Here is a 270590-nt window from a genome sequence, read left to right on the forward strand (position 1 = left end):
ATTTGACTCCTGGTTTCCAGGTTCTTCTTTTTATAAAGCTTTCAGTAATGTGGAGTAAGATTTATACTGCCCCCTCTCTCTCTACACTGGCAAGTGAACTCAATGTTCTCCCCCTTCATGGGATGTGATTTCCAGAGGGGTAGCTCTCTCTGGCAATGTGGGACAGAACTCCTGGGGATGAGCTGGGACCCAGCATGCTGGGAACGAGAAACCCTTCTTGACCAAAAGCAGGGAGAGAGAAATGAGACAAAATAACATTTCAGCGGCTGAGAAATTTTAAACAGTCATAAGGTTATCCTGGAGGTTATTTTTATGCATTATATAGCTCTCCCTTTTTAGTTTATGGTGTATTGGAGTGGCTGGAGGGAAGTACCTGGAATTGTTGAACTGTATTCCAGCAGCCACGTTTCTTGAAAATGATTGTATAACTATGTAGCTTTTACAATGTGACCGTGTGTATGTGAAAACCTTGTGGCTGACGCTCCCTTTATCCAGGGTATGGACAAATGAGTGAAAAAATAAGGATAAAATAAATAAATAATAAAGGGGCATAAGGAGTAAAAAAAAAATGGGTAGATTGCAATACTAGTGGTCAATGAGAAGGAGGGGTATACGATGTATGGGAGTTTTATTTCTTTTTCTGGATGATACAAATGTCCTAAAAATGATCATGGTGATGAATATATAATTATGTGATAATACTGTAAGTCATTGATTGTATACTTTGGATAAACTGTATGGTGTATGAAGTGTCTCAGTAAAAATATATTTTTTAAATAACTCACCCTGATTCAGTTGGCTACACCTTAACTAAAAATAATATCTTCAAAAAGTCCAATTTACATATGAGCTATACCCATAGGCGCATAGACTAAGATTAAGAATATGCCTTTGCTGTGGTACATAATTTAATCTACCAGGATCAGTTTTCTAGATTTCAGCCATTCTAGTAGTTGTGCAATGGTATCTCACTGGTTTTGTTGGGTTTTTAAATTTTATTATTTTTTTATTAAAGCAGTTGTAGGTTTGCAGGTCTCTGAGGCTTTTACTTTTTTCCGTTTATTTTCTCTTTGTTGTTTAAATTGAATAATTTCTTTGTTCTGTCTTCCAGTTCATTGATTTATTTCTCTGCCCTCTATATCCTTCATTCTGCTGTTGAACTCATCTAGTGAGTATTTTTATTTGTTATTGGGTTTTTTTTTTCAGTTTTAAAGTTTCCGTTTGATACTTCTTTATATCTTCATTTCTTTGCTGAGGCTTTCTATTATTTCATTTGCTTCAAGTGTATTCGTAATTACTCCTTAAAGCATTATTATGATGACTGCTTTAAAATCTTTGTTAGATGATTCTAGCATCTCGGTTATCTCTGTGTTGGCCTCTGTGGTCGTTTGAAGCTGTTACAGACCCCAGAAAAGGCCTTGTTCACTTAATCCATTTCTGTGGGTACAGACCTGTTATAGGTGGGACATTTTGATTAGGCTATTTCAATTGAGATGGGACCCACCTCATTCAAGTTCCTTTGTAAGAGGATAAAACACATGCAGAAGAAGAAAGATGAAACTAAGAGAAGCTCATATAGAAAAATCCTCAGAAAGAAGCTGAGAGACAAGGACACACCCAGAGAAGCTGAGAAAGGAAGCCACTGAACTCAGAAGCTGAAAGCAATGAAACCTGGGAGGAAAGGACCAGCAGATGCTGGCCACATGCCTTCAAATGTGACAGAGTGTCCTGGATGCCGGTAGCCTATCTTCAGAATCCAAGTCTGTCCTATTGATAACTTGAGTTGGACAATTCCATGGCCTAAGAATTATAACTTGTAAACTAATAAATCCGCATTGTTAAAAAGCCAGTCCATCTCTAGTACATTGCATTTCGTCAGCGATAGCAAACCAAATCAGCCTCTGTGGGTTGTCCTTTTTCATTCAATTTATGAACTTCCTGGGTTTTGGGTATGACAAGTGATTTTCTACTTAACCCTGGAAATTTGGGGGGTTATGTTATGAGACTTCAGATCTTATTTAAACATTCTGTTTTAGCTGGCTTTCTGTAACGCTGCTCTAGGAGGAGAAAGGAACATACCACCTCATTACTGACAGGTGTCAAGTTCCCCCCCAACCTCCACTGACACATAAGGAGCAGCGTTTCCTTGTTAGGGTCAAATGGGAGTTGAAGCCCAGGCTCCCCATGTGCTCCCCACTGATACTCGGGTTGGGGGTGGGGAGGGGGTCAGTCCTGGTTCCCTTCTTGGCCTTCTCTGACATGACCCTGGCAGGGAGGGTTGGGTGACTCAGTACGGGCAAGCATGGAAATCTATACTTCCCACTCAGCCTTTGCTGTCATGGGAAAAGGTAAGACCAGTTTTTTTTTCTGTGATATTTATTTTTTTCTTGTTAGTCTGTCCCTTTCCTGATCTTTGGGCTAGGGAGAATAGGCTTTTTTGGAGCTTTTGTTCTCTGCTCCTGTTGGTGTTTCCAAATCTGAGCTATAGGACGCAAAAAGCCAATCCAGGGAACTCACACCTCTGAAACCTGCCTTCTCTTCTATAATAGTGGGTTAATAGCATCACCTCGCCCCAACATCAGTACCTGACACACAGTACGCTGCTCAATAATGAAATGAAGTTGTTGAGTATTTTTGGAAGAACCAAAGGTGAAAATTCTCAAGTTTTTAAACTTTTCTGGACCTATGTTTTCTTATCTATACAATGAGGGAATAAATTGTCTATCTATGATTTAGGATTGCTGTGAGAATTAAAGGAGATAATCCACCGCAGTGCACAGCAGTTCTGGAAAATTCTGGCATGGAGTAAATGCTCAACAAAGGTTAGCTCTGGTTGTTACCATTATGGGTAAAACTGCTGCTGCAGCGCCCCCCCGCACACAGTGGGAACTTAGCAAATAGATGCCGGCTAGTGTTACTGAAGGCCTGAGCAGAGTCACGTCCTTCTACTCTTAGAGCAAAACAGGGTTAGTGTTTCTCAGGCACCACCCTGTGGCCGCCATCGGCTACTGCAGCCTCAGCCTCAGCCTCAGCTACTGCTGATCCTTCTTAGCTCCATCCACACCTTAAGAACTCCACTGTTCGTGTCCTTAGGAGATCAAACAGAGCAGAGAGGAAAGATTTAAGAAAAACTCAGAAAGATGGGTTTTAAAGGACTCTGTGACCAATTAGATGTCCAGTGGGGAAGGGAGAGATAGATTTGCCTGGGACAGTGGTTCTCAATCAGGGGTGCTGTCTCCCCCGGCCCCATCTCCACACCCAGGGAGACATTTGGCAATGTCTGGTTGTCACAGCTGGAGGATGCTACTAGCATCTGGTGGGTAGAGACCATTCATGCTGCCAAATATCCTATTGTACAAGACAACCCTCAACGATGAAGAATCATCTGACCCAAAATGTCAAATGGTGCCAAGGTCAGGAAGTCCTGGCCGAGTATGAGTCTTAGAGTCTTACCCGGGCATACAGGAGAGCAAGAAAAGCCAGAAAGCCAGCCACGTGAGCTATCACTATAGTGCAAAGCTCAAAGACCAGGTAAGTCTGAGGGAGACCCTGGGAACTAACATAGTCTGTAGAATTCTCTAAAGTCACAGAAGGAAAACCATTATATTAGACCATTTATTTTTTCAGCTTAGACTATTTATGATTACAACAAATATCTTTAAATGCTAGACAGTTATTAATGACACTGAAGGACATAAGCATAAAATGTCATGTTAGCTAGAAATTCTCTAAATAAATCACATATTATTATAGTTTAAGTAGGAGATCTTTTGGATTTCTGTGCAGAAAAAAGCACTAAGTGTGAACCAAAGGAAACACTTCTCATGCTCCTCAATATTTGCCATAATAAACTTGGGAAGCAGTCAGACTCTTGCCTTTCCCTTTTGGATCTGATCTCCACTGAAGAGGATGTAACATCAGGAACCAGGTAAAAGCAACTACTTAACAGGAAGCAGCAGGACCAGGAGACCAGGTAGGAAAACCAGGGACGCAGGGACTTCTCTGGTGCCTGGGGAAAGGAAGGAAGGAATATTTCAGAACATGCACTTTTTAGACCTTTCCGGAGCCACTTTTCAATCAGTCAGCTGGGGAGAGGGGCTTTCTGGTCCCCTTCTCCAGACTCCCAGCTGGAATCCCCTTCTTATTTACCAGGAATTCCTGCATCACCCAGAGAGAGGAGGTTGCTAGGACCCATTCCTTTAGTTCCTTTCCTCTCTACTGAAGTCTCATTCCAACCTGAGAAAGCCTCAGACTATGGCAGCTGCCAAGCCAGATGGGCAACCTCGTGCCTCCTACTTCCAGGTCTTTGTGCTTCAGACTTGATCCTCAGTTCAGAGCTTTCATGGCACCCTGGGTGCTGCCCCCTGTGTGAGAGAAGCCTCTGTGGGGCCTGGAGCTCCTCTGACCATCACGGGAGACCCTCTCTGCTTGCCTTTCTCCACCCCAATGGTACCCCTGGCTCTGGACCACATTGAGTTCTATTTTTTTGCAACAAGTCCTTTCATTGCCCAGTATGACCTTTTGAAGTATTTGTACTACCTACATGTTAACTGGTATTCTGACTCATGATGAAATATGACTTTTTTTTACCAGTACCTGGTAGTAAGCATTTGGTCCAAGATGTTGGGGTGCATTTTTCCTCTGCTGGCCTATTTACCTGATCATCTTGCTTCTGTTAAGGGCTGATGTGGAACTAAAAATGTCTCCTTGCAAAAGCTTAAAGTTGGGCGGTGCGACAGTGGCTCACCAGAATTCTCACCTGCCATGCCGGTGATCTGAGTTCGATTCCTGGTGCCTGCCCATGCAAAAAAAAAGAGCTTAAAGTTTCCCTGCAATCATTCTCTGTTCTGTGTCTAGAATACTTCTATTTTCCAAAGAAATTTCAGAGCACAGTTCCATGGAAATATCATAGACTCTAACCAGAACTTAAAATTATTCCACCTTTGAAATCTCCAGGCCCACTATCTTGTTTTCTGACCACACCCCTCAATCCATCCAGCTCTCACTCTCTTCATCTAGGACACCTCATAGAGAACATTGGTCCCCAGACCTCTCTTCATCACCATGGCTACCTCCTCAGTTCAGGCACCACTATCTCTTGCCAAGATTACTGCAGTAACCATGCAATTCTGCCTGGAACCAGATCTACCAATGCCTCAACCCTTTCTATTGTCACACATACGGGTATTGTCCATGACTCATTTTACCTTGTGCTCAGGAGGTCTTTCTGATCTCTCTGCACAGTTGGAGTGTGGGGAGTTTGGATGGATTGAAAACTGCCGTGTGTCTCTGAGCCTGGGCTCTGATCTCTCATCCAGGGCAGCAACCATATTGTTAAGGAATCTAATATTCTTCAGTAGTTGATTGGAAGTCCCACTGGGCTCTGCCCTGAGAGCACCCTGTTCTAGTTTGCTAGCTGCCAGAATGTAACAGAATGCCAGAGACAGATTGGCTTTTAATAAAAGGGGATTTATTTTGTTTGTTCTTTAGAGGAAAGGCAGCTAACTTTCATCTGAGGTTCTTTCTTACGTGGGAAAGCACAGGGTGGTCTCTGCGGGCCTTCTCTCCAGGCCTCTGGGTTCCAACAGCTTTCCCCAGGGTGATTCCTTGCTGCAGCTCCAAAACCTGGGCTGAGCTGCGAGTGCTGAGATGAGGTATGCTGAGCTGCTTGGGCTGTGCTACATCGTGCTGTCTCATTTAAGCACCAGCCAGTTAAATCAAACGTCATTCATGGCAGCAGGCACAACTCCTAGCCGACTGCAGATGTAATTAGCAACAGATGAGGTTCACATACCATTGGCTCATGTCTGCAGCAATAGAACTAGGTGCCTTCACCTGGCCAAGTTGACAACTGAATCTAACTACCACACACCCCTTCTTCTATTTCATGACCCACATACTCCTGCCTCAAGACCCAAACTGATCTAAGCTACTGGAGAAGCTGCTGAAAGTATTGTCATGTTTTGGGGGGAATTTTCAAGGTTCATATTGTTCTATTTCCCTTTCTCTCTCTCTTTTTTTAATAGTGTCATTCTAAAACACCTCATAGTCTGGAATCAATACTTCATCTTCACGTAGATAAAAAGCATATCCATTAATAGAAACTCCTAAGCAAGTTCTGATGATGAAAAACGAGCCTTTTCCATTAAAATATGGAGTAACAGTGTGAGTAACTGCTGAGAAAAACTTGTGAGGCAAATTGCCCAAAATGTACATCTCAGCTGCCACTGAATAACATTCGGTGTGAGAGCCTCTACAAACCGTGTAACACTTCCTTGAATTGAGAAGCTGAAGAGCTCTTCTCAAATGATAATAGAAGACTTTGAATTGAAAGCTGTATGAATTCTGACAAAATTTCTGACAGCTTTGTATAATTCTGTCGCAACGTGCCCACTACAGGCCACTAGAGCTCTTGCGTGGAAATCATTAAACCTCTTATTCTTTTCCATCTCTCCCTTCCTCCCACCTCTCTTCCCCCTTTCTCTATTCTTGTTTTTCTTTTTTGTTTGTTTGTTTTTCTTTTTGCTTCCATTTATCCTTTGCCTCTTTCCATTCACTTTAAAATTTTTCATCTGCTTTCAGTTCCATGTTTAATAACTGGGTGCCTTTTTCTCCATCTCTTCAGTACAGCCCATATTGATCATCAAACGCATTATTGACCATGTTTAGGCCTACCTGGCCAGTCACCTGTAAAGAGGAGTAGGGACATTTGATCTGATCGTAGAGGAATCAGCGTGTTACATGGAGCCCCCAGTAGGTGCTTCTTGCTCAGTGAGAAATTTCCCATGTTTCTGCACAGGGCTCATGTATGAAGCATGTATAATGGATGATACACATCTATAACTGCCCTATGAAGAACTGAATTTTATGGCTTCTATTTAGCTTTATGATTTTTTTTTTAAATGTCTTCTTATTTAGGAGCCACAATCTCTAATACACTTGTGCTGGTTTAAAAGGGTGTATGCCCCTAGAAAAGCCATATTTTAATCAAAATCCCATTTCATAAAAGTAGAATAATCTCTGTTCAATATTGTATGTTTGAAACTGTGATTGGATCATCTCCCTAATCTCCCTGTATGGTGTGATTTAATCAAGAGTGGTTGTTAAACTGGGTTAGTTGATGACACCCACCATTTGGGTGGTCTTGATTGGTTTACTGGAGTCCTATAAAAGAGGAAACATTTTGGAGAAAGAGATTCAGTGAGAGCAGAGAATGCTGCAGCACCACGAAGCAGAGAGAACACTAGCCAGTGATCTTTGGAGATGAAGAAGGAAAACGCCTCCTGGGGAGCTTCATGAAACCGGAAGCCAGGAGAGAAAGCTAGCAGATGACTCTGTGTTCGCCATGTGCCCTTCCAGCTGAGAGAGAATGCTGATTGTGTTCGCCATGTGCCTTCTCACTTGAGAGAGAAACCCTGAACTTCATCGGCCTTCTTGAACCAAGGTATCTTTCCCTGAATGCCTTAGATTGGACATTTCTATAGACTTGTTTTAATTGGGACATTTTCTCAGTCTTAGAACTGTAAACTAGCAACTTATTAATTCCCCCTTTTAAAAGCCACTCCATTTCTGGCATATTGCATCCCAGCAGCTAGCAAACCAGAACAACACTTTAGTTATATTTCCACCTAAGGGGTCTTCCTGTCCCATAAGGTATGAATGGAATGTAGCTGTCAATAAGACACACACCCAAGAGTGGGAAACCTTAACTGTATGTTAGCCACCACTTTGGGATCAAAAGGTGAACTGTGTGTCTAAAACTGATACCTCCAAGTTGAACAGGGACTGCAAAGAAGCATAAGAAATAAAAATGAGGCATGAGCATTAGCTTCATCCTGAATGTATCACAATGTCATTTCTGAACTCATGATTTGCAACCTCCATTCTAGGATCCAGAACTCCAGACATGTATTTCCACCTGTATCCTGCATACCTTCGATCTTAAGTACAATAGAATGTACTCAGTTTTCAGATACTCGAGGATCTCTAGTTGTTCTATTCATAAACTCACAGTTAAGAGCCCATGCCTTTCTGAACTGTTTCAATACATTAAAAATAGCTATGGAAAGACCATATCCATCAGAAGGGGATATGTTGATTAGGCATGAGTGTAGAATAAAGAAAGAGTCACAGTGACATAGACTAGCAATGTCCATTTAACTACCATCCCTGGGAGAGAGGACTCAGAATCAAGGAATCCATCAAATGTGTCTGTCCTGGGTATAAAGATGTGCCGGATATGGGCAAATCACCGTAACTTAGCATAAAGCCATTAAACATTCAAATAATCAGTCTCCCTCTGTTTCAGTTTTATGCATACCAAACAAACTTTTGATTATAATTTTGTACAACAGTACACGGCAGCACTACCTATTCTGATTACTCCTTTCCTCCACAGCATCCCAGAACTTATATGGAGGGTATGCCCTTGGCAGCAGCTTCTCAAGCAGCTTTGTGACTAAAGGAAAGGAGAAAGTAGATAGTCTGGAACCATTTAGGGGAAGAGACAGAGGAAAACCAGAAAATTGAAAATTATATATTGCCTGTGCTTCAACTGTCTCCCTGGGGCCTGTAAACTATCTTGCACCTAACTTCCAGTAAGATGGAACAGCATCCCTGTCTAAACTTGACATGTAAAATACCTTCAGATGATGTAGGAAAAAGATAAAAATTCAGAGGAAATGCTCTACCCACTGTTCAGACCATGTAGTCAAACCTAAAAATGAGTAGCAATCATAAACGTGGTTCTCAAGCTCACATCTGTTCAATGATTATGTACAATGTGAAAAGTTCAGTGGATGATTTTTGTCTCTTATAAGCATTTACAATTAGATCATTTATAACATTATCAAAAAATTAAAATTCCGCCTAACATTCCTTCAATATATCACAGAAACTATTTTAGTTTCCTGTGTTTCTTTTTAGTGTGTATTCTTATTCATTAATATGCACATAGTTCTTACATAGTTATCATTTTAGTAGCAACGTACTGTTCCAGGCCCTGACTGTTTTTTCTAATCTGCTGCTTGTTTTTCACTCTCATAAGCAATTTTCTAACAACATCTTGTTTATAGATATTTTTCTACAACAAATTGGGGAGTTAACAATCACTGGCCGTTCTCCATACTCCAAACCTAGAAAGTCAGATAGGTCTTCTTGGTTTCTAGCTTTGGCAGCCTCTTCCCCACAGCCCAGTTCATCTCACTTGAATTTTCAGCCCTGCTCCAGGCTCTAGGATGAGTCTTGCCTTAGGCAGGTGACAGTTAGACACTTCTAGCCTGGTCTTCATTGGCACTGCAGTTACTGCTTTGGTACCTTCTATGTACTAGACGCTAGCCTAAGCCCAGGGAATTACAAAGAGGAATGCGATAGATTCTTTCTCCTGATTCTTACCTCATCTGGAATTCTGAGTGCTCTGGTTCAGACCCATCATGTTGAACCCAATAAAACAATCATTAAAACTGCAACGGAATGTTCCTTCAGAGCTTAAATGGACATCAGGAAGTATTAGAACAATGACCTTCCTCTATAAACTACTCTCTACCTATGCATCTATTTTAATAAGTTGACTACACAGGAGTATTTTTCCAATAAAAGTCTCACTAATGGTCAAGGGGAGTGGTTGACACAGGGATGCCTGAATGGGAATTGAAAGAAAGGCGGGAAAATAGAATATTTCTGCTCATCATCTGCCCTGAAGAACTAGGTCCCACTGTTCTGATAAGAGACCATGCGAGATTCAGGCAACTGGCAGGACAATTACTTGATATGGTTACATTTCGGAATTCCTAAAGGTATGTTACTTTCCCACCTTGAATAATTCCTGCCAAATATGTAATTTGGTTCTTCATTCCCACACCACCTCACAATTACTACCACCCCCCACCCCCCCATCGATGCTCAACTCTTCTGTCGACTTCCCTAAATCTTCACTTTGCAGAAGAGGACTTTGTTTCCCTTAGATCCTAATTTCTTATTCATAGAACCCACAAATTCCCCAGAAAACAATTTAGTTCTGGGGACCCTGATCCCTTGGGGGCTCCAACTCCTTTTATCTTGAGGAAAAATACATTTTCACTATCAAAATGAATTTGATGATTATTTTCTTGTACATTTGATTACCGTTTCTTACTTGTTGCTGTCTATCCTTAACCTCCAAAATCCTCTCAATGTGAATTAGTTTGGCTAAGAATTCTTCTACAGGAAATTTGATTTCTATTCCCTTCATAGACATTCTTGACATGCAAGTATCTGTACCTTCCTCTCTGGCATGTGTTTGTTTTATCAAGGGATATGTGCCACTTGAGGAGTTTCATTAAGTCTCAAGATAGATATTTACTCCAGATTCCATAGAGCTAGCCTCGCTGTATGCCATCCAATTTCTGACCCATGGAAATGTGAAATATAATAATACATTGTTGTTTCAAGTCAATAAGCGGTATGGTTATTTGTTACACAGGAATTTATAATCAGAACAATATCTGACCCACCATTTCTCTAATATCTCTTTGGACTGAAATTAGGACTTTTTCTTTAGCAATAATGGCTCACTCTTATTAAAGAAAGGGCAGGATAAATTTATCATCCTAGAAATTTATAATGATAAATTCCCTAGATTTTGCATGTGAATATGCTATATGCCAGTAATTTAAAACAATGTTAAAGATGCCATAGGTGATATATCACTATTCTTCTCTAATTTAATTTACTTAACATAGGCTTTTTCTATTTAAATAAAAATTCTTTTCATGTATTACTCTGGAGAATATTGGAATAGAACAACAGAACATTGTACAATGAGAGCTTGCATATATCCCTCTGATATACTAGGGATCCACTATAAGGTAAACTCCCATTGAAATATGCATCAAGACACATTTCTACTAGTTATACCATAACATCTGGGGCCATATGCCAAAGCCAGTCTTGTAGGAACAACGCCAAGGTCAAATAACACCACATTAAGGGGGGAGCAAGCCTTCTCCATCAATGATACAATTTCACATTGGCCAATGCCCTCCATTTATCTGTCAATCATATATTTCTCCTCAGCTTCTCAAATAAGATTGTAATTCCTGTGAGAAGAGAGATCCTGCCTTTTTCCTTACTGTACCCACACAGCATGGCCTTGAATACAAAGAGCTCCCAATAAATACCACCTGGTGTTAATTATTTATTAATAAATCCCTATCTGTTCAATCCAGCAACTTCAGTGGTTCCAAATCAAGATTGGCTTCTAGGCCTTCTCTCTCCAGTTTAAATATTTAACTCTCATATCCCAGTTGTACAGTCTGATTCTCTACCCTGCCCTAAATAAGGATTTTCATTGCTTTTCTCTAAAACCCATCCCTGAATTAATAAGAGTAGGCAAGTTGCTGTGACCAAAAAAAAAAAAGCCCAAATAAAAAAAAGAAACAAACAAAAACCCAAATGTCAGTGACATAGCACAGTAAAAGATAATTTTCTTGCTTATATCACAATCTAATATAGGTCAGTGGGGCTTTCTGATCCAAAAGGCAATCAGGACTTCAGGAACATTTCATCAAAATTCTGTGTATAATCACTCTCTGGGGCTATTTCTCTATGTTGCCCTTGGTAAGATTTTCTGGGGCAGACGTTAAGGTGACATATATCACTTCTGCCCACATTTCACTGGCTGGAACTGAATCATAAGACCACACCCATTTTCAAGGGAGGCTGCGAAATGTACTTCAGATATGTGCCCAGGAGAGAGGAAAGAAGTTCGGTGAGAATCTGGCCACCTCTGCCACTAAGTTCTTCTGCTTCTACAAAATGACTTAAACACACTTTAAACTCCTCATATGATAAACCCAGCCAGCTCTCCCCTCTTTCTCTGCATCTTTTCTCCATTTTCTAGATAGCAGAGTGTCCCAGCAATATCTAAGTAAGCACAGCCTGGACACGTGAGGCTTAAAACTCTCTTGCACTCATCTATGTAGATGAACTGGTTCTTTTTTGTTGTTAGAAAAAGGGGAAAAGGTCAGTACTCAGGAAAGAAAGAAAAGGAAAATAGAGAAATGAAGAACCCCATAGAGTCTGTTCCCCAACTAGATCAAGGAATCTCTCTTCTCAGGCTGGTAAAGAATTAGACTTCCAGGCTCAGAAATTGAAAATAAGGTTTCCTGTCTAAACTTGAGGTACCAAATGTCTATTTTTCTTTCAGCCTCAAAATGAGAAGAGGAGATGAGGAGTTCAGAAGAAATGTCTTTCTACTCCCAGTTCTGACTTCAGAGAAGTCAGATGCCTGCTTATGGGTCCCCATCTGTGGTTTTGGAATTCAGGCCTGTAGCCTGTTTATCTGTGAGTCAGAAACTGTAATAAAAAATGTGATGAGAGAGGTAAAGGTGAAGAGTTCAGAATTTATAATTGAACCAACTTTAGAATGTGACAAAAATAAAATAATGTAAATATATAAATTTCTACCCTAATTTTAGCATCCTAGTACAAACTTTTTATTTCCTTGTGCTTATTCATTTATATATTTCTATATAGAAATACACTTACATAGCTTTTATGTAAAAAGTTATGTAAAAAAAAAAGTTATGTAAAAAAAAAGTCTTTTAATCAGTTAAAAGACTACATTATAATTTGTCACAGTCAAGAGGGGTCTAAAGAGACATGACAACTAAATATAATATGATATCCCGGATGGGGTTTTGAAAAAGAAAGAGGATACAAAGATACTCTGAATAAAGTAAACGTGTCAGTAAATTAAAAAGCTATCAATATTTGTTCATTAATGATAACAAATATGCCATATTGATGTAAGATGTCAATAATAGAGGAACTGTGTGCAGCGTATACGAGAATCTATACTATCTTCTCAACTTTTCTGTAAATCTAAAACTGTTTTAAAAAATAAGCCTATATTTTTAAAAAGACTACATTATTGTTCCAGCCACTAACTGTTTTTCTAATGCTAGACAGTCATGCTGTTTCTGGTTTTCCACTGTTAAAAATAATGCTCTATAAACAGCTTGTACAGTGACCTTTTAAATGAATTCAGAACCAGAATCAGCTTCAGATAGATCTAAGAAGTAAAGACATTCTAACAATTGCTCTTCCTCCTCTTCCAAACACTTAGCAACTGGTTTCCCCTATTTTTCAGTTTTTTGGATCCCATCTCCCTGTAGCTCTGGTACTTAATGCTACCTGTATAATGAATACCATTCTATTCATTGAAATGAATCCAGAATTAAGCAAAAGGTATTTAAACAATTCCAGCCGGATAGTCATTGATCCAGCAAACTTCATCGAGTACCTACAATGTGACAGGCATGTTGCTAAACAACAGCTCCCTGTGGCAAATATCCACTTCACTTAGGGTAAGAATAAAGTTTTGCCTGTGGTTGTCTAAACTTGAGAATTGGCATTTAAAAGGGGGAGTCCAGTTATGTTCCATGTATGGGAATCTTTCCTTCAGGTAGTTTTCCTTCTCATTAGTATAAAAGTAATGCTCAAAATCTAAAGAGTGAATATGTTTTGGCTCTGATGTATCAAGAATGCAAAGTCATTTTGTGCCAGTCAACATGATAGAAGAATATTTCAATTTATTAAATTTGTGACGCTAAACAAAATTAAATCACTATATCAAATGAATATTAGACTGTGACTAAATCTTAAGAGAAATAAGCCATTGAACGACATAAGCTCCCCTCTTCTGATGGAAAAGAGAGAACAGTGAGAAATAGATCTGCTTAAATGTTTAGGAGTAGTGGGGTAGAATGGAAGAGTTGAGTGGAGAGGATTCTGTAAAATATTCCAGCCCTGGGATATTGGTTAAGTTGATATCTGCTAGGTTTCTCCACTGTAAAGTTCTTTCCAGTTGTAGTTGATAAGCATCTTGCCGAAGATACTTTGAAACTATGAGAAAAATGTTTTCCTCAAATTTCTACTCTAATTTTAGCATCATCTATGGATCTTGTGTGAAATATTTATTATTGTGATGTTTGCTTAGTGATGAGTCTCTATGTCCCTCTTTCCTTCTACATTTATTATTTGAACTTCTACTATAAGAAAGAGCTATCTCCCACCCCCCTTTTTATTGTTTGTTTGTTTGATTGATTATATCAATATGGCATCATGGATATTTTTTTTCCTGTGGGTAAAACTCCAATACTATTATTATTATTATTTGCTTAAATTGTTTCAGTTTGGGTCATTAAGAGTTCCTTCAGATTGACTCCTGTGTTCTTTGGAAAAGGCTGTATCCTGTTTTGAGCCTTTCCTTACTTTCCAGGTATATCTTGTATTTTCCCTGCCCCTGTGCTAAAATCAACTACTTCTCTGGGGGGGATGGTTCTTTTTATCGGAGAATGGTGATTATATCAGGATACTAGGTGTGCTCAGTTACTGAGGTGTCAATGCTTCTAGATCTTCTCAGAGATCAGAAGTAGGTAATAGATGTATTATACTTACAAACATATTCACAATTTATTATTTTGTATAGATCTATCTGTATATATATTTTTAACTTTTTTATTGTATAGTATAACATATATACTAAGCAAAGAAATAAAAAAGCAATAGCTTTCAAAGCACTCTTCAACAAGTAGTTACAGGACAGATCCCAGAGTTTGTCATGAACTACCATATGATCCTCTCACATTTTTCCTTCCATCTGCTCCAGAATTAGGAAGCTAGAAGACTTAAAATTTTTTTATCATCACAGTCGATTTTTTTTCTTTTTTTGTAAAAAAATGACATATATACAAAAAAGCTATAAATTTCAAAGCACAACAGCACAATTAGTTGTAGAACATATTTCAGAGTTTGACGTGGGTTACAATTCCCCACTTTAGGTTTTTACTTCTAGTTGCTCTATGATACTGGAGACTAAAAGAGACACTAATTTAATGATTCAGCATTCATATTCATTTGTTAATCCTATCTTTTCTGTATAACTCCACCATCACCTTTGATCTTTCCATCCCTCTCTTTAGGGCTATTTGGGCTGTGGCCATTCTAACTTTTTCATGTTGGGAGGGTCTGTCACTAATATGGGGTAGGGAGATGGAATTATCTGATGATCGGGAAAGACTGGGCCCTCAAGGTTTCAGGATTTATCTGGTCCAGGGACCCATCTGGAAGTTGTAGTTTCTGGAAAGTTGCTCTAGTACATGGTACTCTTGTGAAATCTTATATATATTGCCCTAAGTGTTCTTTAGGATTGGCTGGAATGGTTCTGGTTGGGGTTTGGCAAGTTATGATGGGTAGCAATGTCTAACTGAAGCTTGCGTGAGAGCAATCTCCAGAGTAACCTCTTGATTCTATTTGAACTCTCTCTTCCATTGATACTTTATTAATTACACTTCTTTCCCCACTTTTGGTCATTATGGAATTGTTGATCCCACAGTGCCAGGGCCATATTCATCCCTGGGAGTCATCTCTCACGTCACGAGGGAGACTTTCACCCCTGGATGTCATGTCCCACATAGCAGGGGAGGGCAGTGATTTCACTTGCAGAGTTGGGCTTAGAGAGAGTGAAGCCACAGCTGAGCAACAAAAGTAAAAGTACCTCTTAGGCACACTTAAGAGAAGTCTAAGCTTCTCCACTACCTACATCTGTATATATATAAGTATATATATATATATATATATATATATATATATATATATATTTTAGGGGTGGAGGAGCATGGGCAGGCACCGGGATTCAAACCCAGGTCTCTGGCATGGCAGGCAAGAACTCTGCCTGCTAAGCTACGGTGGCCCGCCCTGTATATATTTTTTAAAGCCATGAACTTATGCTGATACTTCTTTCTTGTTCAATACCACAGGGTTCATATTAGCCTGGCTTTCATTACCTATAATCAATTTACTTATTTGTATATATATATATATATATATATATATATATATATATATATATATTTCAGAAAGCACTTTCCTTGGAAATCTATAGTGCAGACGCACGAGATGGCCTCCAACCCCATTTCCAGAGATAGGTGACCACAACAATTGGCTTTTTCTTTACTTTCTGCCTTGTCCTCAATTCCACTTCACTATCCGTCACCCACCTCATCACAAACTAAAAAGAGCTGGAACTCTCTGTCCCCAGTCCAAGAGCCAGGAACTTCAGAACTGAATTAGAGTAACTAGAACCTGATATAATACCTGCTTTCTGAGACAATCAAAAGGAAGCCATTCTGGGTTGAAATTCCTTTAAAAGGTTAGACTGTGACTGAAGGGAATTCACTCAGTCTGGGCTTACCCTAATGGGTGTCTCCACTCTCCTCCACAACTTCTCACTCAGACAGCCATTGATCATCTAACCTTCTCAATATCTCCCCACCAAATGCTGATAGTAATTCAACTCTGCCTTGCACCCCTCACAATGTTATTTGTGAAAATCAAATGAGAGAATATATGAGGAAATGCTTTGAAAATTATACAATGCTTGGTGAACTAAAAAGGCCCTGGGATATGTCTGTAGAAAAGAGGTAGTTTCCTTGAGCCCTCCATACTCTCAGATGCACTCTGCCTTGTGACCTACCCAGTAATGGTAGCTCAGAGATCACTCTTCCTGCTATGATTGTCCTAAGTTGAGGATATGTGGGAAAAGCAGAAATATCCCAAGAATGTAGGAAGGGTAAGGCTGCTATAGTGAATGGGGTTGCTAACAAGAGAGGATATCCTGAGAATCTCTATGTTGACCCAGAAAGGTCAAAATGCTAGGACAGTTAATCAAGGCCAGGAGGACCATGTCTCCACCGACATCCTGCCTGAGGGCTACCCACCTGGCAGCAACCAACCCATCTGGAGCCAAATAACCCACACCCGAGTGAGGCACCTACAGAGAAAGGTGGAGCCAAACAATCTACCACCAGTCACTGCCCTGGAGAGAAGGGAGGGTAGGAGAAAGCCCCAACCAGGAAGAGGAAGGGGGAGTAAGTAAAGCTAATCTATAAAAGCAAAAGGCCTCACATTGCCTCTTGCCTCTTGCCATCTTTCCTTTCTTCCAAGAGGGCCTGCATGTCTTCTCACATACGTATTCAATAAACTTTTCATCTGCTTACTCTATGTTGTGCTGTGCCCTTGAGTTCTTTCTAGTGGCATGGCCAAGAACCTGGAAGCCAAAATCAAGCAACATTTTTAATATGTTCATTTATTCTTTCAGCAACTATTTGGTAAATGCCTTATTAAGTATTTTAGAGGCTTTCAGAGACTGCTTAAGCAAATACTATGAAATGGGTAGGCTTTAACAATGGGAATTACTAGCTAATTGGAAACAGGAAAATGTCAAATCAAGGCATTATCAATGTGATGCTTTCTCCCCAAGTCTGTGGTGTTTTGGGGCTGGCTGCTGGTGGCCCTTGGTCCTTAGCTTGTCACATGGCAAGGCAAGGCACATGGCAGATCTCCTGGTTTCTTCCTTCTCTTCTGGGTTCTCTTCTTCTTGTTTCCTGTGGCTTTCTCTCTGTGTGTCTGAATTTCATTCTCTTATAAAGTACTCCAGTAACAGGATTAAGACCCATCCTGATTTAGGTGGGTCATACCTTAACTGAAGTAGCCTCATTCAAAAGGTCCTACTTACAATGAGTTTACACCCACAGAAATGAATTGAATTTAAGAACATGTTTTTTTGTTGTACAAATAGCTTCAAACCATCACACTTAGGGATGCAGAAATGAGAAGATCCAATTCTGTCAAGTGGTGATAAATGCTGTGAAGAAAAATTAAGCAGGATAAGGAGGGGGAGGGGATTTTCTATTGAAACTAAGATAAAGAAGGCTTCTGATACTGTAAAGGTTGAGTGGAAACCTGAAAGAAGTTCAGGAAGAAGTGACAGGACTAACGTGAAGAGGAATTTCCTTCTTTACTTGCCTGAGGGGACAGGTAAGGGTGGTAGCAGAAGTGGTGATGGAAAGTAGTATCTTGGAGTCAAAAGAACTGATCTTTAGTCCAGGTAATCTATTGGTAAGTCATTCCACCTTTGGGGCCCAAATTCCCTTCTCTGTAGATGGAAATAATAGTCCTTGCCATCTTCCAACATGCAGTTGTCAATGAGGATCAAATAAGATAGACACATGAAAGACCTTTGAAAAGAATGCAAGTGGGAAGTAAGACCAATAGTCAGTTCTTCAACCAAAAGGAGATCTGTGCAAAGAAAAAAAAAAATCCGGAAAGATGGTGAAATAGGATAGGCTGAGTTCACCCCTGCTCTATAGAACAATGCGAAAAGGGACAGAAAAATGACCTGGGTGTGGTCATTTCCAGGGTGTGGGTGACCAGAGCAGTTCTTCTACATTATATAGGAGGTCCTGGAAGAAAAAGTAGATTAATTGAGATGGAGAAATGGGGTAAGTGAGCTCAGGCATGACCCAACCAGGCCAAATGGCAGCATGTGAGGAAGTATGTGTCTGAAGGCGAGAACCGTCTCTCCACTCCAGCCCACACCGCAGCTGGCCTGGGAGATCCTCCCATGTAGCTCTGCAGCCAGGAACTCCCATGGGGAACCGAGAAGTACGCTCAGCTGCCCACTTGACCAGCCACCCTGCCAGGCACTGAGTAGGGCCACTCCGCCCTGCACCAGGACTGGTGGCCCTACCACATGCCAGGACCAGCTGCCAGGCATTTCTGGAATGGCTGTGCGCTGGGGTAGCTGAAATACCCAGCCGCACACCTCAAGATCATCCCAAGGCCACCAGACTCCTTAAGCCCATAGTGGAGTCTCTGTTGAGGTGGACACTGCTCACACCCCCATCCCCCCCACTCCCCACCTCCCCTCCCCCATCCCTCCCCCCACCCGGCTCAAGGTTGGCAGCTCTCAGTGTGCACCAAGATCAGTGGCCCTGGCTAGAATTCAGCTGGTTATTTCCTCAGATGGCTATCGCTGTCAGGGAGAGGCAGGCCTGAGAGGAAAAGCTAGCTCAAGGGCACCATCTGTTGGGAAGCCTCAAATAGAATTATATTCCCTCCATGAGATCTAGGCCTTGTTTTGGCAGGGAATTACTGACAAGCCAAGTGCAAAAGGGGACTGTCAATGTAAACCTAAGCAAATGCAAAACCTTAGACTACTGAAGGAAATCAACTTGCTAAACAACCTTATCAAGATATTCAAATGCCCTGAGTACAACAGAAAATCACAAAGCACACAAAGATTCAGGCAGATACAGCCCAGCCAAAGGACCAAATTAAAACACTGGAGGGGACCTAGAATGTGGAAAACCTAATCGAGGATGTTCATAAGGACACAAAGGATATGAAGAAGACACTGGAAGGGCATAAAGAATATTTTGAAATAATAAATAGGAAAACAGCAGATCTCACAGAGATGAAAGACTCTGTAGAACAAATTAAAAATGTACCAGAGGCACACAACATCATATTTGAAGAGGTGAAAGAAAGAATAAGTGAGTGTGCCAGTTTGAAGCTATTATGTACCCCAGAAAAGCCATGTCCTTTAAATCCTCATTCAGTATTGCTGGGTGGGATCTTTCTGATTGTTTCCATGGATATATGGCCCACCTAATTGTGGGTGGTAACTTTTGATTAAATGGTTTCCATGGAGATGTGTCTCCACCCATTCAAGGTGGAGTAGCTTACTGGAGTCCTTTAAGTATGAACCTTTTCAGAAAAAGCTTTAGAGCCAACAGAGCCCACACATACATCCAGAGACTGTTGGAGATGAAGAAAGAAAATGCCCCCAGGGAAGCCTGGAGAGAAAGCTAGCAAACATTACCATGTGCGTTTTCAGCTGAGAGTGAAGCCCCAAACATCATTAGCCTTCTTGAACCAAGGAATCTTCTTGGATGCCTTAATTTTGGACATTTTTATAGCAATGCCTAATTTGGACATTTTCACAGCCTTTGAACTGTAAGCTTGCTACTTAATAAATTCCCCTTTTTGAAAGCCATTCCATTCCTGGTATATTGCATTCTGGCAGCTTACAAACTAGAACAGTGATTAGTATGTGTCTTAGCGTAGGCCTATTTGGATAGGCACAGGGCAATTGAACTCAAGTGCATAAAAGAACAAATGGCAAGAAAGACGGAAAAAAATGGAATGGATTTGAAAAGGGAAATGATTGACAATATGAGGTCAATCAATTATTGACCTCAATATGAGGTCAATAATAGGAGGTTAGTTGAAGAGATAATGGGGGGAAACGTTCCAACTATTATAAAAGACACAAATGTGCAAATCAAAGAATGCCAATGAATCCCAAGAGAATAAATCCAAATAGGCCTATGTTAAGACATATTAATCAGATTGTCAAATGTTGAACAGAAGCAGAAAGTCCTGAAAACACCAAAACAAAAGTGATTCACTGCATACAAGGGACTGAGTTTGGACTACTCAATAGGCACCATGGAGGTGAGAAGGCAGTGGTAAGATATAGCTAAGATCTTGAATGAGAAAGACTTCCAGCCAAGATTCTTTTTTTTCCCCATTTGTTTTTGTTTTGTTTGTTTGTTTGTTTTCAGCCAAGATTCTTTATTCAGCTAAATTGTCCTTCATAATCGAGGGAGAGATTAAAATCTTCTCAGACAAATGAAGGCTAAGAGAATTTGTCCAAAATAACCTGGTTCTACAAGAAATACTAAAGGAGTTCTGTTGGCTGAAAAAAAGAGACAGGAGCTGGAGGTCTGAAGGAGTGCACAGAATTGAAGAGTATCCATATGGGAAACTTAAAGGGTAGAAAGAGAGAGAGTGAAAAGAATATACAGGTCAGACAAATAAAAACTAAAGGATAAGATGGTAGATTCAACTGCTCTTACAGAAATGACTTTGAATGTTGACAAATTAAATCACCAATTAAAAGATACAGATTTGGCAGAATGGATTAAAAAACATGTTCGATCTATATACTGCTTACAAGAGATTCATCTTAGAACCAAGGATACAAATAGATTGAAAGTGAAAGGATGGAGAAAGATCTTCTATGCAAGATGTAACCAAAAGGAAGCGGGATTAGCTATAGTAATGTCAGATAAAATAGACTTCAAGTGTAAAGATGTCATAAGAGACAAGGAAGGACACTACATATTAATAAAAGGGACAGTTCACTAAGAAGAAATAATAATCATAAATGTGTATGCTCCCAATCAAGGAGCTCCAAAGAACAAAAGACAAACATTGGCAAAGCAAAGAGAAGAAAAATAACAACGATTAAATCAGAAATAAATGAACTGGAGAACAAAAAACAATGAAAGAACCAACAAAACTGAAGGGAGCAACAGACGTTTCAACAATAATATTGGGAGACTTCAACACACCACTCTCCTCTATAGTTGAACAACCAGACAGAGGATCAACAAGGAAATAGAGAACTTAAACATTGTGATAAGGATTTAGACCTAATAGGCATATATAGATTGTTACACCCCAAAAGACCAGGATATACATTCTTTTCTAGTGCTCATGGAATGTTCTCCAGCATAGATCATATGCTGGGACACAAAACAAGTCTTTATAAATTTAATAAGACTAAAATTATTCAAAGCACTTTCGCTGATCACAATGGTCACCTGGAGAAACTAGAGAAAGAACAGCAAACGAACACCCCAAAGCAAAGAGAATAAAAATAACAACGATTAAATCAGAAATAAATGAACTGGAGAACAAAAAACAATGAAAGAACCAACAAAACCAAAAGTTGGTTCCTTAAGAAAATTAATGAAATCAATGGACCACTTGCTATGCTGGCAAAAAAAAAGAGTACACAAATCAACAAAATCAGAAACGAAAAATGTGTCATTACCACGGATCTTGAAGAAATTTTAAAAATCATAAGATACTATGATCAACTATATGCCAACAAACTAGACAACCTAGATGAAATGGACAAATTCCTAGAAACACACAAAAAGTCTACACTGACTTGAGAAGAAATAGAAGATCTCAACAAACCAATTACAAGTAAAGAGATTCAATCAGTAATCACGAATCTTCCTACAAAGAAAAGCCCAGGGCCATATGGCTTCACAGCGGAATTCATTAAACATTTCAAAAAGAGCTATCACCAATCCTGCTCAAACTCTTCCAAAAAACTGAGGAAAAAGAAACGCTATATAACTCATTTTATGGCGCTAACATCATTCTAATAGCAAAACTGAATAGAGATTCTACAAGAAAGGAAACTATAGGCCAATCTTCCTAATGAATATAAATGCAAACATTCTCAACAAAATACTAGCAAATCAAATCCAATGACATATTAAAAGAATTATATACCACGACCCAGTGGGATTTATACCAGGAATGTAAGGCTAGTTCAACACAAGAAAATAAAAAATGTAATACAGCACATTAACAAAGCAAAAGGGAAAGTACATGATCATATCGATTGATGCTGAAAAAGCATTCAACAAAAGTCAGCATCCTTTCCTGATAAAAACACTTCAAAAGATGGGAATTGAGGGCATATATGTAAAACCCATAACCAGCATCATACTCAACAGTGAGAGATTGAAAGCATTCCCCCTAAAATTAGGAACAAGACAAGGATGCCCTCTGTCACTACTATTATTCAACATTGTACTAGACGTTCTTGCCAGAGCAATCAGGCAGGACAAAGAAATAAAAGGCACTCACGTTGGAAAGGAAGAAATAAAACTTTCATTATTTGCAGATGACACAATCCTATATGTGGAAAATCCTGAGAAATCTATGACAAGACTACCTGAGCTAATAAACAATCTCAGCAAAGTCAGGGGAAACAAGATTGTTCTAGTTTGCTAGCTGCCAGAATGCAATATACCAGAAACAGAACAGCTTTTAACAAGGGGAATTTAATGAGTTGCTGGTTTACAGTTCTAAGGCCAAGAAAATATCCTAATTAAAACAAGTAGAGGGACTTCCGGAGAAGATGGCGGCTTAGTAAGACGCGCGGGTCTTAGTTCCTCCTCTACAACAGCTACTAGAGAAGTACAAACGATACAGAACAGCTCCCGGAGCCATGACAGAGACCAAGAAGACAGCGTACCCCATTCTGGAATGGCTGACTGGTTGGGAGAACCCGCTCCGGTGAGATCGCCGAGGGGCACGGGCTTCCCTGGGCCGGGGTGGCAGGCGGCCGGAGTCCCTCCCTCCTTCCTTCCCGGGCCGGCTGGGAGAATTGGACAGGCGGTCCCCTCAAGCCATGGCGGCTGGCGCCCCCCCACATGCGACCCCCTGGACCAGCTGGGAGAATTGGATTAGAGATCTGCAAGCCACGGAGAACGGCGACCGGGGTCCCTTCCAAACACGTGGCTTCCCGGTCCGGCTGGGAACGGTGGATAGGCATTCCCCCAAGCCGCGGCAGCTGGCGCCCCACCACCACGCTTGGCACCCCGGGCCGGCTGGGAAATTTGGACAAGGGCTCCCCCAAGCCGCGGAGGCCGGCAACCCTCCCTGCGCGCGGATCCCCGGGCCGGCTGGGAGATTCAGATTGGCACTCCCCCAAGCCGCTTCGGCTGGCGAACCTCCCCTACAGCGAGAGTTTTCCAAAGTTAAAGGAGCCACAGCATCTTTTACTGGTGGGACCCACAGAAAGAAGAGCACCATGAGCGCCACCTACTGGGCAGGATAAGAAAAACAGAACCCAGAGATTTCACAGAAAAATCTTTCAACCTGCGGGGTCTTACACCCAGGGAAATCTGATTAAATGCCCAGACGCCAGCAGAAGATAACGGATCACGCTCAGAAAATTGAAAATATGGCCCAGTCAAAGGAACAAACCAATAGTTCAAATGAGATACAGGAGCTGAGACAACTAATGCTGAATATACGAACAGAAATGGAAAACCTCTTCAAAAACCAAATTGATAAATTGAGGGAGGACATGAAGAAGACATGGGCTGAACAAAAAGAAGAAATAGAAAAACTGAAAAAACAAATCACAGAACTTATGGGAGTGAAGGACAAAGTAGAAAAGCCGGAAAAAACAATGGATACCTACAATAGTAGATTTAAAGAGACAGAAGCTAGAATTAGTGAATTGGAGGATGGAACATCTGAATTCCAAAAAGAAACAGAAACTATAGGGAAAAGAATGGAAAAATTTGAACAGGGGATCAGGGAACTGAATGACAAGATGAAGCGCACAAATATACGTGTTGTGGGTGTCCCAGAAGGAGAAGAGAAGGGAAAAGGAGGAGAAAAACTAATGGAAGAAATTATCACTGAAAATTTCCCAACTCTTATGAAAGACCTAAAATTACCGATCCAAGAAGTGCAGCGCACCCCAAAGAGAATAGACCCAAATAGGCGTTCTCCAAGACACTTGCTAGTTAGAATGTCAGAGGTCAAAGAGAAAGAGAGGATCTTGAAAGCAGCAAGAGAAAAACAATCCATCACATACAAGGGAAACCCAATAAGACTATGTGTAGATTTCTCAGCAGAAACCATGGAAGCTAGAAGACAGTGGGATGATATATTTAAATTACTAAAAGAGAAAAACTGCCAACCAAGACTCCTATATTCAGCAAAATTGTCCGTCAAAAATGAGGGAGAAATTAAAACATTCTCAGACAAAAAGTCACTGAGAGAATTTGTGACCAATAGACCAGCTCTGCAAGAAATACTAAAGGGAGCACTAGAGTCAGATACGAAAAGACAGAAGAGAGAGGTATGGAGAAGAGTGTAGAAAGAAGGAAAATCAGATATGATATATATAATACAAAAGGCAAAATGGTAGAGGGAACTATTATCCAAACAGTAATAACACTAAAAGTTAATGGACTGAATTCCCCAATCAAAAGACATAGACTGGCAGAATGGATTAAAAAACAGGATCCTTCTATATGCTGTCTACAGGAAATACATCTTAGACCCAAAGATAAACATAGGTTGAAAGTGAAAGTGAAAGGTTGGGAAAAGATATTTCATGCAAATAACAACCAGAAAAGAGGAGGAGTGGCTATACTAATATCCAACAAATTAGACTTCAAATGTAAAACAGTTAAAAGAGACAAAGAAGGACACTATCTACTAATAAAAGGAACAATTAAACAAGAAGACATAACAATCATAAATATTTATGCACCGAACCGGAATGCCCCAAAATCCGTGAGGAATACACTGCAAACACTGAAAAGGGAAATAGACACATATACCATAATAGTTGGAGACTTCAATTCACCACTCTCATCAATGGACAGAACATCTAGACACAAGATCAATAAAGAAATAGAGAATCTGAATATTACTATAAATGAGCTAGACTTAACAGACATTTATAGGACATTACATCCCGCAACAGCAGGATACACCTTTTCTCAAGTGCACATTGATCATTCTCAAAGATAGACCATATGCTGGGTCACAAAGCAAGTCTTAACAAATTTAAAAAGACTGAAATCATACACAACACTTTCTCGGATCATAAAGGAATGAAGTTGGAAATCAATAATAGATGGAGTGCCAGAAAATTCACAAATATGTGGAGGCTCAACAACACACTCTTAAACAACGAGTGGGTCAAAGAAGAAATTGCAAGAGAAATTAGTAAATACCTCGAGGCGAAGGAAAACGAAAACACAACATATCAAAACCTATGGGACGCAGCAAAGGCAGTGCTAAGAGGGAAATTTATTGCCCTAAATGCCTATATCAGAAAAGAAGAAAAGGCAAAAATGCAGGAATTAACTGTCCACTTGGAAGAACTGGAGAAAGAACAGCAAACTAACCCCAAAGCAAGCAAAAGGAAAGAAATAACAAAGATTAGAGCAGAAATAAATGAAATTGAAAACATGAAAACAATAGAGAAAATCAATAAGACCAGAAGTTGGTTCTATGAGAAAATCAATAAGATTGATGGGCCCTTAGCAAGATTGACAAAAAGAAGAAGAGAGAGGATGCAAATAAATAAGATCAGAAATGGAAGAGGAGACATAACTACTGACCTCACAGAAATAAAGGAGGTAATAACAGGATACTATGAACAACTTTACGCTAATAAATACAACAATTTAGATGAAATGGATGGGTTCCTGAAAAGACATGAACAACCAACTTTGAATCAAGAAGAAATAGATGACCTCAACAAACCAATCACAAGTAAAGAAATTGAATCAGTCATTGAAAAGATTCCTAAAAAGAAAAGTCCAGGACCAGACGGCTTCACATGTGAATTTTATCAAACATTCCAGAAAGAATTAGTACCAACTCTCCTCAAACTCTTCGAAAAAATTGAAGTGGAGGGAAAGTTACCTAATTCATTCTATGAAGCCAACATCACCCTCATACCAAAACCAGGCAAAGATATTACAAAAAAAGAAAACTACAGACCAATCTCTCTAATGAATATAGATGCAAAAATCCTCAACAAAATTCTAGCAAATCGAATCCAACAACACATTAAGAGAATTATACATCATGACCAAGTAGGATTCATCCCAGGTATGCAAGGATGGTTCAACATAAGAAAATCAATTAATGTAATACACCATATCAACAAATCAAAGCAGAAAAATCACATGATCATCTCAATTGATGCCGAGAAGGCATTTGACAAGATTCAACATCCTTTCCTGTTGAAAACACTTCAAAAGATAGGAATACAAGGGAACTTCCTTAAAATGATAAAGGGAATATATGAAAAACCCACAGCTAATATCATCCTCAATGGGGAAAAATTGAAAACTTTCCCCCTAAGATCAGGAACAAGACAAGGATGTCCATTATCACCACTATTATTCAACATCGTGTTGGAGGTTCTAGCCAGAGCAATTAGACAAGAAAAAGAAATACAAGGCATCAAAATTGGAAAGGAAGAAGTAAAACTATCACTGTTTGCAGACGATATGATACCATACATCGAAAACCCGGAAAAATCCACAACAAAACTATTAGAGCTAGTAAATGAGTACAGCAAAGTAGCAGGTTACAAGATCAACATTCAAAAATCTGTAGCATTTCTATACACTAGTAATGAACAAGCTGAGGGGGAAATCAAGAAACGAATCCCATTTACAATTGCAACTAAAAGAATAAAATACCTAGGAATAAATTTAACTAAAGAGACAGAAAACCTATACAAAGAAAACTACAAAAAACTGTTAAAAGAAATCACAGAAGACCTACATAGATGGAAGGGCATACCGTGTTCATGGATTGGAAGACTAAATATAGTTAAGATGTCAATACTACCTAAATTGATTTACAGATTCAATGCAATACCAATCAAAATCCCAACAACTTATTTTTCAGAAATAGAAAAACCAATAAGCAAATTTATCTGGAAGGGCAGGGTGCCCCGAATTGCTAAAAGTATCTTGAGGAAAAAAAACGAAGCTGGAGGTCTCGCGCTGCCTGACTTTAAGGCATATTATGAAGCCACAGTGGTCAAAACAGCATGGTATTGGCATAAAGATAGATGTATCGACCAATGGAATCGAATAGAGTGCTCAGATATAGACCCATTCATCTATGGACATTTGATCTTTGATAAGGCAGTCAAGCCAACTCACCTGGGACAGAACAGTCTCTTCAATAAATGGTGCCTAGAGAACTGGATATCCATATGCAAAAAAATGAAAGAAGACCCGTATCTCACACCCTATACAAAAGTTAACTCAAAATGGATCAAAGATCTAAACATTAGGTCTAAGACCATAAAACAGTTAGAGGAAAATGTAGGGAGATATCTCATGAAACTTACAATTGGAGGCGGTTTTATGGACCTTAAACCTAAAGCAAGAGCAGTGAGGAAATAAATAAATAAATGGGAGCTCCTCAAAATTAAACACTTTTGTGTATCAAAGAACTTCATCAAGAAAGTAGAAAGACAGCCTACACAATGGGAGACAATATTTGGAAATGACGTATCAGATAAAGGTCTAGTAACCAGAATTTATAAAGAGATTGTCCAACTCAACAACAAAAAGACAGCCAACCCAATTACAAAATGGGAAAAAGATTTGAACAGACACCTCTCAGAAGAGGAAACACAAATAGCCAAAAGGCACATGAAGAGATGCTCAATGTCCCTGGCCATTAGAGAAATGCAAATCAAAACCACAATGAGATATCATCTCACACCCACCAGAATGGCCATTATCAACAAAACAGAAAATGGCAAGTGCTGGAGAGGATGCGGAGAAAGAGGCACACTTATCCACTGTTAGTGGGAATGTCAAATGGTGCAACCACTGTGGAAGGCAGTTTGGCGGTTCCTCAAAAAGCTGAATATAGAATTGCCATACGACCCAGCAATACCATTGCTAGGTATCTACTCAAAGGACTTAAGGGCAAAGACACAAACGGACATTTGCACACCAATGTTTATAGCAGCATTATTTACAATTGCAAAGAGATGGAAACAGCCAAAATGTCCATCAACAGACGAGTGGCTAAACAAACTGTGGTATATACATACGATGGAATATTATGCAGCTTTAAGACAAGATAAACTTATGAAGCATGTAATAACATGGATGGACCTAGAGAACATTATGCTGAGTGAGTCTAGCCAAAAACTAAAGGACAAATACTGTATGGTCCCACTGATGTGAACCGACATTCGAGAATAAACCTGGAATATGTCATTGGTAACAGAGACCAGCAGGAGTTAGAAACAGGGTAAGATAATGGGTAATTGGATCTGAAGGGATACAGACTGTGCAACAGGACTAGATACAAAAACTCAAAAATGGACAGCACAATAATACCTAATTGTAAAGTAATCATGTTAAAACACTGAATGAAGCTGCATCTGAGCTATAGGTTTTTTTTTTGTTTGTCTGTTTGTTTGTTTATTTGTGTCTTTTTTTTACTATTATTATTATTTTTATTTTTTCTCTATATTAACATTCTATATCTTTTTCTGTTGTTTTGCTAGTTCTTTTCCTAAATCGATGCAAATGTACTAAGAAATGATGATCATGCATCTATGTGATGATGTTAAGAATTACTGATTGCATATGTAGAATGGAATGATTTCTAAATGTTGTGTTAATGTCTTTTTTCTTTAATTAATAAAAATAAATAAATTAAAAAATAAAAAATAAAAATAAATAAATAAATAAAACAAGTATATAGACATGTCCAATTTAAGGCATCCGGGGAAAGATATCTTGGTTGAAGAAGACCAACAGCGTTCAACATTTCTGTCTCAGGTGGAAGGGCACATGTCGAACATGGTGGCATCTGCTGGCTTTCACGTGGCTCTACCAAAAAGGGAGACTCTCTCCCAAATATTTCCTCTTTTAAAAGATTCCAGCAAGCAACTCCACCTTCAGTGGGCAGAGGCACACCTCCATGGAAATCATCTAATCAAAAGTTACCACTCACAATTGGGTGGGTCACATCTTCATGGAAACAATCAAAATGCTCCCATCCAGCAATACTGAATGAGGATTAAATGGCATGGTTTTTCTGGGGTTCATAACAAATTCAAACTGGCACATTACACCCTTTGGACTCCAAAAAGACATGCTCTTTCCAAATGCAAAATACATTCATTCCATAACAATGTCAGAAAACCTTAAACCTTTCAGTAGCAATACATATGAAGTACAAAATTAGAGGCAGTATAAAATCTCATCAAGTCAGTTACAGGCATGGTCTGTCCTAAGGCAAAATTTTCTCCATTTACTCTGGACCTTCGAAAACTCATAACACATTATTTGCTGCCAACATACAAAGGAGGAACATTCATAGGATACATGTACATATTTCCATAGGGAGGAAGGAACACAGGGGTCACCAGACCCATACAGTTTCGAAAACCTGCAGGGCAAACTCCATTAGAATTTAAAGTCTGAGAGTCATTTATCCTCAGGGCTTTAGAATGCAGCAGTCCCACCCTTTCCAAGGACTTACACAGAGGCCTGCCTCTCTCTGAATACAACCTTGGGGGACATTGAGGAGACCACCTTTTTCTAGGCTCCACCCTCTCCAAGCATTGGGGCTGCACCCCGGCTCTCTGCCATCTCCGGTGTACAAGCTCAACCCCTCCATGTGGTGGCAGCCAGGCTCTCCCCAAATCCCAAGGAATGTGCTTCACTCTCTCCAAGGCCTGAGGCAGCATGACTGTTCCACTGCAACAAGGTGGAAGGCCCATCCTCTGCCTTCGGGGCAAACTCACCCTCTTCACGGGCTTGGGTGGGTCCACTCTCCTGGCCTGAGGCTTCTTGACTCCAGACCCTGGCTTCCATGGTTTTGCCTCTGAAGTTATTTTTCCTCCAATGTGTCCCTTCTCTGAATCCCCCAGTCCAGACTGGCAGCGGCTCTGTTTATACAGGTCCCACAGCACTCTCGTTGGCTTTCTATGCAGTAGCCTTGGATCATGCCCGTCAGACGTAAGGAGTTTCCACAAATCCTTCCTGGATAACTTCATGTCCAATCCTGGCTTTCTCTGAGATGGCTGACTGGTTCCACATCTGGTCAAATCCTCATGTGGAGCACTGTTCTCTGGGGTCTCCATTTCTGGAGGTCCAGGATTTTCTAGGACATCAATTTCTGGTTTCTTTGTACCCAAGAGTTCACTTCGCAGCTTATCTCTCTCCTGTCTCATTTCACTATGAGCTGTGAGGAGAAACCAGGTTGCACTTTCTACATTTTAATTTGGAGATCTCTTCTGCTAAGTATCTAAGTTCATGGCTTTTTAAATCTGCTTTCCAGCTAAAGACACTAGTCAATTTTGCCAGATTATCTGCCATTTTAAAACAAGGCTCATCTTCCCTCCAGTCTATAACAACACATGCCTCATTTCTGTCTGGAGCTTCATCACAGGTATCTTTAGAGTCCACATTTCTACCAAGATTCTCTTCAAAACATTCTAGGCCTTCTCTACCAAGCTGCTCACAACTCCTCCAGATTCTTCCCCTTATCCATTTAAAAAGCTGTTCCAACATGTTTGGTATTTGCAAACTGCAGCAGCAGCACCCTACTCTCTGGTACCAAAATCAATTTGTACAATTAATGTACAAATATCAGTAATGTTTCTATACACAAGTAATGATGTAACCGAGGAGACAATTAAGGGGAATATTCCATTGAAAATAGCAACTAAAAGAATCGAGTATCTAAAAATAAGCTTAACCAAGGATGTTAAGGACTTGTACACAGAAAACTACAAAACATTGCTAAAAGAAATCAAGGAAGATCTAAATAGGTGGTAAGACATTCTGTGCTCATGGATAGGAAAGTTGAATGTAATTAAGATTGATCTACATATTCAAAGCAATGCCAATTAAAATTCCAACAACCTATTTTGAAGAACTGGAAAAGCTTGTTTTCAAATTTATTTGGAAGGAAAAGAGACCATGAATAGCTGAAAATATCCTAAAACAAAACAAACAAACAAACAAAAACAGCAAAGTGGGAGGACTAACACTTCCTGATTTTAAAACTTATTATAAAGTCACAGTGATCAAAACAGCATGGTACTGTCACATAGATAGAAATATTGATCAATGGAATTGAATTGCAAGTGCAGAAAATGACCACCAAATCTATGGTGAATTGATCTTCAACAAAGTTCCCAAATCCACTGAACTGGGACAGAATAGACTTTTCAATAAATGGGCATAGGAGAGCTGGATATCAATAGCCAAAAGAATGACCTTACACCCATTAGACAAAGTAAGTCAAAATGGATCAAAGACCTAAATATAGGAGACAGCATCATAAAACTCCTAGGAGAAAATATAGGGAAACATCTTCAAGACATAGTAATAGGAGGTCGCTTTTTAAACTTCACACCTAATGCACAAGCAAAGAAAGAAAGCATAGGTAAATGGGAAATCCTTAAAATCAAAAGCTTCTGTGCCTCAAAGGACTTTGTCAAAAAGGTGAAGAGGCAGCCAACTCTATGGGAGGAAATATTTGGAAACCACATATCAGACAACAGTTTGATATCCTGTGTATGTAAAGATCTTACACAACTCAACAACAAAAGAACAAACAACCTAATTATAAAATGGGCAAAGGCTTTGAATAGACATTTTCCTGAAGAGCAAATAAAAATAGCCAAAAGCACATGAAGAGATGCTCATCTTCATTAGCTATAAGGGAAATGTAAGACTACAATGAGGTATCACCTCATACCTATAAGAATGGCTACTATTAAACAAACAGAAAGATACTAATGTTGGAGACGATGTGGAGAAATTGTTCCCTGCTGGTGAGAACAGCTGCTGTGGAAGACAGTTTGGCAGTTCCTCAGAAAGCTAAATATCTAGTTGCCCTATGACCTGGAAATACCAATACTTGGTGTGTAGCCAGAAGAGCTAAAAGCATAACATGAACAGACATTTGCAAAAAAAATGTTCATAGTGGCATTTTTACAAGTGCCAAAAGATGGAAACAATCTAAGTGCCCATCAATGAATGCATAAACAATATGTGGTGTATACATACGATGGAATATTATGCAGCAGTTAGATGAAATGAGGTCAGGAATCATATGACAACATGGATGAACCTAGAGGGCATAATTCTGAGTGGAAAAGGCAGACGCAAAGGGATAGATAGCATATGATTTATCTATTATGACTCTTGTAAAGGTAAACTCAGAGGCTTACAATGTGAAATATAGGGGACCTAGAGGTACACAGAAGCTAGAGATGGGTGAATGGTTACCCAATGAAGCTGAACTTAAATGTAAGGGAATGGGTAGAAGTGAAGGGAGTTTATTAGTGGGGTTAAAAGTAACGTTGCCATATTGAAGGTGAACAGGATTGAAAGAGGTTATATACAGTCATGTATTCCACCGATTAGCTCTACAATTATAAATAAGTTCTTACATGAACTAGTTCAAAGGTTTGATCTTGTACAAATAATCAACAACAGAGGGGTATGGGGGGAAATTAATATTGCATGCTATTGCCTGTAATGAACAGAACAGCATCAACAGTACCACAGTAATACCAGGAGTAAATTTGGAGGTAGGGACAAGTGATAAGGGGAGGTATAGATTTGACATTTGGTGAAGCGGGATTTATCAGTTGTCTCTTTGGACCAATGAAAGTTGTCTAAAATTGAGAGTGCCGATAACTGTAAAACTAAGTGAGGACACCGTGTTTGTTTATTTGGGGCATTTCCCATGATGCCCAATAGATGGAGGTGGCCGAAAAGTACAAAGACTGAGAAGCAGAATGGCAAACTGTGATGAATACACATGACGGAATACTGTGTGACTGACAAAAGGAACAAAGTCGTGAAACACACAACGAAGCGAATGAACCTTGTGGACATTGTGTTCTGCAAAATAAGCCAGAAAGAAAAGAATAAATATGGTATGGTCTCTTTTTAGAAAATACTTATAAGAAAATTGAAGCCTACATTGTAAGCTCTTATAGCAGTCACACTTAGTTCAGAGTTGTATTTCTAGATTCTGAGATGCTGTGCTATATGTGTATAGGCTGGTATTTCCCTGGAACTTTGGGTACCTCTGTGACATCTAAGACTCAGAGCTGGGGTTTTGCAGCTCTCAAAGTCAGAATTGCTACATACAACTGTTAAAGTAACCACAAAAGAAATCTGTCTTCAATTAGATATAAAAATGAAGCTGATTCAGATGTTGCCTCACTCTCTCTAAGCCCAACTCTGAAAGTGAAATCATTGCTCGCCTCCCTCTATGGGACATGATATTGAGGGATTAAAGTCTCCCTGGCAGCATATGAGATGACATGCTGGAATGAGTCCAGCCCTGGCACTGTGGGATCAACAATTCCATTCTGACCTAAAGGTGGAAAAGAAGTGTAACAAATAAATTATCAGTGGCTGAGAGAGTTCAAATAGAGTCGAGACACTACTCTGGAGGTTGCTTTCATGTAAGCTTCAGTTAGATGTTGCTACCTATTATAACCTGCCAATCCCCAAGGACCATTATAGGCAATCTGAAAAAACACCTAAGGCAATCTATAAGATTCCACAAGGGTTCCATGCACTAGAGTAACTTTTCAGAAATCTGCAACCTTCAGATGGATCCCTGGACTAGATTAGGCCTGAAAACTAGAAGGCCCAGCCTCTCCAGAACATCAGATAGTTCCATTTCCCTATCCCACATTACTAACAGACCAGTCCAACATGAAAATTAGAATGGTCATACCCCAAACACCCCTAAAAAAGCAGGATAGAAGGATCAATTGTGATGGTGGAGTTATACAGAGAAGGTAGGATTTAACAAATGAATATGATTGCTGAATCATTAAATTGATATCTCTTTTAGTCTCCAGTATCTTAGAGCAGCAAGAAGTAAAAAGCTAAAATTATGGAATTGCAACCCATGCCAAACTCTGAATTGTGGTGCTGTGGTTTGAAATGTATTGCTTTTTTGTATATATGTTGTTTTTTACAAAATAGAAAAAAAAATGTTGATTGTGATGATAAAAAATATTTATTCCTTCCAGCCTACTATATTCGGGATTAGTTAGAAAGAAAAATCTGAGAGGATAGCATGGTAGCCCATGACAAACTCTGGTAACTACTTGTTGAAGAGTGCTTTGAAAATTATTGCTTTTTTCTTTCTTTGGCTTGTGTATATATTATAGAATAAAAATTTTACAAAAAAATAGCTGATCTACTAATTGTAGACTTCCAGGTCAAGATGGTGGCTTAACAACGTGCGCATTTTAGTTCGTCCTCCAGAACAACTACTAAATAACCAGAAACAGTATAGAACAGCTCCCGGAGCCACGATAGTGACCAAACACACAGCGTACCCCAGTCTGGACCAGCTGAACTGGCTGCGAGTCCCCACAGAACCGTGAGTTCCCAAAGCTGCAGCAGCCAGCGCCCCTCCCCCACAGGCCGCTTCCCAGAGGGGAAAGGAAAGGACTTTACCAGCAGCAGGGACTGGGCACAATCAAACGCCAATTGTGGAACTAATTAACAAATTCTGACACCTAAAAGTAGGCCCCCAGCTTAGGTAAACCTGATCAAAGCGGAGGTTGCTCATTTTTGCCCCGGTGCCAAGGGGGCAGGACTGACAGAAAAAGGGGGGGGGGGGAGGAAAGAAGGAAACAGAGGTTTTTGTGATTGTGTATCTACAAAGGCTTGACTGCCTCTGGATACAGCGGCAGGACTTTTCAGGCTGCAACTGCCCCAGGCATAGGCAGAAGTGAACTCTTTTGGGGGCTTATCTGGAACTTGTGCCTTCCCCAGGGGAGGGGTGAAGCCCCACCCAGGTGGAATCCCCCCATCAAGGAATTCAGACACCAGGACTTGGTAATTTGAAGCCATTAAAACCAGCCTACAACCTCTCCTCTGTCTCTACCATGCCCCCAGCAGGGAGAGTCTGCCAAAGTTAAAGGTACCGCATCATCTTATGCTGGTGGGACCTGCAGTCAGACAAGTGCCACACACAGGGCAGGATAAGAAAAACAGAGTCCAGAGACTTCACAGGAAAGTCTTTCAACCTGCTGGGTCTCACCCTCAGGGAAAACCGACGCAGGTGACTCTTTCCTCCTGACAGGAGGCCAGTTTGGTCTGGGAAAATCTGGCTGGGGTCTATAATATCTAAGTAGACCCTCCTAAGTGTGTGTGGGGGAAAGGCACTACACAAGCAGGGCAAGAAACAAGAAAACAAGAACTGAAAAATTCTCCTCTGTTAAACATAACTTAAGTAAAGGTCCAGATAAAGCTGAACAGAATGTCAAAGAACAGATAGACAACAAATTCATCCAGCAAGAAAACCCTAGATAAAAGAAGTGAAAGCAATCTCCAGAATAAACTAATTAAGGTAACTAAATGCCTAGATGCCAGCAAAAAATAACAAATCACACTAGGAAAATTGAAGATATGGCCCAGTCAAAGGAACAAACCAACAATTTAATGACATACAGGAGCTGAAACAATTAACCCAGAATGTACGATCAGACATGGAAAACCTCATCAAAAATCAAATCAATGAATTGAGGGAGGATATAAAGAAGGCAAGGAAAGAACAAAAAGAAGAAACTGAAAGTCTGAAAAAACAAAATCACAGAACTTATGGGAATGAAAGACACAGTAGAAGAGATGAAAAAAACAATGGAAACCTACAATGGTAGATTTCGAGAGACAGAACATAGGATTTCTGAACTGGAGGATGGAACATCTGAAATCCAACAAGAAACAGAAACTATAGGGGAAAAAATGGAAAAATATGAGTAGGGACTCAGGGAATTGAAAGACAATATGAAGTGCATGAATATACGTGTTGTGGGTGTCCCAGAAGGAGAAGAGAAGGGAAAAGGAGGAGAAAAACTAATGGAGGAAATTATCACTGAAAATTTCCCAACTCTTATGAAAGACTTAAAATTACAGATCCAGGAAGTGCAGCGTACCCCAAAGAGAATAGATCCAAATAGACATACTCCAAGACATTTAACAATCAGAATGTCAGAGGTCAAAGAGAAAGAGAGGATCTTGAAAGCAGCAAGAGAAAAACAATCCATCACATACAAGGGAAGCCCAATAAGACTATGTGCAGATCTCTCAGCAGAAACCATGGAGGCGAGAAGACAGTGGGATAATATATTTAAATTATTAAAAGAGAAAAACTGCCAACCAAGAATTCTATATCCAGCAAAATTGTCCTTCAAAAATGAGGGAAAAATTAAAACATTTTCAGACAAAAAATCACTGAGAGAATTTGTGACAAAGAGACCAGCTCTGCAAGAAATACTAAAGGGAACACTAGAGACAGATACGAAGACAGAAGAGAGAGGTGTGGAGAAGAGTGTAGAAAGGAAGACTATGAGTAAAGGTAAAAAGAAGGAAAATTAGATATGACATATAAAATTCAGAAGGCAAAATAGTAGAAGAAAGTACCACCCATGCAGTAATAACACTGAATGTTAATGGATTAAACTCTCCAATCAAAAGACATAGTCTGGCAGAATGGATTAAAAAACAGGACCCATCTATATGCTGTCTCTACTCAAAGGACACAAGGCCAAGGACACAAATGGACATTTACACACCAATGTTTATAGTAGCATTATTAACAATTACCAAGAGATGGAAACAGCCAAAATGTCCATCAACAGACGAGTGGCTAAACAAACTGTGACATTTACATAAGATGGAATATTATGCAGCTGTAAGACAGAATTAAGTTATGAAGTATGTAACAACATGAATGGACCTTAAGGACATTATGCTGAGTGTGATTAGCCAGAAACAAAAAGACAAATACTGTATGGTCTCATTGATATGAACTGACATTAGTGAATAAACTTGGAATATTTCCTTGGTAAAAAAAAAAAAAAAAAGCTGATCTAGTTGGGGCTAAGATATATCAGAATATAGGACAAAGGATGATACTGTATGTAGTCTGGAGCTTTACCTACTGTATGAGACCAAAAGCAGAGAAGTTTATTGTGTCTAGAGCCTAAATCTTCTGTAACACACAATCTAAATCAACCTGTTTGGACAGTTCAGTTAAACAACACAAACACATGGAGCCCAGAATGGAAATGAAGTCTGGTAATTCTGTATAACTTAATATAATACCCGGATACATCCCAGACTGCGGTGGGATGATAATTTGAAAGTATTTGGTAGTGTCTCTTGAGAGACTGGAAAAAATATATGGAATTACTAACCTTTCCCATCTGAGAAACCCCTGGTTCTTTCTCAAACATTTAAGGACTCCTAAGAAAATAGGCCAAGCCCTTGATTTTGAGACCTGCCCTTAAACGAAACTTATTTTAGTAGTGGAGAAGCTAAAACTACCTATAATTATGTCTAAGAGTTGCTTTTCGGGAAATCTCTTTTGTTGATTCAAGTTGGCTTCTCTCTCTCTAAGCCCAACTCTACAAGGAAAGCCATTACTCCCTCCCCCATGTGGGATGTGACAGTCAGGGATGAAAGTTTCCCTGACAACGTGTGACATTACTCCAAGGGATGAGCCTGGCCCTGGCACTGTGGGATTAGTAATACCTTCCAGACCAATAGGGGGAAAAGAAATGTTACAAAATAAACTATCAGTGGCTAAGAGAGTTCAAATGGAGTCAGGAGGCTTCTCTTAGGCAAGCTTCAGCTAGATATTGGTAATTGCAACTGTTTGCCAAACCTGACCAGCATCATTCCTGTTAACACTAAAGAACACCCAGGGATCTTTCTGAGATTCTACAAATTTTCATGCATTAAGTTTACTTTTCAGAAACCTAAAACCTTCAGAGGGTTCCTAGGCCATGTAAGTACTGAATTCCAGAGGGACCAGTCTCTCCCAGAACATCAACCAGTTTCATTCCCCCTATCCCATATTGTGCACACCCCTTTTCAACATGAAAAAGTTGAAATGGGCATAGCCCAAATATCCTTAAAGACTGGGAGAAGGTTCAAAGGAGAAAGAAGGGTTATAACAGAGAAGTTAGGATGTAACGAATGAGTATGACTGCTGAATCATTGTATTGATATTTCTTTTTAGTCTTCAGTATCTTGGAGCAGCTAGAAGTAAAAACCTGGAATTACGGGATTGTAACCTATACCAAACTTTGAAATCTGTTCTTTAACTATTTGTTAAAATGTACTTGAAAATTTATTGCTTTTTTTTTTGTGTATATATATATATATATATATATATATATATATATATATATATCTCACAATAAATAATGTTTAAAAGAAAAGAAAGGAAGGGAAGAGAGGGGTGGGAAGGAGGGAGGAGGGAAGGAAGGTATTTCTACTTCAGCTACACCAGTTACCCTATATACATCCTTTTTGTAAAGCTGTACCAGACTAAGAAGTGATACAGGCTAAACGAAATAGGTCTAGGTTTCATAAACACACACGCGCGCGCGCGCACGCTCGCTCCCGCCCGAACTCCATTTCCCAATATGCCCCGGGATCCTATAGGTCGACAGTCATTGTGACACAGTTCTACAGTCTTCTGGGAAGTGTGGATTATTTGTTCTCCAGCTGCGGGAAGCTCTAGGGCTGTGGACTACTATTCCCGTGAGGTAGTGCGCGATTCACCCCATTCGCGGCGTCTTCGAACGCGCCGCGGCAGCCATGTTGGACGTGGTCGGCACAGGGGCCGGCACCAGGGGGTTATAGAAGCAGCTGTCACGATGCTGGGGTCCTTGGTGTTGAAGAGAACAACGCCGGCGCCGCGGCTCCTCCTCCGGCTGCTTAGGTTACCAATGCCTCCGAACCACGGAGGTGCCGCGAACCTGAGGGTAACTACCGGAGGCAACGGGGAGCCGCAGTGGCTGAGGGCGGCCGCCGGGGGGCGCCCTGGAACATCGCCAGCCTTGCTCACCGGACGAGGGGCAACCACCCCGGGGCGCCGAGGAGGATGCGCAAAGGCCCCGTGCCTTGTGTCCGCCACGTGGGGACACCTTCCCAACCCCGAAGAAACCCTACCGGGACAGGACAGCTGGAATGGGGTCCCCGGCGGTGCGGGACTAGGCATATGGGCCCTCGCTACGGCGCTGGTGGTTCATTGCTACAGCAAGAACCCGTCCAACAAAGGTGATTATCGGGACAGTCCGCGTTCGAGAAAGAGAGAGGCGGGAGGAGTGTCCTCATTCCCCGTTTTTGGAGGGTGGGACATGCTTACAGATTTAGAGCCTCAGAGCTTTATTTCTGGAGAAACCCAGACATGTGGTCACTGGGTCAATGCATTTGTAGTGGGAAGCTCACTGTCTTTGAGCTGGGTAATCTCCCAGTGTTCAGCTCCCATTTTTTGCACCTCACTTTGATCTATACAATGAGGGCATCGGACTAAGCATCTAATATTCTGTATGGTCCAGTTCTTTTAAGAGATCTCCAGGAATCTGGAGGGGGGGTGTTTATAGAAGTTGCCCCACTAAGGTGGCCTAAGGAAAGAAGAGACTTGGTTTCAGTGCCAGCTTTGTCACCACTCATTATGTGACCGCTTGTTCCTCTTTGGCCTCAGTTTTCTCATTTATACAGTGATGAATAATTTGTCAGTGTTCAGCAGCCTAAGCCTGTCCATCAGTCTCCCAGAGTTTTGCTGGGTTGGGCTCAAGCACTGGGTGAAATTGCTATGTGGGAGCAGTAGGTAGGAAAAGGAAGTTGGATCCCTGGAGACCTAAGGCAACCACTGGGGCCAGGCAGCAGAAGCAGGATTGGCATCTCATCTGGATACATGTCCCTGTGCAGGAGCTATAAGAGTGGAGAGAGAGCCAGACTTCTGGCCACACGAGTCCAACCATACAGGTTCCTTTTGGGGGAAAACTCAGACATGGTGTTTTCTATAAGAGCTTATCCCAAGTTCTGAGACTTTGGGAACAGGAGTGGCACTGTCTTCATATTCATTTGTTTATTTAACAGATATGACATCTGTAAAGGTAGGGCCTTGGATTGGGAATCAGGATACCTGAGATCTTGTTTGGTTCACGTCTAACTCCTATTGTGATTTTGGACTCTTGCTCCTCTTTGGCCCTCAGTTTTCTCATCTACAGGATGAGGGTGTTGACATAGAAACCATAAGTGCTCTCCTAACTTATGCATGCTGTGATTCTGTAACTTTCAGCATTAAAACACACACACACACACACACACACACACAAACCTCTCTGTGTACCTAATTTGAGCTTAGGTATTGGTGGAACTCCTAACTTAATGCAAAATCAGTTAAGGGGACAGTGCAGGGGAGTTAGAACTGCAGGTCTGGTGGGTGGTGGTGACTATGTGTTGTTTAGGGCAGCAGGGTTAAGATAAACTTTCTAAAAGTTTGGAGACCCCTGGAGGATAGGGAATTTGAACTTCAATTCTGAAGGATGAGGCAATAGATGAAAAGGAGAGAAGGATGGGATTATGAGCCCTATGAGAGCAGGAAGTGCATCTTATCTTTTTTGCTGGTTGGTACCGGTCCCCTTCCCCAATATGTATACATCATTTGTTCACCTTCGATTCTGGAACTTAGCATGTGCTTAGTATCTTGAATTGGATTTTATTCCTTGAAAAGGCTTCAGGGAAGAAAATATGGGAGTTACAGATTAGCTTGGTGTGTCCAGGGCATAGCAGAATGGCCAGCCTGGTCAGAGGATAATAAGTCTTGGAATAAGATGAGAGCAGATAGAGTGGGGCCTAGATGCCAGGCTGAAGGATTTGAAGGGATTGGGATTTCTACTCTAGGCAGTGGAGAGCCATGGAATGTTCACATGTAGGGAATGTGCTGAGGCCACTGTGCTTATGGGAAGACTAAACCTGGAGAGAATATGACAACATTGGGGAGAAGGTGGTTTGGGGGTTTGGCCCTGAGAGACTTGGCTCTGTGAGAGAAGAATGCCCCTTCCCTTTTGTATTACCTGGCTTGGGCCAGAGCAGTGGTCCTTAACTCTGGTTAGAATCACCTGGAAAGCTTTTAAAACTTCACTGATGCCTGGGTCTCAACCCCAGAGATTCTGATTTAATTGACCTATGTACGGCCTGAGCATCAGCATGTTTTTAAAGCATTGGAGGTAATTCTAATTGCCGTCGGGGTTGAGACCCACTGGCCTAGAGCTTGGGACCCTGACTTTCAGAGAACCTGGACTGTCCAAGTTCTGGTCTTAAAGGCTTCTGGTGGCTCCAGACTACATTTTTCATTGAAATGGTGTTATATGAGCTCCAACAAGGAGACCAAGGTCTCTACCAAAAAGGATAGCATTCAAAACCGTGACCAGACACAATCTTAGGTCCTGAGGTAGGAGCCTCTTCTGACTTGTCAACTACGACATATCCTAGGTAAGTGGCAGAGCTGGGATTGAAACGCTGGAATATGTGCTTCCAGATGGTCTTTCCACCCTGCTCTACTGCCTTCTCATGTTTCACTGTATGTCGCTTGGCTAGACTGAGAGCTCCCTGAGGCAGGGATGGGTATGATTCTGTCTGGTGCCCAGTGATATAGTTCAGAACCACGCTGGGCACAGAAGGTTCCATGGGTATTTGGTATTTGACTATTTGAAGAATTGTGCCTCTTCTGTTGATTTTGCATTTTTCTAAGTCAGCAGTTTTTCTTTTTCTGGCCATGAGGTGGTGACAGCAGGCTCTCCAGGTCAAGCCTTGCTTAACATTGCTTTTCTGCTAGGCTTGATGATCCCTAAGGGTTATCTGAACCCTCTACCTTGTGTCTTCACTCGCTGGACTTGGCACCAGGAGTTTGCAAAATTTTCATCCATCATTCCATCTTCTCGGCAGCCTTGTGAGGCTAGCAGGGCAAGGATTATTGATTCTGGTTTTTTTAGTCAAGGAAGCTAGGTTTGAGGAGGCAAAGGGCTACCACAGTCACATAGTGAGTAGGTGACGGAGTGGACTGGAGCTAGGTCTCCTGGGACTTAATTAGGCCCTCTCCACTCTCAGAGGAGTCACACCCCTGCCTCCTTCTCCCCATCCCGTCCCTTCTTCAGGATTGTGACCTGTGATGTCGATTGAGAATTTGGTTGAGTAACTGCAGTTGGGGAAGAAAGCAGGGAAAGATAGGGAAATGGTTTTTAATAATAATGACAGTAACGTAAGCCTGTTGTACATCTACAGAACTTTATAGCTTATGAAGAGGGCAGGAGAAGATGATTAGCTTCGTGTATATATAAAGCCCATATTTCTGAAGTGCTTCCTTTTCCACGCTCTTACTGGGGTCCTGCAAGCAGCTCTAAGGGGTAGGTCCTGGCCAGGGATCTGACCACTGCTCCCTCTCTCTTCAGATGCAGCCCTGATGGAAGCTGCTCGTGCCAACAATGTCCAAGAAGTCAGCAGGTGAGTGTCTAACTCTAGGCCTTGTCTTCACCTGACATGAGGGAGTGAGCCCTTTCCTCACTCTTCCTTGGAGGAAATCCTTCCTTGAACTAAGCTGGGAACTGCCCCTGTGTCTTTCCTGTAGTTACAGAGCTTGTTGTCTCCCTTGACTGAGGTGAAACCTTAGATATATTAAGGTGAGATCTTACGCCAAATATCCCTAAATTCCTCAGCCGTTGTTTTCTTCACAGGGCATGGTTTAGAATCCCCTCCAGATCCTGTGGGTTCTTCTTTGAATCTTCCAATTTGTCCTTGTTTCTCTGTGTTATTCGTTGCTGCCTGGGAAGGGGTGTAAGTAGGCACTCATGGAGAGGCTTGGGGTTTCAGGAGGGAGCTAAAAGAGACCTTGCAGCCAGAAGGTCTTCTGGGGCTAGAGAGACCTGTCTGTAGGGTTGGGGAGCACATGCTGGACTCCTACCTGGGAGCAAACTGCATTTCTCCAGTCTCACTGGCTCACCTTGTCTCTGTATGACCACTGCCAGTTGGATTTGAGGCTTGTTCTTGGGCAGATATAGGATTCAACTCAAGGTTCAGCCTGATACCAGGGGTGGGACACAGAGTCTGGTCTAGGAGAGGTGCCAGCATAAGGCCTCACTATGGGGCTATTGGTTAGAGGCAGAAGTTTTATTCTTGGTCTAACTAGTGGCCCCTATTGGGCTGGCCTGAACTTTGTTGGCCCTTTGAATGGAGCTTGGTGGCCATAGAACACCCTCTCTTCCCTGCAGCCATATCCATATTTTAGACAGGAAGTCAGGTGTTTGGGCTGGTTATCCCTGCACCAAGTGCCAGGGGCCCTTGGTGTTCTTCCCCAGTCCAGATGCCTGAACATGCAAAAAGGTGTTGAAAGGCAATCACAGCCCCCACCAAGACTTACTGCTTTGATTCCCTTTCATTTTATCTGCAGCATTATTATTGATTCTCAAGAGTGCTTTTGAGTATTAATGTTCAAGGCTTAGTTTTTAATAAACCACTTTTGAAAATACGGACTGGGAGTTGTTTTGTAGCCAAATAAATATGATAGAGCAATGGTTTAATAAACATACAATGATGCATCTTAGAAACCAAGCACAGATGTCAGCTTCTTGTTATAAGAGCCATTCATAACTTCAGGCTGTGCATGGCATCTTCATTCCTCCAGAAACAGATGAGCCTCATTTCCATCTGCTGTAGTGCAAGAGAGTGAGGGGGTGGAAGCAGCTATATCCTAGCCATTCAGACCCTTGCCGGACCTGGGATCACCTGTTGGTAATTGCCAAAGGCTCTCAGGCTGCTGTTTTTGCCTGGCTAACCTGGTGTAGGCAGGATATTCAAAGAGCAGCAGCACTGTGAATCTATCTTTCCTTCACCCAGGAGAGGCTGAGTTTACCCAATTCCATTGAGCCTCCAAATATTGACTATTTTAGCTCTTTTGAATACACAGTTTTCTAATAACAAATACCTGCCCAGAGAACACAGAAAGTGATTTAGCTGTGCATGTGTGTGAGACTCAAGGAATTGTTCTGAATATTCATCCTTGTCCGTGTGGACAGTGTCTGTAGGAGTCCTTCATGTGTGTTCTCTTGCTTTTCTCGTGCCTCCTTTCTTGTCCTGTCTTCCTTAGTCATGATGAGTCAGTCAGAATGTCTCTTCACTACCTTGTGAGGGAGTCAGAGATGAGCAAGGTGCAGACCCTGCTTTTCAGCACAACAGCTTCCACCATAACCTCATACAGAACTGAAGAGCAGTGGGGCAAGCTAAAGGCAGGTGGCAGCAGATGCCAGCTGGCTATAGGTTCAGAGAACATATTGATGTTACCGTGGTGGTACTTGTGCAGGGCTGCAGGATATGGGGAATGAGGGAAGGTGAGGCTAGAATGTACAAGCCAGGAATGCTAGGGAAAGGAGTGTTGAATTCTTATCCTGTTGGTAGTGGAGTGACATGAGACGTCGTTGAACAAGGGAACAACTCAGTTAGAGCTGTGTTTCAGAAGGGTGAAGGATGAACTGAACTGGGGAAGGGAGTAAACCAAATTCAAGGTGATGAAGGCCTGAACTAGACCATTCTTCCCTCTCTCTCCCCAATCTATTATCAATCCAAAAACGTTTCCCACTTATGAATGAATGAGTGGGAAGTACTGGACAGTAGAGATAGAAAGGTGAACTCAGGCTCTGATCTCGAGGATCAGGTGTACCCCACCGATTACATTTCTTCTTGCAAACAGAGCTAGACCTATGAATGTAGAGGGGATAAGGAGAGCCTGACTGTCCTTTCTAAAAGGAAACTCCTGAATTCCTACAATAGGTACTTTAGCCTTTCTACTCCCTGGACCTCTGCGTGGGTGCATCATACTTCTTTATTTCTTCCTCTGTGTGTCCTGCCCTTAGTTCTACTCAGGAGACCTGCCTATAGCAGGATAGAGACCCATCCTCAATAATTTAAATTAACACATAGTTTTCTCATGGTTGGACCACCATCTATATCACCAGTTCAGTCAGTGATATTCATATTTGGAACAAAACTCAGACCTGGTAAATAATATTATCCTTTCCCCTTCTTTTCCTCTTGCCTTCATGTATGCTATGTGTGTTTCTGCCTTGACCTGCCTAAACTGGTTTCCCCCAGAACCTTGGGAGAACTCTGAATAGTGAAGGGCAACACCCTGAGGCTCTTCTCCTCAGAGAGTAGAAACTTTATCCTCCTCTTTAAGATACTGTGGAGTCTGTAGTTCCTGGGCCCCTGGATGTGGGCTCTCCATATAGACCGCCTTCTATACGCTGTTGTCTTAGTTTCGTAGCTGTTAAAATGAATACCATTCAGTGGTTGGCTTAAAGAATGAGAATTTATTGGCTCAGGCTTTTGAGACTAGAAGTCCAAAATCAAGTTGTCAACCAGATGGTGCTTTCTCTTGGAAGACTGTGGTGCTCTGGGGCTGACTGCTGACAGTCCTTGGGTCCTTGGCTTTTCTAGCACATGGCAATGTCTTCTTTCTCTTCCAGATTCCATTGACTTCCAACCTCTGTGGCCTTTCTGTTTCTGTGTCTGAGTTTCATTCTGCTTGTAAATTCAGATTAAAGCCCAAACTGATTCACTTGGCCACATCTTAACCTAAAATAGCATCTTTGAAAGATCTTATTTACAGTGGGTTCACACCCACAGAAATGGATTAAGATTAAGAACATGTTTTTCTGGCATGCATAATTCAATCTACCATACCTGTGCTTATCACCCTCTGCTTAAATCCTGTCAGCCTTTAAAGCTCAGTTCAAGTGGTACCTCCTAGTGAAGCTTTCCTTGTCTCCTCCTACCTGGGTGTGATCTCCCCTTCCTTCTTCCCTGCCTCTGCCTCCCAACCTCCTTTCTGATCTGTGAAGGTATAAAGGTTATCTAGGAAGGGCCATGCCAGGCTGTAGCTGGAGAGGACTCTTCTGAAAGAGAATCTGGAGGGCAGGTGAGAGAAGTGAAGCTGAATGTTAGGACTGAGGAGAGTCAGTCCATGAACAGGAATACCATCTAGGTTCAGATGCAGACCTCATCACGAATTGATCAAGAATCCTCATGCAGTTGAGATGATCAAACCAGCAGCTCTGGACAGTGGATATGTGGGTACTGTTGACCTCCTCTGTGTGGAACTGGTGTGTAGTATTGCCTGACCAAGGCAGGGCTGGATCTGCCACTCACTACACTCTATCCTTTATATTAGAAGTTTGTGGGCTTGACTTTACCTTAAGCCACTGGATTTCCTCTCTCCTCAAGGGCAGGGACAAGGTCTGGTTCTCCACTGTCTCTTACCCTGTTCCCAAACACAGTGGGAACTTGGGGAAAGTTACTTTTCAGCAAACCTGAGGCAGGCCAGCATCTTATTTTCCATATTTCCATTGGCTATGTCAGAGGACAGATGGGTCCCTTTCTCTTTTCCTTTCTTTACTCTTCTTTTCTCCTAGTTTGGCAAATATTTCCTCCCTTCTGCCCCAAGGCACTTAAACCTTGTAAATGCATTCAGCTCTGGCTCTTCAGGAGCAAAAGCCCAACCCCGGGGCCCCTATCCCATCTGTCAGTGTGTGAGCAGGTGGCCCTGTTCCTGGGCTCATCCCAAACCCAGGGCTGGTTTTTAGACTGAAACCACTCACCTGAAACCTAGGACACGGGGTGGACTGATGGCACATCTGTCCAGGCTGAGGCTGAGCCATGTGAGGAGACATGAGGCCTCCTGTTCTCCCGTGGAGATCACATTTCCTTCAGAACATACTGTGTGAAAGACAACACCTCTACCCATTTCCCTACTCCTAGCAAAGGACCGGGCCTCTCTGCTGAGTACTTAGTTCAATCATTCATCAGCCCAAATGTTTTCTAATAAAGGGAGCATGATGATATAAATCTTGCACCTGAGGCTTCCTACCCTGTCTCTCCGAGATTATTTGTACATTTTAACATTTACCAAGTACCTGCCATGTGCTAGGTCCTATGCTTGGTACAGAGGACACCTGACCAGTCATGGTTCCAGCCCTCAATGAAGGAGTCCAAGGCAGACTGTGACAACACAGTGTAGTCAACGCTGTGAGGCATTAGAATACAGAGGCTGCCCCCACCAGCTTGGGGAATCAGAGAAAATGCCCTAGAGGAGATGGTCCCTAATCAGAGTCGTAAAAGATCAATAAGGCTTAGCCAGTAGAAAGGAGAGGTTTTCCAAGCAAAGGTGACAGCTTAAATAGTGGTACCAAGGCAAGAACAGTCTGGGGTGTATGGTGGGGTAGGGAAATTATACACTATTTGATTTGATCACAGTCTGAGGCTGGGAAGGACTAAAAACAGGGTCCTGATCATGTGTAGGGCATTGATCCTTTTTCACTCAGCTATCCATCTGTACAGCCTGTACCCAGTGACTGTACTGAGCTGAATTGGGGGTGGGGGTGGGGTGGGATGGGGGGAAAGCAACTCAGTGAGAAAGGAGAAGCAATTCCTACTTTGAAAGAGCTCATTTTCCCCTCCCAGGTGAGGAAGGAGGACATTAGTCAAAAATTGACAACCAGCGGAGCAAGGAACAAAAAGCTTAATTTCTGTGAGCCCAAGCAACATGGAAATGATAATAAAATTATTTATTCATTCAACCAATATTTATGAGAAGCTAGGAATCAAAGAAGTAAACTAGATAGGTACAGTCCCTGCCCTCTTGGTACTTGCATGGAACTAACTGCATTTTTTAGATAACTAATTGTGCACTTATAATCAGGTATTTCAAAAGTGAAGTACAGTTTGGCTTTTCAACAAATGGTGGTGGAACAGTTGGATATCCACATGCAAGAGAAGGAAGCTGGTCTCCTTCCTTACACCATACACAAAAATTAACTAAGAATGCATTATAGAACTAAATACAAGAACTACAGCTATAAAACTCTTAGAGAAAAAACAGGAGTAAGTCTTTGTGAGCTTGAATTAGGCAAAACCTTCTTAGATATGACACCAAATTAAAGATGAAGAGAAAGGTGGAAGCAAGTTCCAGTTAGAGGGAATAGCAGGTAGAAGGCCCTGGGTTAAGTAAAAATGTGGGCAAATTGAGGAATTGAGAGAAAAACAATATGGTTGGACTCTAGAGAGCAAAGGAAAGAGTGGCATGAAATGGATTTGGTGACTTAAACCATACTACACTGGGTAGGTAGGCCATGTTAATAATTTTCATTTTTGTCTTAAGAGCAGTGAGCAACCTTTGAAGGATTTTAATCAGATGTATGTATAGAACAGACTTGACGACATGATAAACATCTGTATTTTTAAAAGATTGCTGTGGTTGCTCAGTGGACAAGATTGGTAGAGAGCTATGGTGAATGCAGCGAGACTGGCTGGAAAGTAACTGCAGTGATTTAGACGAGAGAGCAACAATAGGCGGTGACTTGAGCTAAGATGTCATTAACAGAGACAGAAGAAGTAAGCAAGAAAGAACTTTGGTGAAGGTTAGAACAATATCAGTGCCTGGTACAGTGCCTGACACAGTGAGTACTTAATAAATGTATGTTGAATGAATGGATAGAATTGGATATGGTCAGTTAGGGAGCAGAAGAGGTTAAGAATGAATTAAAGTGAATGTCAACATTGCAAGGGGTTGAAAATGAATAGTATAGAGGAAAAGGTACAATCATTATAAGCTAGGGTCTATAGTAAACAGTAACATTGTAATATGCTTCCACTGAATGTAACAAAAGTATTATGCCAGAACTAAATGTCAACAAGGTGGGGCATGAGGTATGGGTATAGATTCTATGTGGAAGAAAAGAAAGTGTCTTCATGTAGATTATAGTGGCGAAGGCATGTCTGTTTACTTAGGTTGGATTGTATGATGTGCGAATAAAATTGTTTAAAAAGAGCAGAGAAACAAGTGCTAGAAAAAATGTGGGGAAAGAGATATACCTATTCTCTGGTGGTAGGGAATCTGATTGTTGTAGCCCCTCTGGGAGACAGTGGCGGTTCCCCAAGAGGCTAGGGATGGGGTTGCCATATGATCTTGCAACCCTGTTTTTAGACATATACATGGAGAAACTGAGAGTGGGAACACAAATGGATATTTGCACACTGGCTTTTTTGGCAACAGTGTTCAGAGGCAATCGATGAAGGTGGCCTAAGGGTACAATGACTGAGGAATGGAAGGGGGAACTGTGGTGTTTACATGTAAGAGACTAAAGCGGCTGCAAGAAGGAATGAAGTTGTGAGATATTCAACTAGGTGAATGAACTTCAAGGACAGTATGTTGAATAAAATGTTGGAAACAAAAAGACAAATATTATTCTGCCTCACTCATATGGATTAATTGTAATATGCAAACTCCGAGAATTGAAGTCGGAAGCATGGGTTATCAGGTTGGGGCCTTTTGTTAAGTTTCCTAGGTTGTAAGCTCTTACAGCAGTCACATATATTTAGAAGTTGTAACTGTTATTTCTAAATTCTGAGATACTGAACTAGTTTCAAGAAACCTGGTCGTTTCTTGAAAGTTGGGGTATTTATGTGACACCTGAAACTCAGAGTTAGAGCACTGAAGCTACGAAAGACAGCATTACCACCATTTGGCAACTTTAAAAAGCTGAAAAAGTGATCAGACTTCATCTAGAGTTATTGTTGTGGGGCGCACCAAAAGAGAGACCACAAATTTTAAAACTGCAAGCCAATTTGGAGTCTTTATTAGCCGGCCGGCGACTGCCTCAGAAATCCCAAGAAGAAGGATTCAGAGAGCAGCCCCGTGGGGCTTGCAGGGTGGGCTTATAAAGGGTGAAACCGCAAGCTTATTCACAGAAGCAGAGAAGTGGCGTTAGTTTCACAGACCCACATCCTGGTTTTGCAGCTGTAAGCAAGCAAGCTTATCTACAGAAGCAAAGAAGGCTATTAGCTTTTGCAAAAACAGGTTTGTGTGATTCCCACATCCTGACCCCATTACCGGGTGTTCTTCATGGGTCTGGGGGGGACTTTCCACTTGGCTGGGGTTGAGCTCCTGATCCCTTACACTATGAATGAAACTGATCTGGATAGTACTAAGGTAAATCAGAATACTAGGTAAAGGAAGATAGGGCCCATATTTTCAAACTTCAACCTCTGTGCAAGACCAAAGACCAAAGGGAGAGATGTTTATTTGGTGCAAAATTTATATTTTTGGTAGCACATTATCTAATTTAATTTCTATTGTCAGTTTAGTTGAACACCATAAGTGCATGGAATCTTGAATAGGGCATGAGATATTGTTGGTTTGTACAGGTTAGTGTGATTTCCCGATATATTCCAGAGTAATTTGGGCAGAGAATAAAGAAGTATTTGCAGAATTCCCTTGGAGGACCAGGGAGAAAGGAGGAAATATTCAACTTCCACATGTGGGGAATTCCTGAGATTCTTGCGAGCAGTGGAGACAACATTCGATAGGCTGAGCCCTCAATCTTGGAACTCTCCCCTATGAAGCTTATTCCTGCAAAGGAGAAGCCATGCCTACTGATAATTATGCTTAGGAGTCACCCCCAGAGACCCTCTTCTGTTGCTCAGATGCGACCTCTCTCTAAGCCATCTTGGCAGGTGAACACACTGCCTGCCCCCCTACGTGAGACATGAGTCCCAAGGGTGTAAATCTCCCTGGCAACCTGAGACCTCACTCCTGGGGATGAATCAGGACCTGGTATCCTGGAAATGAGAAAGCCTTGTTGACCAAAAGTGGGAAGAGAAAAATGAGACAAAATAAAATCTTTAATGGCTGAGAGATTTCAGACAGAGTTGAGAGTTATCCTGGAGGTTATTCTTATGCATTATATAGATATTCCTTTTTAGTTTATGGTGTTTTGGTGGCTAGAGGAAAGTACCTGAAACTGTTAAACTGTGTTCCAGTAGCTGTGATTCTTGAAGAAGACTGCATATCTATATAACTTTTACAGCGTGCCTGTGTGATTGTGAAAACTTTGTGTCTGGTGCTCTTTTTATCCAGGGTATGGACAGATGAGTAAAAAAAATAAGGATAAAAAATAAACGATGGGAGAATAAAGGTTTAAAAATTGGGTAGATTAAAATACTAGTGGTCAATGAGAGGGGGGGGTACGGGTATAGAATGTATGAGTTCTTTTTCTTTCTTTTTCTAGAGTGAAGCAAATATTCTAAAAATAATGGTAGTAAGGAAAACATAACTATGTGATGATTTTGTGAGCCATTTATTGCATAATATGGTTGGACAGTATATGTGTGGATATTTCTCAGTAAAACTACCTAAAAAAAAAGGATGAATTTCAGGTTTCTTGCTTGATCACCTGTGTGGATGATTACCATTTACTGAGATGGGATGCTAGAAGAAGACATAGTCAGGGGAGAAAGATTTTGAGTTCAGTTTTGAACATGCTGAATTTGGCACGTCAGCTAGACAGTTGAGTGTATAGGTGTTTCTGACTCTTCCCACTATCCATACCATGTTGCCTCTCAAAAAAATCTCAGTTATAGTTCATTTTCTTTTGATAAAGGAATTCATACCAGCTCAAACTGGTTTACTAGATGGCCTTGGAAAAAGTCTGATTTGGTTTCAATTCAAGAAGGAAAAAAGGATTGGGTTTTGTTTGGGAGTAAACACATTTATTCAAGCTTTGCAATGGTGGCTTAGTTTAGTTCTTGTCCCTGGATGTCCCAGCTTGGGGCTTGAGGCACTTGTTGTCCAGTTGCCAAGATTGAGGTGTCCAGAATGTGCTGAACTACAGCATAGGTAAATGTTTTGCGCATTGATCCAGGGATTTTATCTAATTAGAAAAAAATCCCTGGCTGCTAAGTACATTTGGCTGTCTCGGGGCCTCACAGAGACTGTCTGTTTATCGATTGTTGTATCATTTTGGTTGGATGGGAAGATATTAATGATGGCATCAGAGCAACCAAAACATCTAGCTTTGTTAATCAGTAAATATGTAAATATTCTTTTGGGGCTTGCAGTGGATTGAGACAGAAGCTTTATCCTAGACAAAAGGTGAGGACCTCAGGAGCATTGACTTTTGTAATTTGATGCTAGTAGTAAAAACTCCCTAAGACCATTACAGTTTTTTAAATGATAGGGTGAAACCCACATAGGTCTTTTTAGTACTATGATGTTGGAAGGCAGCATAATGTTTCAGAAAGAATACAAAATTTTGGAATTAGAAGACCGAGGTTCCTCTTCTGATGTACTTACTAACTGGTTCTGTGACCCTTAATGAGTCATATAACCTCTCTTTCTGAGCCTTAGTTTCCAAACCTAAATCCCTCTGGAAGGGCCCAACACTAGGGCTTTGCTATGAGTAGACCATTGCCTGGCAGGCAGTCCTGCAGAGTGGCCCAGGGCTTGGCAACTTTTCTTAGATGTGTGACCTGCTAAGTCTTAACTTGCTTGCTCCCTGGTGAGGGAAGGCAGTTAGTGGAAGCTGGATTGGCAGTTTTTCCCAAAATTTATGGTTACATGAATTGTGGAAGCAGCCGGTCAACTGCCCAGAAGTCCAGCAGAGTCAGGCAGTTGGAAAACCCCATTATCAGAGAAGTAGGGCCTCCTAGGATGGAGCTGTTGGGAGTTGGGAGGATATCCCTAAAAAGGAACCCAGCCCTGAAATAGATCCTCCAGTGTTGACCCTACTGCTTCTTGGCTGTGTGGCCTTGGTCTAGTCAACTTCCTGCTTGGACTGTGAAATAGCTTTGTTGATACCTTTGAGAGTTCTACGCAGATGAACCCTTGTTGTATGGAAATTACTTAACCCTAGGGTAATCAGTGTGACATTTTGCAGGAGGCCTTTCCTGACCCTCCAAGGGCACTGTAAAGTCCCCCTCCAAGCACCCTGTACTTCCCCTGTGATAGCGCTTACCACACTCTGTTGGGATTATCTGTTCAGTTATCTTTCTCTTGTGCAATACTGTGAGTTTTAAAGGTGGCAGATCATTGCTGTATTGTTCATTTAAATATTCAATGAATACTTATTGAATATTGCTGGAAGTGTTTGATAAGTGAAGAGTTAAGCAAATGTTAGTAGATATTATAGTCACATTAACCTATAAACAGAGGCTTGACCTCCCTTTGGAAAAAACAAAAATGAAGTAAAAATGCAGAATTAGTTCAATCATTTATTCAACAAATAGTGCTTACTATAGGCCCTAGTGGCTCCATGGTAAGCTCCATGGTAATAGGTGGTAATAGGTGCAGGCCTTGCCTCATGGAGCTTAAAGTCCAGTCAAACATTAATCATACAATGTGAGATTGCAACTGTGATTGATGCTGCAAAGGAGAAAGTTGGGAATCATGAGAGCCTATAATAGAGATTTTTTCTGGTCAAGGAAAGTTTCCCAGAGGAACCTTGAGCTCCAAGTTGAAGGATGAAAAAGAGCTACCTAAGTGAAGAAGGGTGGAAAGGGCTTTCCTGGCAGAAGAGATTTTTGTTTACTAAACCCTGTGGGAGGAGGAAGCATGGCAAGTGTGAGAAGGCTGATGGGACTGGAGCTCAGAAGGAAGAAGCCAGAAGGAGTCTAGAGAATAAGCAGACATTGCAGGCCATCTGAAGCCACTTTAAGGAGCTTTGTTTGTACTCTAAGAGCTGTGGCAGCAGAAGTGGGGTGGATATGGGGGATTTAGAGGAGCAACCATTCTGATTGCTGAGAAGCATTAAGAACCAATTTGAGTGTCTGTCTGCCTACCTTGTGTGTGCCGAGCATCCTGGTGAGCAGTAATCTAGCCCTCATTTCAGCCCCTTGAGGCGGGTGCAGGACACAAATCTGCAGTCCCCCAGGGCCCAGCAGCAGGAAGAGTTTTATTAGCAAGGTCAGCTGTCAGGCTGTCTCCGCACCACCATTACTGTGGCCCAAATGCTGCTTCTGCTTTAAAATTCAAGCTCAGGTATAACCATAATGCATATTCTATCAGCATGGCTAGAACCATTTGTGTTTTTTCACAGGGAATTTTCCTGGAATCTGAGGAACAAGAGAGAGAATCCAGGAATGTTGGAAACAATCAAGCTAACGTTGCTAGGCTTATGGTATCTGCTTTAGTTTCCTGCCTCACCGTGCCTGTTCTGTTTGGAAAGCCTCAGAAAATCTCACTTTGGAACTTTGAAGCTCTTTTACATCATGCTTTCCTCTTCATTCTTCTCCCTTCTGAGCAGGGACCGTAGGCCCAAAATCTTCCTAAGACAATGAATGGTTCTCTCCTGTGGCTCTGTGACTCTATGCATCTGCCCCAGATGCTTTTGTATTATTGGCAAGAATCATGATAAGGGCTTTGAAATATGTCAAAACAAGGTTTGAACCCAGTTGTACCACTTATTAACTCTGCAACCTTAAGAAAGTTGCTTAACCTCTCTGAGTCTTAGATTTTTATCTGCAAAGTGGGGATGACATTTGACCTACCTCATACTACTGCTGTATTAAATGAGAAAATGCTTGTATCCACTTAGTACCATGCCTAGCACTTAACAGTGCACTTAATACATAGCAGGTATTATTAAGGAGTGTTGTTAATTACCTAAGGTTTTATCCTCCCTAATTAACAAAATTAATTAAGGTGTGAGTAGAATTTTCTCAGTATTCAATTTTTACCCTATATGATTTTTTCTTATGCTCTCATTACCATTAATATGAGCATTTAGAGACTCCAGAGCTTGATGGAAAGGAATAGTAAGGTGGGGGAAAAAACTGACAAATATGATTAGTTTTACCATCTTTTTTTTTTTTTGAGGCTCCAGAAATTCAGAATGCTATTTAATGTTTATAGCATATTACTTTAATTGTTATTGTTAGTATTGCTAATAATGGCTAGTGTTCATTGAATCCCTTTTTTGTGACAGGCATTGCATGAGACTTTAGTCACTAAATTTTGCACCAGTCTACGAGTAATACATCCCCATTTCACAGATGATGGAATAAGTTTGAGGTGCTGAAGTAATTTGCTCAAAGTTCCCCATTTAGGAGATGGTCCCTTCTCTCCCCTTCACCTTCCTTCCCCTTCCCTCCCCTTCTATCCCTTCCCAGAAAAAAAAACCCCATCCTGGTCAGACTTGGCTTCTTGTTGTCCCAAACATAGGCCTTACCTATTCCTACCTATGAGCCTTTGCTTTCCAACCCTATGCTACACATGCTCCATTGCCCTTCCTTGTCAAGAAAGCTCTCCTTGACTAATATTAATGGCTGTTGTTTACTAAAAACTACTATACACACAGAAAAACTACTATACACAAGGCAGTGCCAAGTGTGTGTGTGTGTGTGTGTGTGTTATTTTTCACCTCAGTGTTACATTCATTTTCCAGAGAGAAAACTTGAGGCCAGACAAGATTTAGTGACTACTCGAGTCCCCGCAGCCACTTAATGTTAAAGCTGTGATTTAAACCAAGGTCCACATGAGTCCAGAGTATATGCTTTTCTCATTGTAGTCCATGTTGATCACACAGGCCTTAAAGTTCAACCCATACAATATATTTAGTGATCCATCCTCTTACCTTTCTTCTCAGTTGCTTCTATTCACCCAGTCTGTGACTCCTACCACACAGCGAGGTGGATAGTGCCTCCTTTTGCTTCCACCATAGCTAGCCCTACAAGGCTGGCTGGGCACTCAGAAGGCACACAGTATGGATACAGACTGGCTGTTTGATTGATTGGTTGACTGAAACCCTGTTTATTCTCCAAAGGCTACTCAGCAGGAGGGTACAGCTCTACTCAGCAGCTGGGCCTGCTGACCAGTCTCCAAGATCCTCCATTCATGTGGATGGGAGGCCCAGGAAAGCTGCATAAGAATCCTCTCTGAGGCTGAGAGGTGGCTTCCATCTCAATACCCTTTTGTTTGGGGAATAGCACCCAGGCCTCCCAGGCAGTGTGTGTGTTTGAACAGCCTTTGGAGATGGACCATGAGCAGGGAAAGGATACAAAGCACACACAATTGGGGGAGGCCTTCGGAATTTCCAGTGGCTCAGAGTCCAGCCAGGGAGTGCAGGATCCTTCCCAGACTGGGCAGATTTGGGGCTTAGTCACAGCACTGGATGGGTCATTCGGGATCCAAGGAACTTTTGTTTCTGGCCTTACTTCCTCTCCAATATTCAAATCCTCTCTTTAGCTTCTCTGTTAGACAATATCTACCCCTCAGTTGAATACTTCTAGGCATAAAGCTACTCCTTGCCTCCTGAAGTTTGGGTGCACTGATTGAATAGGCATGCATTCATTCTTTCTTTCTTTTTTTTTTATTTTAAAGATGCAATTCACGTAAGAATTCACTCTTTTAAAGTGTACAGCTCAGTGGTTTTAGCAACCATAACAGCTAATTCCAGAACATTTAGCAACCATAACAGCTAATTCCAGAACATTTCTTTCCAACAAGAAACCCCTAACATACTAGCAGTCATTCCCCACTTCCCCTACCCCTCAAGTCCTAGCAACCACTAATCTACTTCCTGTCTATGCATTTGTCTATTCTGGACATTTCATGTAAATGGGATCATAAAATATGCAGCCTTTTGTGTCTGGCTCCTTTTATTTTAGTATGGTTTCAAGGTTCAGATGTAGCGTGTGTCAGTATTTCATCCTTTTTGTGGCTGAATAGTATTCCATTGTATGGGTAAACTACATTTTGTTTGTTCAGTCATCAGTTGATCATTTTAGTTGTTTCCACTTTTTGGCTATTATGAATAATGCTGTTAGGAGCATGCATGTACAAGTCTTTGTCTGAAAGTATGTTTTTGTTTTTCTGGGGTATATACCTAGAAGTTGAATTGATGGGTCATATGGCAACTATTTAAGATTTTGAGGAACTGCCAAACTGTTTTCCAAAGCCATTTCACCGTTTTGCATTCCCACCATTTTTGAGGGTTCCAGTCTCTTTCCATCCTGGCCAATACTTGTTATTGTCTTTTTTATTTTTTATAGCCATCCTAGTGGTATGAAATGGTATCTGTTGTTGTTTTGATTAGCTTTTCCCTAAAGACTAATGATGTTGAGCATCTTTTCATATGTTTTATTGATTATTTGTGTATTTTCTTTGCCATTAATTCATTCTTAAGGTCCATTATGAGCAAAATGCCTCATTAATCGTTGAGGAGGAGCATAAAATTATATCATTATGACCTTTGCCTTTCAAAAAACATGTAGTCTGGTAAGAGAATTGTAATGAGTTCATATGAAAAGTTAAGACTCATAAACTAGGCGGCATTTAGGATGGGCTTGGATACAAAAAACTTAGTGAAAAGACTTTCTTAACAGTTGGAATAATGTAAGCAAAGATATTTCGTAATATTTTCATTGCAGTGAATTTTGAAATACTATGTATGGAAGCACCTAACGTAGCGCTTACATGTGATAGGCTATCATTACATGTCAGCTCCCGCTGTGACTCTACTTCCTTTGTTCCCAACTCTATCTTCTAGGACTACACAGAATCCATGTGCTCCGTTTTCCTCTTCCAGATTTTTAAATATGAGGAAACAACTCCAGGCTAAATAAGTTTTGATTCCCTAAACTGCCTTAAAGACAGCTCCTCATCCTAGTCATTTTCTTATGAAGTGTGCACAAAGTTTTGGTGACCCTTCTGAATTCTAGTGTCGTGCGATCATTATTGTGAGAAGCAGGATGTTCATTCTCTTCGTTAGACATTTTATGCTTCTGTTAATTGACCTGAGTTTGCATTAGCTTTCTTGGAAGCTGCAGTGCACTCATAGGTTCTCTTAAGTTTGCAGTCAGCCCAGTCTCCTGAGAACCAGGGTTGCCTGTATTTCTGTATATAACCTTTTGATTGGACTTGTCAAGCTCATTTTTAACCTAAAGGCAAGACCACTTTAAAACATTGTGTTGCCATGTGACTGTGAAAGTGGTGGTGGTAATATAGAGACTACCATAAGAAGAAGGGTTGGATTGGGGCTTTCTCAGCCTGAGAGCCTGAGAGTAGGAGAAAAATGTCTTTCCCAAGGGAGAAGGTTCTGGAAAGCCAGACACAGCAGATAATATCTCCATCCCTCAGATAAATTACCTTTCCATATAAGGCTTTTCCTTCTTTAATCATGTTCTATCAGCTGATTAGTCCCATCAGACACCTATGGTGTGTTGGCCCCATGCTAAATGTTGTGGGGAAAAAAGGGAAATTGGAGATGAGATGCATGCACTGAAAGGCAGTGTGACTCAATAGAGAGCATGGACTCTGTTCTACTTTGCAAGGTGCCGGAATGTGATATACCTGAAATGGAAAGGCTTTTAAAAAGGGAATTTATTAAGTTGCAAGTTTACAGTTCTAAAACCATGAAAATGTCCAAATTGAGGCATCTAGAGAAAGATACCTTAACTCCAATAAAAGGCTAGTGAAGTTCAGGGTTTCTCTCTCAGCTGGGAGGACACATGCCTAGCTTTCTCTCCTCATTTCATAAGGCTTCTCTGGGGATATTTTCCTTCTGCTCCAAAGGTCTCTGGCTTTGTAGGCTCTGTTGGTACTGGTAGCTCTTTCCAAATTGGTTCCCTCGTAAAGGGTTCCAGTAAGAAACCCCACCTTGAATGGGTGGAGACACATCTCCATGGAAACCATCTAATCAAAAGTTAACACCCACAATTGGATAGATTGTGTCTCCATGGGAACAATAAAAAAGATTCCACCCAGCAGTATTGAATGAGAGTTAAAGGACATGGCTTTTCTGGGGGTATATAGTAGCTTCAAACCAGCACAGGCTTCCATTTCAATACTGCCACTTACTGGCATGTAATCTTAAGCAAGTGGCTTACCTACCTTCTGTGGGCTTCAGGCTCCTTCTCTAATTATAGGATCTTAATGCCACAGATCATTAATGTCAAGGGCCTGATGTGGAGTAGGCTGCTCAAGAAATGTGAGTTCTTTTTTACCCCACCATTCAAGAGCTTTGGAAGATATGAAGCGGGCTCTTAGCACTCCCTGACCTTCTATAAACATCTTTAGAGCACTTGCATTAGTTAAACCCCTAGAGTATCTATTAGTCTACTTGCCCTTTTTCTTATCCCCAGTTCAGACTGGGAGCTCTTTGTGAGCAAAGTCCATGTCTGATTGGTTTGGGGGCCCTCAGTGCCCAGGACAGGCCTGATGTGGAGAAGATGTTACTTAAGTTTTTTATAGTGATGAATCTGATTGCATGAAGGTCAAACCTTCGTTCTTCTAGTGCGCCAAGTATTGTGGTTTGCCTTGCCCAGTCCATTCTTCACTGAAAGTCTCCTGGGGTTCTGGAGCTTGTCAGTTTGGCTCAAGTGCCAGTCCTGTTTGAGAAGTATGAGCTACTTCTGCATCTCACTTCTGTGACAAACTTCATGGCAAATAGCCAGCTGCCTGGCTGTCCTTTATAACAGCCTAGAGCCCTGCTGTCATGCCAGTAGGTGGCGCCCATGGCCCTTTCTGGCATCTCAGCTCCCTGGCCAGGCCTTTCCTTCTTTTCACTTGACCACAGAGGCATCTACTGACTCTCTAGGATCTAACCTATAACCCTCACAGAGGTCCCCAGATGAGGGTGCCTTGGGCCACCCTCTCTCCTTTTTGGCCTTATATCATTGGATTTTTGTGTTTTATTCAGTACTAGCCACAGCGTGCACTGTTGGGATCCTCTATAGAAGATTCCGATTCATTAGGAGAATCTGTGCTTCTGCCCAACCTTTCTGGCACAGCACCAACCTCTGCCTCCAGGAACTCATTCCTGTTCTTTTGCTCTCACCTACAATCCCATGGTATCTTCCCCCGAGGTCTTTGCCTGTATTTTAGCTGTTAATCAGATGTGTAACTGTCTAGTGAACACCATGAAGGCAAGGATACTGCAGAATTCATCAAAGTACCCTCAGCACCCTGCTCAGAGTCCTGTAATAACCGTTTCTCAGAAAGATATGTGAAACAAATGGATGAATAATAGGAATAATTATGAATAATACCTTAAAATATTGCTATCCAAATTGAAGCTTTACTCTTCAGAATGTCAATATGAAAATCAAAGAAAGGCTGAGGAATTCTTCTCATGAAAGGAATAACTGAAAACACACATGCTTGATCCTGACGCTGGTCCTGACTTGCCTTCTGGATCACTGTGGCGAAAATTGCTATAAAGGCTATTATTGGGATAATTGTAGAAATTTGAATATGGGCTGTCTGTTAAATAAAAACATTGTATCAATGTTGAATGTCTTAACTTTGATAATTTAGTGGCTAAATAAGAGAATGTCATTGTACTAAGAAACATGCGAAAATAATATTTAGAGGAAAAGGACGTGTCTGAAACTAATTCTCACATGGTTCAGAAAAAATACTGAGAAAAGGAGTGATAAAACAAATGAGACAAAATGTAGAGACTCTGAGCAAAGGTGTTTTTATACTGTTTTTGTAACTGCTCTGTAAACTGAAACTATTTTGAAATAAAAAACTTAAAAGAAATAATAATTTGTGCACCTTAATGTATGCCAAGTTCCCTGCTAGAAACTATAAGAGAAATGGGGAAAAAAATGGTGGCACCAGCATTGGACTTCATTCTGTTTCATCCAGAAGTATTCATTGAGGTTCTGATACAACTTCTCTGTGTACTCTTGAACAAATAGAACAATTGTAATAACAGCAACCAACATTTGGAAATGCTATGTGCTTTCCTAACTCCTTTGGTTGGCTCTCCATTCCTATTAGATAGATCTGGTGGGCTAATAATATAACTGAGGCTCAGAGAGGTTAACTTGTCCTACACAGGGTCACACAGCCTGAAAGAGACAGATGCAGGCTCATATCCAGGTCAGTCTATTCCATGGGTGATGTTTTCTGAGTCTCCGTATCTGTGTGTATTAAAAGAAAGGATTGGGCCAATCTTTGCAGATAATTATTTAATTCCAGGAATTTTTATATTTGGTGTAATAGGAAATAAACCATTATGAAGCCTGCAGACACATTGCACAGTATACAACATTCGTTGTAGGTGTTGTAGGGACAAATGCCAGTCCCTCACTTCCTTCACTGTCCACTCCTTCCAAAACTTCAAAGTAACCGGGCATGACAGCATGCTGGGATGGGCTGTCTCACTGGGATTGAGAGCTCCTGAAGAGCTTCCTAGAGGAAGGGCCCTGAGCTGGGCCTTAAAGGAGGGTGCTCCAGTTCAAGATGCCAGAGTAGCCTTGTATGTGGAGTTAGAGCACTAGGACTCTGCCTGAAGCCTGCTGGCCCTTCTGAGAACAGCCTTTCTTCCTTCTCCCCCACCCTCACCCTGTCCTTTCAAATTCCCCTCCCACACGCACACCACCTCTATCCCCTTGTGGAGGCAGGCTGGGTAGATAAGGCACAGATGGAGGCTGCCTGTGGATTCTAGCCCCAGGCACCTTGCAGACAGCCCAGCCTGGTGGTGTTATTACTGTAAACAGGGCCTTCTGTGAGGCTCCAGCCAGGGCCCCATTGCCCAGATAGCAATCATGATTGGGTCTGCATGGCTCACTGCTTCCAGACCCCTGATGCAGGTGGGTCAGGGCTCCCCACCCGCCAGCCCCCTCCCCAGCTGCAGCTGAGGGCCTGTTCATGTAGAGGATCCGGAAATCTGTTGGAACAATGCATGATTGTAGTTCAGTGGCCGCTTTGTATTGATTGGTCATAGAAAAGGTGGAAGAAAAATTGAGTGGCACCTCCCTCCACTGAGTGGGAGAGCTGGTTAACCAGAACAACTCCAAGCTGTCCCTGTGTCCCTGTCTGGGACTCTCTCCGTCGCGTCCCGTCCCTCTTACAAACTGCAAGCCCAAGGAGGTGTCCTTTTTGGGAAGTCTTGTTGAGTGCCCACATCTGCTAGGAATCCACTTTTCCGTTTTCACTTTAAAGATACATAAATTTAGAATCATAAGATTTTAGAACTGGCAGGGATTTTAGAAATCACTTAATTCGATTCCCTTCTTTTTACTGCAGTGAAAAGTGAGATTCCCAATAGGGAGGTTTATCCAGGGTCACATAGCTGGTTTGTGATAGAGCCATGCCTGGAATCCATGACCTCCAACCTCCAACTGTATCTCCAGTGTCCTCAGCTCTAAAACTAAGGAGCCACACCCATATCTGCCCACATGTAGGAAGGAGCCTAAGTTACTTGAAAAAGACAGGTGCTCAGGTATGAAACAGAGAACCTACCTAAGACAGAAGTATTGGCGTTTAGAGAGACTCATGTATGTAAATGATGTATACGTTCATTTGTTCAGTCCCAGAATCTTGCTGTGTGCCAGCTGCTATGCCAGGCACCAGGACTAAAGAGCTGAAGACACCTTTTCATTTCTAGAGAAAAGTACTAGCTATTGGGGGAGTTGGACAAGCAAATAGTGTAACTGTATTGATATACTGTACAGGTGAGTACAGGAGAATGTGACAGCATCAAGGTTGTTTTAGCGAAGGTTTCTTGTGAGAAGAAAGTATAGGATCTTCTCCCCCTTTAGATAGTTGTATTTAAAAAAAAGTAATATATGCTCATTGTTTTAAAAAAACCTTCAAACTATACAGAAGTGGTTACAGGAAAAGGTGGAACTTTGACTCCCTCATCCTCCCTTCCCCAGTTATCAAGGTAAACACTTTCACCTGTTTGGTCTCTAGCCTTCTGAACTCTTCTGGATCCCTGAGGGTTGAGAAGAGGCTTTGTTTTTCCCTTTGGCTTATTGCTGTCCTGTGGTAATCTTTGTCTCTGGAAGGAACCCTTATCCTACTACTGTCTTTGCCTGGGCAGTTTAGACTGTTCTTTCACTTTTCTATCAACAGGTAATTTTAAGAGCTTATTGTGTTCCAAATTCTGCACACACTTTTCATATATCATCCTACTTTACTCAATATTTCTTCTTTAAAATGGGTAAGCACTAACTAGCAAATGATAGTGACAATAATTTCATAGGCTCTTGTATAAATACAGGGACTTATAGTATGTTTATATATTCAATCTCATTCTCTCTTCCTTGCATCCACTATGTAATATGCATACTCGAGCTACTGAGATCCTCTCCATTTTAACAGATAGGGAAGCAGGCACAGAGAGGAAGAGTAGCAGAGCTTAGATTTGAATTGGGTTTTTTTTGGCTTCTTCTCCTACTACACACTCCTGCTTGAAAATTGTGTAAGAGCTGGGCTTCAACTCTGGACTTTTATCTTCTGTCTTTGGCCACTTACCTAATTAGTATCACCCACCACTGCCCTGACAAGCAGGAGACCTAGTTACCTGGTTCATTAGTAAAGGGCCATCCACAGGGTCTGAGTGAGCCCTGCCAGGCCTGCCTTGTGTACCGCCTTTCCCCAGCCTCCGGACACAGCTGCTCTGTCCTGAGTGGCAGCATGCATTAAGCATTCTACTCATCATCTCAGGGATGATGGAATCCTAACCTTTTCAGAGACACCATGCTCTGTCACAAGCATTGCTCTTTTTAAAAGAGATTAATTCACTTGCTGCATTTTGTCTGTTGGTGAAAATCACAGGGGAAAGCAAGGGTGGCTTTCTAAGGCCTTAGAGGCTCTTTCAGCTACTCTCAGCAGGCAGCCACCCGCCCAGCTGGCCTGAGACTTTGAAATGACTGCCCGCTGAGCTTTCACTTGCAAAGCAACAAAATGAAATGGAGGAGACCTGATTTGTGAAATCCTAACTTTGGAAGCTATTCTACACACAGAAGGGAAGTGGGGGAGGGGCCCACCAGCTCTGAAAGAGGAAAAGTTGTTTATGATTGGTTTTGTTTGTGGTGTTAAGTTAGTTCTAGTCTTTCCTTGACATACCAGGTGTCACCACTCCTTGTAGAGTCCTACTTTGTGATATCCCCTTTAATCCTTACAACCCCCTTGTACTATAGGGAGTGATATCACCTGTTTCACAGCTAGTTAACTGGTAGGGCCAGAATCTGGACTCTGGCCTTTGTATTCCAGGGTTATTGTTTTTCTGTTACACCTCTAACCCTAGAGGCTGCAAAGAATGATGCTTAGTCAGAAAGCTGGGCAGGGATTTGCCCTCTAAAAATATCCCTAAAGATTCATAGAACCTTTCCTTCATATTTCCATGTAGCTACCTAAATACCCTGTAAAGCTATCAGGGATTGTGATCTCTGGACCTATGAAGAAACTACATAAAACTTAATGAGATGCCACACCTTCCCTATGGTGTTAGAAATGGTAGGTGGCAGAACTGGGACTAGAACTGGGTCTCTTCACTCTGCCCTGAGCTTTTTCTACTCTATTCATTGAGACGATATCAAGTTTAGATTCTTTTGAGAATGTCATCTCAAAAGAAAACCCTTCTGAGTGAAGTCGTGATACACGCAATGAAGTGAATGAATCTCGAGGACATTATGTTGTGTGAAATAAGCCGGAAACAAAAGGACAAATGCTGTATGGTCTCAATAGTATGAACTAACTATAATGAGCAAACTCAGAGAGTTAAATTTGTGAACATAGGTTATCAGGAGATAGAGGACACAACTGATGCTTAAGGAATACAGAATATTTAATAAAGTTGATTAAGTGTTCAGAAATGGGTAACACAACACTGCATGATGGTAGAATGATACTGTAAGTTGTTAGTGTAATTAACAAAGGTGAGTGTGAATATGGTTGAAAGGAAGGCTAGCGTTGTGTGTGTCACCAGAAGGAAAGGTAGAGGATAAAAACTAGGACTGTATAACTTAGTGAAACCTAGAGTGGACAAATGAGGGCAGTTAATTATACAGATATAAGAAAGTTCTTATATGAACTAGGACACATGTATGTCGCTATTACAGGGTGTTAGTAATAGGGTGGTATTTGGGATAAAATACAATTAATGGAAAGTTAAGTCTATAGTTAACAGTAACATTGAATATCCTTTTATTAATTCTTTAATTCTTTCACAAAAACACTATGCCAAAGCTAAATGTCAATAATAGGGGGATATAAGGGGTATGGAATTTTTTTTCAGAAGAAATGAGAATATTCTCATGTTATTAGTGGTGGTGAATGCATAACTATGTGATTATACCAAGAGCATTGATTGTACTCTTAGGATGGATTATATGGTATGTGAATATAACTATTTTTGAAAAATTAAAAAAAAAAAAACCTTCCTACATCCTGGAAAGCAAGGACCTCCATCTGTCTCCTTCTTGGTAGCCAGCATGGCCTAGCACAGGATAGATGTGTACATGTTTGTTGGCTAAATGAACAAAGGGATGCCTAGAGTCAGCCCGGATGGATTATCCAGGTCATCCTGTATGTTTTAAAATCCCTGGAGAGTGACCATCTCGCCACTAACAGCTTGATACCAAAACACTTTATTCCCCCATAGTGAATAAAGTGGGATAGGGTGACACTCTGAATTGAATACCTGTCATATGCCAGGCGCTGGGCTGGGATCTCCCTGCAAATTAGAAATGATTATCCCTCTTACATAGAGGAGAAGAATGAGAGGCTGAGAATTGATTTGCTCAGGGTTTTCTAGATAGTCCAGAGTTTATATCCAGGTCTAACTTTCTCCGAAGCCTTTTACTGTCCCTTCTCTTTTCGTTGTACTACACTGTAGTGCCCTCAAAGGGCAGGGAGAGGGGTAGTCCTTCTATCAGAGTAAAGCTGCTTTCAGAATTCCCAGAACCCATGCAAGGAAACTTGGGTCATTGACCCACTGAAGACTTGAGGGATCCTTGGTCCACTGAGTTTCTCATAGTCATTCCTTCTGTCTCAGTTCCCTGTCCTAGTTCACCTCCCCTGATCTACATTATAGCAGCTTCCTTGCTGGTCTCCTTGCTCCCACTTTACACTCCCTCTCCTTTCAAAATCATCCCGCTTAAGCTGTTAGGTTAATTTTATCATTTATTTTACCCTCAAATCTTGCTATCTGTAATAAAAGTCTGAGTGGCAAATAGACTTCTTCTCCGATGCTATCTTCAGGTTATTGATGGTACCTATAGGTTTATTGGAACCTATATTAAGGAAGATTCTGGGGCTCTTTCAAAGGCTTCACAAGAAAAAGAGCTGCTGTGCAAGATTTCATGCTGTCTGCCTTGGGTGCAGGAGTGCAGGGCAGTTGTACGCTTTCCAGGCATTTGCCAGCTCTTACGGAGAGTTTTTAACATAGGGTCCATTGTTGATTTCATGGGGCCATGTGAACCCCTAGACGTTATATATTAAATAAATTTTTTTAAGTGTGTATGCACTTTTATACCCTTTTATGGAGAGTGTCTTCAACTTTGATCATATTCTCAAAGGAATCATTGGCCCAAAAAGGCTCATTCCCACTGCCTTGGCCTTTTAGCCAGGCATTTGAGGCCCTGTGTGGGCCCTGCATACCTTGATAGCTGTATGTTTCTCTGCTCCGAACTGTCACCCAGATAGATCTAGTTGGTGAGCACTGAATATACCTTGCAGTTCCTTCCTTGCTTCTGAATCTTATGCTGTTCATTTTGCCTTGACTGGTGTGTGCTTCCTCCCTCTTCTTGAAGAACCATTTAGTTCTTCAGGGCATGGTTCAATCTTTTCTCTCAGAAATCTCTTTGGTTTGCTTCAGCACACCCTAATTTTTGGGTCCCCTGATTTTCTAGCCCTTCTGGACTGAGGGCCAGAGAAATGAGGTCTTTAAATCAAAATTACAGTTAGAATCGCCAGGAAGGAGATTTTTAAATTAGGAAGAAGGTTTTGTACAAAAAGAGATTTTTGTGTCACAGAAAGTTCACCCCCAGAATTCTTAGCATCTTTAACATTCTTGGCCATGGAAAAGTGTTTCTGCATGAAAGAAGTTTAATAATGCATATGTAAAAGACCCAAGACTTTTACCGAAAGAAATCTCCTGAACTAGAGGTAAGAGATGAAGATTTCCTAACCACCTGTCTCGATACTCTCCCCTCACATTTTGTACCCCATTCACACTAAACTTTGAGAGCTGCTTATGTACCATGCTTGCTTCCCCTCTGGGTAAAGAAAGAGGCTTTACCTCTGCTTGAAACACCTCCTCCCCTTTTCTCTGATGAACTCTCCTTAATCATCACCTCCTTAGAACGGCCTTCCCAGCTCCCTAAGACTGTGTTAGATTCCTTGTTGTGCCCTTTAACCTGTGGTCCCCATTTTAGCACTCATCACATGTGTAGTTATGTATTTGGTAGTCTGTCTTCCCCTTTAACATCTTGTTCACTACATCAGCATAGTAAAAAGCATTTAGATGTTATGGCTGAATGAATGAATAAGTACATGCCATGTAACACCATTCTCCAACTCCTAGTTATTGTTTACTTCAGCTGCACAGAGATTTCATTTGGCTTGGTTCAGGGGAGCATTTGCTATGAATTGTGGCACAAGAATGGCACTAGGACTCAAACCCAAGTCTCTGGGTTGTCTGCCAAGCACCCTTTCTGCTAGAACCACCTGACGAGTAGACAGCCTCCCAGTCGTGAAGAGTAACCCAGCAGTGCCCCAAACAGATCTAGCCTTTTGATGAATCACTTTCCCAATTTTTGATCTCCTCCCTCTTTGGCCTCCTGCAGCAGTTACGGTAGAAAACTGTCCTGTTGTCCTCTAATTATTCCTTGTCTGAGTCCTTTCTCCACAACTACATTGAATGTTTCTCTAGGATAGGTCCTCTGCCTTTATAGAATCAAGCACATATGATACTGATTTGCTGAAACAAATTTAGTATTTTGTCTTTCATGTTACATGGAGCCAGGTTCGATTTAGAGAAAGGATTCAGGATAACAACCAGGGTTTTTGTCACTGTACTGCCCCTTAATTAGCTGTGTCACCCTAAGAAAGTCATTTTACCTCACTGAGCCTCTTATCTCATCCATGGAAGGAAGAGATTAATATCAGCTTCTTAAAGTTGTGTGAAGAGTAAATGATAACATATATGTAAAGTATGTAGGGCAGTTCCTGCTTGTATAGGTGCTCAGTGTTTCTTGGTACTGTTTGTTCCCTTCCCTCTATCCATCCCTACCTCATAAAGCTTCTTTGTTCCTAGGACCTAGAATTCAGGCTTTTAGTGCTGTTCTTTAAGCCTTGTATTTGTCTATTTATTCAACAAATAACAATTATTGAGCTCCTATTGCATATATGCTAAGCATATACATACACACTAGGCCCTGGCATATAGATTTAAATAGGCCATAGGGACTCTCCTAGGAACCTAATCTAGCATTTTTAATATTCTTTCCTTGGATTAAAGGCTTTCCAATTTCCAAACAGCCAACAAATAGATAAACTTGGGGAATGTGATCCTTTTGTAAATGGGGTTTACCTAGATAAGAAGTGTCATTACGCATGAAATGTGCTAAGCACTAGGAAATTCTAAGGAAGGGAGAGACCTGTGTGATGGGATGAGTCAAGAAAGCTTCTTGGGAATGTCCACAAACCAGGATGGTATCCCATAGCATGAAATAGGCAAAGAGGCAGGGAGAGAGAGCATTCTAGAACAAGGAAGTAGTGAGTGTCGGTATATTAGGTAGAGAAGGCCTTCTGTCCTCAGAAGGCTGGGAAGACAACAGCAGGGAGCAAACTCATTTATGGGAAGAAGAGATATGGGGGGATGCCTTCCTTCAGGGGAGAGTGGCCATATTTGCTGGGATGGAGAATTTAGTTCTCATAGTCCTCTAACTACTTCCAGAGTCATTCAGCCATCCTGTTTATTGACTATTTCATTCCACTCTTCTGTCTATGGTAAACCACACAAATATTTCTTTGTCTCTTTAGGCTATTATCGGAAGGTGCAGATGTCAATGCAAGGCACAGACTTGGCTGGACAGCACTCATGGTGGCAGCCATCAGCCGAAATGACAGGTGAGAGATCTTCCATATAGCAGTCCCTTAGCCACATTCCTGTAGACAACTGTTCTTGAACCTTATTTTGCCTGCCCTCCCTACTGTCTCCTCCAGAGGCAGAGGATGAACTCAGCCTAAAGTATTGGACATCTGGTATAGTTGAAAGTGTGAAGGATGTGGAGAGAGAAGATATGGCTTTGAGTCCCAGGTCGATCATTTACTGGCTTTGTGACCTTAGGCAACTCATTTGCGTTATTGCCAGCTAAATATTTGGAAGCTTGTTGAAATGGCAAAGGGTACATTTGTGGGTTTTATCATGTTTTCACCATCCACTGTCTATCCATGATGAGAAGTCAACAATCACTGTCCTCAGTGAAAGCTTCACTGGGGCTTGCCTACTTCTTTGGAGGTTCTGATAGAAACTAGAGAAGGTAGGGGTGTTCACTCCCCATTGGAGACCCTGCTATTTCCCTATCTACTCACCAATTCCCTCAGGGTTGAAGCTGAGTGTAAAGATAGAAATAGTCCACTTTATGTAAAGAGTTATCTCTCATTCTCACAACTACTCCATAAGGTATATATTATTCTTATCTTGAGCTGAGAAAACTGAAACCCAAAGAGATAAAGTGATTTGTCTAAGGTCACAGTGGGCAGAATTTAGAACCTGGTCTGACTGCCTGCAAATTTAGTGTTTTTTATTACACCTCATTGATGTGTCTGTATTCCAGATCCTGTGCTATTGCTGGATGCTCCTTTTCCATCCCAATCTGTTCTGATTTTTGCTCTGGAATCTGTACACTTCTGAAAGTTCTGGGATGAGGTATACATTTGTTCTAGCTGTGATTATGCAAAAGAATTGATTAAATAAAAGGGAAAAAAAGGATTCTTTAACCTCTTTAAGAAAACAGACTTTGAGCACTTTAGTAGTTGGTCGCTGAAATTAATAGAGGCACCAATTTTAATTCTCCCTTCAAGTAGGTCTTTGAGGCTTTTATCTGCTAGTACTCACCACCTTTGGAAGGGTCATGAATGTGGTGGAAACCTGTTTCTTCATCTGAAATGAATCAATCATTTCTCCACTCTTTAGAAAATATCTGCTCTAAGTAGTTTTTGTGCTCATCTTTGAGGAATCGGAGGCCTTGGGGAGTTCCTAATCTCATATGGAAAAGAAAGGCAGGGAAAGAGACACAACGTAGTGTAATTGTGCTATAAGAGCAGTGTGTACAGGATGTTATAGAAGCAAAGGATTTGAGGAGACTGAATCTGGAGCAGAGGCAGAATGGATTCTTGCTATGTCCTTGTGAGAATCAAATAAGATAAAGTATGTGCTGCAGGTTATAAATAGTGAGTTGTTATTCCCTGATGCTCCAAGATCTCTCTTTACACAAATACCTGTGCCCATGCATGTAGCCAGGATTCAGACATCCATTCATTCAAATTCTATTTTCTGGGTGTCTGTTATATGCCAGCACTGAGCCAGGCACTGAGGCATTATTCTTCAGCATCCAGATTGGTTTTCCTTTGCACTAGGAGACAGTCAAAATTTTCAAACATTTTTTTTTTTTTTTTTTTGCTTCAAAGGGAAGAGTTTGAGTGTGTTTGTTTTCTTAAAAATCCCCAGAATTGAGAATATGGTGTTTTAGTTCTGAAAATTCAGAGGTTGACAAGTTGGAGGTCCTTTGAAAACTTTAGAATCAATAGACCTTTTTATCATTTTTCCTTGTACACTCTTCTTTTCCCCCCATCTGTACCCAAGTCCCAGCTCAAGTTTTTGCTCTCCTTAGCCCATTTGCTTTTTCTGATGCCATGTCCCACCTCTCTGCTCCTGGAGCACTTGCCTTCTGCTTTTCTTATGGTTATATGTGTACATGACCACTTCCTATCAGGCAGTAAGGTCCTTGAGAATGGGTAACATATCTAATTTATATTTTTTAAATCCTTCTTTCTTAACTTTATGTTATGATTTAATTATAATTTCAAACATACAGAAAAAATAGCATAATGAACCTCCAAGTACCCCATCACCATCTTCAACAATTATCAGCTCACAGCCAATCTTAGTTCATAAAGTTCTCCCTGAGAGTATTTTGAAGCAGATCCTTATCTGATATCCTTACCTTTTGCATCCCCTGCAGCACCTGGTAAAGTGATCTAGCACTTTGCTCTTAGTTCTTCAAAGCAATTATCAATCAGAAAATATTCAATTTCTCCATAAAAATAAATTATTTAAAAATACTGAGGACAGAAAATGGAATAAACACTATAGTGTGTAAAAATTGAATTTGACAGCATATTTATGAATAAATGAGCAAATGATTAAAAAATTATCAGTTGATTCAATAACTTTTAAGTTCAAAGTTTTAAATGTTCAAAAATCTAATCAAGAAATATTTATTGGAGACCCGGGTTCGATTCCCATTGCCTGCCCATGTTAAAAAGTATATATATATTTATTGAAGATATCCACGTCTCATAGTGCTGGCAGCCAGGAGGTAACATCAGCCCTGTTTGCTAAAGCTGCTGAATGTTTCTGCAGACGTTACCTTGTCCACTTTGGGCACTACTCTCTCCATTGAGGGAAGGCTGGGTGATAGCTTTTAGCTTGTGCTCTCTCTACCCTTAGCTGGAGTTTTATTTAAGCTGATTGTGACTCCTCCAGGAATAGCATGCCTGTCATCTGATGCCAAAGTTTGTGCCCTTTCCTCTATGCCTACCAATACTCCACCCCCACCCACCAGTCTTCTTTCCAGCTTTCGGGTGTGTCCACCTGCAAGAAATAGTGCTGGAGAAGAGGGTTATGTTCATTTTGTGTGTAGTATTTTCAGGATTGAGACTGAATGGGAAATAACGCAGTACTTAAGAGTATTATCAATTACTGATCAGATAGCAAGTAAATATGATTTTGGGGACACCTCTGTGAATCTAATGAGTTGTTTAGTTTAACTCATTGCTCTGTCTTTATCCGGACTATCAGCAAATTAGTGATGCTTGTTGAGCAAAGTGAGAGTGTAGGCTTATACTTACTTGCTTTGGTTCCTAGGGCCAATTATTGGTTGTTGGTTTTGGTTTTTGTTTATTTGGTCTCTGTCTTTTTATTTTTTAAAAGTAAAAGTTTTTTATTGTGGTAATGTGTAACATAAAATGTGCTATTTTAACCATTTATATCTGTACAATTCAGTGATATTATTTTTACAATGTTGTGCTACCATCACCATCTTCCATTATTAAAACAAATTTTCATTGCCCAAAACAGAAACTTTTGACCCACTAAGCAGTAACTCTCAATTCTCCCTTCCCTATTCTCTGGTAACGTCTAATCTTCTTTCTATCTCTCTGATTAACTTATAATAGATATTTCATATAGGTAGAATCATACATTATTTGTCCTTTTATGGCTGGCTTATTTTATTTGGCATAATGTTTTCAAGGTTTATCCATGTTGTAGCATGTATCAGGACTTCATTCCTTTTTATGTCTGAATAATATTCCATTGTATGGATATACCAATTTTTTAAACATTTTTCCTTGGTGAGATATAACGTATATACAAAGAAAGCAGTAATTTTTTTTTTTGCATGGGCAGGCACTGGGAATAAAACCTGGGTCTCTGGAATGGCAGGCAAGAACTCTGCCTGCTGAGCTACTGTGGCCCACCCAAAAATGCAATAATAAATTTTAAACTACATTTTAACAAATAGTTATAAAACAGATATCAAGGTTTGATGTGGGTTACAGTTCCATAATTTCAGGTTTTTCCTTGTAGCTGCTCCAAGACACTGAGCACTAAAAAGAAATATCAGTATGATTCAGTAGTCAAACTCATTTGTTATATCCTAACTTCTCTTATACCTCCTCCTTGTCCTTTGATCCTTTTCTCAGTGTTTAGGAATATTTGGGCTATGCCCATTCTAAAATTTTCATGTTAAACAGGGGTGTTAACAATATGGGGTAGGGGGATAGAACTGGGTAATGTTTGTGGAAAGACTGGTACCCTCTAGGTTTCAGGACTTCAATTAGAGATAAAAATGAAGCTGATTTGGTCGGGACTAAGATAAATCAGAATATAGGTCAAAGGATGATAGTTCACGTATTTTAGAGTTTTACCTATTATATGAGTCCAAAGGCAGAGAAGTTTATTGCGTCTAGATCTTAAATCTTCTGTAACACACCATCTAAATCAACTTGCCTGGAGAGCTCATTCAAACAACTCAAACACATGGAGCCCAGAATGGGAATGAGGCCTGGTAATTCTGTATAACTTTAATGTTAATACCCAGCTATATCCCAGATTATGGTGGGCTGATAATTTAAAAGTAGTCATAAAAAAAAAAGTAGTCAGGTCTTCCTCGCCGCGGACATTTTGTCTGCTCTTGGTTGGATGCACCTAGCGGAGGCTCGGAACGCTGCATTGGACCTGATGTAGGGGAACCGGGAAGACGCGGGAGGAGGCTGTGTTCCCACTACACGGAGGCGGGTCAGAGGCTTGGTGGGGGCGGCGCCCGCGCTTGTGGTGACCCCGCCGTGGCCCGGCTGCCCCGCACTGTCCCCAGGCAGAACCAGCCAGATTTTCAGGAGTCTTTCAATCAGCCCGGTGGATTCCAACCTGCCTGGCCTCTCACTACCCAGGTGGTTGGCATGGAGAGGATGAAGAGGCATCTTCTGTAGAAGACGTATCACAGATTAGTACTACCAAGGAAAGTTCATCCACCCAGACAGTCCACCCTCGTGACATATGTAGCCCCATCTTAAAACATATTTTGTACCTGGCTGAACACCAGGGTGTATACCATGTACTGAAACTTTATATGTGTGGGGCATGTAGAAAAAAGTTCCTGTTCAGGGCAATCCTTCACCACCACCAGAAGCAGTATAATGTAGAGAAATCCTTAAGAAGGAAGGAAGACAAGGCCTCGTTTTGAAGAACTGCAGAGTTTGTGAAGAACTCTCACATCAGGAAAACACCACATATGACGTGGAATAGAACTTCTTTGCCAGCTCAGGGAGTCTCCAGCCAGAGCCCAACCACAAGCGAGAGGAAGATACCCAGGACCACCAAGATTGGGAAGGCCTTTCAAACAGGACAAATGCATTACAAGTGCAGTGAATGTGGCAAAGCTTTCAGTCGCAAAGACACACTTATTCAGCACCAGAGAATTCACACTGGAGAAAGACCTTATGAATGTGGTGAATGTGGGAAAGCCTTCAGCCGCAAAGACAACCTTGTCCAGCACAAGAGAATCCACACTGGAGAAATGCCTTATAAGTGTGGTGAATGTGGGAAATATTTTAGCCATCACTCCAACCTAATTGTACACCAGAGAGTTCACACTGGAGCAAGGCCTTACAAGTGCAGTGAATGTGGGAAAGTCTTCAGACACAAATCTACACTTGTTCAGCATGAGAGTATTCATACTGAAGAAAATCCTTATACACACAGTGAATGTGGGAAATCATTTAGCCACAAATACAGTCTTATTAAACATCAAAGGATTCACTCTGAGGCAAAGCATTATGAGTGTGTTGAATGTGGGAAATTCTTTAGCCAAAGCTCTGATCTTATGGCACACCAGAGGGTTCACACTGGTGAAAGGCCTTATGTGTGCAGTGAATGTGGGAAAGACTTTATCAGAAGCTCTCATCTTGTTCGGCACAAAAAAGTACGCACTGGAGAAAGGCCATATGAGTGCAGTGAATGTGGAAAAGCCTTCAGCTTAAACTCCCACCTTGTTCGGCACCAGAAAATTCATGCTGTAAGAAGGCATTAGAAGTGCTAGGATTAGAAGTGCTTTATCTTCTTGATCAACACAACAGGGAACACACAGAAGTTCTGTGGCTGGCCTTTGAGAGGGAACCATCAGTCTGATACTGAACCTCATGTATCAGCAATCCACACTGGGGAGATATCTAATAAGTGTCAGGTATGGTGTACTTTCAGTAAATAAGTAGCACTTTCTCTAACTTGCTCAGGCTCCTTGCTAGGAGTGTCACTGCCAGTACCTGTGGGTGAACCCATTTCAACTTTACCAGTTATTGTGACATTACTCACCCCAGCATCCTCAGGAAGGCAGAACTCTGTACATTCTCTCACCAATGCCTGGAGGGAATCTTGAGAAACTTGAGTTTGATAGTGATTTTCATTTCCTATCCTCTGATTGCTGTGAGTGTGGACATGACTCATTTTTGGCCAAGAGGATCTGAACTGTGTTCTGGTGGTGCTTTGCAGAGGCTTACTTTCTTCATGGACATTGTTGGCCTCAAGTGATGCTTACAATGACTATTTCCAGCTTCCAATCACCCTGTCTGGAAACTTCTTGCCTCATATTGCTCTGGTTTGTGTTCTGTTGGACTTATTTGTTGTTCAAGTCCCTTTTAGTATTGGGGATTCTTTAATTTGAGTACAGAATAATGCTCTGACCAACTGAAGAGGTTTTCCAGCATTGTGAACCTCAGATGGGAGAGCAGGTTGATAGAGAAAGAGTTCTCAGTCCAGTTTTGGTGTTAATTTCTGTTTCTCACAAAATCTTCTTAGGCAAGAATGGAGGGCTTTGTGGACCTAATCTTGTCTGGATTCCAAAGTTACTTGAAGTCCCAGATAGCACTTTGAGGAAGAGTCAGTTGTGAATACCTTTAGTTTTGTTGGAAAGCAGCATTATTTGGGTTTTTTGTTTCAAAAGGATGTTCCATTTGTCATGGTACTGAGGTAGCTGTTTTTGGGATCTGCCAAGGTGCCATGTGCCCTGATGGCTAGAATCTGGTATGTAATTGGTGATTGTCAGACTCCGAGTGTCCAGGAAGGAACCTAAATTGGTACAGAAATAATAGGTGTGAATAGAGAGGATATGCCCATTCTAAAGCACATCCACAAATACTCTAGTTGTGATGGCTGTACAGGGTGAGGGTGTACAGAGATTCTCAGGATCCCTGGCAGAACCAAGAATATAAAGGTTTCTTGGATTCCTGTCACTTTCCTGGGGTGTTTACCTCATGTCTTTGCTGCACTGATAGGAACCCTGTGAGAAAGAAATTTCTCCTCTCCCTGACAGAAGAGATCATATAGACCAGGAATGTCACTTTTATAGCTAGCCAGAGTTCCTGGTGACTCGGGGAAATGGCCTTTTTGCCTGCCAGTTTTTTCCTGCCACTGAGGAAAAGGTAACTTTCCCAAGGCATGAGGAGTGGAATGGTGGAGTTACTATATAGTTACCTGAACTGGTTTTCTAAAAGAAAGTATTTTGTGTGGAATCATTTTGTTAAAGCTTTATTGAGGACAACATGCAATAAACTGCACATTCTAAAGTGTACAGTTAGCTAAGTGTTGTTGATTCATGTGTTCACCTATGAAACTATTACCCTATACACTGTAATGAACATATGTATCATCTCCAAAATTACCTCGTGCCCTCTTGTAATCCCTTTCTGCCCTTCTTGATGCTTCATCCCTAGGTAACCATTGATTTATTTTGAATAAAGTTAAATTTGCCTTTTCCAGCATTTTATATAAGGAAAACCATAAAGTGTTTATGTTGTCTGCTGCCTTTCACTAACAAGTTGTGAATTTGAATAGCTCATTGTCTTTATTGCTAATGTATTCTATTGTATGGATCTGCCAAAATTTATCCACTTGTCTGTTTTTCCAGTTTGGGCTATTAAAAATAAAGCTGCTACAAATTATTATATACAAAGTCTTTATATGAATATTTAGTTAAGAAAATTTTCAAATAAAGTATTGAAAGTGAAAAAAAAAAAGTAGTCAAAAAACTAGTTTTTTGGTTACTTTGACATTTGTTGTATGTAGCAATTCTGACTTCCAAATCTACAGAACTCCAGCTCTGAGTCTTAGGTGTCACAGAAGTACCTAGGAACCGTCTGAAGGTTTTAGGTTTCTGAAAAGTGAACTTAGTGTGTGAAACTTTTGTAGAATCTCGGAGCCCTGGTATTCCTTAGGGTTAACAGGAATGATGTTGGTTGGGATTTGGCAAACTGTGGCAGTTAGCAATATCTAACATAAGCTTGCATAAGAATAGCCTTCAGAATAACCTCCGACTCCATTTGAACTCTGCTAGCCACTGATAGCTTATTTTGCTACATTTCTTTGCCCCTTTTTGGTCCAGAAGGTGTTGTCAGTTCCACTGTGCCAGGGCCAGGCTCATCCCTGGGAGTCATGTCCCACTTTTATCAGAAAGTCTTTCACCCCTGAATATCATGTCCCACGTAGGAGGCAGGATAATGATTTTCCCTGCTGAATTGGGCTTAGAGAGAGAAAGGCTGCCTTTAACCAACAAAAGAGTTTCCCAAAAGCAACTCTTAGACATAATTGTAGGTAGTCTTAGCTTCTCTGCCACAGAAATAAGTTTCATAAGAACAAATTTAAAATCAAGGGCTTGGCCTATTTTCTTAGGAGTCCCTAATGTTTACAAGCGTACTGGGAGTTTCCCAAGTGAAAAAGTATGGTAGCTCCATATTTTTTTCTCCAGTCCCTTAGGGGACTGTACCAATACTTTTAAATTATCAGCCCACCATAATCTGGAATATAGCTGGGTATTAACATTAAAGCTATACAGAATTACCAGGCCTCATTCCCATTCTGGGCTCCATGTGTTTGAGTTGTTTGAATGAGCTCTCCAGGCAAGTTGATTTAGATGGTGTGTTACAGAAGATTTAAGATCTAGACACAATAAACTTCGCTGCCTTTGGACTCATATAATAGGTAAAACTCTAAAATACGTGAACTATCATCCTTTGACCTATATTCTGATTTATTTTAGTCCCGACCAAATCAGCTTCATTTTTATCTCTAATTGAAGACTGACTTCTTTTTTTGGTTACTTTGGCATTTGTTGTATGTAGCAATTCTGACTTCCAAAGCTGCAGAACTCCAGCTCTGAGTCTTAAGTGTCACAGAAGTACCAAGTTCCAGGGAAATACCAGCTTATAGCACAGCATCTTTTTTTTTTTTTTTAATTTTTTTATTAATCAAAAAAAAGAAAAGAAATTAACACAACATTTAGAAATCATTCCATTCTACAAATGCACTCAGTAATTCTTAGTATCATCACATAGATGTATGATCATCATTTCTTGTACATTTGCATCGATTTAGGAAAAGAACTAGCAAAACAGCAGAAAAAGATATAGAATGTTAATATAGAGAAGAGAATTAAAATAATAATACTAATAATATATATATATAAAGGAAAAAGAAAAAAAACAAAAACAAAAGATACAAACACACAAACAAACAAACAAAAAACCATATTTCAGGTGCAGCTTCATTCAGTGTTCCAACCTAGTTACATTACACTTAGGTATTATTGTGCTGTCCATTTTTGAGTTTTTGTATCTAGTCCTGTGGCACAGTCTGTATCCCTTCAGCTCCAATTACCCATTATCTTACCCTGTTTCTAACTCCTGCTGGTCTCTGTTACCAATGATATATTCCAAGCTGATTCTCAAATGTCGGTTCACATCAGTGGGACCTTACAGTATTTGTCCTTTAGTTTTGGACTAGACTCACTCAGCATAATGTTCTCTAGGTCCATCCATGTTATTACATGCTTCATAAGTTTAGTCTGTCTTAAAGCTGCATAATATTCCATCGTAGGTATACGCCACAGTTTGTTTAGCCACTCGTCTGTTGATGAACATTTTGGCTGTTTCCATCTCTTTGCAATTGTAGATAATGCTGCTATAAACACTGGTGTGCAAATGTCCGTCTGTGTCTTTGCCCTTAAGTCCCTTGAGTAGATACCTAGCAGTGGTATTGCTGGGTCGTAATCCATTCTGCCATTCTATGTCTTTTGATTGGGAAATTCAGTCCATTAACTTTTAGTATTATTACTGTTTGGATAATATTTTCCTCTACCATTTTGGCTTTTGTATTATATATATCATATCTGATTTTCCTTCTTTCTACACTTTACTCCATACCTCTCTCTTCTGTCTTTTCGTATCTGACTCTAGTGCTCCCTTTAGTATTTCTTGCAGAGCTGGTCTCTTGGTCACAAATTCTCTCAGTGACTTTTTGTCTATAAATGTTTTAATTTCTCCTTCATTTTTGAAGGACAATTTTGCTGGATATAGGAGTCTTGGTTGGCAGTTTTTCTCTTTTAGTAATTTAAATATATCATCCCACTGTCTTCTAGCTTCCATGGTTTCTGCTGAGAAATCTACACATAGTCTTATTGGGTTTCCCTTGTATGTGACAGATTGTTTTTCTCTTGCTGCTTTCAAGATCCTCTCTTTCTCTTTGACCTCTGACATTCTAACTAGTAAGTGTCTTGGAGAACGCCTATTTGGGTCTATTCTCTTTGGGGTGCGCTGCACTTCTTGGATCTGCAAATTTAGGTCTTTCATAAGAGTTGGGAAATTTTCAGTGATAATTTCTTCCATTAGTTTTTCTCCTCCTTTTCCCTTCTCCTCTCCTTCTGGGACACCCACAACACGTATATTTGTGCGCTTCATATTGTCATTCAGTTCCCTGATCCCCTGCTCAAGTTTTTCCATTCTTTTCCCTATAGTTTCTGTTTCTTTTTGGAATTCAGATGTTCCATCCTCCAGTTCACTAATTGTAGCTTCTGTCTCTTTAGATCTACCATTGTAGGTATCCATTGTTTTTTCCATTTTTTCTTCTTTGTCCTTCACTCCCATAAGTTCTGTGATTTGTTTTTTCAGATTTTCTATTTCTTCTTTTTGTTCAGCCCATGTCTTCTTCATGTCCTCCCTCAATTTATTGATTTGGTTTTTGAAGAGTTTTTCCATTTCTTTTCGTATATTCAGCATTAGTTGTCTCAGCTCCTGTATCTCATTTGAACTATTGGTTTGTTCCTTTGACTGGGCCATATCTTCAATTTTTCGAGCGTCATCCATTATTTTCTGCTGGTGTCTGGGCATTTGATCAGATTTCCCTGGGTGTGGGACCCAGCTGGTTGAAAGCTTTTTCTGTGAAATCTCTGGGCTCTGTTTTTCTTTTCCTGCCCAGTAGGTGGCGCTCATGGCGCTCGTCTGTCTGCACGGCAGTTGGCCCGGGAAACCGCGCGTGGAGGCGGGGGTCGCTGGCCGCCGCGGCTTGGGACAGTGCCGGTCCTAATTGCCCAGCTGGCCCGAAACGCCAAGCGTGACGGGAGGGCCCCGCTATCCAACGTTCCCAGTCAGACCGGGGAGCCACGTGCGTGGAGGGGACCCCAGTCGCCAGCCGCCCGGGCCGGGAAGACGCGCGCCCCTCGGGTATCTCACCGCAGCAGATTCTCCCTGCCCGTTCAGCTGTTCCAGAATGGGGTACGCTGTCTTTTTGGTCTCTGTCGTGACTCCAGGAGCTGTTTCGTATTGTTTCTGTTTCTTTAGTTGCTTTTCTGGAGGAGGAACTAAGACCCGCGCGTCTTACTAAGCCGCCATCTTCTCCGGAAGTCAGCACAGCATCTTATACACATAAATACACATACAACTCCAAGCTAAGTGTGACTGCTATAACAGCTTATAACTATGCTCCCATTTTCTTGCAAGCATTTTCTAAAAGAGACCATACCATATTTGTTCTTTTGTTTCTGCCTGATTTTGCACAACACAAGATTCATTCATTTCGTTGCATGCCTCATGACTGTTCCTTTGTTAGCTGCACAGTATTCCATCATGTGTGTTTTTCAATTTGCGATTTTCTTCTCAGTCATTGTCCCTTTCAGCCTCCTCCATCTATTGGGTATCTTGGATAATGTCCCTAATAAACAATACATGTCTTAAAGTATCCTCACTTAGTTATACAGTCATCAACACTCTCAACTTTAGACAACTTTGATTGATTCAGAGAGACAAAGAACCGATAAACCTAGCCTTACCAAATATCAGATCTAAACCTCTCCTTATCACTTGTCCCTCCCCTCAAATTATTTACCCCTGGTGGTACTATGCTGTTGTTAATGCCATCCTGTTAACCATAGGCCGTAGCATGCAATATTAATTTTCCCCCATACCCCTCTGTTGTTTTTACTTTGTACAAGATCAAACTTTTGAAGTAGTTCATGCAAGAACTTATTTATAATTGTAGAGCTAATCAGTAGAATATGTGACTCTGTACAACCTCTTTCAATCCTCTTCACCTTCAATATGGCAGTGTTACTCATAACCACACTAATGAACTCCCTTCACTTCTCTCCATTCCCTTACATTTCAGTTCAGCCTCATTGGGTAACCGTTCACCCATCTCCAGCTTCTGTGTACCTCTAGGTCCCCTATATTCTACATTGTAAGCCTCTGAGTTTACCTTTTCCAGAGTCATAATAGAGAAATCATATGCTGTCTATCCCTTTGCGTCAGCCTTTTTCACTCAGCATTCTGCCCATAGGTTTGTCTATGTTGTCCTATGCTTTAGGACCTCAGATGAAACCAGTTAGTTTCATCTAACTGCTGCTTAATATTCCATCATATGTATATAACACATATTGTTTATCCCCTCATTGTTGATGGGCACTTGGATTGTTTCCATCTTTTGACAATTGTAAATAATGCCATTATGAACATCAGTGTGGAAATGTCTGTTCATGTCACTGCTTTTAGCTCGTCTCACTATATACTGAGTATTGGAATTACCAGGTCATAGGGCAACTGGATTATTTAGTTTTCTGAGGAACTGCCAAACTGTCTTCTATAACACCTGTACCATTATACATTGCCACCAGCAATAAATAAGTGTTCCAGTTTCTCCATATCCTCTCCAACATCTGTAGTTTTCTTTTCGTTTAATAGCAACCATTCCTATAAGTGTGAGGTGATAGCTCATTGTAGTCTTGATCTGCATTTCCCTTATAGCTAATGAGAAGGAGCATCTCTTCATGTGCTTTTTAGCTATTTATACTTTCTCTTCGGAAAAATATCTATTCCTAGCCTTTGTGCATTTTATAATTGGGTTGTTGGTTGCTTTGTTGAGTTGTATAATCTCTTTATGTACACAGGATATCAAACTTTTGTCGGATATGTGGTTTCCAAATATTTTCTCCCCATAGAGTTGGCTGCTTCTTCACCTTTTTGACAAAGTCCTTTGAGGCACAGAAGCTTTTGATTTTGAGAAGTTCCCATTGATCTATGTTTTTTTTCGTTGCTTGTGCTTTAGATGTAAAGTTTAAGATGCAACCTCCTATTACTATGTCTTGAAGATGTTTCCCTATATTTTCTCCTAGGAGCTTTGTGGTGCTGTCTCTTAGATTTAGGTCTTTGATTAATATTGATTTAATTTTTGTATAGGATGTGAGGTACGGGTCCTCATTCATTCTTTTGAGTATTGATATCCAACTATCCCATGCCCATTTATTGGAAAGACTATTCTGTCTCAGTTCAGTAGGGATTTGGGGCTTTTGTTGAAGACCAGTTTACCATAGATTTGGTGGTCTGTCTCCACACTCTAAATTTGATTCCATTGGTCAATATTTCTGTCTTTCTGGCAGTACATGGTCTTTTGACTGCTGTGGCTTTATAATAAGCTTTAAAGTCAGGAAGTGTTAGTCCTCCCACTTTGTTCTTTTTTTTTTTTTTTTTTTAGGGTATTTTCAGTTATTCGAGTCTCTTTCCCATCTAAATAAATTTGAAGACAATCTTTTCCAAGTCTTCAAAGTAGGTTGTTGGAATTTTAATTGGTATTGCATTGAATCTGTAGATCAATTTGGGTAGAATTGATATCTTAATAACATTCAGTCTTCCTATCCATGAGTACAGAATGTCTTACCACCTATTTAGATCTTCTTTGATTTCTTTTAACAAAGTTTTGTAGTTTTCTGTGCATAGATCCTTAACAACCTCGGTTAGGCTTATTCCTAGAAACTTGATTCTTTTAGTTGCAAAATATTTTCAATGGGATTTTTCCTTAATTGTTTCCTTGTTTTTGCGTCATTGCTTGTATATAGAAATATTACTGATTATATTTTGCATATTAATTTTATATCCCATAACTTTGCTGAAATTATTAGTTCAAGTAGCTTTGTCATTGATTTCTCAGGATTTTCCACATATAGGATCATGTCATCTGCAAATAAAGTTTTACTTTTTCTTTCCTATTTGGATGCCTTTTATTCCTTTCTCCTGCCTGATCACTCTAAGAAGAACTAGAAGTACAATATGGAAATTAGTGGTGACAGTGGGCATCCATGTCTGATTTCCAATCTTTAGGGGAATGCTTTCAGTCTCTCCTTGTTAGGTTTGATGCTGGCCATGGGTTTTCCATATATGCCTTTTATGATATTGAAGAAATTTCCCTTGATTCCCCCACCTTTTGAAGTGTTTTTATCAAAAAAACTGTGCTTAATTTTGTCTAATGCTTTTTCTGCATCAATTGATATGATCATGTGATTTTTCCCTTTTGATTTGTTAATTGCTGTGCCACATTGATTAATTTTCTTGTGGTGAACCACCCTTACATTCCTGGTTTAAACCCCAGTTGGTCGAATGAATAATTATTTGATGTGTCGTTGGATTCGATTTCCTAGTGTTTTGTTGAGAATGTTTGCATCTGTGTTCATTAGGGAGATAGGCCTGTAGTTTTCCTTTCTTGTAGCATCTTTATTGAGTTTTGGTGTTAGAGTGATGTTAGCATCATAAAATGAGTTATGCAGCATTCCTGAGGTCATCTGCTCTGGGCTTTTCTTTGTAGGAAGATTTTTGGTGACTGATTGAATCTCTTTACTTGCAGTTGGTTTATTGAAATATTTGTTTCTTCTAGAGTCAGGGTAGGTTGTTCATGTGTTTCTAGAAATTTGTCCATTTCATCTAAGTTGTCTAATTTTTTGGTGTATTATTGTTCATATTATCCTCTTATGATTTTTTTTATTTCTTCAGGATCCATGGTAACAACCCCCTCTGATATCTCGTTTTGTATATTTGCATCCTTTCTCTTTTCTTATTTGTCTAGCAAGGGATCCACTGATTTTTTTGATTTTCTAAAGGAACCAACTTCAGGCTTTTGTTTTTTGTTTTATTTTGTTTTGTTGTTGTTGTAAGTATTAGATCATATAGGTCCTTATAGGACATAATAATGACTTTAGGGTTTTTTTTTAATTATTGCAATTGACTTTTTTTCTTTTTTGTGAAAAAGAACATGTACAAAAAAACAATGAATCTCAAAGCACATTGCAACAATTAGCTGTAGAACACATTCCAGAGTTTGGTATGGGTTATAATTCCACAATTTTAAGTTTTTACTTCTAGATGCTCTAGGATACTGGAGACTAAAAGAAATATCAATATAATGATTCAGCAGTCGTACTCACTTGTTAAACCCTACCGTCTCTGCGTAAATCTATCACCTTTGATCTTTCTTTCACTCTTTAGGGATATTTGGGCTATGCCCAGTCTTAATTTTTTTTTTTTTTTAAAGAAAGAGGGAGGAAGGGAAGGAAAGACAGAGAGAAGGAAGGAAGGAAGGAAGAAAGGGAAACATCTTTAAACATTTTCTTGTTTTATTGTATTTTGTTTGTTTGTTTGTTTTTTACATGGGCTGGGGCCGGGAATCGAACCGAGGTCCTCCGGCATGGCAGGCAAGCACTTTGCCCGCTGAGCCACCGCGGCCCGCCCCAGTCTTAATTTTTTGTTGTTGAAAGGGTTGTTGATAATATGGGATAGGAAGATGGAACTAGTTGATGTTCTGGAGAGGCTGGACCCTCTGCATTTCAGGACTTATCTGGTCCAGGGACCCATTTGGAAGTTGTAGTTTTCTGCAAAGTTACCCTAGTTCATAGAACCTTTGTCAAATCTTAACAAAGATTTGACACCCTAGGTGTTCTTTAGGATTGGCAGGATTAGTTTTGGTTGGAGTTTGGCAAGCTATGATAGGTAGCATTGTCTAACTGACCTCCAGAGTAGCCTCTCAACTCTGTTTGAACTCTCTCAGCCACTGATATCTTATTTGTTACACTTCTTTTTCCCCTTTTGGTTAGGATGGTGTCATGATCAGGTTCATGTATCAACTTGGCCAGGTGGTGGTACCTGTTTGTCTGGCTGGGCAAGTGCTGGCCTGTCTTTTGCTTTGAGGGCATTTCATAGAATTAAATCATGATCATGTCAGATACATCCACAGCTGATTCCAATTGTAATCAGCCAAGGGGAGTGTCTTCTTTAATGAGTGATGCTTAATCTAATCACCCGAAGCCTTTTAAGGAGGATTCAGAAGAGATAGGCTCTTTTTCTGCTTGGGCCGGTGAGTCTCTCTTGTGGAGTTCGTCCAGACCCTCCATTAGAGTTGTCAGCTTCACAGCCTGCCCTACAGATTTTGGGGGGACTCTACGTTCCCACGGTTACGTGAGACACTTTTATAAATTTTATATTTACGAATATTTCCTGTTGATTCTGTTTCTCTAGAGAACCCTGACTAATACAGATGGCATTGTTGATCCCATGGTGTCAGGGCCAGGCTCATCCCGGCAATTTTTGGTTGATTCTTTCTGTTGCTTTTTTGTTGTCCATTTCATTTATTTCTGCCTTGATCTTTGTTATTTCTCTTCTTCTGTTTGCTTTGGGATTAGTTTGCCATTCTTTCTCTAGTTCCCCCAGGTGAGCAATGAAGTCCTTGATTTTTCTCCTTCTTTTTTAATATCGGCATTTAGGGCAATAAATTTCCCTCTCAGCACTGCCTTTGCCACATCCCATAAGTTCTCATATGTTATATTCTTTTTTTTTTTAAACTTTTTTTTTTATTATATAGTATAACATATATACAAAGCAAAGAAATTAAAAAAAAGCAATAGTTTTTCAAAGCACTCTTCAGCAGGTGGTACAGGAGAAATCCCAGAGTTTGTCATGGCTACCATACGATCCTCTCATATTTTTCCTTCTAGCTGCTCTAAAATTTAGGAGGCTAGAGGACTTAAATAGTTATTTATCATCACAACAACTTTTTTCCCTTCTTATTTTGTGAAAAATAATATATATACAAAAAAGCTATAAATTTCAAAGCACAGTACCACAGTTAGTTATAGAACATATTTCAGACTTTGACTTGGGTTACAATTTCACAATTTTAGGTTTTTACTTTTAGCTGCTCTAAAATACTGAAGACTAAAAGAGATATCAATTTAATGATTCAGCAATCATATTCATTTGTTAAGTCCTATTTTCATTTGTTAAGTCCTGTCTTCTATGTATAATTCCACCATCACCTTTGATTTTTTCCATACCTCAGAGGATTTTAAAATGAATCTGTTTTAGCACTTTTTCCCTTAATTATCTGAGCTACTGAAGTCACATTATTATTTCTTAAGGGATTCTTTTAATTGTATCTTATCCTGAAGTACTATGAGGAAGAAACTGGGTTTACTGGGAGTAGACTGTATCTTTGGATGATTTTTTAAAATAATAAGCTTTTTTTTCAGTCAGTTTTGTCTCCTTGGGGTATTTAGAAATCAACTATGTATAGATCTCTGAAAATCTCTTTTTTTTTCCCCAGTGTATTCTGTGATAAAGTATTTATAGTTTTATTTTTGTCATCCCAATAGAGACTCACATATTTTCAAAATGAGTAAAAAGGGAGGTTGCCCAAACATGAAGAAGATAGTACTAAATGATATTACCTTTCAGCAAAGAGCCTTTTAAGAAAGCCTTTACTTTTGGCAGTAATGAACTTGTTCTGTGAATTACTTTACCAAACAATATACATCATGTAGGAATTGTTTCCTTTTTTTTTTTTTTAACTTTTTTTATTAATTAAAAAAAATTAACAAACAAAACATTAAGATATCATTCCATTCTACATATACAATCAGTAATTCTTAATATCATCACATAGTTGCATATTCATCATTTCTTAGAACATTTGCATCGATTTAGAAAAAGAAATAAAAAGACAATCATATGTTATATTCTTATTTTCATTCATCTCCAGATATTTACCAGTTTCTCTAGGAATTTCTTCTTTGACCTACTGATTATTTAAGAGTGTGTTGTTTAGTCTCCATGTAATTGTGAAAGTTGTAGTTCTTTGGTGGTTATTAATATCCACCTTCTTTCCATTGTGGTCAGCGAAAGTGCTTTGAATAATTTCAGTCTTATTAAATTTATAAAGACTTGTTTTGTGTCCCAGCATATGATCTATCCTGGAGAACATTCCATGAGCACTAGAAAAGAATGTATATCCTGGTCTTTTGGAGTATAACAATCTATATATGTCTTTAAGGTCTAAATCCTTTATCAAATTGTTTAAGTTCTGTATTTCCCCGTTGATCCTCTGTCTGGTTGTTCATCTATAGAGGAAAGTGGTGTGTTGAAGTCTCCCACTATTACTGTTGAAATGTCTATTGTTCCCCTTTTTCACCACTGTTTGTCTTTTGTACTTTGAAGCTCCTTGATTGGGAGCATAACACATTTGTGGTTGTTATTTCTTCTTGGTGAATTGTCCTTTTTATTAATATGTAATGTCCTTCCTTGTCTCTTATGATGTCCTTACATTTAAAGTCTATTTTATCTGACATTAGTATAGCTACTCCTACTTTCTTTTGATTATGGCTAGAATAGAAGATCTTTTTCCATCCTTTCACTTTCAGTCTATTTATATCTAATAGATACAAGATCTAAGATGAGTCTCTTGTAAGCAGCATATAGATGGATCATGGTTTTTAATCTGCCAATCTTTATCTTTTAATTGGGAAGTTAAATCTGTTAACATTTCAAAGTTATTACTGTAAGAACAGTCCTTGAGTTCACCATCTTATCCTTGAGTTTTTAATTCGTCAGATCTGCGTATCCCTTTCTCTCTCTCTTTTTATACTTTAAGTTACCCTTACTGATACTCTTTAATTCTGTATTATAGACCTCCCTCTCCAGAGGGAGAGGTCCTCTGTCTCCAGACCTCCCTCTCCTGTCTCTTTTTTTCAGCTGACAGAACTCCCTTTCGTATTTCTTATACAGCAGGTCTCTTGTTGACAAATTCCCTTAGCCTTTGTTTGTCTGAGAAGATTTTACTCCCTCAGTTTTGAAGGACAGCTTAGGTGGATACAGAATTCTTAGCAGGAAATCCTTCTCATTCAAGATCTTAAATATATCATACCACTGCCTTCTCACCTCCATGGTGCCTATTAAGTAGTCTAAACTCAGTCTTACTTGGTTTCTCTTGTATTTAGTGAATCACTTTTCTTTTGCTGCTTTCATGACCCTGTGTTTCTCTTCACCATTTGACAATCTGATTAATATTTGTCTTGGAGTAGGCCTATTTGGATTTATTCTATTTGGGGCTCTTTGTCTTCTTGATTTGCATATTTAAGTCTCTTTTGATAGTTGGGAAGTTTTCCCCCATTATCTCTTCAACTAACCTTCCTAACCCTTTACCCTTCTCTTTTCCTTCTGGGACACTGATGATTCTTATGTTTGTGCACTTTGTGTTGCCGATTGTTTTCCTTGAAATTTTCCGTTTTTCCCATCTTTCTTGCCATTTGTTCTGTTGTGCACTTGAGTTCAATTGTCCTGTCTTCTAGCTCACATTTTCATTCTTCTACCTCTTCAAATCTGTTGCTGTGTGTTGCTGGTATATTTTTAATTTAGTCTACAATATCTTTCATCTCTGTGAGATCTGCTATTTTTCTATTTATTCTTTATGGTCTTAGCTTCTTTATGGTCTTCCAGTGTCTTCTTGATATCTTTTATGCTATGTATGAACATCCTTGATTAGTTGTTCCAAATTCGGATCCCCTCTGCTGTTCTAATTTGGTTATTTGACTGTGTCATACCTGCCTGGATCTTCACATGCTTTGTGATTTTCTGTTGCTTTTGAATATCTTGATAAGGTTGTTTTATAAGTTGGTTTCCTTTATTCGCCTAAGGTTTTGGATTTGCTTCAGTATGCACTAAACATCCCCATTTGTACTTGGTTTGTCAGTAATTCCCCGCCAAACCAAGGCCCAGATCTCATGGAATGGATGCATCTACTTGTGACTTCTCAACAGATGGCACTCTTGAGCTACCTATTGCTCTCAAGCCTGCCTCTCCCCACCTCTTGCAGCCATTTGAGCAAGATGGAGACCAGTGTAATTCCCTCCAGGGCCACTGATCTCCGTGTGCACTAAGAGCCACCAACGCCGGGCCTGGGAAGTGAGCAGTGCATACTTCAGTGGAGACTCCCCTTATGGGCCTCATGGGTCTAGTGGCCCCCATGTTCCCACTTGGGATGACCTTGCTTTATGTGGCTGGGTATTTCAGTTGCCCCTGCCCACACCCATTCTTGGAAATGCCAGGCCATTGGTCCCAGTGCACAGCAGGCGGTTGGCCCTGGCGCACAGTAGAGCGCTGTTTGTAGCACCCATTGGGGTGGCTGTTTGCAGTGGGAAACTTCATGCACATCTGGGTTCCCCATGGGAGCTCCTGGGTACAGAGCTGCCTGTGAAGATTTCCCAAATTTGCTGTGGTGATAGACTGGAGTGAAGGGGTGATCTACTCCTTCAGACGTGTACTTCCCCACACCCTGCTCTTTGCCCCTGGTTGGTCAAGCCCAAGTTCACTTACCCTGTTCTATCCACTTCAATTTCTCCACTTTTTCATCCCTATGTAATGTAGTGACCTTCTCTGGTAACTGTCATCCAGAAACTTCAATCCCAGTCATTTTTCTGCCCCTTCTCTCATTGTTCCATGGTGCAGGGAAGAACTCTGCTTATCCTGTTCCACCGTCCTCCTGGAAGTGATATACCATATTTTGTTTATCCATTATTCTCCAACACTTGAGTTGTTTGCACCTTTTCGCTATTGTGAATTATACTACCATGAATATAGGTGTAAAAGTATCTGTTTGAGTCCCTGCTTTCAATTATTTTGGATATATACTTAAGAGTGGAATTGCTGGATCATATGGTAATTCTTTTTAACTCTTTGAGGAACTGCCAAACTGTTTTCACAGTGACTGTACTATTTCTCATTTCTACCAGTAATACACAAGAGTTCCAATTTAACTGTTGGCTTTTAAGCATCCATTTTAAGCTCCGTCTTCCTTCCAGTTTCAAGGAGGACAGATTCTTATTGAAAATAACACACTCTCAGTTTGAGTTAATTTACTCATTTCACAAGTATGTTTTTGGCACCTGCCATTTGCCAGGCATTGTTCTAGGTACTTGGAATACATCCATGATAGACAAAAATCCTTGCCTTCATAGAGCTTGCTTATGTACTAGTGGGGTTGGGGATTGGTAGACAAGTATAAACAATAAACAGTAATTAAAACATGTAAATAAACTATATATTAGAAGATAAGAAGTACTATGGGAAAAAAGGAAAAGTCAAATCTGGTGAAAGGGAGTACCAGGAGTACATTGGTGAGGATGAGTACGTAGGCCTCGTTTGAAAGGTGCTATGTAAGTAGAGCCTTGACAGGTTAACAGTGTCTGTACCAGCACGGGCTACCAGTAAGTTTTGTCTTTTTAAAATTGTGTTGAATCTGATAGAATCAATCAGCATACCCTTCTGGAATTATATTGGCAAGGTCTTAGATACCACCATGGCGTTTGAATTTGATTTAGAGTAAGGAAAGGTAGAGGGGCAGCATCCCTTGGTTCAAGGCTAAAAGTAGAGAATCTTTACCTCCTTTAAAATGTTGGTAGCTTACAAACTTAAGAGTGAGATCTTGAGAATAGCCCAATCATTTCATACCTTCACTTGCCTAATGGGCTGGTTACTGTGTTAAGTCTTAGAGATTAACAGTACAGTAGTCTCTGTCCTTAGGGTGCTTAACTTCTTGTGAAATATAATACTGTAGTAAAAAATGCAAAAGGTATACATAGGAATATAGCTTAAAAACTTATTCCCTTATTTCTAAAAAGGGTTTAAGGTAACTTAAATTAAAATACATGTATAAATTGTACACAGGAGAGTGAAAACTATATCCAGATCAGAAATCACATTGGTAAAAGGAAAGATAATTGTATTAGAATTGAACCACAGATTTTCTTTTCTGAAAATAGATTTATTATTTTTGTAAAAATAATAGAAAAAAGCAGCAATCACTTAAAATCCCTCTATCCAGAGATTAATCATTATACATGTATCTACATTTGTGTTTGCTTATAATTTGACATATATGGGACCATGCTGTACTTACTGTAATGAGTAATTTTTGAAATTGAGTATTAATTTAGATTGAAGTTTCCTGACAAAGTGAAAAAAAAGATAGAGGGGGAGTTGTCCAGAAAGTTTTGATTCTTCAGAAACTGTGTTCTAGCATCCCTTTATATTATAATTTTATGCATCTGGCAAGCATTTTTTTAAAACTATATTATGATTCAGGCACTGCTGTGCTAGGCTATGGGGATTTATAGAATAAGCGGTAATGGCCTTTGCCTTTAGAACCTCACTTGGACTGATGACGTTGTGGGCTTGAGTAATGCAATGGCCATTGTCTTCAGCAGCCGTTCTGCCAAATATTTACCAGCATTTAACTGGGACAGTCCTTTTGCCAGCCCTAGAAACAGCTTGGGGTATAGTATTGGCTTTAGGACTTCTCCATAGTGAGCCCTCTGTGAGCCCCGTGCCACAAGGCACTTGTTCAGCCTGAGTCTGGGTGCCGCATTCTGTATTGCACTCTGACCCAGCCCATCTAAAGACTAAGCCACAGGATCCCATCATGATCACTCTGATTTAGCATAGCCTTCAACTGGCTCGTGCAAATATACTCAGCCTTCAGCTAAATTCAATTAGTTTTTCTTTAAGAAGGGAAAGAAATCCAATTTTACCAAACGCGGACAGACGGTGGAAGACACTTTGATGTTACAACCTCTTGGTGATGCTTTACTTAGTCACAAGTTCATAAGCAAGAAGGCTTAATTACTTGGGAAAACACAGGATTAAAATTGGACACAATGGCTGCGTATCCGTTCTCGGGCGACTTGATTCGAACCCATGCACCCAGTTCGTGTGTGGTGCAAACTTTGATGTGTGCTATGACAAGCTGAAAGTCATGACCCCCTCGGGGAAACCCCTTCAGATGGCATTTGCAGGATGTGTAGGCAGAGAGGCAGCGCTGCCAGGCTTGTTTGCTCAACTTTGATGTCCATGGAGCCACAGGCTCCACTGTTTGCCCATTCACTGAAGGATGGATTGGGAGCCTCCTACCTTCCCCAGTGGACAATGGCCAGCAATGGAGTGTGACGACTGTTGACCATTCCAGAAGCCTGGTGGGCCAGAACAGGGCTTTGGGCGGTGCAGAGCCTGGGAGGCCAAAAACTGTTCATTAGACAGCCATTTCTCCAGATGTAGTTTTCCTTAAAGTCCTAGTGTTGGTTGGGTACTTATAATGGAGGTAAAATAGTCTCTTGACTTATAGCAGATATCTACTGCTTGATCTTCTGTCCATTAGCACTAAGGTATTTGTAAATTGAAAGTTTAAGCCTTTCCTGGTCCTTTTATCAGAGTGTATGGGCAAGGGATAATGGTTTAGAAGAAAAGTTGTATGATTTAGATCCTTATAATTTCTAATTCCTCAAAAAAGATGTTGTCTAAATACACGTCTGATAGAAAAAGTTGCGTATTCAGAACATATAAAGAACTTTTACAACTCAGTTATAAGGTATCTGAATTTTTAAAAAAAAGGTCAAAAAATTTGAGCAGACACTTTAAAGAAGAGATAGATGGCAAATAAAGAAAAGATACTCAGCTTTATTAGTTATTAGAGAAATACAAATTAAAATGACAGATACCATTGCACACCTATTACAATGGCTAAAATTTAGAAAAATTGACAATACCAAGTGCTAACAAGGTTGCAGAATAATTCTCATGCATTGCTGACAGAAATGTGAAATAGCTGCTTTAGAAAACACTTTGGAACTTTCTTATAAATTTGAAGCACATTTACCATACAATCCAGCAATCCCAACTCTTAGGTATGTATACAAGATAAATGAAAACATATGTCAGCAAAAAAATCTGTGTGCAAATGTCTATAGCAGCTTTTATTCATAATCACTAAAAGCTAGAAATAACTCAAATGTCCATCAACTGGTGAATGGAAAACAAATTGTGGTGCATCTATATGATGGCTGTACTACTACTCAGCAATAAAAAAGGACAAATTACTGATACATGCAGCACCATGGTTAAATCTCAAAGCAAGCATGCTAAGTGAAAGATGCCAAACACAAAAATCTATCTACTGTGTGTTTTCATTTATCTGACATTCTAGAAAAGGCAAAACTATAAGAACAGAAATCAGATCAGTGGTTGCCGGGGCTTGGGTATAGGAGGAAGGGCACCAAGAAATTTGGGGGGTGATGGAAGTATCTTGATATGGTAATATCGTGTCTCTGTAATTTTCACTATAATTGTGTACAGTAACATACTAACAATTAATGTTTGCAGTGTTTAAATGAATTCATATTGTAATGGTCACCTGGAATGTTTTTGGTTCTTGTTGATAGTATATACGTCTCATTAGAGTATTGCATATTCTGATTGTTAGTAGAGAATGAAGATTTGTGAATTTATACCGTCAGTGATGTCATGAAGTATAATAACTAATGATACAGTGATAAATTCACCTTACAAATGGTATCTAATGTGCTCATATAAGTTCACAAAATATATATGATTCTTCTTTATAGCAAAGAGAAGGTCCAGGGGCGGGCCGCGGTGGCTCAGCGGGCAAAGTGCTTGCCTGCTATGCCGGAGGACCTCGGTTCGATTCCCGGCCCCAGCCCATGTAACAAAAACGGAGAAACAGAATACAATAAAACAAGAAAATGTTTAAAAATGTTTCCCTTTCTTCCTTCCTTCCTTCCTTCTATCCTTCCTTCCTTCTCTCTGTCTTTCCTTAAAAAAAAAAAAAAAAAAAAAAAAAAAAAAGAGAAGGTCCAGAGAACAGTATTGAGAGCTTGCATCCCACACTGTGCTTGGACTCCTTGTCCCTGGACTGCCATACAAGGAGACCACCTATATATTGAGGCCATTGTGGTACTTCAGAAACCAAAGATCCTAAAGAAGAGAAAGTAGAAGGGGCAAATGCAGATTTGAATCTACTTGGGCCTGCTGGTTGCTTAAGCAAGCTCCTGCCTCAGAGGAGAAGGTGAGAATCACAAGGCATAGCTCAAAGCTCCAGCAGAACTGTTTGAAATTCCCCACAAGAGTCTCCCTCCCTCTGCCTTTTCTCCTGGAGTGCATTTCATCAGCATCGGAAGGACTGGTTCCCGGCACTGCCTTTGCTGCTTGGCCAGGATCCCTGAGGAGCTGAGCTAATGAGTGGATACCATGCATTTGCCAAGGCCTTCCTGGATGTGGTACCTGGGCTTTGCTAATTTTTAAATGCCACCATCCTTGGCTGAAGACCATTTAATTCCCTCTCACAGAGGTCATTTATTTTAAGCATTTGTTTATTTCCCCCTACCTTACTTTGTAGGGGAGGGGGATATGCTTAAACTCTATCTCCAAGAAACCAACAGTCCAAGCTAGATTGCTGTCCTACAGAAGTTTTATATGCCTATCTCTGTGGGCCACAACAGCTCCACAGGTGTTCTTAGAGCAGAGATTTGACATTCTTACAGCAGGGTAGAGCCAATGGCAGCCTTTCTGGGAGACTGTTTGCTGGCTGGCCAAAGAGAGCAGGTGTAGCACTCGAGAGCAGGTGTAGCACTCCTGCATCTGTGCTTGAATGCAGCTCTGTAGGGCTTCTGACCACAAGGAGGTCTCCCCTGCTTAAAGGACCTAGAGCCCCTTTTCAGGATCACCAGGCTATTCTTGGCCTGGCTTCATGCTGCTGAGTGGGGCTCCCTTCTTTCCAAAGAGGCTGGGCTCTGTGCTGTTTCATCACCTGTGTGATGATTTTGGCTATAGATGTTTGGGCGCCTTCTGTTTGCCAGGCCCATGTTGAGCACTTCTATATTGGCTCTAATTCTCAATGCAATCCTGAAAGGAAGGGATTATTATTTCTATTTTACAGATAGGGAAAATGAAGCTCAAGGATGCCCAAGATTGTGCAGTTAGTGAGAAGGCAAGCTGGGATTTGAATCTGACTCTTTCCTAACCCAAAATCTTTATTCTTACTGGACTTACACTGCCTCTGGAGGGATGGGGCAAGAAACAAGATCATGGAGATGGATTGGGGGGTCTGGGACCAGGAGTCAAATAAGTACAGTCAGGGCTTCTTAATGACCTATTGTGTGTTGGTTGATTTCAAGAAATGTAAAAATAAACAAACATACTTAATAGAAGCTGACAGTCAATAAACTGACTTCCACTTGGACTATAGAACAAGGCAAAATGAGGTCAGTAGAGAAAACCATGAAGTGCTAGATGGGGGAGATCAAATTATTTAGAGGCTAGATCTTGAAAGGAGGCTCTTTCACGTGAGTTGGACTTGAAAGATAGACAGAAGTTTGATTGGCAGAGGTAGAAAGTAGAAGGACAGCATTTCTGGAAGGACCGTTGTGAGCATAGCCAGAGCTAAAGGGAGGAACTGGCAGGGTCTGAAGACCAGAGAGTGTGAAGGAAAGGCCTTAACCAAAAGGACTGGCCATGTATGACCCTTTCACGGTGTGAAAGGATCCTTTTAGATATGTGGTTGACTGTGGGTTCAAGTCCAAACTCTGTCTCTTATTAGTTATGTACTTTAGCAAGTTTTTTCACTTTTCTGTAATTGTTTCCTCAGCCAAAAAAATGGGGACAATATGCATATCTATCTGAAAAGGACTTTCTGAGGTTTAAATGTGTAACTACATGTAAAGTGCTTAAGAACAATACCTGCCATGTAGTAAGCGTTTGAGTTACATTATTCAATAAGGGTTTGCTACTTCAGTTAATAGTAGTAGTAATACCTTAATTATAATTATTACAAATACTCTCCTCTTGCTGCTGATTGTGGGTAACCCCAGAAGGAAGTTAGTGAACTTCTCAGGAGGAAGTTATTTTTAGACAAGAGGCTGGGTCCTGAACATGGAACCCCAGAGCAGGGTGCTTTGATGCAGAATTGGCTCTTATCCCAGGAGGCCATCTTCCTGACCCAGTTCAGTGCCCAGTATTTCCCAGCAAGGAAGGGTGGGTGGAGGTGCTGGCCAGGTGCCGGGAATGTCAGCACAGTGCCCTCAGAAAAGTGTGCAGGGCTTGACGTTGCTCCCACAACTGCTGCTGTGGCTGATTATCTCTAAGTAACAAAGAGTCATTTCTAATCCCATTTGGAATCATTGCTCAAGATAATCCTGTTTCATAGTAATGATATTCCAATTCCAGCATGCACCCGTTTCCAGTTTGGCAGACGCACACCTCGACCTCAGGCAACCCAAGATATTCCTCCCTGGAAAGCAGTGCCAGCTCATTTGCCTAACGTGACAGTCTCAGAGTAATACCTCCTCCTCCATCCCCATCCAGATTGGCATCTCCAATGCCACATACCATCCTGAGGTCCTGTGTCCTGTGCTCTGTCTCTATGAATTATGTCACTTGGGGATAGGAGAGCAGCCAGCACTCATCCAGTTTAGCTACTTTGTAAGTGCCCTCTTTCATTTTAGGGACTATGATATGGCCCAGTTCTACATCTTTTCTTTAAAAGATGCTGGACCCACTGTGAGCCATGTGTTGCACACATTATTAATTAATAATTATTAATTATTATTGCTGTCATATATAGCTGTCAGTCTAGATGGGTGGGTGTGTCTGGCTTTCAGCAAGATATTTGGCTGTCTGTCACTATATCCACATGAACAACATATCATGTGGAGAATAGTGTTGTAGCTTAAATTGTGTTCAAAAAGATATATCGTAGCCTAAACTTCCTGTACCTGTGAATGTTACCTTATTTAGAAATAGGGTCTTTGTAGATGTAATCAATTTAAAATGAAGTCATACTGAATTACATACAGAAATCCAGCGTGGTCTCTGTAGAACAGAAGGGAGATTTAGAGCTGCAGAGATACAGAAAGACTCAGAGGGAAGGCCATGTCAAAACAGAGGCAGGGCTTAAAATGTTGCCACTACCAGCAAAGGAACTGCCAAGGTTTGCCACAACTAGAGGCAAGGAAAAAGTTTTCCCTAGTGCCTTCAGAGAGATCATAGCCCTTCTGACACCTTGATTTCAGAATGGTGAGAAAAATAAATTTATATTGTTTTAATTCACTCATTTTGTGGCATCTTATTAGGGCAGCTCTAGTAAGCTAATATAAATAGTATAGTCAAACAAGTAAATATGGTGAATGATCTGATTCATTGTTTATATATGAATGATATCAGACTGGAAAGCAGGTTCTAGTGGTGAGCCACAGGGCTCTGTCCTATTAAATAGTTTTATCACTGATTTCATTGAGGTCATTCATAAATGCCAGATGTTGGGGGAAGAATTGGGGGCATAAAAAAGATCTCAATGAACTAGAGCAATGGTTAAATCTATGGTGATAAAAATTAATGGTGATGGAAAAAACAACAATAACAGAAAAAGAAAAATTAATGGTGATGAATGTATATACCTAAAACTAAAAAACTAACTCTGAAATTCAGGGTGAGGGATGCCCTACTTAGCAGCACCAAGAAATTAATTCTAGGGGGTAAATAAAAACTCAGTGTGTGCTAGGCCCTATATGCAAGGAAGCCCAGATAGATGGTCAAGGCACAGTGCCATCTTTGGGGAGCACAGAGTGTAGTTTTGTATAACATTGGGATGAAGCACCCAAGCTCTGGAATGAGACTGCCTGAGTTTAAAACCTAGCCCTCCTTCTTACTAGCTCTCAGTTTCCTCATCTGCAGAATAGAAATAATAATAGCACCTTCCTCTGGAAAAGGCGGTTGTGAAGATTAAGTTAAAACACATAAAACTGCTTTAGTACAGTGCCTAGCGCATAGCAAGTGTACAATAGGTATCGACTCTGCTGTTATTAATATTATTGTTTTCCTTATTGTTCTTATTTTCATCTGAAGTCTCAGAATTATACCAGTCCCATTGTGTTCTTATGGGTTATTTGCCTAGGAAAAGTACATTCAGGCCCATACTGTAACATGAAGCCCTAACAACCAGAATTTGGCCACATTGCCCCAATGTTTTTGCAACTATATTATGAACCATAGTTTGAAAGACATGGGCATGTACTTAGAATAGACTTTGTGAAATTGTCAGAAATGACGAGGCTGGAAAACCATGTGATGGATAATCTTGTTTCCTTGTCCTCTGCTTAATGTGCCATGTCTTCCTTGAGCCTTACCCACTAATAATCTAACCTGTGTCTGAGCCCACCACTAATTTTGATGCTTGTTCAGCTGAATTGTACTCCCCCAGCAGCTAGCTGCTGTGACCTGCTTTGCTTTACCTACCATCTGAAAATATCACTGTCCCTGGTAATAAATAATAGGGCTCAGTTACTACAAGATGGTATGACAAATTAAGGAAAGGTCAGATGGGTGAGAGCCAGTATGGAAGAAAGAAACATGCACCAGTTTTGGACCCAGACAGACCTGGTTTTTAAATCTTGATTCCTTTGCTTATTTAATGTGTACACTTAGGCAATTCATGTTATCTTATTGAGCCTCAGTTTACTCACTTATAAAATAGGACTAGTACATCTCTGCAGGGTTGTTATAAGGATCTTAAGTAATGAATGTACAATGCTTAACATGCTATAGCTGCTTTATTATGATTATTGATCTTTACCTTTTGAGGTAAGTAAACAAGAGATTATTATCCTCATTTGCTAAGATTGGGACACATTTTCTACATAATTACCTTACTTCCTACCTAATCTTTAATTCATTCATAAGGAAGCTAATTTTAAAAAAGAAAATTGCTGTCCCCACCCTCACCACCCCCCAACCCATGCCCCCATGACAAGGACCTTGAGATTTAACAAATGCCAGTCCCTTTGGTCAGGCCACCCTGCTTTCCTGAGCAGCGGATAGACCAGGGTGCTGAATGAGCCACAGCTCATTCAACTTTCCAGCAAACCTCCTGCCTTTCAGCAAGGTGTGTACTGGGTGGAGAATAGATTTATCTCCTCTTTATCTTTTCCTTGGGACCCATGACACTCATCATAGTCGCCCCATGCTTTAAATTTAGCAGGGGAGAGGGTAAATGGGCGGCTGGGGTGGCGTAGTTCCTCTTGAAGTCTGAAATTGTTTGGGGTGACCTGGAGCTTGGTTCACTGCCTTTCTTGCTTCACCAACTCCAGCTGCTCGCTAGCTGTCTTTGCTGTGTCTGGCCAGCCTAGGCTTCAGTTCACACCAGAGGTTTCCTCGCTTTTCCCTAAACAATGTGATGACCCCAGCCCCTCTGGCCACTGAGAGCAAAAAACTTTAACAACACTGAATTCAAGTGCTCACCCATGCATTGTGACTACCCAGTACTCATCAAGGTCAGTGCAAGCCACCCGTCCTACATGTGCTTCCACCAATAATCTAATTACAACCTGATCAGCAAATTAAACATGTCTTTTGGGGTCTGTGGCTCTGGAGGAAGTTTTGTACGTTCTAAGAGCTGCCACATAGGAGCCACCCTCCTGTTCATTTCCTCTGCTTATCTAAGAACTGCCTTGAGCTCAAGAAGGGCCCATTGCTTAGGAGAGGAAGATAGAAGTTTTCCACAGCTTAACCTGTGGCCTAGTTTAGACCCTCAGGAGGGAGAAGACTGAAGAGGGTTGAGACAGTTGCCTTCTACCTTTTTTCCCCATTTCCCACCAAATAAGATAGTCATTTCATTTAGTCATCATTCATTTATTTATTTATGTACCTCATTCAGAAAACATCTGTTGCTTGTTGTGATCCTGGCAATGGGCTAGGAGCTGGGAAATTAAGTTGAGATACAGCCCTTGCCTCATAGTCTAGTAAAAAAGGCAAATGAAAGTGAACAGGCAGGGCAGGCCAAGGTGGCTCACCAGGCAGTGTTCTCACCTGCCATGCCGGAGACCCGAGTTCAATTCCCAGGTTCATGCCTGCCCAAGCAAAAAAAAAAGTGAACAGGCAGTCAGGGTACAAGATGACAAGGGCTACCTGTCGTGAAGGTGAGTACTGGGTGCTGTGCAGAGGAGGAAAGACATGGACCCAAGCTGGGAGTCAGAAGATTCAGTGGCATTGGTGACACTGTTGCTGAGGAGGAGCCCAAAGATGAATGAGCACTAACCATTTGAAGCAGGGGAGACACTTCCAACTGAGCGTATGGCATATGTGATGGCCTTTAGTGAACTTCAGGGTGTTCAGTGTGTTCACTGGTTCTCCAGTCCTCAAAATCACTAAAGAATTAGATCAGCATAAGAATGAGAAGTTCTGCAAATTACAGACTCCCTGGAAGAAATAAACTTTTGGAACAAAAGCTCAACAGTCTGCATAAATAGATATCTGTCCATGTTGCTGCACAGATATTCAGCCTGCTGGTGCAATGTTTCATAGTATATATCTACCACATTTAACTTATCTATCCCCTAGTGAGGGACACTTTTATCATCTGAAACTCCCCACTGTTGCAGAAGCTGCGATGAGCTTCTCCCAAGTGTCCCTTTATGGACCTTTGTGAGAATTTCTCTGGAATATACTCAGAGGCAGAGGTGCTGGGTCGTAGGGTACCTTAGTTTGACAGAGTACTACGAGATTGGTTTCCAGAATGGCTGCACCAATATATACCTTGACGGTACATGAAGAGTCCCAGATCCACATGTCCTCATGAACACTTGGCGTTTTGCAGCTTGCTAACTTTTGTCAGCATTTTGGATTTAAAGTGATTTCTCATTGTCACTTTAATTTGCATTTTTCTAATAATAAAAGAGCAGCCTAAGGATCTCTTCACATACTTAATCTTTTTTTTTTTTTCAGGTTTCCTCCTATTTATATCCTTGACTCTTTTTTCTGTTGGGCTTCCTGATCCTTGCATTTATATTAAAACCTGAGAGCATTAGATACCTGAGGGTCAATATGGGAAAGTGAGAGGCAGTTGAGTGTAGTGATAAGGACATGGACTTTGTAACCAGACTGCCTTGGTTCCAATCCCACTTACTCCTGGGTGCAGCTGTGTGACCATGGACACATTTCTTAACCCCTCAGTCCTCAGCTTTCTTATGTGTAGCCACTTTATAGGGTTGTTATGAGGGTTGAACAAGTTAATACATATAAAGTGCTTAAAATTGTGCCTGGCTTGTAGGAAGTATATACACGTTAACTATTATTATTAGACTGCTGTCTTCCTCCTGCTTAGCCATACTCTGCACCCTTGAGAAAATAGGTACTTTTTATTAGCAGGCAGTAGAATCAAAACAAAGAGAAAATAGCTCTCAACACCTTGCCACTTGTGTAACTCTTGCCAGGATCTTGAACTCTGGACCTTCCTTCTCATTTCTGCCCCAGGCCAACTTTCAAGGCCTGACCACTTCTGATTAGGTAAATTACCAGGCCTACTGTGCCCATTCCCACACCCCTCCCTGACATGGCTAGTTCTCTACCATTGCTGCTCCTGTGCCAGTGGGTCAGCTTGATGACATCCCTTACAACTTTCACCTTCAGTTTTTGCAAGGCCCAGTCTCTTTGGTGACTCAGCTCACTTGGACAGAAATAAAAACAGAACTGATTCTGGTAGACACATAGGAAGGCTTCTCTACCCAAATCACTAAAAGATAACTGCAACCCCCCATCCTCATATACTATAGACATTCTCTGAGATCCTAAATAAATAAGGAAAATAGAGTATCTGGAGAGTATCTGTAGCCTTTGAAGTTGGTAATTGACATTGGTGGGCATGTCTTTCCTCCTACCACCAGAGGCCAAATGTTGTATGGGAAAATTGCTGATATTCTTGAACCTTTGCCCAGTGAGTACCTGTGAGGTAGTCATTGAAGTTCCTTTGAATAGAGATGTGTCACGCTATAGAAAAACATACTGGTTTACTCTGTCCCCTTTAATCCAGCTAGTAAGACCATGAAGGCCTGGCCCATCCACCACAAACCATTTGGTGTCAGCTCCTCAAATATAAGGCTGTAATACCTAAACTTACAGTATGGCAAGCCAGTATGCTGGTACCAGAACAGAGGGGATTTTGCAGTTGTCCTTTGGTGAATCACCTCTTTGTAGTGGTGGCTGCCTTCCTTTGTGCCTACCTGATTCCATTCTTACTGCTGATCCTGTATACTTCTCATCAGTGAGTTGGTGGGCCAACTCACCATCTCCCTGTGTTAAGTCACCTTCTTTCAAATAAAGGCCACAATTTGGTAGTTTATTTCTGCTTCATCAGAAACTAAGGCAGATCAACCAAAATCATTCCTGCCAACCCTGAAGAACACCAAGACTTTACCTGAGACTCTACAAAGGTTTCTGTGCACTGTGTGATTACTTTCCAGAGACCTACAACCTCCAGATGGGTTCCGTCGGATAAGTCCTGAAACCCAAAGGCGCCTGCCTCTCCAGAGCATCAACTAGTTCCATCCCCCTATCCCATATTATCAAGAGCCCATTCCAATATGAAAAAGTTAGAATGATTATAGCCCAAATACCCCTAAAGATTGGGAGAAAGATCAAAGGAAAGATAGAATTATAAAAGAGGAGATAGGATTTAACAAATAACTGCTGAATCATTATATTGCTATTTCTTTTGGTCTCTGGTATCTTGGAGCAGTTAGAAGGAAAAACCTAAAATCGTGGAACTGTAACCAATACCAAATTGTGAAATGTTCTTTAACTTTAATTGTTGTGCTGTGCTTTGAAATTTATTGCTTTTTTGTATATATGTCATTTTTCACAATTAAAAAAAAAAACAACAAAGGCAGTAAACCCTCATTTCCAAAGTTTCCTCACTGCTGCTCCTGGTTTTTGCTTCCTTTGCTTTACTTGACCTCTCGTACTAATATATTTCTTGCTTTCTGGCTGCTTCTATGGTTTTGTGACTACTCTTCTACCTTGACCTCTAATCTCTGACCTCTAATGTGGCTTTTGACTTTCTCCCTCACATGTACCTCTGACTTTGATCTGCTGCCTGGTCTCTGGCTCTTAGGTCATTATTGACTACAAGCTCCTTGGCATTCCCTAGGCCTGGCCTACTGCTGAGCCTGGTCCTCACCAGCCTTACCTTAGCTTTCTCTGACCTGGCTAGCTTCCTAACCTGTCTGCCACTGCTGCCACCAACAGTTGCAGCAAGGTTTTTTGGGGTCATCAAAACTAGTATTAGCCACACTCATCACTCATCTAGCCCTCTAGCCTGATCTGGGCTAGCTTTTCCAAGAAGGGCCTGACCCCTGTGGATCTTAGGTTACATGATTTATAAGTGTGTGGTGGCTCCTGGACCAAAAGCCTACTAGTCATCCAGCGAGTTGTTTGATGACACTGTTGGCCACTGTGCAGGCATGATTCCTCTAGTCCTAGCTGTGGGGTGGCTTGCTTTTGACTTGTATTAAGTGAAAGAAATCTACTCTGAGATTGTAGGATAAGTTATTAGCTTGGATGCTCACCCTCTTTAACCTCCAAGTTTGTGAATTGCCCATTCCCTCTGATTGGGTTAGCAATCCTAGGACTGAACCTGGTCACTCTCCTCTCCCCATCCTGCCAGACCTTTGGCCAAGGGCAGCGTACTTGGTTGCTTAGACACATCTTGCAGCCTGCAAATTGGACAGATAGAATCAATACTCACAAACCAGGAGAGGCTAAGGTAGCAGAGTTAGAGACACTAGCTGCCTGAAGGGACAGCCTGCCATGGGAGGGAGTGTGATTGAATAGCGATTGAACACAGCAGCTGAGCATTAACCACATTATTGTCCTTTTGAGTTTAGATTGACTTGGATTTTAAAAAATAGTGACTTGGGCAGAATATAGAAGAGCTGCCTTCTTGTTACAGAGAGTTGTGCTAGATGAGACCTGGCAATGGTCATATATTATCACCAAGCTTATATGGACAAAGGAAAAAGAGCTCCTATTCCTGGTGCACTATGTGCCAGACACTCTGGAGTTTTACATACTTATCTCATAACCTGCAAGGTGTAGGCATCCTTAATCCCATTATTCTGTGAGGAGTGGAGATTCAGAGATGTAGAAATTTGTCCAAGGTCACCACATAGTTAGAAAATGGTGGAACTTTGACTTGAACTCAGATTTCTCTGTATTTGTTACAAATGCCATGCTTTCTTCCCAATTTGTCATAGGTCGTACTTCTTTGACTTCCTCACAGCCTGACCACAAGATCAGGGATATTATAATAATAACTAATGTTTTTCAAGGCAGTGTTCTAAGCACTTTACATGTCTTAACAGCCATATGAACTACTCTTATCCCTGTTAATTACTATGAGGTAGCAGAATGGTAATTTTTCTAATTTCATTGTTCCTTCTACATTTATTGGTTGTCTTTCCTCAATTAAGAAGAGCTTTCCTTTCTTCACCCCCCACCCATTCACTTATTAATTTTCTATATGGACTTGTGGAATCTTATTTTATGCAGTGGGTGATAATCCATTACTGCCATTCATTTTGGTACTTGGATTATCCCAGACTGTAGAGCCAGTGTTCCTAACCTCTGTACTACTACCTTTCTTTATATGTGATTTCTCACTTCCTTCAATTAGTGTGCCTATCAGTAACAGCCCTTTTGTACCCTCTTAGCTTTTAATCTTCTGGGAAACAGGACGACTAATGCCAGTCCTATCTAAATTGTGTGTACAATAAAAGTAAATACTCTGCAAATGAAAACCTGAAGTACTCTGCTATGAATTAAATATATGAGTTTTAAACGTGTATTTTAGCTGCTCAGAGCCCCTTCTTGTAGCTCTTTAAAATCTTAATCCATATTCTGGATGAATTACCTGTGGAAAGTACTTTTTAAAATCCTTTTAGCTAAGGTAAATCGACACAGGCAACTCACCCAGCTATGTTAGATCAAATGTTGAGGAGCCCCAGCTAAATGGGAAATGGAATCTGGTTGGTTTTTCTTTTTCTCTGTCCTTAGAGGTTTTGTTTTTAAATTTTAATTTATACAACGTCAAGTACATACATTCTTAACATACAAACATTCCATACATGGTATACAGTCAGTGGCTCACAATCATCACATTGTTGTACATTCCTCACCTTAATCATTTTTTAGAACATTTGTATCACTCCAGAAAAAGACATAAAAAGAAAAAGGAGAAACTCATACATACCTTACCCCTTACCCCTCCCTCTCATTGACCACTAGTATTTCCATCTATCCAATATATATATATTTTTAATTTTAACATTTGTTCCCCCTATTATTCATTTTTAATTCGTATATTTTACTCATCTGTCCATACCGTAGATAAAAGCAGCATCAGACACAAGATTTTCACAGTCACACTGCGAAAGCTATACATTATACAATCATCTTCAAGAAACATGGCTACTGGAACATAGCTCTTCAATTTCAGGCACCTCCCCTAGCCTCATGTAACTTAATCTAAAAAGGGGATATCTATATAATACGTAAGAATAACCTCCAGGATAACCTCTTGACTTTGTTTGAAATCTCTCAGTCAGGCACTTTATTTTGTCTCATTTCTCTCTTCCCCATTTTGGTCAAGAAGGTTTTCTCAGTCCCTTGATGCTGAGTCCCAGCTCATTCTAGGATTTCTGTCCCACATTGCCAGGGAGGTTTACACCACTGGAAGCCATGTCCCATGTAGAGAGGGGGAGGACAGTGAGTTTGCTTGCTGTGTTGGCTGAGAGAGAGATAGGCCATATCTTAGCAACAAAAGAGGTTCTCTGGGGTTGTGCTGCTGCTTAGCCAGCTCAGGCACTGCTGGGCCCCTCGGTCCCCTGGGGTGCTGGTCGCCCCCAGCCCAGACAGGCTGTGGGCGGCTGGGAAAACATGCAGGGGAGCCCAGGCACCCAGGAGGTTTCAGTGTTTGTTCTTTGTCTCATCCCGATCCACCAGTTGCCTTTGCAAACCTCTCCCATCCCCGAATTAAGCCTAATTTTGAGTAGGTTTAGTCTATCCTTTGTGGGGTTAAGTTTCATGTGAACAATTCCCAAGACTGAGGACTTGGCCTATTGATTTGGTTGTCTCCACTGCTTGTGAGAATATCAGAAGTTCTCCAAATGGGAAAGTTGAATTTTCCCCCTTTCTCGCCATTCCCCCAAGGGAACTTTGCGCATACTTTTTTATTCACTGTTCAAATCACTTTGGGATTTAATGGGACATCTTCTGGACAAACCTACAAAATCTCATGCCCTATTCAAGGTTCTGTGTACTTATAGTATTCAATTAAACTGTCCGTATAAGTTATATCAGGAAATATGCTACTCTAAATATAAATTTTGTACCAAATAAACACTTTTTGCTTTAGCCGCACACATAAGTTAAAGTTTCAAAATATGAATTACCATCTATTTTCAGCACCCTGCAATATTGACATTCCTTTGTTCTTCCTCATGCAAAAACATTTTTTAATTTGTACATTTAGTCACTATCATTGTACACTCTAGCATTCCTAGAATATACCATCTCAGTCTTTATCGTCTATCTTTCCTTCCGGTTTCATTTGTGCCCCCAGTCCTTCGCCCTCTATCATTCTCACATTCAGCTTCATTCTGTTTACTAACATTACTGTGCTACAATTAGGAAGTATTGTGTATCCATTTCTGGATTTTTACAATCAGTCCTGTCACACAATCAGTATCTCTTCAGCTCCAGTTACCCAATGTCTACCTTTTTTCTATCTCCTGATGCCCTCTGTTCCTTTTTTTTTTTTTAATTTTTTTTAATTTAAAAAAAAAACAAGAAAGAAACACAAACGTTCTGAATATATGCTCATTCTGTTCTACATATATCATCAGTAATTCACAATATTATCACATTGTTGCATATTCATTATCATGATCATTTCTTAGAACATTTGCACCAATTCAGAAAAAGAAATAAAAAGACAACAGAAAAATAAGAAGAAAACAGAAAAAAAAATTTTACATACCATACCCCTTTCATTGATCACTAGCATTTCAAACTAAATTTATTTTAACATTTGTTCCCCCTATTATTTATTTTTATTCCATATGTTCTACTCATCTGTTGACAAGGGTAGATAAAAGGAGCATCAGACACAAAGTTTTCACAATCACAGAGTCACATTGTGAAAGCTGTATCGTTGAATCATCATCAAGAAACATGGCTACTGGAACACAGCTCTACATTTTCAGGCAGTTCCCTCCAGCCTCTCCATTACATCTTGGATAACAAGGTGGTATCTACTTAATGCGTTAAGAATAGCCTCCGGGATAACCTCTCGCCTCTGTTTGGAATCTCTCAGCCATTGACACTTTGTCTCATTCCACTCTTCGCTTGTCGAGAAGGTTTTCTCAATCCCTTGATGCTGAGTCTCAGCTCATTCTGGGATTTCTGTCCCATGTTGCTAGGAAGGTTCACACCCCTGGGAGTCATGTCCCACGTAGACAGGGGGAGGGCAGTGAGTTTGCTTGTTGTGTTGGCTGGAGAGAGAGGCCACATTTGAGCAACAGAAGAGGTTCTCTTGGGGGTGCCCTCTGTTCTTAACTGAAATTCTCCAAGTTCATTCATTAATGTTGGTTCATGTCAGTGAAGCCATACATTATCTGTCCTTTTGTTCCTGGCTAATCTCACTCAGCATAATGTCCTCAAAGTCCATCCATGTTGTTACCTGCTTCATGACTTTATTCTGTCTTACAGTGGCCTAATATTCCATTATATGTATATACCACAGCTTGTTTAGCTACTCATCTGTTGATGGACATTTAGGCTGATTGCATCTCTTGGCAGTTGTAAATAATGCTGCTATAAACATTGATGTGCACATGTCTGTTTGTGTCCTTGCCCTCATGTCCCCTGAATAGATACCTAGCAATGGTATTGCCGGATTACATGGAAATTTTATACTTAGCTTCCTGAGGAACCGCCAAACTGCCTCCCACAGTGGTTGTACCATTTTCCATTCCTACCAGCAGTGGATAAGTATGCCTCTTTCTCCACATCCTCTCCAGCACTTGTCGTTTTCTGTTTTGTTGATAATGGCCATTCTAGTGGGTGTGAGGTGATATCTCATTGTGGTTTTGATTTGCATTTCCCTAATAGACAGGGAAGTTGAGCATCTTTTCATGTGCCTTTTAGCCACTTGTATTTCCTCTTCTGAGAAGTGTCTGTTCATGTCTTTTGCCCATTTTGTAATTTGGTTGTTTGTCTTTTTGTTGTGGAGTTGAACAATCTCTTTATATATTCTGGATACTAGACCCTTGTCTGATATATCATTTCCAAATATTGACTCCCATTGTATAGGCTGTCTTTTTACTTTCTTTTTTTTTTTTTTTTTTTTTTTGAATTTTTTTTTTATTAATTAAAAAAAGAATTAACAAAACAATTAGAAATCATTCCAATCTACATGTACAATCAGTAATTCTTAATAACATCACATAGTTGCATATTCATCATTTCTTAGTACATTTGCATCGATTTAGAAAAAGAAATAAAAAGACAACAGAATAAGAATTAAAACAATAATAGAAAGAAAAAAAAACAAAAAAAACAAAAACAAAAAACCTATACCTCACATGCAGCTTCATTCAGTGTTTTAACATAATTGCATTACAATTGGGTAGTATTGTGCTGTCCATTTCTGAGTTTTTATATCCAGTCGCGTTGTACAGTCTGTATCCCTTCATCTCCAATTATCCCTTCTCTTTTTTTTTTTTTTTTAATTAACGGAAAAAAAGAAATTAACCCAACATTTAGAGATCATACCATTCTACACATGCAATCATTAATTCTTAACATCATCACATAGATGCATGATCATCATTTCTTAGTACATTTGCATTGGTTTAGAAGAACTAGCAACATAACCGAAAAAGATATAGAATGTTAATATAGAGAAAAAAATAAAAGTAATAATAGTAAAATCAAAACAAAACAACACAAAACAAAACAAAAACCTATAGCTCAGATGCAGCTTCATTCAGTGTTTTAACATGATTACTTTACAATTAGGTATTATTGTGCTGTCCATTTTTGAGTTTTTGTATCTAGTCCTGTTGCACAGTCTGTATCCCTTCAGCTTCAATTACCCATTGTCTTACCCTGTTTCTAACTCCTGCTGAACTCTGTTACCAATGACATATTTCAAGTTTATTCTCGAATGTCCGTTCACATCAGTGGGACCATACAGTATTTGTCCTTTAGTTTTTGGCTGGATTCACTCAGCATAATATTCTCTAGGTCCATCCATGTTATTACATGGTTCATAAGTTTATCTTGTCTTAAAGCTGCATAATATTCCATCGTATGTATATACCACAGTTTGTTTAGCCACTCTTCTGTTGATGGAGATTTTGGCTGTTTCCATCTCTTTGCAATTGTAAATAATGCTGCTATAAACATTGGTGTGCAAATGTCCGTTTGTGTCTTTGCCCTTAAGTCCTTTGAGTAGATACCTAGCAATGGTATTGCTGGGTCGTATGGCAATTCTATATTCAGCTTTTTGAGGAACCGCCAAACTGCCTTCCACAGTGGTTGCACCCTTTGACATTCCCACCAACAGTGGATAAGTGTGCCTCTTTCTCCGCATCCTCTCCAGCACTTGTCATTTTCTGTTTTGTTGATAATGGCCATTCTGGTGGGTGTGAGATGATATCTCATTGTGGTTTTGATTTGCATTTCTCTAATGGCCAGGGACATTGAGCATCTCTTCATGTGCCTCTTGGCCATCCGTATTTCCTCTTCTGAGAGGTGTCTGTTCAAGTCTTTTTCCCATTTTGTAATTGGGTTGGCTGTCTTTTTGTTGTTGAGATGAACAATCTCTTTATAAATTCTGGATACTAGACCTTTATCTGATATATCATTTCCAAATATTGTCTCCCATTGTGAAGGCTGTCTTTCTACTTTCTTGATGAAGTTCTTTGATGCACAAAAGTGTTTAATTTTGAGGAGTTCCCATTTATTTATTTCCTTCTTCAGTGCTCTTGCTTTAGGTTTAAGGTCCATAAAACCGCCTCCAGTTGTAAGATCCATAAGATATCTCCCAACATTTTCCTCTAACTGTTTTATGGTCTTAGACCTAATGTTTAGATCTTTGATCCATTTTGAGTTAACTTTTGTATAGGGTGTGAGAGATGGGTCTTCTTTCATTCTTTTGCATATGGATATCCAGTTCTCTAGGCACCATTTATTGAAGAGACTGCTCTGTCCCAGGTGAGTTGGCTTGACTGCCTTATCAAAGATCAAATGTCCATAGATGAGAGGGTCTATATCTGAGCACTCTATTCGATTCCATTGGTCGATATATCTATCTTTATGCCAATACCATGCTGTTTTGACCACTGTGGCTTCATAATATGCCTTAAAGTCAGGCAGCGCGAGACCTCCAGCTTCGTTTTTTTTCCTCAAGATGTTTTTAGCAATTCGGGGCACCCTGCCCTTCCAGATAAATTTGCTTATTGGTTTTTCTATTTCTGAAAAATAAGTTGTTGGGATTTTGATTGGTATTGCATTGAATCTGTAAATCAATTTAGGTAGGATTGACATCTTAACTATATTTAGTCTTCCAATCCATGAACACGGTATGCCCTTCCATCTATTTAGGTCTTCTGTGATTTCTTTTAGCAGTTTTTTGTAGTTTTCTTTATATAGGTTTTTTGTCTCTTTAGTTAAATTTATTCCTAGGTATTTTATTCTTTTAGTTGCAATTGTAAATGGGATTCGTTTCTTGATTTCCCCCTCAGCTTGTTCATTACTAGTGTATAGAAATGCTACAGATTTTTGAATGTTGATCTTGTAACCTGCTACTTTGCTGTACTCATTTATTAGCTCTAGTAGTTTTGTTGTGGATTTTTCCGGGTTTTCGACGTATAGTATCATATCGTCTGCAAACAGTGATAGTTTTACTTCTTCCTTTCCAATTTTGATGCCTTATATTTCTTTTTCTTGTCTAATTGCTCTGGCTAGAACCTCCAACACAATGTTGAATAATAGTGGTGATAGTGGACATCCTTGTCTTGTTCCTGATCTTAGGGGAAAAGTTTTCAATTTTTCCCCATTGAGGATGATATTAGCTGTGGGTTTTTCATATATTCCCTCTATCATTTTAAGGAAGTTCCCTTGTATTCCTATCTTTTGAAGTGTTTTCAACAGGAAAGGATGTTGAATCTTGTCGAATGCCTTCTCTGCATCAATTGAGATGATCATGTGATTTTTCTGCTTTGATTTGTTGATATGGTGTATTACATTAATTGATTTTCTTATGTTGAACCATCCTTGCATACCTGGGATGAATCCTACTTGGTCATGATGTATAATTCTTTTAATGTGTTGTTGGATACGATTTGCTAGAATTTTATTGAGGATTTTTGCATCTGTATTCATTAGAGAGATTGGTCTGTAGTTTTCTTTTTTTGTAATATCTTTGCCTGGTTTTGGTATGAGGGTGATGTTGGCTTCATAGAATGAATTAGGTAGTTTTCCCTCCACTTCGATTTTTTTGAAGAGTTTGAAGAGAATTGGTACTAATTCTTTCTGGAACCTTTGGTAGAATTCACATGTGAAGCCATCTGGTCCTGGACTTTTCTTTTTAGGAAGCTTTTGAATGACTAATTCAATTTCTTTACTTGTGATTCGTTTGTTGAGGTCATCTATGTCTTCTTGAGTCAAAGTTGGTTGTTCATGTCTTTCCAGGAACCCGTCCATTTCCTCTAAATTGTTGTATTTATTAGCGTAAAGTTGTTCATAGTATCCTGTTATTACCTCCTTTATTTCTGTGAGGTCAGTAGTTATGTCTCCTCTTCCATTTCTGATCTTATTTATTTGCATCCTCTCTCTTCTTCTTTTTGTCAATCTTGCTAAGGGCCCATCAATCTTATTGATTTTCTCATAGAACCAACTTCTGGCCTTATTGATTTTCTCTATTGTTTTCATGTTTTCAATTTCATTTATTTGTGCTCTAATCTTTGTTATTTCTTTCCTTTTGCTTGCTTTGGGGTTAGCTTGCTGTTCTTTCTCCAGTTCTTCCAAATGGATAGTTAATTCCTGAATTTTTGCCTTTTCTTCTTTTCTGATATAGGCATTTAGAGCAATAAATTTCCCTCTTAGCACTGCCTTTGCTGCGTCCCATAAGTTTTGATATGTTGTGTTTTCATTTTCATTCGCCTCGAGGTATTTGCTAATTTCTCTTGCAATTTCTTCTTTGACCCAGTCGTTGTTTAGGAGTGTGTTGTTGAGCCTCCACGTATTTGTGAATTTTCTGGCACTCTGCCTATTATTGATTTCCAACATCATTCCTTTATGGTCCGAGAAAGTGTTGTGTAAGATTTCAATCTTTTTAAATTTGTTGAGACTTGCTTTGTGACCCAGCATATGGTCTATCTTTGAGAATGATCCATGAGCACTTGAGAAAAAGGTGTATCCTGCTGTTGTGGGATGTAATGTCCTATAAATGTCTGTTAAGTCTAGCTCATTTATAGTAATATTCAGATTCTCTATTTCTTTGTTGATCCTCTGTCTAGATGTTCTGTCCCTTGATGAGAGTGGTGAGTTGAAGTCTCCAACTATTATGGTATATGAGTCTATTTCCCTTTTCAGTGTTTGCAGTATATTCCTCACGTATTTTGGGGCATTCTGATTCGGTGCGTAAATATTTATGATTGTTATGTCTTCTTGTTTAATTGTTCCTTTTATTAGTATATAGTGTCCTTCTTTGTCTCTTTTAACTGTTTTACATTTGAAGTCTAATTTGTTGGATATTAGTATAGCCACTCCTGCTCTCTTCTGGTTGTTATTTGCATGAAATATCTTTTCCCAACCTTTCACTTTCAACCTATGTTTATCTTTGGGTCTAAGATGTGTTTCCTGTAGACAGCATATAGAAGGATCCTGGTTTTTAATCCATTCTGCCAATCTATGTCTTTTGATTGGGGAATTCAGTCCATTGACATTTAGTGTTATTACTGTTTGGATAATATTTTCCTCTAACATTTTGCCTTTTGTATTATATATATCATATCTGATTTTCCTTCTTTCTACACTCTTTTCCATATCTCTCTCTTCTGTCTTTTTGTATCTGACTCTAGTGCTCCCTTTAGTATTTCTTGCAGAGCTGGTCTCTTGGTCACAAATTCTTTCAGTGACTTTTTGTCTGAGAATGTTTTAATTTCTCCCTCATTTTTGAAGGATAATTTTGCTGGATATAGGAGTCTTGGTTGGCAGTTTTTCTCTTTTAGTATTTTAAATATATCATCCCACTGTCTTCTAGCTTCCATGGTTTCTGCTGAGAAATCTACACAAAGTCTTATTGGGTTTCCCTTGTATGTAATGGATTGTTTTTCTCTTGCTGCTTTCAAGATCTTCTCTTTCTCTTTGACCTCTGACATTCTAACTAGTAAGTGTCTTGGAGAACGCCTATTTGGGTCTAATCTCTTTGGGGTGCGCTGCACTTCTTGGATCTGTAATTTTAGGTCTTTCATAAGAGTTGGGAAATTTTCAGTGATAATTTCTTCCATTAGTTTTTCTCCTCCTTTTCCCTTCTCTTCTCCTTCTGGGACACCCACAACACGTATATTTGTGCGGTTCATATTGTCCTTGAGTTCCCTGATACCCTGTTCAAATTTTTCCATTCTTTTCCCTATAGTTTCTGTTTCTTTATGGAATTCAGATGTTCCATCCTCCAAATCACTAATTCTATCTTCTGTCTCTTTAAATCTATCATTGTAGCTATCCATTATTTTTTCTATGTTTGCTACTTTATCCTTCACTTCCATAAGTTCTGCGATTTGTTTTTTTAGTTTTTCTATTTCTTCTTTATGTTCAGCCCATGTCCTCTTCATGTCCTCCCTCAATTTATCGATTTCATTTTTGAAGAGGTTTTCCATTTCTGTTCGTATATTCAGCATTAGTTGTCTCAGCTCTTGTGTCTCATTTGAGCTATTGGTTTGTTCCTTTGACTGAGCCATATTCTCAATCTTTTGAGCGTGGACAGTTATCTTCTGCTGCTGGCGTCTGGGCATTTATTCAGATTTCTCTTGGTGTTGGACCCAGCAAGGTTGTAATATTTTTCTGTGAAATCTCTGGGTTCTGTTTTTCTTATCCTGCCCAGTAGGTGGCGCTCGTGGCACACGTTTGTCTGCGGGTCCCACCAGTAAAAGGTGCTGTGGGACCTTAAACTTTGGAAAACTCTCGCCGTCCTGGGGGTTCGCTAGCCGAAGCGGCTTGAGCCGGCCCGGAGTCCGAACGCAGGGAGGGTGTCCGAACGCAGGGAGGGTTGCTGGTCGCCGCAGCCAGGGAAAGAGCCCGTCCGAATTTCCTAGTCGGCCCTGGGCAACAAGCGTGGCGGGAGGGCGGCAGCGGCAGCGGCCCGCCCGAGAGAGTGCACGTACCCGGGAGTCACGGGGTCACCGTTCTCCGCGGCCTGGGGGTTTCCGATCCAATTCTCTCAGTTGGTCCGGGGGTTGCGCGTGGTGTGGGCGCCAGTCGCCTTGGTTTCAGGGGACCACCTCTCCAATTCTCCCAGCCGGCCCGGGAAGGGGGAAGGGAGTAACTCCGGCCGCTTGCCACCCCGCCCGGTAAGGCCCGCGCGCCTCGGCGATCTCACCCGAGCTGCTTCTCTCAGCCAGCCAGCCGTTCCAGGATGGGGTACGCTGTCTTTTTTATCTCTGTTGTGGCTTTGGGCGCTTTCTGTATCGTTTCTACTCCCCTAGTAGGTGTCCTGGAGAAGAAACCGTGTAGTGCACCACGCAAGTCTGGCCGCGCTTCGGGAAGGTGCGCCCGTCTCCGGGGGAGATTGTCTCCACATGCACTCCCATGGCGGCGGACGCTGGACCGCTCTTTTTACTTTCTTGACGAAGTTCTTTGATGCACAAAAGTGTTTAATTTTGAGGCGTTCCCATTTATCTGTTTCTTTCTTCAATGTTCATGCTTTGAGTGTAAGATCTAGGAAACCACCTCCTATTATAAGATTTATATTTTCCTACATTTTCTTCTAACAGTTTTATGATCTTAGATCTAATGTTTAAGTTTTTGATCCAGTTTGAGTTAATTTTTGTATAAGGTGTGAGATATGGATCCTCTTTCATTCTTTTACGTGTGGATATCCAATTCTCTAGGCACCATTTATTGAAGAGACTGTTCTGTCCCAGGTGAGTTGGCTTGACTGCCTTATCAAAGATCAGTTGTCCATAGATGAGAGGGTCTATATCTGAACACTCTATTCAATTCTGTTGGTCAGTATAGCTATCTTTATGCCAGTACCATGCTGTGTTGACCACTGTAGCTTTGTAATACGCTTTAAAGTCAGGTAGTGTGAGACCTCTGACTTCATTGTTCTTTCTCAGGATATTTTTAACTATTCAGGGCACCCTGCCCATCCAAATAAATTTGATTATTGGTTTTTCTATTTCTGAAAAGTAAATTTGTGGTATTTCAATTGATATTGTATTGAATCTATAAATCAGTTTGGGTAGAAGTAACATCTTAACTATATTCAGTCTTCTAGTCCATGAACACAGTATGCCCTTCCATTTATTTAGGTCTTCTGTGATTTCTTTTAGCAATTTCTTATAGTTTTCTTTGTACAGGTCTTTTGTATCCTTAGTTAAATTTATTCCTAAATATTGTATTCTTTTGGTTGCAATTGTAAATGGAATTTTTAATATGATTTCCCCCTCAGATTGCTCATTACTGGTATATAGAAATACTACAGATTTTTGAGTGTTGTTCTTGTAACCTGACACTTTACTATACTCATTTATTAGCTCTAGTAGTTTTGCTGTGGATTTTTAAGGGTTTTCTACATATAGTATCATATCATCTGTAAACAGAGAGAGTTTTACTTCTTCCTTTCCAATTTTGATGCCTTGTATTTCTTTTTCTTGTCTGATTGCTCTGGCTAGAACTTCCAACACAATGTTGAGTAACAGTGGTGATAGTGGACATCCTTGTCTTGTTCCTGATCTTAGAGGGAAAGTTTTCAATTTTTCCCCATTGAGGATGATGTTAGCTGTGGGTTTTTCATATATTCCCTTTATCATGTTGAGAAAGTTCCCTTCTGTGGTAGTTAGATTCAGTTGTCAACTTGGCCAGGTGAAGGTATTTAGTTTTGCTGCTGCGGACATGAGCCAATGGTACGTGAACCTCCTCTGTTGCTAATTACATCTGCAGTGGGCTAGGAGGTGTGCCTGCTGCAATGAATGACATTTGACTTAATTGGCTGGTGCTTAAATGAGAGAGCGCAATGTAGCACAGCCCAAGCAGGTTGGCATACCTTATCTCAACACTCCCAGCTCAGCCCTGGACTTTGGAGATGCAGAAAGGAATCACCCTGGGGAAAGTTGTTGGAACCCAGAGGCCTGGAGAGAAGGCCAGCAGAGATTATCCTGAGCTTTCTCATGTAAGAAAGAACCTCAGATGAAAGTTAACTGCCTTCCCTCTGAAGAACTAATGAAATAAATCCTCTTTTATTAAAAGCCAGTCCGTCTCTGGTGTGTTGCATTCTGGCAGCTAGCAAACTAGAACAGATTTGGTACCGGAGAGTGGGGTGCTGCTGCAGTTTGCAAATACCAGATCTGTTGGAATGGTGTTTTGGATGGCTAAGGGGAAGATTTTGGAGGAACTGTGAAGAGAAGTCCTGGAGTACTTGAAGAGACTGTTGGTGTAAACGGAACTACTGCCAATCTGGACAAAGGGGGACACAAAGGGACAAATTGGAGTTTGCAGAATGAGAACCATGGAAGCTTGGGTCTGAAGCCAAGAAACCTCAGCCAGGAGAGTGGACCCACCCATACACATGGAGAGAGTTAGTTTACCCTGAAGGGTGAGGATGAGCCTCCCACCTTACTGCAGTGGAAGAGTCATGCAGCCTCAGGCCTTGAAGAAGGTAGGGCACACTCCTTGGGGAACTGGGGAGAGCCTGGCTGCCACCACATGGAGGGGTTGAGCGTGTGCCCCAGAAATGGCAAAGAGCACAGGGGTGACCCTGATGCCTAGAGAGAGTGGAGCCGAGAAAAAGGTGATCTCCTCAGTGTTCCCTGAGGTTAATTTGGAAAGAGGTGGGCCACTGCATAGGCCCTTGGAAAGGGTGGGACTGCCACTTTCTAAAACTGAAGGATGAATGACTTTCAGATTTTGAAATCCCATGGCGCTTGCCCTGCAGGTTTTACATCTGTGTTTCTTCCAATTTCTCCCTATGGAAATGAAAACCTGTATCCTGTGAAAATCCTCTTTTGCATATTAGCACCAGACAGCTTGTTTTGAGATTCACAGGTCCACAGCCAGAAGAGAATTTTTTGTACCTTAATATTGTTTAAGGTGATGCGTATAGTTGCCGAGTTGACAAGGGGTGGACATGTGGTAGTTAGATTCAGTTGTCAACTTGGCCAGGTGAAGGCACCTGGTTTTGCTGCTGCAGACATGAGCCAATGGTACATGAACCTCATCTGTTGCTGATTACGTCTGCAGTCGGCTAGGAGGCATGCCTGCTGCAATGAATGACGTTTGACTTAGTTGGCTGGTGCGTAAATGAGAGAGCACAATGTAGCACAGCCTAAGGAGCTCAGCATTCGTCATCTCTGCACTCGCAGCTCAGCCTTGGACTTTGGAGATGCAGAGAGGAATCACCCTGGGGAAAGTTGTTGGAACCCAGAGGCCTGGAGAGTAGGCCAGCAGTGATTATCCTGAGCCTTCCCACATAAGAAAGAACCTCAGATCAAACTTAACTACCTTTCCTCTGAAGAACTAATGAAATAAATCCCCCTTTATTAAAAGCCAGTCCGTCTCTGATGTGTTGCATTCTGGCAGCTAGCAAACTAGAACACCTATTCCTATTCTTTGAAGTGTTTTCAACAAGAAAGGATGTTGAATTTTGTCAGATGCCTTTTCTGCCTCAATCAAGATGATCATGTGTTTTTTCTGCTTTGATTTGTTGATATGGTGTATTAGATTAATTGCTTTTCTTATGTTGAACCATTCTTGCATACCTGGGATGAATCCTACTTGGTCATGGTGCAAAAATTAGGGGGGGATGGGGCGGTGCATGGTCCAGGAATCGAACCCAGGTCTCCCACATGAAAGGCGAGCATTCTACCACTGAACCGTCTGTGCACTCTGGTATATAATTCTTTTAATGTGCAACTGGATTCAATTTGTATGAATTTTGTTGAGGATTTTTGCATCTATATTCATTAGAGATTGGTCAGTAATTTTCTTTTCTTGTAGTAGGTTTGTCTGGCTTTGGTATGAGGGTGATGTTGGCTTCATAGAATGAGTTTGGTAGCCTTCCCTCCTCTTCAATTTTTTTGAAGAGTTTGAGCAGAATTGGTACTAATTCTTTCTTGAATGTTTGGTAGAATTCACATGTGAAGTCATCTGGTCCTGGACTTTTCTTTTTGGGGGGGCTTCTTAATGACAAATTCAGTTTCTTGTGATTGGTTTGTTGAGGTCATCTGTTTCTTCTCGAGTCAGTGTTGGTTGTTCATGCCTTTCTAGGAAGTTGTCCATTTCATCTACATTGTCTAGTTTATTAGCATAAAGTTGTTCATAGTATTCTCTCATTACCTCCTTTATTTTTGCAGCTGCAGTGGTTATGTGTCCTCTTTCATTTCTGATTTTATTTATTTGCATCTTTTCTCTCTCTCTGTTTTTTTTTTTTTTTGGTCAACCTTACTGAGGGTCCATCAGTCTTGAGTTTCTCATAGAACCAACTTCTGGTTTTGTTGATTTTCTTGATTGTTTTCATGTTCTCAATTTCATTTATTTCTACTCTAATCTTTCCTATTTCTTGTTTGTGGTTAGTTTGCTGTTCTTTCTCTAGTTCTTCCAAATGGACAGTTAATTCCTCGATTGTTGCCCCTTTCTTCTTTCTTGATATAGGCATTTAGGGCAATATATTTCCCTCTTAGCACTGCTTTTGCTGCCTCCCATAAATTTTGATATTTTGTGTTTTCAGTTTCAATTTCCTCAAGATATTTACTGATTTCTCTTGTAATTTCTTCCTGACCCACTGGTTGTTTAAGAGTGTGTTGTTGAGCACTCTGGCACTCTGCCTATTATTGATTTCAAGCTTCATTCCTTTATAATCTGAGAAAGTGTTTTGTATGATTTCAATCTTTTAAAATTTATTGAGAGTTGCTTTGTAACCCAGCATATGGTCTATCCTTGAGAATGATCCATGAGCTCTTGAGAAAAAGGTGTATCCTGCTGTTGTGGGGTGTAATGTTCTATAAATGTCTATTAAGTCTAGTTTGTTTATTGTATTATTCAAATTCTCTGTTTCTCTCTTGGTCCTCTGTCTAGATGTTCTGTCCATTGATGAGAGCGGGGAATTGAAGTCCCCAACTATTATGGTAGATGGAGCACTCTGGCTCGGTGTATAAATATTTGATTATGTCTTCTTGTTGAATTGTTCCTTTTATGAATACATAGTGTCCTTCATTGTCTCTTTTAATTGTTTTACATCTGAAGTCTGATTTGTTGAATATTAGTATAGCTACTCTTGCTCTTTTCTGAATTGTTCTTTGTATGAAATATCTTTTCTCAACCTTTTACTTTCAACCTATGTTTTTCCTTGGGTCTAAAATGTGTCTCATGTAGACAGCATATAGATGGGTCCTGTTTTTTAATCCATTCTGCCAGTCTGTGTCTTTTGATTGGGGAGTTTAATATATTAACAGTAAGGGCAGTACTTTTTTCTACCATTTTGTCTTTTGGATTTTACATGTCATATCTAATTTTTCTTCTTTTTGCTTTTACTTATAAGTCTTCATTTTTATACTCTTCTCCACACCTCTCTCTCCTGTCTTTTCCTATCTGTCTCTAGTGCTCCCTTTAGTATTTCTTACAGAGCCAGTCTCTTGGTCACAAATTCTCCCAGTGATTTTTTTGTCTGAAAATGTTTTTATTTCCCCTCATTTTTGAAGGACAATTTTGCTGGATATAGAATTCTTGGTTGGCAGTTTTTCTTTTTTTAGTATCTTAAATATATCATACCACTGTCTTCTCACCTCCGTGGTTTCTGCTAAGAAATTTATGCATAGTCTTATTGGGCTTCCCTTGAATGTGATGGATTGCTTTTCTCTTGCTGCTTTCAAATTTCTCTTCTTCTCTTTGACATCTGACATTCTGATTAGTAAGTGTCTTGGAGTACATTTATTTGGATCTATTCTGTTTGGGATACACTGCACTTCTTGGATCTGTAATTTTAAGTCTTTCATAAGAGTTGGGAAATTTTCAGTGATAATTTCCTCCATTGGTTTTTCTCCTCCTTTTCCCTTTTCTTCTTCTTCTGAGACACCCACAACACGTATATTTGTGCGTTTCATGTTTTCATTCAGTTCCCTGAGTCCATGATCTTATTTTTCCATTCTTTTCCCTATATTTTCTTTTGCTTGTCAGATTTCAGATGTCCTGTCCTCCAGTTCACTAATCCTGTCTTCTGCCTTTTGAAATCTAACATTGTAGATGTTTCCATTGTTTTTTTTTTCATCTCTTCTACTGTGCCTTTCATTCCGATAAGTACTGTGATGTGTTTTTTTCAGACTTTTGATTTCTTCTTTTTGTTTGTCCCTTGCATTATAACCTACCTCAATTCATTGATTTGATTTTTGGTGAGATTTTCCATGTCTGTTCGAACATCCTGAATTAATTGTTTCAGCTCCTGTATCTCTTTTGAATTGTTGGCTTGTTCCTTTGACTGGGCCATATCTTCAATTTTTCTTGAATGGTTTATTATTTTTTGCTGGTGTCTAGACATTTAATTTCCTTAATTAGTTTATTCTGGAGATTGTTTTCACTTTTTTACCTAGGATTTTCTTGCTGAATGACTTTGTTGTCTATCTGTTCTTTGACATTCAATTCAGCTTATTCTAGACCTCTAGCTTAGGTTTTGTTTAACAGATCAGAATTTTTCTTGTTTCTTGCCCTGCCTGTATGGTGCCTTTTTTTTTCCTTAGAAGGGTCTACTTAAGTATTATAGACTCCGGTCAGATTTTCCAGACCAGACTGGCCTCCTTTCAGGAGGAAAAAGTCACCTGCATCAGTTTTCCCTGAGGGTGAGACCCGGTTGACAAGACTTCCCTATGAAGCCTCTAGACTGTTTTTCCTGTCCTGCCCTGTATATGGTGCTCGTCTGTCTGTGGTTTCCCACCAGCATAAGGTGATGCGGTGCCTTTAACTTCATCAGACTCTCCCTGCTGGGGGCGTGGTTGAGACCGGGTTGAAGCTGTAGGCTGGCTTTAATCACTTCAGTTTTCCACACCCTAGGGTCTGAATTCTTTGAGGGGGTGGTATTCCACCTGAGTTGGGCCCCAGCCCTGTCCTGGGAAATGCATAGCCTCCAGGAAATTTCTTCCTTTCACCTGACCAGCGTCTGTCTTTCAGACAAGCTTAATTGCACCCTTGCCTGGGGCAGTTGGAGCCTGAGAAGCCTTGCCTTGTATCCAAAGAGTAGTCAAGCCATAGAAACACAGACCCCACCCCCCTACCCCCCAAAATCGTTTTTGGAGCAGGACCTCTGTACCTCGGGTTTGCCAGTCAGGAGCTGAAGTTGGTATGTTGCTCTGTGTATCTCCAGACCCTTTGTGCCCCCTCCTTTCCTTCAGGGCCCAGACCTTTTCAAGTATTTTATGCTGTCTGATCAAAAAAATCTCTGTTTTTTGTTTTTGGGGTTTTTTTTCCTTTTTATTTTTCCATCAGCTGTGCCCCCTCTGCACTGGGCAAAACCCAGCAATCTCAGGTTGTAATTACTCAAGGTTCACCTGAGCTGGGGTTTATCTTTAGTAGTCAGAATTTGCTAATTAATGCCACAACTGGAGTTTCGTTGAGCTTAGCCCCTTGCTGTTATTAAAGTCTCTTTCCTTTCCCCTGTTGGAACCAGCCTGTGCGGGAGGCATGCAGTCCTCTGCAGCTTGGGGAACTCACAGTTCTAGGTGGGATCACAGCTGGTCCAGCTTGTCCAGACTGGTGCACGCTGTGTGTCCGGTCACTGATGTGGCGCCAGCAGTTGTTCTGTTCTGTTCCTGGCTATCTACTAGCTCTTCTGGAGGACAAACTAAATTCCACAGCTCACTAAGCTGCCATCTTGAACCTATCCTGCTTAGAGGTTTTTATAAGAATGGAGAATACCCTCTTGGTTTGCCAGGCAGTGAAGGCATCCCCATGGGCCACATGCCCCTTGCAAGGCTGCTGGTGAGACCAGGTGGGCAGGTATGATGGGGAAGGATAAGCCTGCAGCTCCCCTCATCCCTTGGAATCTGTTTTTTTTTTTGACATGCCTGTAAGGATTGTGTGTGAGCAAGGAAGTTAGTGAAATTCATTCATCCATTCCGCAGATAATTATCCCAGGTACTCTGCCTTTTGAAGCTAATGATCATCAAACCATTGATACAGGGAAAACCATCAACACTGCTGGTTCTCAATATTGAAAAACTAGCAGAGAGGAGAAAAACTAAAAATTTAGTGTGATTTTTAGTAGTTATGATTGTCTTGAATATTTGCCATTTATGCCTTCAAAAACAATAACAGTTTTGATTGAAGGTGAACAGCAAAAGATAAGCATTATAGGCATGCAGTTGTGGCACAGTGGTAGAATTCTCACCTACTGTGCTGGGGACCCATGTTTGATTTCCATTGCCTGCCCATGTATTTAAAAAAAAGATAAGCATGCTAAGAGAAAAGTGGACATAGGATATGAATAAGAGAGTCATGAGAAAAGAAATACAACAGACCTTTAAACATAACTAAAGTTCAGCCTCCCTGATAATCAGAGAAATGTACATTGAGACAGCAGTGTGATATCATTTACTGTTTACCAGATTAATGCATTCTGAAGAAGAATAATAAACACCCCATTTTACTAACGGGAAAACACACCAGTTACTCTCATACTTCATACTTTGCTAGTGAAAATAAAAATTGGTACAACTTTTCTAAAAGGCTTTAATAATATTTATCAAAACCCTTAAGTTGCTTATACTTTTTGACCTAGAACTTCATTGTCTAGGAATTTATCCAAAGAAAATAATCAGGGATATTGTGTTATTTATAATATTGAAATATTAAAAGCAATCTAATTATTTTACAATAGGAGATCGGTTAAATAAAGTATGGAATAGCTCTTATAGTGAAATACTGTGCAGCCATTAAAAACAATTTTTGTTGCTGAATAATTATGTGGAAGTGTGTGTGTGGAGAGAGAGAGGGAGAGTTTATTTACGAACTCATTTTTGTAAATAAAAATATGCATATATTCATTGAAAAATAATAGGAGGATGTTAAATATACTAAAACATATTCTTCTCTTTGATTATTTGTATTTCCTGAATTTTCTTTAGTGAATGTGTCTCGTTTTAATTAGAGAGAAAAGGAAAATATTAGCAGAGCATTACATAAGAGAAGAAAGAAGAACAAGGGAAGCTAATGTACATGGAGTTATCATGTCAAACTTGTGCTTGCTGCTTTGTAAACTTACATAATTTAACCTCAGAACAACCCTTTGGATGGCTCTGTCTCAGGCCATGCTCCTGCCAATCCATTCTCACAAAGCTGTGGGAGTGATTTTTCTAATTATGAAGGTCTGGGAAGAAACTTACCAAACTATAAATAGTAGTTACTGTTGGACTTTATGGTAAGGAGGTGCATATAAAGGGAGACTTTAATTTTTTTATTTATTTCTGTATAATCTGAATTTCTTTAAAAGCACATGTGTCTTTTGTAAAGGGCAGGAGAAGCATATCCAGTCAAGCCATTTGCCCTTTAAACCCCTCAGTGGTTTACCTTATCTCCCTCTCTTTTTCCCCTTACATTCTCTACTCTAGTTTATTTCTTTCCTGAAGGACTGTGTTTGTTTGTCTCCAGTATTATAAATCCACTGGGTCCTTCCACTTTACCATCCCAGCTGTGGCTACTCAGCCCTTAGGTCTTAAATACCATTTCCTCTGGGAGCCCTTGCCTCCTCCCCTTCTTTGTTCTTTCACTGTTCATGGTACCTCTCCCATCATAACCTTCATCACACTTTGCTGTAATTTTGTGCTTCATTGTTGTCCTTCTCAGCAAACTGAAAGTTCCAAGACTGCATAGACCCCAGGCCCTAAAACAGTGATTAGCACATAGTAGGCATTTAATAAATAATCCTTGTATAAATAGTTTGTATTTTATAGTGGAAACTGAGCCTTGAAGAGATTAAATAATTTCTCCAGAGCCTCTCAGCTAGTAAGTTTCAGAGCTATCTTTCCTACCTTTGTGTTTTACACTATACCACACACGTGAGCAGAGGTAGATCCAACCCTAACGTGCTTTACAGTCTGGGTCTCAGCTTCCTGCACCTTTACTGTCTTTGACATTTCTGCCTTTCTGATTTCTTCCAGAGTGGTGCAGGTCCTGCTTGCCGCTGGGGCTGACCCAAACCTTGGAGACGATTTCAGCAGTGTTTACAAGACCGCGAAGGAACAGGGAATCCATTCTTTGGAAGGTAAACATGGGCTACCCTGCAACCCTGGGAGCTCTCCTCACTGTGGCTTTCAGGTAGCCTTGCTCTCTGCCACTTCTACCATCAACTCCAAGGGAGAACCTCCAAGTCCCTTCTTTGCAAATCATGTATAACCCAGAGGGCTTGGGGAAATGGCCTTACAGTATCTTTTCCTTCTATAATTTATGTCACTTCAGAAGACTTGGGCAATGGATAAAGGTCTGATTTTGTGATCGGTGGGAAGTGGGGGAGACACTGATTTCAACTGGTATTCTCCCAAAGGCATCTCAGCCAGTAGAGCCTCAAATAGTGGGACATTTAGCAGGATTCAACAAAATAATTAAGTCAGCTGCATGGAATGCAGATTCATTCCTCTTCTACTTCCTGCAGGCTTACCTTGCTCTAGAACTAGAAAACAGCCTCAATGATTTCCTCAGCCTTAGGAAGTTCCTCAGCACTGCTGAGAATGCTGGCTTTTTTTTTCCTCCCCCATATGTAAAATACATTCCTTTCTCTGAGACTGGCTCCTTAACTTACAGTTTGGTCCAGGAGAAGCAGTCCACCTCTCTGTGCCTTGATGTCTGCTTTATAAACAGGGTAGTCATCATTGCCTCCTCCAGAATGTTGTATGGGTGATTGGAGTTCTGTAGTAGAAAGAGGGGTGAACACCTCAGTCACATGTCTGCTAGAGGGTGCCAGGACAAGTCATTCCGTGTCGTCTCTATTGAGCAGTTTTTTTTAAGTGAAGTTGAGAAAATGGACAGAAATGAGTATTTTGCATTTGAGCTTTACTTGTCTAAACTGTCCCCACTGCCTTCCCATTAACCTGGATCACTCACAGAGGCTGAGATACCCTCAGATTTCCAGCCATAGTGCATTTGAGCAGTGACAGTTTGAGGATTGACAATAATTCCAGGAAGACAGACAGCCTTGCTGTGATTGCCTGAGGTGAGGGTCAGGAAATTGACCTGGAGGGAGTTTCAGCTGAGGAGAGCAATGCACTCAGCCCTCAGAGCTGTCAGTGAAGCTGCCCAGACTGACAGCTGGGTTGTAATAGCCTGAGTGGAGGTGTTGTGGCTACACTTGGGAGAAAGTTTCTCAAATCATTGACATGAGGGTAGTGTCCAGGAACATAAGGTAATTGCTGCCCAGGTGAAGTATGAAGTTGCCTTCTGCCTACCTTTCCACCTCTCTAAACCTAGTCCTTCTGTCAAGGCTCCATTGCTATGGCTTTATCCTCCACAAAGCCTTCCCTGAATTGTTCCCTGAACAATTGGCAATAATTGCAGCCTGCCCTCAGCTGCTCTTTTGAATGTTCTTTAAATTTTGGCCTCTTAGGTAGTTATTTGAACTCTCATCTGCTCATATGTCTTTTTCTCGCCTCAGCTGACAGTTCCTTACATGTGCAGGCCATGCCCTATCCCTCCATGGATTCTCCACTGAGCCTGAAGGAATTATGTTCATTTTATGTTTCAAACACAGAAAAATTTCTTGAGTACCAGAGTTGTCCTATGTTTGCAGCCTGATGTGGAGACTCAGTTTATGAACTATCCTCTCCTCACTCAAACATAGCATCACCACCCTCAGCTTTGTCTTCTGTTCAGCTGCTCTGCCCAGAAAGCGAGGACGAGCATTTGTTTAGAGGACAGGGCCAAGGAGGAGGAGGGAATTACTTGGGTAACTTTTCTTCTGCTCCAAGAATGCCAGTAGGGCTTAGTAAACATTTTTTATTTCGTCGAATCTCAGAGCTGGAAGGCCATCTTGTCCAGCCTCTGCTATCACTCCAATCCCCATCCCCATGGGTAGGAATCCCTGCTGCAACATGCCTTTTATTTGCGTGGTGGGCAAATCAGTACCTTCTAACAAAGCCCATTTCATTCTTAGCTCTAATTGTTTAGAAGATCCTGATTTTTATTTTTCAAAGTCTGTCTTATGTTTCATTTGTATTGAACTTGAGGCTTCCCTTTGCCCCATGGTTCAGCTGTTTTAAGACAGTAACCATTTCCTTACCCTCTTCTATTTTACAGTTCTTTTGATTGATTTTCAAATGGTGTTATTTTCATTCTGTTCTCTTCCCATCCTCCAGATAAACTACTTTCACAGGATCATTCCAGACCAGAGAATATGTCTCTTGATTTGCTATCTATGCTTCTCCCAATGCAGACCATATCTGCACTCAGATTTTGTAGCTTTGTGTTCCAATGGTTCTATCTAGGTTGATGCTCATATGCAACATGCTTGATCAGTGGTAGGTAGGCAAACTTTTTCTGGAAAGAGCCATATAGTAAATATCTTAGGCTTTGTGGGTCAGATGGTCTGTGCCATTGTAGTGCAAAAGTGTCATAAACAATACATAAATGAATGGCCGTGACTGTGTTCCAATAAAACTTTATTTATAAAAACAGGTGGCAGCCTGGGTCTGGCCCATAAGCTATAGTTTGCCAATACCTGTTCTAGATCTCTTTTTATTTTCCTGTCCTTTTCTTCTCCCTCCCCCTTTCTCTTCCTTCTTTCCTTCCTTCTTTCTTTCTTTCTTTCTCTTTCTCTATCTCTCTCCTTCGTTCTTTCTTTTTTTTTGTTAGCCTCCTCTAAATCTTTTGACTTTTATACCAGCCAGCCTATATTCTAGATGATAGATAGGCTACAAAAATATTGGGAAAGGCTATGATATCCTTCATGAAGGTAAAAACACTGTCTCTTCTTATTTTGTATAATCTACAAATTTATTTATAACTTTCTGTGGATTCACTTATTATTCAATAAATGTTACTGATCCCAGTCCTGTATGTATGTACTAGTGCTAGTGAGTTAGACCAAATAAGATCCCTGCTGTCAAATACTTTACGTGCTAGTCTTTGGTTAAAATGCTCATTAGGACATTATTAATTGCAGAATTCTGGAGCACATAATCAGAAATTGCCCTTTACAACAATTTGGTTGCATTATTCAACATTCACAGGATTTTTTTGTTAAGCCAGCATTGAAATTTTGTTCTTTTCCAACCTCTATTTCTCCATCTTGTCCACAAAATTGTAATAGATTTTCTAAAATTTCATACTAAAATCAAAATGTGTCTAGCATTTGTCTGATTTTCTTACCTAGTAATCCTTTCTGAAAAGGGAATTTAGTTATTCTGGCATGTTCATGTCTTGTCCTGAGGGAACCCATATTGGTGCCCAGTAAGTGCCTAGGTATTTAAGAACCATTTAGGAAAATACATTCTAGAATTTTAAATTCCAGACTCGCTTTGTCTACTGGTTTTCTGGAAGCTTATCTTACTCTCCCTAATGTATCAGTTTGGATGTGCTCTACTTTGCAAGTTCATGCACCACTCTTCTTTCTGACTCGGGGGGCCTGGAGAGTGACACTGTTAGAATCATCTCAGGGCTCTCCTCTCACCTTACCAGTCTAAACCTTTAGCTCCTTTATATCCATGCTTTTCTTTCCTTTTTCTTTTACCCATTCATCCATTATTTATTGAGTGCCACTGTATACAAGGCAGAGGACCCAGCTCTATCTAGTTCGTGTTTATTGATGAATTAGAAGCAAGTGCTGTGGCTCTCCTTTCTTTGAATTGAATTAAGTTGACTTTTTCAGGGGCAGTTATCTGACAGGTAGGGGTCTATAAGGAGGATAGAGTAGACCATGCTGTAAATGACAACTCCCCTTCCATGTTAACTTCTTTAATCATCATAACTGGGGCACTCACAGCACTAGGGTGTTACATTTTCCCATGTACCTGAAGGCTAGCTCAGAGACTCACTGAAGCTGCCGTAACCAAAAAACAAAAAAAAAAAAACTTATATGTGAAAACTAAAAGAGTTCAGAAAGAAAGAGGGGGAATTTGTAAGAATAAAATTAAGTTTAGCTTTCACACAAGATGGGGCAAAATGAGAGAAATGGAACTCACTAAACAAAGGACTGCAAAACGGCTCAGACTGGTCCTGCAAGCCAGGAAAGGAGAGGGCCTCTGACGCAAGCCTAGAATTGGCACTAAATCCTCATATAGGTAAAAACAAGTTTAAATAAGTAGCAGCCAGGGGTCACCGAAATGTGAAGTGTAATCAAAAGCAGGAACCTTCGGTGGGAAATTTGAATTAGTTGGATTATCCTGATAGGCTGTACCCTCTGGAGTATCCAGTCAGTGAAGAAACAGGGGAGGGGCCTACATGCTAAGCTTAGGGTATAAAACCTGTGGCATTTTATTGCTTGATGCACCAGCCATATTTTGGTTATGCACCTGTTCTTGCAAGATCGTGAATAAATTCTTTTGTTCTCCAAAAACAAAGAAAAACTCCCCTTGCCTGGACTGTGCCTAGGCAAATTCACAGGAATGTCATAGGCTCAGAAAAGTTGGACAATCCTTTATATTGGAGCATAAAGTCAGTGTCAAAGCCCATCAAGTTCACTCAGTTTTTTGGGTTTTTTTTGTATGCTGTATGGCGGGGGCCACATTTCATTGTTTTTTCATGTGAGTATCCCATTATTGCACCATCATTTGTTGAAGTTTTGCTTGTTTCTTTTTTGTTTATTTGTTTGTTTGGGGGGAGGGGTGCATGGACTGGGAATTGAGTCCAGGTCTCCCACATGGCAGGCGAGAATTTTACCACTGAACTACCCTTGCACCCCCTCATTCAGTTTTTAATAGATATTTCTGTGGGCCTCAGCCTGTTCTCAGTACTGATGGAAGATACTTTGGCAAGCCCTCCTTAAACTCTAATAAAATAAATATTCCTGGTCAACCTTAACAGTATTGTTGTAAAGATCAATAGATAAATACCTGATTTATGAATTCTATAGTGTTCTGTGGTTGTAACTGCTTATTAGTTCCATTTATTTATACTTCAACATGCATTTACTGAGTGTCAGTCACCCTACCAAATGGTGGGAATGTAAAAATGCATGTTTATATATGTAGTCTAGATAGCTTAAGTTCTCACAGTGTTCTAAGTCAAGTAAGACTTAGAACACTTACCAAACTCTGAACAGGGACTTACAGAACAAAGTGGTGGATGCAAAGGTGCATGTACAAAGGATGTAGGTAGCACTAAAATGAGAGTAATGGACTCTGCTGGGAGCATGCTGATGTCTGGGAAGTTTCAAAGGGTAAGTGACTTTAAATTGGATCTTAAGGTTAAGTTGAAAATGGCCAGTCAGGCTTACAGAGATGGAACTTCCAAGCAGAAGGAACAACACATAAAGAAACATGGAGGGGTGGGAAGACGGTGAATGGAATCATCTGCCGCGGTGTTGAGGAGAGTAACAAGAAGTTAAGACTTGACATCCAGAAGTGAATGTCTCCCTGGCAACATGGGATATGACTTCCAGGGATGAGCCAGGCCCTGGCACCATGGGATCGATAATGCCCAAAATGGGGAAAAGAATTGCAACAAAATAAGATATCAGTGGCTGAGAGAGTTCAAATAGAGTTGAGAGACTATTTTAGAGGCTACTCTTAATGCACGCTTCAGCTAGATATTGCTATTTACCATGATCAGCCAAACACCAACCAAAACCATTCCTACCAGCCCTAAAGAATACCTAGGGTTCTATTTGAGATTCTACAGATGTTGCATGCACTATGATTACTTTCCGGAAAGCTACAACCTCCAAATGGTTCCTAGGCCAAATAAGTCCTGAAACCCAAAGGGGCCAGCCTCTCCAGAACATCAACTAGTTTCATCCCCCTATCCCATATTATCAACAGTCCTTTCCAACATGAAACATTTAGAATGGGCATAGCCCCAATACCCCTAAAGATTGGGAGAAAAATCAAAGGTAGGATATGGAGTTACAATAGAGAAGATAGGATTTAACAAATGAGTATGACTGCTAAATCATTATATTGACATTTCTTTTAGTCTCCAGCGTCTTGGAACAACTAAGAGGAAAAACCTAAAATTGTGGAATTGCAACCCATACCAAACTCTGAAATCTGTTCTATAACTAATTGTTATGGTGTGCTTTGAATTTATTACTTTTTTTGTATATATGTTATTTTTCACAATGTCATGGTTAGGGACAGGTGTCAACTTGGCCAAGTTGTGGTACCTGTTCATCTGATTGGGCAAGCGCTGGCCTGTCAGTTGCAATGAGGACATTTCATAGGATTAGGTCATGATCACGTTAGCTACATCCACAGCTGATTCCATTTGTAATCAGCCAAAGGGGAGTGTCTTCTGCAATTAATGATGCTAAATGCAATCATGGGAAGCCTTTTAAGGAGGACTCAGAGGAGACAGGTGGCATTCCTGCTTTGGCTGGTGAGCCTCTCCTGTGGAGTTCATCCAGGCCATCCATTGGAGTCATTGGCTTCGCAGCCTGCCCTGTGGATTTTGGACTCTGCGTTCCTACGGTCACGTGAGACACTTTCATGAATTTTATATTTGCAAGTGTTCCCTGTTGATTCTGTTTCTCTAGAGAACCCTAACTAATACACACAATAAAAAATAAAAGAAGTTAAGACTAGTGAGGTAAGCAGGCTTACGCAGGAATGGACTTTGTAAGGCAGTTCTAGGAAGTGCATACTATATCCTGAAGGTCATTAAAATTTCACATTTGCATTTTAGATGGACCATTCTGGCCAAGTGGAGGATGAAATTGGAGGGAAGAGATTAGCAGTGGTTCTTGACTTTTTGGGAGGTAATGAAACTTTGAGACTCATGAGAAGAAATATTCCTCTTCCCTAAAAGTACTTATAATTTCTGAGAATTCCTAAAGGTGAGCTTTGGGAATGGAGAAAACAAATGTTAGAAAAACATTCGAAGGAAGTTGAGTACTTAGTGGAATGTGAGAATTGATGGAAAAGGAGGCATCCATGGTGATAGCCGAGTTTCTGATTTGGATAAACAGTGGGATGTGTGGACCTGGAGCTCAAAGAAGTCTGGCAGGAAATAGGGATTTGGGAGTCACTAGCGTTTGCTTGATAGTTAAAACAATTTGCCTAAAGAAAGAATTTTAAATGAGGGGTTTGTGGCACAAGCTGAGGATATGTTCCTCACTCAGAAATACTAACATTTAGGGTTTAAAGAGGAAAGAAGATTCAGGCAAGGAGGTAAAAGGTATCAAAGAAGTTGAACTGTTCTCCTTCAGGGAAGTTTTATATCACTACTACCTACTCAGAACAGAAAAGCTTAGGGAGGAAAGAAACTTCTCTGCCTTCCTTGCTGAGACTTTGTCATCAGTTGCCCCATTGCTAGGGAAAACCTTCTAATATTTTACATATGCGCATTGCCCCTTAGCAAGAAGTCTGCCCAGCTGAATGCCTTATAGCATCTTCCATCCCTGTCAAGATTGGTGTTTTTGGGTAGAGAGAGTATAGGCCCACTGGTGCAGGTGACCCAGGTAAACTTGGTATGGATGCGTTGTTGGCCCATCTGCTCTGTGTGAACTCTCCAGCCCTCAGAGTTGCATCTTTAGAGGCACTGTGTACCCTAGGGGAAGATCAGGCTCCTGTGCTGGCCAGTCATAGTGCAACTAAGTACTGTCACTGACTAGCTGTGTGATCTTGAGCAAGTGACTTAAGGTTCCTGAATTTCAGTTTTCTCATCCATAACCTAGGGATAATAATACCCATCTTACAGGGTTGTTATGGTAATTAGAGACAATCCTGTATAAAGGACAGGGACAGGAATGAAAAATTTCTCTGTGATGGTGAATTTGGCTCAGTTTAAGGCAGGAAGCTGGCCTCATGAGGTACTAGGCATCTCACCACTAAAGGAGTATAACAAAGGCTGGGTGCCTCCAAGATCTCTGTCAGCCCTGTGATTTCTGAGGTTCTAGAAGTTACTAGACTTAGCATCGAAACGAGTAGTATACTTGAAAGAAGTGGAATTTGAGTTGGCTTTAGACAGGAAGAGAAGGGGGAAAGATACTTTAAACAGGGGATACAGCTTCAGCAGACAGAGATGGGACAAATTGTGGAGGGGAGCATGGAGATCACTGCTGCTCCTCTTCCAACTCATTGCCTGATCTTGGCCACATTCCATTCAGTGTCCTGAGGCCCACCCCTGCCACTCCAGGAGAGTTCCACTTGTGGCTGGCTGATGGGTGGTGGACCCCAATCCTCAGGTGGAGGAGGCAATAAATTAATGGTACCAGTAAACAAATCGCCTAGCCCAGGATGCCGCTGGCTGCTTGTTTAAGTAACTGTTATAAACATTGGGTGTCTGGGGCTGTCAGAAATGCAAGCGAGCACTCTGAGCGCCTCTCATATGTACAATTAAAACAATAAAACACGGTAGAAATGTGGCCAGAGCAGGGCTGTAAATCAGCTTTTCTTCTCAGCTCCAAGTAACAGCAGAATAAAGATGAGTTGTGTAAAAGCTAGGTGGGCACAGGGCCCTCTGGGAGTATAGGGCCTGGCTTGCCAGCTGGACCTTTCAGAGCCAACTCTACCAACCCCGGTGGCCCCCTTCCTTAGACCCCTAGCTCCAGGGGCTGCAGGTGCTGGCTTGCTCTAACTGACCTCCCCATCTCTGTGTCTTCAGATGGGGGACAAGATGGTACATGCTGGTGCATCACTAACCAGTGGACAAGTGCCCTGGAGTTCAGGAGGTGGCTAGGAGTCCCCACTGGCGGTAATGGAACTACTCTCTATAATATTTCTTCCCCTACCCAGGTCAGTGCCCAGGAGTGGGTTTATCCCAGCTCAGCTACTCAGTTGATTGCTGTGTGAGTGAACCCAGCACCCACTGCATGCCCAGCCCTGCCCAGGCTCAACATAGAGAATATATGCCCTTGGACAGCTCAAACTTAGTCACATGGAAGTAATAAGGTTCCCAAGGAAATAAGACTAGATGGGTAGCATGCCTACAAATTGCTTAGAGGGTTTGTTGAAACAGATTTCTGGGTTCCATCCCCAGAGATTCTGATACAGTAGATTTAGGATGGGGACTGAGAATTTACATTTCCCACTCTGAGTAGCATGATCTAGACTACAGGTGTTAGTTATGGCCTTGTGCTTGAACTGCTTAAAAATTCAAATGGGCCTACACCTTCCTTGAAGAGACCTTATTTTCCCCCCTTAAGCTGATGTGTGCTTAAGCCATGGTATTTTGGATTGCAGAATGCTGAAGGGCTGTGACACTTTGAGCAATTTCCTGCATCTCTCAGAGATTTTGTCTTTTTATTTGTAAAATAAAAGTTGGAGAGTTAGAGTTACGATATTTATCCCTTACTTAAAGCCTAGAACATAAGAGTCCATTAATGTAAGCTTCTGTTTTTACATTAGCATCATTATCCTCATCAAACTCTTATGGAACTTCATTCAGAGTCTTTGATACAGCTTTCTGAATGCTTTTCTGTGGTAGCAAACTGTTATCAGCAAAGAGCCGAATACTATTTAGAGCCCAAGAAGTGGCTTGCCCATTATGTAGCTGTGTTACCTTCGGTGGCTTTCTTTATCTCTCTGAGCCTTCATTTTCTCATTTGTAGAGAACAGTATTTCCTATCCCATTAGCTTGTGAGGATCAAATTGAAGTACTTGTAAGAAAACACTTGAGAAAATAGAAGACATTATATAAATTTAGGGTACTAGCAATAACAGTAGTTAATAAAGCTTGAAGACATGATCAAAGCAGTTTGACAAAGGTCTAGTTAGAAGTACAGATAACAAGGACTATCAGAGCTCAAAGAGAAGTGAATTTCTATGACTGAAGCAGTCAAGGAAATAAAATGGAATTTGAGCTTCAAAGTATGAGAAGATATTGGAAAGGTTTATGGAGGGCCAGCGTTTGGATCCGAGTAGGGAGGTGATAGCTATGTCCAGAATGCTCAGAGATGGAGAACAGAAAAAAAGTTTCAGGCCTGTGCAAGGGGACTTGTTAGGGGAAAGCATCCACATAGCAAAAGATTCATTTTAAAGAATAATGAACAGTAAAAATGAAGCAGTAATAGACTGGGTCCAGATCAGGATACTTGGAATTTATCCTTTAGACAGAGAGGAAAATTGAAGGTTCTGGAGGAAAGAGCATTGCAGGAGCTGATTACTTCCAGGGTTGAGAAGCAAGGGGAGATGATGAGACGATGATAATGATAGTAGCAGCAATAGCAAATAACATTTGTTGGTATTTATGAACTCATAGCAATCCTATGATGAAGTTGCTAAAGGAGACTGAGGCAGAGACTTGATGTTATGCCAGCAGAACTGTCTACTGGTCTTGTATAGAACCCAGCAACCCTATCAGCCTGAATATGCCTCACACTTTTCAGAACCTCTGGCTTAGGAACCTGCTGTGCAAAAGCTGTTTGGCAAGTTATTATTTCTAATAAATGAGCTGTATTTTCTTCATCATTATCCAGGCCCGCTTAGAGCCTTGTTGCATCTCCAGGGCCAGAGGCTCTACATGTCATTTCTCAGCAGTGTTGACCATTATAGAGTCACCAGGATGGACAACACACTGTCGATCCATCAGACATTTTGGTCGACTAAGACAAAGTGTGTCACCCAGTTATGTTAATTGTTTCCATCCTTCTAGCCCTCCAAACCTATTCATATATTTGACTAGGAGAGAGAGATAGACTAGTTGACATGTTTTATTAAAAAGAATAAATTCTGTTGCATTTATAAAATAAAAAAAAAGGTGGAATGGGCTGGTGAAGAACTGATCTTGTGGTTTTTAACTGATTTACATATATTGTATATAAATATTTTTTCATCAAAAGTTCCAGATCAGGGATGGGTCCCACACAACACACAAAATATATTAGAGACATTTATATGGATAGCAGGAAGGGAGACAGAGGGCTGAAATTTTCCAGGCACACAGTGATTGATGGGGGCTGAGGCTCCCCCTGACGCTTTATTGAGTTTCCGATGATTATCTCTCGCTGAGACATTTTTTACAGATGACGGTCGAGCTGTCACAATGGACCATGGGGGAAAAAAACCCAACAATAATAACACTTTAATCTTTTTACTGCACTGCTCCCTAGTATCTCAGATTCATCTTCCCTGACGCACGCAGTTCATTATTCTGCCCCTCCCTGGATGGGAAATAAAGGAAAATAAATATATATGTAGACACACTTACCCACATACATACACACACACACGGAGTATATAAAAGAGACCACCTCAGAACCAGAGAGGGGCAGAATTTATTGTTCTTTTTGCAAGTGTTGAGGTTTATTAGTAGAGATGCTGGGTCGGCTTGGAATTGGCTATTAATTACAGCATTTTGTATTTGTTTTTTATTGTGAGTTTTTAACATCTTGAAGAAAAGGCAGAGGGAGAAGCAAGCTAGTATAGAGATGGGGAGCACAGAGGTATCAAGTTTGACCAACCAAGTAACATTGCTGGCTAAGAGGCAAAAAGGGTAGGCTCTTTCCTCCTGTTGCCAGCCCTATTACGAAGGATCCCTGAAACACAGAGAACACTGCTTTGGTTAGGATGAGGATGGGAGGAGGGAGATGAGGAGAGGATGAACTCAGAGTAATTATAGGACAAATCAAAGGAAATCTAGAACCTATGAGCATGTTACTACTCTGAGAGTTAGGAGGGGTGAGAAGTAGAGGAGGTTCAGTGTTTTGATGGATTTTCTATAGATAATTGATTTTACAGAATCTTAAAAGAGTTTATCCCACCCTTTGAACTTGATGATATGAAGGTGAGGCACGGGCTCTAGGTCTATGGTCAGAGGCAAGATCTGGACCAGAAAGGATGCCACACCAAGTGTTTGAGGCCGCAGGCAGAGTTGACAGCCTATCTCCTTAAAGTTCCAGGACAGTCTTCCTGATCTTTCCCTTCCCTATCATGGGAATGAGAGAATATAGGCTTGGGGTCCCTATGGGAAGACTGCCCTTGATGTATCTTCAGTAGAAAAAATGCTGACCCAGTCATTTCTGTAATGCATCAAATCTTTTTTGAGCTTCTACTTTGTGCCATTTCCCATGCTACACTATGATAGGGTAATAATGAGGTAGACAGAGTCTTGTTCTTAAGGAAAAACCGTCTAATCCATGGGCAGAGAGGATGGTGACTAGTGATATCTAGTCCTCTAGCCATAGACCAACCCAATGACCACAAATGCCTTCTCTGTAAGAAAGATTAAAAATATAAGTAAGACAGTCTCTGTCCTTCAAGAACCTATTTTGTGATCCTCAAGATCTTGACAAATTGTTTAGACAGATTTGAGACATCCAAGGTTGACTTTTGTATTAATGGTCTCATCTCCAGAAAGACCCCTGTATATGTTTGTGTATTCCCCTTCAAGGTTTTCACAACAGTCAGAGACATACTAGCCCTTTGTCTGAGTTTTGCATAATCTTCTCAGAACTCTTTCTCCAAAGGCAGCATTGACTCTTAAGGCTGGAGTGTGGGCTGCTCTTCATATTCACGGTGAGGAAAGGACCTAGTGACCTTTGCTTTCAGGAAAAGAAGGAAGTCAGAGGCTAGCAGCCATGGAACACCTAGCAGAAGAAACAAGGAACCAGTATCTTAGGGTCAAAAAATAGAGTTCATTTCATGCTTTGGGGGATGCATCAGACTGCTAATCTGTGCCATCTTTATCTAACTTTTGTTATTCATGAAAAACACAAGAAATAATATCCATTGTAGAAATGCCCACATTGAAGTCAAGCTCTCCAGTGGGGGCAGGGGTGGGGAATAAACTATTTTCTGCTCGGGAAGACAAGATTAACTAACATCCATTCACTGAAGAGGTAGTTATTGACTACCTGCCATATTCAAGAGTATACATATGAAGCAATTTGAGAATACACAATACTATATAAAAGAAAATAACTAATTTGATTAGTTAGCATTGCTAGAATACATAGGAACAAGGGAGATCAGTGAAAATGAGGCTGCTGCAGTTGTAAAGGATGGGTAAAGCATAGATAAATAAAAGGAAGGAATAGCGAAGCATTTAATCACATAGAGAAAAGAGTATGGTCTTTGGAGTGAACATACCAGTTTGGTCATTGCCTGCTGATGGGACCTTAAGTTATATAACCCCTCTGAGTTTCAGTTTCTCCCTTACTAAGTAGGAGTAATAATAACAATATAGTTCTTGTGTGTAAAATAGCACAATACCTGCCACACAGTGAGTGCTCATTAAATGATGGTCATTATTTTCTTATTATCTAACACATATTTAGTCATCTGAATATTAGAAGGAGATTCTTAGTCCCAGGATATTAGCCATCAGAACTGACCTGTGACCCTCCACTGATTATGAGATGGGTCTCCTGCAATAAGCTTGACACATTCCTTTTTTCTTTCTTTTTTTGTTATTTTTTTATTAGAGCAGTTGTAGGTTTACAAAAAAATATTCAGGAAGTACAGAGTTCCTTTATAGCCCCCCACACACAGTTTTCCTTATTATTAACATCACACATTAGTGTGGTACCTTTGTTACAATTGGTGAAACAATATTATATTATTATTATTATTATTATTATTATAGTTTACTTATGAACTATAGCCCATAGCTTACATTATGGTTCACTCTCTGTGTTGTACAGTTCTGTGGTTTATTATTATATTTATTATTAGTCTGGTAACATATACAACATGGAATTTCCCATTTTAATCACTTTCAAGTATATAATTCAATGCTATCAACCACCTTCACAATGTTCTGTCCCCACCACTATACATGACCAAAACTTTTCCAGTCACTCCAAACAGAAATTCTATACCAGTTAAGCCTTCATCCCTGTTAAGGGATTTCATTTCATTTCAAGGTAATGAAAATCCTGGCTTGTCTTTTTTTTTTCTTTTTAATAATTTTATTGAGAAATATCCACACACATGCAATCCAACTATATTATACAAACAAGGCTTACAATATCATCACATAGTTGTGTATTCTTCTTCATGATCATTTTTAGAACATTTGCATCGTTCCCAAAAAGCAATAAAAAGAAGGAAAAAACCTTATATATCCCATACCCCTTACCCCTCCCTCTCACTAACCCACAGTATTTCCGTCTACCCAGTTTTTACCCTTTATCTCCCCCTGTTACTTGTTTTTTTAATCCTTTTTTTTTCTCTCATCTGTCCATGCCTTTGATAAAAGGAACATCAAACACAGGTTTTCATAGTCACACAGTCACATTGTAAAAGCTGTACAGTTATACAGTCTTCTTCAAGAATCAAGGCTACCGGAACATAGTTCAACAGTTTCAGGTACTTTCCTCTAACCACTCCAATACACCTTAAATGAAAAAATGTTATCTGTATACTGCATAAGAATAACCTGTAAGGTAACCTCTTGACTCTGTTTGAAACCTCTCAGCCACTAAGACTTTATTTTTTCTCATTTCTTTCTTCCCCATTTTGGCAAGAAGCCTTTCTCATTCCCATGATGCTGTGTCCCAGCTCATCCTTGGGAGTCAAGTACCACATTGCCTAGGAGATTGACACCTCCGGGAGTTCTGACCCACATAGAGGGGAGGGCAGTGAGTTCATCTGCCAAGTTGGTTTAGAGAGGGACCACATCAGAGCAACAAAAGAGGTTCTCTGGGGGTGACTCCTAGACATAATTATCAGTAAGCTTAGCTTCTTATTTGTACGAATAAGCTTCACAGGGGCAAGCTGTGAATTCTTAGCTTGACATATTCTTGCTAGAGTTAGGGTTGCATCAGAAAAAGGAAAGGGTACAACAATAATAAATTTATTGCTACCATTTATTGAGTCCTTACTATATGCCAGGTAATATGCTCAACTTCACATAAATTTTTTACCACGAGAGCTTATTGAGATGTAATTCACATAGCATACAATTCACCCATTTCAAGTATACAATCCAGTGATTTTTAATATATTCAGAGTTGTGTACCAAAATCAATTTTAGAACATTTTCATCACCTAGAAAGAAACCTGTACGCATTATCATCACTTCCCATTTCCTGTGAAAATTCCCCAGCCCTGCACAGCCATTAATTTGCTTTCTTTCTCCATAGATTTGCCTATTCTGCATAGTTCATATAAATGGAATAATAATATGTGGTCTTTGTGACTGTTCTTTCACTTAATACAATGTTTCATCCATGGTGTAGCATGTATCAGTACTTTGTTTCTTTTATGGCTGAATAATTTTCCATTTTATGGCTATACCATATTTTATTTATCTATGCATCAGTTGATGGTCATTTGAATTGTTTTCCCTTTTTGGCTATTATGAATAATGTTGCTATGAACAGTCGTGTACAAGATTTTGTGTGAACGTATGTTTTCATTTCTCTTGGGTATATTCCGAGAAGTGAAAGTGCTAGGTCATTTTGTTTAGCCTTTTCAGGAATTGCCAGACTGCTTTCCAAAATGACTGCACAATTTCCCATTCCCACCAGCTATGTTTTAGGGTCCCAGTTTCTCCACATCCTCACCAGTACTTGTTATTGTCTGTCTTCTTGACATTAGCCATCCTAGTAGCTGCAAAGCGGTATCTCATTATAGCTTTGATTTTCATTTCCCTGATGACTAATGATGTTGAGCATCTTTTCATGTGCTTTTTTTTTTTTTTTTGTCATTTGTATATCTTATTTGGAGATTATCTAATCAGAATCTTGTCATTTTTTTAATTGGGTTTTCCACTGAGTCTTGTGAGGAAGGTGATATTATCCCTGTCTTGAAGATGAGGTAACAGAACCTCAGAGATGTTAAGTATTTTGATCAGAGTCAGTGTGTTTTGCTTGCTGATCTGAGTCCAGTCCCCATGCCCCTTCTGATACACCATGCTGTGAACTGAGAATTTGTCGTGAGGATCAATCACCAGGGCCCCCTTATGAAAATCTTAACCAGCAGAAAGGGAGGAGAAGGAAGTCTGTTTGGAGAGATTAACTGGGATCAGGTAAAAGAAGCCTCTGACGGTCAAACAGAGGAATATGGATGTATTGCTGGGTTCCAGGATAGAGGAGGGTTATGTTAATTTAAAAACTGCCATTCCCTAGGTGCCAGTCATTTTCTGTGCCCCTTATAAACTGAACTATCTCTTATCCTCACAGAAACCCAATAATAGGTATTAATGTCCTCATTTTACCCATGAGAAATTTAAAAACCTGAGAGATGAAGTAATTTTCCACTCACTTAATTGAGCCAGGATTAGAATCCAGATCTCTGAGACGCCAGATTCTGGAGTCTTTCCTTTCAGAGATATTCGGTAAAAGATAGAAGACTATTTTTTATGTCATTTGTAGCATTTATAAGCTCTCAAGGGCAGGGGCCACCCGCTATTCCCATTGCTCTGCCCCTGAAAAGTACTTAATACATATTTAGTGGATGAATGAGAAGACAGACTTGAGTATGTGCTATAGAATGACCTAATTCCATCTGGAACTGGGTTTTTTGTTTTTGTTTTTGTTTTTCTGTTTGAGTTTTTGTGTGTGTGTGGTGGGAGAGATATGGCAGGGGCATTAGGGACCTCATCTCAAGGCATGTACCCTGTGCGCTTTGCTCTAACTCTCTAAACATGGGGCTTGTGAAGAGCATTTCTGGTGCCCAGGCATCTTTTCCTCCCTAGAGCAGGGTGGTGCTGGTGGAGGTAGCATTACAAGGTCCCCAGGTGATTCTGTTCCACTGAAGTTTGAGAATTACTGATATAGAAAATTTCTACTTTACAAATAGAGACTCTGAGGCACAGAGCAGTCGAGACACATTATCATTTTTTATCCGTTTTTTAACTCGGTTCTCTTGTCTCCTAAGTCCTTTATTCTTGCTGTTCCCCATACTGCTAATTAATTAACAAAAATCATCAGGTGTCCATAGCTTTCAGGATAAACGTTCAAGCCCCTATCTACATCAACAGCCTCATTTCTGCACACTGCTCTACCCAACTTCACTCCTCATTCCAGACTCACTGAAGAACTCACAGCTTTTTGAATGAACAGGTAATACAGTTTTTCAACCTCTGGCCTAAATGCCTCTTCCTGTACTGGAATGCCCTTTCTCTCTCATCTGGCAAGCTTTCGTCGTCCTCAGGATACTTATTCTGGAGATTCCTCTCCAAACTCCTGATGAGTGCTATTATCAGGCCCTCTGCATAAATGTCTCTCCCATAGCACTTACTGAACTGTAGGTACTCAGTAATGGTATGCTTGTGGTTATGTGGATGGATGAAGGGACAGCTTGTTGTGTGTTCAGCTCATGCTGCATGGAATACTGAAGTGATGCTGTGTGACATATAGAAAGTATTATGAAATAATTACTGTATCCATGAGTTGTCTAAGATATAGTTGGAAAATCAGAGCAGGGGGGAAGTTTAACACAAGAAAGAAAGGGTTTGCTAAATGGGTACACACCATGTTATAGGTACTTAGGACAGAGCTAGGAGTAGAGGACTTCCTGGAAGAGGAAGACTTGAATTGGGCTTTAAAGAGCAGGTAGGATTTTGAGAGGCAGGAGGGCCTTCCAGGGCAGGAAGGCCATGTAAGGACCTGAAGGGACTTGTCCTCTCCAGTCGCTCTCTTGCCCCATCACCTGGCTGAAGATATGTGCAGGAAGCAGAATTAATAGTTCCCACAGAGGCTTAGGAGGCAGCCTGCTGATCCTGGCTGGAGGACAGCTGTCTCTCAGGTAACAGTGAGGATTTAATGAAATACTATATATAAAACACTTATCATAAAAAGGCTCCATTTATCTCAAATAGTATGAATTGCCAAAAAAAAAGATAATTTGAATTTACCTTAGGCTGAAGCTCCTCACACTTTTTCTGTGTGGAAAAGATTAAAAGGATGAAATGGTATAGCTCCTGTACTTTGGGAAGTCCCAGGCCTCTCTGATGGGTTTTAAACAATACCTCAATGTAGTGGAGCTCCTGAGCAGTGGCTTGAGGAAACAGGTGCTCTGATTCCAACTGCAGTGCTAATGATGCCTTCTCCTGTCTTACTTTGCCTTGAAGGTGAGAGCCTTGAGGTGGGAAGGAGTTGAAGACCCAGAGACTTCCTCTTAGGGACTGTTGATAAGAACCAGGTCAGCTGATCTGACCCTGGGTTATGTGAGGGTTGCACCTGTAGGCATCTGCAGACACTGTGCTGCATGCTAGAGAGCATAATAAGCCTGGGAGCCAGACAGGCTCTATCTAGTACTAGCTCACCACCGCCTAGCAGTGCGAGTTGAGCAAGCCACCTAACCCTCTTTAAGCCTCTGTTTCCTCATCTGATAATATAGTACGTAACCTATCTACCCTTCATGGGTTGCTCTGAAGGTGGGGGTATGATCACTTTGAAGTGTCTATAAATTTTGAAATGTTGTACAAACATAAAGGGTTATTCTTGTGTTTGTCATATTAGTCATAGGGAGTACTCCTTATGGAGACAGGCTCACATTGTTAAAGACAAGGGCACTGCTAGACACCAAAAGAGTAGAGTGGAGGATGCAAGCTAAGCCTGAGGTAGAGGGACTCATAGCTATCTTTTCCTCTGCATAAGTTAATGGTAAATAAAACTTTTGTTATGTGGAAACCACCCATCTTGCCTCTTATACCTCCTTTTTCAAAATCTCCTCTAGTCAGCTCAGCAGTGTAAGGGCAGGAGCCTTGCTGATTAATCTCTGCATCCCTAGTGCCTACTACAGGGAAAAAACTAGCATCAGTAAACATTTGTGGTATTTCTAGAAAAACTATTATCAGATTTTATTCTCACAATACTCCAATATATAGTATTCCTCAAATTATTGTTTATCATACCCATTTTACAGATAGAAGAACTTAGTAAATGGCAGAACTAAGGTTCAGATCTGTATGACTGCTTGACCTTAAATTGCTCTTTACCTTAAATAACTGTTTCTCGGCTTGGGAGGCAGTATTTTTTTGCAGTTTAAGCAGTGCTAGGGAGTGACCAGCACCACCTGGAGGGCCTCAGGGACTACTTTCTACCTCTGCTTATCCTTTGGGACTGATGAGGCCAGAAGTCCCACAGAGTATACATCTGGCACATATCTGCCAAAAGGTCCCAGATGACTGGCCACAGCACTCAAACGTAGACTTTTCTATATGAAAGGTATAAGTAGGACCAGAAGGATGCCAAAGTGATGCTGTCACATTCCTTGGGGGTCAGAGGAGTGTATGGCCAGCTACAGGGACAGGAATGGCTCACTTAGAGGAGAAGCAGGAGCCTGAACCCATGCTGGAGAAGGCTAATAGATGTCTTTGTTGAGAAGGGGATGGTTCATTTGCTGAGCACCAGCTGTAAACATGGGGCCTTAAAAGACCACCTTGGGTGAGATGGTGAGATGATCTTGGATGAATCACTGTAGCTTCTATGGATTTGTTTACTCTTTCTCAGTAGTGGGTGGGAGCAGTGTGGATGTGTACTGTACCCCACCTCACCTCCTTCCCACCTTTTGCCACTTTTTTTGGATAGGGAAGAGTTTGAGATCCGATGAGCCAATGACTTCAGCAACATCTTCTGAGACAGGTCACCTAATATTGTGTGATGTGGGAGATCGCGGTATTAATGCCAGGCCCAGGGAAGTGGTCCTACCTGAACTGGACTGGGTTCCAGCTCTACCACGATAAAATGGGGAGCATGATCATATACCTCACAGGGTTATACTGAAATAAGTAAATGAAAGTACTTTCCAGATCTTTAAGCACTACTTAGTTCTGAAAAGTGTTCTATAGAACACCAATACTGCAGGATTTTAACAAAAGTCAGGTGAAAAGGGGTTGTCAAACAATTTGGAAAACTGCTGAGTGACACCAAATTAAGCAAATAGTTCTTAACTCAGAACTTTTAACGTCTTCATGTGCACTGTGCCTTTCTGAGGGAAAAAGTGTATGCAGCATTCCCTAAAGGAAACCTTTTTTTCACAGAGAAATTGCGCTTTTGAAATTATGAAACTAGACAGTAATGATAATAGCTGATATTGGGAGCCCCTTTACACAGTGTCTCATTTAATCCTTACATTACTCCATGAGGAGATACTGTTATTATCTCCATTTACAGATAAGAAAACTTGGCACACAGAGTCATGTAATTTGTCCAAGTCAGTAAATTCAAAACTGAGATTCAAATCTAAGTGGTCTGGCTCCAGAATTCATTTATTAACAACTATACTTGCCTCCACTAAATACTTGTTGGGTGGTATTATACTATTAATATGCTTCCAGAAACAAAGATGATCCCAAGACCTTATTTATCTTTGCATACATCTATTTGTTTGTTAATACCACAGGTATTTATTTGTCAAGCATGTATTTATAGCCAGACATTGCTGGGCCCTGGGAATACAATTGTAGTGAAAGCAGTCACTCTTCCCCTCCTCATTGAGCCTTTAGACCAGTGGGGAGCATAGTCAAGTAAGCGAGTGATTGAACAGAATAATAAATACTATAATTGAGAGATGCCTATGGTGCTAGAAGAACTAGCTCTTAAAAGCACTACCTACCCCAACTTAGGAGAAGTCACTAGAGAAAGTGACTTATAATTGGTGGTCTGAAAATGAACTGGAGTTAGGCACCTGAAGGTATCGAAGAAGAGAAAATATTCCAGGCAGTGTAATAGTATTTGCAAAAGCTCAGAAGCAAGAAAGAGCATTAGGAAGGGGATGGTGAGAGATGAGACCTCAGAAGTGAGCAAAGGCCCTTCTTGTGGACATTCCTTACTGGCGGGGATGTGAAACCAGCACTCTGCTGATATTCACCCTGGAACCAAATAGCCTCAGTTAGCTGTGTTCCTTGAGTTTGTCTGCTCTTTATTTGAACACCCTTTTGGATAGCTCTTTCACTGCACTTGTGAAACTGTTTATAATTGTCTTTCAGAGGTCCTATTCTTACATTAGACTATTAACTTCTTAATGTCAAGAGTTGTGTCTTATTCATTATTATATCTCCAGAAGCACACCATGCATTGGTGCTCCTTAAATGTTGTTTATTGAATGAATGATTTATTTCCTTTGCAAATGAATAGCACCCCCCAGCTTTCTTGGACCAAATCACTTTTCCTCTGGGTCATCAGTATAGTCAGCAGTTAATGTCCTATGTGACAATTCAGTGATGACCTTTGGGGCTCTTGTGGTGCTGCCCAGCCAGCATTTGATTATATTAATCTGCTTGATTCCTAAAGCCTTCTTCTTAGCCTTTTTATTTCTTTCTCGTAATTTGCAGAGGACTGGAAACAAGATCACCTAGCATGATTTGAAAAGACTGTTTGTTGACTGAGAGTTAGTAATCTCTTGAGTTGAGTCCTAAAGGGCTCTCTTAAGGGAAAAATATAGGTGCTAGTGCACATGGGACTTGTATGTTAGCTGCTCAGAGGCATTCTTACTTCTTCTTCCCCCTCCTGCAGAGAAGGTCAGTTGATACTTGAGGGGATCATCAGTCTGGAGAGCCCCTGTCCAGAGTAGAAGAGCTGATTGACCATTGACTCCATAGTTCAAGAAAATGTAGTCTCTTCTCCAGCTACTTACTACACCAACTTCATTTTTTTTCAAATACTTGAAATGCTTCTAGTGAGCTAATTTATCCAGGTGCTATCTACAAACCTCAGCCATTCTCTATTGAGGGCAAATTCCACAGAGACTGTGATTCCACCTTCACCTGAGCAGTGAAGCAAGAGGGATTCCCAGTGGGTGATTCCCTCATTTTCAAAATGATGGTGACAGCATGATATGATGGAAAGAAAGTATGAGTACTCAAACCGATTAGACCTGAGTTCTAAATTTCACTCAGCCACTCATTAGCTGTGTGACCTCTTTGCTTCAGTTTCCTCATTTTTAAAATGGGAATAATAATGCCTGCTATGTAAAGTAGTTAATGAGAAATAAATAGGATTAATTTTGTGAGTGACTATGCCAGGCAAAGGAGAAGATCAATAACTGAAATCTATTATTATTAGAAGAAAGAAGAGGCATGATAGTCTTCTGGCTTTTGGAATTTTAAGTAAGAAGTTCATTTTTGCAGGAGGGGAAATTTCATAGGCTCCATGCCAAGATCATTTAGAAAAGAATGGTGTAGGAATTGCTTGGTACTTCTGACTACCTAGGTAAAGTCACCTCATTATCTCGTAGCGGGTAAGAGGAACCTACCCTTTGCAGGCCCTATGTCATGGTCTAGGGGAAAAGGGAGATGTAGGTAGGCAGGACTTTATCTCAACAAACTCCAGCTCAAAAGAGAGCATGAGACACTCAGCTTATTTCTATGTGAGGCAGAAACAAACCCTTTTAATCTGAGCAAAATAGATACTGTTCTGTAGGGTGTCAGTTCCCCAGGGAGGGCCCCAAAGGTTAAGGTAGCATTCCAATTTATCGTCCAAACTGGAACTCCCTAGTACAACAGATGTAAACCAGGTCCTCGGGACTTGGAGAAGTGATAGACCTGGTTTTAGACTCTCATGTCAAAAGAGAGAGAGAAGGTCAGGAAATATTAGGACTAGAGTGAGCCTGGGGATTTTGGTTCTTTGACCATATAAAATGCTTATTCTTCTTAGCTCAAAAAAAACTGTTCATAATATATTTATTAAAGGTAAAAGAGATTGCAAATTTCCCTATACAGTAAATTCCAGTTTTGTAGGATATATATGCTAATACATGATATTATATATTATATATATATATCAAAATATATGTAATTTCTCAAGTTGAGATTAGTGGTACCTTTCATTTTCTTCTTTGTACTTTTCTGTAGTTTGAAGAATTTATTTTATAAATTTAATAAATTCCTTTTAAAATTAAAAGTACGTACTCATTAGATTTTACGTATCTTGAGAGCAGAGAGGTATCTTACTTTTCTGCTAAAAGCAGCCTTCTGTCTATCTCCCCTCTCCTCCCCATCCTACCCCAACCTTCTTTCTTCATCTGGATAATTGCTCTTCAGCCTTCAAGATTCATCTTTTAGGACCCTCTCTTCATGCCCCTCCCTGGCTTCCTGTATCATCCTGTTATACTTTAACATAGCATTTATCTCTAGCAATACTGTAGACATCTTCTTTGGGTCTTTCTCCCTTGTCAAATTAAGTCAGGGACCATATCTGATTCATTTCTGTGTCCCCAGGACAAATCTTTTTATTTGTTTGTTTATTTGGCTTTTAAAAAGGAAATTTATTAAGTTGCTAGCTTACAGTTCTAAGGCTATAAAAATATCTAAACTAAGGCATCCACAAAAAAATGCCTTAACTCAAGAATGGCCGATGTCTGTCACATGGAAAAGCATGTGGCTGGCATCTACTGGTCCTTGTTCCTGGCCCAGGATGAATCTTAACACGTAATATCAGTAAATATTTGTTAAATTAACTGACTTCAGTTTTACCCCCTCTTGCCCAGCACAGAGGGTCAGACACACAGAAATGTCATCATGTGTTTGAAAAGTGTGTAGATGAGTGAGTAAATTAAAATGCCAAGAGAAAGAAGGTGAGATTGCTAACTCATGGCATTTATTGCTAATGGCAGGCTTTGTTTGCTGTCCCCCTAGTCCTGGTCACCCGAGAGGATGACTTCAACAACCGGTTGAACAACCGCGCCAGCTTTAAGGGCTGTACTGCCCTGCACTATGCTGTCCTTGCCGATGACTACCGCACCGTCAAGGAGCTGCTTGATGGAGGTGAGTGTGTGGAATGGCTGCTGGGAATGGTGGGTTGGCACAAAGAGAGGGTACTTGGCTTGCCCAGTGTCCCCTTCGCCTCCCAGAGCTAGAAATGCTTATCGTGGGTTTTCAGAAGCACAGACTTAGAAAATGTCCCCAAGCAGGATACTTCTCACTTGGAGAGCTCTTTAGCAAAACATTTATAGCTAAGAATGAGCATTTACCATGGGGCCTCTTGCTGCCATGCTTTAAAAATCAGTCGATACCACCAGCCATTGTCTAGTCATTTACATTTCCCCCTTCTCTCCAACCCCCAAACAAACAGAACACACTCTAAAAGAGCCCCCTCCCCAGCCTTCTAGATCGAACACCTTTGAACAGAAGTGGCTGCAGGCCTTTTGTGATGCTCCCTCCCCCAGGCCACGGCTGGTCCTTTGAGCCATTCCAGGAGCATGATTCCTGCCTGTTGACTTGGAACAGATGCCCTTAGCCCCCACCTTAACATTTCTTCCACCTGCCTTTTTACCCAGCATCCATTTATACCCCCTGCCCTCAAGGGCTAAAACCATTAACTCACTTGATTCTCCCTCCCCAACCTGAACAAGTGGCCCTCATCCAGGGCCTGCAGGCTTGCCAACCTCTGACCTCCCTCCCCCACTTGACCTCTCTTGGTCTGCCTGTGTGTATGACTAGCCAACCGAGAGGCAGGATCCTGCTCCCTTGTCATAGGGCTGTTGCTAGTAACATTTCCGAAGTCTCTGACCTCAGCTGACCTTCTTCAGAGGTCTTCTGGGAAGATAGAAGTATACTCTATACTTGGTACCAGCTTTGCTGCAGCGACTTAGAGAGAAGCTTTCTCTGCAAGATCCAAGGCAAACCTATGCACAGAGAACCACACAGAACCGTTTTCTTTGAGTTTGCTCAGTTCACAGAGATTTAGGGTTCCTCCCCATACCTTACAGGGTTACACATAGAGTGGGTCATAGGCAGCTACTGTTGTCCTCTGACCAGCAGTTCCTATTTGAGAGCTGAGAGGAGGCTCAGACAGCAGCATCAGTTTGACAATGAGGGACGCTCTCTGGCCCATTAGGAGGCAGCATGTAGTAATAGAAAAGTCACCTTGGGTGTCAGAGTCAGGTGAACTTGGGTTTGAATCCCAGCTCCTCCACCTACTAACTGTATTGCCTTGGGCATATTACCTCACCTCTCTAAGCCTCAATTTTCTAATCTGTAAAATCACACCCATTTCACTGGGATGGTGTGAGGATTAGTGATAACATTTATAAAAGCTCCTGACATATGTTAGGTGCTCTGTGATTGGAAGTTATCATTATGACTTGTTACATAAAGAAACCAAACTCTTACCCCAGCAACAATCATCCCTTTCCTCCCCAATGTGGAACTGTACTCCAACCTAAAAGGCTTCTTAATTCTGTCTCTACCTACAACATTCCTGCCTAGAATCATGTTACCCTGAAGGTCTCCCTCTCTCAGGAAGCCTCTCCTGATTGTCTGAACGCCTCTAATACCTCCTCCTCTGAACTCATAGCATTGGAGTGGGTGCTTAGCATAGCTGCTAAAGGCCATTTCTCTCAACTTCAGGAGGCCTCATAGCATAGCGTGACGAGCACAAGCCTAGGTTTAAATCTTAGCTCTGTCATGTGACTCTGGGCAAGCCCTTTACCGTCTCTGAGACCATGGAACTCAAGGCAGACTAAGATGATCAGGCAAACTATCCCTGACCTTGAGACTGTCAGACTGGCAAAGGAAAAGATATACAAACAGGCAATTGCAGTGAGGTAGGGGCTCTGGCAGAGGGCTGGACAGGGGATTCTGGGGATATATAAAAGAGGAAATATTTGATTCTGACTGGGGAACGGGAAGGAGTCATTTACAGAAAGCTTCCAAGGCTAGGGGAGTTGCTTAAGCCAGGTCAAGAAAGGTAGTGGGAGTTTTCTAGACAGATTTTTATGGAAGAGTTTTGAATTAACTAATGCCAATTTTCTGTCTCTGACATCCACAGAAAAGTAGGTACACAAGCCCCTGTTTTCCATCTTTGAAGATGTTGCTTCTGGCTGTATTGATGGCTTATGAACAGGAAGGCTTTGCTTCAAACTTGACTACAAATAGTAGAAAAGATTGGACCTCCTCCCTCAAGCCCTTGAAGCTGACTTATCCCAATATTTTCAGGGCTATGAAGGTACTTTAGCAGCCATTTCCTCTCAGGTCTGTGATCCCACTGCCAGGGCTGTCTTCCTGCAACATGCCCCTAGTCATGGTATCCTTTCTTAACCTGGGTTCCTCTTGAGAACTGAGCCCTAATGCCCTAAAGCATCCGTTGTACATAAGGAATTAACTTCTGTCCCAGGCATCTTAAGTGGTCCTATTTCTGTACCATTCTTGGGAAAGTTTAGAAAATCATTACTCAGTTTTTTTATGTAGCTCACAGGAGAACTCTCAGGTGAGAAAGCCTATAAGGAAATAGTCAAGATCTGAATACCAGCCCTGCCGCTTAATAGCTGTGAAATCCTGGCCAAGTTACTAACTAACTAAGGTTCTTTTTTCTTCATCTAGAAATGGTGATGCCACTTACCTTCTAAGGTTTTGTAAGGATTAGGTGAAGAGCCTGTGGTAGAACAATGCCTTCTATAGAGAAAGTACTTTATGTATCATATCTGTTATTGTTAACTTTAAAAATAACATTCAGTGCTCACTTTAAAAAAAAAAAAAGTTCTGTCCATCCTAACTTTTCAATCTGGTTCCGCAGTTGCCCTAATCTGACCCTCACCTAAATTTTTTCCCCCACTGTTGCTCTAATACTCCAGCTGCATTGTATTGCCAATTCAGTGTTTTTACCTCAGTGCCTTTACTTTTTCTTTCTGTTTCTCATTTCCCTTAAAGACTACGTTTTTTAGCCTGCTAGAATTCCTTCCACCAGTCACTTCCAGCTATAATGCCAAATCCCCTCTGAAATCTTCTTTGTTCCCCAGGATTTGAGTCCAGTCCCACCTACTAGACGAAGGTAGATTAAGGGCAAGGACTTTATCTTAGATGGTCTCTGTCTCCTTTGTCACAATGCCCCACACATAGTTCAGCAGTTTTGGAAGTGTTGATAAATTGCCAGAACTACTGTAGGTTTTCTCTTAGTGTCATAATGATCTGGCTTTTTAGAGCATTACATATTAGTTGCCCCTGTCTAACTGTCTTCTCCTCTCATGGTAGTCACAGTGTGCTTCCTTTTCAGCCACCAGTACCCATCACCTTAAAAACACATGAGCATTATGAAACCTAATATCACCTTTGCCAGGGCCTCCTTTAGCCTTTTTCCTACCTACTCTAAAGGTTCTTCCTTGCCCCCATCCAAGCGAATGGCTCACTTGTCAGTTAACCAGACATCATCAAATGACTCCTTACTTAGCCACCATCTCTGCCTGAGGGAAAGACCTTACAATCTCCCTTTAACAGCCTGTTATCTTATTGTCAGGATTCTAATCTTAAAGTTTCATTTCTTGTTCCACTTCACTGTTTGTCCATCTGGTGGCATTGCCAGATGTTAAAGGAATCAGCTTTGCCTCAGGCTGTCCTCCAGTGTAACTTCACACTCACAAATATTGGCAACAATGCAAAGAAGAGGATATAAGCCCCGGGCTGGGGACAGGACTTTAACAAACAGTGTGACTTTAGGCAAGTCCTTTCTCTTCCTCAGTAAAATAAAGCAATTGGGATAGCCATCCCAAAGACCCCTTCCAGCTCCAGCACCCCATGTAACCCTTGGGCAGGTCTTTTCTTTGATTTATCACACACTTACTAAGCATCTCACCTGTCATAGACACTACCCTAGGCACCAGGGAAATAAATAAAGATGATCCCGATGTGGTCTTTGCCCTTAAGGAACTCATAGTTCAGTGAAGAAATCAGACATTTTAACAAAACATATCTATGTGGTGTGTTAATGGAGATATATAGAAAGTAAGGTATAATCACTAAGAAAAGACCTTTTAAATCTCTGGAAGGTAGGGAAAGCAGGATGCAGGAGATGGTGTTTGCATTTAATCTTGAAGGATGAATCCAAGTTTACCACATGGATGAGGGAGAAAGGTAGGGGAATAGCATTTTCAAAGGCATGGAGTGTGAAGCAGCTTACTTTAGTCAGTACATTGTAAGTAGTTCAGAAAAGCTGAATTTATAGGGTATGAATGGTCAGAAGCCAAGAACGGAAAGCAGGAGCCAATAAGTCCTGTTATATAAGGAAATTGGACTTATCCCCATAGTGGGAAACCATTAAGATTTAGGGGAGCGGGCAGACCACTGTGGCTCAGCAGGCAGAGTTTTCACCTGCCATGCCAGAGACCCAGGTTCAATTCCTAGTGCCTGCCCGTGAAAAAAAAAAAAAAAAAGGATTTAGGGGAGGGACAGGATTGGATTTATGTTTAATGCGAATGAAGGTTTAGAAGTTCCAAAATGTTTATCAGTAGTTGAATGGATAAACTGGACTATTCATGCATTGGAATAATATGTAGCATTGGGAATAAATGTACAACATGGATGAATCTCACAAACCTAACATTCTAGTCATAAGCCAGAAATAGAAGAGTACTTACTGTATGACTGCATTTATATAAAGTTCAAAAATCAACAAAACCAATCAAGGTATAAGAAATCAGGGTACTGGTTACCATCGAAGGGGGGCTGGGTAGAGATTAGCAAAAGGCATGGGGCTTCTGAGGTGCTATAATGTTCTCCTTATCTTGGTGCTAGTTACTCGAGTATATTTACCTTGTGAAAATTCACTGATCTGTACCCTTAAGTTCATTTTGTACTTCTCTGTATATATGTTATATGTTTTATATATGAAATAAAAGTTTGAAAAAGTAGAAAAAATAGATCAGAAGGGACACAAGTGGAGAAAGGGAAAATATTTCATTTGAAAGGTATCTAGGTGAAGCCTGAACTAAGGCAGTTACAGTGGGAAAGGAGAGAAAGGGACTGACCTTACTCAGTTGACTCAGGAGGATCAGATGGTGAGAGAGAAGTCGTCAAAATGAGGTGCCATTTCTGGATTAGATGGCCAGGTTGATGGTGGTGTCTTTTACTGAGATGAAAACTAGAAGGAGGTGTGGGTCAGTGGTAGGGGGATGGTTGGTTCTGTTTTGAATATATTCTCCCTCCCTCCCTTCCTTCCCCTTTTAGATTCCATGGTTCAGCATAATGACCACTCCTTTGCTGCTTTTTCCCTTTTTTATACTTACCTGACAAAATGCTGACCCTAGTTAAACCCAACTCTCTTTTTTACTTCAGTCTGTATATAAAGAGCTGGATATTACTGAGGGGAAATTATGCAGCTATGCCAACTGAACTTATTTCATGTCTGCGACTATGAATCCCAGATACTCAACCCTGCCAGCCAGCCCACTATACTTCATGAGTAAAATCACTTTCTTATTCTGGACAGAGACAACACTTTTTTTTTACTTTCTCCTCTCCTCAAATCTCTAGCACCTAGCTCCCAAGCTAATGATCCCACCTCACACAGAAAATAGATTGCTGTAAAAAGGGAATTATTTCATCTTCCCACTGTCACTTCCACCAGCCTACCCATGTCTGGAACCCTGTACATTGTCTTCCTGCCTCTACAATAGAAGAAATTCCTAAGAACAACCCCTACATTTGGGCTTTGACTTCTGTTTCCTCTCGCTTTCTCAAGAACTTTGCCCCTTCAGTTATCCACTAGCTTAACTGCATTGTCTATCTTTTCCTCTCTCCTGGCTTATTCCCATCAGCATAAAAACACTCCTTGATGTAACTGAAAAAACAAAGCAAGTCAAAAACTTCCCCTGACTCCATGTCCACCTACAGTTACCACCTCATTTCTCTGCATCACTTCTCTGAATCACTGCATGGCAAAAATCTTCAAAAGAATTAATATCCATTTCCTCAACTCCTTTCCTCAATTTCAGTGTTAACATGGCCAAAATATACTTTTGTTTTTCCCAGAAAATTGGCTTGCTCCAAGTCTTCCCCATTTCAGTAAGTGATATCACCATCTACTTGGTTTTTCAGGCCAAAAACCATGGCATCATCCTTGAATTCTTTTTCCCTTTTACTCCAGTGAGGCCTGTCAGTATTATCTCTGAAGTAGCTCTTGAGTCCATCCCCTTATTGCCATTTCCATTGCTATAATTTAGGTCAGGCCACCATCATCTCTTTTGTACTACCACCACAGCTTCCTACATAGTCTCACAATATCCACTTTTGTCCACCTAAATCCACCCTCCAAATAATAGCCAGAGGGGTTTTATAAAACATAAATCATGTCATTCTCCTACTTAAAAGCTTCTTTTGACGTCCCTTTGAAACCAAAATGAAATCCAAACTCCTTACCAGAGTCTTATGGCCCTACATATCCTAGTCCCTGCCCACCTCTTCAAAACTTCATCTTCATCTGCGCTCCCACTTGTTCTCTCTTGTCATTAGCCTTCTGTTATCCCTCAGACACACTAAACATCTTCCCATCTCAAAACTTTTACACCTACCTTTCCTAGTTATTATAATACTCTCCATTTGTGGATGGCTGCCTCATCATTCAAGTCTCAACTCAAAATGTCCCTTCCTTAGAATGGCCTTCCCTGACCGTCTAGTAAAAGTAGCTCCCCCTGTCATTTTCTATCATGTCACCCTGTTTTATCTTTTTCATAGCACTTATCAGTCCCTGAAATGATTTTACTTGTTTTTATGTTTATTATCTATCTCTCCCCACTAGAAAATAAGCCATGTGATCATGGAAACCTCTTTTTATTTTATTGCTATATTCACAGCTCCTAGGGGAAAAAAAATTCACAGCTGGCATTTGGTAGGTGATTAATAAATAGCTGTTGACTGTGAGGAACTTGTGGGACATCTTTGTAGAGATGTATATCAGGCAGTAGGATAAGATGGTTTGAAGCTCAGGAGAGAAAGGACCTTAAAAGACAGAGATGAAGATTTGAAAAGCATCATCTCTTGGGGATGGCTGAAACTGGTTGAGTCCATGGATTGTCCATGGAAAGTTGTAGAGCTGAAGAGGCCCAAGGACATGACTCTGAGAAAACTTACAGTCAGGAGTGAACATGAGAAAAGGACCCAGTACAGGAGACTAAGGAAATAGGGAGGTAAGAGGAGAAGCAGGGAAAGTGGGGAGCGGTTGCTTTAAAGCAGTGCTTCTCCAACACTCTATGAAAGACCTGTTTTTTACTTTTTGTTTTAATTTCTGATATGTCATGGACCACCACTATTGTAAAATATAATAAAAATGAATTATTAATAAAATGATATTTAAAGGGGCATACAAAATACAGATCCAAATTTGTCATTAGATTCAACAGATAGAAAAATCACTCTGGCAAGTTGCTAAATAAGTTTCCGAACACTCTCAAGTACTGTTCTACCTCATCAAGGACTGGTAACAAGTTCACAGACCACAGTTTCAGCAATACTGCTCTAGTGGTGCTCATGGACAGGGAAGGATTCAAATGAGCAGAACACAGCATCTGCCCTCAAGTAGTTTAAAGCCCAGTGGGGTAGACAGTCCCAGACACACAGAGTCATACTGCATGATAGAGGGGTCAAGCATTGCCACTACCATGCAGGTACCAGGGACTATAATCACCCCAGCTTTGCCACTGTTTCATCCCTGAAGGACCTTTGGCATCACTTTTTCATCTATAAAATGAAGAGATCATGTCAGATGTTTGAACTTTAAAGGTTTCTTATTATTATTTGGATGCGGTTGATAAAATCCTCTGTGTCATCGGTAGTCAGTGCTGGGGGAAGCAGGGGGAATGTGGATGGAGAGTAACTGCTAATGGGTACAGTGTTTCTTTGGGGGATGCTGAAATGTTCTAAAATTAGAGTATGATGGTAGTTACCCAACTGTGTAAATATTAAGAAACATTGAATTGTACACTTTAGACGGGGGAACTTTATAGTATGTAAATTGTATCTCAGTAAAGCTTTTTAAAAAGAATGAAAGAAAGGAAAATCCTCCATGACACTTGTTCTAGTTTACTAGCTGCTGGAACGCAATATACCAGAAACAGAACAGCTTTTAAAAAGGGGAATTTAATAAGTTGCTAGGTTACAGTTCTAAGGCCAAGACAACATCTCAATTAAAACAAGTCTGTAGAAATGCCCCATCAAAGGCATCCATGGAAAGATAGCTTGGTTCAAGAAGGCAGCTGAAGTTCGGGGTCTCTCTCTCTTAAGTGAGAAGGCACATGGCGAACAGGGTCAGGGTTTCTCTCTATCTGCTAGCATTCTCACCTGGCTTCCTTTCATGAAGCGCTCCGGGAGGCGTTTTCCTTCTTTATTTCCAGAGGTCGCTGGCTAGTGGGCTCTCTGCTTCTCGTGGCTATGTCGTTCTGCTCTCTCAGAATCTCTCATTCTCCAAAATGTTTCCTCTTTTATAGGGCTTCAGAAAATAATCAAGACCCACCAGAATGGGTGGAGACATGTCGTCACCTAATCCAGTTTAACAGCCACTTTTGATTAAATCACATCTCCAGGGAGAGAATCTAATTACAGTTTCAAACATACAATATTCAATAGGGATTAGAAGAAACGACTGCCTTTACAAAATGGGATTAGGATTAAAACATGGCTTTTCTAGGGTACATGTATCATTTCAAACCAGCACATCACTCAGAACCAAAAAGATAGGCTTAGATAGGAGACTGGTTGTCAGAAAGCAGGCTATAAAGCAGAGGAACTGGTTGATCCCATAGCTAGTGTGTTAGATAAGAAGAACCCCTTTGTTGTGTATAAGGGGAAAAAAAGTTTCCTTTTAAAGAATACTATTGAAAACTTATCTATAAACCTCTCTTGCTTTTATTAGTCTTTTTATTGGTTTCCTGTTATTACTTTAACAAATATTTATTTCATACACCTCCCCATCCTTGTAAAGCTTTAAGTCTGGCACAGTAGAGACATTAGGAAAATAATTATAAAATTATTGACTAATTACCATTGAGATAAATATTACTAAGGAAGAGTAGAAGGCATGTAACAGGAGCTAATCTAGTTTGAATGGGTTGAGGGAAGTCTTCTCTGGGCATATGGCATTTATTTTGATGCCAGCCTGTCATTTAACGAGAAAAGCCTGTGGGATAGCCCTTAGTCATCCGAAAGGGACCCACCAATCCACTTGGGTGAGGAATGAAGGGAATTCTATGATATTGTCATTGCGGCCCCTGTGGTACCATGAGTTCAAGTAAAAGAGACCCTGTGTAACCCAGTGTCTTAACCTCTGCCCTTGACACGGTCAGCCTCTTACCCAGTACAAAATAAAGAACAGTCCTTGCTCACCCCCAGGAATAGGTATTTCTGTATCCTAGCTCCTATGGACACAGAGGAGTCATGCCAGGTTGAGTTAGAGATGAAAGCCTGGTCACCAGAGTCCATGCTCTCCAGAGCCACCTGCCATCCAGGCGCCCACATTTCATCAAGGCTTAATCGGTTCCAAGCAGTCCTCAGATGAGCCCGGCTGGTATCCGGTATGACTTCATCATTGCCAACAGCAGCAGCTGGAGGCCAGGATCTCCTGGGTGAAAAAGAGGTCAGCTTTGGCTGGGCCAGGTCTGTTCTGTGTCCTGTGCTCCCCTCCACTTGCACTTAGCCTGGAAACAGAGCTGGGTGGGACTCAGATTTCCCAAGGCAGGGCCATCTGCCCTTTGCCAGCTTTCTTGTGCCTCCTCCAGTGCATGTACTCTTAGACAGAATGCATAGAGGAAAAGGGCACTACTGTAGTTTAAGAAAGGGGGAATGTCAATCTGAAGGTCCGAGCCTGCAAAATAGCAGCAGAGGCCCCATCTCAGAGTCGCACTGTGGGGTGGGCCAGAACCAAGGTTCCCTTCCCAAAAGGAGTTTGCTTCTAGTATTTATGGGTTCTTTCTCTCTACACAGAAGCCTCCTGTCCTGAGACAGGAATATTCTCTGAGGGTCTGTACTACAACCACAAACTCCTTCAACATCATTTTGGAAATAAGTTATTTTAAATGTAGCAGAAGGAGAGTCCTGAAGGGCTCTCTTTAAAGACATAGAACTCTGTATGATGGGAAGTACTGATTGGGGTCAGGTGACCTGGCACTTGGTTCTGGTACTTAGTCTATCTTGCATGAGACCTTGAACAAGTCTCTTTCCCCTCATTGAGCCTCATTATCCCCTCATTATCCCAAATGAGGTAGTTGAACTGTGAGCTCAAAGATCCCTTCCATTTTAATATTTTGTAATTCTAATTAATAACTATCCTCTGATTTATCTAATTGTAAACCTAAATATTCATGTTTATTCAGCAACTGTTAATTACTTTAATTAATAGTTAATTAATGGTGACAGGTGAACCACCATCATCCCTTTTCTGGTTTCTCTAATATGCTCTTAAGGCATCCTGTATAATTTCTTTATTGCACTTACCACAACATGTAGTTATATAGTTATTTGTATAGATATTTGATTAATAGACCTCACCTTCACTATTCAGTGAGTTCCCTGAATGTAAATGTACTAAATGCTGGGAATATAAACACTAAAGATCCAGACCCTACTTTCAGAGAATGTAAATATATAAATGAACATTAGACATTGCAGGAAACAAGAGAAAAATTTACATTCCTTTCTTCAGACTGCGCACTATAGAGTAATGTTTGGTAATAAGGCCCATATATAAAGCATGTAAGCAAGGACCAGAATATCTACCATAAATGAAAAGTGTAATGAGTAATGAGGAGGGGAAAGATCAATTTTGGCATTGTGGAAGGCATCACAGAAAATGTGGGACTGTAGTCAGACCAGCAGGTCAGATAGAACTCAAAAAGGTAGAGAGAAGAAGAAAAGCTTTTCGGATGAGGGGGCAAGAAACTGGCTGTTCACCTGGATAATGGGGTGGGGAGGCTTGAGTGTAGAAGAGGACCATAGGGATAAGCCAGAAGACTTGTATTTAATAATATAGTCAGTGGACAGCTCCTGAAATGATTGTTTGTTTCTTACATTAATGACATATCGATTTTTACTGTTAAAAAATGCACAAAATGAAAATTTCTAGCAATATAAGAGAATATATAGTGGAAAGGAAGGCTCCTTTCTGCATCCTTGGTTCTCAGAAGCAACCAGTGTAACTTTTCTTATGTATCCTCCCTATTGCTGCTCTAATAAATTATCACAAAAAGCAGCTTAAAACAACACTAATTTATTATCTTACAGTTCTAGAGATACAAAGTTGTAAATTGATCTCACTAGGCTATAATCCAGGTGTCCACAAAGCCGTGTTCTTTTTTGGAGATGCTGTTTGGGAAACTGTTTTCTTGCCTTTTCCAGTTTCTAGAGGCTGCCTGCATTCCTGGGCCCATGGCCCCCTTTCACTGTAAAAGGCACAGTGATTAGTCGAGTCTTTTTCATATTTCATCACTCTGACACTGACTCTCACTTCCCTGTTTTTCTTACATTAGGCCCACCTGGATAATCCAGGGTACTATTCCATCCCAAAGTCAACTAATTAGCAACCTTAATTCTGTCTACAACCTTAATTTGCCTTTGTAGTATTCACAGATTCTAGGGATTAGAATGGGGACATTTTGGGGGGGAGCCATTATTTCCTACCACACTCCCAGAGGTATTTTATCCATGTTTTACTTTATTCCTATTTTGAATAGTTAATGTTTGCATTTGGTACAAAAACAAAAGGGGGGGATTCCATGAAAAGTCTTATTCCCATTCCATCCCTGATCAAAGAATCATGCAGTTTTTCTCTGTATTTGTATTACTTTTTCCCTTGCAATTAGTTAGCAATCTGTGGGAAGTTGTGTGTTTTTTTATGTTTGAATTTTTTTTTTCTTTACTAGTGAAGTTGTGGGTTTACAGAATAATCATGCATTAAATATAGGATTCCTTTATTTCACCCTATTATTAACAACTTGCACTGGTATGGAACATTTGTTACAATTAATAACAGTACATTTTTATAATTGTACTATTAACTATAGTCCGTGGTTTAACTTAAGGTTCACTGTTTGTGTACTGTAGTTCTGTGGATTTTTTTTTTCTATTACCATAGATACAACTAACATTTCCCCCTTTTAATCACTGTTCTAGTTTGCTAGCTGTCAGAGTGCAATATACCAGAAACGGAATGGCTTTTAAAAAGGGGGATTTAATAAATTGCTAGTGTACAGTTCTAAAGCCAAGAAAATTTCCCTAAATTAAAACAAGTCCATAAAAATGTCCAATTAAAGACATCCAGGGAAAGATACCTTGGTTCAAGAAGGCCAATGAAGTTCAGGATTTCTCTCTCATCTGGAAGGGTACATGGCAAACATGGTGTCATTTGCTAGCTTCCTCTCCTGGCTTCTTGTTTCATGAAGCTCCCCGGGAGGCATTTTATTTCTTCATCTCCAAAGATTGCTGGCTGATGGACTCTGCTTCTCGTGGCTATGTCATTCTGCCATGCTATCTCTGAATCTCCTTCATTCTCCAAAATGTTTCCTCTTTTATAGTACTCCACTAAGCCAATCAAGACCCACCCAAATGGGTGGAGACACATCTCCCCTAATCCAGTTTAAGAACAATTCTTGATTGGGTTACATCTCCAGGGAGATGATCTAATTACAATTCAAACATATGGTATTGAATAGGGACTATTCTGCCTTTACAAAATGTGATTTTGATTAAAACATGGCTTTTCTAGGGGACATACATCCTTTCAAACCAGCGCAATCACATTCAGAGATACATATCTCAGTGCTGTTAGTTATGTTCACAATGTTGTGCTACCATCACCACCATCCATTACCAAACCATTAACATCCCAAATAAGAAAGAACCCTGTACATTTTAAGTCTGACCTGGGGAGACACTTTTAAAACCGTGCAAATATCCTGCTTCTCATCAAAATTTCCCCCCAGACTTAGCATCCATTGATGGTTCTTGCTTGAACCAGTCTTTATATGATGGTTGCAAAATTAATATTTTCAACTCTAGCCCTCCCTCCACAGAAACCAGTTAGTACTTGGTATTTTTTTGTAAGCAAGAGCTCCTTCTCCCCATTTATTTATCTTTTTATTGTCAAAAAGTTCTCATTAAAGTTGTAATGTGCCATAATTCATTCTGTTCTTAGTTTGTTGGTGCTGAAATTGTCCCAGATTTGGCCCGTGTGACATGCCTTTTTTTTTTTTTGAGCGCTTAATTTTGGCATAACAAGACATTTCAAACTCGTCTTACATCCACCTTGCTACTGCCCAGGAATCAGCTATTTTTCTGAGGAGCCATAGGATTTTTTAGTGGACAATTGCATGAAAGACCAAGATTAGAGTACCAGGGTATGTCTGTTGCTACAGGGTCCCTTCTGTTGACAGAGCCAAGAAATATATACAAGTATATGTACACATACATATACATCCATCAAAATACATACATATACACATATATATGCATATACAAATGTATATTTCAGAAATTCTAAGAACACAATGCCACCAATTCCAATCCATTCCTATAATATTCTTTCTTATCTTCCCACATTTCATATTTATTTGTCCCTTCTTCCATAAGGAGAAACCTGGGCTCAAACAGCATAAAACAGTCATTTGCTCAATCATCTAATACATCTAAAATAATTTCAGAATTGCTCCAGCTACCACTGTTAAAAAACCTACTAAAAAGAGTTCAAGTCAAGATTTATTTGCGATTCTCACCCTACTCTTTCTGAGACTCAGGGCATATAATCAAATACTGGGTTTATAAATTACTTGAGTTAGTTCTTTTTGTCCCTCCTGCCCCCAGCTTCAGTGTGTTTATTATTTATTTGAAGTACAGTTGAGTTCATTTGTTACAATTTGCTTTTACTTTTAGGAATTTTCTCCCCTACCTATCCTTATTGATTTAATTTTGTTGTTTGTGTATTCAGTACATTAATTTATTTCTAAAAACCAAAACTTTTTCCTATATTCCTTTTACCATATTTCTAACCCCTTCACTCCTGAGCCCTCATAGGTAACCAGTTTTATTATCTTCTGGTTTATCCTTCTTGTGTTTCTTCTTGTAGATATATGTATGTTTTCTTATTTCTCCTTTTCTTAAACAAAAGGTGGCATACTATATATGCTCTTTTGTAGTTTGTTTTTTTCACTTAGCAGTGTTTCCTGGAATCCACTCAGGATTGAGGAGATCTTCTTCATTCTTTTTCATCACTCCATAGTACTCCCTGTGTGGGGGGGGTGTGTATGTGTGTGGGTGGGTGCGCGCACACGTGCACGCCATATATCTTGTGCTTGGACATTGAGTCTTCCAGTATTTTGCAATTATAATAATGCTACAAGGATTAGCCTCTTACATGTATATTTCATATTGTTGGAGATACGTTTTTATAGTAAAGTCCTGAAACTGGTACTCATGTGTAAAATGATAAATGCATGTATGGTTTGGTTAGATATTGCAAATTACCCCTCCATAGAAGTTTACCACTTTGCATACCTACCAGCAGAGTATGAGATTGCCTGATTCTTCACTGCCTCCCCAATAGAATGTAATAGAAAATATTTTCAAGTTTTTGGATTTTTGCCAGTATGATCGGTCAGAAACAGTATCACAGTACAGCTTTAGTTTGATTTGCTTATTGTGCATGAGGTTGAACATCATTTCATATTTAAGGGCCATTTCATATCTCCTTTGTGAATTGTCTGTTCATGTCTTTGCCCATCTGTCCAGAGGTTTTTGGTCTTTGTTTCTGTCTTGATTTTTTAAAGTTCTTTTTGCTTTAGGGATATTAGCTCTTTGTGATATACATTGCAAAGATTTTCTCCTACTTGGGATTGATACAGAGTTTTAAAACTCCCCATATAGTTCTCATATATAACCAGGATTGAGAACCACTGGAGTAGTTTAAACTGTGCAATTTAGAACTGTTTTGTAAAAGAGAATGCATAGACAGAGAAAAGGACAGGGACCAAGGACTCAGCCTTAGGGGAGACTCATAAATTGATACAGGAACCTGCAAAGGAGAGAGTCGTGAATGTTGTATATCATGAAAATCAACGTAGAAAAGAATGGAAAGGAGGCAGGATTGGTCAGCAGTGTTGATTACTGTTGCTAGATGTGGTAATAAGTCCATGTTCCTACCTCCCAACACTTCACCCCTGCTTGTTCAGACTGAGAGAAGATTCTCCCGATCTTGCAATGATTTTGTCCAGTAGTATTGTCAGTAACTGTAAGAAGCCTTTCCTGGCAAACAGGACTATAACCCAGCTGTATCATAATTGAGTCATAATTATTCAATCAACAAATATTGAACTCCTACTAAGTGTCAAGCACTGTTCCAATCACAAAATATAGTAACAGAGACCCCATTTTTAACTTAGGCTTCTCCTTCACGATTTTCTAAAAAATTAGAAATATCCTTTACTTGAGTCCATATGTCTGATTTATCATGGGACAATCCTGGCAAACCGTTTAGAATTAAGAAAGAGCACTCAGTAAAACATATGGAATAAAAATAAATAATAGGGGGAACAAATGTTAAAATAAATTTAGATTGAAATGCTAGTGATCAGTGAATGGGAGGGGTAGGGGGTATGGTATGTATGAATTTTTTTCTGTTGTCTTTTTATTTCTTTTTCTGAATTAATGCAAATATTCTAAGAAATAACCATGATGAATAAGCAACTATGTGATGATATTGTGAATTACTGATTATATATGTAGAACGGAATGATCATAAATTAAGAATGTTTACATTTGTTGTTATATTTTTTTAAAAAATTAATAAAAAATATGAATAATAGGGGAACAAATGTTAAAGTAAATTTAGTAGATTGAAATGCTAGTGATCAGTGAAAGGGGTAAAGGTATGAGATGAATGAATTTTTTTCTGTTTTCTTTTCATTTCTTTTTTTGAATTGATGCAAATGTTCTAGGAAATGATCATATGATGAATATACAACTATGTGGTGGAAAAAAAGAATGCTTATATATTGTACGTTGATTGGTTTTATTAATAAAAATTAAAAAAAAAAAAAGAGAACTCAGGAACAAATGTAAACACCAGCACCAGCAAGGGTCTTCTTGGTATCTGTGGTCTGTTTCATGTCCTCTCCTTGTCCCTCATCTCCCCCTGCCTCTTTTATTTTTGGTAACCGTTGCCTGGCGACCATGGTTGGGCATAAAGGAAGGAGCACAAACTTTGTTGGCAGCAGCTTTTTTTTTTTTTTAAAGCAACAGTCTTATGAGGGAGATGAGTAAGACCTTCAGCCTCAGTGGGAAGTTGAAAAGTAGACATCAGCAAATGAATAGTTCTTGTGCCCAGAACATCTAAAAACCTTAGCCCGTGGCATTTGACATCACAGTAAAAGATAACCTCCATCACATTCCTGATTCTTTCCATACTGAGAAGTGCAGTTAGCAAAAATATTTCATTGGTTTTTATTTATGCGCGTGTTCTCAAAGTCAATTGTAAATAGACCACCTATCTTCCTTAAGGTCAGAGTGAGTCCCTATATTTGAATATACCTCATCCAGTTAGCCTGGCACAGCCACCACTTTAATGTGTCAGTACTTCTCTTCCAAGCAGAAGGCTTTACTTGACTTTAAGAATAGACATGTGAGTGAAAGCACAGGCCATCTCTTGATAACTCTTTTTCACTGTTATGGACATTAGGCTAGGATTGGTCAACAGACGCTTAAACACCTGGTCAGCTCAGTCCTTTGGGGTGGTTGGTATTTTATAGACAAACCATCAAGATTGATTGGCCTTTTAACTGAATTAGCCAGATGTGTGGGCATTGTGTGCCCTTTCCTCAGCGTCTCTCCAATGTTGTTAGATGGAAACAGACATGCGATTAGCATGTTTGAAGATGTGTTTTTAGTGCATGAACAAAAGCTGCCGCCTTCTGCAGAGACTGTGGCTGTGCCCCAGACGTCAGCAGTATAATTATGACTGCTAAATTCAACCCAGACCCCAGGCTCAACTGCCTCAGTCTCAGCTGTCATTTGCAGGAGGGGGGAGGGGAGAAGCCCAGGGACCTAGGCTCTTATTATAGTCCACTTTGAACTCTGCTTTATCCAGAGCCTTTCCCAACCCATTAACAGTTGCTCCTAGCTGCCTTGTGGCCACAGAGCCTGCTGCCATCTCTAGGAGGAGTCTGTGCTGGATTGTGGGGAAAGAGGGGATTGAGAGAATAAGGCTGGTATTCTTTCAGGACGCTTGCCCAATATGAAATGAGCTGAGCTTCCCCACACTTCTAATATGTCACATGCTATTCAGAGCATTATCACCCCTCTAGAAACCCCCTACCTTAGTTTTGCACTGAGCAGAAATCCTTGGCAGAATTTCTCTTCCTTACCTAGTTCTATATGTGAAGTATATTTAACATCCATTTCCATGTCTTTTGTATCTCCTTATTTCTAACCAGACCTATGGATTTTCCTTAGAACAAACCAGGTATTTCTGTGTCTCCAGTAGCTCTGCTGATGCTTAATATTCTATAGACAGCTCATGTTCAATGTATCCAAATCCAATTCCCCTCATATTTTCTTCTGTATTCCCTGTCTAGTGAATGGCGTTATCATCTATCTGGTCATGCAGATAAGAAACTATTATAAATAAGTCTGATGACGTCTCCCTCGCTTTACACTAAACCCTCTTTCTTACAGTTTTCTCTCAAGTCTATTTTCTCCTCTCTATCCCTCCTACTCTAGTTCAATCTTCATCATTTCTCACCTTCTTGCTGGTCTCCCTGGTTCCAGCTCCTCTCCAAATGTGAAACCCTGCTTCTCCCCTGCTTTAAAACCTTTAGCAATTCCCAGTGCCTATAAAGGAAGCCTGAATGTCTAATCCAGCATGCAAAACACTCTGCAGTATAGCATAAATCTTCTGCCACCCTGCCTCCAAGAGGGGATGGGGATGCTGGCTTGCCTCAGGGTTGGAATCAGAGCTTGGTGGGCCCACCAGAAAGATGTCTGCAGCCAAATGGGCCTGGAAAGATAGGAACTGACTCTGCCATAGGCTCACTGAACTGCTGCTCGTCTTTCCCTAGCATGGTATTCTTTCCTGATTCCATACCTTTTGTCCTTCACAATCTCTGCCTATAATGTCCTTCCCCTACTTCTCCATCTATCAGATTCCTACTTAGCCTTTAAGATCCAAATCATGTAGTCTCTCCTGTGTTACTTTCCTTGGCTTATCTATACATAGTGAATCACTTCTCACTCTGTCCCCACCCCACCCCACCCCCAGTCATTTTAGGTGATTATTTTAATGTTTGAAAGATTGCAATTGAAGCTTCAAAAAATTAGAGCTTAACATGGATCTCCTCCTTACTTATCCTCTCCCCACTGCTCCTCTGATTCTGCTGCCAATAGTTCTGGCAGGTCTCTAACCTGGAAAGGCCACCCCATATCCCCTCTGTCTCCTAAGCAGGTGGGATGGTTGGTTCCCTGCTCAGCACTGCATCTCTGCACATGTACCATTGATGAGACCCACTGAAGAAGGAATGCTTAATAATGGTAATTATAGTAAATATAGTACCAGCTATCATATATTGGGTACCTACTTTTGAATAAGGCTTTTTTCTCTTTTAATCCTTAAAATAATTTTGTAAAAAATAATAATAATAATAATAATTTTGTAAGGTAGGTAGACTATTAACTATAATTTCCATATGCATAAACAAAGGTGCCAGGCTGTTAACTTCCCCAGGGTGTCCCCCAATAATAAATGGCAGAGCCATTGGAGTGTATCTCTGATGATGATCTCAAGGCCAGAATTTCTGTGTCCCTAGAGAGCCTATACAAGATCTGGCATAAAATGGCTACTTTAGAATGTTGGTTGGTTGATTGAATGAATGAATGAATCGGTGTTCTTCCCATTGAACCTTCCTTCATGCTTAAGAGGGACTGGCTGAAGCATCTATAGCTTATGCCAAGAAGTATGGATTTTGTCTCATCTCCTAATGCCCAGCTGTACACAGACATGTCCCCTCCCACTCAGTAACAAACTGCCTGGAACTCTTTCCTGGCTCATATTTACAAGAGAATGTGATAAATTCTGTATTGATCCCTCCTGTTCCACTGTAAATTTTGCAAAAGATGATTAAATAGAGCAATAGAGTCTGCAGGCATTGTGGCTCAATATGTTGTGGACTGGTGTATCGACCTTCTCAATCCAAAGGCAGCCAGCGCCTATCCCTGCTGCCCCAGACCAGTAATTAAAATCCTGTGAGACTGGGATTTAAAATCCAATCATATCCCTGAATCAAGGCTTCTAGCCTCCCCATGTGACGAGTGCAATAAGGTAACGGCAGGAGTATGTTTATGTCTGTGCTGAAGCAGTCCCCATAGAATGGGTAAGAAAAGAGAGTTGGGTAGCCCTGCTGGCTAAATCACTTCACCCTGACACCACAGCCACTTGTAAGACAATCTGTAGGTACATAAACAAGTGTATCCAAAGACCAAACTCAGGCTGTAAGTGCAAAAACATCATGCACAAAAATTCACTAATTGTGTTTCATTGTACATTTCTGTTCTCACATCTATAGTTGTTAAACAAATGATCTGACCTTGAGCAAACTGTTTATGGCCTTTAGTAACAAGCTATGTATTTGAATTTTTTAGCATCAGGAACTCTTTGGCTAAACCTAAGCTAAAGCCAGGCTTCCCTGGGCTGAGGCCTGTAATCAAGGTGCACAATACTATAGAAATAAATTTGTCTGCCTCTTCCTAGCAGGATCGAGAGGAAGATCATTATCTTTCTATTCACCTGTGTGTCTCTAGCATCTAGCACAGTGCCTACCTAGCACATAAATTCTCTCAAAAAAGATATTTGAATGAATGAACACAAATTAACAATTAACCTTGAGAAAATATCTGTAAACTAATGTGTAAGTAGTAAACCTACCAAGTGATTGTCCATTCAGTGCTTGGACACTTCCTGTGCCAAGGAACTATTCCTGAGGCTGCTCATATTCTATCTTTGGATGTTCTGATCATTAAAAATTTCTTATTTTCAACTGAAATCCACATGCTTTCCAGGGTTTACCCTGTGGTTCATGTAGCATGAATTTAATACCTGAAAGTGGCTGGGATGTTCTCCTGAGCTGTCTTCTCCAGCCTAACCTTCCAGTTCTTCAAACCATTATTCTTTAGTGGCATGTGAACCTTTTGCTGTTTTAGTCTCTCTTCTCAGAACAGTCTCCACTTTGTATCTCTTTCAAAACTTATGATTTTCCATTTATGTTCATTAATTTTCAGCTCAGTTGTTCAGGTCTTAATGTTAGCCCCCCATCACGGGTATTTGGTGCCCTTCCCACCCTAATGATTTCTGCAGATTTGATGAACAGTCCATACCTGTGACATCCATGTCAGGAATAAACATACTGGCAGGACGAAGCCTATTTGTTGCCCCTGGAAACATCCTTCCAGGTCATCTCTGACCCATCAGTTCCCCCTCACTCCCCTGGGTCTGATTAGCCCACCAGTTACTTAATAACCTTCAAATTGTACTGGCATTCAGCCGCATTTCTCCATTATGTCCACAGGGTTGTCCTAAAACATCCCATCAAATGTCTGATAGAGTCCACACTTAGCCTCAATCCACCTGTTTGAGAAAACAGGGAATCCTGACAAGGTAGAAAGGAAATGAGGTTAGTCTGGCATGACTTAGCTTCTATGACCCTATTCTAGTGTCTAATGATCATCAGCATTTTCTTTTCTAGGCAGTCACAAAACATCCCTTTAATAATATATCTGATTCTGAAAAAAAGACGTATACATGTGAAAAGTATGTGATCAAATAAATCTGGGCTTCAAAAGACGAAGTAGTCCATGTAGGCTAGAGTGTCTGGAAAAGCTTCAGAACAGGGCAAATGAAACTGGGCGGCCTTGCAGAATGAAGAGTCTGAATGGTGGGCAAAGAAGAGTTTGACACCACTAAAGAGAATAGTGATAGCTGTGACTGAGCCTTCCAGTCAGTGCTAGAAATGAGAGCTAAGGGAGGTGTCCAGAAACAGCACATCAGGTAAAAAGAACCCGGGACTGGAAGTCCTGCATTCTAGCTCAGGTTCTGCTATTGCAATCTTTGTGACCTTGGGCCATAACTCTCATTTTTCCAGGCTTCTCCTGCCTTCCAAGACTCTGTAACATGGTTTAGTGCTTTCTTAGTATGGCACTTTTTACTTCTCTCCAGCTGATTCTGAGGTGTCCCATCTTCACAGGTATACTATGTGGACTCACTTGTGTTGGGGAGTCAGCATCCTCATTCCCCACTACACTTGACACTTAGCACATTATATTGTCATTGTTTCTGTCCCTGTCACTCTCTCACCACTCTGCCCAGCCTCTGGCCTACTCAGTGCTCGGTGAGTTTTAATGGAATGGCTAAATCCAGCCTTGAGGCCACGGCCCTCTGTTCCCTAAATTTTAGAATCTACCTCCCTGAAGGCAAAGGATCCATCTGATGATAGCCACTGGGGGTTGTAAGGAGCGTGTTAGGACCTCCAGATGTCCTTCTGTGCAGGTCACTTAATGTGGGTCACCATTCATCTGGCCCCAGACAGGTAAGTCCTAAATATGAGAAAAGGGAACACCTTTTTCTACCCTTTCTGCAAAACTGTCTTTCTAAAACCTACTACTAGAGATATCCTTATATTAACTTTGGAGCATCTGAACACACTGGAAAGGAAGAGGCGAGATAATTTTTTTCCTCTTTTTGAGCCATCAGGCCTTTGGAGTGTGGTAGGACACCAGGCCTGGCATCTTTTTTTAAAGACAAAAAAAAAACAAAAAAAATTTTTGTTGTGTAAAATTTCAAATTTATACAAAGGATCCCAGCTTTACTATATACCTGCTGGGTGACCATGGGCAAATTCAGCAGCTCTCTGGGCCTCTATTTTCTTCAAGTCTATATGGTGATTAATTCAGACACTGTATAAAAAGGCCTATACCCAAGAAACGTTAGCCTATTTCCTTTCCCCTTACTTTCCCACCCCCCAGACTCAGTTAAGTCATCTGTAAAATAGAAAAAATAATTCCTCTTTTCCCTTCTTCACCAAACTGTTATTAAGAAGTAAATACCAAATGAAAGCAAGGGGTAAGGGGTATGGTATGTATAGTCTTTTTTTTTTCTCTGTTATCATTTTATTTCTTTTTCTGTTGTCTTTTTATTTCTTTTTCTAAATCGATGCAAATGTTCTAAGAAATGATGAATATGCAACTATGTGATGATATTAAGAATTGCTGATTGTATGTGTAGAATGGAATGATATCTTAATGTTTTGTATGTTAATTTTTTTAATTAATAAAAAAAGTTAAAAAAAAAAAAGAAGTAAATACCCAGAAGTAGTCAGCACAGGGTATAGCACATAGTATGTCCTCTTGTTTATGAGGAAGACATATCAGCAGGTGCACATGCAGCATGCAGACATATGCCAAATACTGCCCAGTGATGCCATTTATGGAAAGAGCTCAGGATACAATATTGGGAGACCAGGGCTCTATTCCCAGTTCTGCTGCACTTCCTGCAGCATTCTGGACAAGTCTTCTCTCTCACACACTCAGCCTCTGGGAATGCAGAGGGAATTCAGTCAGTCTTTGACATAAGGAGCTGTGAAGATTAAACAGAGACATGAAAACGGCAAGATAATACCTTCTGAGGCTGAGGGCCAAGAACAGGAGTAAAAAAGGAGGACAACAGGAGCCCAGGGAGAAGAGCATTGAGAGCTGGAGGAGTTGGGAAAGACTTACCTGGGGAGGGAAGCATCAGAACTGGGCCTTGGAGAATGGGTAGGATCAAGATAACCAGAGACAAGGAGCAGGGTTTCAGGCATGTGGAGCTGCTCAAACAACAGTGTGGAGATGATTATGGGACAAAGAAGGTACATAGCTTCACCGATGTAGTCATCTGTCTTTCTTTGAATACTTCCATTGAGGGGGAGCCAACAATCAAAAAGAATTGATATATCCACATTGACATCTGTGATCATGGGAAAGATTTCCCCTATACTGAACAACAAAAAAAACACTTCCATAATAAAGACTGCTGAAATGATAAAAATCAAGATGAAGATGGTAAAGGAACTGGCAGTAAAAATGGAAAGAGTGAATGTATAAGTTGTTACAAGGAATATTGTACAGCTTGTCCTCTTTTCAAGTCGTTTTCAAACTTTTATTCTTATTCAGACCTCACAAAACTTCTAGAGGTAGGAAGGGCAACTACTGTTACCCCCATAAAAGTAAAGCAAAGTGCCCCAGATCACATAGCCAGTAACCCAGACTCCCCAGCTGTTAATTCTTTTAACACTGTAACACTTTTGTATAGGGCATTTGCAATTGACTTTTTTTCATAGCCTTCATATACATTATCTTCATTAATATTCACAGAGGTGGGCACAGAGGGCCAAGATAGGGTAGTGGCAAGGGAGGAGGAAATGACAAGCTTCCTCCCCACCCCCTACAACTCCACTCCCAGAGCTTGTGAGTTCTTCTGCCAGCACAGAGATATGAACATCCCCACTCCCTCCAGATGCCTCTGTAATTTTTAGAATTCTCCCCAGGCAGGGCAAATGAGTTTCTCTCTTCAGCTCTTTCCTCCCCAGTTTTCCAGCTACAGAGCAGAGAAGTGTGTTGGGGCCTGACTTGACTTTCAAACTCTGCCAGCCAGAGTATTCTAGGGCCAGCAAAGAGATAAGTGGCTTTGGCCTGCAGAAGCAAGGGACAAGGTCATGGACTTGCTGTCATTCTGGGTCAGAAAGTACAGCCATGTACTGTATGGCTTTTACAGGGTGTGATAGCACCCTGGAGAGATGATTGTTCATTCATTTGGCAAATATTTATTAAGCACCTTTTCTGTGCCTTGTCCTGTGCTGGGTTTCAAGATTATAGCAGAAGATCAGACATAGACCCTGACTTCTAAGAACTTCCAGATGTGGAGGGAGATAGGCAGTTTTAAGGCATAGTGATCAGTGCAGTAAGTTAGAAGCAGAAAGGCCTGTGGGAACACAAAGGAGGATACCTAACCTGGGTTGGGCGGGAAACAAGAAAGGGTTTCTAGAAGAAGCATGGACTCAGTCTTAATAGATGAACAGGTGTTTGCAGGAAAACCAGGATGAGAGTGCAGTTGGAGGGAGAAGTTGGGGCTCAGAATAAGAAGGAACTGCCCTCAGTTTAGTAGGGGAACCCTTCAAGGGCATGAGTCAGAGCTGTACTAGGGATGTTCAGGGAAGCCAAGGTGACCACCTGTTGTAGTAGAAGAATCTCGTTAAGAAATTGGAAGAGCTCACCATTAAGCTCTTTTTCCACTTAGAGTATAAATGATGTGTCATTCAAAGGCTGGTGCTGAGCCTTAAAACAGCAGCAGGCTCTCTGGGTGCAGGTGGGCCAGGCCTTCTCTCCCACCAACACCATCTCTACCACCTTTCTCTGCCCTGAGTGATGAGCTCCAGCTAGCCACATGGCATCAACCGGGACCAGCCTCATGACCCCCACCCTAGTTTCCTGGCCCAAGCCCTATTGACAGATCCCCAGAATCTGAAGGAATTCAAGACAAATGGTTAAGAGGATGGAGTTAATAAAATTTGAAAAATTGAGGCCTGTCACTCCACTAAACTTTTTTCAATACCACTGACAGAAACATATTTCCCCAATGAGTGACCTTCCACAGCTGTAGCAGGCAGCCACAGCCGCAGCCGTGCTGCCAGGAAGCCAGTCTGCTATTTATCAAATATTATAAGCTGGGATACACTAATCTGGAATGGGGGCAGGAGGGGAGGGGAACTAGACCATACTGCCTGGGGTGCTCCAGGTGTTTGCCTCAGCCCCAGACAACCAGTGGGAGGTGACGGATGGCCTGCGATTAGCACTCCCCACCTCCACCCAGCCCCTCTCTTGCTCTGAGAGGCCTGACCCTCTAGACCAGCTGCTAGGCCTGGAGGGGCCCTGGGTGGGAGGCAAGGGGAGGTCAGGCCGGGGCATGGGCCATCCTGATGCCCCCAGAGAAGGCAGGCGAGTGAGGGCCAGCATGGTTATTTATTGGAGTGTAATGGTTTGTGGCCGTTGGTCCTGGAGGTGAAATCGATCAGTTGTAGAAGTCAGGTTCTATCAATTATTACAGCAATTAGTCAAGTCAGAGTGAGAGTTGGGGGTTGGGGGACTAATATTAGATGGACATTATCCATAGAGCCCCTGCCTCATCCTTCCTAAAACGAGAGCGGACGTGCCGCCCAGAGGCTCCAGAACCTTGCAGAGCCTGGCTGACTTCCCCTTTCTTGAATGGTTGTGTCAGGGCCTGAGCTGGAGCCTTCTGAGCTGGAGATTGACCCACCACTGCTTTAAAAGGTGCCTCTGTGCTGGCTGGCCCAGGCACAGAGATGCCCTACCTGTCCCCATGCCATTCTTTATGAGACGTGACATGACTCCTGCTAGAAATTACTTAGTGGCCAATGTTTATGGCACACATTTTTCATTCTGTAAGCAAATATAGATCACTGACAGCACTAGTTTGAAGCAGCTAACCTCCATTCTCTTTTACTATCTTAGTCTCTTACCTTCTCTTCCTCTTCCCCCACCCCTTCTCTCTTCCCATTTCTTTCTTTCTTCTCTATCTATTTCTCCTTTCTTTTCCCCTTGCTTTTCCTTTTATTTCTCTCTGTCAGAGGTCTGTTCCTCATCTCCCCTTCCTCCAGCCCATATCCAGTGATAGAGAACCCTTTGAGGCTGTCTAAGAAAGGAGAGGTCTTTTCACCACTTAATTGTGGCTCCCGTTCTGCCCTGGCTGTCTATTCTTCCCCAGAAGCTTTGGGAGAAAGGGAAGATGCTGTCTTCCACAGGCACCTCGACCCTTGCGGAACTCCCTCAGTGCTAAGCACCAGACAGAGCAGAGGTCAAACTGAAAGCCTCGGCCAGGCAAACAAGCTGTTTAGCATGCTGTACCTTCCTGAACCCCCTCAGTGATGCTTGTCTGCCCCTCTTTCAGCACACTGGTCACACTTGGCTTGTATATAGCTGTGTATTCATCTCTCTCCCCCATTAGCTCCTGAAGAGCTGGAATCTATGTCTAGACTCAAACTCTAGATAGTGTATACTCTTAAAGACAAGAAGAGAAACCTGCAAAAGACAGAGAAAGAATGGTCACCGGAGTAAGAGGAAAACCTGACAGGTGGTTTTGTGGAACTCAAGAGAGAGAATGTCCAAAATGTTATTTGCTAGAGAAAGGTCAAGAAATACAAAAAAGAAAACTTCACCAGCTTTGCCAATCTCCTGTTATCCTGTATACAGATATAAAGGGTCCAGGAAATGCCAACAGAATTTAATGAAAAAAGGTTCTGAGCCTCTAAGGAGTTACCCAGTAGTTAGGAAGACCACAGACACCCTTCTTAGTAAGGAGTTTGCCCTTTGTCCTGTTAGCAGCAAAAAGCCACTGAAGGGCTTTTCAGCAGGGGTGTGTCATGGCTACCGTAGCGGGAGGGTAGAGAATTGGAATTAGGAAAATTTGGTACAAGCATATAACTACTTTGTAGCCTTGAGCTACTCATTTCATTCTCTGAGCTCAGTTTCCATATCTCAACATGGGAATTTTAATTCCTACCCCTCGGGGCAGTTGTGAGGGTTAAATAATATAGTGTATATTAAGAACAGAGCACAATGCCTGGCACATAAGTGCTCAGGAAATGCAGGCAGCTATGATTACCATTATCATTGCCATTACCTAGCTCTGTAATTATCTGTCTTTGTCTGTCCCCTTTGATTAAGAGCTCCTCAAGAGCAAATAATAAGAAACCTTTCACACATTACACATAAGTAGGTGCTTAGATATGTTGATTAGAAAACTATTAACGTACCACCAGATTATTCCAATGGCAGAGAAGCTCTGAAATGCAGAGATGCTGGACTCTCCAAGAACAACAACCAGTTTCATTTTATCATCCCTTTGCCCCTTGATGACTGTGCCCCTTTTCAGCTTTGAAGCAGTTAAACAGTCGGTTGCCCAGATATCCCTCCTTGTTTTTAGGCCCTGTCTCTTAAAACTCTTAACCAATTTTATTCGCAGAACTATCCGAACAATAACAAATCAGACTATCAGCAGCGTATTACTCCTCCAGCAGGAACATCAGTACCAGCCATTGCCCTTTTGAAATGTAGGGACAGCTCTATGCCCCACCACCACCACCACCAGCAGCCAGAAGCAGATACAGAAAACAGACCTTCACCCTTCAGATTCTCAAGAAAACTAAAGGGAAAAGGCTGGAATGTTAGGCCAACTCCCCCCTTCCATAACTTCTAGGAGGCCCCTTGCAAAACCAAACCTGCCCCAGCCCACACAGCAGTCACATGAGTGTCCTTGCATCCTCCTCTGGCAGCTGCATTCCTGCAATAGCTCCCCTTATCCAACATCCCCCCCCCCCCCCCCCAGCAGTTACAACCCCGGCAGCTACAAGCTTGTGATAACTCCCTACTTAGCCTGTCAATTTCTTGCTCCCAAGTTAGACAATGAAAACCCACCTTCTTTTCCTTACCCAGGCCAACCATCCTATGTAAGCTATACTCCTTCCCCTGCTCAGTGCTGTCGCCATTTTAATCATCAGCCCCCCTGTGCATAGCCTCACAATAAAACTCCTTTAACCAAAAAAGACGATTAAAGTGATCTAGATAGAATACAGTGACAGCCTAAACTAGAGCCACAGTGTTGAGAATGAAGAGGATGTAGATGTCTAGGTATTAGGTGGCAGTCTAGTTGTTTGAGACAAGGACTCAGGAAGATCATGATGAGTGCTGGTGATGAGTTTTGGTTCAGGATATGTTGAGTAAGGGCTATATATGAGCCATCAGATGTTGAGGTTTAGCTAGCAGATACCTATATTTTACAGGTCAAGAGCACAGAGGGTATGGGCAGGAGACAGGGATTTGGGAGTCATCAGTCCATATGTGGTAAAAGAAGCCACAGAAGTGGATAAAATTATCTCTGGAGCCAAAATAGAGGCCAGAGGTTGAACTCTAGGTAGCACCTACACTCAAGGGGCAGACAGATGAAGAGGAGTCTGCAAGAAGCAGAGAAGTAGGAAGAAAACCTGGAGTGTATGGTATCATAGAACTCAAAGGAAGGAGTAGCCAGGGAATCAGCTGCTGCAAGAGGTCAAGTAATATAAAAGAGAGACCTAATCAATGGCTTTTTCAGGCAATCAAGACATTGAAAAATAATTGAAGGCATTTTCCACAGCATATTCAAATGGAGAGAAGGGAGTGGAAGCCAGGTTGAGTGGATTGAGAAGTAAATAGGAGCTAAAGATAGTAAAGAAGTAAATAGGAGCCTACCAATAAACAATTCTCAAGGAAGTTAGTGATAAAGTGAATAAATTTGAGGGGAAAGCAGACTTAAAGGAAAGTTTTTTAGCATGAAAAATAAAAAAGAATCTATTTGAAGCAAGAGTAAAGAGCCAGTGAAGAAGAGAGATTGAAGATACAGAAAAGTAAAAAAAAAAGGAAAGGAAAGGAAGCCTCAATGACAGGTAATCTCAGAGGATTTGGGGAAACATTGGCTCCAGAGCATCTGATGAGATTGTACCATTCACCTCAAAGGCAAGTAGGGACACCTTGTCCCTGAGATGGAAAGCAGGATAAGAAGAGATAGGGTCTGCATGGAAGGTTATTTTACATTTGCTTTGTCCCATGTCATGTCTTCCACAGCCCCATGAATTATTTCTTCAAGGAACTTATCAGGTTCTACCTTTACATTTATTTATGTGATTTTATATGAGTATTCTCTTATCTACCTCCCCTCTAGACTGTGAGCTCCATGAGAATGACTTGTTTTCTATTGGATCCCCAATGCCCAATGTAGGGTCCAGGATATGGTAGGCGCTTAATATATATTTGTTAAATGGCTGAGAACAGTTTTTAAAAAACAAATAGCAGGCAGTGCTATGATGGCTCAGTGGCAGAATTCTCGCTTGCCATGCCGGAGACCCAGGTTCAATTACCGGTGCCTGCCCATGCAAAAATAAAATAGCATGCTTCAAAGGGCACAATCAAGAAAGTGAAAAGACAACCCACAGAGTGAAGGAAAATATTTGAAAATCACATATCTGATAAGGGTTTAGTATCCAGAAGATGAAAAAGCTCTACAACTCAACAATAAAAAGACAGATAACCCAGTTTAAAAAGGGCAAAGGACTCGAATAGACATTTCTCCAAAGATAGGCAGGTGGCCAATAAGCATGTGAAAAGTTGCTCAACATCACTGATCATTAGGGAAGTGCAAATCAAAACCACAATGAAATGCCTTTCACACCTCTAGGATGGCTAACAATATATATGAGGATGTGTAGAGATTGGAACCTTCATACACTACTGGCAGGAATGTAAAATGTGGCCACTTTGGAAAACAGTGTGGCAGTTCCTCAGAAGGTTAAACATAGTTACCGTATGACCTAGCAATTCCACTCCTAGATACATACCCACAAGAAATAAAAACATACATCCACATAAAAAACTTGTACATGAATATTCATAGCAGCATTATTCAGAATAGCCAAAAAGTAGAAAGAACTCAAATTTCCATCAACTGATAAGTGAATAAACAAACTTGTAGTATAGCCATACAATGGAATATTAGGCAATAAAAGGGAATGAAGTACTGATACCCACTACAGCATGGATAAACCTCAAAAATATTATACTAAGTGTAAGAAGCCAGACACAAAAGTCCACATATTGCATTTTTATGAAATGGCTGCAGTAAGTAACTATAGAAACTGAGAGTAGATTATTGATTGTTGGGAGCTGGGACAAAGGAGAATGGGAAATGACTGATTATGGGTATTAGGCTTCTTTTTGGCATAATGAATATATTCTGGAATTAACATAATAGTGATGGTTGTACAACCTAAATACATTAAAAACCTCTGAGCTGTATACTTTAAAAGGCTGAATTTTATGGCTTATGAATTATATCTCATAAAAAATAGTATATTACATATCAATATTGTGTACTAAATTCTTATTAGAAAATATGATTGTGTATAAGAGCATTAATTTTTCCTTATTGATAATAAAAGTTTCCTTTGCCTGGATTGTACTTCCTACTTCCTACTGCCTGTTCCTCCTCTTCCTCCCTCACATACGTGGAGGTTTAGCTTCTTCCTTTGCAGCTCAGGGAGACGGCTGCATGTAAATACTTAATGAATGTTTACTATTGTTAAGCCTATAGTTTTTTTTAAGGAGCAGAGACCTTCAATAGGAACAGTTTTGTATCCTCGTAAAAATTGTCCCACAGACTCTGATTGAGAAACTGATTTCTATTGCCTATCAACAAATGGTGTTGGGGCACCTACTCAGCCAGGTCATGTTCAGTTTGTGTGTTCAGTTTCTCCAGCCAGCCTATTACATTCCTTTGGCAGCAACTGAAGTCTTAACCCTTCTTTACTTCTAAACACTTCCCTAGTAAGAAAGAAGGCCAATTGACTAATTGACTAATGTTCCATTTAACACATTTATTGAGCACATGCTGTGCACAAGGCACAGCTTTCTTCTTGTGTTTCTGTCTTCTTCCCAGGATACGAGTACCTTTGGGACAGGGCCAGATCTGATTCTTCTGTGACCCCAGGCCCTATTCATTCAGCATTTGCCAAACTGAATAGAATGGGTGGTTTTTGTTTTTTTAACTTTTTATTGTATAATATAACATATATGCAAAGCAAGAAAGAAAAAAGCAATAATTTTCAGAGCACTCTTCAACAAATTGTTACAGGACAGATCCCAGAGTTTGTCATGGGCTACGATACCATCCTCTCAGATTTTTCCTTCTAACTGCTCCAGAATATAGGAGGTTAGAAGGAATGAATAGTTTTTTATCATCATAGTTGACTTTATTTTTCTTTTTTGTGAAAAATAACATATATACAAAAAAGCAATACATTTCAAAGCACAGCACAAAATTCTGTTGTAGAACAGATTTCAGAGTTTGGTATGGGTTACGATTCCATAATTTTAAGATTTTACTTCTAGCTGCTCTAAAATTTTGGAGACTAAAAGAAATATCAATTTAATGATTCAGCAATCATATTCGTTTGTTAAACCCTACCTTCTCTGTATAACTCCACTATCACCTTTGCTCTTTCTATCCCACTCTTTAGGGGTATTTGGGTTATGTCCATTATAACTTTTTCGTGTTGGAAGTAGCTGTCAGTAATATGGGGTAGGGAGATGGAACTAGCTGGTGTTCTAGAGAGGCTGGCCCCTCTAGGTTTCAGGACTTACGTAGTCCAGGCACCCATCTGGAGGGTATAGGTTTCTGGAAAATTACCCTAGTGCATGGAACCTTTGTAGAATCTTATATAATGCCGTCTGTGTTCTTTAGGATTGGCAGAAATGGTTTTGGTTGGAGTTTGGCAAGTTATGATAGGTAGCAGTGTCTAACTGAAGCTTGAGTAAAAGTGACCTCCAGAGTAGCCTCTGACTCTATTTGAACTCTCTCTGCCACTGATATTTTATTAAAAGTTACACTACTATTCCCCCTTTTGGTCAGGATGGAATTGTTGATCCCACGGTGCCAGAGGCAGCCTCATCCCTGAAAGTCATCTCCTACACCACCAAGGAAACTTTCACCCCTGGATGTTATGTCCCATGTAAGGGAGAGGGCAAATGATTTCATTTACAGAGTTGGGTTTAGAGAGAGTAGGGCCACATATGAGCAACAAAAGGTTCTCCAGAAGTAACTCTTAGGCATACCTATAGATAGGCTGAGCTTCTCTACTACATACATTAAGCTTTACAAGAGTTAACCTCAAGATCAAAGGCTTGGCCTATTAATTCGGGTGTCCCTAATGTTTGACAGTATCAGTACCCTGATGGTAAAGTTTAATAGTTCCATATTTTTTCTCCCATCCCTCAAGGGACTTTCCCAATACTTTCCGATTATCTGCTTACTGTATTCTAGGATGTATCTAGGTATTACATTAAACTATACAGGATTAAAGGCCCTCATTCTTATTCTGAGCTCCCTGTGTTTCAGTTTGTTCAAATGAGCTATCCAGACAGGTTGAGTTAGAGTATGTGCTACAGAAAATTAAGTTCCAGACAAAATAAATCTTCATTTGGTCTCAAAGAGTAGGTGTGATTGTAAAATTTAGACAATGTCTTCCTTACCTGTGTGTTCTGAATTACCTTAATCCCAGCTTGATAGGCTTCATTCTTATCTCTAAATGCCAGGTTATAGATATATAAAACAGCCTCTCAGAATCCAGAAATAATACCATTCCGGACTAACTATGTCTGCTATAACAGCTTACAGTCTAGGCCCCTGTTTTCTTATAAGCATTTCCTAAAGGAGACCATACATAGAATGGGTGGTTTTTGAAGAGGAAAGCAAGGTGCTCAGACCTGGACTTTGGGACAGAGATTCTAACATCGAGGAGGAGCAGAGTAGCTTTTTCTCCATGACTTCAAAGCTTTGTACCAAGTAGACACTTAATGTAGGCTTATCAGCTGTAGGCATGTAAGTGAGAGATGGTGGATACACAGCCTCTTCTTTTTATCATAGTCAAAGTTCTTGCATCAAATCAGAGGAACTGATGATTGAAAGACCACTAAACACACACATTCTCTCCTTCTCTCTCTCTCTCTCACTTGCTCACAGTTAGCATTACACTGTGAGACTAGCAGAGTCAGGTTACTGGTGATTCTCACACCATTCCAGGGAACTCAGTTGACTCTGGCAGGCAGAAGTATCCAGAGGTAAAAGAGCATTAAAGGAGAGAAAGGAGCAAAAGAAGAGACCTTTTAATTGTTATTTGGGGTATCTGTGCTTTAGAAAAGAACTCTTTTATCTGACTTAGTGAATGAATGTTTGTATATAAATATGTTTGTAAAGTCGGGCACTCTAATGAATATATATATATAAATTTCAGGGTACACAGGTAATTCAGTGATAGAATTCTCACCTGCCATGCAGGAGACCTGGCTTCTATTCCTAGCCCATGCACCCCCCCCAAGGGGGACATAATGTTGTGAACAAAATTCCCTATGATATACATATTACATATCTGCCTTTGTGTGTGTCTATGTATGCACATAGAAATACATATATATGTAGGGAGACACATTAAAAAGAAAATTTCTGTGTTCACATGTATTTGTGCTGGGTTATATTAATCTATGTATTTGGTATATTTGTATTTGTATGTATATATGGCACATCTACATGTGTGTGTAGTATCTTTCCATGTGGGTAGTATGTCTACACATGTATGAACCCCAATATCCTGAACTCTGTGTCAGAGAGGAATAAGAACTCTCCCCTCAGAGTAGAGCTTAATGTGTTTTCCCATCATTCTGCAATCTCTTGGGTTTTTGTTGTTCCATGTTTTCATGGATTCAAACAGATTCTTCACACTGAAATTGGGGCCCCACACCACCTCAAGGGAATCATTCATGGAGCCTCTGACTATTCCTCTCTTCCTGCCAGGAGCCAACCCCCTGCAGAGGAATGAAATGGGGCATACACCCTTGGATTATGCCCGAGAAGGGGAGGTGATGAAACTACTAAGGACTTCTGAAGCCAAGGTAAGTCTCCAAGAAAGTAGGCCTGTGGACTCTGCATGCACCATTTAATCTTTCACTCATTAAATTATGTCAGGCTCCACACCAAAAGGACCCTTCTCCTGAAGTGATTATTGTCTATTAAAATAACCCAGGGTGGGCCACAGTGGCTCAGCAGGCAGGGTTCTCGCCGGCCATGCAAGAGACCCAGGTTCGATTCTCGGTGCCTGCCCATGCAAAAAAAAAAATCCAACCTCCAGTCTCATTAAGAACAGCAAGCTGCCTCTGTCAAGAAGAGGCCTGGCCTACTTCTGAATTCAGTTTTTGAGGTGATGGGCCTCCCAGCTCCTTTACATAGGAGAAGGGCTACCCAGACACAATCTTTAAGCCAAGCTGTGTTTCCTCCAGGCCTCATGTACTCTGCAGCCCCATCAGGCAATTCTATCTCATCATCATTCCTCTAGAACCATTCTAGAATCAATTCCTCTCCTGCTCAGTACACACTCCAGACAATCTGCTGTAGGGTCTGAGCCAAAAAGTCTCCATCTTAATCTTATCTTCTCAACCAAACTTTAAACTCTCTGGAAACAGGGCTAAATCTTTTGCTTCTCTCAACTGCAGAGTTGTAACTTAGGAGATACTCGGCAGAATCCAAGAACTAAAATATGAGTCTCAGAGCTGACGGGAACCTTAGAAATGATTAAGTCCAGCGATTAGAAAAATTACCAAAATAAACAAAGAAGTCAGATAAAAATAGAGCTGTTCTGGTTGAAGAGGAGATGCACCATAGCCCTGTCTCCTTGGCCCATCCCTTCCCCCAGAGCAGTCTGTAGAGTCTCTGTTACGATGCATAATTTTTAAATCATTGAACCCTAGATCATCTGATTCATTTTACTGCTGGGGAAACTAGAGCCCAGAGGTGGGATATGGTTTACCTTTGGTCTCAGATTGAGTTAGCATCAAAAGTGAAAACTGACAGAGTTGAACACAAGGTCGTTTAGTAGCTTTAGTGGCAGGACTGGGACTGGAAAACCTGGTTTTCTGATTCTCAGTTTTGTGCACTTTTCTAGCATCATGTAGTCCCTTGTTGGTGAATTGACTAAAGTGTCTTGAGATTATTCAGTGTGGCAGGTCCCACCTAGTGGCAAATATTCTCTATGTCTTGAGTAAGAGCACTAAGCTCACCGGACTGAGAGGAGACATGGGTTCTGATCCTAGCTCCAACATTCACTGACTGAATGATCTTGGGCTAGCACTTCCCTCATTGAACCTCAGTTTTCCTCTGTGATATTAAAACATTGGACTAAATGGTTTCTAAGTTTCCATTTAATATATAACTATCTGTGTATCAGTCAGAATCAACTAGAATATGCTGTAGGAACAACCCAAAATTTTAGTAGTTTAAACAACAAAAATTGATTTTTATCTTACACTCCATGTCCATCATGGGACAACAGGGGAGCTCTTCTCATATCAGGGACTCAGGGACCCCAACTGACAGAGCAGCCACCATCAAGATATTGCTGATTGCTTGCCAAAGGAAAAAGAGAATGCCCAGGAAGGTCTTGCACCTGAAGTTAGATATTCAGCCTGGAAGTGGAACTGTTCCCTTCCACCGTTCATGGACCAAACCTAATCCCATATTCCCATCCAATCAAGCCACACCAAGAAGAGTAATCCTACTGGGTGCCTCGAAAGGGAAGAACCGGAAATATTTGATAGCAAGAATAGTTTGTCTCTCTGGGATTCTTAGTTAATTTCCTCCAAAGAAGGACTGCTACTTGGGGTGGAAATTCTATACGAAGAGAGGGAAGGACTTTCCCTCTGTCCTTTGGGACCAGGAAAAGCTTATTAAATCCCAGAGGTAAAGTCCTCTGCAGATTTTCACCCCTGGGAGCAGCCTTGAAAGTCAGGTCAGACTCTCCAAGTGCCTTAGGAAATCCTTAACTACTGTTTTGAACTTGGAACTATATGCCCATCATCATCTCCCCTTTCAGGCCCAGTTGCAATACCCTGAGAGGCAAGTGCTAACTGTGCCTTGCCAAGAGTACCCATAGTTTGTCAGCTTGTGTAACATGGGGCAGGGGCTCATCTGCTTATATGAAGCAAGAGAACAGGCCTCTTAGTGCCAGCATAGGCGGAGGAGTTAGGGCTACTAAGAGACCCTTAACAAGATTTGGCTGCCCAAGAAGTGGTTTGCTATTGACCACATTAGTATAAATCTGTGACCAGAGTGAACAAAAGTAGTTGCTGTCCCCAGTAACAGTAAGACCCTGTCTGAACACTGAGGGCAGTTGCAGACACCACATTCTAAGTGCAGAATCTGTGCAGATGAGGCAGTAAGGGTCACAAAAGGAACTAGAGCCCTGTGCTATGAGAAAAAGCTGAAGACAATAAAAGCATCTTGCCTAAAGAGGAGACGCTACATTTAGGCACAAGAATGGTTTTGTATGAGAGGGGGTGAGATTCATTCAGTGGCAAAGCAAGGAATCGAGGGGTAGCTGCAGGAAGGAGCTCCCTAACAGAGTTGTCCTACAGCGGAGGGTGCTGCCTTTAGTGGGAATACAGACAGAGTCTAGAAGGCCACTTTTTGTAGCTTCTCAGCTGAAAGACCATTGCCTTTCTAAGTCACCTCTCTTCACTTGATCCTGTCATGCAGTCTGGACTTCATCATGGATATCCAGCTGTCTACTGAGCATCTTCACCTGATAGCTCCCATCACAATCTATCCATGTGACCCACACCTCAGCTCTGTGCTGGATATCAGCAACATCGTTTCTCAGTTGCTCAATCTACTTGATTACCCATTCTTTCTGTTCAACTTTTTCTTTTCTCCAAGCTGCAAAAAACTACGTCTTCAAAGTTGTGAGACAGTTTCATAGGAAGAACACTATTTTAGACCTGGGTTCTGTCTCCACTGTGCCAATAGGTAACAAACAGCTGCCTTTCTGTGTTCAGATCCTGTGTCTGTGACATAATGACACAGCCTGAAGCCTCATCTCCTGGCTCTTTGTCTAAACCTGGGTTACTGCCACTTACACCCCATCTGTCCATTCATCATCCCCCTGTCACCTAGCTCAGCCTTTACCCCTTCACCTACCACTCTGTTGTCAGATGTCTTTTTTATTCTTGCAAAAGTCACATGCTCATCGAAATTTGGGAAATAGAGAAAAGTAGAAAGAAGAAATTAAGTAATTCAGTATATATTTATTGATGACATCTGTGTACCAGGCTCTGGGCTAGATGGAAGACAGATAGTTGAAAACAGTCAAGGAGCTCACAGTCCAATGGGGAGACAGGCAGGTAAACTATGAGACCACCGAGTCCTCAGTGGTATGGCTGAGACAACCTGGGACATCCTGCCTTCAGGTTTTCAAGGAAAGCTTCCTGGAAGAGATGATAACCAAGCTGAATCTCAGTAAAAAGCCATTTAGTCCTGCCACCTAAATAAAACCATTATTAATATTTTTAATTATAATAGTAGCTATCATTTATTGAGTGCATCTAGGCATTTGTCCCAGGCCCTCTAATATTTTTTTTTCTAATCTTATAACAACTCTGTGAAGTAGCTGTTATTAAAAGGAAAACTGAAGCTTCAAGAGAAAAAAAAAGTGGTGACTTAATAAAATCAAGATATTTCATGCGTATATAAATGGTTCAGAAAAGGGTATATATATATATATATATATATATATATATATATATATATATATATCCTACTGTATGTACCAGGTGTCTCAAACTGGCACTATGTTTTGTTTTGCCAATCCAGAGTTTTTCGAAGTTTTTGGTTTAGTGCCTTGGCATGGACTGTTCAGCCACAGGCCCCTACAATTCCTTGTTGTATTATGACCCAGCCTGTAAGACATTTATATTTCTTACTTTGCCCTAAAAGTATTTGAATTATGAGCCTATGTTTATATTTGGAATCTGCTCTCTATACTTAGTATTATTTATTGAGGATTTTCCTGTTTTAAAATTATCCATAAGCATAAGTTTTTATTTCATTCTACCTTTTAGAATTTTGTCACTTGTCCTAAGAACTTCTGTCAGACTGAAGTGTCTTAAATGATTTTTCTCCTTGTTGCTGGTTGCCTCCATACTTTGACTTTCCCTGTATGCTGTCTCCTCTGTATGCCCTTAGCCCACCCTCTACCCCACCCCCAGAATGTCCAAAGGTGATTAAAGCCCAGCCATTGTCCCCTGAGCTTTTCATCCAGCTGTGAGAAAGGCAGGTGTTTTCAAATATAATATCCATCGGCTGGCTTGTACTTCAAGGGGGGTCCACACAGAATTGATGGGGGCTCTGAGGTGTGGATTCCCCCCAGGCAGAACAAGTGGGGTAAGCTTTGTAAAGGAAGTAGCCTGTGATCACACTTTGAAGAATTTCAATAGATGGAGAGTTTAATACTTAAAGCGTAGACCATTTTCATGTCATAACTAAGAGACGAAGGTGAGGTAGAAATATATCTCTGTGATGATGGCAGATAAAACAAAAATATAGGGAGCTATTCCATGATGAATTTTCAGCTGAGGGGGACGTGCTGGCACCAGCCTGCATCTCCACTCCCAGATCCTCACTCCACCGAGGCTCACGAGGAATTTATTGCTCATTTTAATCACACCCAGAGAATGAATTGGCAGGGATATTAGGCAGATAGGCCTATCATATATATTTTATTTGCATATCCAGTGACAGAATCACAAGCACATTTCGTATCTCTGTTTTTTTCATTTGCTGCAGGGGTAGCTGGGGATGTGATACTCCCCTGAGCCCTCATTTAGGCCGAGAGACTGGGTGCTCCCCTCAGAGGGGAGGGATGAGGTATACACAGGGTAAGAGGGTTATATTCTTCCATTCTTAGGGTGAAGACAGACCCATTCTGCTGTCTTGCTCAACCTCTTTGCTGCTGTGCATCCCATTGCAAGTTCCATCTTGCTGTGCGCCTGGCCCTGCGCAAGCCCCTGTGGGGAAAATAACACCACCTGACCTATATCACAGATTTACTTCAGGCCATATACCATGCAGAATGCTTTATGTGGACCAGCTCACTCTCTTTTTTTTTAATGATTAAAAAAAATTGGTTGAAATATACTTATATAAAGTGTACATATCATAACAATGTAGCTCAGTGTATTTTCACAAACTTAAGAAACCTGATCAAGAAATAGAATATTTTAAGTATTCAGAGGCCCACCTCATGCTCCCTTGCAGTCACTCTCCATCCCCCAAGGGTAAGCATTGTCCTGATTTTTTTTTAATGTTTATTTTGATATAATTTCAAGAATAGTATAATGAATTCCTAAAAACCCCTCAGATTCCCCAAATGTAAACATTTCATCACACTTGCTTTATCATTTAGATAAATAGATGTGTAGACATAGATATAATTTTTTTTTTTATCATTTGAGAGTAAGGTATACACATGATGCCCCTTTGCCTCTGAAATAAATTTATATGTATCTCCTGAAAAAAACAAGGACATTCTCATACATAACCTCAGTTTAGTTATCAAAAATAAGAATGTTAATGTTGCTATTAGCTAATCTATCGATGTTATTAACATTTTTGCCAGTTATTACAATAATTTCCTTTACAGGACAAGAAAATTCCAGATCCCAAACTGCATTCAGTTGTCATGTCTCTTTAGTCTCCTTTAATCTGGAACAGTTCCTCAGTCTTTCCTGTCCTCATGACCTTGACATTTTAATGAGTACAGGCCAGTAGAGGAACATCCCTCAATTTGGATTCATTTAATGTTTCCTTATGACTTAACTCAGAGCAGGAACACTCCAGAAATGAGTTTGTTTTTCTCAGTGCGTCATATCAGGACAAGTGATGTCAATTTATCCCATAACTAATGTTGTTAACTCAAATCATTTGGTTAAGTTGATGTCTGCCACATTTCTCCACTATCATTTTCCCTTTGTAATTAATAAGTATCTTAGGGAGAGAAACTTTGAAACCATCTTAGTATCTTGTTACTCCTCAGACTTTCACCCCTAGTTTTAGCAGCCATTGATGGTTCTTACCTGAGTTGGGAATAGTTTAATCCTCACACCCCTCAGAACTTGACTATATTATAATTCACATTATAGAGAGACTAAGTAAATTAAAGCAAGGTTCTACTATCAAGTAAAAGAGACAGAACACCTAACTGTGCAGTCTGACGGCGACCTGAACATTTCACTACTGTGATACTCTGTCTGCCTGGAGATAAGAAAAGACCTGGTCCCTACCTTCAGGAAGTTCAGTTTGTTTAGGGAGATGAGAATTAAGACACAAATTCATATTCCTACTATTGGCATTGGACTACTAACTCAGAGATAAAGGGACACCCTAATGAATGATAGGATTATACCAATGATAGGACAATCCAAACATTTTCTATACTACAAATGAGGCCAAGACAAATAAAATTCGATCAGTTGTGTTGGAGTTATTTGAGAAAAGCTCCTAGAAGTATAGCTTGAATGAAACTTCAGTTAGGATCCTGAGTGCTTACTATGTGGCAGGCTCTGTGCTGGGCTCAAGTAGACAGGTCATCAATACTGTTACCAGCCTGACATCTTGGGAAAGGGGACATTAATCCATTGACTCCCAGATAAATATACCACGTATTATAGCTATAAAGGACAGTTGGATGGTGCTAGGAGAACTTACAAAATGGTCCTTGATCTGACCAGGGCTGTCGGAGAAGACTCTCTGAGGAGGTGATGATTGAACTAAAAGCTGAGGGAGGAGGAAGAGTGGAACTCCAGGGAGGGAAGAGCTTTGCATACAAAGGTACTAGCATGTGCCAAGGCCCTGTGGCATCAGGGAGCTCAGAAAGACAGCTAGTATGGCTAGAACTAGCAAAGCAAGAGAGACAGTAAGGTGAGATAACAGTCAAGTTTTGTTTGTAAGAGCCGTGAGAAGTCATAAGTTGTTTTGAGTAGATAGGTGATGAAATTTGAATTTTGAAGCAATAGTTCTGACTACTGTTTGGGAAAGAGAGTATTTAGAGTATTCAAGAGGTCTGCTTTAGTCCAGGCATGCAGTGATGGTAGTTATTTTTAAGGTGGTTGTGGTGGAAGAAAAGAATACGGGGAAAGAATGGAAGAGATGTTCAGGGGATAAAACTGATGGGCTTTGGTGATAAATTGGATGATGGAGGAATGAGGGAAAGAGAGATGTCAGAGGTGATATATACATTTTGGACTTGTGCAAATGGATGGATGATGTTGCCATTCACTTAGAGAAGCAGAATGGAAAGAGTATATATGTTCAAGGTAGTGGGAATTGCATAGGCAAAGGTGCAGAGGCAGGGATGAAGACATTCAAAAGATGGGTAGGAGACACTGCAAATTTGGCTGCTATTTTCAACAGAGTGTGAAAAGTCCCAGGAGCCAGTTAAGCCCCTGGTCCAGAATATGAACCAGATTCCCTTGGAAATGCAGTCAGTCCAGTTCAAGTTGAATTTTTTTTATTTCTGGGTCTAATTCTCTTGGCCTGTGCTGCCTGCCAACTGTCCCCCTCACCCCTGCCCCTAGACCTTCCTGTCATTCTTAGATGTTATCTAAAATGTGGTCATCTTTCTTCTTCTTTATTCCCACATTCCACATCTGCTCCCATATGGTCCCAACTGTCTCCACTGTGCCTCTAGAACCTCAGTAAATGACAAACAAAATCACCCCCTCTTCACCCTCTTACCATTCTCACCTCCAACCTCAGCTGAAACCTGGCCTTCCCCCAGTACTGCCACTTACCCCACTTCTGCAGCCTCTCCAGTGCTGGCTGCATGTTCTCCCACATTCCCAAGAACAGTTCTGCATCCTTGTTCCCCACTGCTGCTTTTCAAACATTATCTCTATTCAAATGAATCTCAATTCCTTAACAGTGGTTCTCTTGCCTTCTTTTCCTAGTCACTGTCACTTACACATGATAGCTTGTCCCTTGGACCATCTTCTCTACCCCAAACCTGGCCTTCATCCTAGGGACCTTCAGCCATTCACATGGTCACTTGCCTGGCCCTTGTTATCACCTGGTCACTCTGAAATCTTAAAATTCAGTGATCTCTCTTTCTGATGACAACTTTCCATCAAATCCGCTTGCTCACTCCCCAGTTCCTCCTATACCCATTCTTCCATCTCACTGAGCACTCCAGCCCTTGATCCCTTTATCAGCCCTTTCCTGTCTCTTTCCCATTCTAGCTAAGATGCCTTGGCCCATCACTTCAGCCACTCCTTGCCCCTCTAGCTTCTCTCATCAATCTTCTCTCTGGATCAATCCAGCTATTTGCAGTGGAGTGACATGATCAAATTTACATGTTAAAAATGTCACTCAGGGGGGTGCAACTGTGGCTCAGTGGCAGAATTTTTGCCTGCCATACCAGAGACCCGGGTTTGGTTCCCAGTGCCTGCCCATGTAAAAAAAAAAAATGTGTATATGTGCATATATGTATATATATTAAAAGATGTATATTTTATATATATATATATAAAAAGATGTATATTTTATATATATATATATGTATCACTCTGGCAACAAAAGAAGAATGGATTGGAAGAGAAGAGAATGGAATCTGGGATGCTGACCTAGTAGTTACCAAGTCTGGTGGGGTTGACACCTAGCTCTACGAGTATAGGAGGAACTGGGGAGTGAGCAGGCTGATTTGACAGAAAGTCATCATCAGCTTTTCCTACAGGTATGTGTACTTTATGGTTTAGTTCAAGAGACTTTCAAGTCTCTTCAGTGCCTCTCATCTCCCAGTTTCCTTTTCTCATCTCCTGTATTGCCAGCTGCTATGATAAATACCACACACTGGTTGACTTAATAGGAGTTTATCATCTCACAGTTTCGGAGGCTAAAAGTCCAAAATCAAAGCATGAGCAAGACCATGCTTTCTCCCCAAAGTCTGTAGGCTTCTGGTGCTGATTTCCACAATCTTTAGAGCTCCTTGGCCTGCTTCTCTGCCTTCTATCCTTTGGTAATGTCCTTGGTCTCTTCCTGTGTGGTTTTCCCTGACTTTTTTTTTTTTTTTACCTTTTTATTTTGAAATATTTTCAAATTTACAGGATAGTTGCAAAAATAATTCAAATGCCATATTGAGGACTCCAACATACCTCTGTACCCCCAATACCCAGATCAACCAATTGTAACATTTTGCCACATATGCCATATCATTTTATATATGTTTGTCTTCCAGTTCATTTTCTGAGCGTTTGAGCGTAGGTTGTATACTCATGCTTCCTGAACATTTATTACTGCCATACATTTCCTGAGAACAAAGATATTCACTTATATAACCACCTTAAGTGCAGTAATCGAGTTCAAGAAATTTAACATTGATATGAAGCTTACAGTCTATATTCCAGTTTCGTCATGGGTCCCAATGATGTTCTTTTGAGCATTTTCTCCTTCCTTGTTAGAACCCATCCAGGATCATGTATTATATTTTTCATTGTCTCTTTAGTTGCTGTTTTTTTTTTTAATTGTGGGAACATATATACAATATAAATTTACCCTTCTCAACCACTCCTAAGCATTCTATTGAGTGGAATTAATCACATTCACAATCTTCTGGTACCCTCACCACTTTCCATTACTAAAACTTTCCCATCTCCCCAAACAGAAGCCCTATATCCATTGTGCATTAACACTCTCTTGCCCAGGCCTTCTACTCCTGGCATCCTATATTCTAAATTCTGTCTCTATAAGCTTGCATATTCTTCAATATTTTCTTTGTAATTGCCATGGGGCTTAAATATAACATCCTAAATCTGTAACACTTTTGTTTACTTTGATACCAACTTAACTTTTCAATAGTTTACACAAACTGTGTTCCTATACCCCACACCTTTATGTAGTTCTTGTCACAACTTGCATGTTTATACATGATAAGTCCAAAATAATTGATTTATCATTACATTTTACATGTTTGCCTTTTAAACCCTGTAGGAAGTAAAAAGTGGGGTTATCTGGCTTTTTAAAGGCCTCTAGTAATATAGATTAAGGCTCACCCTGATTTAATTGGGCCACACCTTAACTAAAAATATCATCTCCAAACGGTCCAAATTACAATGGTTTCATACCCACAAGGATATGGATTAATATTAAGAGCGCATCTTTTGTTGGAGTACATAATTCAATCTGCCCCATGTCCCACTCTGGGTTTTCTCCATTATCCCCCTTAATTTCATCTGTTATCTCCTGGTCCCCTTTATTGACTTCCCCACCCAGTCCTCTCTGTTGTCCTCAACATGGTAGAAGCCCTGACTATGAAGTAAGTTAGAGTCTAAATCAGGGAGTTAGGAGTACAGGTCATATCTGAGGCTGTCTTTGAGCAATGGGGTGAACTCCTAGGCCCATCCTCCCCATGAGAGGAGAACTGCACCATGGCCTCTCTTTTCTTCCTTCCTCATAACTGTCCAACTCTTGTTCTGCCTACCTACGACCCCAACCTCCATCCCAGCTGCCCTCTCAGTGAACACACTGCCAGGTTCAGGGTAAGATCTGGCCCCTGAGAGATGTCCCACATAGGGATGCCTGCCATTCCCCTTCTCCCTGTAACCCTCCCCCACAGAGTCACTCAGTCCAGCCACCCTATTCTGAGTGAGCCTTGCTAGGCTTTGCCTCAGCCTCCCAGCCCTTTCCTGTAAATGCACTCACAGCCAGGAGGGGTGCCATATCAAATCAAGACTGATGGAAACCAGTGGCCGTGATTATCCAGCTGAGATGCAGCATGAGAAGCTGGTCGCTGCTGGCTCCAGGTAAGGGCTTCTGAAGCTAATTGGATGTGGCTTTTATTAAGATGATCACTTCTGTTCTCCTGGGTGGTGCTTTCCTAGTGCCTCTCTTCCCAGTGCCCCCTGCTTCTGCAGGCTGGGTCACCTGCCCTATCTTCCCCTCTAGCAGAACCCCATCTGAGTAGGGCTTTGAAGCAGTTCCTATAGTTTTTCTCCCCATCACCTCCAAGAGCCAGGAGTAATAGGAGTCTACATTTGTGGAGCCCTTACAAGTACTTCCTCCCATCCTTCTCTCTCCTCTCCTCCAAATATGGAGTCCAAGTATTTTCCTTCTCTAAACCCCTCCACTGTCTAGCCTTTCACAAGACTTGGCTCATGGCTCATGTCTTAAAATTCATTCATTCATTCAATGCATTTTTTTTTTTAGTACAAGCTCTGTTCAGCACTGGGAAAACAGCATGAAGCAGTAACTTTCTACCTAATTTAATCCCAGTGTCCTGTACATTTTATCAAGAATTCTGGTCTTAGGGGTATGGTTTGTATAATTTTTTTTTTCTGTTTTCATTTTATTTCTTTTTCTGTTGTCTATTTATTTTTCTGAATTGATGCAAATAGTCTAAGAAATGATCATGATGATGCATATGCAACTATGTGATGATATTGTGAATTACTGATTATATATATAGAACGGAATGATCAAAAAGAAAAAAAAAAAAGGATTCTGGTCTGTTTTCAGAGATTTTTCTGAATAGACATCAGTGTTTGGGGCTCCAGACAAAAGTATTTGGGGAGAATGAGGATATGCTCAGTGACTTAGACTATAATTTGTACCTTTCCCAGAACCATCTAGAAAACTCCTGAGAAACCACCTAGGTCGTGGTGTAACCTATCCCCTACCCATATCCACTAAGAAGTCAAAGACTCTTTCCCCTTGCCTAAGAAAATAAGAATAGTAAGACAACCCAAAATCATGACATTGAAGAAGAGTTACAGGAAATGTAACTGGGAGAAGACTTAGGCCATCATGGTCGTACCCAGCTCAACAAAAGTGGAGAGAAAAGTCATGTTAGGCTTTGCTGGGACAAAGGAAAAAGTTATTTTCTTTGGGGTCCTATAGACCAATAGATGGAAAGTACCTAGAGGCAGAATAATCTACTGTATAAGGAATACTGACAGCCACAGATGCCACTTTAGCCAGTAGGAACATCCCTAGAACCCCATTAGTGTTGAGGCTGTACACTGCAGACTAGGGTTCCTAAAGGAAGGAGCCTCAAGAGCCACTTTTGGGGCGTTGGGGGAACACACATGGACTTGGCTGCTGGCTTCTGCTTGAAATGGAGCAATTCTTCTTTTTATCTATGGAACGCCACACAAGATTAAATTGGTTAAAGGGAGTATGATACCAAAAATATAAAAAGGTACTGAATTAAGTAATCTGTCAGAACCCAGTGAAAGAAAAGGGAACTAGCATTTATCAGAGGCCTAATAAGGAACTAGCATTTATCAGAGGCCTGATAAGGACCAGGTACTGTGCTAGTGACTTGAGTTGCTCAGACTACCATTTATTAAACATACATATATTTGCTATATGCCAGGCTCTGCTAAGTACTTTATGTACATTATCTCAGTTAATCCTCACAAGGCTCCCATGAGTTGAGGAAACTAAGATTCAGGGAGGTCACTTAAATTAGCTCAGATCAGCTAGCTATTGTTAGTGGATGAGATGAGGTTGGAGCTCAGACCTTTCTGGAATAAAGCTCTGCTCTTTCTGCCACACCACCTTCCCTTGCTGTGAGCCAAAATAGAAGCCAAACTTCAGATGGAGGATGACTACAAGGATTAAATGAGATAGTCTGGATAAAGTGCTGAGTGTAGTGCCTGGCACATGGCAGCTATTCCATGTATGGACTTCTACTGAGCCAGGCTCTGTGCTCGGTGCAGGAGCTATAGAGATAAATACAATTTAGTCTTTGTAACTAAGGACCTCATGGTCAAGGAAGGAGAGACCAATAGGTAGTTAAATAAGTGCAGCAGAGATCCCAGGGGCAGAGGGCAGGTACAAAGCTTTGTGAAAGGCTTCTCAGACAATATGGCATTTAAGCTGAGATCAACAGGTTACCTAGAGGTAGGGAGAACCAAGAAGTCTTCTCTGGCAGGGCAGCAGTGGGAGCAAAGGCCCAGAAACAAGAATACTCTGTGACCCATCACTGAGGGGAAGTGAGTAAAACCAACTCACAAATCCTGGGAACCCCACGTCCATCCATCCCTTCAAGCTCATTTCCAGCAGGGTGAATAGCCATCACTGCTGACTGAGCTGTGAAAATCTCACCATCTTAACTAGCCCATTGGACCTGAGTACTGATCGAGGCTGGATGAGCAGAAAGGAGGAGGAGGCAGATAGATGGCTGGAGTCATCAGAGCCAAGTGATGTATGTGGTGCCTGAGGGAACTGCACGGTGACACTCTGGATTCCGACCAGCAAGCCTGGCTCCATTGGGATTGGTCCCAAATTATTGCTCCATATGAAACCCCAGGACTGATAGGAGCTTTCAGTTACAGACTGATAGCAACAGCCAAAATTGGATTGTTTGCTATTTATTTTTTTTAACTTCTGTCAAGGCCACTACCATAACAGGAAAACACTGCCTAAACACAGGTATTTTTCATCTACTCTGTCTGCAAGAGCAATCTGCAGCCACGACTTTTGTGACAAGGCCTTACATTGGCAGCTTTCTTTCTAGAACGATGTCAGTGTTTCTGGGGTCTTAGAGGAAAGGAGCCTCCTGAAGACCCAGGTCTTTCTTTCCCGCTGCAAGACCTACTTTCTTCCCACCAGCTGCCATCCTCCTTCAGTTCTTAATCTGGCCCACACACTTACCTCTCCCAGCTGTTCACCACATTATTCCACAGCTCACACCTAGCCCAACCCTCTGACTTCTTCAAGCCTCTTGTCTCACCCCAGAAAGCTTCCAAAAAAAAAGTTCCACATTTTATTTATCCTTTCTGTCTCTGGACTCTCCTGTACCAGCCAGTCTAACTGTTAATTCTCTCCTCTTTGTCATCAAATTCAGTTTTGCAAAAATTCAACTGTGCCTCCGCTGTGCCAGGACCCATGCTGGAAGCTACAGTGAATAAGAGACAGTGCCTCCCCTCAGAGAGCTCATAGTTGATTTAAGGGGCAGATACACAAACATGAAACAAGCTTGTTTTCAAGTAGTTTTTTTTTTTAGTGCTAAGTACAGTGCTAGAGATAGGTAATCATACTTTAGAACCATGAGGAAAATGATTGGTTCTGCCTGAAAAGTATTTCTATGCAGGTTCTGCCTTCCCTGCCTGACTTTGAGCTTCCTGTGGGCAAGACCTGGCTCTCCTAGCTTCTCTTTTGCAACATGACTAAGCTCAGGCCTCCTCCTTGTACTTTTTCCAAAGCAAGTCAACCCCAGGGTTAGACACACACTAGTTCCAGCAACTGGAATTTCCCAGGGGACAGGACACAGTCCTTCTTCTTTACACCTACCACTAATCATCCTTTCATCATGGCCATGCCCAGGGTCACACACGCAGCAACTGCTGAATAATTGTATGTTTAATTGAAATGAAGAATCATTGAAGTGGAGGGTGTTCATAACCCTGGTTTAAAAACAAAAAAGGATTTCAAGGGGAAAGGGAAAGGAACTTGTATTTATTAAGTACTTACTGCATGCCAGACATGATACTGAACACTTTATATAACTCATCCTATTTAATCCCTAATTTACAGATGCGAACACTGAGAAGTAACTTGTTCCAGGTGATAAGCACATCTTGTAAATAATAAAGCTGGGGTTTGAACCTAGGTCTTCCCTTAGTCTCCAGAGGCAGGGGTCAATCTACTAGGAGTACTTACTTTATGGGCAGCTATGCAGGGTGAGCTGGGACCCCCGAGTGTTGGTCACCTAGAATGGGGAGATGATGTGAGGGCCAGAACAAAGGTAGAGTGGAAAAGACTGGGCCAGCCTTGGTTGGTGGTCATGAGCCAGAGCTGTGCTGTAGAACTCCCAGAGACCCAGACCTGTGATTTTGCCCCTGGTTTGGGAGATCAAATGAAACTAGAGTCCAGTACCTGGTGCCCCTGAGCCACCTTCTCTCTCTCCCCACAGTATCAAGAGAAGCAACGGAAACGAGAAGCTGAAGAACGGCGCCGTTTCCCCCTGGAGCAGCGGCTGAAAGAGCACATCATTGGCCAGGAGAATGCCATCGCAACAGTGGGTGCTGGTAAGTATGTAGGATGCTACCCAGTACTAAAAAGGGCAGGATTAGCCTGTGGCCTTAGGATCTACTGCAATAAAGTGTATAGGCCACTGCCACCAAACTGGAGAGAGGTGATTAATAACACTTGTTGATTACTTTCTATATGCCAGGCATTGTGTCAACAGCCCTTTGAGGTCAGTGCCATTAAATCCCCATTTTAGTGATGAAGCTGAGAAACAGCAGTTAAATCATTTGCTCAGTCTGTGCTTAGACTTTAGCCCTGACCTTCACCTGATGCACTACCCCTGCCCTCCACTTTTGAGAAAACCAAGACTCAGAGAAGAGCAGGAGCTTGCCAGTGGTCACCAGCAGGGTAGTAGCTAATCCAGAACTAGAATTCAGGTCTGTCTTCTAGCCCGGGACTTTTCCGGGACTTGAGTATAGTTTCTTGGCAGGTGGCCCAATTTTAGGAAAACATCCTGCACAATTCAGATGCCTTTTTCTGTACCTCTGAAGCTCTTATGTCTCATATTTTGACCCCTCAGAGCCAGACTGGCCTCTAGTATAACCCCTAATCTAATGACCCTCCTGCCCGGGCAGACTCCAGTGAACTGATACATAAAACTAAGAATCTGCTGGGGCAGTGACGTCACCTTTGTTCTCTGACTCTGGTGCCTGTCTCCCTATGAGTGTTTTCAGATGGTGAGGGAAGGAAAGAGGAACCTTATGCCCTCCTTAGGCAAAGGGATATCCTCCAAGTGGTTGTCAAAGCATGCTGCCCAAACTAACAGCATCAACATCCTTTGGGAACTTGTTAGAAATGCAAAATCTCAGGCCTTTCCCAAAACTAAGGAAGCAGAAACTGTTTCTGTTTTAACGAACTCTCCAGGAAATTGTGATGCTCAGCTAAAGTTTAAAAACTACTGCCCTGAGGTCCTCGGCCAGTCCTACCTCTTCTCTTCAAGCATGTAGTCCCACTAGATGTGGTCTTGCAACTGCCAAGGACAACACCAGATTCTGCTCACTGATAAGAAAGAGGAGCCATCAGACTGAAATTGTGGCTACCCCTTTGGGACATTCTAAGGCAGTATTGCCAGCCCTAGGATAGCAATTAGAGGAGTAATTAAAAAATGAAGATAGCAGCACCTGTGACTTAGCAAGCCCAGCCTGAGTTCCATCATCCTCACACACCAGTGGGACTCATGGGGTCCAGTGAGCCCTCATCAGGGCCTGACCCCATCAAAGGAGACCATAGACCAGAGTTGCCTCACCAGCTAGAGGTCAAAAGGCTGCCTACTGCACACACAGAAGCTCGGGAAAGCTTTTTTGAATACACAAGGCTTCACTGCTGAGGTAAAAACTATACTGAGCTGCCCCGACTCCTTCACCAAGTCCTGGTCTGAGGTGGAGTGAGGAGAGACTCTGGGAACTCTCATGGGTTGAAGAAAGAGGAGGTATAGTTCATGGGAGAGACAGATTACCTGAGTGGAGGTCATCTCCTGCTGAAGCTTCATGTCCACATGGGATATCATAGTGTTTTCCCTTCGGTTCTTACCCAGCCCTTTCCTAACATACTGCTCCCTCTGACCTCCTACATCTCACATCCTCAAACCGATAAGATGTGAAGCTCCCCAGAAGTGTAGGGGGTCAGGGAAAGCATTGTGATGGAAAGAATTAAACCAACCTGGGCTCAAATAACGCATCTGCCACTTAGCAGCTATGTGACTTCAGGCTAATCACTTAGCTTCTTTGAGCATCAGTTTTCTCACCTGCATAGTGGAAAGACAATTCTGGAACTGAATATAAGGCTCATGCTTTTTCTAGTATGTGCCAGACAACAATGAATAAAACCTAGTCTCTGTCCTCAAGATGTTCACAGTCTATGGGTGAGCACTGTGCTCTTTGGGTCAAGCCTTCAAACAGGGATTGATCCTTAATCCCTGCCCAGGCTCACCTCTTCCCCTGCTCCTACTCTGTCTGCATCCTCCATCTTTAGCTTTGCTGTTAACCAGGAACACCTGTAGATGATTCAGCTCCACCTCCCAAGAGCTGTCAGAATATCTGCCCTAAGTACTTCTTTCTACCCAAAGTTTCCCTTCTTTCCCCTGATCTCTGCCTCATGACAGAGGTAAAATGGCTGCCCTGGAAGACCCTGCTCTTTGTCCTGTGGCATGTAAGTTGACCTTGTTATGGATCAGTGAAAGATGGGGAGGCCATGGGGCCCAGGACTTTGGAATTGGTGCTTTATCACTTCTGTTTGTAGGGTGGTAACTGTGTGTCTGCCTTACCAAGAAACCCTACCATGGGGATCACACTGATGATGTTCAGAACCATGTTCTTTCCCTGTGGCCAGCTCCTGGAGATGTATGGACACAAATATCAGAGCTTAAGGCTGCTTGGTGGTTGCACCTACCAACCCCAGGTGAAGCATGATGTACTCTCCAGAGCCAGATCATGTAATAGGCAGACAGCACTTAGTACCTCAGGGCCTCAAAACTGAAGCAAGTACAGGATAGTGAGGCCGATCTAAAGAGTAAGCCAGGCCTCCAAGTCCTCTAGGCTAGTGTCAGATGTCTGCTAGGGACTAGCTGGATGGAGCCTGGCACCCCATGGGTACCATGAGGATGGGTAGCCAGAGAAGTGCCGCAGAATGAATTGATTTGATAAATGGCCATTTATTACCCTCACGAATTGGCTGAAACCAATTTCGGTCACATCAACCCCTGGTAAGTGCTGGGATATTGATTTGTGCAAAGTAATACAGTGAATTTATCAGTGTGATCCCTAGCTGCAGGGCTTCTCAGCAAGGTTTGCGTACAGTTACTGCCTCACAAATGGAAGAGATAAAGCACCAACCCCACAGCCCACGCCCCCGTGGCCTCTCTGTTCTTCCTAGTGTCACTGGAGGCAAAGCAGGACCAACCTACACACCACAGACCTGAACCTTGGTATCAAAAGTGAGGCTCTCCTCCAGAATCCATAACTGCTATTGGTTATGGAGAGGGTAGAGGGTAGAGTTCTACCTGTCAGGCAGAATTCCCAGTAGCTCAGCAGCCCCTATGCCCCACCATTCCCAGAAAGGCAACAAGCAATTCAGCACATTCAGAACTAGACTCATCCCCTGCCCTCCTCCTGTGTTCTTATCTCAGTAAAGGGCACCTCCATTCATTGGTCTGCCATAGAAACTTTGCCCATCAAGTGTCAAGTTCTACCATTCTAATTCTCGGATGGTTCTCAAACCTGATCTCTCCTCACTGTTCCTAATACCACTGCCCTAGCTGAAGACATGGGCATCTCTCATCTGAAGCACAGCAGTACTCTCCTCACTCGTCTACCTGCCTCTTTTCCTTCCTCTGTAATCAGTCTTCCTTGCCAGCTAGAGTGATCTTCGTAAAATACAACTCTAACAATGTTGCTCTCCTGTTTGAAACTTTTAGTAATCCTTTCTTCCATCAACATAGTATTCAAGGCCCACTCAAACTGCTGTTCCACCATTATTCACTGCCCTCCAGCTTTGCACTGCACACACCAGCAACATCAGGTTACTTCTGCTTCCTTACACTCACTATGTGTTGATTTCCTGCCTGTCTTCTCTGATACCATCCTCTCTGCTTGAAATGTCATCTTTTGGCCCTTCTTCCTCACCCTTCCTATCTTTATTCTGGCTAGTTTTTATGCAGCCTAACTCACAGTTCAGGAACAATAGATTGTAGGCTCCTTGAGAGCAGAGACCATGGCTTAATCATTTTGTTGTCCAAGTTCCTGGCATAGCTTCCTATACAAAGTAGGTGCTTAGTGCAGTTTATTGAATTAATTAATCTGGTATGACCCCTTATCCATCCCTACATATGCTGTGAGGAAAGAAGAGAAGCTGTAGAGCCTTCCCTCTAAGTAGTTCACAGTCCTACTAGGAATATTACTGTACTGATGTAGTAATTAAGCTTGGCACTCCCTCTTTCTTTTCACACACAGCTTCACCCACACACAGTGTCATTTCAGGCTTCCCTGCCTTTACTCCTGCTCTTCTTATTGCCTGGACTGCCCTGCCCTTCTACTTTTACTGCCAAGACACATGACACTTAGGCCTTCTCTGGAAAGCTGTTCTTGGTCCTCCATCTGGATTCAGGATCCTTTCTCTAGGCTTCTGACAAATACCTTCAGTCACTGCACTTAGCACAAAGTATCTGACATATTTGTATGCCTTTCTGCCTCCAAAGGTCAGGAACTACCTCTCATCCAGCTGTTAGGGTTGGAACATGGGTGTGTAAAAAAGTTTGTTGAACTCATGTGATTAAAGCCTGAGCCCATTTTTACATTCTTCCTTTCCTCAAGACAGATTCTTATCTTAGCCTCTTTCTAGAAGGGCATTGCTCTTCCCTCGGGTGACCCCTTCCTGCAGTAACCACACACACACACACAGTGGGAAGGCTTAGCAAAAGCTCTCTTTACACTTTTGCCATGTTAATCACCCAGTATTCTATAGTTTGCCTGCAGAAAGAATAATCCTTAGAGATTAAGAAAAGAGCTGTTTTCTCATGATCTCCAAACCCAAGGCACCAATATCTACTCAGTCAGTAGGCATTTATTGAGCACTTGCTGTGTTCCTTGAACATATAAGCAGTAGACAGGAAATTGCTGATAGTCATTTGGGTGACTCCCAGCCTTTGGAATCCTTCCGAAGGATTGGTTCCCCTAGGAGATGCCACAGGTATAGAACAAACATGTTCCAGGTTAGGTTTAAACACCTCCCACACTAGTCACTAGAACTTATCAAGAAAAGTGAGTTAGCTTTCCTAGATTCCCCTAGAACCTGGAGTTGGACAAAAGAGAAGGCCTGGGTTAGAAGGAAGAGGCAACTCTTTCCTCTCCTTGGTTTTGCATACACCAGGTCTTTTCTTCCTGGACTGTTCCATCATACCCCAACTGCCTGGAAATCTCCACCTTATCTTTCAAGCACAAATGTCAGTTAGGTCTAAATGTCTTTTCCTATACTCCTCTCAGTGCTCCCATCCCATTTAGAATTCAGGGTTTTCATAGCAGCATTTACTTCAAAGGCACAAACTTTGTTTTAGGCTTTTTTATGTGTGCCCCAGAACCTGGCACAGAACTTGTTTGCTGACCAAATGCACAAGGGCTCTCTGGAGAAGGGATTAGGAAGAGTGGAAGCCATCTTTACCGAAGGGCAATACACCTGGAACACTGAGAGATTCTTAGATCCGGGCCTCACTGTTCTCTGTAAAATGGAAGTTTAAGTATCTGCTGTTTTCCTGCTTGTGATTCCAGGAATACCAAAAATCAATTCATTTAGTCAGCAAGCATTAAACCAGTGTTTGACTAATCTCACAAATTCCTTAGGAAACAGAATACCCACACCTGCCCTCATTGAGTGCAGTCAGATAGGGGGCACACACAGATATGAGGGCAGAGGCAGACAAAACCCCTTCTACTGTCCCTCTCTGGTCCTCAGTCTTCTCTGTAAAATGGGGATATTACTTTTCAGGATTATTATAAGCATGATAGAGATATCTGTAAAATACCGAATCTAATAGGTGCTGCCACTGTGGCTGTTGTGGGTACCTTTTTTTTTTAATTATTCTTACTATTCTACTCTGTAGCTTACAAAATGCTTTCATGTCTGTTAAGTCATTTAATCATCATGTGAAACTGACTAAGCATTGTATGACTGTTCCCATTTTATAGATGAAGAAACCGAGGCTCTTAAAGGATTACGTATTTAATTAAGGTCTATCAACTAGTAAGTGGCAGTCAGGACTCAAAACTAACTCCTGTTACTCCTATCCTCTCCACCCTACCACCCTGCAGATGAGGACATACCAGAGACTACAGACCCCATGAGTCAAAGAAATGATGATAGATGTGGTGTGGTAGAGTTAATCAAAAAGAGTTGTTGCAAGTGAATTTCAAGGTGGTCCAGTAGTGATGCACATGGTCAGGAGAAGGTATTCTAATAGGGGAAGAATCCAAGCAAGGTCAGCACTGGTAGTGGCACAGCTTGTAGGAAGACAGAGTTGCCTAACTGGAACTTGCAGAACTGGGCCCAGGCAGGGAAAGGGGCTGACTGCCTCCTCAGAAGGCCCAAATGCGAACCCAGAGAGCAGTGGTCAGAAGGTTAGGGTCAGGCACTACCAAAACCATGTATTGAAAGGCTGAACAGACCATATTAGGAGATCATGGAGGGACTATTTTCTGGGTGAGCAAGGATATCAAGAGGTACTCTTGGCTGTGGGGAACCATAGGGGGAGAAAGTACCAGTTCAGGCTCAAGTGTCAGCCAGACTGGAATTCAAGTCCAGTGTCTTAGTTAACCTACTAAATAACCTCAAGGAGTTTACATAACTTCTTTGTACGTATTTCCTCACTGGGAATCGAGTTCCCTATCCTGCCTGCCTCACAGATTCTTAATGAGGCTCAAATGAAATTATGCCAACAAAAGTTCTTTATAGATTGCAAAATGCTATCAGAGTAAGTTGCTGCATTTGGTGGTCCACAGTGAAAATACCAATGCCTACAGCCACGTCCCAGATGGGCTCATTAAGGTCTCTTGCTGTCCACCCTGTCCCCTGGCCTGAGCAGGACTCTCAAGGCTCCCAGCCTTAGTCCCCAGCCACTCTGCCAACCATAGACACACGAGGGCTCTCCTTCCCCCAGTCCCTCCTAGCTGCTTCCATATTTCATTCTGTCGGACTCCATCTGCTTGGCCGTTTTTCTCTTCAGATATTATTAGAAATATCCAGAGTTGTAATTGTTTAATGGTTGGCATTTCACCTGTTTCTTGGGGGGCCCAGATCAAGCCCACCCCAGACTTGTGCCCTGTGTCTGGCAAAATTGACCAGGGACAGCTGTGCAGTGGAGTCTGCCTGGCATTATAAAGAGCTCTCTCCCAGGTGCATTATTAGAAAAGAGGGGAGGGGGGAAGATGGCCCCAGGCATAATCCAATTCCACATTCTCCATGGTGTTTTTTTGTACTGCATGGTCTGGCAGCGTGCAGTTCTCAGTGGGCTGAGAAGCTACTCCGAAAGAAGCTAAGACAGAACCCATCTAGCTAATGCCTGGGTACCAATCCCTCCCTGAATACCCCATGAAATCAGAACCCAGTTCATGCTTAGCTTCTTCTCAATTTAGATTCTCAGTTCAGCCAACTTCTTATGAGGCCTGTGGGTTCCCCTTTTAGCCAACTCTTCCAGAGGACCCAGGCCTGAGAGAAGATCTGGGGAGGGAGTTGGACTGAGTATTTTCTGAAGCACCTTTCCAGATTTGCAAGGAGAATCTCCTAGATGGGCAGAAGTAGCTAGTCTGATGTCCGAGACGTTGCAGTTTGTTTCTATTGAGGCCACAACTAGAGAGACAGTGTTGTAGGTAGCAGCATTAGATATTGAGGTGAGAAAGACCATAAACGTGGGGCTCAATTCCAAGACAGGCATTCGGATCCCTCATAATCTGATCCTACCCCTACCTGCCGCTAAGTGTGTCCATTCCTGTCTCTTCAACTCTGTCATACTGGCCACCTTTGCCTCTCCAAATCCTGTCCAGCCTTCATGATTCATCAGCTGTTTGGAAGTTTTTGTCCAAAAAGCTTCCTCTGACATCTGCAGCCACTTCTTTGAAACCCAACCACACAGACTGCATCACAGTCTAGCAATTAGGATCTTAGCACCTCAAGAGTGGCAGAAACATTCCAAAGACTGAACTCTCTTGATTGAGCTTGTTTCTGGGTCCCTTGTCCTCTGACATATATATCCCTATGCTAACCTTCCCCCTGCCATTATGGGGAGAAAACCAGACATGCTCTTCATCTCTAGACTGATCTTGATATTATATAGTGCTCTGTCCCCTTCCTGCTCCTAACTGCCGTGTTTCTGATAATATAACCCAAATTGACATTCATTTTTTTTCTAGCAGCACGTGTTAAAAAGAAGGCAGGTTTAGAGAAAGAAGAGATTCTATCATCTACTAGTTGTGTGGCTTGGGCAAGTCTATTTTTTGCCTCAGTTTCCCATTCAGTGTAATGGAATTGAGAATAATACCTTCCTCTCAGGGTGTTTGTGTGATTTTTGAGTAAATAGGAAGTTGGTGATTTTTCCAGTTGTACGTAGCATAAATCTTTCCAGTTGTACCTAGCATATAGCATGTTCAGTAAGTGATTCTTATGATGATTCTACCTCACTGCCACCTCCTGGACTTAAACTTGAGCAGTACTTCTGAGCCTGATCTCTCCCACTCAGTTCTTGAGCACTTAATTTCCTCACCTTGAATGCATAGCCTTTGATTATGCATTCCTCTTAAAGAGGAGAAATCAAGTCTCCCTCTAGCAGAGCTAAGCTCCCAAGGAACCGAGTATAGATCTATATCACCTCTCATACCCCCACCCCCCACTGGAGACCATAGATAACAAAGATGCTAACCAAGCAGCTTATCCCTTCCATGCCCTGAGCTCCACACTACCTTTGATTGACTTCCAGAAAGTGCATTTGTATGTTTTTGCACTTCCTGATTCAGACAGCAGAGCAGACCATTTTCCATTTGGTTTCCTCAAATGGAAAAGAATGCAGATCCCAGATCATATCCCAGATCCCCAAGGGCCTGCCATGGGCTTCTGACTCTCCCATTTGCATACGAAGCAGGCTCACTTTCCCACCAGTGGTGAGTAGAGGGGTAACCAGCTGAGAGTTTAAGTTCCTCCTGAATTTTCCCTACCAACCCCCTCCCCTTTCACCTTCATTCACTATCCATCCGCCTTTCAGTTTCCGTGGCAACGCTGAGTGCTCATCCTGGAAAACTTTATCCGAAATCTGCTCTGGGCAGCTTTCCAAATCCATGCTAACCTGATTAGGTGTCTCTAGGGGCCTTGCCAGCTAATCAGATTAGGTAGCACTAATGGTAGTGAGGACTTTGAGTGGGCGCAGAGCAGTAAAACATATTGTATACTTAGTGATAATTATCCTGCCTTTTGTGTCATTGATTTATCTGCCTCCCTCCCCGTCCCCCCTGTCTTGTGTGTTTGGCTGTAGCAATCCGGAGGAAGGAGAATGGCTGGTACGATGAAGAACACCCTCTGGTCTTCCTCTTCTTGGGATCATCTGGAATAGGTAACTGGGGGCAGATCAGCCAGTGGGAAAGGAGAGCTGGGGGAGGAGCCGGCTCAATTCTGACAGCCCAGCTGCTATGGACAGGGGTCACATGACCCACCTCTTGCTCAAATCCCAGCTCTGCATTTAGGCCCAAAACAACTGCCTCCAAATTACAGAGCCACCAAGGGGACCTTCTATGTTTGATCATTTGTCATGTTATGAACACCTGGAATTACACCCGTCCCTCTGGAAGCTGACTTGCTGGTGATACAAGGGACTATTTCTCCTTCAGGGCCCTTTAACTCTGATTCATCCACTCTTCTCCCCTTTGGGAGCAATTGGACCACCTCCACAACCCAGCTACATCAACCATATTCAGTACAGCCCAGGAGATATCCCTTTAGAAAGCTAAATAAAGCCCTTAATAACAGCACAGTGCCAGGTACATAGCAAAATGGGCCATAGTCAAATAAATTGGTTAGTTTTCTAGCCAATTGAGCTGGATTTTCTGAAGCATTCTCACCCCCTCAAGATTTCCTCCACTCCACCCCTACCTCTCCACCATTGTCTTGATAGAGAGCTTCATAGTTTAGTTGCTTCCTCTTCCCCTCCCCACATCCTCATGAGCCTAGACCTGTTCCTCAGATGTAGGGTCCCAAAAAGGGTACCAAAAAGTTACCACCACCTGATCATGATAAATAGAACTTGACTTCCTACACTGCATGGTAGGTTCCAAAGACTTTATCTTAATCAAACAGCCCTTCAAGGCCACCACTTTGGTACTGTCATTCCTTCTTCATGTTACAAAGAAGGGGTGTAAAGCCAATGAGAGGTACTCTTCATCCCTTTGCAGCCTCTCTTTGGCATGTACCTCCATTACTGGCTGGATGGCAGGACCATGGGTATCTAGAGAGATGCAGGACAGTGATCCAAGAGGTCAGGGAGTTCCTAGAAGGGATGAGGTTTGTGCTGGACTTCAGAGAACAAATCAGCCTAGATTATAAGAGTCAACCTTTCACAATTGTAAAACTGTATAGCTTTCACAATGTGACTTTGAAAACCCTGTGTCTGATGCTCCTTTTATCCCAGGGTATGGGCAGATGAGTAAAAAAAAAAAAATGGAGGGCGGGCCATGGTGGCTCAGCAGGTAAGAATGCTTGCCTGTCATGCCCGAGGACCCGGGTTCGATTCCCGGTGCCTGCCCACATTAAAAAAAAAAAAAAGGAGATAAATAAATAATAGGGGTAGATTAAAAAAATTAGATAGATTAAAATACTAGTGGTCAAAGAGAGGGAGGGGTAATGGATATGGGCTATATGAGTTTTTTCTTTTTCCTTTTTCTTTCTTTTTTTGGAGTGATGTAGATGTTCTAAAAATGATCTTGGTGATAAATACACAAATGTGTGATATTGTAAGCCATTGATTGTGTCCATTGATTGGGTGGACTATATATGTGAAGATATCTCAATAAAGATAGAAAAAAAACAAAAAGTCAACCTTCCACTCTTAGAATGCTGCTACAGAGAGGAAGACTCTATCCTCATCCACAGAAAAAGCAAGATGTAGTGCAGACTTTGATTCTGGTCCCAGATTCACCCTTAATTCCCTAGGCGACACTGAGCCTTAGTGTTCCCATCCATAAAATACTTTGTTTCCATACAATACAATACTGTATTTCTCATTTTCATTCCAGGGGATAGTCATTGTTCCTCACCCAACTCTTCTCCCTTCTTTCTCACTTAGGAAAAACGGAGCTGGCCAAGCAGACAGCCAAATATATGCACAAAGATGCCAAAAAGGTAAGGACTGGGGCCTACCCTTGATCTGCAGGCCTTGGAAAACTCACCACTCTTGCTATCCCGGAAAACCCTAGGATCGCTGAATCTGTCAATATCCAATCAAAAAGATAGGCCCTGGGCTGGAAAGCAGGCCTCAGCTCTGGCCACAACTTGGCTTCTAACTGCTTCAGGAATTTGGGCAGATTATCTAACCTCTCAGGTTCAAATAAGAATAATAATCCTTGCCCTGCCTATGTCTTGGGGCTCTTAGGAGAACCAAATGAGATTCATCCATATAACATTTTTCAAGCATCAACTCTGTGCCAGGTATTTTACTTAGATGCTGATAATAGAGTGTTTAATTAAGATGCTCTCCCTGTCCTGAGGAGCTCAGTCTGAAGAGAGACCACTTTATTTATTTTTCTTTTTTTGGGTGCATGGTCTGGGAATTGAACCCAGGTCTCCCACATGAAAGGCAAGCATTCTAACCACTGAACTACCCATGCACCTGAGAGACCACTTCAGAAACATATCATTATTGTCCAGGACAATGAAGACTATACTAGAGGGAGTCTTAGGGGCTGTAAAAGAGAATAAGAGGATCCTTACTGTTTCGCTCCATCCTCCATCAGCTTTCTTATAATGGCTTAATAATGATTAAAAAAAATTTAATCATGGTTTCTTATGCCCTATGCTGTGGGGTGCTTTAAGTTTCCACCTCACCAGATAGTTCAGAGCCCTGAATTCTCCATAAGAGAGGGCCTTCCCCTATCCCCTGTGTTTTCAGACTCTGGTTTTCCAAGGGCTGATCAATTTGACTTTCTAGGCTGACAATAAATGCTTTCTTACAGAGAGAAATGTCAGAGAGAGCAATCCTCAGAAAGTGTAGAAACATTTCAACTAAAGCCAGACATTCTCCTACCAACCTTCCCAGTGTTGGGGGGCTGATACCAGCGGTGTCCCTGCCTATCACCAGACATTGCCTGTGACACCAGGTGCCCATTTCCAGGGGAAAGCCTCCCTAGCTAGGTGAAGAGATGTAGCCCAAGCCTCTGCCAGCCAAGAGGCACCAGTAGCACAGAGTCCAGTTCTGGCTTAGCTGCCCCTTTGCCACCTCCCTGAGAGCCTGTCAGCCACAGAAACAAGGTAGTATAGGCTGTGACCTCCTAAGCTTCGCTTCCTAGCCTCAGTATCACCCCTTTCCTCTCAGTAACTGGATGGAGGTTCCTAAGCTTCCCCAGCTCTGCCAGTTAGCTGTACACTGTCTCAGCCAAACCCAGAGCAGACCCACTTGACAGGCAGCAAGCAAGAAGCAGTACATGACATGATAATGTGCTCCAACAGAAATAACGTTTTTAAAGACAATTCATCAGGTTGGCAGCATTTGAAACAATTAGCACTCTGGAAAGGGTCATAAACTAGCAAGACTATTAGAGAAGATGCAGTTACGGGCAGGAACCACCTGATTAGGGATGAAGAATTCTGGGTGGTTTAATTTTAATACTGTCAGAAAGGTTAATATTTAATTACAAATTATAATCTCCTTATCCAAGCTGTCTTAATATGTCTTCATATACAGTAGAAGTAGAATGAACATATCTGCTGACTTGCTGGTGTAGAAAGGGAAAGGGGGTTGCTAAAAGACTGATGATGCAAATAATTTTTCAGTTAAAGCCTCTAAACAGGAAGCAGATTTACACCAGTACATGGTGTTCTGAAGGCATGATGATGGAATCCTTCAGTACACCTTCATCCTAGAGAGAAGGAAATCACATGCTCACCCCTTGAAGGCAGTGGGGTATGGTGGACAAAGCTTTGGAGCCAGCTATTCCTTGGCTCAGGTTTCAGTTCCACTTTCAACTTTCTGCTGGTCCTAGGCAGATTACTCTACCTCTCAAAGTCTCAGCTTTCTTGCCTCAAAGTGAAGCTATCAAATGCTAAGGTTGTCATGAGCATCAAAGTGAGATCATAGGAATTGCAGCTAGCTTCTAGCACTCTGTAAGTGTCTACTCCCTTGTCTTAAATATGTTCGTTTCATACTTTTCACGGCCCATCTGCTTATTTGTTCTTATGAGAAAAGTAGCATAGATGCTAAATTAGGCCCACTTTTCAGATGAGAAAACTGAAGCCCTGCATCATTAAGGGGCTTGTTCAAGGGCATTCTTTAGGAAACAAGTAAAAGAATCCAATCTCTCAACTTCTCTCTAAATACTATTGCTCTCCGCTACTTTAGGAGGCTATTATAAACTTAACCAATTTGTCCCCATTTCATATAGAGATGCCTAGTACATGTATTAGAAGCCCAATACAATCATCCATGTTTTATTTAATCACAGGTGGTGCCTATATTAGTGCCTGTACCAGTCCTAGTGGGTCCTCTCATTACAGAATCTATTTAGCACAGATGTTTTCTGGTCATATGACAGGCATGTTCGAGATCTGCTCTCAAAATTAGAGTCCCTGGACTGCAAACTATCTGACCAGTATACTTGATATTGCCTCCAAGACCCAAGAAGTGATGTATAGAAAGTATCATGAACACAGCCCAGTATATAATAGGCCCTTGCCAAGTGGGAGTTCCCTTTCATTTACCTCCCAAGATGACCGACTACATGAAAAAAGCACTGGTGTGGGAATCCAATGACTTGAATTCTAGTTCTGGCTCCCTGATCCTTAGTTTCCTCATTTGTAAAGAGACACAATACCTCTGGACCTTTCTGCCTTGCAAGGCACAGTTTTCACACTTCTATAATTTCTTTATTACTTCTATCTCTGGTAAAGATTTTTTTTTCTCTCTTTAGGCCTCTGTGCTGTTTCTCCCAAATTGAGCAGCTTTGTTAGCTTACATTATAGAGTTAATAATACTTGAGCAAGAACCTTAATAGTGTTCTGTGTTTTCACCATGAGTCATAATGGTATAGCCCCATTGGGGTGGTAGTATGACATAGGATTAAGAGCAAGAATCTGAGTCCAACTGCCTGGGTTCAGATCCCTGTTCTACCCTCCTCAGTGAAGTTAGCTGGAATCTCTGTTTACATTCATTTTCTCATCTCTAAGATGGGTTCAATAGGATCTTTATCATTGGATTGTTAAGATTAAATAAGCTGGGCGGGCCACGGTGGCTCAGCAGGTAAGAATGCTTGCCTGCCAAGCCCGAGGACCCGGGTTCGATTCCCGGTGCCTGCCCATGTTAAAAAAAAAAAAAAAAAAGATTAAATAAGCTGTTGTAAAATTTCAACACCATTCTGACACATGTTGAGCAATCAATACATGGTGGATATAACTATTATTATCATTTGCCTCACTTTATAGATAATCCCATGCTATGATAATATGAAACCAAAGTTGTTCCAGCTCAAAAACTTAGGTCCAGAAACTTGTTACATAGCTAATCAGTAGAACTAGGACAAGAAACCAGGTCTCTTGACATAAGGAAAGAGACTAGAATATATTTCCTATATCCTGGGACACTGATTAACTTACAGGCACAAAGCTCAAAACTCTTCAAATGAAGACTTTCAAGAGCACAGCTGATTGGCAGAGGGAAAAATATGAGGCAGTAGAGCTTAATAGCTAAGAGCTCAGATTTGGAACAAAATTGCCAAGCTTATGTATTGACCTTGGACAAGTTATTTTAACCTATGACTCAGTGTAGCCTTTGACTCAGTTTTCTCATCTGTAAAGTGAAGATAACAAGAGTACTTACCTCATAGACTTGTACATGCTTTTAGCCCTTTATATCTGGCTTATATGTTATATATTGGATAGTCAATATAGAGGGAGCCAACATAGATACAGATGTTTGGAGATCGAAACAGCCAAAGCCTGGGTGCTAAGCAACGACTCACAGAAATAGCCAAAACCTGAAGAGAAGACGTCTCCGGCCCCGGCAGGTGCTAAACTAAGAGATGAAGCCCAGAGTTTTACCCTGGAGCAGCTAACTGAGGGACCACAGATGCTCAGACCACTGGAATCAGAAGCAGGAAGCAATGGAACCTGGAACCAGGACCAGGAGACACCAGCCATATGCCTTCCCATGTGATAGAGACTGGCCTTTCTTTGGAGTCAAGGTATCTTTCTCTGGATGCCTTTGTTCGGACATTTTTAAGGCCTGAGGACTATAAACTTGAAACTTAAATTCCCTTTACAAAAAAATATCCATTTATGGTATATTAGCAAACTTTCTGGCAGCTTTAGCAAACCAAAACATAGGGCATGAGCCAGCAAGGGCCTCTAGGCAGCTCAGTCAAGAGAAACACAGGTTTCAGGAAGGATAGAAGGATGGATATAGGGAAGCTGGGAGGGCTGCCCAGGAGCAAAGGGTTGGAAGCCACAGGGGCACCTGATTAGTAGGTGACATTCACTGGGTGCATCCAGAGAAATGTCTCCAAAGTCAATGGAGACATTGACTCCAAAGAAAGGCCAGTCTCTATCACATGGGAAGGCATATGGCTGGTACCTGCTGGTCCTGGTTCCAGGTTCCATTGCTTCCTGCTTCTGATTCCAGTGGTCTGAGCATCTGTGGTCCCTCAGCTGCTCCAGGGTAAAACTCTGGGCTTCATCTCTTAGTTTAGTACCTGCCGGGGCCGGAGATTTCTTCTCTTCAGGTTCTGGCTATTTCTGTGAGTCGTTGCTTAGCACCCAGGCTTTTGCTGTTTCAATCTCCAAACATCTGCATCTATGTTGGCTCCCTCTATATTGACTATCCAAGCATCTCTGTCAGCACTCTAAGCAACTCCACATGTCTGCATCTCTGTCAGCTCTGAGCTTTCTCCAAAATGTTTCCCCTTTTAAAGGCTCCAGTAAACTCATCAAGACCCACCTTGAATGGGGGGCACACCTCCGTGGAGATAATTTAATCAAAAGGCCGCGCCCGTAATTGGGTGTGTCACATTTCCATGGAGGCAATCTAATCAAGAGGTCTCACCCTACAATATTGAATTAGGATTAGAAGGACATAGCTTTTCTGGGATATATACCAGTTTCAAACCAACACACCCTATGTGCTCTGATAGTAGTGAAGCAGTGATTCCCCCTACTTGGCCTTAAAAACTTCTCCAAGCCCTTTCCCAACTCTTGGGCCAGGTCCACTCTACAGATCCCTGGTGAGGCAAAGAGAGGAGCCAAGGTCCTCATATAACAGGTAGAAACTGCAGCTCAAAAGGGGGAGGCAGCATGTCCAAGGCCACACAGACAGTGACAGAACTAGGACTGGAAACCAAACCCCTTGGCTTCCAGCCCTGGGCTCTTTCTCCCACTCTGTAAGTCAGATGCAGAGTTACAGGAAAGAGGAAGAACAAAAGAGCATCACTGAGTGAATTTCTGACCAGGACAGACATGGAAGAAGCCCTGGATCAGACATGACTTGCCCTCTCAAGGTCTTGGCACCCCATTATCCCCAGCTGTCTGGAAAAGGAGTGTTTAGTGAATGCTATCTCTGGAATGGAAGCACATACCAGTAGGAGAGGAGCAAAGGCCTGAGGAGGCCATGGGGAACCCTGTTCTGGGTGGAGAAAGCACCTTTGAATGTCTTTGCTGCTCTCAAACTCCCTAAATCGGTTAATTATTTGTGAAAAATAGTGGACACTGTACCCATGTTAACTCTCCAAATCATTTACTACAAGTTGCTGTCTCCTAGGGCTAATCATGGTGGGACCCCACCCCAGGCACCCATGTCCCTGAAATTCACTCCCAAGCCCAAGGGTAGAGAAAGAAGGGCTGAGATCTATATTATGGATTTTTTTTTAATGAAATGAAGCACTGTAAGTAAATTGAAAGATCTATTAGTTCAGAAAAAAATTAAACTTAACACAGGACATGTGCCCACACAGACCTGAAGGGCAGTACAGAGCTCTCTGGGTATTTGCTGCTACCTCCCATCTCATCACTGTCCATTCTGTTTGTGACTTACTTTGTCCCTGTCTGCCTCAAAGAGGTGCTCCTTAAGGGCAGAGACCAAGATTTCTTCACCTTGGTAGCTCCAGTACCCATACAGGGTGCACTCAGTAAATGTAAGGTGGATGGATGGTGAATGATGTGGTGATCAGACCAATAGAAGCCTGCCTGAATGAAGAGTCATTATGAGCAGACTTAGAAGGGCAAGGCCATGATTTGGGTTTAGAAAGGTAGGGAATGAGGAAATCATATGGGAGAGTGAGTGGATGGAAAAGGAGGCAGGAAGCCAGAAGAAAATGTCATGAGAATGATATAGAAGGTCTTCGATAAAAGCCTCCTAGGGTATTTGAGACGCTCTCCTCCTTACTCCTTCCCTCTACCTTCCTCCAAATGGATGCAGTGCCTTCTCATTTCCATACAGGGCTTCATTAGGCTGGACATGTCTGAGTTCCAGGAGCGACATGAGGTGAGTAAGAGTCCTGCTGAGAAATGCCTCAGTTAAGCATGGTTGGGAGGGCCTGTCAACACAATTCTGCCTTAATCTTGTCATTTGGGCCTTTGGACCTCAGACAGTTCCAGGAGCTTCAGTCTTTGTTCTTTGGGGCTATGTGTGCAGCAAGGGCCACTGATCTATTTTGCATGGAATTTGCTCTAAGGAGTAAATCTAGAGATCTGCCTGCCCTCCCATCATGACAGCATCCTTGCCACACCAGGAAAGAGACTGCCCAACCAACCTGATTGTGACAGGCAGTCTTACCAGTGTGTACAGCCATCTTCCCTAGCATATTCCCATATTGAACTAAAAGCCTAGAAAGTATTCCTAGCATGTTTTGTTTCCTTCCTTCCACCAGGTGGCCAAGTTTATTGGGTCCCCACCAGGCTACATCGGCCACGAGGAGGGTGGCCAGCTGACCAAGAAACTGAAGCAGTGCCCCAATGCTGTGGTACTCTTTGATGAGGTAGACAAGGCCCATCCAGATGTGCTTACCATCATGCTGCAGCTGTTCGATGAGGTAAACGTTAGTTTGGGAACTAGGAGCAGGATGGGGTGGGGAAACACCTGGAGACATGGGTGCTGGGAATAGCAGGAATCAAGGGCCTAGGGGCCTACCTGCTTGCTGCTTCCCCATGTGTGTAATTGTCAGAAGATAGGGCTTAACCTCCTCTCTGGGCCATGGCCTTAGCCAGGCACTCAAAGGAAGATCAGCACTGCCCAAGAGTTGAAATTTCATGGCTACACAGGCTACCTCCTAGAGAGAGAGAGTATGGCAGAGGTGTCAGGAAAGAGACCTGTATTTTTAGTTCCAGATCTGCTCCTGGCTGTAATTGTAGCATTGGCAAATCACTGTCCATCTCTAGGCATTAGAGAATGCATGTGACAAACAATGGACCTGTTAAGCTCAAGGACCCTTCTGACTCCCAGTCCCTGCTGTATGTCAGACATTGTCTCCACAAGTTCTTTACAATGCTGACAGTGTTGCTGACGATGAGTTAATGACACTCTGGCTCATGGAGCCTTTTCTTTGACCGAGCTCTAAGCTCTTCATAAACTGAACAGTCCCCCATTGGAAGTGAGCTCTAATGGAGAGACACACTCCCTGTTATTTAGCAAATTCTCAATATAGGCCTCTGCTAAAGACTTTACAGGTCTTATCACTAATCATTACAATAGCCAGGCAAGTAGATAAATAATTATTATTTTTTTAAGGATGAATAAATTAAGTACAGAGAGGTTACAGATGACTTTTCCAAGGCCACAGGCTTCTAAGTGGAGGAGCCAGGATTGGACTACAAATATATCTGATCTCAGAACCCTAGTTCTTTCTGTTCTTATCACTCTTCACCTTGCCAGGGGCGGGACCATTTATGACAGTGGAGAGGATGACTTCTACCTTTTCCAGGGGGATGAGGCTTCTCTTCTCCCCTCTATACAAGGGCTATCTTAGCCAACACCTGTCCAGATACAAAGTCTAGCCCACCTTTCTACTTAGCCCCCTTCAGCCTGAGAAAATAAGAAGGAGTTTTGCTTCCCAACTCATACATGCACACAATAGGGTGGCAAGAAGGGACTCCCCCGGACCAAACTACCTAGTACCAAACCAGGAGGACCCAGATCCAAATCTCCTCACCAACTACCTATTACCTTCCCTACCTAGCCCAGCATCCTTGCCTCTACCCTAGTTCTCCTGCTGTCTTCCTAACCCCTCAGCTGTTCCCTGGTCCCTAGACACCCTTCTAGATATAAGAGGCCAGATCTCCAAAGGTCACATATTCAGTTACACGTGTTCTCTCAGCTTCCCACTCTGTTCCTGCCTCCTAATGGAATTCATACACTACTATGGACTATACCCAAACCTACCCTCTGGGAATTCCCAGCCTACTAGAAGGGTGAAAAGGGGCCATAACAATAATTGACATCCTGGCTCTTTATGCCAGGTACTATTCTAAGAAATTTACATATATATCATCTCATTTAAACCTTCCAACAACCTTTGAAGATAGTTGTTATTGCTGCTTGCATTTATCACATGTGGAAACCGAAGTAAAATGAAATTAAGTAATTCACCCATGGTCATACAGCTGGAAAGTAAGGGGAATCTAGGATTAGAACCCAGACGGTCCAGTTGCAGAGCATTGTAAAAAGTTACCATGCATCTGGGCCCAAAAGAAAGAGGTAAATCTGCAGTGAGGCTCTCAAAAGAGGGGAAAGCACAGCTCAGGGAGGGTGGGTATAGCAGCCTATTGAATCTCTAACATTCCTTGAAGAGGTACCTCTGGTGGCATCCTTGGCCCATAAAGAGGGAAGGCAATTGCTGGCTGAAATACAGCCCCCTCTCCCCTGTGTAAGCCCTGTCTACCCCTCCCCTGATCCTGTTCCTCCACAGGCTGCCTTTGAACAGTTGATGTGATTCCTTCCTGCAGCCCCAGCCAGCACAGTACATTCTCTGATGTTTATGCTCTTGGTTCCATTGACCAAAGATACTATCTAAGTTTACTTCTCCTGAATTCTGCATGTACACTCCTTGAGGACAGGGACTTTATCTTATTCACTCCAGCTATCTCCAGAGCTCACAAAGTCAGGGGAAATATTATACTGATTAACTTAATTTAATAATTCAGCAAGCCTTGCAAGGATGGGTAAGTGTTTCCTAGGTGAACGGAGTAGAGAAAGACCAGCAGTAGAAACCTATGTGTGAAAAGCACAGGGGCATGAAACAACCCAGTACATTCAGGGAACTACAGCTGTTCAGTGTCATTTAACTGCAGAGGGAAAGTGAGAACGAGTGATGGAGATGAGGCAGACAAAGTAGAAGGAGCCAGTTAAGATACCAGACAAAGGGGTATGGAGTCTTCCAGTCACTAATAAGGAGCCATTGGAAGACTTTAAGCAAGAAAGAAACATGGGCAGAATCGCACTTTATAAAGATCTGTAGGAGCAGTATAGAGAATAGACTGAGAGAAAGAAGGGGACCAGCAAGGAGACGATTGAGTAATCCAGGCTAGAGATGGAGAGAACTATTAAAATTTGACCCTGCAGGGCTTGCAGTGATTAAATGTGAGGAGAGAAGGGATAAGGAAGAGCCATGGATGCCCAGTGCTCAGATTTCTGGCCTGGGTGACTGGATGGCTGCTGTAACCACCGGTTGAGGCAGGGAACTCAGGAGGATGAGCAGCAGTTCCATGAGGAAGGGGATGAGCTGAGTTTTGAAATTGTGAAATGAGATGCCTGTGGGACAGCCAAATGGAAATGTCTAAAAGGCCATTGATATATGTTACGGGTCTGGGGCTAGGAGAAATGTCTGAACTAGAAGTAGTTTCAGGAGTCATTCAGCACAGAGAGGGTGACTGAAGCAACAGGAATGGGTAAGATCTGCACCTAAGGAGAGTTTACAGAGAGAAAGAAAAGAGGATGAAGAATAGAGCCTTGGGAACCCATCATGAAAGAGTCAAAGTGGGAATCACTAGAGCAGTAGGAGGAAAACCAAAAGGATGTGGTTCATTTGTTTATTCATGAGGCACTGTGCAGGGCAAATGGGACTTAAACAAAACAGACACTGTTCCTGCCTCAGTGCTCATAAATTATAGTAAGGAAACCAGGCAGCTAAAAAGCAGTTTGTCACAATGGAAGTGCTTTGCTGAGCATGAGTAGCAAGTACAGGTAGTTGTAAGGGCACCTAACCCAATCAGAGTGTGAGGGAAGGTTCCCAAAGAGGGGATATCTAAGGATTTGGAAATCTGGACTACTTAACAGGGAGCAGAAGCCCCTATCCCACAGCTCAGGGTAGGGGGCTAAGGAAGTGACTGGCCCCCAGGGAACCCACCTTCTCATCCTCCTTTCAAGGATTCACACACTAGACAGTGGAGAAACAACCTCTGTAACCCTGGGGTGAACAATTCAAGCCTCACTGGGGATGTGTGTGCTCTGGTAGCTAGTGGGAGATGGGACCATAACAGCTCCTTCTTTGGGACAGATCTTTATTGCCGGGGAAACTGAAGAAAAGGAGACATGAATACTGTGTAAGTCACCCTTTGGGTCAGTCATACACTATACCTGCTCCCTTCACCCACAGGGACCCATCCTCAGGCCCAATTATGAGCAGAGCTTTGATCTCTTGGAGTGAAATTGCCACTGCCTTATTGCTCTAGCCATTTCAGCAGTGTGTGGCCTCAGGCCTCAGGGATGACTGCTGAGGTGAGTGTGGAATACACAGTATCAGTTGCGCATGCTTGGGCACATCACAGACAGACACACATAGACACGCAGGTCCCCAAAACTAGAAATGTCTTCATTGCGTTCTTTTTTCATAAAACCACTAAACAGGGATGAGAGTGCAAAATAATATCCACTTGTACTCTCTCTTTCCCCTTTTCCCACCACAAGGCAAGGACGGGAAAATGACCAGCCCCAGAATTTGCATCACCAGGCCCCTTCTAGATAGGCCCCTTTGGAATTAACATTATGTCAAAGGCCTGTGCCAAGGCAAGGGCCTGTGTAAAGCAAGACTGCAAAGCACCTGGTCCCATGCCCAGCACACAGTAGGTGCTCAATGAACATTCCTTCTATCTTTGCCTCTAAGGGGCAGGGCTGGGTTTGCCATTGCATTGGCTTTATAAGTAAAGGATAATCCTGAGTCAGATGCACAAAATAGGGAAAGGGAAAAGCTTGATGAGGACTGATACTGGCTGAAACTGGGGCAAGCCCAGCATCTCTGGTATTAGGCAGGAGCCGAAAGACTTGAGGTCAGTGATATGCCCAGAGCCATGTTTTCTGACTTGGCAGGAGCTCTGCTTTGTCAGCAACCAGAGGAAATCCCAGGCAGGTCTCCCTCTCCCTAGCACTTGTCCCATTTGCTTCCTTCTAGTGAGGATCAAAGAATGAAAAATGTATTTGGGGAAAGAAATTTGCACGAGGCCTTACTTATCGAGCACTGTTGGTATGTGCTTCATAGCCTGGTGCAGAGGGAATGCTATGGGCTCCAGGGTCAGACAGTTTAGCTCTACTTTTTTCTAGCTGTGAGACCTTGAACAAGTTACTTAACCTCTCAACCTCTTCTAAGGGGTCATAACTGCACCTACGTCTACAATCCTCTGGTTGAGGATTCAGGCATTCAGCAAGAAAGTACTGAATACCTATTATGTACCAGCCTCTGTTGTAGAACACCATGAGGAACAAAACTAATCCTCTGCCCTCATGGAGTGACTCTCTAGTGGACAGAGTGAAATAGTATATGAAAAGCACTAGAAAACAATAAGCAGAGCACCTGTGAGTGAAAGTGCCCTATAAACATTGACCATTGTTACTCCATTAGCTTTTCTCAACGAATTCCCAATTGTGGCTTTTGTTAGAAATAACTGTAAAGTGCTGTCATACAGTGTTACTCTTGAGATTTGCTGACTGGGTGGAACTCCTTACTCCTTGTATTAGTTAGGGTTCTCTAGAGAAACAGAATCAACAGGAAGCACTTGCAAATATAAAATTTATAAAAGTGTCTCATGTAACCGTGGAAGTGCAGAGTCCAAAATTTGCAGGCCAGGCTGTGAAGCTGGCGATTCCGATGGAGGGTCTGGATGAACTCCACAGGAGAGGCTCGCCGGCTGAAGCAGGAAGAGAGCCTGTCTCCTCTGAATCCTTCTTAAAAGGCTTCCAGTGATTAGATTGAGCATCACTAATTGCAGAAGACACTCCCCTTGGCTGATTACAAATGGAATCAGCTGTGGATACAGCTGAAGTGATCATGATTTAATTCTGTGAAATGTCCTCATTGCAACAGACAGGCTGGCATTTGCCCAACCGACAAACAGGTACCACCACTTGGCCAATTGACACATGAACTTGACCATGACACTCCTGAACTGATTGGTCTCAGGCAGCTATAGTTTTATAATTCTTCTGTCTCCTCCCTCTGCTGTTTGCTCCTTTTCTCTTTCTTTGGTATATCTGCCTCCAGTATAGATGCTTTCTTCTCTGTCACTTCTAGAAGAACTAAAGAATCCAGGGAAATTTCCCAAGTTGTTTAAAGGTGAAGGCTTATTTTCTATCATCCTCTGTCAGACCAGAGGACTTTTATCTGTTTCAGTTCATTTCATTCATTTTGATCCTAATATAAAGTGTCTGCTGCAGTAATAAGAGATTTGAACCAGTACACAACCTGGTTTACTAAGGGTATTTCACTAACATGACACAGCTAGTCCTCACAATAGCCCTGTAAAATACCCCCCTGTGAACTCCTGCAGCGCCTGGGCTTGCCTTTTTCATAACACTTAACACAATTCATTACTGGGTCTGACACTTTGGGAGTATGTTGAAGGCTCATTGAATCCCTAGAGCCCCAATACAGAGACTGGCCCAGAGAGGGCCTTCAAGAAAATGTGTTGGATAGATAGCTGGGTAGGAAATAAAACTGGCTTCTGGGTGCTAGGGATAATTGGGTGGCCTGAGCAATGCAAACACCAGGTGATGTCTCACCTGGAAGTGATCTCAGTAGGTGGCGCAGTTGCAGCCCGAGACTGAGTTTGTAGTCAAGGTGTGTATGCTTCTTAGAGGAGGGAGCAACTGATTCTGACAGAGCAGGGGGAGGCACACATAATTTGGGGGAAGCCTCTTGAAGGAGGTGAGTACTGAGGGTGTGAAAGCCTGCCTGTGGTGGTAGCTCCCTGACTATACAGTTACTGTTCTTCCCAGGGCCGGCTAACAGATGGAAAAGGGAAGACCATCGACTGTAAGGATGCCATCTTTATCATGACCTCCAATGTGGCCAGTGATGAGATTGCACAGCACGCTTTGCAGCTGAGGCAGGAAGCTTTAGAGATGACCCATAACCGTCTTGCTGAGAACCTTGGTATGGCATATGACCTGAGATGCCTGGGCAGGTGACCAGGCCACTGCCACATCTCCTGAGAGCAAAGATAGGATTGGGGTCCTGGGTCTTGGTGAGGATCCTGATAGGTAACTTTGTCCTTAGCTGGCATTAACCAGATACCAGATACCGTACCAGATAGTGGAAGGAAACAGACGAGAAACAGTCCTCCACACCCCCACCCCCACCCCCACTTCCTCAAGAAAGTCCTGAGTATGTTGGGTAATTAGAGGGCTCCAGTCAGAGGGATGAACAGAGCCACCCCAGAGTTGGGTGCCAAACAGCAGCCAGGGATTTGGAGAGTGCTGCAGAGGAGGAGCACACCAGGCCAGAGGCTATCTCTCACTTTCCAGTTTACAATTGAACCCTCTAGCCTCCTTCGTCCAAGTGAGGACTCAAATCTTAATCCTGGCTGTTCTTTCCACTCCCCTGTCTCACACAACTCCCACCCTCAGGCACCCCAGGCTTTGCACCACATGAGAGCTAGAAGGGCCTCAGGAATTAGTCCAATCCCAGGTAAGGAAACCAGGCCGAGGTCCATAGCGCCCTAGGCTTTTGACCAGAATCACACAGGAGCAGGCATGATTCCCAAAGCTTCTTAGGTATAGGGACTAGGCAGTTTACAACTAACTCTGTCTCTGCAGGGGATGTCCAGATTAGTGACAAGATCACCATCTCAAAGAACTTCAAGGAGAATGTCATTCGCCCCATCCTGAAAGTAAGAGGTCTTTTTTTTTTTCCTTACTGCTGAAACCTAGGGTTGGGGGTTCCCCTTAGCCATTGTAAAAACATGGAAGCTCCCCTGTATGTCCCCTTGGGGTCTAGTAATTCCGCTTGCCTACTCTGGGTCACTGAACTTGGCCCACCCTACCCTGGCCCTACAGGCTCACTTCCGGAGGGATGAGTTTCTGGGACGGATCAATGAAATCGTCTACTTCCTCCCCTTCTGCCACTCGGAACTCATCCAACTAGTCAACAAGGAACTGAACTTCTGGGCAAAGAGAGTAAGAGTGGGCATTGCCAGTGGGTGGGGATGGGCCATCTGCCCACTGGAAATCAGGGAACACCGGGCAGGGAGTATACCCCACACACCAAAGGTGGAGCCCTGTAGTGTGGGGCCAGTGGTGCAGGAGGCCCAGGCCTCATGCCAAAGTGGTGAGAAAGCATTAAGCCACATATGGGTTTGCCCCTATCTGACCTGTCTTAGGCCAAGCAAAGGCACAACATTACACTGCTCTGGGACCGCGAGGTGGCAGACGTGTTGGTCGACGGCTACAATGTGCACTATGGTGCCCGCTCCATCAAGCATGAGGTGAGCCATAACTCTGGGAGCAAAAGAGCCTGAGAAAAGTGAGGTACTGCCACACCTCCCTCCCCAGAGCCCCCGGACTCAATCCATGGGCTCCCAGTCTGACTTTCTGTAGTTTAGTTGCTGAAATTGTCCATACAATACATACATACAATACATATCGAAGTAGATGCCCCTTGAGAATCAAAAACACAAAGAAGATCAAGGAAAACCCCTGTCCTGTATGAATCCATGCTAGGAATGGGAACTGGGCTGAGAGCTTCAGAAACTGACATCATTTGTCTTCAGCACAGCTCTGCAAGCTAGGTGTTGTTAGCCCCACTTTGCATATGGGACAGCTGAGGCTCCAGAAAGGTTTCTAATATCCCAGGGGATTCAGTGGTAAGTGATAGAACCTGACCTCAAAGCTCAGGCACAGACTGTGTCCAAGCTGGGGCAGTGACGACCACTTTGCCCAACTGCAGGTAGAGCGCCGTGTGGTGAACCAGCTGGCAGCAGCCTATGAGCAGGACCTGCTGCCAGGAGGCTGTACTCTGCGCATTACTGTGGAGGACTCAGATAAGCAGCTATTCAAGAGCCCTGAACTGACCTCACCCCAAGCTGAGAAGCGCCCACCCAAACTGCGGCTGGAGATTGTTGATAAGGACAGCAAGACCCGCAAACTGGACATCCAGGCACCATTACACCCCGAGAAACTGGGCTACATTCTCTAGCATCTACCTCCCTGTCTAGACGTGCCCTCAACATCCAATAAATGCCCCTCAGCTGTGCCTGGCAACTGACCTAACTTCCCCTCATGCCTTGTTCCCTTTATACCCAACCTAAGGCCTACTTCTTCATAGCCTCTGGAAGACCCCTCCTGTGCCCCAAAGCCTAGAGCAGGAATCTTTAACTACTCTAGCCCCTTTGTTGTGAGCCCATAATCTGCTAACAAGTCCCCAGGAGAGGAGCTAGCATTCCACCTCCCTGAAGGTGGGGAGGCCTCATATCTTTCCTTCAGCATTATACCTGGAATTTTATCATGCTCCCAGGAAGCTCAGAAATATGGCAGCTAAGAACAGATCTGGTTAAAAGAAGACAGGGACCAGGCTGTGACCTGCCTACCCTCTGCTGACCCTTCTGTGGCTCAGTCCCCAGAATGCTTCCACTGGGAGTGGGGAAAGAATGCAGAGACCCAGGCACAGATGATTCTGCAGTTTAGATTGTAGCCACCTCTTTCTCATGCCCTAAAATTCCAGGGGATAGGAGTCCATAGGACCCTTTCCCCTTCTATTGCTATATCATACCTCCTGTCCCTCAGCACATCATGTCCTGGAATGGGGCCAGATCACGTTTCTCCAGTGTTGGAACTAGGCCAGTACAGGGCACCTCCAGAAGGGAAGCTGACTGGTTCATTATCCTGTCCAGTTCTTGGACCAGACAACTGGCCCAAATGACAAAGCTAGTTCAGTTCTACAGGGGCTTCCTTCAGGAGACTAACAAAATAGCCATGGGGAAGCTGTAAGGAGAGAGATCCTGGGGTCAGGCTCTATCCAGGTAGCCATAGAGTCTGCCCCAGCCCTGTCTATACTGCTATACAAGCTAGGTTAGCCTGGAATAAACTCCTCACCCATGCATTCTGTATGATGTTTCAGCATCAGCCTAGCAAGGCACAGCAAGGCATGGTACCATTTGCAGTAGCCACTATTGATGACCACCCATCCACCCTCCCCTTATAGGATCTTCTTAGAACCCTTGTTCCAGTTTCTTTCAGGAGGCAGAAAGTGAGGGCAGCAATACAATTTCCTTGGAATATCCTAACAGTATGGTGGATATGAGATAGTCAAGCCAGGAGGTGGGCTCCAGCAGTTGCTCCCTTTAGTCCCTCAGGGAGCTGGGTCTGCTGTCTTTACCTCAGTGACCGTCATTCTTTTTTTTGACATTTTACTTTGAAATAATTTTAGACTTACAGAAAGTTGCAAAAGTAATATGAGAGTTCCCATATGCCCTTCACCCAGCTTCCACTGATATTAACATTTTATATATCCATAGTATAATTTTTAAAATGAGGAAATTAACATTGATAGAATACCAGTAACTAATCTATAGGCCTTATTTAAATTTTACAAGTTTCCCCATTGATGTCCCTTGGTCCAGAATCCAATCTAGGATGCCACTTTCATTGTATTGTTGTCTTTCCTTCATCTCCTTCAATCTGTGACAGTTATCCTGTCTTTTTTTGTCTTTTATGACCTTGACGCTTTGAAGAGTCCAGGCCAGTTATTTTATAGAATGTCTCTCAATTTGAGTTTGTCTAATTTTTACACATGATTAGATAGAAGGTATTAGATTTTTGGCACAAATACCACAGAAATAATGTGTCCTTTTCAGTACCTCATAGCAGGGAGGAATGTTAACTTTGATCACATGGCAACAGTAGTGTAAAGTTAACTAATTTCCCCTTTTAAATTAATTAAAATCTTTGGGGAAGTAACTTTGACACTATACAAATACCTTTTTTATCCTTAGAATTTTGCCCACTGATTTTAGCATCCATCAGTGGTTCCTACTTATAAAACAACGTTGTATTTGCTTAATGATGATTTTTGATACCCCATATTCCTTGTGCATTTATTAATCAGTATTCAGTGAGGAAGAGCTATCCCTTTCCCCCTATTTATTTATTTATTTAATAATTTATATCAGTTTGTTGTATTCTATGGTTTACAATCTAACGCTAACATTTCTTACTCACATTGTCCCAGATTTGGCCATTGGAAACTCTTTTCAGATTGGCTTTTGTGTTCTTTCAATATTGTCCCTATCGGTTTTGAGCACTTCCTTACTTTCTGTTCCCACAAAATGTTCCATTTTCTTCATTGTGTTAGTTTGCAAGCTGCTGAAATGTGATATACCAGAACTGGAATGGTTTTTATAAAGGGGCATTTACTAAGTTACAGGTTTACAGTTCTAAACCTATAGAAGTGCCCAAACTAAGGCATCCAGGGAAAGATACTTCAATTCAAGAAAGGCCAGTATGTCTGGAACACCTCTGTTAGCTGAGAAGGCACACTGGTTCCTTGCTGGTCCCCTGCTCCTGGGCTCCTTTGTTTTCAGCCTCTGTTCCTATGAGGCTTCTTCACTTTGCTTCTCCTGAGCTGGCTTTTATCTCTTGGCTTCGCTTGGCTCTCTCCAGGTTCTGGGTTGCTTAACATCTCATGGTGATGTCTGCTGGGCTCCATGCATCTCCAGACATCTGTGTCTTTGTTCTCCAAGTGTCAGCATCTGTGTCAGCTCTGCTCTGAAGTTTCTTGTCAGTTCGCTGTCATCTCAGTTGTTCTGTCATTTCTGGCTCTCTCCAAAATGTTTCCTCTTTTAAAGGATTCCAGTAAACTAATCAGGACTCACCCTGAATGGGTGGGGTCACGTTTCCATCTAATCAAGAGGTCACACCCACAGTTGGGCATGTCATATCTCTGGGATAATCTAATCAAGTTTCCAACCTGCAGTGTTAGATCAGGATTAAAAGAAATGGCTGTAGGCAGGCAACGGTGGCTCAGTGGCAGAGTTCTTGCCTGCCATGTCAGAGGCCCAGGTTCGATTCCTAGAACCTGTTCATGTCAAAAAAAAAAGAAATGGCTGCTCCACAAGATTGAATCAGGAATAAAACATAGCTTTTCTGGGATGCATAATATTTTCAAATCAGCACACTCATCTTTTATTTTCCCTGTCCCAGCCTTAATATCAGCCATTTCTCCAAGCAGCTGATTGTTTGTTTTAACAAGAGTAGTACTTAGAAATCAAGATCTGGATACTAGGGATACTCATTGCTACTGGGTTGTCATTGCTTCTAGGCCCTCTCAGTAAACAAAGCCAAGAAATACATGCATAAATACTAATATACACATACACACATCTGATCCTATTATTATCTGTATTGAAAACCATGAGTTCATATTGATACTTCCATTTCTGATCTAGCAAATCACAAGGTTCATGACTACCATTCTCATTAGTTTACTATTCTTTCTCTACTTCCTCTTCTTCTATCTGTATTTCTTCTCCTTTCTGGTGTTGAGACTTAACTTAGTTCAGTCATCATCATATATAGAATATTCCCATTGGATAAAGTTCTGCCTGGCTGCCAATGCCTTGGTTTTGTCATCTCTAGCCAGGAGAAATAAACATAACTCAAATCTGGATAACTTTAAACAAGAAAACTCGATTGCCGTCTTCCTGAGAAGAGAGCAGGAGACAGAATAGACCCTCAGATTCTAAGGAACTTGCATATCACTTCTTCCAGGGATTCTCTGCCAGACCTCCTCAGTGATACTGGACCTATATCTTTTTCTTTTTCTTTTTTTTTAATTTTCACAAACTCTTGCCCTTTCCCCTTCCCCCCATCTCCCAATAACCTCTAATCTGCTTTCAATCTCTTATTAATTTGCTATTTCTAGTCATGGTAAGTGATATCCTGCAATATTTGTGCAGATGTACCTTGCTTATTTCATACAGCATAATGCTTTCAAGTTTCTTCCATGTTGCTTATCCATTCATTTGTTGTTGGACACCTGGGTTGTTTCCACCTTTTGGCAATTGTGAATAATGTTGCTAAAAATATGGGTATACAAGTATCTGAGACCCCATTTTCACTTTCTTGAGAAAAGTGAATTGCCAGGTCATATGGTAATTTTATATTTAAGTATTTGAGAAACTGCCATATTGCTTTCCACAGTGGTTGCACCGTGTTACATTCCCACCAATAATGCACTAGCGGTCCAATTTTCTCCATGTTCTCTCCAACATATTTTATTTTCAGTTTTTTTAGTAATAGTTGTTCTTGTTGGTGTGAAATAGTATCTCACTATAGTTTTGATTTGCATTTCCTTAATGACAAATGAGGTTGAGCATCTGTTCATAGGTTTATTGGTCATTTGCATAAGCCTTGGGAGAAATGTCTAATCAAGTCCTTTGCCCATTTTTTAATTGTGTTGTCTTCTTGTTGCTGACTTGTAAAAATTATTTATATATTCTGAATAGTAAGCCCTTATCTGAAACCAGCATACCTAGGAGATATAGCAGATTCAGCTCCAGACACCACTGCAGGAAAGCGAGTCACATGAATTTTTTGGTTTTCCAATGCATACAGAAGTTATGTTTAGCTGTGCTGTAGTCTGTTGTGCACAGTAGCATTGTGTCTAAAAGAACAATATATACATTAATCAAAATGTGGCACAGAGACAAAATGAACATATGCTATTGGAAAATTGGTGCCAGTAGACTGGTTTAATGGAAGATTGCCACAATCTTCAATTAAAAAAAAAAAAAAAACCAGTATCTACAAAGGCAATAAAGCAAGGCACAATATAACAAGGTATACCTGTATACGATTTGCAACAATTTTCTCCCATTCTGTATGATGTCTTTTCATTTTCTTGATAATTTCCTTCAGTGTACAAAAGTTTTTAATTTTTATGAAATCATATTTATTTATTATTTCTTTTGTTGCCTGTACTTTTGGTATCATATCTAAGAATCTATTATTGAATCCCAGGTCAGAAGACTTGCCTGGAGGTATGAGTCTAAATTCATTCTTTTTTAGGTGGATATCCAGTTTTCCTAGTACATTTGTTGAGTCTTTTCTTTACCCACTACATATACTTAGCACCCTTGTCAAAAATGAACTGGTTTTAGGTGTGGAGGTCTGTTTCTAGGATTTCACTTCTGTCCATTGACGTGTTTTTTTTTTGCCTTTATGCTAGCACCACTCTATTTTGATTAGTTTAGCTTTGTAGTGCAATTTGAAATCAGGAAGTGTAAGTCTTCCAACTTTATTCTTCTTTTTTCAGAACAATTATCCAGTGCGCTTGTAGGTCCTTATAAATTTGAGATCGGTCTTTCCATTTCTGCAAAGAAAGGCTGCTGGAATTTTTATAAGGATTGCTTTATTTGGGGTAATACTGACATCTTAACAATATTAACTCTTCCCATCCATGAACATGGATGTCTTGCCATTTATTTAGGTCCTCTGATTTCTTTCAGTGGTGTTTTGTTGTTTTCACTGTTCAAGTCTTTTGTGTCCTTGGTTAAATTTATTGCTGTTTTATTTTTTTAGATGCTATTGTAAATGGAATTGTTTTCTTAATTTCCTCCTTGGGTTGTTCATTGCTAGTGTATAGGAGCCTAGTTGATTTTGTGTGTTGATCTTTATACCCTGCAACTTTGCTGAATTCATTTGTTAGCTCTAATGCTTTTCTTGTGGATTCCTTTTGATTTTGTATACATAAGATCATGTCATATGCAAATAGAGATAGTTTTACATCTTCTTTTCCAGTTTGGATAGTTTTTTGTTTTGTTTTGTTTTTTGTTTTTGCTTTTGTTTTTGTTCTTTGCTTAATTTCTCTGACTAGAGCTTATACAATATCAAATAGCATTTGGGAAAGTGTGCATCCTTTTCTTGTTCTTTTTTTTTTTTTTTTTTTTTTTTAAAGGAAAGACAGAGAGAAGGAAGGAAGGATAGAAGGAAGGAAGGAAGGAAGAAAGGGAAACATTTTTAAACATTTTCTTGTTTTATTGTATTCTGTTTCTCCGTTTTTGTTACACGGGCTGGGGCCGGGAATCGAACCGAGGTCCTCCGGCATAGCAGGCAAGCACTTTGCCCGCTGAGCCACCGCGGCCCGCCCTCTTTTCTTGTTCTTGATGTTAGGGGTAAAGCTTTTAAGTCTCTCACCATTGTATATGATCTTAGCTGTAGGTTTTTCTACAAAAAAAAAATTCCTTCTATTCCTAGTTTTCTAAGTGTTTTTAATCAAAAAAGTGTGCTGGTTTTAGTTGAATGACATCTGCATTCATTAAAATAATCATGTGGTTTTTTCCCCTTAATTTTATTTATGTAGTATATTATACTGATTGGTTTTTGGTATGTTGGCTACCCTTGCATTTCTGGGGTAAATCCCACTTAGTCATAGTGTATAATCTTTCTAATATGCTCTTGGGTTTGGTTCACTGGTATTTTGTTATGGATTTTCACATCTATATTCATAATGGAAATTGGTCTATGATTTTTTCTTGTGATATCTTTACCAGTCTTTGGCATCATAGCAATACTGACCTCATAGAATGAATTGAAAAGTGTTCCCTCATCTTGAATTCTTTGAAAGGTTGAAGAGGTTTTGACATTAATTCTTATTAAATGTTTGTTAAAATTCACCAGTGAAGCCATCTGATACTGGAGTTTTCTTTGGTGGAAGGTTTTGATTATTGAGTCAATTTCTGTACTTGTTTATTGAGATTTTCTGGTTCTTCTTGAGTGAATTTAGATAACTGGTATATTTCTAAGAATTTTTCTATTTCTTCCACATTATCTTATTTTTTGGAGTACAGTTCATAATATTATTTATTTTATTTTATTTTATTTTTTTGCATGGCAGGCAAGCATTGGGGATCAAACCCAGGTCTCTGACATGGCAGGCAAGAACTCTACTTGCTGAGCCGCATAGTATTATTTTATAATCATTTTTATTTCTGTAAGATAAGTAGTGATATAATCGTTTTCCTTTCTGATTTTAGTTACTTGAGTCCTTTCTCTTTTTTCTTTGTTAGTCTAGCTTAAGTTTGTCGATTTCATCGATTTTTAGCTTTTTGTTTTGTTTATTCACTCAGTTTTGTTACTCTCTATTTCATTTCTCTCTGCTTTAATCTTATTTATTTCCTTTCTTCAGCTACAACTTTGGATTTACTTTTCTCTTCTTTTTCTTATACATCAAGATTATGGGTCCATATCTGAAATTTCTACAGCAACTTAGGCAGTACTTAGATCTTTATATTACTTGGTCAAAGTCTGTCTTTGTCCCTAAAATGTAAATTCCAAGAGAGTAGATAACCAACTGTCCAGTGCACTATTCTATTTATAGACCTTAGCACAGTGGTCGCTCAAGGCATATTTGAATGAATGGGTATATGGGTGGACCCTGCAACAACCACAGATATTCTCAGTTGACTGTAGTATGGAGAAGTATCATTTGTTTGCTCAGCACACATTTATTTGGCATGTGCTTGTGAGCTGACAGTAGGACTACCTCCCAAGATGGGGAGCAAATGGGTAAATGGCACAAAATTAAACTGAGATACTTTGTTAGAAATCCTGGAATGCGTAAGGCCAGACTTGGAAATGAAAGTATAATGCCTTTATTGTTCAAAAATAGAAACTCAAAGACCTGTATTGATTATTTTAGGAAATTAGGGGAAAAAACATAGAAAGAATAAATAGAAAAATTATTCCTGAAAACACCACTAAAATAGATAAAACCTCCTGAGCCTAATAAAGAGGAAAGAAGCAAAAAGATACAAGATTAGGGATTGAAAATTATCCTAGAGAACTCTATGGCAACAAATTTAAAAACAGAGGAAATGATAATTTCCTAGCAATCACTGACCCAAGAAATAGACCAGCTGATTACCAAAGAAGAAATTGGAAAGTTGATTAAAATTTCTCTTAAAAGACTGTGTTCTGTTCATTTCCTGGTGCCTGCCCATGCAAAAAAAAAAAAAAAAAAGACTGTTCTAACTTTTATTTAAACTCTTTTATTGATATAGGTATAAAGAAAAATGCAAAAATCTCAAGTATACAATTCACTGAATTATCGCAAAGTGAATACACTCCCGTAGCTATTACTCAGCCCAAGAAATCAGTGAATTATAACTTTTAATTTAACTATTATATAAATTGTTTGGGATCATAAAAGAAGATGGAATGTTGGCCAGTTGATTTTTTAAAGACATTGTAAGATTAATACTGAAAATTGATAAAGTGCCAAAGGAATGCTGTAGCCTAATCTCACCTATGACTACAGATGCAAACATTCCAAACAAAATCAAGTTAAAGTCTACATCATGATCACATAAGATTTACATCTGTAATACAAGATTCAAGATCAGAAAATCTATTAACATAATTCACTACATCAAGAACTTAAAGTTTATTTAAATGCTTAAATTATGAAGTAGTATCAACGTTAGCTTTATGATTTTGTTAATTATACTGTGATTGTGTAAGAGAATGTCCTTATTTTTAGAAAATGGTGATTGAAGTATTAGAAGTTAAAGGTTAAGACAATTTACAAATATTTCAGGAGATTTTAAATTTTGTATAGAGAGAGAATGAGAAAGCAAACATGTAGTATTATTATTTGGGAAATCTATGCAAAGGGTATATGGGAATTTTTTTGTATCATTTTTGCAGCTTTTCTGTAAGTCTAATTAAAGTACAACTTGATACAATTAAAGCTCTAAGTAAAACAAGAAAAAGAAACTATTTGCCATTTCAGAAACCAATTGCAAATATCATACTTAATTGTAAAGACTAAAGCTCTATCTTTTGAAGTCTGAAATGAGACAAGATGCCCGCTAACACCTTTGTTGTTTAACATTGTTTTGAAGGTTTATATGAAAGCAATTAGGTATTGTAAGTATTGGAACATAAGTTATCTTGTTTTGCTGATAAATGACTGTATAGATCTAGAAAATCCAAGAGGCTATAATAAAACCTAGCATCATAAATAATGAAATTTGGTATAAATGGCTGAATAAAAGCTAAATATACAAAAATCTATTGTTTTTTCTATTCTAGCAATAATCAACCAGAAATGGTAACAAAGGAAAAGTATTCTAGTCACGCATGCAACAAATATGTGTCATGTCTTCATAAAATACTTTTGGAAAGGATGGGAATTGGGTGATTGAGAGACAGTAATGGAAGGAATATGTTCTAGCTGCCAGAATGCAATATCCCAGAAATGGAATGGCTTTTAAAATGGGGAATTTATTAAGTTGCAAGTTAACAGTTCTAGGCTGTGAAAATGTCCAAATTAAAGCAAGTCTATAGAAGTGCCCAAATTAAGGCACCAACAAGAGGTTACCTTCACTCTATAAAGGCCAGTAACGTTCAGGGTTTCTCTCTCAACTGGGAAGTGTTCTCACGTGGAGAACACTGCTATGTGTGCTAGCTTTCTCTCCAGGCTTCTTGTTTCATGAAGCTCCCCCAGGGGCGTTTTCTTCTCCAAAGGTATCTGGCTGCATGGGCTCTCGTAGTTCTCATTGCTCTCTTGTTGCTTTCTCGTGGCTCAGAGGCTCTCTCCAAAATGTTTCCTCGTTTAAAGGATTCCAGTAAACTAATCAAGCCCCACCTGGAATGGGTGGAGTCACAACTCCATGAAAGCCATCTTATGAAAAGTTACCACCCACAGTTGGGCAGGTCACATGTCTGGAGATAATCAAGTTCCCACCATACAGTGCTGAATAGGGTTTAAAAGAAACGGCTGCCTCCATGAGACTGGATTAGGATTAAAGCTTGGTTTTTCTGGGGTACATAAATCCTAATGAGCCACAGAGAAGACTTCACTATAGTCCTCCTTATACATTTTTTATTAAATTTTGAACTGTATTACTGTTACCTATTTTAATTCATAAGCTGCTGGAATGCACTATATCAGAGAAGGAACAGCTTTTGAAAAAGGAATTTATTAGGTTGCAAGTTTACACTTCTAAGGTTGCGAAAATGTCCATATTAAAGCATCAAGGGAAAGATACCTTAACTCCAAAGAAAGGGCTTATGAAATTCAGGGTTTCTCTCTCAGCTGGGAGGGCACATGGAGAGATGTCTGCTAACTTTCTCTCCTCATTTCATAAGCTTCCCCGGGAGCATTTTCCTTCTGCTCCAAAGGTCTCTAGCTATGTGGGCTTTATTGGCTCTGTAGGCTCCGAGCTTTTACCAAAATGGTTCCCCCCTAAAGAGCTCCAGTAAGCAACCCCACCTTGAACGGGTGGAGATATCTCCATGGAAGCTAACTAATCAAAAATTACCACCCACAATTGGATGGGTCACATCTCCATGGAAATAACCAAAAAGATCCCACCCAGCAATACTGAATGAGGATTAAAGACCTTAGCTTTTCTGGGGTATGCAACAGATTCAAAGCAGCACATTGCCTATTCAAAACTATAAGATACTAAGAAAAAAAAACATTGAAGAGCATAAAACAAGATCTGACAAAAAATATACCAGGAAAAGATGACTATCAATAATATCAAAATGTCAGTTCTTGAATTAATATATAATAGACTTGATAGCATTTTTAATTAAAATTAAAGTGCCATTTTGCACTACTACGTTCAGAAATGATGTTATCTGGAACTACTGTTTTCTGGTTCTAGGCTGTTGGGAGATAAGCATTACTACTCCTGTCACAATCCCTACTTAATACTCTGCAAACTAGAGAATAAGTAAATTTAACTACTGTCAACATGCACCCTAAATACAATTATAAGAGAAAGGAAATAGAAGAGTTACTGGCTGTGATTGACATATAGAGGCTGTATGTGGGTGTGGAGAAGAGGAAAAAATGCTGGAAAATGAAACTTGAGAGGCAAGTTTCCTGCTTTCAAAGTACCTTGAATGTCAACGTTAAGGGAATGAAATGACCAAATTTGTGTTTTTAAAAGGTCTTCTGATTGTAGTATGGAGGGTGGTTTGGGGTCATTTCTTATCCGTATACAATATACTGAGTAGCTCCAAGCCAACTTCCCACCTCAAACACAAAAATACTGAAAATGTGGAAATATATATATATATAATTATGTGATTACATGCTATATATTGTGAACCATGAAATAAGATAATTGTGTGTATATAAAAAATAAATAAATGTAATGCAGAGGACCTGGGTTCAATAATATGTGGAGGACTTGGGTTTGATTCCTGGCCCATGTACTCAAATAAATAAATAAATGTAATACAACTGGGGTTGGAATTAAGAACAGGAAATCACTAGGTGCCAGAAATGAAGGAGAACCCAAAAACCGGAAGGTGAACGGAAGTGGAGGTCATGGAATTCATAGAGATTTGGGATTAATATAGGATGTGTGGGTGGGGACTAGGGCTTCAGCAATGACACTGACTCGGGTGTCTCAACAGACCACTTCCTTGTGAAATTTCACCTCATTGGCCTGGAAATCAGTAGGGAATTGCAAGGGTTGTGAGTAGACAGAGCGGACAAGTGACTTTGCTTATTTGTAAGAGTAGTCCATATTCACAATGCCCAAATGTTGCTGGAATGTCAAGATAAAGAACAAAAAAAAATCTTCCTCAGCCTGTGAAGCATATAAGATCCCATAAAAACCAAACACAAAGATGTTCTGTATGTATATTACCACAATCCAGTTTTCACAAAGGAACGTGGAAAAACAAATCCTACTGAAAATAAGCTTATTGGAAGAAAGAAAAAAAAAAAGTAAACCACCATGAAGGAAAGTCATCAGATGCAAGAAATCGTTGAATTTGCACTCCCAGAATTGTAAATAATAAAAGAGTTTGTAGGTAATAAAAGAATAAAATAATCTGGTTTTAAAATAAGTATGTTTAAAATGTCCTAAGTAAGGAGTAGAAACCATAAAGCAAGAAAGGGCAGTATGAAAAAAAGAGCAGGTGCCCCAACCAAAACCATTCCAGCCAATCCTAAAGAACACCTAGGGCAATATATAAGATTCTACAAAGATTCCATGCACTAGGGTGACTTTCTAGAAACCTACAACCTCCAGATGGGTCCCTGGACCAGATAAGTCCTGAAACCTAGAGGGTCCAGCCTCTCCAGACCACCAGGTAGTTCCATTCCCTACCCCATATTATTGACAGCCCCTTCCAACATGAAAAAGTTAGAGTGGCCAAGGGCCCAAATACCCCTAAAGAGTGGGAAAGAAAGATCAAAGGTGATGGTGGAGTTATACAGAGAAGGTAGGGTTTAACAAACAAATATGATTGCTGAATCATTAAATTGATATTTCTTTTAGTCTCCAGTATCTTAGAGCAGCTAGAAGTAAAAACCTAAAATTGTGGAATCATAACCCATGCCAAACTTTGAAATCTGTTCTACAACTAATTGTTGTGCTATGCCTTGAAATGTATTGCTTTTTTATATAAATATTATTTTTCAGAAAAAAAAGTCGATTGTGATGATAAAATATTTATTCCTTCTAGCCTCCTATATTCTGGGGCAGCTAGAAGGAAAAATCTGAGATCATGGTATGAATAGCCATGACAAACTCTGGAATCTGTCCTATAACTGCTTGTTGAAGAGTGCTTTGAAAACTATTGCTTTTTGCTTTTTTTTTTTTTTTTGCTTTGTGTGTATGCTATATTATACAATATTTAAAAAGTTTTTTTTAAGTGGATTTTTAAAAAAACCTTCATCCTGAGTGATGTCATCAGATTTATTTCCATGGTTTTTGTTTCACGAATTTTATTTTTCATTTCTAAATTTCCAGTGGTGTGGCCTAATTGGTGTATTAGTACCAAGACCACTAAAGGTTCTTTAACAAAAATTTGGATCACTCACCAAATATTTGTTTTTCTGGGCAAAGAACCCTAATAATCTAAGGAGCTGACCTAGGTCAAGGGGAGTATGGGATACTAGAGGAGGAGTCAGTTACAGAAATAAAGAATGTAGTCCTGACCAAAATCTTGAAACCACTTCCCTGCCATTCTCGGAGAGTTATTCAAGTCTAATCCCACCACCCCTAACAGGTTTGTCAGAGTGATCCCTAGAGGTCTGAGCCTCAGGGCTGATCTATCACCACCTCATGACATAGTGCTCCCCTTTTCAACCCTTCCACTTCCCTCCAGGTCTTCCTTTCTATAATCAGCAAATTCTTCTAAACACTGTCTTTTTACAAGGTCTCCTTCATCTCTTCACCTTAACTGTCTCCTAAAGAGCGTTTCCTCTTGCTGTCCTCTAAGGTGCTGTGGCCTTCTTAGACAGAGGTTATTTTTGTTGTCAGGTTCGAGAAGTGAATGCCCACTTCTCAATTTCTCATCCATCCTCTCAGCTTTTTTTAATTTATGCGGTTTAGCTATACCAGTCTTTCCCTCATTGTCCTATTTACTGAACCCCCAGTCACTGTTCCTCATACGTGGAACAGTGATGTCCTTGCATTTCTTTCTCTTTTTCTCCTTCTGCCTCATTCTTGGTAGTTTCACCTTTCCCGTGTGTTTCAGTTTGCTAAAGCTGCTAGAATGTGATATACCAAAAATGAATTGGCTTTTACAAAGGGATTCTATAAGGTTACAAATTTACAGTTCTAATACCAGGAAAATGTCCAAATTAAGGCATCAAGGGAAAGATACCTTGGCTCTGAAGAAAGGCCAAAAGCATCTGGGGCTCCTCTATTACATGGGAAGGCACATGGTGACGTCTGCTGGCCTTTCTCTCCAGAGTGTCTCTGGACTTCTCTAGGTCCTGGCTCCCCCCACCCCCGCCCCCAAGGCATTTCTGTCTACGAGCTCTCTTCGAATTGTCTCTGCCTTGTACCCTCCCATAAAGGACTCCAATAAAGATGATTAGGGCCCACCTTGAATTGGGTGGGTCATATCTCCATGGAAACAACCTGATCCAAAGGTCCCACCCACGGTAAGTCTACACCCACAAGAGTGATTAGAAGAACATGGCTTTTCTGGGGTACGTAACAGTTTCACACCAGCACACCATGGATGACCAATCCAATATCCTGCTCTCCTCACATTTAGTGACCCTTTTCTGCCCCTACTCACCTCGGGCAACTACCTCATGGTCACATCTGAAATTTTATCATTACTTCCTCCAAAACCCCATCTCTCTGGCCAACACCTCCCACCTTCCAGTCATTTACTCTGGTACGCCTGGCTGTAATCCTTTGCACTAATGGAACCTCCAGTCCATTATTAACCCCACCACTTCTCATTGGTCATTTGCCCCCTCTTTTTCCACTTCTTTCTGAGTCTACACAGATCTCATGGTTCATCATTACAATCTCACTCTTGCAAACACCCTCAGAATCTGGGGTCCCTGACACCAGTGTATCTTCCAAACTCAAACTTTAGAAAACGTGCTTCACACTCTGTATAAGGCCACCCATCCCTTCCACAGTTCAAACGCTTACAAAAGTGAACATCACAAAGTTCTACCAGTTGCTGCCACCTGTTCCACATCTAGGATCTCTGTGTGGTACATATCCTTCCTCTGATTCTGACATCACTTCATTTGGATGTCCTGTAACCTAGGCAAAATTGAAATGAAATCCAATTCTGAATTGGAATACACATGAAATAAAAGAACAAAGGGAATAAAGGGTAGGAAAGAAGAAAAAGTATAGCACATTGATCACTATATATATATAGTGATCAATGATCTGATTCCACTTTCAAACATTCAGTATTGGATGGGAATTATTCTGCCTTTTTCAAATGGGATTGAAATTAGAACACAGGTCGTCTAGGGGACACGCATCCCTTCAAATCGGCACATTTCACCGTTTGGACCCTAAAAAGGACCTGTTTCTCCCATGTGCAAAATACATGCATTCCATAACCGTATCAGGGAACCTCAGAGCACTTCGCGAGCAACAGACATGAAACACAAAGTGAGAAATGAACAAAGTCCTTTCAAAGCTCGTTATGGCACGGTCTCTGAACGGCAAAATTATCCTCTGGCTTTGGACCTCTAAAAACCCAAGACAAGTCATACGCGGCCAACAGACGAAGGAGGAACAGGCCCCCTTCTTAACCCCTTCTTAACACCCAAAAAATAGAAAAAGAAAAATTTTAAGGTAAATATCCACAATGAAAAAAAAAGAGAGTCAAAAATATATGTGATGTGGTTGTTAAAATCCTGTGTCTGATGCTCCTTTTATCCAGGGTATGGACAGATGAGTTAAAAAATGAGGAAAAAATAAATAAATCATAGGGGTGGATAAGGAATTTTTTAAATTGGGTAGATTGAAATATTAGTGGTCAAGGAGAGGGAGGGGTAAGGGGTATGGGATTAATAGTTTTTTCTTTCTTTTTCTACAGTGATGCAAATGTTCTAAAAATGACCATGGTAATGACTGTGTATGTGTGAAGATTTCTCGATAAAAATATATCTTTAAAAAAAAAAGAATATATGTGAACCTTTACCTGATATCACAAAGAAAAATTAACTCAAAATGGATCAATTGCCTAAATTTAAGATCTGAAATAAAATTCTTAGAAGAAAACAAAGAGGAAACTCTTTATGACCTTGGATTTGCCAGTGGTTTCTTAGGTATAAAACCAAACACATACGGTGGGCAGTGGTGGTTCAGTGGCAGAGTTCTTGCCTGCCATGCCCGAGACCTGGGTTCGATTCCCAGTGCCTGCCCATGTAAAAAAATAACAAAACAAACAAACAAGTAAACGCATAAACAACAAAACTAAAGATAGGTAAATTGGACTTTGATAAATTAAAAACTTTTCTGTTTCAAAGGGCACTGTCAAGAAAGTGAAAAGATAATTCACAAAATGGGAGAAAATACTTGAAAATCATATGTCTGAGGAGGGACTTGTATTTAAAATATATTTTAGAAACTCTTACAGCTTAACAATAAAATGTAAATAACCCAATTTTAAATGGGTAAAGGACTTGAATATCGTTTTCTCCAAAGAAGATATATAAATGGCCAATAAGTACATGAAAAGATGCTCAATATCATTAATCATTAGGGAAACACAAATCAAAATCACAATTGAAATACCACTTCACAGCCACCAGGATGGCTGTAATCAAAAAGCTAAACAATAACAAGTGTTATAAAGTATGGGGAGAAACTGGAACCCTCATACACTGCTGGTAGGAATGTAAAATGGTGCAGCCCCTTTGGAAAACAGTCTAGCAGTTCCTTAAGAACTTAAACGTGGGGTTACCATATTACTCAGCAATTCCATCCTAGGTGTCATCCAAGAGACATGAAAATACATATCCACAAAAAAACTTTTACAGAAATGTTCATAGCAACATTATTCATAATCGCTAAAAGGTGGAAGCAACTCACATGTTCATCTACTAATGAATGAATGAACAAAATGTTGTATATCCATACAATAGAATTATTTCAGCCATAAAAAGAGTAAAGTTGGGGGCCACAGTGGCTCAGCAGGTAAGAATGCTTGCCTGCCATGCCCGAGGACCCGGGTTCGATTCCCAGTGCCTGCCCATGTAAAAAAAAAAAAAAAAAGAGTAAAGTTGGGTGCATGGTGGTTCAGTGGTAGAATGCTTGCCTTCCATGTGGGAGACCCGGGTTCAATTCCCTGACCATGCACCAGTTCCCCCCCCCCCACCAAAAAAAAAGAGTGAAGTACTGGTTCATGCTACAACATGGATGAATCTTGAAAACATGCTAAACAAAAGAAGCTAGACAAAAGATTCCATACTGTATGATTTCATTTATACGAAATCTCAAGAATAGGCAAATCTATTGAGACAAAAAAGCAGAGTAGTGGTGGCCAGCGGCTGGGCTAGGGAAGAAGGGGATGAGAATGGTGGATAATGGGAATGAGATTTCTTTTGGGGATAGTGAAAATATTTTGGAATTACATAGTGGTGATGGTTGTACAACTTTGTAAATACATAAAAACCACTGCATTATATATTTTAAATGGTAAATATTATGGTATGTAGAATTATATCTCAATGAAAAATATATAGTACCTCAATTTTTAAAAATGCTTTAGAAAGTGTCTTTAACATTTTTAATGTATCAAATGGATTACATTCTAAAATAGAACTGTATCAAAATAGCCATCCTTCAACCTGGAATAGGGTATGAGATTTTGTACTTTATCCAGGTTAGTGTGATGCCCTGAATCCCAGAGTGATTTGAACAGTGAAAAACAAGTATTTACAAAGTCCCACTGTGGGGATGGAGAGAAGGGATGAAAAGTCAACTTTCCCATTTGGAGAATTCCTGATATTCTTGCAAGCAGTGGGGACAACCAAATCAACAGGCCAAGCCCTCAGTCTTGGAGTTTGTTTCTATGGAACTTATCCTTTGATCCCTGAGAAAGGATAGGCTAAACCTTCTTAAAATTAGGCCTAAGAGTCACCACCCAGAGAACTTCTTTCATTGCTCAGATGTGGCCTCTCTCTCTCAGCCAACATGGCAAGCAAACTCATTGCCCTCCCCTTCTCTACATGGGACATGACTCCCAGGGGTGTAAAACTCCCTGGCAAAATGGACAAAAATCCTAGAATGAGCTGGGACTCAGCATCAAGGGATTGAGAAACCTTCTCGACCGAAAGGGGGAAGAAATAAATGAGACAAAATAAAATGTCAGTGGCTGAGGGATTTCAAACAGAGCCGAGAGGTTATCCTGGAGGTTATTCTTAAACATTATATTGATATCACCTTTTTAGTTAGGATATATTGGAGAGGCTGGAGGGAAGCCTGGAAATGTAGAGCTCTGTTCCAGTAGCCATGTTTCTTGAAGATGATTGTATAATGATAAAGCTTTCACAATGTGACTGTGTGACTGTGAAAACCTTGTGTCTGATGCTCTTTTTATCTATGGTATGGACAGATGAGTAAAATATAGGGATTAAAAATAAATAAGTAATAGGGGGAACAAATGTTAAAATAAATTTAGTAGATTGAAATGCTAGTGATCAATGAAAGGGAGTGATAAGGGTATAGAAAAAAAATAGGGGAAACAAAGACTAAAATATATTGGGTAGGTGGAAACACTAGCAATCAATGAGAGGGAGGGGTAAGGGGTATGGTATGTATGAGTTTTTTCTTTTTTCTTTTTATTTATTTTTCTGAATCGATGCAAATGTTCTAAGAAATGATCATGGTGATGAATATACAACTATGTGATGATATTGTGAGTCATTGATTGTATACCAAGAATGTAATGACCATATGGTAAGAATGTTCATATTTGTATGTTGTTATGTTTAAAAAAAATTTTTTTAATTAAAAAAAAAAAGACATGGGCCAGGGCTTTGTTTTAGTTTGTTAATGCTGCCAGAATGCAATATTCCAGAAATAGGTTGGCTTTTATATAGGGAACTTATTAAGTTAGAAGTTTACAGTTCTAAAGCCATAAAAATGTCCAAATGAAGGCATCCAGGGAAAGATACTTTGATTCAAGAAAGACCCATCTGGGAAGGCCTATGGCTGCTTTTGCTGGTCCTTTGCTTCTCGTTTCAAACAGCTTACCCTGGGGCGTTTTCTTTCTGCTTCTCCAAATTTCTCTATGTCAACTCTGAAGTGTTTTCCAAAATTGTTCCCTCTTAAAGGACTATTCAAGTGACCCACCTTGAATGGGTGGAGACACATCTCCATGGAAGCCATCTAATCAAAAATTCTCATCCACAATTGGGTGGGTCACATCTCCATGGAGACAACTGAATTAAAAAGATTCCGCCCCCCAACAGTATTAAATCAGGATTAAAGAACATGGCTTTTCTGGGGTACACAACAGTTACAAACTTACACAGTCTTCAATAATCTCAATGTTTGCAGCTGGAAGATTCATTTCCAAGACTGTTAGAAATGTCATGGCTGTTAGAAGAAGGCCTCATTTCTTCCCTGGCTATTGGTAGGAGCCCTCAGTTCCTCTCCTTGTCAAACTCCCCATAGCACTGCTTGACTAGAGACATTAGCAGAGCTGAGAAGTAACTACAGAGTAACTACAGAGGGGATGTCAAAAAGAAAAAATCAAATCCATACCACAGAATTCCAGAAAAACTCAGTAATGTGCAGCACTAGACGCTATGAGAATTTGGAATGAAACATGGGGCTAGGGGAAATGGTTAAAAGTTTATTTTTTTTAATGCAGGAACACTTTCAGGTCCCCACCTCTACCCTATGCAGTTACCCCTCCTGAAGCTTTAGCCTGTGGAAAAAATTCAACCAGATATCTAGGCAACAGGCCACCAGGAACAGCAGAAAGTGAGAAAGAAGAGCATTGTCCAAAACAGAAAGTAAAGCAAGTCTACTCTCATACCCCAGCCCCTTTTGGCATATAGTTCCAAGAACAGTGGCAGCTAGGCACATTTCCTTCCCAAGCAAGGCATTGAAAGACTTGTCTCTGGAGATACTAAAATGACCTTAGAGAAAACATCTATAGATGTTGACATTTTTAGTTTCCCAACAAAATAGGGCTGAGCCCCGACCAGTCACTATGCAGTGAAACTATATTTCACAAGCTCAGCCCACACCAACAGAGCTTCCAACCAACTTTTCGGTACCTCATACTTAAATATGAAAGGAAACCAAACACTCACCAGACATGTGAGGGAAGCTTGAACCCAAAAGACCAAAATTATAACTAGTGGGGAAAAAACTAATAGGGAGCAAAGAAAGTACAAGAAATAGAGGAAAACGTTACCCCCAAAAATCTATATCTAGAGAGATAAAAGAGAAAATAATATAGCCATGAAAGAAAAACAGGATGCTTTCTTTTAAGTAATAGTAAAAGAACAAAGCAGCTCTGGGAATTTTAATATATGTTAGCGAAATTATTAGCTAAATCCATAAAATAATTGGAAGATAAACTTGAGAAAATCACTCAGGAAATAGGACAAAAATAAATGGAAAATAGGAGAGAACAAAGTTAGAAAAGAAACATCCACCTAATAGGAATTTCAAAAATAAAGAAGAAAATATTATCAAAGAAATAGCACTAGGGTGGGCCACAGTGGCTCAGCAGGTAAGAGTGCTTGCCTGCCATGCCCGAGGACCCAGGTTCGATTCCCAGTGCCTGCCCATGTAAAAAAAAAAAAAAAAAACAGAAATAGCACTAGGAAATTTCACAGCACTGAAATTTCACTGAAGACTGAAAGGGCCCACCAGATAACAGCGGTTGAGAAAAAGGTTCCCACCTAAGGCATATCATCATGAAATATCAGAACTTTCAGAATATGACAATCAACTGAAAAGCTTCCAAAGGAAAAATCAATGTCACCTACAAAGAATAAGAACTCATAATGATATCCCCCAAAAGCAACACAGAAAGCTGAAAGACAATGAAGAAATGCCTTCAAACTTCTGAAAGAAAATTATTTTCAACCTATAAGGCGAATTATTAATCAAATGTGGTGGCACAATAAATATGTGTACCCATTCTCGGGAAGTTGCTTGAGGATAAGCCATTACAACTAAGGAAATCAAACAGGAAGAAATCACAGAATCCAATAAATTGGGGATCCAGCCTTTATTTAAGAAAGACAAAGAGATATCCCAGGACAATAGCTATGCAGAGCAACAACAAATCCAGATTGGTGCAGGAGGAGAGAAGGTATATTCGGTTTTTTTCTATGTGATAAAAGAAAACCTCAAAATCTCAGTGACTTACTGCAACAAAGGTTTATTTTTTATGTCTAGAAGCCTGCATATTGGCTGGGGTTCAGCTGATCTGGCTGGGCCCAGCTGCACTTGGCTCTAGACTGAGGTTCAGGTCCTCTCCCGTGTTTTCTAACTCTCCTTGAACCAACAGGTACCCAAGGCATGTTCTTTTCATGGTAGATGCCAGAAACTCAAGAAGCAAGCCAAATTACACAATCACATTTAAAGCCTCTATTCCTTTCATGTGTATTAACATTCTTGGGTTAAAACAAGTCATACAGCCAGGCTCAGCATCAATGGAATTGGGAAATACACTGCCCTCCCGGCCCTCTAGTGGGAGATACTACAAAGTCATATAGCAAAAAGCATGGGTGTATGGAGTCAAGAACTGATCACAATAATCCAATCCATCCCAGAAAAGATGGCAGTATGTCTCTAGAAAAAAAATAATAAAATGGAACTCATAAAACACTTAACGTTATCTGATTGTGTGGAAAGGTATCTCAAAGGGTTTTGCAATTTCTTCAAAGAGTGATAACTAAGACTTAGAAACTAAGTAAATGAAACTAAGTTTAGAAACTAAGCAAATGAAATTAAATTAGTTCTAGGGAAAGCAAAAATTTGTACAAGGAAGTTAAGATATTTATACATAACTCAGACATAAGATGCACATTAAATGTTGATATAACTAAAATTTCTATAAAATTGCTGTTTTTCATGAATTCCAAGAAGCACGTTTTCAAAATTGAAATCTGTAAATTTGGAATCAAGATGCATTATAAAATTGGTCATGACAGAGGTACCTTTGTTATGTATAAACATAATTGCTATTCCTAGAGGTGTGTTTGAATAAATGCCGTTCTTTGACATTTCAGTCCACAAACCATTTAAGAACCATTTGAAGAAAGAATATTAAGTCCCGATTGCTGTCTAAAAAGTTTTCATTTGTGCTTCCTGGAAAATCAAGGAAATGCCAATTTAAAAACTTGCAGATTGAATATCATTGGTTTGAAAGGAACTCCCACTGATGATAGTAGATGCCTCTTTTTAAAACTGCTGGAACCCCAATACTCTTGAAGGTACAGAGGATGATGCTGTGTGGGAAACATGGGAGTTGACATCTGAGGCAAAAAGAAATTATTCACAAGTATGGAACTCTCAATGTGAAGAGGCTTTAGAAACACCTTAACCAATTTATTTGTTTATATTTTCCTTTTTATGTACATGGACAAGGGTGATGTATAATAAATTATACATCTAAATTCCACAGGATCTCTTTCAATAAGTATAAGAATTCTAAGTGATAAGACAACACTGTGATTGTGTGGTCATCTTTTACTTTCTTAGTGGTACATAAAGGTATGTCTGAGAATCGGTGAAATATGGCATATTGGGATAATAGAGAAAGACAAACTGGGGGCTTGTAATATTCTTAGAGGAAGTCAATAGCCTATATAAATAGTCTGAAGTCAATAAATCAAGAAGAAACAGGGCAAACATTATACAGAGAGAACATGCTGCCTAGGGTCAAATCCCAGCTCTGCCATTTGCTAACCATGTGGCCTTATGCAGATTTCCATAACCCCTCTGCATCTCAATTTCTTCATCTCTCAAGTGGGAAGAGAAATAGTGTCTACAGTATAAGCTCATTATGAGGACCAACACATGCATGCAAAGCACTTTTAGGACAAAACCTTGTACATTGTAAGCCCTCAAAAACTGTTAGCGATAATTTGTATTTGTTTATTTAAATATATGGAGATCAAAACCAAAAGAAAACAGTAAAAAAACAGTAAAAATGGTTTTGAGAGTGCTTTTCTGAGGACAGGAAGGGGTAGAAAAGGGGACTGATGATTCAGGTTTCAGTTAGCCCCCTAAAAAAAGCAGTTAAATGCAATACATACCCACCAGAATGGATACAATTTAAGACTGGCCATATCTAATGATGCTGAAGTCGATCAACCAGAATTCACATACGTTATGGATGGCAAAAGCACCTGGAAAAAGGTCCAATACTTTCTTATAAAACTAAACGTATGCCTACCCTATGACCCAGCAATTCCATTTCAAGAGAAACTAAAACAGATATCCCCTACAAAAAAGACTTGCAAATAAATGTCCACAATAGCTTTATTCTTAATAGCCTAACACAAAAAACAACCCACATGCCTGTCAAAAGGGACTAGCTAAACAAACTACAGTGTTGTATTGGTTTTCTATTGCCGTGTATCACATAATCCCAACATTTAGGAGCTTAAAACAACACCCATTTCTTAGCTCATAGCTCTAAGTCCGAAGTAGTACAGCATGGCTATATTCTTATATGCTCAGTGTCTCATGGTGTTAGCTAGGCTGCGTTCCTTCCTGGAGAATCTCAGGAAGAATCTGCTTCCAAGTTCGTCCAGGTTGTTAGTCTAATTCAGTTCCTTGTGGTTGAAGGACTGAGGTCCTCGTTTTCTAACTGGCTGTCAGCTGAGGCCACTTTCAGCTCCTAGAGGTCAACTGCATTCTTTGCCATGTGGCCCCCTCCATCCAGCAATGAAGAATCTCGCTGCTTATTCAAATTCCTCTCATTTCCCTATCTGTGATCTCTCAAGCCCAGATTTATATCATCTGATTAGGTCAGGCCCACCTGGATAATCTTCCATGTTTTGAGCCAACTGTGCTAGATGGTATAATCTAATCAAGGAGTGATAGCCCATCATATTCACATTATAGGCATACCTCATTTTATTGTGCTTCACAAATAAGTACTTTTTTACAAAGTGAAGGTTTGTGGCAATCCTGCATTGAGCAAGTCCTTCTGTGCCATTTTTCCTGCAGTATGCGCTCATTGCATGCCTGTGTTACATTTTAGTTAAGGTGTGTGCGCATTGATTTTTCAGATGTAATGCTATGGCACACTTAATAGACTACCGTATAGTAATGCACTGGGAAACCAAAAAAATTCGTGTGACTTGCTTTATTGCAATATTCACTGAATATCTGCCTAGAACCCAACCCACAATATCTCCAAGGTCTGTCTGTATTGGAGATTATACAGGGCAGGTACACCAGGCAGCAGGCATCTTGGGGGACGTCTTAGAATTCTGCCTACCGTGAGTAAAGTCATCCAATGAAATACTAATCGGCAATAAAAAATAATCAACTACTGATACTCCCAGCGACCTGGATGAATCTCAAAACATTATGTTGAATAAAAGAAGACTTACACAAAATATATAAACTAATTAAGAACTGGTGAAACTAATCCACTGCAGAAAATAATCAGAATATTGTTACCTCTGAGAGAGTGGGAGTTGAGAGTGACCAGTAAAAGACATGAAAGAACTTTCTGGGATGATCAAGGTCCTATGTCTTGACCGGGAGTTGGGTTACATAGGTGTGTGTGTGTGTGTGTGTGCGTGTGTGTGTGTGTGTGTGTGTCAACCCAGGACACTTAAGATTTGTGCATTTCACTGTATGAAAATTTTACCTAAAACTGTAAATAAAATTTTTCTACTTAATGATATGTACACTGACGTGTTCAGAGGTGAAATGCCTGACTATCTGCAACTTACTTTGAAATGAATAAAAAAATACAATGGATTGACAGATGGGTAGAAGAATGGATGGATGAGTGGATGAATGATAAAGAGACTATAATAATATGCTATTATAGGCTCTGGGAGAACAATAAATTCATCTCTTTTAAAAAAAAGCAATTAGAACTACTCCTAGCTATTAGACCTGGCACAAGGAATCCAGATTCTCAGGTAAGTGCACCCGTATTGATAAATACATGCAAATTTTAAATTATGTTCCTTCTCCCTGGTCCAGTACCCTCAGAACCACTCCTATGTGTATTTGCCAGACTTCTATTCATAATAAATCTTTAAAATCTTTTCACTCTTCTCCTTATGAGTTTGGCTTCCTGTTTGGTCCTGCGACACGTTGGGGTCTGATTCTAGGAGTGAGTGCAGAAATAATGAAATGAGTGGAGATGGGGTATGAGGAGACCGGGCTTCCCCTTGCCAGTAACTCCTTGTGGAGACGTTTTTATGTGGCCTTCAAATAAGAGAGAAGCAGTCTCACTAGACAGGGGCGGGGACTCTATCGGCCAGCTATTTTCAGGGGGAGATTGGGGTTGGGATAGCGGTTGCCAGTTGCCGGCTGTGGTGGGCAGCCTCAGACACGGCTCCCAATGGCCCCCGCCTGCTTGTGTCCATGCCCTGGGTTATTCCCTCTCCCTTGAGTGTGGACAGGACCTAGCACTTGGCGTCTAAAAAGTTTAGAAAAATCTCCAAAAGTGATGGGATGTAGAATTGCACGACACAAACAGTGAACGGGCTGCAGTTACCAGTACAACTATAAAGATGTGTTTTCATCAATTGTAACAAATGCCCCACATCAATACAGGGTGTTGACAATAGGGTGGTCTATGGAAATTCTGTATTTTATGCATGATTGTATAAAACTTCTCCAGTAAATACATACATATATACATACACCTATACACACACATGTACACACATGCCTGGGTATGTAAGGGGATATCTTAACTGAGTTTTAATAATTAAAATTAAATAAAATTTCAAAATCAGTTCCTTGGTAATACCAATCATATTCCAAGTGCTCACTGTACCCGTGGCTAGTGTAGTGACTGAGCAGGTACAGAACATGTTCATCATCAAAGAAAGTTCTCTTATGCAATGCTATGCTAGAGTCTCCCTCTCCCTTACCTAAAGAAAGTCCTGTAGGTTTTCCATCCTGAAGTTCCCTCTAATCCAACCCTCTGCCACAGCCTTAATGCCCTCATAAGAGTCCTGCCTGGACTCCTGAAAGCCACTCTGCTCCTAGTTTCAGCCCTCTAATCCCACAATGTATCCAGAGTGACATTTCAGCCCGTGGCTTTACCATTTCCTACAGGACACCCGAGGCCAGCGTCCAAACCCTCCAGGATGCAGTCCATCTCCAGGAACCCGCCTGCCTTCCCCCAGCCCAGCGGCGCTGCGCGCACACCTCCTGTGGGGACGTCAGGCTCCCTGTGGCACACAGACGCTCACCCGACAAAGTCAAGAGATGGCCCTGGGCTCTGGGTGGACAAGTACAAGACCTCACCTAAAGGAAATTTTAAGGGCACAGTGTCAGTGCCCAGGCAGAGAACTGTAGGCCCAGATAGAACTGAACACATCTTAATGGGTCTGGACTTTAAGAAACTCAGTCATGCTTGAGGAAGCCGTGTCCCTGCTGCCATCACCTTGTCCAAGTCATCTACACCACTCACGTGGTTTTGCTTCCTCCAAACAGATCTTCCCCCACGACAACCGGAGCACTCGTTCAAAAACACAAACCACCTTTACTCCTACTTTACCTTTCAATGGTCTCCCAGTCCCTTCAAGTCCCAAATCAATCCTCTACAGAAAAAAAAAAAAAAAAAAAAAGGGTGCTGGGATATCATTTCTGGGATTAGGTTATTGAAAATTGACTTCCATCTTGGCATTCTCTCTCTGGGTCTTGTGTGCTTACCTTCAGGGAAGGGCCCATGTGGCAAGCAACTGAGTTCCCGTGAGGAACCGAGTCCCTCAGTTCAACAACCCTCAAGAAACTGAATCCTGGCAAGCACGAGTGACGCTGGAAGCAGCTCCTTCCTCAGTCAAGTCTTCATCTGAGGCCACAGAGCAGACTAACACCTCGATTGCCGCCTGTGCAAACAAAACAAGTCTATAGAAATGTCCAATCTAAGGCATCCAGGGAAAGATACCTAGGTTCATGGAGGCCAACAACATTCAGGGTCTCTCTCTCGGCTAGAAGGGCACATGGTGGCATCTGCTAGCTTTCTCTCCAGGCTTCTTATTTCATGAAGCTCCCCCTGGGGTGTTCTCTTTCTTCATCTCCAAAGGTTACTGACTAGTGGACTCTGTGGTTCTCTCATGGTTCTGCTCGGCTCTGCTGTGGCTTTCTCGTGGCTCTAAAATGGGACTCTCTCAATGAACAAAACAAAACAAAAAAAGGACTCTCTCCAAAACGTTTCTTTTTTTAAAGGATTAATGGGTGGAGTCTCAACTCCATGGAAGCTATCTGATCAAAAGTTACTACCCACAATGGGTGGGTCACGTCTCCATGGGAACAATCAAAATGCTCCCAGCCAGCAATATTGAGTGGGGATTAAAGGACATGGTTTTTCTGGGCTCTACCACAGAACCAAACCGGTACAGTAGGTATCTTGGAAAATTACTGAAACAACTGGAGAAGATACACTCCCTTATCTTAATGGGGAACATGGCTGAGAAGAGTTCCTGAGCTTTAATTTTTTTTTTTAATTTTGACCATTCAAAAAAGGATTACTTGTTTCTCAGTTCAAATAAGAAAAAAATAACAAGGAAGGGTTTTATTAGCCCATCTTCGGACAGGTGTCCACACCTGAACTAATCATGGCTGGGGGCAGATTATATAAGGACAATGGCTCCCTGGGTAGCCATGTGGATGGAGGGGACAGTTCCCAAAAGAAAAGAGTTGTGCTGGGCCAATCATATCATACATGTCCACGATGGCAGGTGCCTTCCCATGAAGAATAACTTGGGTAAGCTTGTCAATGTGTGGCAAGGTTTGTAAAATTAAATCCTTTTTTTTTTACTTCCCTCTTTGTTAAAAATTCAAGTGTGTGCCATTCTCTTGTTCAAATGATTAAACATTCTAAGGAGAACTTCTCCCCCATACACAAGTGCCCATATGCCCACCAGATTGGGAGATCCTTAAGGAAACTATCTAAGATTAATTCATTCCCATGTGTCTAGTGTCTCTTGATGGTCTATCATGGATCAGACTCGAGAAATGTTTATTCTCAACTCTGACCTGAAGGAAGATGGACGTGTGGGAGGTACAAAGAATGCCAGGACGAGGGGGAGGTAAGCAGGGGCACTGGCACTAAGGACATTGGGCCAGCCTAAGAACATGAACTTGATCCTAAGAGCAATGGAGAGTCTTGGGAGACTCTAAGGAGCAGGGTGGCACTGTCCGATTTCCCAGTTCTGAGATCCCTTGTGTTCCCTGTAGAGTGTATGTCGAGGGGGAAGGTGTCCCTCACATACCAGTGGGGAGAATTTTTTGAAGGGGGCTGAGCTGAGTTTAGTCCTGAAAAGTAATTTGAAAACATCTCAAAGAGCTCCCCCTAGTATGGAGTAGAGAAGTTGGGGGTGGTGGTCCTGTGTGAAACAAAGAATGAGTGGCCAGGATAGGGGTGGCCGGCAGGGGATGTGTCCCCCACTGCGCTGGTAAACCTGGGAAGGGGCTCTGGAGCTCCCTTACCCCCAGGGACTCTGGTTGATAATAAGGACATGCCCATGCCCTGACCTCTGGTTCCATCCTAATCTCAAAAGACGCGTGCCAAAAGCTGAGGGCTCAGTGGACGTCAGTGGGACGCTGATGACGGCCCCTCAGGGACAGAAGAGTTCTCCCTCTTGGTTTCCCTGGTAAAGATTCTGAATGTGTCCAGTTGTCCCTCAGCGTGGAGGTCAGGTGCTGGAACTGTGGAGGCTGCATCTGCAGTCAGGTGTTGAGATAGTCTGGGTGGTTTTCCTAAAGAAGAAAAGAGCCTCTGGTGGGAAGAAGTAAAAAACTGAAGGAGAGTGAAGGGGTCTTGCGGTTAGCTCCTATCCTGATACTCATATCACACACACACACACACACACACACACACACACACACACAGCTTTGCCAGTGCCGCCGGCACTGCGGACCAGAGGGTCACCCCGGGCGGCGAGGAAGAGGACTGAGTGGGGGAGGGGTGGGGGGAGGGGGGAGGCGGACGGGGCCCGGGAAGTGCCGGGCAGGGTCGTGTGGCCTTTGCGGAAGCCGGGACAGAAAGGACCTCGGCTCCTCGGCGACCCTCCACTTCGGCCGCCCGCAGCGCCTCACCAGCGTTCCTCACCCCCGTCTGCGCTCCGGCCCGCGGGTCTCAGCTCTCCAGGGGCGCTTTCTCTCCGCCTTTCGGCCTCTGTTCCTCTGCCTGTGCGCTGCGTGTCTGTCTCTGGCCTTGCCTCTTTGAGACGGTCCCTGCATACGTGTCTGTCTCACTAGTATCATGCCTGTTTTGTCTCGTCCCTCTCCTTGTCTCACTCGCACTCCGTTTCCATGCACGTCTCATCCCTGCGCCTTCTCCGTCTTCCTGCTTCGTCTCAACCTGATTCTCTATTCCGGTCTCCAGCCCCATCTCGGCCCCCATTTCCTTCTCTGTCCCTCTTTTATCCTTGCCTCCTTCGCTGTCTTGTCCCTGTCTTCATCCCTGTCTCTTGTCCATGTTTCCTCCTTATTTCCATCTCTGTCCCTGTCTCCATATGTCTCTCTCTTGGCTGTTTCATCTGTTTCCTCATTCGTGTGCTGTACCTGTGTGGAAGACCTCTTGTCTTTCTCCATCACTGTTTCTCTCCTTACTCTTCTTGTCTCCGTCTCCGTCCCGATCTCTTCTCTTCATCCCGTCTCCATCCCAGGCTCAGTCTCTTCCTCGCCCTTGTCTTCACCCCCTCTCCTGGGCCAGCCCCTGCGCCCCCCGCCGGGATGGGACCTCGGTGGGGGCGGGGCCGAGGGGCCGGATCGAAATAACTTGGTTATCACGGTGAATTGAATTAACTTCTTAACACCAGCGCCGCCAGGCCTGTCTCCCCACCCTTCCGCCGGGCCGCAGGCGGGGAAGCCCGGGAGCCGGCCGGGACCCTCCGGCCTGGCACCATGAGTAGAGACCCACGGTGTGATGCAGATTGGGTGCGGGATGTGAACTATGGGGATGGGGCCCCGCGCAACACCGCCAGGCACCTCAAGAGCCCTAAGAGGCGGGCGGAGACCCTTTGGGGTGGGGGTGTGGGGTCGGGGGCAGCGGGGGGCGGGGCCTTGGCCGCCCAGGCCCCGCCCCTCTGGAGCTCGCCCCGCCCCGCCCCCTCCGCGGGGTCCTGCGCGTTAAAAGGCGCGCGGGCCGGTCGGAGCCGCACTTGCGTTGCACCGGGGCTGAGTGCGGCCGCGACGGGGCGGGCAGACTCGCAGGCGCTCACAGCCCCGTCCCTAGAGGCCGGTGCCTGGCGCCGGGACCCCCAACCTGACTCCCACCCGGCCCTGGACCCCGAACCGACCCGGACCGGACCGGCCCGCGCTCCCTGGGCCGATGGACTACTCCTACCTCAATTCGTACGACTCGTGCGTGGCGGCCATGGAGGCGTCCGCCTACGGGGACTTCGGCGCCTGCAGCCAGCCGGGTGGCTTCCAGTACAGCCCCCTGCGGCCCGCCTTTCCCGCTGCGGGGCCGCCCTGCCCGGCGCTCGGCTCCTCGAACTGCGCTCTTGGAGCCCTGCGGGACCACCAGCCCGCGCCCTACTCGGCAGGTGAGCGCAGCCCCGGCCCAATCCTCGCTACAAATCCGGCGGAACCCCTAGCCCCTGCCCTTCTCGACCGTCCCCTACCGCCGCCCCTATCCCTGCGCTGGCCATACTCTCCACACTCTACGGGACCCCCAGTCCTCCTGTAGAACAGGTTCCGCCTCAGCAGGAATGAGCCCCAGCCTCTCACCCTTCCCAGTGACTTTTTTCATCCCATATCCCTATCCGGTGCCCTACAAGTCAAGGGAATAGAGCCCCCTGGCCAACCCTGAGTCTCTCACTACGCCCTCCCCTCCCCTCCTGCAAAGACTATCAAACCTCTCCATCTTCTTTATTTTCATGAGAGGTTCCCCATCCTTAACACCCCCACCCCACTTCATAAGAGAGCCACAGCAACGACCCCTGTGACAGCTGGGCTGCCCAGATGGGAACCTTCCTAGAGCCCAGCCAGTTCCCCCCAGCTGGACCCTGGCCCCATCCTGCTGGGGCCTAAACCCTCCTTTTCCATCAAAATGATGTGTGTGGCCTGCTTTGCAGAAAAGGGGGCCGTGTCTTTAAGCCACTTTCATTTCCCCATTACCCCCAGAGACTTGTCCACCTAGAGTCCTGCAGAACCAAGAAGCAGTCCCTGTGACCACCAAATCCCTTGACCCAACTCCGTGTCATCACCAAACCCTCAGCTATCCCCATCACTTAGATAGATCAAAGAGTCCCAACCTGCCCCACCCATTTCCTCCTGGATCCAGAGAGACTAGGGCAGACAGAGGGGGGTGAAAAAGGGGTCTGGATTTGGAGAGACAAAAACCAGGAAGATGGGAACAGACACTGGCACAGAGATGGAGAGATTGAAGACCCTGGGCCAGATGAGGGCCAGGATTGAGATGCAAAGGAAATGGGGAGATGGGACCCTGGGGAGAAGGGATTCTGAGATGGGGATAGGTACCTAGGAAGATTGGGGACCCTGAGAGAAATGAGGACCCAGGGCTGGAGAGATGAACATAAAAACCTGGTGACAGGGACAGGAATTATGGGAAATGGGGACTTAGGAAAATTGGGGGCAGAGATGGGTAGATGGAGGTAGGTATGAGGTGTTGGAGACAAGGCATTGGGGAAATGGGGACCTAGGGAGATAGAACAAAGATGAAGGAGAGTGGGGTCCCCTGGAGAGTATGAAGCCACGAACGGATGGAGAAATAGCATCAAAAACACTATTGTGGGGGCAGTGGAGACGGGTGAGGAGTGGGAGGAGAGGGAGGGGTGGGGCAGCTTGGGGAGAGAAAGGACAGAGAGAAGGGCCTGGGAGGGAGGAGAGGGAAGAGAATATGGACGGATCTGAGTGGGGAGAAATAGGAACACTTCTCAATGGACTGAAAGAGAAGAGTGGTCTAGAAAGGGAAGGTTGAAGAGAGATGAGGATGGAGAAAGATGGGGACGATGAGAGAGAGACACCTGGAGGAGAATGGGGACCAGGAATGGGAGTGAGATAGGTCTGAGGAAATGAAATCTGGGAAGGAGAGAGATGGAGGGAAAGGTAGAAGGGGACCAAATAGCGGAGAGCCCATGGCAGGGCTAAAAGTAATCCAGGGCAGGGGAGTCTTAGTCTTTAGAGTCGAGGCCCAGGACTGACTACTGGGGAGACTTGTGATGCTGATGAGATGGGACGGCAAGACTAGGGTGGACTGAGCAGGACCTGAAATGGGACTAGCCGACTGGAACCCAGAGAGAGAGAAACACAAGGAAGGAAGGATAGAAAGGCTCCAGGTGGACTGACAGGAAAGCAGGCGGGGCGATAATAGGTCCGGGGCCCTGACTGGATTATCCGATGCTGGTTCGACCTCTCTTGGGCCCCAGGTCTCCCCTTGCCCTGTCCTCCTTCACCCTTCATGAACAGTTTGAGGGAGGTCAAAGACGCCTTTCAGCAGGAGTCTGAGAGGACAGGGTCGAGAGGCCAGTCCAGGGGCGGGGCAGGGGTGGTGGGGTGCAGTGCCAGGACCCGGCGGACAGAGCTCGGCCCACTCATGCTCCACCACCCACGTTCCCTCCGTCCATCCCCGCGCACATCCGCAGTGCCCTACAAGTTCTTCCCGGAGCCGTCGGGCCTGCACGAAAAGCGCAAGCAGCGGCGCATCCGCACCACGTTCACGAGCGCGCAGCTCAAGGAGCTGGAGCGAGTCTTCGCCGAGACCCACTACCCCGACATTTACACGCGTGAGGAGTTAGCGCTCAAGATCGACCTCACCGAAGCCCGCGTGCAGGTGCGTGTACGCGCCCGTGTGTATTGGAATGTACGTGCAGGGTTGGGGGTTCGGGAGGTTAGTGCCGGACACCTGGCGGACCGCGCGGGACTGAGGGACCTGGGCCGCCGGCAGATGCAGCCTGGGGGCGGGGAGCTCAGGGCCTGAGACCAGGGCGCCTACCCGGGCCGGGTGGGAAGAAGAGGCCAGGCAGCCCGAGGGAGGAGGCTGGCCGTGATTTGGCAGAGCCGAAACCTTCAAGATCCGAGCTATTCCGCCTCACACTACCTCCGCTTTGATTTCTCTTTAATTTTCCTATTGGGCGGGCGCGTAGGGTGATGCTTGAGAAGCCGGGACAGAGGCCGAGCGGGTAGAAGGGGAGCCCCAGGCGTTCTCAGGACTGAGCCCGGCGCGGGAGCGGGGCAGGCGTACCAGCGCCTCCAGGGCCCCCCCACCCCCCCGCTCTACAACTGTGAGACCACTCAGGCTGGGAAGCCGAAGCTTGGGACAGGCGCAAGGCGGACGAGCGCAGGGCCAGCACAGACTCTGTTTTCTATCTGTTCAAATCCGGAGTATAGCTGTTCGGCCAGCCCGACTTTACTGGAAGCCCGGAGAAAAATGGTTTCCCCTGCGGCCCTAAACTCTCCCCACTGGCCTGGGATTCTCCAGGCGGGAATTCCCGGAGCTTCCAAAAGAGAGGTTTGGGGGGAAGGGGTTAGGGTGATGCGAAGAACGGAGAAAGAATCCCTTCCAGGAGGTCAACAATACTGGGAGGCTCCTGGATCCAACGGGAAGCAGATCCCAAGGGTAAGATCCTCAGGACTTGGAGGAAGGGGCCACAGTAGGAGGGGAGTGGAGAGACGTTGAGGTCAAAGGGCCAAGTGGGAAGGGCCTCCCCAGCTCGTGGGGACGGCCTCAACGAAGACCCGGCCCCTGCCGGACCGAGGTTCCACCCGTGCCTTGCGGGCGGGGCCTGACCCTATGCGCGCGCCCTCCGACCCTCGGCCAGGCTGACCGGTCCCTGTGCCCGCAGGTCTGGTTCCAGAACCGCAGAGCCAAGTTCCGCAAACAGGAGCGTGCGGCCAGCGCCAAAGGCGCGGCGGGTGCGGCGGGCGCGAAAAAGGGCGAGGCGCGCTGCTCGTCTGAGGACGACGACTCCAAAGAATCCACGTGCAGCCCCACGCCTGACAGCACCGCCTCGCTGCCGCCGCCGCCGCCCGCGCCCGGCCTGGCTAGCCCGCGCCTGAGCCCCAGCCCGCTGCCCGCCGCCCTAGGCTCCGGGCCGGGTCCACAGCCGCTCAAAGGCCCCCTATGGGCCGGCGTGACAGGCGGTGGGGGCGGGGGACCGGGCGCGGGAGCGGCGGAGCTACTTAAGGCCTGGCAGCCGGCCGAGCCCGGGCCCGGACCCTTCTCGGGGGTTCTGTCGTCCTTCCATAGGAAGCCGGGCCCCGCCCTGAAGACCAACCTCTTCTAGCCACCGGACTCTAGAGGCTCCGGGCCAGCCCTCAGAGACGCCCCTGCCCCTCCACGACCTGAGAGAATCCCTCCCCATCTTGGCTGCCCGCCAGGACATTCCCATCTGCCCCCACCCCCCCACCGTGTCTGGCCCTTAGGTGTATCCGCCCTAGCTTTGGAGAACGAGTCAGGGCCACTCTGCTCCTCACTCACCCTCACTGGGCAGTGCGGGATACTTGTCACCGGGATCAAATGACGCCTGTCTCTAACAGTTCCCCAACGTGGAGGTCCTTAAAGAGGTGGGGCCCAGCTCCCTCCCGCGGCTTCGCAGCCCGGTGTTCGCTCCCTACCCTGGGGCTTGTGTCTGCAGCCTAAGTACACTGACCCCACCCATGCAAGGGCCTCGGTCGCCGCTGGGATAGCTGCCGGGACCGCTCCCTCACATACGCCCTCCCACCCCAGCCAGTCTGGCTCCGAGGGCAGGGTGGGAGGCTGCCCAGGCTATGGGACAGAGGGGGTTCTCATTTTCCCGATTTTTTTTTTTAATTTTCCTTTGAAAAACTTGTCTGTAATTTATTGAGGTGAATTCTGATCAATTCAAATAAAACTTAATTTATTGAAGAGATCATGCGGGCGGCCTTCTGCGTGCCCAGGATGGGGACAGGGTCGCTGCAAGAACCTTATCCCCAGTTGTCACCAGCGAGGAGCCGCCGACTCGCTTGCCACGCAGCGCAGGGCGGTACAGACCTGCCTCAGCAGAACCAAGCAAACTGCCATTATATGGCCGAGATCTTGCTCCCGACCCCAACTGCATGCTGAAACGTTTAAATAAACCTCAGCCCGGCCCTCCGGGCTTTTCCTTCATATCTGAACGTCCGTCATTTGCGGATGGACACCCCTAGAGTGGAGGGACCGGAGGGAGACCCTGAGGAGCCCACCCCCCTGTGGTTCAGGTCCCTTGAAGGGCGGCAGAAACAGCGGTGAAAATGGGGGGCCCCGGACGTACCCAACTTATCTCCTCACACACGGACACACCTGGAGCCGGGAGGAGGGGTACAAAAGGGAGGAGAGCACCAACAAAGTAACCAAGCTTCCGTGGTAACCGTGGCAAGTGATCTCCAGAGCCCCGGGCCTATAAGGTGAGGGGCAGGATGTCCCAATCAGGGCGCTCTATCTGATTGGGCGGTGGGGAACGCGGCTCCCCAATAAATAGGCAGAAAGGCACTGCCCTGCCCCTCATAACTTTTCAATCCCGGGGCTAAGGCTAGGCCTTCCTGGGGTAGGCGGAGGTGCTGAGCCCGCAGCTTCGCTTGGCCTTCGCCATCACTTGCTGAGCTGAAGAGTATCCAGAAGGAGGCGCTTGTGAGCTGGGTCCTGCACCCCGGCTTCCTCCAGATCCTCCTCGGTGATGTCACTGTGGGGATAACAAGCTGGATGGTGGGCGAGACGGTCCTCAAGGGTCCGTGGCCCCGCCCCCAGGGTCAGCCCCGCCCCATCCGCTTTCAGCCCCGCCCCCACCTGAGAAACTCCAGGTCGTCCCAGCCATTGTGCACCAGGCCCTCCTCATAGCGCTCCAAGCCGATGGCCCGCAGCCAGGCGCCCATGCCCGCCTCGCCCAGCCCGCCGACCCGCCCGCCCTGCGGGCACGGAGCCTGAGAGAACACGGCTGTCAGGGGAGCACTGCGGATGCCCATTACATAGACACACTGAGGCACGTGCAGACAGCCACACTCTAGGGCATGCTCTGGAGTAAGGAAGCCAAGGACTGGGACTGATTCATCAGTCCCCAACTCCCCCACACCAGGTTCAGGGAAAAATGGGCACCAGTGAGTGCTGCATGGTGGAGAGAGAGGCTACCGCAGACCAGGAGCACAGGCACACTTCCGATACACACAGGCAGCCACCCTGACCCACACACCTCCTCTGCCAGGTCTTCCTGGATGCTCTCTCGGATACGGGGTGGAGGAAAGCTGAGGGGCCGGCCATAGTCCAAGGGCAGACCCCGGGATGGCTGTAACTCCAGGGGGCTTGGGAGGAGCACTGAGCGGCCAGGCCCAGCCGGGGCGTAGTCCACCTCACTCAGTGTCTTGGCCATTTGCAACACGGAACAGGAACGGTCATCCCCACTAGCTACCTCCCCCAGGAATGTGCTGGCAGGGGAGGGGCCGGGAGGCAGTGGGGGCCTTGGGTGGGCCTTGGGAGGTGGTGGGCCCCGGGCCTCACCCCCACTGCGACCCCGGACTACTGGGCCTGGCAGAGGATCCAGGCTGGGGGGCAGGAAGATGGCTGAGTCTGGCAGTGGTGGGGGTGGAAAGTCTGGAGGGGGCAGTGTGCCCCCGGACTCCTCATCTGATGAGCTCCCCTCTCCCACGCGGGGGGGCCGGTGGCACCCAAGCTGTGGCGCAGGCATGGTGATGGCCACTTTGTTCTTGGTAACAGGCAGAACTGGGGCCCTGGCAGGTGAGGGTGGCTCCGGGGGTAGCAGCTGATGCGGGACCCCCTCAAGGACGTAGTAGGCAGGGTTATTGAAGCTGTTCTTGGGTGGAGGGGCCACCACCCCTTCCGGCTCTGGAGCCCCCTCTGGCTTCGACCTGGGTTGGGGAGCAGGATAACTGAGTCAGGACCCATAAACCCAAGGTGAAGGCAGTGGGCACAGTGGAAGAACTGGACTGAGTCAGGAAATGAGCCCCTGGCCCAGACCTCTGCATGGATGTTAAGCAAGGAAGTCACTTCCCCTATCCCACCCTTGGTTTCCTCATCTCTGAAATCTGGGAGTTGGGTAGAGGGGTGAGAATGCATAATCCCTAAATCCACTTGTCTCATTTGCTAGGAGTCTTGGATCTTTTAAGACCTTGTAACTGACACCTGAGCACCAAAACAGGGGCGTCAGAGAGCAGGGCACTAAGGGCCTTTAATGAGAATGACTGGCCAGATTGGAAGACCGGAGGCGTACCAGTTGGAGGCATCGGGGTCTACCAGTTGAGGACTCTTACTCAAGGATTCAGGTTAGCTTTCACTGAAGCCTGGGAATAAAGCCAAGGTCACTGACGACAGCTGAAGATGAGTGAAAAAGCACCAAACTGTACCTGGGAGTTTTTATTTAAGTTCAGGAGACAGCTGGATGTAATTAGATAGCAAGCCTCCCTTCCCCAAAGTGTGACCCATGGAACATCAGTTTCACGAAATATTAATAGGTATTATGTAGGGGAAAAAAGTTTCCTGGCCCATTAAGTTTGGTAAGCTATATTAAACAGAGTTGGAAAAAAGTTTCCTTCCTGCCCACATGCTCAGAGCTTTGGCTAATACTAATGCGCACTGAATATCTAAGAAAAGAATCTAGCAAGAAGCATTTCCTAAACTCATTGGACCACAAACCTTTAGTGGGGCATCTTGTCAGTGTTCCATAGAAAATGCCTCGGGAAATCCCGTGGCTCACCATGTGCTTTCTCCAGACAGGAGGCTCAAGTAAAGTCTGTTCACATGAAGCAAGCTGTTTTAAAAACAACTTCTGATTCTATTTTTTAAGGCAGAATAAAGAGGAAAAGCTGACAGAGTTCTCTGACTCAGGGAACTACAGCTAAAGGAGGCCTAGCCTGCCAGAGTGGCACTTCTGGTCACAAGGTGACAGAGCACCCAAAGGGCAGATAATGCCCAGCCTGGTCCCGAAAGCCAAACATAGCGATGGCTAAAGTGGGGGAATGACAGGTTCCTCCTCTCACCTGGAGGTCAAGGGCTCCTCCCGGGGAGCTGCTCGGGGTGGGGCTGGGGGCCGCCCGGTTGGTGGTGGTTTCTCTGGTTCTTCAAATAACTTGGACAGCGGGCAGGAGGCCTCTGCAGGAGCTGGCTTGCGGCTTCCTGACCTGCCAGGGACGCACAGGGGAGGAGAGATAAATCGGGGCTGACCAAAAGCCCTGGGCACCACCTCACATACACGCGACCACTACCAGAGCCCCAGCTCACCTGGGCTCCTGGCTACCCCGCGACACGGAGGGGGCTTTGCTTTTTGCCCCTGCCTCGTCTTTATCAATGCTGATCCACTCTGGGTGGGGGAGGAAGGGAGGCTCAGAGGGGATCTGGGCTCCTGGATCCCAGACACCCACTGGGCCTGCTAGCCCTTTCCCAGTTGCTCCCCAGGGCAAGTCCACTCCCAGTTCTGGCTACAAAACTTTCAAGTATCTGAGGAACCCAATATGCCCCCCATGTCCTCCCCTCCTAGACCCTTCCACACCACCCCATCCTATGCCCCACACCCTCCCCAACAGAGCTCCCACCGTAGAGGCGTTCACGGGTGCCCAGGCGCTCCGTGGGCACCCGCACCTTCATGGAGCCACGGATGTTGCCTGTCTCCTCGCCTCGGTGGGACAGGAAGGTCAAGAACTGCTGAGCTGTGCTGCCAATCATGGACTTGAGCGCAACCACACACTCCCCTGAAGGGCAAGTGAAACAGAATAGCCAATTGCCAAATCTTTCTAGACTCTTGCCCAGCTTCCCGTACCCCTTGACATCCCATATCCCTCACCGTAGGATTCGTAGCCATCCATGGACTTGACCGTGAGCAGGAGGTGCTGATCCTGCAGGTACTCGATATCAGCCAGAATGGGCTTTAGCTGGGAAGGAGAGGCCCAGTGAGGAACAAACCCCAACCACCTCCTACTCCTAAGGACCCGCATGTGGCTCCTAGCTCTACTCACCCCCTCCCTCAAGCTCTTCCATGGTCACTCACACTCAACTCTTAAGGAAAGATCCCAAATCCTTAGCATAGAAGACAGCCCTGTATGGGCCTTTCACAGCACTCAACAACATGGAAATTAATTACTTATCTGCATCCTCAGTGTCCAACACAGGACCTGACATTTAGCAAAGGCTCAAGAAAGTTTTATCAAATGAAGGAAGGAACTGCAACTTGGTCCTCACTCCCAAAATATGGGCAAATGTCCTCATTCTCACTCATGCCCAACCACACACACACACAGGCTCCATCAAACTGCCCTCCTTCTGAGGTGTTCTGCACTCCTCTCTGTGTTCACCCCTACCAGTACCTGTGCCCCAGTGTGCCCACACTCCGCTCTGATCCCATGCCCATCTCTGTGCCAGTTCCCATAAGCCTGGGCTCTGCCCGCAGCCTCACCGTGGGCAGTTGGCGTGAGGACCACTGCACCTTGAGGAAGTTGATGTTATCACTGCTCTGGGCATCGTTCTCAAAGCTCTTCTTGTACTCTGGGGTGGGGAGGGAGAACATCCAATTGAGTGCCACCTTCCCCTGTTTCCTTCCCCCTAAGTTGGGGGCTGACTGCTCTGGCACCCTCTGGCCTCCCATCCCCCTTGGCCTACACCCAGCCCTGGGTCCTGCCTCTGACCCTCCAGGCAGGTGGAATAGAACTCGATGAAGAACTTGGTGCGGCTAGCAGTCTTCACAATGGCCTCGATGCTCTCAAACTCAATGTAGGCCTGGTCTGAAGTCTTCGAGAGTCCTGTGGGACAGACAGGAGGGCTGCCAAGTGGGCATAAGAGGATCACAGGAAGAGCAGGACAGAGCAGCTGAGCCCTGAGTCAGGAAATGAGGCACTCTGGCAGAGTGGGAGGGAAGCCTGGGGGGCTCTTCCCTACCCTAGGCCACCAGCTGGGAGACCTGAAAGCCCAGACCCTGGACAGAGCAAATGGACAACCTAAGGGTGAAGACCCATCTCAGAGGGGTCTGGGGACCAGAATGCCTGCAGGAATTGCCCACCAACAATCCACTGGGCACACTCATGGGCACATGGGAACCCCAGTCAGAGACATATATATGTTAACTCTCACATACATCCACACACTCATGGGTACGCACCTCATACAATCATCCAGGCACACAGACACCCTCACATATTCAGACACTCTAGCACACACGAGTACACACATACACTTCCTCACATGTACTCAAGACCTATGTACATCTCAGGCCATGACCTGTACCCACCCTAATGTATGCCGTGCCTACAAGTACATCCAGAATAGTCACCTTTCTTGGAGATGAACTGAGAGGTTACTCCAACCTCAAATGTCCCAAACACAGGGGAGTGGTCACTGGTGACAATATCATCGGTGCAACCTGAGAGGGGACAGAAATGGGGGCTCAGCGGGAAAAGCTAGAGCACAACTGGGACAGTGACTGCCCAGGATGCCCCCTCACCCCGTCCGGGAGGCTCTGACCATAGGAATTGCAGATGATATGGGTCTCAGGGTAAGATTTCCAGAGAATCCGGTCACACCATGAGGGCACATTGGTCCGGACCTGGGGCAGGGGGACAGCAGGACGGTCAGAACCAACAGTTGGGTACTGTTCGGCACTGGCCCCACTCCAGAGTTAATGAAGCTCTAAACTATCCTTACTGGGCCCCCACACCCACCTCCCTTCTTGAATCCTCCCAACACCCAAGACCTAAGACCCAGAGGGGCCAAAGGAGCTGGAGTGGCAGCTGCAGAAGCCCAGACCCGTGACCCTCCATGCACTAATTCACGGTAGCCTGGGGCCTCCCAAGGCCCTCCCCACTCTCCTTGCTCACCCCAGTTGGCTTCTGCTTGTGCCAGGCATACGTGTCTCGGGAACCCCGCTCATAGCGGTAGGTGGGTGGGAAGGAGATCTCCTCCTCACCTAGAGAAAGCAGGGGGCAGGTGGGAGGCAGGCTCCCAAAGATCCAAGGATCCCACAAGCCCTCTTCCCTCAGGGACCCTGGCTGGGTTCCACACTCACTGAATCGAAGGAAGACCTTGTGTTTCTCCCGCTCCAAGTTGAGCTGGTCCACCCTGAGCAAGGGCTCAAACTCCTTCCGGCTGATGTAGTTCAGGATCTCCTGGGGTTGGGGGCACAGAGGCTGGCCACGTTCCCCCACGAGCCAGGCCAGCCCAACCTCCCCACCAGCTGCCCGCCGGGCCCTGCTCACACCTGGATATCCATGTCTAGGCGGTAGTTTAGGTCCCCAAACCAAAACAGGTGCGTGAAGCGCAAGGAGATGTCAAAGGCACTGAGCTGTCGATCGCCCAGCGACAGCAGCCGCAGGATGTCCAGGTAGTTCTGGTTGCGCCTACAGTGGCAGCCCAGGGTCAGGAGGCGAGGAGAGGGGTGCAGTCCCCTCTCCAGGATAGGGATGGGGTAGGGATAGGGGTCCCTGAGGAGCCAGAGACAAGGCCAGAGGGGTCTAGAGTTGGAATAAGGGAGAAGAAGAAGGTCCCACGGGCATGTGCTGGGCTGTGGGAGAGGGATCAGGTCTCAGGAGACTAGGGACGGGATGAAGAACTATGGGAAAGGGGCTCCCTCACCGGGCAGTCTTCTCATTTCCTGACGTGAGGTGGCAGTTCACAAACCCAAACGAGGTACCATTGAACATGAAGGAGACACCCACAGCCCCCTTGTTCCCTGCCAGGGCGAGCAAGAGAGAAAGGCCCAGTCACCCCTGCAGGGCTCCAGCTCTCCCCTGAAGCAGCAGTGGGAGGGTCCCGGAACACACACCCACACCCTCCCCTTGGGTCCACACAAGGCACAAAGGGTCTGTCTGGAGGGCCTGACTCTCTGCATGTGTGAGCAGATGCCAAGGGTGAAGCTGAAAGGACCTGCAGATTCTGAGCAGACTCAGGCGTGAGGAAGCACTGTGCTATAGATCGAGGGACCTAGGCACTCGGTCTGGCTCCGTCACTTACTTGCTGTGTGACCTTGGACAAGTCACTCAACCTCTCTAGGCCTGAGTTTTATCATTTATGAGACAGAGGTAAAAATCCTGGCCCTGCCTTCATGGTGGGGCAGGAATAAGTTTAGAATATAAATACACTGTACAAAGTTGAAAGTATCCTATATATGGGGACACTGAGACCACACCAAGGGAGAAGAACCTGGGCTTAGAGGCAGCAAGAGGTATGGACAGAGGGACCCTGCCTGCCCTGCTCACCCAGGGTGTTGGCGATGCCAGTCTTCACACTGGAGGTACTGACGTGACTGATGCGGTTCTCGTGCTCAGGCTTGACCAGCACAGCCACCTTGATGTTCCATAGGGACTGCATGGCAATCTGGGTAGAAGGTGTGGGGTCACACCTGCCCTGCCTGGGGCCACTGCCCTATTACCCCCAGTCCATAATATGGACTGCTGTCAGTCACAGGATAGGAATGTCTGCCACCCCTTTTCCATAAGGAGCCAGAGAGAAACAGACCTTTCCACAACATGGAGGACTCAGGTTAGATCTCCCAAGGGATGAGCTCAGGGAACAGAGGGAAAGCCAGCTGAGCTCTGTTACCCCAGGGATGCCCGCAAAGCCAAGTGGGATAGTGTAGGGTGGTATGTGAGGATGGGGAACTGGACAAGATACCCCCAACACCTCCCTCACCGGGCGGTAATCCAGATCTGTGAGCTCCTTGAGACCCCCGCGCAGTAGGTCCAGCCACTCGCGGTCGCCCACTGAGTTCTCCTGGGTTCCAAAGACGTAGATGTCATGGGGTATGGTCACCGTGACCTCATCCAGGGTCTTCCCCAGACCCTTTGATGTGAACCAAGATGTCACATTTTTTGGAGGTGGCACACTTCCTAAGGTGGAAGGGACAGGCAGGGGTAGAGTCAGACCCCTACCCTGGGGCCATCCCTCTCTCCCACCCTAGCCCCTAGTGTGAGCCTGACCCATGTTCCAGGTGCCTATGAAAACAGAGATCATGTCGGGCTCGTCCTGCTTGGAGTGCTTATTCTTCATGAGCTGCAACAGCTGGCAGAAGGCCTCCCGCTTCTAGGGAACAGTAGCCAGTCAGGGGCAGGTGGGACAGCCAGGAACCCCACCTCCCACAGGGATACCCTGCTAGATAGCAAGCACCATGAGGAGAAAGGCATACCTGTCTATTTCACCACTGTATACCCATTACTCAACTCATCATAGGTGCTCAGAAGATGTTCCTTAAAATCCACCTTTAGGCCATCCACTCATAATACAGATACTGTCTACCCTGTCAGACCCACCCCTGCCGGGAGGGATGACACACCTACATCATGCTTTCCAGAATGCCTATCCAGGGACCCCTGCAGCCCCCAATGGCCTGGCCCCACCTGCCACTCACCCTGGCACTGACAAAGATGAAGTCCTTGCGCTGGGTCCGGTCCTTCTCCTTCTCAAACACAACACCTAGTTTGTTCTGGACACGCTGGGACTTAATGAGCTGACGAACTAGGAAATAGAGGATGGGTCACATAGGTCTGCACCCCTAGAGCTGGGGGCCCCGCCCAGCCCACCCTCCCCAGGCCTGGCCCTCGCTCACTGCGGTCATGCGTGAAGGTTGTCCAATCCTCCTGCGAGTCCCGCTGTCTCCGCAGCAGCACCAACCGCCCACCTTCCACATCTACGCTCAGCGTGAACTTCTGTGACTTCCCAATTTTGGTCAGGTCACCCAGGATCACATCCAGCTTCACCTGCAACCCAGAAGCAGGAAGTAGGGAGGCTGCTGAAAAGACCCTGGGGTAAGCAGCACCTCTTCATCTCCGACTATCCTTTGTCCCACCTGACATGCCCCACCATGTACCTCAAAGGCCTGCACAGGGATGGTCTTGGCCTTCCGTGTGGATGGCTGCTGCGGAGCTGGGGGTGCTGTGGAGCTTACGTCCTGCAGAGCCTTCAGGGCCTGGAAGGGGCAGGGGCAGGGCTGGGTCAGGGGCATGCTGAGGACCGGGGAAGGAAGTGGTATGGTTCATACTGGGGGTCAGGACTGAGATCAGGGTTAGGCCAATGTGAGGGGTCAGGATTTGGAAGAGTCAGAGGACAGAGGTCAGGATCAGGTCACCTTCTTTTGGATACCAGACAGGAAATCCTTTAACACTGACAGCTTCAGCACTAGGCTTTCTAGTTCCTGCTCCCCAGTCTGTGGTGTGCTCTGTGGGGAGAAAGAATAAGGCTTGTACATGAGGCTACCAAGTGGTACCTCTCCCCCAGCCTGAAAGCATGAATCTGTCCCCCTGAGGTCTTCCTACAATCTCACCTGCTGCTGCAGCAGGCGGGTCACCATAGGTGAGCTCTGCTGGTCAAACACCTTGGACAGGATCTCCAGACCTGACAGGACCTTGTCTACCTCACTAGGGGAGACATCAGGTCAGAATAACACCTCCACCCCAGCTTAAGTACAGAGGCTTGGGACTGAGAGTGTAGCCTCAGCCTCTACCAGGAGGAAACAAGGGTACACATGAGGAAAAGTCAAAAGGCAATGGCAGTTTAGGGTCACAGGTGAAAGGTCAGGGCACATGTGCAGCAAGGGAGTCGGTAAGGACTGATGAGAGGTCAGGGTTCAGTGCATGGGGTTGGATGTCCCAGGTACCTGTGCAGCCTCCGGCATGAGGTGGTGAGGGTGCGGGTGAGATGAGGCAGGTTGCTGGCTCCGCCCCGCACAGCCTCCAGATCCAGCCCGTAGCTACCCTTCAGGTACTCGTGCGAGACAGTGCTCAGCCCATTGGGAGCACTTTTGGGAGGGGTTAAGAAGTCAGTGGAGGCCCTGTCCAGCCCTGTCCCAGCATCTCCACCCCACTTCTAGTGGGAGACAGTACTGGTGGTAAATGAATGGGATGGATCAGGGTATCTGCCTCTGGGGCTGAGATGGTTTGGGGATCCCTGCGGTTGCAGGAGCTTAGAAGGTCTCCCCTCCCCGACTGGTGGGGACACAGTTCCCAGGCAAGAAAGGGACTTCCTGTTCAGTGGAGGGGTAGGGGGGTCTCACCTCTCAGCAGCTGGAGTTGTGGGGGTCTCAGGGGCTGGCGGGGGGCTGCTGGGCCCCATGGGGGCAGAAATGCTGGTGGAGCCAGAGCGCGGGGGCAGTGGGGGTTTCTCATCCTCCCCATCTGTGAACAGGGTCAGTGGGGCAGCAGTTTGGGCTTCCTGCCCTCAGTGGGGTTCGGGGGCTTTGCCATAGCTGTCAGAGACACCCAGGGGAAGGGAGCAAGGTGCCCTGGCACCATGGTTAGGGAGGCAGGGTGGCTTTAGGGGAGGTGGGGGTGAGAAAGGAGGACGGGAAGAAGTCGGTGGTGCCTGAGGCACTGCAGTGTTTGGAGCAGGGAAAGGGCCCTGCACTGGGCAGTACCTGAGACATCACGGTCATCTGGTGGGTCTGGCTCCCGCTCCCGCTCCACGGGCAGCAGCAGGGCGCACACGAGGCCTTGGTTGGGCTGGGCATACAGGCCGATGAGCTCACCTAGGGTCTGGAAGCGGCGCACAGGCACACCCTGCGAGGTCTGCAGGTCACAAGAGCAGGAGGAGTCAGCCAGAGGGTCCCAAGCCCCAGGCTAGAATTAGGATCAAGGTCAGGGGTTAGGGGCCAGGGGTCAGAGCTCCCACCTGCACAGCCAGAAAGTCTTCTCCATCAGGCAGAATGCGGTAAGTATGCACATGCTTCTGATACCTGATGGGAAGGCGGGTCAGACTCCTGTCACTTCCAAGCCCCAAGGTACCCCCTCCTCCTGCCACCAGGTTCAGCCCCATGGCCCCTCAGCTTGGTTTCCCTAGGAGAGCTTACCCAGACTGCAAAGGGTTAACAATGGGGCCAGTCTATTTCCACCTTCCTCCCCCCTCACCACCTTAAGACCTGCATAGACTCCACACCCACCGCAGGGCCTGGGAAGCAACAGGCATTCTTTTGTGGCCTGCACAGCTGTCTAAACAGCCCTTCTGGGCTGTGATACACGCCTGGGCCCCCCTGCCAGAGTATGAGTCTTCAGATGTCTGGTTGCCCTTGTCTGTGCACACGGGCAATGTGCAAACACGTGTGTGCCTGCTGTGTGTGCTCATGTTAGTGCCTGGCTCTGCTGGAGCTGGGTATGTCTGTGGGAGTTTGACTGGGGGGAGTTAGGGGGCATCAAACTAGGACTTTCTCTGCCTACTTCCCCCAGGAACCAAGAAACTAGATGACCCAAGGGGATCCCCTTATGGGAGACCTGGGCCTCTAGGAGCCCCAAGCTGAGAAGGGGCAAGAGGGTGCTGACAGATGGCAGCAACAGCTGAGCAGGTGACAGCTGAGCCACGCCTTCCACAGGCGCATATTCACTGGGAGGGGGAGGGCTCCCTCTGTCTCACACACCTCAAGGTAGGCTTGCCCAAGGGAGTGGCCAGCCCATGTGTGTTGGGTGGGAGGAAACATAGGCACCAGGGAGGGTCACAGGGCCAATTCCTCCCTCACATAGCCCCCTCCACACTCTGGGGCTCTCCTGGCTGGACCCAGTACAAGCTGTGTGAGTATTTGTGTGGCTGGGTTTGTTGGCTTGTGAGCTGTGAGTCCGTATTTATAATAATAACAGTATCCCATTAACTGAATCCTGTCTGCTCATCTCACTTAATCTTCACATTTTGAGCCAGATAGTATTATTATTATTATTTTCTAGATGAGGAAATGGAGGCTCAAAGCAGAAAAGTGATTGCGTAAAGGTCACCAAGCAAGCAAAAGGCAGAGCTTTTTTGGGATTTAAACTTAGGGCCTGGGCCTGTCAGGGCAGGGGTGTTTTCTGAATGTTATCTGTATACATGGGGTGTGTATACAGATCAGCAAGTACCTATTTGTTTGGGAAATATAAGAAATCACTCGTTTCTGATTTCTACCTCAGGCTCCTGAGAGGCAAAAGAACAGCCTCTCACCCCACCCCCTGGCAATGGAGTAGAATCCCTCCCTCCTAGGACAATAATGTCCCTCACCCAAACACAGGCCCCAGCTGTCCCTCTCCCACTCAACAGCTGACATAGCACCTGCCTCCCTCCCCTCCCTACTTAGGGGATACACCTCAAATGGGGCTGGGAGGCAGGACTCCTAGGACATTTATCTGCTTAAGCTGACCCTCTTCAGCCCCCAACACTGGGCCTCAGACTTGAGGCACAAACTGAAATTGAAATGTATAGGGACCCTTTCTCTTCAGGTTAACTGCCCAGTTAACTGCCCAGGCCAGGGTTTCTCAACCTCGGCACTATTGACATTTTGGACCAGATAATTCTTTGTTGTGGAGGACTGTCCATAACAGAAGGATGTTTGCACCATCCCTGGCTTCTGCTATGCCAGTAACACCATCCCAAATGTCACCAAATGTGACAGAGGGGAAAGGAGGAAACACAGGGACAGCAGGATTCAGAGGGAAGTTCACAGGGCTAAGGAGGAACATAACTCGATCTAACCAAAGCAGCCTCTGTAGCTTCCGATTCATCTGCATCCCACTCCAGAGGCCCACAGGAGCCCACTCAGTGTCAGACTGTGTGTTTGGGGGTGGGGGGGTGGGGCTGGCAGTAAGGGGTAGGGGAGCAGATCAGGGAGAAGACTCCAAAACTGAATGTGTAAACTCACCCCAACACCACTACCACACAAAGCTAAGTGGTGGACCCACAGGACCAGGACTACTTGAACAACTGCCAAGTCTAGCCCCACAGTTAGCACCCATTGCTCAGGGCTACACCCAGGACTCAAACCAGGAGCCAGGGGCACAGACCTCTGCTCATGGATTCATGCAATAATGAGACAGCCCCATGCAGCCTCACATGCTCCTCTTCTTCCCTAACCTTCCTTTCAACAGCAACCCCCAAGCCCCAGCTATGAACAGCCAGGCAGTCCAACCTCAGTCCTAGGTGCTCAGAAAAGAAGCTGCTGGGGCTCTTCACAGAGTCTATCAGTCCCTCTATCCCCAACTCCCTCTACTGCTTACTACTCAGACACTCAATCCCTATATAAACAGAACTGGACACAACCTTGGAACACACATCCTCTCTCCACTGCCCCTTGGACATGCAAGATGCCTGGGAGAGTCTACCAGGGACTGCCTGCATTTTCCCCCATCATCGCATACTCTGAATTCGAGTCCCCAGACACACAGCAGGAAGTGCCACTGCATCCTTCTTCAGCCCCAGGATAATGCCAAAGCCCCTACTCTGGGGGGCGCTGGCGTCCCACCGCCCCAGTCACCCGGCCGCATCCCATCCACTCCCGCCTTCTCCCCAGCCCAGCCTGCCCGGAGCCCCCGCCCCACTCACAGGACACAGAGCGCGAAGGCCCCCGCCACGCTCTCGCTGTCGCGGACCAGGAAGCTGCCATCGCGGCCCGCCCGGGCAAGCAGTTCCTCGGCGGCGGCGCGGCTCAGGTCACTGTGGTACCACGCGGGAGCCGGACAGCCCAGGGCGCCCCCGGACCCGGCGCCTCCCGGGCCAGGCGCCCCGCACGCGGAAGCCATGGCCCGGTCAGGGCTCAGCGCTGCCGGCACCAGCCGCTCCGCGCCATCCGCCCCCGGCCGCTTCGGGCTGGGGTCGGGGCCGGGACACTGTCCCGGGGCTGAGAATCCGCAAGCGACCCTGGGCCGGGGATCCGGGCTCCGCGCCCCACCGCGAGGGCCGCCTCGACACCGCGCAGCCGCCGCCGCCTGCAGCGCCGGCCACAACTTGAAGAGAAAGAAAAGTTTGTTCAGAGGCGGCGGGGGAGGGGCGCAAGCGGAGCGCAGAGCCGGGCGGCCGGCTCCCTCCCCCTCCGCTCGGCCCACGACCCAGATCGCCCCTGCTCCCAACCTCTTACCCACAGAGTCGTGTCCCCCACATTCTTGCAGAACCCGGGATCCCCCAAACCGCAGGGGGACCCGATTTCCCAAACCCCACAATGATCGTTCCCCCGCCTCCACCCCCAATCAGCGCTCCGCAGAAATCCAGTCCCCAAATCCCCCATCGAAGTCCGAGTCTCCCCATCCTATACCCAGACCCTTCGGGGCACCGTCCCTGTTTCCTCCTATCACGAGAATTCAGCCTCCCTTCTATACCCTTAATATTATCACTTCCAACCCCCATAAAGGTCTGATTCTACCCCAAATCCTTTTCATCCGTCTCCCCTACAGCACCGCAGGATCGAGTTCCAAAACCTGCGAAGAATGAACCTCCCTTCATCAGTCTCCCCATCAACCGAGGGGGCCAGACCCCCAACTCCCAAGAAATCCAGCCACCTCTTGGCCCCGAACCTTAAACTCCACTGGATCCGGC

The 270590-nt window shown here is 42.4% G+C and overlaps 4 protein-coding genes across 7 annotated transcripts; 3 read left to right on the top strand and 1 right to left on the bottom strand.

The window, feature by feature from the left end:
- The first annotated feature begins 38779 nt into the window (after positions 1 to 38779).
- CLPB (ClpB family mitochondrial disaggregase) lies at positions 38780 to 222216 on the top strand. 2 transcript variants are annotated; one of them, XM_077113690.1, is made up of 17 exons: positions 38780 to 39356; positions 42536 to 42587; positions 68692 to 68778; positions 123945 to 124048; positions 132535 to 132624; positions 147397 to 147525; positions 180974 to 181071; positions 195915 to 196029; positions 205035 to 205112; positions 206838 to 206893; positions 213189 to 213233; positions 213619 to 213780; positions 219951 to 220107; positions 220770 to 220843; positions 221010 to 221129; positions 221333 to 221437; positions 221899 to 222216. In XM_077113690.1, the coding sequence occupies exons 1-17, from the start codon at positions 38954 to 38956 to the stop codon at positions 222145 to 222147; spliced, it is 2124 nt and encodes a 707-aa protein (XP_076969805.1). In that variant the 5' UTR covers positions 38780 to 38953; the 3' UTR covers positions 222148 to 222216. The 2 variants fall into 2 exon arrangements, with proteins under 2 accessions (XP_076969805.1, XP_076969806.1); XM_077113691.1 differs by lacking the exon at positions 132535 to 132624 and having other exon boundaries at positions 38781 to 39356.
- On the top strand, positions 68785 to 77322 carry LOC143644549 (uncharacterized). The gene has a single exon (XM_077113692.1). It carries the CDS (start codon positions 73728 to 73730, stop codon positions 74523 to 74525), a length of 798 nt encoding a protein of 265 aa, XP_076969807.1. The 5' UTR covers positions 68785 to 73727; the 3' UTR covers positions 74526 to 77322.
- A 29501-nt stretch (positions 222217 to 251717) lies between the features above and the next one.
- Positions 251718 to 256400, top strand: PHOX2A (paired like homeobox 2A). Of its 2 annotated transcripts, none has more exons than XM_077113696.1 (3): positions 251718 to 251934; positions 253996 to 254183; positions 255172 to 256400. In XM_077113696.1, exons 1-3 carry the CDS (start codon positions 251718 to 251720, stop codon positions 255634 to 255636), a joined length of 870 nt encoding a protein of 289 aa, XP_076969811.1. In that variant the 3' UTR covers positions 255637 to 256400. The 2 variants fall into 2 exon arrangements, with proteins under 2 accessions (XP_076969811.1, XP_076969812.1); XM_077113697.1 differs by having other exon boundaries at positions 255196 to 256400.
- Positions 256210 to 269803, bottom strand: INPPL1 (inositol polyphosphate phosphatase like 1). 2 transcript variants are annotated; one of them, XM_077113694.1, is made up of 28 exons: positions 269604 to 269803; positions 266940 to 267003; positions 266686 to 266836; positions 266326 to 266446; positions 265930 to 266070; positions 265597 to 265690; positions 265402 to 265491; positions 265144 to 265242; positions 264883 to 265033; positions 264685 to 264791; positions 264257 to 264359; positions 263970 to 264166; positions 263537 to 263654; positions 262914 to 263010; positions 262540 to 262678; positions 262348 to 262447; positions 262160 to 262248; positions 261807 to 261888; positions 261616 to 261705; positions 260975 to 261088; positions 260746 to 260834; positions 260137 to 260224; positions 259889 to 260044; positions 259578 to 259656; positions 259337 to 259477; positions 257536 to 258208; positions 257136 to 257269; positions 256210 to 257031 (listed from the first exon to the last, which is right to left on the bottom strand). In XM_077113694.1, the coding sequence occupies exons 1-28, from the start codon at positions 269798 to 269800 to the stop codon at positions 256941 to 256943; spliced, it is 3795 nt and encodes a 1264-aa protein (XP_076969809.1). In that variant the 5' UTR covers positions 269801 to 269803; the 3' UTR covers positions 256210 to 256940. The 2 variants fall into 2 exon arrangements, with proteins under 2 accessions (XP_076969809.1, XP_076969810.1); XM_077113695.1 differs by lacking the exon at positions 257136 to 257269.
- Positions 269804 to 270590: the final 787 nt, after the last annotated feature.

This window comes from Tamandua tetradactyla, chromosome 8 (genome assembly GCF_023851605.1).
Source record: "Tamandua tetradactyla isolate mTamTet1 chromosome 8, mTamTet1.pri, whole genome shotgun sequence".
Taxonomy (NCBI): Eukaryota; Metazoa; Chordata; class Mammalia; order Pilosa; family Myrmecophagidae; genus Tamandua; species Tamandua tetradactyla.

Excerpts from the sequence above, each read along its gene's own strand:
- CLPB (XM_077113690.1), top strand. The coding sequence starts at position 38,954 with ATGCTGGGGTCCTTGGTGTTGAAGAGAACAACGCCGGCGCCGCGGCTC. Across the intron at positions 42,588-68,691 it reads AATGTCCAAGAAGTCAGCAG|GCTATTATCGGAAGGTGCAG; the intron begins GTGAGTGTCTAA and ends TTGTCTCTTTAG. Across the intron at positions 132,625-147,396 it reads GCTAGGAGTCCCCACTGGCG|TCCTGGTCACCCGAGAGGAT; the intron begins GTAATGGAACTA and ends CTGTCCCCCTAG.
- LOC143644549 (XM_077113692.1), top strand. The coding sequence starts at position 73,728 with ATGACGTGGAATAGAACTTCTTTGCCAGCTCAGGGAGTCTCCAGCCAG.
- PHOX2A (XM_077113696.1), top strand. The coding sequence starts at position 251,718 with ATGGACTACTCCTACCTCAATTCGTACGACTCGTGCGTGGCGGCCATG. Across the intron at positions 251,935-253,995 it reads GCCCGCGCCCTACTCGGCAG|TGCCCTACAAGTTCTTCCCG; the intron begins GTGAGCGCAGCC and ends GCACATCCGCAG. Across the intron at positions 254,184-255,171 it reads TCACCGAAGCCCGCGTGCAG|GCTGACCGGTCCCTGTGCCC; the intron begins GTGCGTGTACGC and ends ACCCTCGGCCAG.
- INPPL1 (XM_077113694.1), bottom strand. The coding sequence starts at position 269,800 with ATGGCTTCCGCGTGCGGGGCGCCTGGCCCGGGAGGCGCCGGGTCCGGG. Across the intron at positions 266,447-266,685 it reads AGATGACCGTGATGTCTCAG|ATGGGGAGGATGAGAAACCC; the intron begins GTACTGCCCAGT and ends CCCTGTTCACAG. Across the intron at positions 264,167-264,256 it reads CATAGGCACCTGGAACATGG|GAAGTGTGCCACCTCCAAAA; the intron begins GTCAGGCTCACA and ends CTTCCACCTTAG.